General features: G+C 33.1%; 2 protein-coding genes and 1 pseudogene across 3 annotated transcripts; 2 read left to right on the plus strand and 1 right to left on the minus strand.

Moving 5' to 3' along the window:
- The first annotated feature begins 189,395 nt into the window (after positions 1-189,395).
- LOC139864332 (NDR1/HIN1-like protein 3) lies at positions 189,396-190,091 on the plus strand. The gene has a single exon (XM_071852910.1). The coding sequence runs from the start codon at positions 189,396-189,398 to the stop codon at positions 190,089-190,091; it is 696 nt and encodes a 231-aa protein (XP_071709011.1).
- A 44,647-nt stretch (positions 190,092-234,738) lies between these two features.
- LOC139864892 (probable serine/threonine-protein kinase PBL19) lies at positions 234,739-237,139 on the plus strand (annotated as a pseudogene).
- LOC139864891 (uncharacterized) lies at positions 235,643-240,904 on the minus strand. 2 transcript variants are annotated; one of them, XM_071853454.1, is made up of 4 exons: positions 238,047-240,904; positions 237,918-237,968; positions 236,246-236,455; positions 235,643-236,160 (listed from the first exon to the last, which is right to left on the minus strand). In XM_071853454.1, exon 1 carries the CDS (start codon positions 240,857-240,859, stop codon positions 238,154-238,156), a length of 2,706 nt encoding a protein of 901 aa, XP_071709555.1. In that variant the 5' UTR covers positions 240,860-240,904; the 3' UTR covers positions 235,643-236,160; positions 236,246-236,455; positions 237,918-237,968; positions 238,047-238,153. The 2 variants fall into 2 exon arrangements, with proteins under 2 accessions (XP_071709555.1, XP_071709556.1); XM_071853455.1 differs by lacking the exon at positions 236,246-236,455.
- Positions 240,905-288,358: the final 47,454 nt, after the last annotated feature.

Genomic DNA, 288,358 nt, shown 5'->3' on the forward strand with positions numbered 1-288,358 from the left:
ATGATCTGTTTTAAGTATTGTAACGGAACGAAGTAGTTCAAACTCATTTATACAATTATGGCATTAATTTATCTTGAGTTATGTTCCTATTTTGCATATTTTATCCATGAATAAGTAATTATTCTAAAATTCCGTAGTCGATCACATTCGTGGGAACAAGTGTGAGGTTTAGACTATTATGAACTTGGATTGGTATACATTCACGGGATGAATGTGGGGCAAGGTTGCAACCAAGGTTCATAGATATTTGTGGGACACAAATATTGGAAGACCCGCTCTCAAGACTTACTAAATAGAGCCTTTGTGGTCGATCACATGTAGTCTTGATTAAAGGCGAATATCATTGTATCCTCTGACCTGAGATACATATTGGGTTCGGATATTTACCAAGTATTGTGCCTTGATTCTTTCCTTCGCTAGTCTGAAATATGGTAGTTCATAAGGGAGAGCTCAGGTACAATGCAAGATACATATTTAGGACGTATGTAGTCAAGATGGAATTTGTCCCTCTTATTCGTTGAGAGTCAGATGTCTAAGGCCTGATAAAGTTAAATCTATAAGAGAGTGATCACTCTATATCTCTTGGATTTAACATGACATCTAGGACGAAAGGAAATAATGATAGATTCACCTATTCATGTTCGAGACGGGAACTCGAAAAGGATGATGTTATTGAATGGCACAAAGTCATAACATATTGGGGGTGATGGACGGTCGTTAGGTGGTATCCGTCACTTGCATTAATTTCTTATGTTTCTCGTGCAAGTGGGAGATTGAAGGTATTTCGTATGCCCGAGAGACATATTAAATTAATGTGGCCAACATGTTATGATCCAAGTCGGGTCATACCCAATAACAAGCTTACCAACACTTTATTTGTATTTAATCTTAACGACTGGATCGTTAAATAAATACGCGACACTTGAACTTAAAGAAATCGGTTTTCTGAAATGTTATTACTTGAAACAAATTATTTGGATAATTTGTATTTAATTATTTATAGGTTTAAATAATTATGTTGTGTTATATTTTATAAAATTGGTTTATAAAATAAGTGATTTAATAAATGCATACTTTATATAACAAGTTTTATATAATTACAAAGTATTTTATAACAAGTTGTATAAAATATAAACCTTGTTATAAAATTAATAGTGTGCACATTTTGGAGTCTCCAAGGAGACACCCATGCTTTGTTTTGTCACTTTTAAGATAGCACAATTCCTTAGGTACATGCTTAAGTAGTCTACCAAGGTCTTGACTCAAGTAATGAATGTAACACATATCAAAAGATCAACAAAACTGCACACAATTCAGCCCCTTTTGCTGCCTGCTGCCGTGGGCTTTTGGAGGTCAAAAGGAGTTCAAATTTTGATCTTTGCAAGCTCTAATCAAGTGTCATTAAATCCTAACTAAAGTACTAGGTGTTGGAGGTTGGCTTGGGGTATTATCTCTTGAGGTTCCATAGTTTTGGAACTCCATTCATCACCAACTTTTGAAGGTAGCTGCTGTCTAAATCAGTAAGCTCAAAAGGAAGAGGTTCTTGCTTGGTTATTTAGCTCATTAAGTGTCTAAATCCTAACTTAAATCAAGGGTGGTTTTGGTGCTTCAAAGGCTTGAAGTTCTACACTTTTGTTCATCATCTTACTACCATTTTGAACAGCCCTTAAACTTGTTTTAAGGAGGTATATAACTCTTCCTTTTCTTGTTAATTGTAAGCATAATGTTCACAACTTGATCCATGGGATTTAGCTTTAAATTGGTTGAAGTTTAACAAGTAAAACTTGATAATTACACGCTTCCGTTTATAATGATTCTTAAAAGGTTTTAAGATATATCAAACTTGTTAAATCCCAACAGAAAGCAATGGGAACCCGTTTAGATATGAGTACAGCATATCACCCCCAGACGGATGGCCAGAGCGAACGAACTATTCAGACTTTTGAGGACATGTTGAGAGCTTATGTCATTGATTTCGAAAACTGATGGGATAAGTATTTACCACTAGCTGAGTTCCCATACAATAATAGTTACCATGCGAGTATTAAAGCTGCACCATTCGAGGTATTGTATGGAAGGAAATGTAGACCTCCCGTTTGTTGGAGCGAGTTTGGAGATAGTCAGTTGACAGGTCCTGAGATTATTCAGGAGACAAATGAGAAAGTTCTACAGATTCAGGAATGTTTGAGAACGGCTCGAAGTCATTAAGGAGTTACGTCGATATTAGACAAAAGGACATAGAGTTCCAAGTTGGTGACAAGGTTATGCTTAAGGCATCACCTTGGAAGGGTGTTGTACGATTTGAGAAACGAGGTAAACTGAGTCTTAGATATGTTGGACCGTTTGAGATAACTGAAAGAGTTATACCAGTAGCTTACAGATTGGAACTGCCACAAGCACTCAGCGGTATTCATGACGTTTTCCATGTATCCAATCTAAAGAAGTGCCTAGCTGATGATAATTTGATTATTCCTTTAGAGGAACTACGTATCGACGACAAACTTTGTTTCATTGAGGAACCTGTTGAAATCTTGGGCCGTGAGGTCAAGCAATTGAAGCAAAGTAGAATTCCTATCGTTTAAGTTCGGTGGAACGCGAGAAGAGGACCAGAGTTCACGTGGGAGTGTGAAGACCAGATGAGGCTGAAGTATCCGCAATTGTTTCCCGAGGAAACTACTTCAGTGAACTATCACTAAAATTTCGGGACGAAATTTTCAATAACAGGTGGGTAATGTAACAACCCTGATTTTTCTGTTACGTTCGTTAACCTTCCGTTAGTTTATTTAACGGCGATTTTTTAACTTTTATGCATTTACGTGTATTAAATGCGTACTTGATCTTCGTAGGGTTTTAATAATTGATATGGGTTGATATTAGTTCAAATAAATATTTCGGATAATGAAATACGATAAAAACGATACGATTTTGATAATAGCTTTTTGAGCAACGAAACGCTCGGGTTTATTTTAATAATTAATTTTTATTAATTATTAACTTTTTACAATATTTAATTTATTGGGTTTTTAATAAATTAAGCGATTGGTTGCGTTTAACGATCGGATTAGCGTTCCGGGCCTTCGGTACGATTAAAACGACACTTAAAACGGACCACGAATATACGAGATTGCAAAACGAGAGCCCGGGAACCCATCCCAAGTGGGCCTCAGCCGAACCCCCCTCCCCACCCCCTTTATGTTAATTTTTGATAACTTTAGGGACTTATGTTCTAATTGATTAAACTAGGGTTAGTATAAATTAGAAGGTTAAACCTAAATTAGATAAAAACCCTCACACAAAAACTGCACAGTCGATCTCTCCCTCTCCCTCTTTGGCCGTCAACCACCATCACCACTACCACCATCAAAAATTTAATTTTTGCTTAAGCCTTGAACACGAAAGTTGCAATTCTCGATCTCCTCTACACGTTGATATAATTCTTTTAGCGATCTAAGGTATAATTGCATGAACCTTAAATCTTAAAATCTGATTTTTATTAGAGTTTAATAGTTATGTTGTCAATTGCTCAAGTCTATACGCGTACGTGTTAATTGTAATCGTTATTTTGATTGTTTGATGCGCTAGGGTTTAAAAATGAATTTGTATTTGTTTGATCAGAAAAATTAAGTTTTTTAAATGTTAATTATTATGTTATAATCAGATTCCTTGCGAAAAACTATTGAGTTTAGGCTTTGGATTCACTTGATTTCGTTTCCGTATGATTAAGTTATGTCGATTTGAATTATCGTTGTGTTTTTGTTGCTTGATCAGAAATCTGGTATTGATAGACAACGAATTTGCATGTGAGACTTATACCACTGGAAAGATAATTTAAAAACACTCAATTTTGACTAGGATATCATGTTGTTTGCTTATGTATAGCCCGAGATATGCTAGAATTAGTGTAAATGTAGTTTTATACAGCACTTGCATGAAAATAATCTTGTATGATAAAATATGTTAACTTCTATGATTAATGCTTTGCATATTTGAAAATTATACAAAAAGAACTTCATCTTTAATGTTGATATCATAGGTTAATTGTATCTAGATCTTCAGATAATCGAATGCGAATGTGACCAACTAAATGGGAATCGAATCTATAAAATACGGTTTTGTACTTTGTGAAATTTGTATATTGATTGAGCATGTATGCTTCTGGAAAATGAAACCTAACATGATATGTGACTTATTGTTAGTTTATGTCAATCTCTGAAACCTTATGTATTGGGCACAATAGAGCCATACTTTATGTGAATTCTGATTTGAGCTGAAAACTAAATGTTCAACTTGCAAGAATAAACTGTACAAATTGGCTAAACAAAAGTTGCTAGATTTTTGATATGTGTTACTTTTATTTGTCCTTGAACTATGGCCACTGGTCTTGTATCAATTGCATGTTCCTAACTCCGGTTATAGCCGAAATGAAATCATTGCGCGGTCAGAAACTAACTTGGCAAACCCCAAATGTATTCCTTCTGATTCCTAACTTTTATTTGTCGTATGAGTCCCTGGCCGGACTTTTTGGAATCTATTTTAAGTCTATTTATGATCTGGAGTTTTTCGTATTTACTTGAATTTTGTACTATGAGATAATGTGCTAAGTATGCTACGTTTTCATAAATTTTGTGCATGACGATAAACTGAAATTGTGAAAATGATCATTCATGACCTGATAATGCTAAAAACGAACATATATTTCATAGCATTATTCCTCAAGAAAGACAAGCTTTTAGTTGCAATTGTTCTATTTACAAGTGATATTCGTTTAAATAATAAAAGGTGAAGACAAAAGACAGATTCGACGAATTGAAGACGCAAACGACCAAAAAGCTCAAAAGTACAAAAGACAATCAAAGAGGTTCCAATTATTGATAAGAAACGTCTCGAAATTACAAGAGTACAAGATTCAAAACGCAAAATACAAAATATAAAATTGTACGCAAGGACGTTCGAAAATCCGGAACCGGGACCAGAGTCAACTCTTAACGCTCGACGCAACGGACTAAAAATTACAAGTTAACTATGCATATAAATATAATATAATATATAATTAATTATATTAATTATATATATATATTATATATATATATATATATATTATAAAACCGTCGGCAGAGAAACTCCAAGGGTGTGAGCTGTAAATACATTCTCCGCGACTCGCGGAATTTGAAGAGGATATTGCCGCGAGTCGCGGAGCCCCAAAAATCAACTCTGGCGATAAAGCAAACCGAATTCTGATCATTTTTTCATATTCTATTTTCTCTCTTCTCTATCTATACGATATATATATATATATATATAATTTATATTTTAATTTTAATTTTAATTATAATTCTAATAATAAGGGTATGTTAGCAAATATTGTAAGGGTGTAAGTCGAAATTCTGTCCGTGTAACGCTACGCTATTTTTAATCATTGTAAGTTATGTTCAACCTTTTTATATTAATGTCTCGTAGCTAAGTTATTATTATGCTTATTTAAAACGAAGTAATCATGATGTTGGGCTAATTACTAAAATTGGGTAATTGGGCTTTGTACCATAATTGGGGTTTGGACAAAAGAACGACACTTGTGGAAATTAGACTATGGGCTATTAATGGGCTTTATATTTGTTTAACTAAATGATAGTTTGTTAATGTTAATATAAAGATTTACAATTGGGCGTCCCTATAAATTACCATATACACTCGATCGGACACGATGGGCGGGGTATTTATATGTACGAATAATCGTTCATTTAACCGGACACGGGAATGGATTAATAGCCACTAGAATAATTAAAACAGGGGTGAAATTACATTCAAGGGTAATTGGTGTAATTGTTAACAAAGTAGTAAAACCTTGGTTTACACGCAGTCGATAACCTGGTGTATTCATTAAACAAAGTATTAAAACCTTGTTACAATTCGAATCCCCAATTAGTTGGAATATTTAACTTCGGGTATAATAATAATTTGATGAGGACACTCGCACTTTATATTTATGACTGATGGACTGTTATGGACAAAAACCAGACGGACATATTAAATAATCCAGGACAAAGGACAATTAACCCATGGGCATAAAACTAAAATCAACACGTCAAACATCATGATTACGGAAGTTTAAATAAGCATAATTCTTTTATTTCATATTTAATTTCCTTTATTTTATATTTAATTGCACTTCTAATTATCGCACTTTTATTTATTGTTATTTAATCGCACTTTTAATTATCGTACTTTTTAATTATCGCAATTTTATTTTATCGCACTTTTATTATTCGCAATTTCATTATCGTTATTTACTTTACGCTTTAATTTAAGTCTTGTATTTATTTTATATTTTACATTAGGTTTTAACTGCGACTAAAGTTTTAAAATCGACAAACCGGTCATTAAACGGTAAAAACCCCCTTTATAATAATAATATTACTTATATATATATTTGTATTTTTATAAAAGTAAACTAATATAGTGTTGAGCTTTGTTTAAAGATTTCCCTGTGGAACGAACCGGACTTACTAAAAACTACACTACTGTACGATTAGGTACACTGCCTATAAGTGTTGTAGCAAGGTTTAAGTATATCCATTCTATAAATAAATAAATATCTTGTGTAAAATTGTATCGTATTTAATAGTTTTTCCTAGTAAAATATAAACTATTTTATATACACCTCGCATAACATCAAGTATTTTTGGCGCCGCTGCTGGGGACACTCTTAAACGCCGGAAGCGCAACGCTAATATAAAAAAAAAAAGATTTTTAGTTACTTTTATTAAAAGTCGTTTTTGTAAAAATACGTTTTAATTATTCAAAAATATAAAAAGAAAAACAAAAATATAAGTATTTTTTTTAAGATTTTGTTAAATATTTAAGTTTTATAAGTTTCTTTATTTTTACTTTAGTTTATAAAAATATAAGTTTAATTTTAATATCTTTTATTTATATAAAAATTAAAAACAGAAAATAAAATAAATAAATAAAAATAAAGAAAAACGCGTAAAAATTCAAACCTGTCAGCTGAATTCTGGAACCCCGCGACTCGCGGGGTTTGATGCAATAAATGCCGCGACTCGCGGAGCCTTTCTGACAGGCGACAAAAAACCCTAATCCAGCATTAATTACGGGTTATTATTAATTATAATTATTATTTAAACCTAATTATGTATTATTATTATTATTAGTTTTATTTTAACTTTTAGTTTTTATTTATTTTATATTTTGTTTAATTAGTTTTATTAAAATTGTAAAATTAATAGTTTAATAAAATAAATAATATAAAAATAATATTTTTATAAAAATTGTACTTTTTACAACTTTTTGTATATTTTTATATTTTGTCCCTTTTTAATCATTGTAGCGTAATATTTGTATTTTTAGCTCATATTTAATTTTAAACTTAGTTTTTGCTATAGTTATTTTTACTCCTAGATTTTTAGACTTTGCCGTAGAATTCCTTAAGTGCTTTTTCTTTAGACTAAGATTTAGGTGCTTTAGAATTTTGCGACGCCTTTTTAAGTTTTAGTTTCTTTTTAAGTTATTTCCATTTGGGATTTAGTTTTTCCTTGTAAGCTTTAATATTTTTACACCTTTTACTATGTACCAATTATCATTCCAATTAGTAATCTCAATTTGCGATTATAATTTTAAGTTAGTTGTAGTAATAAGGTTAGGTTAGTTAAGTATTTTTAAGTTTTTATAAGTTTCTTTTATTTTTCCGTCACCTTTTATTTTTCAACCATATTTTTTCTTTTTCGACCTTTTGCGACGAACTCTTTTTCTCTCTTATTTCTCGCCATTCTAGTTTTTAGGACTTAGAAATTTTTCTACTTCTTATCTAAATTTCTCAAAATTACGAAAATTTATTTTGAGTGGTTAAATTAATAGACATCAAAATTTTCTGGTTCGTAGTAATAGTTGGATTTGTACGTGGACCGGGTTATTGGAGCCAAACAGTCCTCAATTATATTGAGACCAAACGAATCCTGCCCCTCTGCTGCATCTTTTGGCTATTCGAAACGTGGGCAAAATCAGAAAAGTCTATTAATTGGATAACTTATTATAATTTTTCTTTCCTTTTTAAAACTAATAGGATATTCAGTGAATGCACCGAGCAAGACGTTCATCACCTTTTGTACGTTCACCACCTGTAACTAGATCAAGACATTTAGCAAATATAACCGCCGTTGATTTTTCTTTAGAATCGTCATCCAGTCAACCAAGTACTTTAGTTCAAATTTCCGATAATCCATTTTTTGAACCCAACCTCACAATTGAGAATCCGGAAAATATTCAGGAACGGTTCGTAGATCCTGAACCACTAAACTTTTCTCCGGAACCACCAATCATTCAAACAGAGATTGTTGAGGAACGAACCATTAAATCAGAATTATCTAGTGATACCGATTCAACAAATTCAATTATGGAGAATCTGGAACCTTTAAGTATGGAAGACCGAATGAGAGCTAAACGCACTGGCCAAGGTCACGCAATTACTCATCCAGACATTAATGCGCCAGATTATGAAATCAAAGGACAAATTCTACACATGGTGACTAATCAATGCCAATTTAGTGGTGCGCCGACGGAAGATCCAAATGAACATCTACGTACCTTTAATAGGATCTGCACACTATTTAAAATCCGAGAAGTGGAGGATGAACAGATATATCTCATGTTATTTCCCTGGACTTTAAAGGGAGAAGCCAAAGATTGGTTGGAATCGTTACCTGAAGGGGCGATTGATACATGGGACGTTTTAATTGACAAATTTCTTAAACAATTCTTTCCTGCATCTAAAGCCGTAAGACTTCAAGCAGAAATTGTTACGTTCACACAGAAACCAAATGAAACTCTATATGAGGCGTGGACAAGATATGGAAAGTTATTAAGAGGATGTCCGCAACATGGTTTAGACACCTGTCAAATAGTACAAATATTCTACCGAGGATGTGACATCACTACAAGAAAAGACATAGATATAGCAGCTGGTGGTTCTATTATGAAGAAAACATAAACTGATGCTTACAAAATTATTGATAACACTGCTTCCCACTCACATGAGTGGCACCAAGAAAAAGATATCATTAGATCATCTAAAGCAGCTAGAGCCGATTCTAGCCATGACTTAGATTCCATTTCCGCAAAGATAGATGCTGTGGAGAGACGAATGGAAAAGATGACTAAAGATATTCACTCAATACGAATTAGTTGTGAGCAGTGTGGAGGACCACATTTGACAAAAGATTGTCTCAGTATTGAATTAACAATGGAACAAAGAGAGAATATTTCATACATAAACCAAAGGCCTGGAAATAATTATCAGAATAATTATCAACCGCCAAGACCGATTTACAATCAAAACCAGAATTATAACCGAAATATTCCATACAACAACCAACAAGGTCCTAGCAATCAACAAGTATCCAATAATACTTACAATCAGCAAAGACCGAATTTTCAAAACAAACCACCACAACAAACCGATGATAAAAAGCCGAATTTAGAAGATATGATGACGAAGCTAGTTGAAACTCAAACACAGTTTTTCACATCTCAGAAACAAACCAATGAACAAAATGCTCAAGCATTTAGAAATCAACAAGCTTCTATTCAAAATCTGGAACAAGAAGTAAGTAACCTAGCAAGATTAATAGGTGAAAGAAAACCGGGAAGTCTACCTAGTGATACAAATGCTAACCCCCGGAATGAAACAGCTAAAGCTATTACCACAAGAAGTGGTACAACACTTAAACCACCTGAAATACCTATAACTTCTGATGAAACTATTCCTACTCCACAAGAACCACAACCTGATCAAGATAAGGAAAAAGAACCGGTAGTTGAAAAGGTTAATGAAGATAACATAGTTAAGGATAAACCTTATGTTAAACCATACCAACCACCACTTCCTTACCCGAGTAAAATGAAGAAAGAAAAACTTGAAGCCGAGCAATCCAAATTTTTGGATATGTTTAAACAGATAAATGTAAATCTTCCTTTCATTGATGTGATTTCAGGAATGCCAAGATATGCTAAATTCTTGAAAGATCTAATCTCAAATAGAAAGAAAATGGAAGAACTCTCGGCTGTCACTATGAATGCAAATTGTTCAGCAGTGCTGTTGAATAAGATACCAGAAAAATTATCTGATCCAGGAAGTTTCACAATTCCATGTTTTCTGGGTAGTCTTAGTTCAATAGAAGCATTGGCAGACTTAGGTGCTAGTATAAATCTAATGCCGTATTCACTATACGCTAAACTAGACCTTGGAGAATTAAAACCAACCAGAATAAGCATACAACTAGCCGATAGATCAATAAAATATCCTAGAGGGATAATGGAGAACATGCTAGTTAAAGTTGGTACTTTAGTATTTCCAGTAGATTTTGTTGTTTTGGACATGGAAGAAGATTCTCAAGTTCCTCTCATATTAGGAAGACCATTCTTAAACACGGCTAAAGCAATGATAGACGTGTTCGGTAAGAAACTGACCCTAAGTATAGAGGATGAGAGTGTTACCTTTTCAGTTGATAGAGCAATGCAACAACCACAATCTGTAGATGATACATGTTATTATATTCAAACTATAGATGCACATGCAGAATTATTAGAAGAATTTCCAGAATTACAAGGAACAGGAGAATGTTCTTTAGGAGAAGGTAATGAACCAATTGATGAAGCTGAAATGTTAGCTACACTTATAGCTAATGGATATGAACCAACAACAGAAGAAATTCAAATGCTAAAAGAAGAAGACAGATATCGATATAAATCATCAATAGAAGAACCTCCGAAATTAGAGTTAAAGCCACTTCCAAACCATTTGGAATACGCTTATTTACATGGTGAATCTGAATTACCTGTAATAATATCGTCTTCTCTTACTGAAAATGAGAAATCACAACTCATTTCTGTGTTGAAAGCTCATAAACCAGCCATTGCATGGAAGATTCATGATATTAAAGGAATAAGTCCTTCGTATTGCACACATAAAATCCTTATGGAAGAAGGTCATAAAACGTATGTGCAACGCCAACGAAGACTAAATCCTAATATGCAAGATGTAGTTAAGAAAGAGATTATTAAACTGCTAGATGCAGGTTTGATATATCCAATTTCTGATAGCCCATGGGTAAGCCCAGTTCAATGCGTGCCTAAGAAGGGTGGCATGACTGTCATTACAAATGAGAAAAATGAGCTTATTCCTACTAGGACTGTAACAGGATGGCGTGTATGTATTGATTATAGAAAATTAAATGACGCCACCAGAAAAGATCACTTTCCCTTACCTTTCATAGATCAAATGTTGGAAAGATTAGCCGGAAATAGTTACTGTTGTTTTCTAGATGGATTTTCCGGATATTTTCAAATTCCAATAGCACCCGAAGATCAAGAGAAAACCACATTCACGTGCCCTTATGGTACTTTTGCTTACAAACGCATGCCATTTGGACTTTGCAACGCCCCTGCAACCTTTCAAAGGTGTATGATGGCGATTTTTCATGACATGATAGAAGAATGCATGGAAGTATTCATGGATGACTTTTCAGTCTTCGGTGATACATTTAAATCATGTCTAGTTAATCTGGAACGAATGCTAATTAGATGCGAACAATCAAATCTAGTACTTAATTGGGAGAAATGCCATTTCATGGTTAAAGAAGGCATCGTTCTTGGACATAAAATTTCAAAAGAAGGAATTGAAGTGGATAGAGCTAAAGTAGATGTAATTGCTAAACTTCCACATCCCACCAATGTTAGAGGAGTTAGGAGTTTTCTAGGGCATGCCGGTTTTTACCGACGTTTCATAAAAGATTTTTCTAAAATTGCCACTCCTATGAATAAACTCCTAGAAAAGGATGCGCCATTCATCTTTTCAGATGAATGTATCAAATCTTTTAATATTCTTAAAGAAAAACTCACTAATGCGCCGATCATGATAACACCAAATTGGAATCTACCATTTGAACTAATGTGCGATGCAAGTGATTTTGCAATGGGAGCCGTTTTAGGACAAAGGATTGAAAAACGATTTCAACCTATATATTATGCTAGTAAGACATTACAAGGAGCACAAACGAACTATACAACTACTGAAAAAGAACTCCTTGCTATTGTCTTTGCTTTTGACAAATTTCGATCATATCTCGTTCTAGCAAAAACGGTGGTCTATACCGACCATTCTGCTCTTAGATACCTATTTTCAAAACAAGATGCTAAACCAAGATTAATCCGTTGGATCTTACTCTTACAAGAGTTTGATATTGAAATCCGAGATAAAAGAGGAGCAGAAAATCTCGCCGCTGATCATCTTTCTCGTCTTGAAAATCCTGAGTTAGAAGTTCTAAATGAATCGGCCATACAAGACAACTTTCCTGATGAATATCTATTGAAGATAGATTATAAAGAAATCTCATGGTTTGCAGACTATGCAAACTACTTAGTTTGTGGATTCCTTGAAAAAGGATTATCGTACCAAAGACGAAAGAAATTCTTCAGTGATATAAAACACTATTTCTGGGAAGATCCACATCTGTTTAAAAGTTGTCCCGATGGAATAATACGCCGATGTGTATTTGGAGATGAAGCTAGTAAAATTTTAAACCATTGTCACACAGGACCAACAGGAGGGCATTATGGGCCTCAACTAACAGCAAGAAAAGTTTATGAAGCTGGATTCTATTGGCCTACAATTTACAAAGACGCACACCTTCTTTGCAAATCTTGTGATGCATGTCAAAGGGCCGGAAAAATAAGTCAACGTGATGAAATGCCACAAAATGTCATCCAAGTATGTGAAGTATTTGACATTTGGGGTATTGACTTTATGGGTCCATTTCCAAAATCTCATAATAATCTATATATACTCGTAGCCATTGATTATGTATCTAAATGGGCGGAAGCACAAGCTCTCCCAACTAACGATGCACGAGTTGTAGTCAACTTTTTAAAACGTCTTTTTGCAAGGTTTGGAACACCGAAAGCTTTAATAAGTGATCGGGGTACTCATTTCTGTAATAATCAACTTGAGAAAGTTCTTAAAAGATATGGAGTAACTCATAAAATCTCCACCGCATATCATCCACAAACAAGTGGACAAGTTGAAAATACCAACCGAGCTTTAAAACGTATTCTAGAGAAAACCGTAGGATCAAATTCGAAGGAATGGTCCATTAAATTGGAGGATGCACTCTGGGCTTTTAGAACAGCCTACACAACTCCAATTGGAACCACACCTTTTAGACTTGTTTATGGAAAAGCATGTCATCTTCCAGTAGAAATTGAACACAAAGCATTTTGGGCTTTGAAGACATGTAATCTTGATTTACATGGAGCTGAACGTCTACGATTAAGTCAACTAAACGAATTAGAAGAATTAAGATATGAAGCATACGAAAATTCGTTAATCTATAAAGAAAGAACGAAGAAATGGCATGATAAAAGAATCAGAAGTTCAAAAGAATTTAAAGAAGGAGACAGAGTTCTTCTTTTCAATTCACGATTCAAGCTATTTCCTGGAAAATTGAAATCAAGATGGTCTGGACCATTCATAGTCAAAAGAGTTTTCCCATACGGAACGATAGAATTAATTAATTCAAATGGGATTGAATTTAAAGTTAATGGTCACAGAGTTAAACATTACATACATGGTCCAATGGAAGTCGACAACGAAGTTAATCACAATTTCGACACCACAGCTAACTAAGTGTGGGGAGAATCAAGTCTTTAAAGGATAATATGTATTTCTGTTAGAGTTAGATTGTCTGTTTTCGTGTAGTTCTCGAAAATGGAACCCGAATGGTCTTTCCCTAGCAGACCCTAAAGAACTAGTCTTCTCCCCCCATTCTGAATTTTTATTTTTTTTAGGTTTTTACGAAATGAAGACTGCCTGTGAACTAAACCATGGTCTAATGCTACACGCTTTGATCACTAAACGTAATAATGACATACTACCGAGTGAAATAGTATCAGTAATCAGAGAAAGAATGGACGGAGTTAGAAAAGAATCCAGATGCGAAGATAATAAGTTACAATTTGGTAAAGGAAAATCAAAATCCGCAGCGAAAAGAAGAGCACGACACCTAGAAAGATGTCACAAATGCGGAAAATGGTCACATGGAGGTAAATGTTCAAATAATCAAACCTATTCAAATACCGAATTTGTTACTTTATGCAGAGACGGACCGTTCATATGTTTAGAAGAAAAGACACTGAATGCTCGAGGTTACGCCTATGCAGCCATGGAAAATCAATTAAACCGACTATCTTATGAATGGGATAGATCATATAACTAAGAAATCTATTCCACAGGTATGTCTGTACAGTTTTTATTTTTATTTTTATTTTTAACCTTTTGATAATAAACGCTAATTTGTTCGCTAAAAAGTATTAAATTGGTATTGAATAAAATTAGGTTTGGCGACCGAAATTATTGATATCATTCAAAAATTTATTACATCACTGCGAAATTTAACGTTTATTCTTAAGGTATAAATATCTTTAATCAATCAACCCAAAATATTTCAAAAATTCGTCATGAGTTAAATTAGGTCTTGGAACCGAAATTACTTTACCGAAAAGAGGGGCGCATATTTTTGATAATATTTGATTGATTAAAGTGGGATAAAAAGACAAAAAGATTTTTAATTTTATTTTTACCATATTTTAAAAATTAATATTTAAATCTTAAATTAATATTGTAAACTTTGTAAAAACAATATATTTAAAATTGTAAAAATTTGAAAAATTAATATAAGTTTGGTGTGAATTTATAATGTGAATTTTTAAATTAAGTTTGGTGTGAACTTTTAATTTTTAAGATATGAATTTTTAATTTTATGCATTTCAAATTTTAAGTTTGGTGTGAATTTTTTTTATTAATTTTGAATTTTATATTTATGTTGTGTGAATTTAAAAACAAAAATTTACTTTATCTCATTAAGTTAAGAATATGATTTTTAAAATTCATCGTAAGTTGAAGACTAGGTCTTTCAACCGAAATTGCTTTACCCGAGGGAGGGACGAGAACTTTTATTATCATTATTTTTAATCTTATTAATTTAAAGTATGCCAAAAACATTAAAAAAACCCAAAAATCTTAGCTTTTAAAACAATCGCTACAAAAAGACAAATTTTAAAATTTTGTCGAAGGACGGACTAGGACATCGATCCGAAACGACCTCGTACTAAATAACAAGGGAAACAAAATTTTAAAATTAAATACTTAATTGTTTTATAAGTTAAAGATTATAAAAAAAAAAAAAAAAAAAATACCAAACTCCGCGACTCGCGGAGTTTGAAGCTTAAATCTCCGCGACTCGCGGAGGGACCAAAACCCAGAAAAAAAATAAAACGTAAAAACAGATCAGTTTACTCCCCACAAAAACACACTGCGAAGAACACAGCGAAAAAAAACCCCGAAAATACACGAAAAACACCCCCAAAAATCCCAATTTTTAACCGTTAATCACCAAATTTTTTGCTAAAATCATGTTGAGAAGGATGCTATCTAAGAATTACTCAAGAAAAATGGTAAATTTCTACACCTAAACACCATTTAATTCGAAATTAAGTGTTATTGAGCTATTTTTTCCCCAATTTGATTTTGATGCTTTTTAGTGTAATTAGGCTTAAATTGTTTATGTATTATGCTTGTATAACCTAGATTGAAGCTGTTTAACATGATTAGAAGCCTTAAACTTCAAATTTTGAATAATCTAGGGTTTGTGTTCTTGAGCAAATTTTGGGCTTTTTGATATAAACAGGTTATGGCAGATTTTTGTCATGAATTGTTGCTAAATTGAGTAGTGTAACATGTCTAGGTAGTTAAATGATCCAAACTTTGAGCCTAAACATGATTTTGAGAATTAAAGTGGACTTTTTCAAGTCTAAAATTCATGAACTTGATTTTTGAAAGATAATGCCATTTGAGACTTGTTTAATTGCTAGTAATGATTATTTTGACATGTTATTTGAGTTGAATGCTTATGAACTTGGCGAAACATTTTCGTATATGCTTATTTGAAAAAGTGTAGATTTGATAAAAATGTGAAAATGAGCTTAAGTTTGATATAAATTGATAATGTCATTGTAATTATTTTGATTGATGATTTTGCTGACACTAATGCATATTTGGATGCACAAAAATTGTGTTTGATGTGTTTTGCAGAACGAAAGGGGTGAATCTTCATCCCAAGCCCGCAATGCTCCTGCTGAGAATTTGGAACAACAGGAGGTGGATAACTACTACAAGCAGGATGTACCTCATCCAGTCATGACCTTTTCCGATATGCACTTGGAAGAGTTGCACCCGAACCTGAGATTTGACAGACTTTGGCTAGATTATCCAAAATATCAACGGGGTTTGCATACTCTTCACTCTAAGGTTGTTGAGGTACCGAGGGTCATAGAATGGGGACCCTTAGAAGCTGTAGAATTGGCCAGGCCAATTAGGGAATTACTTGTACAGAGGTATGGTAATTCTTCTTTTAATGACTGGATATGTTTATTCACCATACGTAGACCTGTATATAAAGTATGGTGTGAAGAGTTGTTATGTAGTATAGAGTTGAATGATCGGGTAGCTAGTTTAACCGATCGTTCTTTTATTAGATTTTTGTTAGGCGGTTCGATGCGCCACATGTCTTTACTAGACATGGCTCAGGCTTTACGTATATATACGCCTGAGGAGTTAGTGTCTACCGATTGTAGAGGATTGATACTAAACGGTAGAAAGATAGATGAAAATTTTGATACACACGGTGTGTGGAGTCAAATGACAAGCCATCACCGTTTCAAAGGGGGAAATTACTCTTATTTGGATATAGATAGAGCCGAATTAAGAGTGATACATAGGTTTTTAGCTAATTCGATTACACAAAGGGGTAAGAACAAAGAAAAAGTAAATGAACAGGATTTGTTTTACCATATGTGTATTCGAGACCCACAAAGCGCTGTAAGTATACCATATTGTGTGGGTTATTATTTATCAGCTATGGTTCGGGGGATGCGACCACATAGCATAATAGGAGGTGGTATTTTTATTACTTTGATTGGTGAATATCTCGGTGTGGATATAAGTCGGGGGGGATTATTACTAGAAGAACCAGAACCCCGAGATACTATAGGTTTAAATGTATACCATGGTGCGAAAGTTTTGAAGAGGCGAAATAACGCCGCAGTACGATACCATGGTAGACATCCACAGGTGGAGAGAAACCAGCAGCAAGGTAATGTAGGAGGGGGGAATGAGATGCAAGAAATGCATAGGTTTATAGCTTCTCAGGAATACGAAAATGCTAGACAGAGAGCATTTGAAGATTGGCAAGTTCATCAGAACCAGATCATAGCTCATTGCCAACATATAGGTAGAAACTATATTCCTACACCGAAACCCGTCTTCCCTCCTTGGTCTATAGAGATGCAGCCACCATATCCTACGTATGACCCTGCCGAAGCATTCTATAGCACTTATGGTTATGCCTGGAACCCCTATTGGTACCAATATCATCCTTAGTTTACTTATTATTTTTTTATTATTTTGTAATTTGTAATTATTGATACGTTTAATACTTTTGTTAATATTGTAATCATTTTTATAATTATCTAACTTTTATTCTTAGATTTTAATAATTTTTGAATGTGGGGTAATATACCAAACTTCAAAAATATGTATATATGTTTGCAGTTTATCTTATGTACACAACAGGGTAAAACAACGCATTTTCAAAGACTGGCATTAAGTTCAGCAAAAGCAACTAATTTTGACGACAAGATGCAAAATATATGTGAAATAACAACAAGACGGAATGAACAAATGATGTGCACCATTTATCATTCAGCAAACAAACGCCAATATATTTGGAAACTTTGGTAAAAATTTAATCATTTTCACACAAATCACCCTCAATAATTTAAATTGTTACTGATTTCTTGCAAATGAGGGCATTGCAAGATCTTAAGTGTGGGAAGGGGTTAAATTCTTTTGGATTTTAAAATTTTTTACTTTATACACTTGGTTACCATTAAAAATACTAGTAAAGCAGTAGTTGTATTAGAATCTAGTGCTCTCTGATAAAAAAGAACAGCCCTAGTCTTATATACTGACTACCCAATTCTAGTAAAATTTTTCAATTAAATGAATTCAAATCATGTTTATACATATTTATGAACGATAAAATTAGGTTTTAACACCGAAATTATTGTTATCTCAGAAAGAACATAAATTAAGAAACAAACTAAAATGTCAAAATTCATTTAAAATGGAATAGAGGACGATAAAAAGAAAAATAAAAAGCTAAGTGTGGGAAAATTTACCAAGTTATCTTAAACATATGTCACATATATCTGTAACAAATAACTGAAAATACTTTTGCTTTGGACTAAACTAAACAGTTTTACCCGATGAAAGAAAAGAAGAGATGGATCTACACGATGAATCAATTCCATCATTAAAAGGAAGTAAAGTCTTCCGAAAAAGAAACGCGCTTCTTGATTTAGGTCATGAAGTTGTCGTTCAGACCAGCTGTAGGTTGACGAAAAATCTAGAAAAGTCATCACTAAAATCAGCAGGAAATCCACGGACCTCAGCATTAAACAGGGTCGCCAGGTGGTCAGATTTATCCTAACCATGAGAAGGATTTATCTCGTACAATGGGGAGGCACCGTGCAAATTAGCTTGATAAGACTAATGAATCAGATCCCCAGAAAGGATAATCTCCTTAAAGATTAAAAATCAGCTTTTAAGACTGATATTACTCAATCCTAGAGATTGACCTTAAAGATTGAGAATTCAAACTCATGGAATTCAATGATATCTAAACTCGAGCTTGAACGAGAAAATATTTTGATCAAAATTATAAACCGATTTGTTTTCTGAAAACCCTATTTTCAATGCGTTCATTACCATTGAACGTAAAAACCTAGGAATTCACCTGGAATTCATTAGGTCACCTGAACCAAATCGGGTGTCAACCGTAAGAACGGTGGTTGCATAGTGGTCAAAGACAGGACCTTGTGCCAGACCGAAAAATTATAAGGGTGAGCTTTACTATTGCTCCTACCAAGGATAGTAATTGCGTCCGATACGTTATAGACCATAATCAAAAGCATGTCACGGGACATTGCCTTAACAGTTGCTTGTTCAACGCTTTCCTTTACAACCGGACGGTAGTTTGCCGAAAGGTAATATACGGAACAAGTAAACTGGACGTGTTGCTTTCCTAATACAAGGTTAGCAAGTGGGTGACACAAAACCATAAGTTTTGATCTAAAATTTTCAAATCTGAAACCTACCAAACCCACAAAAATATTTTGCAAACACCGGTAAAGGGTTATCCCGAAAAACTTATCTAGGGTAAAAACTAGATTTAATTTTCAAAAGATCAAATGTTTTCATAAAGATCCAATTTCCTTAATGGATCTAAATTTTTATAGTCATGTGGGACTGTAAACCATATCGTTACTACCATTGTTTATACCGCCTTATAGAAATCACTGATGTACAAAGTGTGAAGAATAAAGAAGTGATTCTAGTATTTCAAGACAATATTGCTTGAGGACAAGCAACGCTCAAGTGTGGGAATATTTGATAATGCTAAAAACGAACGTATATTTCATAGCATTATTCCTCAAGAAAGACAAGCTTTTAGTTGCAATTGTTCTATTTACAAGTGATATTCGTTTAAATAATAAAAGGTGAAGACAAAAGACAGATTCGACGAATTGAAGACGCAAACGACCAAAAAGCTCAAAAGTACAAAAGACAATCAAAGAGGTTCCAATTATTGATAAGAAACGTCTCGAAATTACAAGAGTACAAGATTCAAAACGCAAAATACAAAATATAAAATTGTACGCAAGGACGTTCGAAAATCCGGAACCGGGACCAGAGTCAACTCTTAACGCTCGACGCAACGGACTAAAAATTACAAGTTAACTATGCATATAAATATAATATAATATATAATTAATTATATTAATTATATATATATATTATATATATATTATAAAACCGTCGGCAGAGAAACTCCAAGGGTGTGAGCTGTAAATACATTCTCCGCGACTCGCGGAATTTGAAGAGGATATTGCCGCGAGTCGCGGAGCCCCAAAAATCAACTCTGGCTATAAAGCAAACCGAATTCTGATCATTTTTTCATATTCTATTTTCTCTCTTCTCTATCTATACGATATATATATATATATATAATTTATATTTTAATTTTAATTTTAATTATAATTCTAATAATAAGGGTATGTTAGCGAATATTGTAAGGGTGTAAGTCGAAATTCTGTCCGTGTAACGCTACGCTATTTTTAATCATTGTAAGTTATGTTCAACCTTTTTATATTAATGTCTCGTAGCTAAGTTATTATTATGCTTATTTAAAACGAAGTAATCATGATGTTGGGCTAATTACTAAAATTGGGTAATTGGGCTTTGTACCATAATTGGGGTTTGGACAAAAGAATGACACTTGTGGAAATTAGACTATGGGCTATTAATGGGCTTTATATTTGTTTAACTAAATGATAGTTTGTTAATGTTAATATAAAGATTTACAATTGGGCGTCCCTATAAATTACCATATACACTCGATCGGACACGATGGGCGGGGTATTTATATGTACGAATAATCGTTCATTTAACCGGACACGGGAATGGATTAATAGCCACTAGAATAATTAAAACAGGGGTGAAATTACATTCAAGGGTAATTGGTGTAATTGTTAACAAAGTAGTAAAACCTTGGTTTACACGCAGTCGATAACCTGGTGTATTCATTAAACAAAGTATTAAAACCTTGTTACAATTCGAATCCCCAATTAGTTGGAATATTTAACTTCGGGTATAATAATAATTTGATGAGGACACTCGCACTTTATATTTATGACTGATGGACTGTTATGGACAAAAACCAGACGGACATATTAAATAATCCAGGACAAAGGACAATTAACCCATGGGCATAAAACTAAAATCAACACGTCAAACATCATGATTACGGAAGTTTAAATAAGCATAATTCTTTTATTTCATATTTAATTTCCTTTATTTTATATTTAATTGCACTTCTAATTATCGCACTTTTATTTATTGTTATTTAATCGCACTTTTAATTATCGTATTTTTTAATTATCGCAATTTTATTTTATCGCACTTTTATTATTCGCAATTTCATTATCGTTATTTACTTTACGCTTTAATTTAAGTCTTGTATTTATTTTATATTTTACATTAGGTTTTAACTGCGACTAAAGTTTTAAAATCGACAAACCGGTCATTAAACGGTAAAAACCCCCCCTTTATAATAATAATATTACTTATATATATATTTGTATTTTTATAAAAGTAAACTAATATAGCGTTGAGCTTTGTTTAAAGATTTCCCTGTGGAACGAACCGGACTTACTAAAAACTACACTACTGTACGATTAGGTACACTGCCTATAAGTGTTGTAGCAAGGTTTAAGTATATCCATTCTATAAATAAATAAATATCTTGTGTAAAATTGTATCGTATTTAATAGTTTTTCCTAGTAAAATATAAACTATTTTATATACACCTCGCATAACATCATGACCTAAAACGTATTGTTTGACTTAAGTTTGAAATGTTGACTAATATTTGACATGAACCTACTGATGTTGACTTTAGTTGACTACTTTGACCAAGTTTGACTTTCGGTTTGACTTCGGTTGACTTTGTTTGACTTGCATGATATAGTTGACTTTTACTTTGAAATGCGTCGAGTCGAGCAATAAGACAATGTACACTATGAAACCACACTTATGTAAGATACATATATTAACCAACCTACATACGTATACTTAGGTTACATACTCGGGTCTAAACCGCGCAAGTCATTTGTCTTTCATTCCGAGCTTATTCAAAGGTGAGTCTACAGTCCCGCTTTTTACATGTTTTCAGGGATGAGAATACACGCTGTTATATTTACATTTTCAAATACTTTTATATTGACATGAGTTCTACACATATGCATACTGAGTTTGTACACAAAGCCTCTAGCTTGAATACTTTTAATACCATCGGTGTAAGCACAATTTAGATGGACGGATCCGTTAGGTTGACAACCTCACCCACTATAAAAGCAGTGGTGCATTTATTTTGAACATTAGATACATTCGTACAGGTGTATAACATTTTAGGAGGTAAAGGCGGGTATAGTGGCATCTATACTCGGGTCATTGCTAGTATTCAGGTGCTCGGTGTATGCAAGCGATAGAATCTCGTGGTCAAGGAAATCAAACTATTTTTCTGATAACTGTTTTTCTTCAGATACTGTTACATTACTTTAAACCTGTAGATTCACCAACATTATTTGTTGACCTGTTTTTGCGTGTTGTTATTCTCAGGTCCTTAAGAGGTATGCTTCCGCTGTGTTTGCTGCATGACTGGCCGTGGAGTCAGCATTTGATTTTAAAGAACATTATTTACTTTCGCATTTAAAACTTTTATACTGTTTAAATACTGTTGGCTTGTGGTTACGATCACAACAGTGTTTCTATTTTGGGATTATTGACTTATGTTTTGAAAGTTAATATTTTTTTTTTAAAAAATAAAATTTAATGCGATTGCTTTAAACGTCTCATATAGAGGGCGTAACTGTTAACTGTGAGACCAAAATTAACACGCCATCAGATGGTAATATGGCAGGGTGTTAAAGTTGGTATCAGAGCTATACGGTTACCTAGGACTAGGCTGCATTAGAGAGTTGAACACTAGGACAACTAGTGCGTCTGGACTGTAACCATAGACTAGTTAACCTACGTAGACTGTAGTTACACTACTTACTACTTACTTGATTCTATGACTGCTTAGTATATCATATATGTTTATATATATAAATGCCTACTATTATTATATATTGGATGTTCTAATGTGAGCGTGCTTCCATGCTGACACCAGATGAAGTATCTTCATGATGTTTACTTAAGTGCTTGGGATGCGGATACCGAGTCCGATACTTTCGTGACTGCTCGAGATACTCTTACACCTTGTACTGATGAAGAAAGATTGTCTGAAACTACTGGGCAGCCTGAGACCAAAGAGGACGAGGAAGATTCCAATGCTGAGGATAACCCTTTGTTTGATTTTCTCGACCGAGAGAGTTCCGATGAGGAAGAGGAACCCGTGAATGAGGAAGACTCTGATGAAGAAGATTCTGATGAAGAAAAGGGATCCGAGAAGGAAAAGGATTCTGAGGGTGAAGAAAAGTCTAAGGAACCGCTCACTGCTAAACCAAGACTCCAGGATCCGATTATACCTATCACTACACCTACTACCCTTACCGAATCTCGTGTATTTCCACCCGCCAAGAATTCCCGTAAGCGTAAGATTACATTTAGTTCTCATGACAATGATATTGTACACTACTATGGCTCGAGCACTCCCCTACCTCGTGTTGTTCATCACCGTTCTAATGTACCAACTACTAGTGTTGCAAGGCCTTCATCATCCCCTACCGATGAAATTTGAGAGTTAAAGGAGATTGTTAGGAGTTTGGTAGCCAGAATTTTGGTGCTAGAAGAGGAACAAAAAGCCACATCAGCCATCTAAGAAGACTATGAACGCCTTAGCGAAAAGTATGCTGACATGCACGACGAGTTTGTCGCATTCAAAGAGCGTGTCGGACCAAGTTTTCTCCGTTTAGAGCAGAAATTTACAGATGAAGATGACTCTGTGTGAGATCGAGTTTATCCTAACATACGTTACCTATAGTACCTTGTTTCGTGTTAAGACTAGCAGACATGTTTCAGTATTTGATTTGTGAGATATATTCAATCACTTCGAGACCTTTTATTGTACTTTCATACTTTGAATGCTATTCCTTCTATCTTATTCGTGCATGTGTCATTGAAAGTTGATCATACTATTACTACTATTGATAATGCTAAAAATGAACATATATTTCATAGCATTATCCCTCAAGAAAGACAAGCTTTTAGTTGCAGTTTTCCTATGTACAAGTAATATTCTTTTAACTAAAAAAAGGTGAAGACAAAAGACAGATTCGACGAATTTAAGAAACGACCAAAAAGCTCAAAAGTACAAAATACAATCAAAGAGGTTCCAATTATTGATAAGAAACGTCTCGAAATTACAAGAGTACAAGATTCAAAACGCAAAGTACAAGATATTAAATTGTACGCAAGGACGTTCGAAAATCCGGAATCGGGACCAGAGTCAACTCTCAACGCTCGACGCAATGGACTAAAAATTACAAGTTAACTATGTATATAAATATAATATAATATATAATTAATTATATATATTATATATATATTATATTTATATAATAAACCGTCGGCAGACTAGGATCCAAACTTGTGTGAGTTGGGTTTACGAACTTCGCGACTCGCGGAGTTTGTAGTGAAAAAAGGCCGCAACTCGCGGAGATACCCTGGACAAAAATGCCTATAAAGCTAACGCATTTTGATCGTTTTATATATCCTTTTTCTTTCTCTCTATCAAACGTATTATATATATATATATATATATATATATATATATATATATATATATATATATATATATATATATATATATATATATATTTATATTTTAATTTTAATTTTAATTTTAATTTTAAATCCTAATAATAAGGGTATGTTAGCGAATGTTGTAAGGGTGTAAGTCGAAATTCTGTCCGTGTAACGCTACACTATTTTTAATCATTGTAAGTTATGTTCAACCTTTTTAATTTAATGTCTCGTAGCTAAGTTATTATTATGCTTATTTAATCTGAAGTAATCATGATGTTGGGCTAAAAAATACTAAAATTGGGTAATTGGGCTTTGTACCATAATTGGAGTTTGGACAAAAGAACGACACTTGTGGAAATTAGACTATGGGCTATTAATGGGCTTTATATTTGTTTAACTAAATGATATTTTGTTAATTTTAATATAAAGATTTACAATTGGACGTCTCTATAAATAACCATATACACTCGATCGGACACGATGTGCGGGGTATTTATATGTACGAATAATCGTTCATTTAACCGGACACGGGAATGGATTAATAGTCACTAGAATTATTAAAACAGGGGTGAAATTATGTACAAGGACACTTGGCATAATTGATAACAAAGTATTAAAACCTTGGGTTACACGCAGTCGATAACCTGGTGTAATTATTAAACAAAGTATTAAAATCTTGTTGCAGTTTAAGTCCCCAATTAGTTGGAATATTTAACTTCGGGTATAAGGATAATTTGACGAGGATACTCGCACTTTATATTTATGACTGATGGACTGTTATGGACAAAAACCAGACGGACATATTGAATAATCCAGGACAAAGGACAATTAACCCATGGGCATAAAACTAAAATCAACACGTCAAACATCATGATTACGGAAGTTTAAATAAGCATAATTCTTTTATTTCATATTTAATTTCCTTTATTTTATATTTAATTGCACTTCTAATTATCCCACTTTTATTTATTGTTATTGTATTTAATTGCACTTTTAATTATCGTACTTTTTAATTATCGTAATTTTATTTTATCGCACTTTTATTTATCGCAATTTCATTATCGTTATTTACTTTACGCTTTAAATTAAGTCTTGTATTTATTTTTAATATTTTACATTAGGTTTTAACTGCGACTAAAGTTTTAAAATCGACAAACCGGTCATTAAACGGTAAAAACCCCCTTTATAATAATAATATTACTTATATATATATATTTGTATTTTTATAAATTAAAACTAATATAGCATTAAGCTTTGTTTAAAAGATTCCCTGTGGAACGAACCGGACTTACTAAAAACTATACTACTGTACGATTAGGTACACTGCCTATAAGTGTTGTAGCAAGGTTTAAGTATATCCACTCTATAAATAAATAAATATCTTGTGTAAATTTGTATCGTATTTAATAGATTTTCGTTGTAAAATTTAATAGTATTTTATACCCCTTAGCTTTAACATCACGTATTTTTGGCGCCGCTGCCGGGGAACGCCGAAGCGAAACGCCACACACATAAAAAATTTTTTTATTAAGTTTTAATTAGTTTTTGTAAAATATATACTTTTTAAATATAAAAAAATACAAAAAAATTAAAAACCGAATAAAAAAAATTATATATATAAATTTATTTTTTTTAGATTTCTATTTATAAAATTATAAAGTATTTCTATTTTTATTTTAGTTTTTAAAACATAAGTTTTTATTTAATTTATATAAATATTTTATTTTATTATTAAAATAGAAAAATATAAAAAAAAATTAAACTGAACCTGTCGAAACTTGACCTGTCTCTTCTGAACCTGCAATCTCCGCGACTTGCGGAGGTATTGAACTGGGTTCACCGCGACTCGCGGAGCCGCCCTGGCAGGCCAGACCAGAACCCTAATTTCGCATTAATTATGGAGTTTATTATTATTATTATTATAAAAACCCTAATTAGGTTTTGTTAATTAGTTAATTTAGTTTAGTTTTAATTATTTTATATATTTAGTTTAATTAGTTTAATTAATTTATAAACTTAATAGTTTTATAAAATAAATAATATAAAAATAATATTTTTATAAAAATTGTACTTTTTATAACTTTTAGTATATTTTTATATTTTGTCCCTTTTTAATTGTTTTAGCGTAATTTTTTGTATTTTTCGCTCGTATTTAGTTTTAAATATAGTTTTTGCCATAGTTATTTTTATTTCTAGATTTTTAGGCTTTGCCGTAAAATCCCTTAAGTGCTTTCTCTTTAGACTAAAATTTAGGTGCTTTAGAATTTTGCGACGCCTATCTAAGTTTTAGTACCTTTTTAAGTTATTGCCATTTGGGATATAGTTTTACTTGTAAGCTTTAATATTTTTAGACGCAACTTTTAATTTTTTAGTTCCTTTTTAAGTTTTAACGCGCTACTTTCTTATTTTTATTTTTCGACGCCTTTTACCTATGTATCAATTATCACTCCAATTAGTAATCTCAATTTGTAATTTTAATTTTAAGTTAGTGATAATAATAAGGTTGGGTTAGTCGAGTGTTTTAAAGTTTTTAGTCATTTTTTCTTTCTTATTTTTTGACGCCTTTTATTTTTCAACCCTTTTCTTTTTCGACCTTTTTCGACGCGCTCTTTTTCTTTCTTATTTCTCGTCATTCTAGTTTTAGGACATAGATTTTTATTCTATTTCTTCTCTAAATTTCTTAAAATTACGAAAATTTATTTTAAGTGGTTAAATTGATAGACATCAAAATTTTCTGGTTCGTAGTAATAGTTAGATTTGTACGTGGACCGGGTTATTGGAGCCAAACAGTACTCAATTATATTGAGACCAAACGAATTCTGCCCCTCTGCTGCATCTTTTGGCCATTCGAAACGTGGGCAAAATCAGAAAACTCTATTAATTGGATAACTTATATAATTTTTCTTTCATTTTAAAAACTAATAGGATATTCAGTGAATGCACCGAGCAAGACGTTCACCACCTTTTGTACGTTCACCACCTGTAACTCGATCGAGACATCTAGCAAATATTACCGCCGTTGATTTTTCTTTAGAATCGTCATCCAGTCGACCAAGTACTCCAATTCAAATTTCCGATAATCCATTTTTTGAACCCGACCTCACAATTGAGAATTCGGAGAATATTCAGGGACAATTCGTAGATCATGAACCATTAATCTTTCCTCTGGAACCACCAATCATTCAAACAGAGATTGTTGAGGAACGAACCATTAAATCAGAATCCTCTAGTGATTCAGATTCAACAAATTCAATCATGGAAAATCTGGAACCTTTAAGTATGGAAGACCGAATGAGAGCTAAACGCACTGGCCAAGGTCACGCAATTACTCATCCAGACATTAATGCGCCAGATTATGAAATCAAAGGACAAATTCTACACATGGTGACTAATCAATGCCAATTTAGTGGTGCGCCGAAGGAAGATCCAAACGAACATCTTCGTACCTTTAATAGGATCTGCACACTATTTAAAATAAGAGAAGTGGAGGATGAACAGATATATCTCATGTTATTTCCATGGACTTTAAAGTGAGTAGCTAAAGATTGGTTGGAATCGTTACCTGAAGGGGCGATTGATACATGGGACGTTTTAGTTGAAAAATTTCTTAAACAATTCCTTTCGGCATCTAAGGCCGTAAGACTTCAAGGAGAAATTGTTACGTTCACACAGAAACCGAACGAAACTTTATATGAGGCGTGGACAAGATTTGGAAAGTTATTAAGAGGATGTCTGCAACATGGTTTAGACACCTGTCAAATAGTAAAAATATTCTACCAAGGATGCGACATCACTACAAGAAAAGACATAGATATTGCAGCTGGTGGTTCTATTATGAAGAAAACAGAAACTGATGCTTACAAAATTATTGATAACACTGCTTCCCACTCACATGAGTGGCACCAAGAAAAAGATATCGTTAGATCATCTAAAGCAGCTAGAGTCGATTCTAGCCATGACTTAGATTCCATTTCTGCAAAGATAGATGTTGTCGAGAGACGAATGGAAAAGATGACTAAGGATATACACTCAATACGAATTAGTTGTGAGCAGTGTGGAGGACCAGATTTGACAAAAGATTGTCTTAGTATTGAGCTAACAATGGAACAAAGAGAGAATATTTCATACATAAACCAAAGGCCTGGAAATAATTATCAGAATAATTATCAACCGCCAAGACCAATTTACAATCAAAACCAGAATTATAACCAAAATGTTCCATACAACAACCAACAAGGTCCTAGTAAACAACAAGTATCCAATAATACTTACAATCAGCAAAGACCTAATTTTCAAAACAAACCACCACAAACCGATGATAAAAAGCCAAATTTAGAAGATATGATGACGAAGCTAGTTGAAACTCAAACGCAGTTTTTCACATCTCAGAAACAAACTAATGAAAAAAATGCTCAAGCATTTAGAAATCAACAAGCTTCTATTCAAAATCTGGAACAAGAAGTAAGTAACCTAGCAAGGTTGATAGGTGAAAGAAAACCGGGAAGTTTACCTAGTGATACAAATGCTAACCCCCGGAATGAAACAGCTAAAGCCATTACCACAAGAAGTGGTACAACACTTAAACCACCTGAAATACCTGTAATTTCTGATGAAGCTATTCCTACTCCACAAGAACCACAATCTGAACAAGATAAGGAAAAAGAACCGGTAGTTGAAAAGGTTAATGAAGATAACACAGTTAAGGCTAAACCTTATGTTAAACCATACCAACCACCACTTCCTTACCCGAGTAAAATGAAAAAAGAGAGACTTGAAGCCGAGCAATCCAAATTCTTGGATATGTTTAAACAGATAAATGTAAATCTTCCTTTCATTGATGTGATTTCAAGAATGCCTAGATATGCTAAATTCTTGAAAGATCTGATCACAAATAGAAAGAAAATGGAAGAACTCTCGGCTGTTACTATGAATGCTAATTGTTCAGCAGTGCTGTTGAATAAGATACCAGAAAAACTATCTGATCCAGGAAGTTTCACAATTCCATATTTTCTGGGTAGTCTTAGTTTAATAGAAGCATTGGCAGACTTAGGTGCTAGTATAAATTTAATGCCATATTCACTATACACTAAACTAGACCTTGGAGAATTGAAACCAACAAGAATAAGTATACAACTAGCTGATCGATCAATAAAATATCCTAGAGGGATAATGGAGAACATGCTAGTTAAAGTTGGTACTTTAGTATTTCCAGTAGATTTTGTTGTTCTGGACATGGAAGAAGATTCACAAGTTCCTCTCATATTAGGAAGACCATTCTTAAACACGGCTAAAGCAATGATAGACGTGTTTGGTAAGAAACTGACCCTAAGTATAGAGGATGAGAGTGTTACCTTTTCAGTTGATAGAGCAATGCAACAACCGCAATCTGCAGATGATACATGTTATTATATTCAAACTATAGATTCACATGCAGAATTGTTAGAAGAATTTTCAGAATTACAAGGAACAGGAGAATGTTCTTTAGGAGAAAGTACTGAACCAATTGATGAAACCGAAATGTTAGCTACACTAATACCTAATGGATATGAACCAACAATAGAAGAAATTCAAATGCTAAAAGAAGAAGACAAATATCGATATAAATCATCGATAGAAGAACCTCTGACATTAGAGTTAAAGCCACTTCCAAACCATTTGGAATATGCTTATTTACATGGTGAATCTGAATTACCTGTAATAATATCGTCTTCTCTTACTGAAAATGAGAAATCACAACTCATTTCTGTGTTGAAAGCTCATAAACCAGCCACTGCATGGAAGATTCATGATATTAAAGGAATAAGTCCTTCGTATTGCACACATAAAATCCTTATGGAAGAAGGTCATAAAATGTATGTGCAACGCCAATGAAGACTAAATCCTAATATGCAAGATGTAGTTAAGAAAGAAATTATTAAACTGCTAGATGCAGGTTTAATTTATCCAATTTCTGATAGTCCATGGGTAAGCCCAGTTCAATGCGTGCCTAAGAAGGGTGGCATGACTGTCATCAAAAATGAGAAAAATGAGCTTATTCCTACTAGGACTGTAACAGGATGGCGTGTATGTATTGATTATAGAAAATTAAATGACGCCACCAGAAAAGATCACTTTCCCTTACCTTTCATTGATCAAATGTTGGAAAGATTAGCCGGAAATAGTTACTATTGTTTTCTAGATGGTTTTTCCGGATATTTTCAAATTCCAATAGCACCCGAGGACCAAGAGAAAACCACGTTCACGTGCCCTTATGGTACTTTTGCTTACAAACGCATGCCATTTGGACTTTGCAACGCCCCTGCAACCTTTCAAAGGTGCATGATGGCGATTTTTCACGACATGATAGAAGAATGCATGGAAGTTTTCATGGATGACTTTTCAGTCTTCGGTGATACATTTGAATCATGTTTAGTTAATCTGGAACGAATGCTTATTAGATGCGAACAATCAAATCTAGTTCTTAATTGGGAGAAATGCCATTTCATGGTTAAAGAAGGCATCGTTCTTGGACATAAAATTTCAAAGGAAGGAATTGAAGTGAATAGAGCTAAAGTAGATGTAATTGTTAAACTTCCACATCCCACCAATGTTAGAGGAGTTAGGAGTTTTCTAGGGCATGCCGGTTTTTACTGATGTTTTATAAAAGATTTTTCTAAAATTGTCACTCCTATGAATAAACTCCTAGAAAAGGATGCTCCATTCATCTTTTCAGATGAATGTATCAAATCTTTTAATATTCTTAAAGAGAAATTGATAATGCTAAAAACGAACATATATTTCATAGCATTATTCCTCAAGAAAGACAAGCTTTTAGTTGCAATTGTTCTATTTACAAGTGATATTCGTTTAAATAATAAAAGGTGAAGACAAAAGACAGATTCGACAAATTGAAGACGCAAACGACCAAAAAGCTCAAAAGTACAAAATACAATCAAAGAGGTTCCAATTATTGATAAGAAACGTCTCGAAATTACAAGAGTACAAGATTCAAAACGCAAAGTACAAAATATAAAATTGTACGCAAGGACGTTCGAAAATCCGGAACTGGGACCAGAGTCAACTCTCAACGCTCGACGCAACGGACTAAAAATTACAAGTTAACTATGTATATAAATATAATATAATATATAATTAATTATATTAATTTTATATATATTATATTTATAAATAAATCGTCGGCAAGAAAGACTCCAAAAGCTGGTGAGCTGTATTTACAAACTCCGCGACTCGCGGAGTTTGAAGGCAAAATAGGCCGCGAGTCGTGGAGCCCCAAAATTTGAAACTCCCTATAAAGCCAACCGAATTCTGATCATTTTTCATCCATCATATATCCATCTCTCTATCTATATCGTATATATTTATATTTATATTTTAATTTTAATTTTAATTTTAATTTTAATCATAATAATAAGGGTATGTTAGCGAATGTTGTAAGGGTGTAAGTCGAAATTCTGTCCGTGTAACGCTACGCTATTTTTAATCATTGTAAGTTATGTTCAACCTTTTTACATTAATGTCTCGTAGTTAAGTTATTATTATGCTTATTTAATCCGAAGTAATCATGATGTTGGGCTAATTACTAAAATTGGGTAATTGGGCTTTGTACCATAATTGGGGTTTGGATAAAAGAACGACACTTGTGGAAATTAGACTATGGGCTATTAATGGGTTTAATATTAACTAAACAATACCTTGTTAATTTAATATACAAACTTATAATTCGACGTATTTATATATAACCACATACGCTTGACTGGGTACGGTGGGCGGGATATCTATAAATACCAATAATTATTCATTTTACCGGACACGGAACTGGATTAATAGTTAATAGACTTGTTGAAATAGGGGTGAATTACATTCAAGGGTAATTGGTGTAATTGTTAACAAAGTAGTAAAACCTTGGTTTACACGCAGTCGATAACCTGGTGTATTCATTAAACAAAGTATTAAAACCTTGTTACAATTCGAATCCCCAATTAGTTGGAATATTTGACTTCGGGAATAAGAATAATTTGACGAAGGCTTTCGCTCTTTATATTTATGACTGATGGACTATTATGGACAAATCCGTATGGACATATTAAATAATCCAGGACAAAGGACAATTAACCCATGGGCATAAAACTAAAATCAACACGTCAAACATCATGATTACGGAAGTTTAAATAAGCATAATTCTTTTATTTCATATTTAATTTCCTTTATTTTATATTTAATTGCACTTCTAATTATCGCATTTTTATTGTTATTGTATTTAATTGCACTTTTAATTATCGTACTTTTTAATTATCGCAAGTTTATTTTATCGCATTTTTATTATTCGCAATTTCATTATCGTTATTTACTTTACGCTTTAATTTAAGTCTTGTATTTATTTTTAATATTTTACATTTGGTTTTAACTGCGACTAAAGTTTTAAAATCGATAAACCGGTCATTAAACGGTAAAAACCCCCCTTTATAATAATAATATTACTTATATATATATTTGTATTTTTATAAAAGTAAACTAATATAGCGTTAAGCTTTGTTTAAAGATTTCCCTGTGGAACGAACCGGACTTACTAAAAACTACACTACTGTACGATTAGGTACACTGCCTATAAGTGTTGTAGCAAGGTTTAAGTATATCCATTCTATAAATAAATAAATATCTTGTGTAAAATTGTATCGTATTTAATAGTATTTCCTGTAAAAATATAAGCTATTTCGTATACCCCGCTGCATACATCAAGTTATTTTTGGCGCCGCTGCAGGGGAACTCTTAAACGCCGGAAGCGCAACGCTAATATAAAAAAAAAAAAAAGATTTTTAATTTACTTTTATTAAAATTCGTTTTTATAAAAATACGTTTTAAATATTCGAAAATATAAAAAGAAAAACAAAAATTTATATATTTTTAAGAGTTTGTTAAAAGTTTTATAAGTTTCTTTATTTTTATTTTAGTTTATAAAAATATAAGTTTTATTTAAATATCTTTTATTTATATAAAAACAGAAAATTAGAAAACATAAAAAAAACGCGTAAAATAAAAAAATCTGTTCCAGAGTTGAAAACTGGAACCCCGCGACTCGCGGGGTTTTCTTCTTGGAATACCGCAACTCGCGGAGCTTTTCTGACACGCGACAGAACCCTAATTCAGCATTAATTACGGGTAATTAATTATTATTAGTATTATTTAACCCTAATTATTATTATTATTATAATTAGTTTTATTTTAAGTTTTACTTTTTATTTAATTTTTTTTATTTAGTTAATTTAGTTTAATTAAATTGTAAAATTAATAGTTTTATAAAATAAATAATATAAAAATAATATTTTTATAAAAAATTGTACTTTTTACAACTTTTTGTATATTTTTATATTTTGTCCCTTTTCAATCGTTTTAGCGTAATATTTGTATTTTTAGCTCATATTTAGTTTTAAACTTAGTTTTTGCCATAGTTATTTTTATTTCTAGATTTTTAGGCTTTGCCGTAGAATTCTTTAAGTGCTTTTTCTTTAGACTAAGATTTAGGTGCTTTAGAATTTTGCGACGCCTTTTTAAATTTTAGTTTCTTTTTAAGTTATTTCCATTTGGGATATATTTTTTCCTGTAAGCTTTAATATTTTTAGACGACTTTTTCCTATGTATCAATTATCATTCCAATTAGTAATCTCAATTTGCGATTATAATTTTAAGTTAGTTGTAGTAATAAGGTTAGGTTAGTCAAGTATTTTTAAGTTTTATAAGTTTCTTTAATTTTTCCGTCACCTTTTATTTTTCAACCATTTTTCTTTTTTCGACCTTTTTCGACGAACTCTTTTTCTTTCTTATTTCTCGCTATTCTAGTTTTAGGACATAGATTTTTATTCTACTTCTTATCTAAATTTCTTAAAATTACGAAAATTTATTTTAAGTGGTTAAATTGATAGACATCAAAATTTTCTGGTTCGTAGTAATAGTTAGATTTGTACGTGGACCGGGTTATTGGAGCCAAACAGTCCTCAATTATATTGAGACCAAACGAATCCTGCCCATCTGCTGCATCTTTTGGCTATTCGAAACGTGGGCAAAATCAGAAAAGTCTATTGATTGGATAACTTATTATAATTTTTCTTTCCTTTTAAAAACTAATAGGATATTCAGTGAATGCACCGAGCAAGACGTTCACCACCTTTTGTACGTTCACCACCTGTAACTAGATCAAGACATTTAGCAAATATTACTGCCGTTGATTTCTCTTTAGAATCGTCATCCAGTCGACCAAGTACTTCAGTTCAAATTTCCGATAATCCATTTAATGAACCCGACCTCACAATTGAGAATCCGGAGAATATTCAGGAACGATTCGTAGATCCTGAACCACTAAACTTTCCTCCGGAACCACCAATCATTCCAACAGAGATTGTTGAGGAACGAACCATTAAATCAGAATCCTCTAGTGATTCCGATTCAACAAATTCAATTATGGAGAATCTGGAACCTTTAAGTATGGAAGACCGAATGAGAGCTAAACGCACTGGCCAAGGTCACGCAATTACTCATCCAGACATTAATGCGCCAGATTATGAAATCAAAGGACAAATTCTACACATGGTGACTAATCAATGCCAATTTAGTGGTGCACCGAAGGAAGATCCAAATGAACATCTACGTACCTTTAATAGGATCTGCACACTATTTAAAATTCGAGAAGTGGAGGATGCACAGATATATCTCATGTTATTTCCCTGGACTTTAAAGGGAGAAGCAAAAGATTGGTTGGAATCGTTACCTGAAGGGGCGATTGATACATGGGACGTTTTAGTTGACAAATTTCTTAAACAATTCTTTCCGGCATCTAAAGCCGTAAGACTTCAAGCAGAAATTGTTACGTTTACACAGAAGCCAAATGAAACTCTATATGAGGCGTGGACAAGATATGGAAAGTTGTTAAGAGGATGTCCGTAACATGGTTTAGACACCTGTCAAATAGTACAAATATTCTACCAAGGATGCGACATCACTACAAGGAAAGACATAGATATAGCAGCTGGTGGTTCTATTATGAAGAAAACCGAAACTGATGCTTACAAAATTATTGATAATACTGCTTCCCACTCATATGAGTGGCACCAAGAAAAAGATATCGTTAGATCATCTAAAGCAGCTAGAGCCGATTCTAGCCATGACTTAGATTCCATTTCCGCAAAGATAGATGCTGTGGAGAGACGAATGGAAAAGATGACTAAAGATATTCACTCAATACGAATTAGTTGTGAGCAGTGTGGAGGACCACATTTGACAAAAGATTGTCTCAGTATTGAATTAACAATGGAACAAAGAGAGAATATTTCATACATAAACCAAAGGCCTGGAAATAATTATCAGAATAATTATCAACCGCCAAGACCGATTTACAATCAAAACCAGAATTATAACCGAAATATTCCATACAACAACCAACAAGGTCCTAGCAATCAACAAGTATCCAATAATACTTACAACCAGCAAAGACCTAATTTTCAAAACAAACCACCACAACAAACCGATGATAAAAAGCCGAATTTAGAAGATATGATGACGAAGCTAGTTGAAACTCAAACGCAGTTTTTCACATCTCAAAAACAAACCAATGAACAAAATGCTCAAGCATTTAGAAATCAACAAGCTTCTATTCAAAACTTGGAACAAGAAGTAAGTAACCTAGCAAGGTTAATAGGTGAAAGAAAACCGGGAAGTTTACCTAGTGATACAAACGCTAACCCCCGGAATGAAACAGCTAAAGCTATTACCACAAGAAGTGGTACAACACTTAAACCACCTGAAATACCTGTAACTTTTGATGAAGCTATTCCTACTCCACAAGAACCACAACCTGATCAAGATAAGGAAAAAGAACCGGTAGTTGAAAAGGTTAATGAAGATAACACAGTTAAGGCTAAACCTTATGTTAAACCATACCCACCACCACTTCCTTACCCGAGTAAAATGAAGAAAGAGAAACTTGAAGCCGAGCAATCCAAATTCTTGGATATGTTTAAACAGATAAATGTAAATCTTCCTTTCATTGATTTCATTTCAGGAATGCCTAGATATGCTAAATTCTTGAAAGATCTAATCTCAAATAGAAAGAAAATGGAAGAACTCTAGGTTGTTACTATGAATGCTAATTGTTCAGCAGTGCTGTTGAATAAGATACCAGAAAAACTATCTGATCCAGGAAGTTTCACAATTCCATGTTTTCTGGGTAGTCTTAGTTCAATAGAAGCATTAGCAGATTTAGGTGCTAGTATAAATCTAATGCCATATTCACTATACGCTAAACTAGACCTTGGAGAATTGAAACCAACAAGAATAAGCATACAACTAGCCGATAGATCAATAAAATATCCTATAGGGATAATGGAGAACATGCTAGTTAAAGTTGGTACTTTAGTATTTCCAGTAGATTTTGTTGTTTTGGACATGGAAGAAGATTCTCAAGTTCCTCTCATATTAGGAAGACCATTCTTAAACACGGCTAAAGCAATGATAGACGTGTTCGGTAAGAAATTGACCCTAAGTATAGAGGATGAGAGTGTTACCTTTTCAGTTGATAGAGCAATGCAACAACCGCAATCTGCAGATGATACATGTTATTATATTCAAACTATAGATGCACATGCAGAATTATTAGAAGAATTTTCAGAATTACAAGGAACAGGAGAATGTTCTTTAGGAGAAGGTAATGAACCAATTGATGAAGCTGAAATGTTAGCTACACTTATAGCTAATGGATATGAACCAACAACAGAAGAAATTCAAATGCTAAAAGAAGAAGACAGATATCGATATAAATCATCGATAGAAGAACCTCCGAAATTAGAGTTAAAGCCACTTCCAAACCATTTGGAATACTCTTATTTACATGGTGAATCTGAATTACCTGTAATAATATCGTCTTCTCTTACTGAAAATGAGAAATCACAACTCATTTCTGTGTTGAAAGCTCATAAACCAGCCATTGCATGGAAGATTCATGATATTAAAGGAATAAGTCCTTCGTATTGCACACATAAAATCCTTATGGAAGAAGGTCATAAAACGTATGTGCAACGCCAACGAAGACTAAATCCTAATATGCAAGATGTAGTTAAGAAAGAGATTATTAAACTGCTAGACGCAGGTCTAATTTATCCAATCTCTGATAGTCCATGGGTAAGCCCAGTTCAATGCGTGCCTAAGAAGGGTGGCATGACTGTCATTACAAATGAGAGAAATGAGCTTATTCCTACTAGGACTGTAACAGGATGGCGTGTGTGTATTGATTATAGAAAATTAAATGACGCCACCAGAAAAGATCACTTTCCCTTACCCTTCATAGATCAAATGTTGGAAAGATTAGCCGGAAACAGTTATTATTGTTTTCTAGATGGATTTTCCGGATATTTTCAAATTCCAATAGCACCCGAGGACCAAGAGAAAACCACATTCACGTGCCCTTATGGTACTTTTGCTTACAAACGCATGCCATTTGGACTTTGCAATGCCCCTGCAACCTTTCAAAGGTGTATGATGGCATTTTTTCATGACATGATAGAAGAATGCATGGAAGTTTTCATGGATGACTTTTCAGTCTTCGGTGATACATTTGAATCATGTCTAGTTAATCTGGAACGAATGCTTATTAGATGCGAACAATCAAATCTAGTTCTTAATTGGGAGAAATGCCATTTCATGGTTAAAGAAGGCATCGTTCTTGGTCATAAAATTTCAAAAGAAGGAATTGAAGTGGATAGAGCTAAAGTAGATGTAATTGCTAAACTTCCACATCCCACCAATGTTAGGGGAGTTAGGAGTTTTCTAGGGCATGCCGGTTTTTACCGACGTTTCATAAAAGATTTTTCTAAAATTGCCACTCTTATGAATAAACTCCTAGAAAAAGATGCTCCATTCATCTTTTCAGATGAATGTATCAAATCTTTTAATATTCTTAAAGAGAAACTCACTAATGCGCCGATCATGATAACACCAAATTGGAATCTACCATTTGAACTAATGTGCGATGCAAGTGATTTTGCAATGGGAGCCGTTTTAGGACAAAGGATTGAAAAACGATTCCAACCTATATATTATGCTAGTAAGACATTACAAGGAGCACAAACGAACTATACAACTACTGAAAAAGAACTCCTTGCTATTAACTTTGCTTTTGACAAATTTCGATCATATCTCGTTCTAGCAAAAACGGTGGTCTATACCGACCATTCTGCTCTTAGATACCTATTTTCAAAACAAGATGCTAAACCAAGATTAATCCGTTGGATCTTACTCTTACAAGAGTTTGATATTGAAATCCGAGATAAAAGAGGAGCAGAAAATCTCGCCGCTGATCATCTTTCTCGTCTTGAAAATCCTGAGTTAGAAGTTCTAAATGAATCGGCCATACAAGACAACTTTCCTGATGAATATATATTGAAGATAGATTATAAAGAAATTCCATGGTTTGCAGACTATGCAAACTACTTAGTTTGTGGATTCCTTGAAAAAGGATTATCGTACCAAAAACGAAAGAAATTCTTCAATGATATAAAACACTATTTCTGGGAAGATCCACATTTGTTTAAAAGTTGTCCAGATGGAATAATACGCCGATGTGTATTTGGAGATGAAGCCAGTAAAATATTAAACCATTGTCACACAGGACCAACAGGAGGGCATTATGGGCCTCAACTAATAGCAAGAAAAGTTTATGATGCTGGATTCTATTGGCCTACAATTTACAAAGACGCACACCTTCTTTGCAAATCCTGTGATGCTTGTCAAAGGGCCGGAAAAATAAGTCAACGTGATGAAATGCCACAAAATGTCATCCAAGTATGTGAAGTATTTGACATTTGGGGTATTGACTTTATGGGTCCATTTCCAAAATCTCATAATAATCTATATATACTCGTAGCCATTAATTATGTATCTAAATGGGCGGAAGCACAAGCTCTCCCAACTAACGATGCACGAGTTGTAGTCAACTTTTTAAAATGTCTTTTTGCAAGGTTTGGAACACCGAAAGCTTTAATAAGTGATCGGGGTACTCATTTCTGTAATAATCAACTTTAGAAAGTTCTTAAAAGATATGGAGTAACTCATAAAATCTCCACCGCATATCATCCACAAACAAGTGGACAAGTTGAAAATACCAATCGAGCTTTAAAACGTATTCTAGAGAAAACCGTAGGATCAAATCCGAAGGAATGGTCCATTAAATTGGAGGATGCACTCTGGGCTTTTAGAACAGCCTACAAAACTCCAATTGGAACCACACCTTTTAGACTTGTTTATGGAAAAGCATGTCATCTTCCAGTAGAAATTGAACACAAAGCATTTTGGGCTTTGAAGGCATGTAATCTTGATTTACATGAAGCTGGACGTTTACGATTAAGTCAACTAAACGAATTAGAAGAATTAAGACATGAAGCATACGATAATTCATTAATCTATAAAGAAAGAACGAAGAAATGGCATGATAAAATAATCAGAAGTTTAAAAGAATTTAAAGAAGGAGACAGAGTTCTTCTTTTCAATTCACGATTCAAGCTATTTCCTGGAAAATTGAAATCAAGATGGTCTGGACCATTCATAGTCAAAAGAGTTTTCCCATACGGAATAGTAGAATTGATAAATTCAAATGGGATTGAATTTAAAGTTAATGGTCACAGAGTTAAACACTACATACATGGTCCGATGGAAGTCGACAACGAAGTTAATCACAATTTCGACACCACAGCTAACTAAGTGTGGGGAGAATCAAGTCTTTAAAGGATAATATGTATTTCTGTTAGAATTAGATTGTCTGTTTTCGTGTAGTTCTCGAAAATGGAACCCGAATGGTCTTTCCCTAGCAGACCCTAAAGAACTAGTCTTCTCCCCCCATTCTGAATTTTTATTTTTTTTAGGAAATGAAGACTGCCTGTGGACTAAACCATGGTCTAATGCTACACGCTTTGATCACTAAACGTAATAATGACACACTTCTAAGTGAAATAGTATCAGTAATCAGAGAAAGAATGGACGGAGTTAGAAAAGAATCCAGATGCGAAGATAATAAGTTACAATTTGGTAAAGGAAAATCAAAATCCGCAGCGAAAAGAAGAGCACGACACCTAGAAAGATGTTACAAATGCGGAAAATGGTCACATGGAGGTAAATGTTCAAATAATCAAACCTATTCAAATACCGAATTTGTTACTTTATGCAGAGACGGACCGTTCATATGTTTAGAAGAAAAGACACTGAATGCTCGTGGTTACGCCTATGTAGCTATGGAAAACCAATTAAACCGACTATCTTATGAATGTGATAGATCATATAACTAAGAAATCTATTTCACAGGTAAGTCTGTACAATTTTTATTTTATTTTATTTTTTTTATTTTTAACCTTTTGATAATAAACGCTACTTTGTTCGCTATAAAGTATTAAATTGGTATTGAATAAAATTAGGTTTGGCGACCGAAATTATTGATATCATTCAAAAATTTATTACATCACTGCAAAATTTAACGTTTATTCTTAAGGTATAAATATCTTTAATCAATCAACCCAAAATATTTCAAAAATTCGTCATGAGTTAAATTAGGTCTTGGAACCGAAATTACTTTACCGAAAAGAGGGGCGCATATTTTTGATAATATTTGATTGATTAAAGTGGGATAAAAAGCAAAAAAAAAAAGATTTTTAATTTTATTTTTACCATGTTTTTAAAATTAATATTTAAATCTTAATTTAATATTATAAACTTTGTAAAATCAATATATTTAAAATTGTGAATATTTGAAAAATTAATATAAGTTTGGTGTGAATTTATAATATGAATTTTTAAATTAAGTTTGGTGTGAATTTTTATTTTTTTATGCATTTCAAATTTTAAGTTTGGTGTGAATTTTTAATATTAATTTTGAATTTTATATTTAAATTGTGTGAATTTAAAAACAAAAATTTACTTTATTTCATTAAGTTAAAAATATGATTTTTAAAATTCGTCGTAAGTTGAAGACTAGGTCTTTAAACCGAAATTGCTTTACCCGAGGGAGGGACGAGAACTTTTATTATCATTATTTTTAATCTTATTGAATTAAAGTATGCCAAAAACATTAAAAAAACCCAAAAATCTTAGCTTTTAAAACAATCGCTACAAAAAAAGACAAATTTTAAAATTTTGTCGAGGGACGGACTAGGACATCGATCCGAAACGACCTCGTCCTAAATAACAAGGGAAACAAAATTTTAAAATTAATTACTTAATTGTTTTAATTAATATAAGATTGTTAAAAAAAAAAAAAAGCAAACTCCGCAACTCGCGGAGTTTGAAGCTTTAAACACCGCGAGTCGCGGGAGGATCGGATTACAGAAAAAAAAAAAGAGCTGAAACAGTTCAGTCCACACAAAACCCACAGAAAACACTGCGAAAATACTCCACAAAAACCCGAAAAATACACCCCAAAATTACAATTTTTAACCGTTAATCATCAAGTCTTTTACTAAAATCATGTTGAGAAGGATGCTATCAAGGAATTACTCACGAAAAACGGTAAATTTCTACACCTAAACACCATTTAATCCGAAATTAGTGTTCTTGAGCAATTTTTTCCCCAATTTGATTTTGATGCTTTTTAGTGTAATTATGCTTAAATTGTTTATGTATTATGCTTGTATAACCTAGATTGATGCTATTTAACATGATTAGAAGCCTTAAACTTCAAATTTTGAGTAATCTAGGGTTTGTGTTCTTGAGCAAATTTGGGGCTTTTTGATATAAACAGGTTATGACCGATTTTTGTCATGAATTGTTGCTAAATTAAGTAGTGTAACATGTTTAGGTAGTTAAATGATCCAAACTTTGAGCCTAAACATGATTTTGAGAATTAAAGTGGACTTTTTCAAGTCTAAAATTCATGAACTTAATTTTTGAGAGATAATGCCATTTGAAACTTGTTTAATTGCTAGTAATGATTATTTTGACATGTTATTTGAGTTGAATGCTTATGAACTTGGCGAACATTTTCGTATATGCTTATTTGAAAAAGTGTAGATTTGATAAAAATGTGAAAATAAGCTTAAGTTTGATATAAATTGATCATGTCATTGTAATTATTTTGATTGATGATTTTGCTGACACTAATGCATATTTGGATGCAAAAAAATTGTGTTTGATGTGTTTTGCAGACTGAAAGGGGTGAATCTTCATCCCAAGCTCGCAATGCTCCTGCTGAGAATGCGGAACAACAGGAGGTGGATAACTACTACAAGCAGGATATACCTCATCCAGTCATGACATTTTCTGATATGCACTTGGAAGAGTTGCACCCGAACCTGAGATTTGACAGACTTTGGATAGATTATCCAAAATACCAAAGGGGTTTGCATACTCTTCATTCTAAAGTTGTTGAGGTACCTAGGGTCATAGAATGGGGACCCTTAGAAGCTGTAGAATTGGCCGGGCCAATTAGGGAATTACTTGCACAGAGGTATGGTAATTCTACTTTTAATGACTGGGTACGTTTATTCACCATGCGTAGACCTGTATATAAGTATGGTGTGAAGAATTGTTGTGTAGTATAGAGTTGAATGATCGGGTAGCTAGTTTAACCGATCAATCTTTTATTAGATTTTTGTTAGGAGGTTCGATGCGCCACATGTCTTTACTAGACATGGCTCAGGCTTTACGTATATATACGCCTGAGGAGTTAGCATCTGCCGATTGTAGATGGTTGATACTAAATGGTAGAAAGATAGATGAAAATTTTGATACACACGGTGTGTGGAGTCAAATGACAAGCCATCACCGTTTCAAAGGGGGAAATTACTCTTATTTGGATATAGATAGAGCTGAATTAAGAGTAATTCATAGGTTTTTAGCTAATTCGATTACACAAAGGGGTAAGAACAAGGAAAAGGTAAATGAACAGGATTTGTTTTACCATATGTGTATTCGAGACCCACAAAGCGATGTAAGTATACCGTATTGTGTGGGTTATTATTTATCAGCTATGGTTAGGGGGATGAGACCACATAGCATAATAGGAGGTGGTATTTTTATTACTTTGATTGCTGAATATCTCGGTGTGGATATAAGTCGGGGGGGATTATTAGTGGAAGAACCAGAACCCCGCGATACTATAGGTTTAAATGTATACCATGGTGCGAAAGTTTTGAAGAGGCGAAATAACGCCGTAGTACAATACCATGGTAGACATCCACAGGTTGAGAGAAAACAACAGCAAGGTAATGTAGGAGGGGAAATGAGATGCAAGAAATGCAAAGGTTTATAGCTTCACAGGAGTACGAAAATGCTAGACAGAGAGCATTTGAAGATTGGCAAGTTCATCAGAACCAAATCATAGCTCATTGCCAACATATAGGTAGAAACTATATTCCTACACCGAAACCCATATTCCCTCCCTGGTCTATAGAGATGCAACCACCGTATCCTACGTATAACCCTGCCGAAGCATTCTATAGCACCTATGGTTATGATTGGAACCCCTATTGGTATCAATATCATCCCTAGTCTACTTAGTTTTATTTATTTTGTAATTTGTAATGTTGATACGTTTAATACTTATGTTAATATTGTAATAGTTTTTATAATTTTCTAACTTTTATTCTTAGATTTTAATAATTTTTGAATGTGGGGTAATATACCAAACTTCAAAAATATGTATATATGTTTGCAGTTTATCTTATGTACACAACAGGGTAAAACAACGCATTTTCAAAGACTGGCATTAAGTTCAGCAAAAGCAACTAATTTTGACGACAAGATGCAAAATATATGTGAAATAACAACAAGACGGAATGAACAAATGATGTGCACCATTTATCATTCAGCAAACAAACGCCAATATATTTGGAAACTTTGGTAAAAATTTAATCATTTTCACACAAATCACCCTCAATAATTTAAATTGTTACTGATTTCTTGCAAATGAGGGCATTGCAAGATCTTAAATGTGGGAAGGGGTTAAATTCTTTCGAATTTTAAAATTTTTACTTTATACACTTGGTTACCATTAAAAATGCTAGTAAAGCAGTAGTTGTATTAGAATCTAGTGCTCTCTGATAATAAAGAACAGCCCTAGTCTTATATACTGACTACCCAATTTTAGTAAAATTTTAGAAAATTTTCAATTAAATGAACTCAAAATCATGTTTATACATATTTATGAACGATAAAACTAGGTTTTAACACCGAAATTATTGTTACCTCGGAAAGGACATAAATTGAGAAACAAACCAAAATGTTAAAATTCATTTAAAATGGAATAGAGGACGATAAAAAGGAAAATAAAAGCCAAGTGTGGGAAAATTTACCAAGTTATTCACAACATATATCACATATTTTTGTACAAATAACTGAAAATACTTTTGCTTTGGACTAAACTAAAAAGTTTTACCTGATTTACTGTAAGAAAGATGGATCTACACGATGAATCAATTCCATCATAAAAAGGAAGTAAAGTCTTCCGAAAAAGAAACGCGCTTCTTGATTTAGGTCAAGAAGTTGTCGTCCAGACCAGCTGTAGGTTGACGAAAAATCTAGAAAAGTCATCACTAAAATCAGCAGGAAATCCACGGACCTCAGCATTAAACAGGGTCGCCAAGTGGTCAGATTTATCCTAACCATGAGAAGGATTTATCTCATAAAATGGGGGGGCACCATGCAAATTAGCTGGATAAGACTAATGAATCAGATCCCCAGAAAGGATAATCTCCTTAAAAGATCAAAAATCAGCTTTTAAGCCTGATATTACTCAATCCTTGAGATTGACCTTAAAGATTGAGAATTCAAACTCATGGAATTCAATGATATCTAAACTCGAGATTGAACAAGAAAATATTTTGATCAAAGATAAAACCGATTTGTTTTCTGAAAACCCATTTTCAATGCGTTCATTACCATTGAACGTAAAATCCTAGGAATTCACCTGGAGTTCATTAGGTCACCTGAACTAAATCGGGTGTCAACCGTAAGAATGGTGGTTGTATAGCATGGTCAAAGACAGGATCTTGTGCCAGACCGAAAAATCATAAGGGTGAGCTTTACTATTGCTCCTACCAAGGATAGTAATTGCGTCCGACACGTTATAGACCATAATTAAAAGCATGTCAGGGGACATTGCCTTAACAGTTGCTTGTTCAACGCTTTCCTTTACAACCGGACGGTAGTTTACCAAAAGGTAATATACGGGACAAGTAAACTGGACGTGTTGCTTTCCAAATACAAGGTTAGCAAGTAGGTGACACAAAACCGCAAGTTTTGAGCTAAAATTTTCAAATCTGAAACCCACCAAACCCACAAAAATATTTTGCAAACACCGGTAAAGGGTTATTCCGGAAAACTTATCTAGGGTAAAAACTAGATTTAATTTTCAAAAGATCAAATGTTTTCATAAAGATCCAATTTCCTTAATGGATCTAAATTTTTATAGTCATGTGGGACTGTAAACCATATCGTTACTACCATTGTTTATACCGCCGTATAGAAATCACTGATGTACAAAGTGTGAAGAATAAAGAAGTGATTCTAGTATTTCAAGACGATATTGCTTGAGAACAAGCAACGCTCAAGTGTGGGAATATTTGATAATGCTAAAAACGAACATATATTTCATAGCATTATTCCTCAAGAAAGACAAGCTTTTAGTTGCAATTGTTCTATTTACAAGTGATATTCGTTTAAATAATAAAAGGTGAAGACAAAAGACAGATTCGACGAATTGAAGACGCAAACGACCAAAAAGCTCAAAAGTACAAAATACAATCAAAGAGGTTCCAATTATTGATAAGAAACGTCTCGAAATTACAAGAGTACAAGATTCAAAATGCAAAGTACAAAATATAAAATTGTACGCAAGGACGTTCGAAAATCCGGAACCGGGACCACAGTCAACTCTCAACGCTCGACGCAACGGACTAAAAATTACAAGTTAACTATGTATATAAATATAATATAATATATAATTAATTATATTAATTATATATATATATTATATTTATAAATAAATCGTCGGCAAGAAAGACTCCAAAAGCTGGTGAGCTGTATTTACAAACTCCGCGACTCACGGAGTTTGAAGGCAAAATAGGCCGCGAGTCGCGGAGCCCCAAAATTTGAAACTCCCTATAAAGCCAACCGAATTCTGATCATTTTTCATCCATCATATATCCATCTCTCTATATATATCGTATATATTTATATTTATATTTTAATTTTAATTTTAATCATAATAATAAGGGTATGTTAGCGAATGTTGTAAGGGTGTAAGTCAAAATTCTGTCCGTGTAACGCTACGCTATTTTTAATCATTGTAAGTTATGTTCAACCTTTTTACATTAATGTCTCGAAGCTAAGTTATTATTATGCTTATTTAATCCGAAGTAATCATGATGTTGGGCTAATTACTAAAATTGGGTAATTGGGCTTTGTACCATAATTGGGGTTTGGATAAAAGAACGACACTTGTGGATATTAGACTATGGGCTATTAATGGGTTTAATATTAACTAAACAATACCTTGTTAATTTAATATACAAACTTATAATTCGACATATTTATATATAACCACATACGCTTGACTGGGTACGGTGGGCGGGATATCTATAAATACCAATAATTATTCATTTTACCGGACACGGAACTGGATTAATAGTTAATAGACTTGTTGAAACAGGGGTGAATTACATTCAAGGGTAATTGGTGTAATTGTTAACAAAGTAGTAAAACCTTGGTTTACACGCAGTCGATAACCTGGTGTATTCATTAAACAAAGTATTAAAACCTTGTTACAATTCGAATCCCCAATTAGTTGAAATATTTGACTTCGGGAATAAGAATAATTTGACGAAGGCTTTCGCTCTTTATATTTATGACTGATGGACTATTATGGACAAATCCGTATGGACATATTAAATAATCCAGGACAAAGGACAATTAACCCATGGGCATAAAACTAAAATCAACACGTCAAACATCATGATTACGGAAGTTTAAATAAGCATAATTCTTTTATTTCATATTTAATTTCCTTTATTTTATATTTAATTGCACTTCTAATTATCGCATTTTTATTGTTATTGTATTTAATTGCACTTTTAATTATCGTAATTTTTAATTATCGCAAGTTTATTTTATCGCATTTTTATTATTCGCAATTTCATTATCGTTATTTACTTTACGCTTTAATTTAAGTCTTGTATTTATTTTTAATATTTTACATTTGGTTTTAACTGCGACTAAAGTTTTAAAATCGACAAACCGGTCATTAAACGGTAAAAACCCCCCTTTATAATAATAATATTACTTATATATATATTTGTATTTTTATAAAAGTAAACTAATATAGCGTTAAGCTTTGTTTAAAGATTTCCCTATGGAACGAACCGGACTTACTAAAAACTACACTACTGTACGATTAGGTACACTGCCTATAAGTGTTGTAGCAAGGTTTAAGTATATCCATTCTATAAATAAATAAATATCTTGTGTAAAATTGTATCGTATTTAATAGTATTTCCTGTAAAAATATAAGCTATTTCGTATACCCCGCTGCATACATCAGAAACTCACTAATGCGCCGATCATGATAACTCCAAATTGGAATCTACCGTTTGAACTAATGTGCGATGCAAGAGATTTTGCAATGGGAGCCGTTTTAGGACAAAGGATTGAAAAACTATTTCAACCTATATATTATGCTAGTAAGATGTTACAAGGAGCACAAACAAATTACACAACCACTGAAAAAGAACTCCTTGCTATTGTCTTTGCTTTTGACAAATTTCGTTCATATCTCGTTCTAGCTAAAACGGTGGTCTATACTGACCATTCTGCTCTTAGATACCTATTTTTGAAACAAGATGCCAAACCAAGATTAATCCGTTGGATCTTACTCTTACAAGAGTTCGATATTGAAATCCGTGATAAAAGAGGAGCAGAAAATCTCGCCGCTGATCATCTTTCTTGTCTTGAAAATCCTGAATTAGAAGTTCTAAATGAATCGACCATACAAGACAACTTTCCTGATGAATATCTATTGAAGATAGATTATAATGAAATTCCATGGTTTGCAGACTATGCAAACTACTTAGTATGTGGATTCCTTGAAAAAGGATTATCGTACCAAAAACGAAAGAAATTCTTCAGTGATATAAAACACTATTTTTGGGAAGATCCACATTTGTTTAAAAGTTGTCCAGATGGAATAATACGCCGATGTGTATTCGGAGATGAAGCCAATCAAATCTTAAACCATTGTCACACAGGACCAATAGGAGGGCATTATGGGCCTCAACTAACAGCAAGAAAAGTTTACGATGCTGGATTCTATTGGCCTACAATTTACAAAGACGCACACCTTCTTTGCAAATCCTGTGATGCTTGTCAAAGGGCCGGAAAAATAAGTCAACGTGATGAAATGCCACAAAATGTCATTCAAGTCTGTGAAGTATTTGACATTTGGGGTATTGACTTTATGGGTCCATTTCCAAAATCTCATAATAATCTCTACATTCTCGTTGCCATTGATTATGTATCTAAATGGGCGGAAGCACAAGCTCTCCCAACTAACGATGCACGAGTTGTAGTCAACTTTTTAAAACGTCTTTTTGCAAGGTTTAGAACACCGAAAGCTTTAATAAGTGATCGGGGTACTCATTTTTGTAATAACCAACTTGAGAAAGTTCTCAAAAGATATGGAGTAACTCATAAAATCTCCACCGCATATCATCCACAAACAAGTGGACAAGTTGAAAATACCAACCGAGCTTTGAAACGTATTCTAGAGAAAACCGTAGGATCAAATCCGAAGGAATGGTCCATTAAATTGGAGGATGCACTATGGGCTTTTAGAACAGCCTACAAAACTCCAATTGGAACCACACCTTTTAGACTCGTTTATGGAAAAGTATGTCATCTTCCAGTAGAAATTGAACACAAAGCATTTTGGGCTTTGAAGACATGTAATCTTGATTTACATGAAGCCGGACGTCTACGATTAAGTCAATTAAATGAATTAGAAGAACTAAGACATGAAGCATACAAAAATTCATTAATCTATAAAGAAAGAACAAAGAAATGGCATGATAAAAGAATAAGAAGTTCAAAAGAATTTAAGGAAGGAGACAGAGTTCTTCTTTTCAATTCACGATTCAAACTATTTTCTGGAAAATTGAAATCAAGATGGTCTGGACCATTCATAGTCAAAAGAGTTTTCCCATACGGAACAGTAGAATTAATAAGTTCAAATGGGATTGAATTTAAAGTTAATGGTCACAGAGTTAAACATTACATGGATAGTCCGATGGAAGTCGACAACGAAGTTAATCACAATTTCAACACCACAGCTAACTAAGTGTGGGGAGAATTAAGTCTTAAAAGGATAATATGTATTTCTGTTAGAGTTAGATTTTCTGTTTTCGTATAGTTCTCGAAAATGGAACCCGAATGGTCTTTCCCTAGCAGACCTTAAAGAACTAGTCTTCTCCCCCCATTCTGAATTTTTATTTTTTTAGGTTTTTACGAAATGAAGACTTCCTGTGAACTAAACCATGGTCTAATGCTACACGCTTTGATCACTAAACGTAATAATGACACACTACCGAGTGAACTGGTATCAGTAATCAGAGAAAAATTGGATGGAGTAAGAAAAGAATCCAGATGCGAAGATAATAAGTTACAATTTGGTAAAGGAAAATCAAAATCCGCAGCGAAAAGAAGAGCACGACACCTTGAAAAATGTCACAAATGCGGAAAATGGTCACACGAAGGTAAATGTTCAAATAATCAAACCTATTCAAACACCGAATTTGTTAATTTATGCAGAGATGGACCGTTCATATGTTTAGAAGAAAAAACATTAAATGCTCGAGGTTACGCCTATGTAGCCATGGAAAATCAATTAGTCCGACTATCTTATGAGTGGGCTAGAGCATATCACTAAGAAATCTATTTCACAGGTAAGTTTGTACAGTTTTTATTTTTATTTTTATTTTTATTTTTATTTTTAACCTTTTGATAATAAACGCTAATTTTTTCGTTATAAAGTATTAAATTGGTATTCAATAAAATTAGGTCTTGCGACCGAAATTATTGATATCATACAAAAATTTATTACATAACTGCGAAATTTAACATTTATTCTTAAGGTATAAATATCTTTAATCAATCAACTCAAAATATTTCAAAAATTCGTCATGAGTTAAATTAGGTTATGGAACCGAAATTACTTTACCGAAAAGAGGGGCGCATATTTTTGATAATATTTGATTGATTAAAGTGGGATAAAAGCCAAAAAGATTTTTAATTTTATTTTTACCATATTTTTAAAATTAATATTAAATTAATATTGTGCAATTTTTAAAATTAATATATTTAAAATTGTAAATATTTGAAAAATTAATATTTTTAATATAAGTTTGTATGTATAAAAACAAAAATATAATATAAGTTTGGTGTGAATTTTTAATATTAATTTTGAATTTTATGCATTTTAAATTTAAGTTGTGTGAATTTAAAAACAAAAATTTACTTTATTTCGCTAAGTTAAAAATATGATTTTTAAAATTCGTCGTGAGTTGAAGACTAGGTCGTTGAACCGAAATTGCTTTACCCGAGGGAGGGACGAGAACTTTTATTATTATTATTTTTAATCTTATTGAATTAAAGTATGCCAAAAACATTAAAAAAAAATCTTTGCTTTTAAAACCGCGCTTTAAATTGACAAATTTTAAAATTTTGTCGAGGGACGGATTAGGACATCGTTCCGAAACGACCTCGTCCTAAATAACAAGGGAAACAAAATTTTAAAATTAATTAATTAATTGTTTTATAAGTTAGGATTTTTATAAAAAAAAAAATACAAACTCTGCTACTCACGGAGTTTGAAGGGGAAATTCACAGCGACTCGCGGAGTTTGTAAATTCCAGAAAAAAATAAAACGTAAAAACATATCAGTCCCCAACAAAACCACACCACAAAACTGCGAAAACACAGCGAAAAACACACACAAAATTCGTAATTTTTGGCCATTTTTCATCAAATCTTTCACAAAATCATGTTAAGAAGAATGCTATCAAGGAATTACTCAAGAAAAACGGTAAATTTCTACACCTAAACACCCTTTAATCCGAAAATTAGTGTTCTTGAGCAATTTTATACCCAATTCGATTTTGATGCTTTTTAGTGTAATTATGCTTAAATTGCTTGTGTATTATGCTTGTATAACCTAGATTGATGCTATTTAACATGATTAAAATCCTTAAACTTCAAATTTTGAGTAATCTAGGGTTTGTGTTCTTGAGCAATTTGGGGCTTTTTGATATAAACAGGTTATGGCCGATTTTTGTCATGAATTATTGCTAAATTAAGTAGTGTAACATGTTTAGGTAGTTAAATGATCCAAACTTTGAGCCTAAACATTATTTTTGAGAATTAAAGTGGACTTTTTCAAGTCTAAAATTCTTGAACTTGATTTTTGAGAGATAATGCCATTTAAACTTGTTTAATTACTAATAATGATTATTTTGACATGTTATTTGAGTTGAATGCTTATGAACTTGGTGAACATTTTCGTATATGCTTATTTGAAAAAGTGTAGATTTGATAAAAATATGAAAATGAGCATAAGTTTGATATAAATTGAACATGTCATTGTAATTATTTTGATTGATGATTTTGCTGACACTAATGCATATTGGATGCACAAAAATTGTGTTTGATGTGTTTTGCAGACTGAAAGGGGTGAATCTTCATCCCAAGCTCGCATTGCTCCTCCTGAGAATGCGAAACAACAGGATGTTGATAACTATTACAAACAAGATATACCTCATCCAGTTATGACATTTTCAGATATGCACGTGGAAAATTTGCACCCGAACTTGAGATTAGACAGACGTTGGATAGATTATCCAAAATACCAAAGGGCCTTGCACACTCTTCATTCTAAAGCTGTTGAAGTACCTAGGGTAATAGAATGGGAATCGTTAGAAGCCGTAGGATTGGGCGAACGGATTAGAGAATTACTTACACAGAGGTATGGTAATTCTACTTTTAACGATTGGGTACGATTATTCAACATGCGTAGACCTGTATATAAAGTATGGTGTGAAGAATTATTGTGTAGTATAGAAATAAATGATCGAGTAGCTAGTTTAACCGATCGAACTTTTATTAGATTTTTGTTAGGAGGTTCGATGCGCCACATGTCTCTACTAGACATGGCTCAGGCCTTACGTATATATACACCTAAGGAGCTAGCATCTGCCGATTGTCGAGGGTTGATATTAATTGGTAGGAAGATTGATGAAAATTTTGATACGCATGGTGTATGGAGTCAAATGACTAGCCATCACCGATTTAAAGGGGGAAATTACTCATATTTGGATATAGATAGAGCTGAGTTAAGAGTAATTCACAGGTTTCTAGCGAACTCGATTACACAGCGAGGTAAAAATAAGGAAAAGGTAAATGAGCAAGATTTATTTTACCACATGTGTATTCGAGACCCAAAAAGCGCTGTAAGTATATCTTATTGTGTGGGTTATTATTTATCAGCTATGGTTAGGGGGATGAGACCGCACAGTATAATAGGAGGTGGTATATTTATTACATTAATTGCTGAGTATCTCGATGTGGATATAAGTCGGGGGCGATTATTAATCGAAGAACCAGAACCCCACAATACAATTGGTTTAAATGTATATCATGGTGCTAAGGTTTTGAAGAGGCGAAATAACGCCGCAGTACAATATAATGGAAGACATCCACAGGTTGAAAGAAATCAACAGCCAGGTAATGTGGGAGGGGGAAATGAAATGACAGAAATGCAAAGGTTTATAGCTTCACAAGAGTATGAAAATGCTAGACATCGAGCATTTGAAGATTGGAAAGTTCATCAAAACCACATCATAGCTCATTGCCAACATATAGGTAGACACTATATTCCTACTCCAAAGCCCGTATTTCCTCCATGGTCTATAGAGATCCAACCACCGTATCCTACTTATAACCCAGCTGAAGCATTTTATAACACATACGGTTATGCATGGAACCCCTACTGGTATCAGTAACAACCCTAGTTTATTTAGTTTTATTTATTTTATTTTTGTAATGTTACTACATTTAGCACTTATGTTGATATTGTAATAGTTTTTATAATTTTCTAACTTTTATTAGATTTTAATAATTTTTGAATGTGGGGTAATATACCAAACTTCAAAAATATGTATATATGTTTGCAGTTTATCTTATGTACACAACAGGGTAAAACAACGCATTTTCAAAGACTGGCATTAAGTTCAGCAAAAGCAACTAATTTTGACGACAAGATGCAAAATATATGTGAAATAACAACAAGACGGAATGAACAAATGATGTGCACCATTTATCATTCAACACAAACAACAATATGTTTGGAAACTTTGGTAAAATTTAATCATTTTTCTACGCTAATCACCCTCAATAATTTAAATTGTTACTGATTTCTTGCAAATGAGGGCATTGCAAGATCTTAAGTGTGGGAAGGGGTTAAATTCTTTCGAATTTTAAAATTTTTACTTTATACACTTGGTTACCATTAAAAATACTAGTAACGCAGTAGTTATATTAGAATCTAGTGCTCTCTGATAACAAAGAACAGCCCTTGTCTTATATACTGACTACCCAATTCTAGTAAAAATTTTCAATTAAATGAACTCAAAATCATGTTTATACATATTTATGAACGATAAAACTAGGTGTTAACACCGAAATTGTCGTTACCTCGGAAAGGACATGAATTGAGAAACAACCCAAAATATTAGAATTCATTTAAAATGGAATAGAGGAGAATAAAAAGGCACAAAAAGGAAAAATTAAAGCCAAGTGTGGGAAAAATTAGCAAGTTATTTTGGAACATATATCATATATTTCTGTAACAAATAACTGAAGATATTTTTGCTTTGAACTAATCTAATCAGTTTTACCCGGTAAATTGTAATATATTTGAAAGAAAGATGGAGCTACACGATGAATCAATTCCATCATTAAAAGGAAGTAAAGTCTTCCGAAAAATAAACGCGCTTCTTGATTTAGGTCATGAAGTTGTCGTTCAGACCAGCTGTAGGTTGACGAAAAATCTAGAAAAGTCATCACTAAAATCAGCAGAAAATCCACGGACCTCAACATCAAACAGGGTCGCCAAGTGGTCAGACTTATCCTAACCATGAGAGGATCTGTCTCGTACAATGGGGGGCACCGTGCAAATTAGCTTGATAAGACTAATGAATCAGATCCCCAGAAAGGATAATCTCCTTAAAAGATCAAAAATCAGCTTTTAAGACTGATATTACTCAATCCTTGAGATTGACCTTAAACATTGAGAATTCAAACTCATGGAATTCGATAATATCTAAACTCGAGCTTGAACGAGAAAATATTTTGATCAAAATTACAAACCGATTTATTTTCTGAAAACCCATTTTCAATGCGTTCATTACCATTGAACGTAAAATCCTAAGAATTCACCTGGAATCCATTAGGTCACTTAAACCAAATCGGGTGTCAACCGTAAGAATGGTGGTTGCATAGCATGGTCAAAGATAGGACCTTGTACCAGACCGAAAAATTATAAGGGTGAGCTTTACTATTGCTCCTACAAAGGATAGTAATTGCGTACGACACGTTATAGACCATAATTAAAAGTATGTCAGGGGACATTGTCTTAACAGTTGCTTGTTCAACGCTTTTCTTTACAACCGGACGGTAGTTTACCGAAAGGTAATATACGGAGCAAGTATACTGGACGTGTTGTTTTCCTAATACAAGGTTAGCAAGTGGGTGACACAAAACCGCAAGTTTTGTGCTAAAATTTTAAAATCTGAAACCCACTAAACCCACAAAAAGAATTTGCAAACACCGGTGAAGGGTTATTCTGGAAAACTTATCTAGGGTAAAACTAGATTTAATTTTCAAAAGATCAAATGTTTTCATAAAGATCCAATTTCCTTAATGGATCTAAATTTTTATAGTCATGTGGGACTGTAAACCACATCGTTACTACCATTGTTTATACCGCCGTAAAGAAATCACTGATGTACAAAGTGTGAAGAATAAAAAAGTGATTCTAGTATTTCAAGACTATATTGCTTGAGGACAAGCAACGCTCAAGTGTGGGAATATTTAATAATGCTAAAAACGAACATATATTTCATAGCATTATCCCTCAAGAAAGACAAGCTTTTAGTTGCAGTTGTCCTATTTACAAGTAATATTCGTTTAAATAATAAAAGGTGAAGACAAAAGACAGATTCGACGAATTGAAGACGCAAACGACCAAAAAGCTCAAAAGTACAAAATACAATCAAAGAGGTTCCAATTATTGATAAGAAACGTCTCGAAATTACAAGAGTACATGATTCAAAACGCAAAGTACAAGATATTAAATTGTACGCAAGGACGTTCGAAAATCCGGAACCGGGACCAGAGTCAACTCTCAACGCTCGACGCAACGGACTAAAAATTACAAGTTAACTATGTATATAAATATAATATAATTTATAATTAATTATATAAATTATATATATATATTATATTTATATAATAAACCGTCAGCAGACTAGGATCTAAACTTGTGTGAGCTGGGTTTACGAACTCCGCGACTCGCGGAGTTTGTAGTGAAAAAAGGCCGCAACTCGCGTGAAATGTCCCGTTCTTATTGATTAAAAACGTTCCATATTAATTGATTTCGTTGCGAGGTTTTGACCTCTATATGAGACGTTTTTCACAGACTGCATTCATTTTTAAAACAAACCATAACCTTTATTTCATAAATAAAGGTTTAAAAAGCTTTACGTAGATTATCAAATAATGATAATCTAAAATATCCTGTTTACACACGACCATTACATAATGGTTTACAATACAAATATGTTACATCGAAATCAGTTGTCTTGAATGCAGTTTTTACACAATATCATACAAACATGGACTCCAAATCTTGTCCTTATTTTAGTATGCAACAGCGGAAGCTCTTAGTATTCACCTGAGAATAAACATGCTTTAAATGTCAACAAAAATGTTGGTGAGTTATAGGTTTAACCTATATATATCAAATCGTAACAATAGACCACAAGATTTCATATTTCAATACACATCGCATACATAGAGATAAAAATCATTCATATGGTGAACACCTGGTAACCGACATTAACAAGATGCATATATAAGAATATCCCCATCATTCCGGGACCCCCTTCGGATATGATATAAATTTCGAAGTACTAAAGCATGCCGGTACTTTGGATGGGGTTTGTTAGGCCCAATAGATCTATCTTTAGGATTCGCGTCAATTAGGGTGTCTGTTCCCTAATTCTCAGATTACCAGACTTAATAAAAAAGGGCATATTCGATTTTGATAATTCAACCATAGAATGTAGTTTCACGTACTTGTGTCTATTTTGTAAATCATTTATAAAACCTGCATGTATTCTCATCCCAAAAATATTAAATTTTAAAAGTGGGACTATAACTCACTTTCACAGATTTTTACTTCGTCGGAAAGTAAGACTTGGCCACTGGTTGATTCACGAACCTATAACAATATATACATATATATCAAAGTATGTTCAAAATATATTTACAACACTTTTAATATATTTTGATGTTTTAAGTTTATTAAGTCAGTTGTCCTCGTTAGTAACGTACAACTAGTTGTCCACAGTTAGATGTACAGAAATAAATTGATAAATATTATCTTGAATCAATCCACGACCCAGTGTATACGTATCTCAGTATTGATCACAACTCAAACTATATATATTTTGGAATCAACCTCAACCCTGTATAGCTAACTCCAACATTCACATATAGAGTGTCTTTGGTTGTTCCGAAATATATATAGATGTGTCGACATGATAGGTCGAAACATTGTATACGTGTCTATGGTATCTCAAGATTACATAATATATAATACAAGTTGATTAAGTTATGGTTGGAATAAATTTGTTACCAATTTTCACGTAGCTAAAATGAGAAAAATTATCCAATCTTGTTTTACCCATAACTTCTTCATTTTAAATCCGTTTTGAGTGAATCAAATTGCTATGGTTTCATATTGAACTCTATTTTATGAATCTAAACAGAAAAATTATAGGTTTATAGTCAGAAAAATAAGTTACAAGTCATTTTTGTAAAGGTAGTCATTTCAGTCGAAAGAACGACGTCTAGATGACCATTTTAGAAAACATACTTCCACTTTGAGTTTAACCATAATTTTTTGATATAGTTTCATGTTCATAATAAAAATCATTTTCAAAGAATAACAACTTTTAAATCAAAGTTTATCATAGTTTTTAATTAACTAACCCAAAACAGCCCGCGGTGTTACTACGACGGCGTAAATCCGGTTTTACGGTGTTTTTCGTGTTTCCAGGTTTTAAATCATTAAGTTAGCATATCATATAGATATAGAACATGTGTTTAGTTGATTTTAAAAGTCAAGTTAGAAGGATTAACTTTTATTTGCGAACAAGTTTAGAATTAACTAAACTATGTTCTAGTGATTACAAGTTTAAACCTTCGAATAAGATAGCTTTATATGTATGAATCGAATGATGTTATGAATATCATTACTACCTCAAGTTCCTTGGATAAACCTACTGGAAATGAGAAAAATAGATCTAGCTTCAAACGAAAACAATTTCAAGTAAGATTTCCGCTCGAAATAAGATTGTTATAGTTATAGAAATTGAATTAAAGTTTGAATATGATTATTACCTTGTATTAGAAAGATAACCTACTGTAAGTAACAAAGGTTTCTTGATCTTGGATGATTACTTGGAATGGATTTAGAAAACTTGGAAGTAAACTTGCAATCTTGGAAGTATTCTTGATTTTATGAAACTAGAACTTTTGGAATTTATGAAGAATACTTAGAACTTGAAGATAGAACTTGAGAGAGATCAATTAGATGAAGAAAAATGAAAGTATTTGTAGGTGTTTTTGGTCGTTGGTGTATGGATTAGATATAAAGGATATGTAATTTTGTTTTCATGTAAATAAGTCATGAATGATTACTCATATTTTTGTAATTTTATGAGATATTTCATGCTAGTTGCCAAATGATGGTTCCCACATGTGTTAGGTGACTCACATGGGCTGCTAAGAGCTGATCATTGGAGTGTATATACCAATAGTACATACATCTAAAAGCTGTGTATTGTACGAGTACGAATACGGGTGCATATGAGTAGAATTGTTGATGAAACTGAACGAGGATGTAATTGTAAGCATTTTTGTTAAGTAGAAGTATTTTGATAAGTGTATTGAAGTCTTTCAAAATTGTATGAATACATATTAAAACACTACATGTATATACATTTTAACTGAGTCGTTAAGTCATCGTTAGTCGTTACATGTAAATGTTGTTTTGAAACCTTTTGGTTAATGATCTTGTTGAATGTTGTTAACCCATTATTTATTATAACAAATGAGATGTTAAATTGTTATATTATCATGATATTATGATATATAATATATCTTAGTATGATATATATACAGTTAAATGTCGTTACAACGATAATCGTTACTTATATGTCTCGTTTCAAAATCATTAAGTTAGTAGTCTTGTTTTTACATACGTAGTTCATTGTTAATATACTTAATGATATGTTTACTTATCATAATATCATGTTAACTATATATATATCCATATATATGTCATCATATAGTTTTTACAATTTTTAACGTTCGTGAATCACCGGTCAACTTGGGTGGTCAATTGTCTATATGAAACCTATTTCAATTAATCAAGTCTTAACAAGTTTGATTGCTTAACATGTTGGAAACACTTAATCATGTAAATAATAATTTCATTTAATATATATATAAACATGGAAAATTTCGGGTCACTACAGTACCTACCCGTTAAATAAATTTCGTCCCGAAATTTTAAGCAATTGGAGGTGTTGACGTATCTTCTAAAAATAAATGTGGGTATTTCTTCTTCATCTGATCTTCTTGTTCCCAGGTGAACTCGGGTCCTCTACGAGCATTCCATCAAACTTTAACAATTGGTATCTTGTTTTGCTTAAGTCTTTTAACCTCACGATCCATTATTTCGACGGGTTCTTCGATGAATTGAAGTTTTTCGTTGATTTAGATTTCATCTAATGGAATAGTGAGATCTTCTTTAGCAAAACATTTCTTCAAATTCAAGACGTGGAAATTGTTATGTACAGCCGCGAGTTGTTGAGGTAATTCAAGTCGGTAAGCTACTGGTCCGACACGATCAATAATCTTGAATGGTCCAATATACCTTGGATTTAATTTCCCTCGTTTACCAAATCGAACAACGCCTTTCCAAGGTGCAACTTTAAGCATGACCATCTCTCCAATTTCAAATTCTATATCTTTTCTTTTAATGTCAGCGTAGCTCTTTTGTCGACTTTGGGCGGTTTTCAACCGTTGTTGAATTTGGATAATCTTCTCGGTAGTTTCTTGTATTATCTCCGGACCCGTAATCTGTCTATCCCCCACTTCACTCCAACAAATCAGAGACCTACACTTTCTACCATAAAGTGCTTCAAACGGCGCCATCTCAATGCTTGAATGGTAGCTTTTGTTGTAGGAAAATTCTGCTAACGGTAGATGTCGATCCCAACTGTTTCCAAAATCAATAACACATGCTCATAGCATGTCTTCAAGCATTTAGATCATCCTTTCGCTCTGCCCATCAGTTTGTGGATGATAGGCAGTACTCATGTCTGGACGAGTTCCTAATGCTTGCTTTAATGTCTGCCAAAATCTTGAAATAAATCTGCCATCCCTATCAGAGATAATAGAGATTGGTATTCCATGTCTGGAGACGACTTCCTTCAAATACAGTCGTGCTAACTTCTCCATCTTGTCATCTTCTCTTATTGGCAGGAAGTGTGCTGATTTGGTGAGACGATCAACTATTACCCAAATATTATCAAAACCACTTGCAGTCCTTGGCAATTTAGTGATGAAATCCATGGTAATGTTTTCCCATTTCTATTCCGGGATTCGGATTGTTGAAGTAGACCTGATTGTTTCTGATGCTCAGCTTTGACCTTAGAACAGGTCAAACATTCTCCTACATATTTAGCAATATCGGCTTTCATACCTGGCTACCAAAAATGTTTCTTAAGATCCTTGTACATCTTCCCCGTTCCAGGATGTATTGAGTATCTGGTTTTATGAGCTTCTCTAAGTACCATTTCTCTCATATCTCCAAATTTTGGTACCCAAATTCTTTCAGCCCTATACCGGGTTCCGTCTTCCCGAATATTAAGATGCTTCTCCGATCCTTTGGGTATTTCATCCTTTAAATTTCCCTCTTTTAAAACTCCTTGTTGCGCCTCCTTTATTTGAGTAGTAAGGTTAGTGTGAATCATTATATTCATAGATTTTACTCGAATGGGTTCTCTGTCCTTTCTGCTCAAGGTGTCGGCTACCACATTTGCCTTTCTCGGGTGGTAACGAATCTCAAAGTCGTAATCATTCAACAATTCAATCCACCTACGCTGCCTCATATTCAGTTGTTTCTGATTAAATATGTGTTGAAGACTTTTGTGGTCGGTATATATAATACTTTTGACCCCATATAAGTAGTTCCACCAAGTCTTTAATGCAAAAACAACCGCGCCTAATTCCAAATCATGCGTCGTATAATTTTGCTCGTGAATCTTCAATTGTCTAGACGCATAAGCAATCACCTTCGTCCGTTGCATTAATACACAACCGAGACCTTGCTTTGATGCGTCACAATAAATCACAAAATCATCATTCCCTTCAGGCAATGACAATATAGGTGCCGTAGTTAGCTTTTTCTTCAATAATTGAAATGCCTTCTCTTGTTCATCCTTCCATTCAAATTTCTTCCCTTTATGCGTTAATGCAGTCAAGGGTTTTGCTATTTTGGAGAAATCTTGGATGAATCTTCTGTAGTAACCAGCCAATCCTAAAAATTGACGTATATGCTTCGGAGTTTTTGGGGTTTCCCACTTTTCAACGGTTTCGATCTTTGTCGGGTCCACCTGGATACCTTCTTTGTTCACTATGTGACCGTGGAATTGAACTTCTTCCAACCAAAATGCACACTTTGAAAACTTAGCGTACAGTTTTTCTTTCCTCAATACTTCTAGCACTTTTCTCAAATGTTCTTCGTGCTCTTGATCATTCTTTGAGTAAATAAGTATGTCATCGATGAAAACAATGACAAACTTGTCAAGATATGGCCCACACACTCGGTTCATAAGGTCCATGAACACAGCTGGTGCGTTAGTCAATCCAAACGGCATAACCATAAACTCGTAATGACCATAACGCGTCCTAAAAGCAGTTTTTGGAATATCATCCTCCTTTACTCGCATTTGATGATATCCAGAACGTAAATCGATCTTCGAATAAACCGACGAGCCTTGTAGTTGATCAAATAAGTCGTCAATTCTCGGCAGTGGATAACGGTTTTTGATGGTAAGTTTGTTCAACTCTCTGTAGTCAATACACAACCTAAATGTACCATCCTTCTTCTTGACAAACAAAACAGGAGCTCCCCATGGTGATGTGCTTGGTCGAATGAAACCACGTTCTAATAGTTCTTGCAGTTGGCTTTGCAGTTCTTTCATCTCGCTGGGTGCGAGTCTATAAGGAGCACGAGCTATTGGTGCAGCTCCTGGTACAAGATCTATTTGAAATTCAACAGATCGATGTGGAGGTAGTCCCGGTAATTCTTTTGGAAATACATCGGGAAATTCTTTTGCGATGGGAACATCATTGATGCTCTTTTCTTCAGTTTGTACTTTCTCGACGTGTGCTAGAACAGCATAGCAACCTTTTCTTATTAGTTTTTGTGCCTTCAAATTACTAATAAGATGTAGCTTCATGTTGCCCTTTTCTCCGTACACCATTAAGGGTTCTCCTTCTTCTCGTACAATGTGAATTGTATTTTTATAACATACGATCTCTGCTTTCACCTTCTTCAGCCAGTCCATGCCAACTATTAAATCAGAACTCCCTAACTCTACTGGTATCAAATCAATCTTAAATATTTCGCTACACAGTTTAATTTCTCGATTCCGGCATATATTATCTGCTGAAATTAATTTACCGTTTGCTAATTCGAGTAAAAATTTACTATCCAACGACGTCAATGGACAACTTAATTTAGCACAAAAATCTCTACTCATATAGCTTCTATCCACACCCGAATCAAATAAAACGTAAGCAGATTTATTGTCAATAAGAAACGTACCCGTAACAAGCTCCGGGTCTTCCTGTGCCTCTGCCGCACTAATATTGAAAACTCTTTCGCGGCCTTGTCCATTCGTGTTCTCCTGGTTCGGGCAATTTCTAATAATGTGGCCCGGTTTTCCACATTTATAACAAACTACATTGGCATAACTTGCTTCGACACTACTTGCTCCGCCATTACTCGTTCCGTCACCATTTTTTCCTTTCGTTCTGTTAACCCCTGGTCCGTAGACCTCACACTTCGCCGCGCGATGACCATTTCTTTTACACTTGTTGCAAAATTTGGTGCAGAACCCCGAGTGATACTTTTCACACCTTTGGCATAGCTGCTTCTGATTATTGTTGTTGTTGCGATTGTTATTGTTGTTGGGATAATTGTTGTAGTTGCTGTTGTTGTTGTTGTTGTTGTTGTTGGGCCGTTTATTGTAGTTGCGATTGATGTTGTGATTGTTGGGATAATTGTTGCAATTATTATTGTAATTGTTGTTGTTGTATTGGTGATTCTTATCACCGTTTTCCTCCCACTTTCTTTTGACTTGCTTCACATTGGCCTCTTCAGCCGTCTGTTCTTTAATTCTTTCCTCAATCTGGTTCACTAGTTTGTGAGCCATTCTACATGCCTGTTGTATAGAGGCGGGCTCGTGTGAACTTATATCTTCTTGGATTCTTTCCGGTAATCCTTTCACAAACGCGTCGATCTTCTCTTCCTCATCTTCGAACGCTCCCGGACACAATAGGCACAATTCTGTGAATCGTCTTTCGTACGTGGTAATATCAAATCCTTGGGTTCGTAACCCTCTAAGTTCTGTCTTGAGCTTATTGACCTCGGTTCTGGGACGGTACTTCTCGTTCATCAAGTGCTTGAATGCTGACCACGGTAGTGCATACGCATCGTCTTGTCCCACTTGCTCTAGATAGGTATTCCACCATGTTAACGCAGAACCTGTGAAGGTATGCGTAGCGTACTTCACTTTGTCCTCTTCAGTACACTTACTTATGGCAAACACCGATTCGACCTTCTCGGTCCACCGTTTTAATCCGATTGGTCCTTCGGTTCCATCAAATTCCAAAGGTTTGCAGGCAGTGAATTCTTTGTAGGTGCATCCTACACGATTTCCTGTACTGCTAGATCTAAGGTTGTTGTTGGTATGTAGCGCAGCCTGTACTGCGGCTATGTTTGAAGCTAGAAAAGTACGGAATTCCTCTTCATTCATATTCACGGTGTGTCGAGTAGTCGGTGCCATTTCCTTCAAAATAGTCAAATGGAACAAGTTAATCATACAGAATATTAAGAGTAGTTAATAGTATTTCGTAGCATAATATGAACTCATTTATAAAAGCTTTTTCTTCATATTAGCATTTTATAAGTTTAAATTCGGGTAGTACCTACCCGTTAAGTTCATACTTAGTAGCTAATATACAATTCAACTACTACAATTCTATATGAAAAACTGATTATAATAATATTTCGCGTTCAAACTTTTATACAATATTTTACAAACTTACAATACCGCTTATTTTACATAAAGCATGAAATATAGCACACAATAACTTTGATACAAGATAGTTGTGAAGATAATTCTAGCTAGTACACAAGTCGTTCAGCAAAGGCAATAAAGACACGTAATTCATACGTCCAGAAACAAGTCATGCATTCTGGTTTTACTAGGACTACTTCCCATCCTTGGTCTTGTGGAACATAACAGTTATGGCCGTTGATAAGACAGCGTGTTGTAACGTCGTCAAAGGGACGAGGGTTACGTAATGACCAACAGTCTCGTAATAACCTAAAAACCTCATTTCTTACCCCAATTACCGACTCCGTCACTTGTGAGAACGTTTTGTTTAATAGTTGTAGCCCGATGTTCTTTTTCTCACTTTGGTGAGAAGCGAACATTACTAACCCGTAAGTATAGCATGCTTCTTTATGTTGCATGTTAGCCGCTTTTTCTAAATCATGAAGTCCTATGTTCGGATACATTGAGTCAAAATAATTTCTTAACCCATTGCGTAAAATAGCATTTGAGTTCCCCGCAATATATGCGTCAAAGTAAACACATCGTAACTTATGGGTTTCCCAATGTGATATCCCCCATCTTTCAAACGAAAGTATCTTATAAACCAAGACATTCTTGGAACGTTCTTCGAATGTCTTACAAACTGATTTCACCGTAAATAGTTGTGCCGAAGAATTCTGACCGACTCTAGACAAGATTTCATCAATCATGTCTCCGGGTAGGTCTCTTAAAATATTGGATTGTCTATCCATTTTGTGTTTTTATACTGTAAAATAGACAAGAGTTAGATTCAAAAAAAAAAAATACTTATTAATACAAGCAATTTTTACATATATCATAAAGCATAAGCACACTATATTGCATATATTACACCACACGAATACAACTATCTTATTCCGACTCGCTCATTTCTTCTTCTTCGGTTTTGGTTCGTTTTGCCAAGTTTCTAGGGATATATGATGTTCCCCTAATACGAGCTGTCGTTTTCCACAACGGTTTAGAAAAACCTGGTGGTTTAGAGGTTCCCGGGTCATTGTTACAACTTAAGGGCTTCGGGGGTTGACGATACATATAAAGTTCATCGGGGTTGGAATTAGATTTCTCTATTTTTATGCCCTTTCCCTTATTATTTTCTTTTTCCTTTTTAAATTCAGTTGGGGTAATTTCTATAACATCATCGGAATTCTCGTCGGAATCCGATTCATCGGAGAATTGGTAATCCTTCCAATATTTTGCTTCCTTGGCGGAAATACCATTGACCATAATTAACCTTGGTCAGTTGGTTGAGGATTTTTTTTTACTTAACCGTTTTATTATTTCCCCCACCGGTTCTATTTCCTCCTCCGGTTCCTCCTCTTCCGGTTCTGATTCTTGTTCCGGTTCTGATTCTTCTTCCGGTTCTTCTTCGGGAACTTGTGAATAAGTCCAATATATATTCGACTCTTCGTTATTATTAGGTGAGTCAATGGGATTTATGCTAGAGGTAGACATCTATCACACAACATCAAACATGTTAAGAGATTAATATATCACATAATATATACATGTTAATAATATATAGTTTCCAACAAAAATGTTAAGCAATCATTTTTAAAGAAAACACGGTCGAAGTCCAGACTCACTAATGCATCCTAACAAACTCGATAAGACACACTAATGCAAATTTCTGGTTCTCTAAGACCAACGCTCGAATACCAACTGAAATGTCCCGTTCTTATTGATTAAAAACGTTCCATATTAATTGATTTCGTTGCGAGGTTTTGACCTCTATATGAGACGTTTTTCAAAGACTGCATTCATTTTTAAAACAAACCATAACCTTTATTTCATAAATAAAGGTTTAAAAAGCTTTACGTAGATTATCAAATAATGATAATCTAAAATATCCTGTTTACACACGACCATTACATAATGGTTTACAATACAAATATGTTACGTCGAAATCAGTTGTCTTGAATGCAGTTTTTACACAATATCATACAAACATGGACTCCAAATCTTGTCCTTATTTTAGTATGCAACAGCGGAAGCTCTTAGTATTCACCTGAGAATAAACATGCTTTAAACGTCAACAAAAATGTTGGTGAGTTATAGGTTTAACCTATATATATCAAATCGTAACAATAGACCACAAGATTTCATATTTCAATACACATCCCATACATAGAGATAAAAATCATTCATATGGTGAACACCTGGTAACCGACATTAACAAGATGCATATATAAGAATATCCCCATCATTCCGGGACACCCTTCGGATATGATATAAATTTCGAAGTACTAAAGCATCCGGTACTTTGGATGGGGTTTGTTAGGCCCAATAGATCTATCTTTAGGATTCGCGTCAATTAGGGTGTCTGTTCCCTAATTCTCAGATTACCAGACTTAATAAAAAGGGGCATATTCGATTTCGATAATTCAACCATAGAATGTAGTTTCACGTACTTGTGTCTATTTTGTAAATCATTTATAAAACCTGCATGTATTCACATTCCAAAAATATTAGATTTTAAAAGTGGGACTATAACTCACTTTCACAGATTTTTACTTCGTCGGGAAGTAAGACTTGGCCACTGGTTGATTTACGAACCTATAACAATATATACATATATATCAAAGTATGTTCAAAATATATTTACAACACTTTTAATATATTTTGATGTTTTAAGTTTATTAAGTCAGTTGTCCTCGTTAGTAACGTACAACTAGTTGTCCAAGTTAGATGTATAGAAATAAATTGATAAATATTATCTTGAATCAATCCACGACCCAGTGTATACGTATCTCAGTATTGATCATAACTCAAACTATATATATTTTGGAATCAACCTCAACCCTGTATAGCTAACTCCAACATTCACATATAGAGTGTCCATGGTTGTTCCAAAATATATATAGATGTGTCGACATGATAGGTCAAAACATTGTATACGTGTCTATGGTATCTCAAGATTACATAATATACAATACAAGTTGATTAAGTTATGGTTGGAATAGATTTGTTACCAATTTTCACGTAGCTAAAATGAGAAAAATTATCCAATCTTGTTTTACCCATAACTTCTTCATTTTAAATCCGTTTTGAGTGAATAAAATTGCTATGGTTTCATATTGAACTCTATTTTATGAATCTAAACAGAAAAAGTATAGGTTTATAGACGAAAAATAAGTTACAAGTTATTTTTGTAAAGGTAGTCATTTCAGTCGAAAGAACGACGTCTAGATGACCATTTTAGAAAACATACTTCCACTTTGAGTTTAACCATAATTTTTGGATATAGTTTCATGTTCATAATAAAAATAATTTTCCCAGAATAACAACTTTTAAATCAAAGTTTATCATAGTTTTTAATTTACTAACCCAAAACAGCCCGCGGTGTTACTACGACGGCGTAAATCCGGTTTTACGGTATTTTTCGTGTTTCTAGGTTTTAAATCATTAAGTTAGTATATCATATAGATATAGAACATGTGTTTAGTTGATTTTAAAAGTCAAGTTAGAAGGATTAACTTTTATTTGCGAACAAGTTTAGAATTAACTAAACTATGTTCTAGTGATTACAAGTTTAAACCTTCGAATAAGATAGCTTTATATGTATGAATCGAATGATGTTATGAACATCATTACTACCTCAAGTTCCTTGGATAAACCTACTGGAAATGAGAAAAATAGATCTAGCTTCAAAGGATCCTTGGATGGCTTGAAAGTTCTTGAAGCAGAATCATGACACGAAAATAATTTCAAGTAAGATTTCCGCTCGAAATAAGATTGTTATAGTTATAGAAATTGAATTAAAGTTTGAATACGATTATTACCTTGTATTAGAAAGATAACCTACTGTAAGTAACAAAGGTTTCTTAATCTTGGATGATTACTTGGAATGGATTTAGAAAACTTGGAAGTAAACTTACAATCTTGGAAGTATTCTTAATTTTATGAAACTAGAACTTTTGGAATATATGAAGAACACTTAGAACTTGAAGATAGAACTTGAGAGAGATCAATTAGATGAAGAAAATTGAAGAATGAAAGTGTTTGTAGGTGTTTTTGGTCGTTGGTGTATGGATTAGATATAAAGGATATGTAATTTTGTTTTCATGTAAATAAGTCATGAATGATTACTCATATTTTTGTAATTTTATGAGATATTTCATGCTAGTTTCCAAATGATGGTTCCCACATGTGTTAGGTGACTCACATGGGCTGCTAAGAGCTGATCATTGGAGTGTATATACCAATAGTACATACATCTAAAAGCTGTGTATTGTACGAGTACGAATACGGGTGCATACGAGTAGAATTGTTGATGAAACTGAACGAGGATGTAATTGTAAGCATTTTTGTTAAGTAGAAGTATTTTGATAAGTGTCTTGAAGTCTTTCAAAAGTGTATGAATACATATTAAAACACTACATGTATATACATTTTAACTGAGTCGTTAAGTCATCGTTAGTCGTTACATGTAAATGTTGTTTTGAAACCTTTTGGTTAACGATCTTGTTGAATGTTGTTAACCCATTGTTTATTATAACAAATGAGATGTTAAATTGTTATATTATCATGATATTATGATATATAATATATCTTAGTATGATATATATAAAGTTAAATGTCGTTACAACGATAATCATTACTTATGTCTCGTTTCAAAATCATTAAGTTAGTAGTCTTGTTTTTACATATGTAGTTCAATGTTAATATACTTAATGATATGTTTACTTATCATAATATCATGTTAACTATATATATATCCATATATATGTCATCATATAGTTTTTACAAGTTTTAACGTTCGTGAATCACCGGTCAACTTGGGTGGTCAATTGTCTATATGAAACCTATTTCAATTAATCAAGTCTTAACAAGTTTGATTGCTTAACATGTTGGAAACTCTTAATCATGTAAATAACAATTTCATTTAATATATATATAAACATGGAAAATTTCGGGTCACTACATCGCGGAGATACCCTGGACAAAAATGCCTATAAAAGCTAACGCATTTTGATCGTTTTATATATCCTTTTTCTTTCTCTCTATCAAATGTATTATATATATATATATATATATATATATATATATATATATATATATATATATATATATATATATATATATATATATATATATATATATATATATATATTTATATTTATATTTTAATTTTAATTTTAATTTTAAATCCTAATAATAAGGGTATGTTAGCGAATGTTGTAAGGGTGTAAGTCGAAATTCTGTCCGTGTAACGCTACGCTATTTTTAATCATTGTAAGTTATGTTCAACCTTTTTAATTTAATGTCTCGTAGATAAGTTATTATTATGCTTATTTAATCCGAAGTAATCATGATGTTGGGCTAAAAATACTAAAATTGGGTAATTGGGCTTTGTACCATAATTGAGGTTTGGACAAAAGAACGACACTTATGGAAATTAGACTATGGGCTATTAATGGGCTTTATATTTGTTTAACTAAATGATAGTTTGTTAATTTTAATATAAAGATTTACAATTGGACGTCCCTATAAATAACCATATACACTCGATCGGACACGATGGGCGGGGTATTTATATGTACGAATAATCGTTCATTTAACCGGACACGGGAATGGATTAATAGTCACTAGAATTATTAAAACATGGGTGAAATTATGTACAAGGACACTTGGCATAATTGATAACAAAGTATTAAAACCTTGGGTTACACGCAGTCGATAACCTGGTGTAATTATTAAACAAAGTATTAAAATCTTGTTACAGTTTAAGTCCCCAATTTGTTGGAATATTTAACTTCGGGTATAAGGATAATTTGACGAGGATACTCGCACTTTATATTTATGACTGATGGACTGTTATGGACAAAAACCAGACGGACATATTGAATAATCCAGGACAAAGGACAATTAACCCATGGGCATAAAACTAAAATCAACACGTCAAACATCATGATTATGGAAGTTTAAATAAGCATAATTCTTTTATTTCATATTTAATTTCCTTTATTTTATATTTAATTGTACTTCTAATTATCGCACTTTTATTTATTATTATTGTATTTAATTGCACTTTTAATTATCGTACTTTTTAATTATCGTAATTTTATTTTATCGCACTTTTATTTATCGCAATTTCATTATCGTTATTTACTTTACGCTTTAAATTAAGTCTTGTATTTATTTTTAATATTTTACATTAGGTTTTAACTGCGACTAAAGTTTTAAAATCGACAAACCGGTCATTAAACGGTAAAAACCCCCCTTTATAATAATAATATTACTTATATATATATTTGTATTTTTATAAATTAAAACTAATATAGCGTTAAGCTTTGTTTAAAATATTCCCTGTGGAACGAACCAGACTTACTAAAAACTACACTACTGTACGATTAGGTACACTGCCTATAAGTGTTGTAGCAAGGTTTAAGTATATCCACTCTATAAATAAATAAATATTTTGTGTAAACTTGTATCGTATTTAATAGATTTTCGTTGTAAAATTTAATAGTATTTTATACCCCTTAGCTTTAACATCGACTATTTATTTACACTAAGGTTATGTCATTTGGGCAGTTACACTAACGTTGATTTGAACAAAAACACGAGTGTCATGCACTTTCTTTACATGTTGGTATAGTATAGCGTACAGTCAACTCTGTAAAATCCCTTATAACTTGTCCACATAACCATCCCTAACGTTTTGAAGGAAAGTCGCATTGAATTAAAACTCACATGACAGAATTTCTGAAATATTACAGCACTTATTTAATGTATAAGGAGCCTTGTCAATTTTTATAAAGTCATAGAAAAGTCATGCGAAGGTGAATTTTGGGTCTAAATTTATTAGTAATTCTTCCAATGAGTAAAAGTACACGTAGATTCTCATTACATGCAATGGATTAACCGTACGTGTTTTGCTAATCTGAACTTGTGAAGTAATGTCAAAGTGAAAGTATAAGTCAGCGTAATGTAATGACCGGGATTGTATTACGGTAACTTATATGGAAGTTTCGATAGCATGACATAAGGAATGGGAGGCTAGTCAAAGAAATTTTTCAAACTCTCACTGCTTTTAAAATAAACATAATAGTCTCTGTTAACCCATCGATAATATATGTACATACCACAACTCATCACTAATGACCCCCACTTGCTACTACGTATCATTTTTTGATATATATTGAACATACCCATCATCTCATGTCGCAACTCCTTACTATATATCATTGCCAATCGCTATTCAACACTATTCCTCACTCCTAGTCGATTCAATCACCACTCGTTTCTGGTTTATTTCTATAACGTTGTTTCATCAACACTAGCACGTTATGCTATTTTGTACTTAGGAACACCCCCAATGGTGAGGAACATTAGGGCCATCATGTGAGATCTATGAATTGCATAAGAAGGCAACCGCATGGCTAAATACATTAGAGTTGGAGCTCCGTCCTATTTATTAAGAAGAAGGATGGGTCGATGAGAGTGTGTATCGACTACAGGGAATTGAACATGTTGACAATCAAGAATCGGTATTCGCTACCGAGGATTGATGACTTATTTGATCAGCTGCAGGGATACAGTCGTTATTCGAAGATTGAGTTAAGATCCGGGTATCACCAATTGAGAGTCACAGAAGTAGATGTCCCGAAGACAGCGTTTAGAACACGTTATGGACATTATGAGTTTACAGTGATGTCGTTTGGTTTGACGAACGCACCAGAAGTGTTCATGGACCTCATGAACCGTGTGTGTAAGCCATACCTAGATAAATTCGTCATCGTATTCATTGATGATATATTGGTGTACTCCAAGAACGGAGAAGAGCATGAGCAGCATCTACGTTCGATACTGACTATGCTTAGAGAAGAGCAGTTGTATGCAAAGTTCTCTAAGTGTGACTTTTGGTTACCAGAAGTACAATTTCTTGGCCATGTTGTAGGGCCAAGGGAATACAGGTCAATCCAGCAAAGATTGAGTCAGTTAAGAATTGGGAAACTCCAAAGACGCCAATGCAGATTAGGCAATTTTTGGGTCTAGCTGGTTACTACAGGAGATTCATTGAAGGATTCTCTAAGATCGCCCGACCACTAACCGCGTTGACTCATAAGGGCAAGAAGTTTGAGTGGTCAGAACCGCAAGAGACTGCATTTCAGTTGTTGAAAGAGAAGTTAACAACTGCACCAGTATTGTCTCTACCCGAGGGAAGTAAAGATTTTGTTGTTTATTGTGATGCCTCACGTCAAGGAATGGGTTGCGTGCTTATGCAATGAAACAAGGTTATTGCTTATTGATCGCGTCAGTTAAAGATTCACGAGTAGAACTACACTACGCACGACCTTGAGTTAGGAGCTGTTGTCTTTGCACTTAAATGTGGAGACACTACCTGTTTAGAACCAAGTTCACTATCTTCACTGACCATAAGAGTTTACAGCACATATTCGATCAGAAGCAGCTCAGCATGAGACAGCGACGTTGGATGGAACTACTTAACGATTATAACTGTGAACTTCAATACCATCCGGGCAAGGTGAATGTTGTGGCAGATTCAGTAAAGATTCGGTACTGTATCAGACTCGGTAAGTGGTTCGGTACTGTAGCAGATTCGGTAACAATTCGGTAAACCAGATTCTGTATCAGAAACTGATAAGAATCACAAGTAATACACGCAGATTCGGTATGGATTCGGTAATCACACAACTTGAAGCCTCAGAACACTTAAAACCAAAGAATTAAATGAAACCGAGATTCTGATTTGGTAAATGACTCGGTAGTCAAATTCTGTAAACTATTATGTGTAAACACAATCCAATTCCTTTGAATTAGATTCGGTAACCTTGCTGCACATGAAAACAAGTTAGTAACAAACAGAATATCAATGATACCAAAGATTCAGGTTACCGAATGTCAACTGTAGCAGTTGATAATACTGAGTCTAAGTCTAAAACTTAAAAATATAACAGAATCCTTTCTCAAACCACACCAATTAGCTGCGTATAATCAAACCGAATGTGATAGAATCACAAATACACAATAATCTGCAACACTTAAGATGAATTTTCAGTAATGAAGCAGACTCGATATGACGGTTACGATACCGAGTGTTGATCAAATCTTCAAAACTTGAAGAATTGAAGAAATTTAACCTCAGAAATGTGATTTAACACCTCACGAACACAACTGAATCTTTAAATCTTCACAAAAATCCAGAATCAAGCTTGAATTAAGCAATACCGATAGTTTTAGCCTCGAACTCTAAAAATCAACTTGATTCTCCATAATTGAAGTTAAAAAGCTGTAATGATGATCGAAACTCTTTCTAATATACCTAATACACCTTCGCTGAACTTATCACAAGAATTGAACGTCAGATTATCAAATTCAATAATACCGAATCTGATTCAATTCTACCGAGAGTGTGTGTTCAGATTCTGTAATCTATAATCTCTGGATCGATATAGTGATGTAGAATCACTCCCTGGAAGCTCTGATACCAAATGATAGGTCAGATCATGTTGAGATTGAGAGAAATGATAAGATAGAATGAGATTCAGTAAGTAAGAAGGAGATTCGGTATGAGAGAGAATCGGTACAATTTACATTTCACAGCTTCTAGAACTCAGTTACAATACAATGGCTATCTAATTAGGACTACTTAGGTTCCTTATATAGCTCTCTTCTAAGGAACCTTTATTTAAGCATGTTTCACATTAACACTATACAACTTCGGGGTCCTAACAGGAACTAACAACCCCCATTCTGGAATTTGGAATGCTTTAGTACTTCGAGTTTATCATGTCCGATGGGTGTCCCGGAATGATGGGGATATTCTACATGCATCTTGTTAATGTCGGTTACCAGGTGTTCACCATATGAATGATTTTTTATACAGATAGCTATATGCCTGTATGTTACTTATAAAAAATGAAATCTTGTGGTCTATTATTATGAATCGATAACATATAGGTTAAACCTATAATTCACCAACATTTTTGTTGACGTTTTAAGCATGTTTATTCTCAGGTGATTATTAAGAAGCTTCTGCTGTTGCATGCTATATAAAGACAGGAATTTGAGTCTGCATGCTTGTATAATATTGTTTAAAAACTGCATTCGGAGAATTTAATCGATGTGTAATATTATTGTAAACCATTATGTAATGGTCGTGTGTAAAACGTTATATTCTAGATTATCATTACTTGATAATCTACATCATGCTTTAAAAACCTTTATCGATAAAATAAAGGTTATGGTTTGTTTTTAAAATCAATGCAGTCTTTGAAAAACGTCTCATATAGAGGTCAAAACCTCGCAAAGAAATCAATTAATATGAAACGTTTATAATCACTATGAACGGGACATTTCAGTTGGTATCCGAGCGTTGGTCTTAGATTTGTTAGGATGCATTAGTGAGTCTGGACTTCGACCGTGTTTTCTTTAAAAACGATTGCTTAACACTTTTTGTTGGAAACTATATATTATTAACATGTAAATATTATGTGATATATTAATCTCTTAACGTGTTTGATATTGTGTGATAGATGTCTACCTCTAGTACAAATCCCATCGACTCACCTAATAATAATGAAGAGTCGAATATACTTTGGGAAGATTCACAAATTCCCGAGGAAGAACCGGAAGAGGAGGAACCGGAAGAGGAGGAACCGGAGGAGGAGGAACCGAAAGAAGAGGAACCGGAAGAAGAAGAGGTTCCGAATGAAGAAATATTAATAACTACAGAAAAACGGTTAAATAAAAGAAAATCATCAACAAATGGACCCAAGTTAAAAATGGTTTGTGGTGTCTCCGCGGAGGAGGAAAAATATTGGGAAAATTACCAATTTTCTGATGAATCGGATCCCAACAAGGATTTCGATGATGTTATAGAAATTACCCCGACCCAATTTGAAAAAGCAAAAGAAAACAATAAGGGAAAAGGCATCAAAATAGAAAAACCTGATTCCAACCATGAACTTTATATGTATCGTCAACATCCGTACTTCTTAAATTTTAACAATAACCCGGGAACTTCTAAGCCACCAGGTTTTTCTAAACCATTTGTGAAAACAACGGCTCGTATTAGAGGAACACCATATATCCCTAGAAAATTAGGAAATCGAACCAAGTCCAAAGAAGAAGAAACCAGTGATTCAGATTAGAGGGTTGTAATCATGTTGTGTAATATATGTATTGTAGTGTGCTTGTACTTTTGTGTTCTATGTAAAAATTGCTTGTATTGTTTGTTAATTATCTTTTGCGAATCTAACCCTTGTCTATTTACACAAAATGGATGTTAAGGATAGGCAACCGAAAATGTTAGAAGACCTACCAGGGGATACGATTGATGAAATCTTGTCTAGAGTCGGTCAGAATTCATCGGCACAACTATTTATGGCGAAATTAGTTTGTCAAACATTTGAAAGACGTTCCAGGAATGCCTTAGTTAATAAAAGGCTTTCCTTTGATAGATGGGGTATATCACATTGGGGAGACCATAAGTTACGCCATGTTTTCTTTAAGGCATTAAATGAGGGAAACCAAGATACAATCTTACGCTACGGGTTAAGAACTTATTTTGACTCCACCTATCCCAACATAGGACTTCGTTCTTTAGAAAGAGCTTCAAACATTCAACAAAAAGAAGCATGTTATGCCTACGGGTTAGTAATGTTCGCTTCTCACCAAATCGAGAAAAATAACATAGCATTGAAACTTCTAAATAAAACATTTCCACAAGTGAAGAATTCAATAGTTGGGGTGAGAAATAAGGTTTTTAGATAATTACGGGGTTGTTGGGCATTACGTAACCCTCGTCCTTTTGAAAACATTACAACACGCTGTCTTATCAACGGCCAGAACGGTTATGTTCCACAAGACCACGGATGGGAAGTAGTATTAATAAAACCCGAATGCATGACTTGCTTCTGGACGTATGAATTACTTGTCTTTATTGCCTTTGCTGAACGACTTGCGTATTAACTAGAATTATCTTCAAAACTGTCTTGTATCAAAGTTATTGTGTACTATATTTCATGTTATATGTAAAATAGGGGAATTATAAATTTGAAAAATATTTGAATGTGAAATATTACTATAATCAGTTTTTCATATAGAATTGCAGTAGTTGAATTGTATATTAGCTACTAAGTATGAACTTAACGGGTAGGTATTACCCGAATTATAAATTATAAAACGCTAATATGAATAAAAAAAGCTTTTATAAATGAGTTCATAATATGCTATGAAATACTATTGACTACTCTTAATATTCTGTATGATTAACTCGATTCATTTGGCTATTTTGAAGGAGATGGCACCGACTACTCGCCACACCATGAATATGAGCGAAGAGGAATTTCGTACCTTTCTTGCTGCAAACATAGCCGCAGTATAGGCTGCACTACATACCAACAATAACTTTGAATCTAGCAATGCAGCTAACACCGCAAGAAATCGTGTAGGATGCTCCTACAAAGAATTCACTGCCTGCAAACCTTTGGAATTTGATGGAACCGAAGGACCGATCGGATGGAAACGGTGGACCGAGAAGGTCGAATCGGTGTTTGCCATAAGTAAGTGTACTGAAGAAGATAAAGTAAAGTACGCTACGCATACCTTCACAGGTACTGCATTAACGTGGTGGAACACCTATCTTGAGCAGGTAGGACAAGATGCTGCTTACGCACTACCGTGGTCAGCATTCAAGCACTTACTGAACGAGCAGTATCGTCCCAGAAACGAGGTCAATAAGCTCAAGGTAGAGCTTAGAGGGTTACAAACACAAGGATTTGATATTACCACGTATAAACGACGATTCACAGAGTTGTGCCTATTGTGTCCGGGAGCGTTCGAAGATGAAGAAGAGAAGATCGACGCGTTTGTAAAAGGGTTACCAGAAAGGATTCAAGAAGATGTGAGTTCACACGAGTCCGCCTCCATATAAAAGGCAAGTCGAATGCCTTATAAACTCATAAATCAGATTGACGGAAGAATTAAAGAGCAGGCGGCCGAAGAAGCCAACAAGAAACAACTCAAGAGGAAGTGGGAGGAAAATGGTGACAAGAGTCACCAGTACAACAACAATTACAACCACAATCGCAACAACTATCCCAACAACTGCAACATCAATCACAACAACAACAATCGCAATCCCAACAACAACAACTACAACAAACGTCCCAATAACAACAACTACAACAATCGTCCCAACAATAATAACAACCACAACAACAACAATAATCAGAAACAGCCATGCGAATGGTGTGAAGAGTACCACCAGAATGAGTTCTGTACGACATTTTGCACCAAGTGTAAAAGAACTGGCCATGGTGCAAGAAAGTGTGAGGTCTACGGCCCAATGAATAACAGAAATAAAAGAACATATAATGTCAGAACAAATAATGCCGCCTTTGTTTGTTATGGATGTGGAAAACCGGGCCACATTAGGAGTAATTGCCCGAACCCAGGGAAAAATAATGGGCAAGGCCGTGGAAGAGTTTTCAATATTAATGCAGCAGAAGCGCAGGAAGACCCGGAGCTTGTTACGGGTATGTTTCTTATTGACAATAAATCTGCTTATGTTTTATTTGATTCGAGTGCGGATAGAAGCTATATGAGTAGAGATTTTTGTGCTAAATTAATTTGTCCATTTACGCCTTTGGATAGTAAATTTTTACTCGAATTAGCAAACGGTAAATTAATTTCAGCAGATAAAATATGTCGGGATCGAGAAATTAAACTGGTTAGCGAAACATTTAAGATTGACTTGATATCAGTAGAGTTAGGGAGTTTTGATGTGATAATTCGCATGTACTAGTTGAAAAAGGAGAGATCAGAGATCGTATGTTACAAAAATGCAATTCGCATTATACGAGAAGAAGGAAAACCCTTAATGGTGTACGGAGAAAAGAGCAACGCGAAGTTAAATCTTATTAGTAACCTGAAGGTGCAAAAACTAATAAGAAAAGGTTTCTATGCTGTTCTAGCACACGTCGAGAAAGTCAATTCCGAAGAAAAGAACATCAATGATGTTCCCGTCGCAAAAGAATTCCCCGATGTATTTCCGAAAGAATTACCGGGACTACCTCCACACCGATCCGTTGAATTTCAAATAGACCTTGTACCAGGAGCTGCACCAATAGCTCGTGCTCCATACAAACTCGCACCCAGCGAAATGAAGGATCTCCAAAGTCAATTACAAGAACTTTTAGAGCATGGTTTCATAGGACCAATCACATCACTCTGGGGAGGTCCTGTTTTGTTTGTCAAAAAGAAGGATGGTACATTCAGGTTGTGTATTGACTACTGAGAGTTGAACAAACTTACCATCAAGAACTGCTACCCACTACCTAGAATCAACGACTCATTTGATCAACTACAAGGCTCGTCGATTTATTCGAAGATTGATTTACGTTCTGGGTATCATCAAATGCGGGTGAAGGAAGATGCTATTTCGAAGACTGCTTTCAGAACGCCTTACGGTCATTACGAGTTTATGGTTATGCCATTTGGGTTGACTAACACACCAGCTGTGTTCATGGACCTCATGAGCCAAGTGTGTGGACCATACCTTGACAAGTTTGTCATTGATTTTATCGATGACATATTTATTTACTCAAAGAATGATCAAGAGCACGAAGAACATTTGAGAAAAGTGCTAGAGTTGTTGAGGAAAGAAAAATTGTACGCTAAGTTTTCAAAGTGTGCATTTTGGTTGGAAGAAGTTCAATTCCTCGGTCACATAGTGAATAAAGAAGGTATTCAGGTGGATCTGGCAAAGATTGAAACCGTTGAAAAGTGGGAAACCCCGAAAACTCCGAAGCATATACGCCAATTTTTAGATCTAGCTGGTTACTACAGAAGATTCATCAAAGATTTTTCCAAAATAGCAAAATCCTTGACTGCATTAATGCATAAAAGGAAGAAATTTGAATGGAAGGATGAGCAGGAGAAAGCGTTTCAATTATTGAAGAAAAAGTTAACTACGGCATCTATATTGTCATTGCCTAAAGGGAATGATAATTTTGTGATATATTGTGACTCCTCAAAGCAAGGTCTCGGTTGTGTATTAATGCAACGAACGAAGGTAATTGCTTATGCGTCTAGACAATTGAAGATTCACGAGCAGAATTATACGATGCATGATTAGGAATTAGGCGCGGTTGTTTTTGCATTAAAGACTTGGAGACACTACTTATATGGGGTCAAAGGTATCATATATACCGACCACAAAAGTCTCCAACATATATTTGATCAGAAACAGCTGAACATGAGGCAACATTGGTGGATTGAACTATTGAACGATTACGACTTTGAGATTCGTTACCACCTGGGGAAGGCGAATGTGGTAGCCGACACTTTGAGTAGAAAGGACAGAGAACCTATACGGGTAAAAGCTATGAATATAATTATTCGTACTAACCTTACTACTCAAATAAAGGAGGCACAACAGGGAGTTGTAAAAGAAGGAAATATAAAGAATGAAATACCCAAGGGATTGGAGAAACATCTTAATATTCGGGAAGATGGAACCCGGTATAGGAATGGAAGAATTTGGGTACCAAAGTTTGGAGATGTGAGAGAAATGGTACTTAAGGAAGCACATTAAACAAGATACTCAATACATCCCAGAGCGGGAAAGATGTACAAAGATCTCAATAAACACTTTTGGTGGCCGGGTATGAAAGTGGATATCGCTAAATACGTCGAAGAATTTTTGACGTGTTCTAAGGTAAAAGCTGAACATCAGAAACCATCAGGTCTACTTCAACAACCCGAGATCCTGGAATGGAAATGGGAAAACATTACCATGGATTTCATTACTAAATTGCCAAGAACTGTAAGTGGTTATGACGCTATTTGGGTAATAGTCGATCGTCTCACCAAGTCAGCACACTTTCTGCCAATGAGAGAAGATGATAAAATAGAGAAGTAGGATTATACTTGAAGGAAGTTGTCTCCAGACATGGAATACCAATCTCTATTATCTCTGATAGGGATGGCAAATTTGTTTCAAGGTTTTGGCAGACATTACAGCAAGCATTGGGAACTCGTCTAGATATGAGTACTGCCTATCACCCACAAACTGATGGGCAGAGCAAAAGGATGATACAAATGCTTGAAGACATGCTACGAGCATGTGTTATTGATTTTGGAAACAGTTGGGATCGACATCTACCATTAGCAGTGTTTTCCTACAACAACAGTTACCATTCGAGTATTGAGATGGCGCCGTTTGAAGCACTTTATGGTAGAAAGTGCAGGTCTCCGATTTGTTAGAGTGAAGTGGGGGATAGACAAATTACGGGTCCGGAGATAATTCAAGAAACTACCGAGAAGATCATCCAAATTCAACAACGGTTGAAAACCGCCCAAAGTCGACAAAAGAGCTACGCAGACATTAAAAGAAAAGATATAGAATTTGAGATTGGAGAGATGGTCATGCTTAAGGTTTCATCTTGGAAAGGCGTTGTTCAATTTGATAAACAGGGGAAACTAAATCCAAGGTACATTGGACCATTCAAGATTATAGATCGTGTCGGACCAGTAGCTTACCGACTTGACTTACCTTAACAACTCGCCGGGGTACATAATACTTTTCATATCTCGAATCTGAAGAAATATTTTGCTAAAGAAGATCTCACTATTCCATTAGACGAAATCCAAATCAATGAAAAACTTCAATTCATCGAAGAAACCGTCGAAATAATGGATCGTGAGGTTAAAAGACTTAAGCAAAATAAAATACCAATTGTTAAGGTTCGATGGAATGCTTGTAGAGGACCAGAGTTCACCTAGGAACGAGAAGACCAGATGAAGAAGAAATACCCACACCTATTTCCGGAAGATGCGTCAACACCTTCAACAGCTTAAAATTTCGGGACGAAATTTATTTAACGGGTAGGTACTGTAGTGACCCGAACTTTTGCATGTTTATATATATTAAATGAAATTGTTATTTACATGATTATATTTTTCCAACATGTTAAGCAATCAAACTTGTTAAGACTTGATTAATTGAAATAGGTTTCATATAGACAATTGACCACCCAAGTTGACCGGTGATTCACGAACGTTAAAACTTGTAAAAACTATATGATAATATATATATGGATATATATATATATATATATAGTTAACATGATATTATGATAAGTAAGTATCTCACTAGGTATATTAACAATGAGTTATATACATAAAAATAATACTACTAAGTTAAGAAACCCGAAACGAAACATATAACGATTATCGTTATAACAACGTCTTACTAAATACATATATATCATGTTAAGAGATTGTTACACTATATTTAACATGATAAAATGCTAATTAATTATATCATTAAGTGTATTAACAATGAACTACACAAGTAAGATGAGACTACCAACTTAAGGATTTCGAAACAATATATATATGTAACGATTATCGTTGTAATAGTATTTTAACATATATATATATATATATATATATATATATATATATATATATATATATATATATATATATATATATATATATATATATATATATATATATATATATATATATATATATGATATTAAGATATATTCATACATCATATTATCATGTTAACATAACAATTAAACATCTCATTTAAGTATAATAACAATGAATTAATTACATTTACCAAGATCGTTAACTTAAAGGTTTCAAAACAACACTTACATGTAACGACTAACGATGACTTAACGACTCAGTTAAGATGTATATACATGTAGTGTTTTAAGATGTATTCATACACTTTTGAAAGACTTTAAGACACATATCAAAGTACTTCTACTTATCAAAAATGCTTACAATTACATCCTCATTCATTTTCATCAACAATTCTACTCGTATGCACCCGTATTCGTACTCATACAATACACAGCTTCTAGATGTATCTACTATTGGTATATACAATTTAATGATCAGCTCTTAGCAGCTCTTGTGAGTCACCTAAACATGTGAGAACCATCATTTGGCAACTAGCATGAAATATCTCACAAAATTACAAAAAATATTATAAATCATTCATGAATTATTTACAAAAAAACAAACTTACACATCCTTTATATCTAATCCATATACCAACGACCAAAAACACCTACAAACACTTTCATTCTTTAATTTTCTTCATCTAATTGATCTCTCTCAATTTCTATCTTCAAGTACAAAGTGTTCTTCATAAATTCTATAAGTTCTAGTTTCATAAAATCAAGAATACTTTCAAGTTTGCAAGTCTACTTTCAAGCTTTCTAATCCATTCCAAGCAATCATTTAGGATCAACAAACCTTTGTTATTTATAGTAGGTTATCTCTCTAATTCAAGGTAATACTAATATTCAAACTTTGGTTCAATTTCTATAACTATAACAATCTTATTTCGAGTGATAATCTTTCTTGAACTTGTTTTCGTGTCATGATTCTACTTCAAGAACTTTCAAGCCATCCATGAATCCTTTGAAGCTAGATGTAACGACCCGGAAATTTCCGACCAAAATTAAACTCTAATCTCTATATGGTTCCGACACGATAAGCAAAAACCCTAAAGTTGACCCGCACTTTTTCGATCATTCTATACTTATAAGATTAATATTTACATAAATTAAACCTTACCAACATGATAAGCAATCCAAATTGTTGAGATTTATGTTTCCGAAAAGAGTTTTACACAACGTTTGACCGTCTAGTTTGACCGATGATATCACGAACTATACAATATATGATAAATATACGTTTGTGTATATATATGTATATATACATATTTAACATGATTAATGAATGTTTTAATATCTCATTTTGTATTAATAACAATAAGTTATAAGTATATTTTGAAACTACTAACTTAAGTTTTCAAAACGATAACTATACGTAACGTTATTTGACATAAATACTTAAGACTTATAATGTTTATACATATATCGTATAAGTAATGTATTTAATCACTTTTAAAGACTTAAATACATAAAATCATATAAGTGTATTCACAAAAGATAGCTATATTTGAATCCTCATTCCATTTTTCACAAAATTTCTATACGTATATCTAGAGTATTTGTACTCGTATCATACCTAGCTTCTATACGTATTTACTATTGGTATATACACATCAAATCACCACCTAACCAGCCCTTGTTCATGCCTTATGTATAAGGTAATTACTTTTGAATGATTGTAAGACTAATTACAAAAATACAAACTAAAAATTTGTCCATGTCTACTACATAAACATTTTTTTAGGAGTATATATGTATCCTCATTTTGTTTCATTTTTACTTCCATTCTCTAGCTAAAAACACCCACACTCTCAAGAACATTAAACTCCATAAACATTCAGCAAAGTTCCATGAAGATCTAGCTTCAAAAACCTTACTTAAACACCATAAGAAAACCATACAAAAACACTTCAAGAAATCCTTCCAAGAACACAAACTTACTTCCAATATTTCATCCACTTCCATCACCCTTTTGATTCTAGCTTCTTACTCCTCTTTTACAGCAACCTTGTCCAAGGAACTTGAGGTAGTATCTATGTTCATAACCTTATTCGATTCATATATATATAGCTATCTTATTTTGTGGTATAAAAGTTTAACAACAAGAACATAGTTTGAATGTTTTCAAACTTGTTTGCAAACTAAATAGATCCTTCTAACTTAACTTTTAAAATACTTCAAGACCTGTAATATAACTTAAATATATGCTAATTTAACAAGGTATAATTTAGTTTTTCAAAGAATATCTTAAAAACTGTTTTTACGACGTCGGAGTGCCACCGGGGACTGTTTTGGGTTGGATAATTAAAAACTATCTTAAACTTTGAGTTGGAGGTTTATGTTCTGGAAAAATGATTTTTACTATGAATATGATAACACATAAAAATTTCATGATTTAATTCAAAGTATAAGTATTTTTAGAAAAATAATCATTTAAGGTTGTTTAAATAAAGGAAAATGTTTAACTTCATAAGTTTCACTAAAGTTTCACCTATGCCGTGTGATTTTGAATACAAACCAAGGTATTTTCAGTTCATAGTCTTAAAGAGGGACTCGATCCAAGGAGATGGCAAGTTGAATCAACGAAAACGGATTTGTAACGAAGAAACTATGACCGAAACAAAATTGGTTATCCAAGACTTGTTTAACTTCGGGATTAATTGGGAAAAATTAAATAAAATCACATCTTTCTAAAATAACATGATATTTTATATATATGTACTCATAATTCAATTTTATATGGTTCAGGATCACCCGTAAACAATACGAGAAGATTAATCATAAGATCCCATGATTGTACGCAACACGTCATTTGACAACACCGGTACTTTATGTACGCAACACGTCATTTGACAACACCGGTACCGTGGGTCAAGATTAATCTCGACCAATACATATACGATGAGGGTTTTATTTATTTCATTGGGGGTTTATTAAACATCTAAATATGAACCATTAAAATTGAATTACTAACAACGAACTGCTAACTACGGACTAAGGAATTATTCAAAGTATTAAAAGTATAACAAGTATATATATGTGACGTTTGTTTAAAAAAAGAAAAGGTATTGATATATTATATATGGATAGGTTCGTGATATCAACCGGAGACCAAGTCAAATTATATATATATCTTCAAGACGAAAGTGAGTATATAGTCCCACTTTTAAACTCTAAATATTTCGGGATGAGAATACATGTATTTTATGTTTTACGTTATGGACACAAGTAACTAAAAAATATATTCTACGTTGAGTTGTACCACTGGCATACTTCCCTGTAGCTTGGTAACTGTTATTTACAGCGGTATTGTAAACGCGAATCCTGTTGATAGATCTATCGGGCCTGACAACCCCAACCGGACTGGACGACCAGTATTCAACGGTTGCACAGTACTTCGTTTCGTGACTACACTTGGTACAGTATAGTAAGATTTCATATTAAAGGGAATATGCGACGTGATTAATTGTTAAGTATGGTTACCAAGTGCTCAACCACTTAGAATATTTTTATTAAAATGTTTATATATGAAATCTTGTGGTCCATCGTTATATCGCTGCTAGCATCAAACCTATATATCTCACCAACTTTATGTTGACGTTTTAAAGCATGTTATTCTCAGGTATGAATTAAGACTTCCGCTGTGCGTTAGCTCATATTAAGGATACTAGTTGGGACCATTTAAGCCATGATACAAGAACGTTGCATTCGAGTCATTGAAGATCATTAAAGACATTTATTAAGTAAATGACAGTTTAGGTCATTTGGATATCGAGAAATGTTTGACGAGTTTATTAATTTTTTTATGTAAAGATAGATTGCCTTTTAAGAATAAATGCAACGTTTGTAAAATGTATCATATAGAGGTCAAGTACCTCGCGATGTTATCAACTGTTGTAATTCGTTTGTAATCAATATGGACATCGTCCGGATGATTAGTTTCGGATCCTTTCAGTTGGTATCAGAGCGTTGGTCTTAGCGAACCAGGCCTTGCATTAGTGTGTCTAACTGGTAGTTGTTAGGATACATTAGTGAGTCTGGACTTTGACCGTATCTACCTGCTAAAAAGTTTTGCTTATCATTTCTAGTCGGAAACCATCTGCTTATCATCCTTAGGGAGTTGCCTGCTTATCATTCTTTAGTCTAGACACGTCTTACTGCATCTAGTGCATCGATAGTGTATAGACAAAATTCATATCCTAGCGTATCTATTACTATAAACATTGCCCGACGAATTTCAAAGATTCTCCGTAATTCACGGGATTTCGGTATTATATATACATATGAAAATTATGTATTGAAGAGTACCAAACCCAACTCCTATAATCTATTCCAAACCAAAAAAATTCATTTCTCCAACTATACAAGATGAATTCTTCATCCAGTTCGAATTCCTCCGACTTCGATAGCTACGCCGACATGGATTTCCATTCGAGCTCCGAGAATAGCGTCACCGGAATGGATCAACCAATTTCCCATCATCTATTCTGGATGAACTGGGGATGGGTTCGTAATATACTAAATTTCTGGAGGCAAGAAGAAGGTGATCCATTTCATCCACCAAATTGCCCTCTTAACGATGAACCTGAAGCACTTACCGGCGAACCCATTCGAAACATCATTTTCTCGCTCATTTCTAGAGTATCTCGTCATGATTACATACTATCCCATATTTCAAATCTTGTTCATTCGCTCGTTCCAACCGTCAATCATCCCGGTATAATAGAAGAAGTCAACGAACTCCGTGCTCGGGTAGTGGTTTTGGAGAATATGGTGCGAAGGTTACAAACACCAACAGCAGCACCAGCAGCATAATCCGTACTACCATCGTCAACGCCGACAGTACCTTTATCACCCCAATCACAATCTCAACATCACAATCTGTATCTTGAATATCAACATCACACGACTCAATATCTGTACTTCGAGTATGATCTTCGTTCTATATATCGTTCTACATCGATTATCTTCGCTTTACGTATCGTATGACGATTATGTAATTTCTAAAGTCTTAGAGATTATGTAATCTAGAATTAACGATAAATCAAATGAGTTTAATATCTTATTGACTCATTAAATCTATGATTATCTCTGAAGAAAATATATATGCAAGTATATTTTCATAAAGATAGTAATTAAAAATTCCTTCGTACAAACTATTAATGATGAAAATATTTTAACGGGTGGGTAGTACCCGAGGAATATTTAGAATTCACATTAATAAGTTATATTGTACATTCTTGAATCTGATTCAACGGTTATCTATTATCTTACTTACAACCACCGATATTCGTATCCGCTCACCCCAGAATAACCATTTTCAATCAAATTTCATATTCGGATTTTGACCTACCAGAATCCAACAAGTGGCATAAAGAAGAAAACATTGGACAATTAAAATGAATTAAAATGTTGATTGTAACATATGAAACTAAACAATTCTTCAAGTTTGCCACTTGATTTTATCTTAAACCTCATTCGTAACTTGACGATTACAATTCGCATTCAAATCCTTTCATGATTTCTGAAAACACCCTGAACTATGAAGTAGCTCTTGAAATGCTGATGAAGCAGCAAAAACTGTAAACGACTTTAACAATCAAAAGATTGATGATAAAGAATGGTATGGTGGTAAAGCTGAGAAAAAGAGAAGGTTTGGAACTGGAAAACGGATTGAGCAAAGTATGAAGGAGGCCGTGAACAAATCATGAAAACAGAACCTGCCTTCAAAGGATCCAAATGATCCAGTGCCTGCTGAAACCGTTAGTAAGAACACTGCTCCTTATTCTAAACTTTTCAAGATGATATTCTTCACCATCATTTTATCTTAGATATTATAAGATATCTTCATTCGTTATACATATTTTTCATATTTCTGGAGATATTTTTACAACTATTCCTATCTGCGATCATTTAACTCTCCGTAACATCTGCGCTACAATATAAAAGAAACTGTGTTAGTTTCTAAATTCTGAAATCTCTAAGTTTAAAAATATGAATGTTTTGAAGTAGTGTTGGGAACTGATACATAAATTAGTATAATATAATGAAACTTGATCAACTTCATTATATTACAGTAAGTCATGTTAAGTTTCTAATGGAATGTGATGATTCACAGTACCGTCATCATGTGCCATGTTACACGGCTCTTACATTCTATCAAGTCTTCAAACATATTAGAACGTATCACCTTGATAGTTCTATTTTTTTTTCCCGGAATATTCGAGTAATTTAACGAATCAAGATCGTGCCATTACAATTTCATTCTAAAACCAATAGCAAGGTTCATTCCAAATTTCCTACCTACGAATTTCGGACCATTGTTCGCTTGGCTCGAGGACGGGAAGAAGAAATGAAGGGACAAAACTTCAGAATAGAAATAGGGACATAAACCACAGCAAATAAGAGAGAGCATTAACTGTGGATGACAATGATTTTAAGGGACGGGAGTAGGAACATCGAAATATAAGGGAAGGTATAAAACCTAACAACAACCCCGAAACTACAAACCGTGCATATCAATACGTATTGCAACGTAAAGGCACGGGAGAATTAAAAACATTATAATTCCAAGGAAAGGATAAAAGAGAATAGATTCTTCTGGTGATAGATGAAAAAGAAGAATGAAAGATATGAAAGTTAGAAATATAACAAGGGTTAGAATGGGATGGAGCATATTAGCGAATGTCTTAAAGTAGGAACTAAAGAGAAAGAATAGAAGATGTGGGAAGAAAGAAAGGGAAGGAGGTAAATTTATAGTGAAATATTCGACAAAGAAATCAAAACAGATTGCCGCGTTAAATCAAAGAAGATCCTGATCGCCGCAAAACTAAATCTTATTACATAAGATTTTCTTTAAAACCCTTAAATCCCGGAAATCGATCATAATCACGTCATCGGTTACAACAATTCTATATTTACTCATTTCACTCTTTTGTGATAGCTTCACTCGTGCGTCTCACATAACCAAATCGTTTTATCTAAATCTTTCAATAATGATAAAATTTCATTATTACCTCATATTCGTCATGAAAACATTCCTATTGTTGTTTATGACAACCTCTACCAAATTTCGAGGACGAAATTTCTTTAACGGATGGGTACTGTAACGACCCGGAAATTTCCGACCAAAATTAAACTCTAATCTCTATATGGTTCCGACACGATAAGCAAAAACCCTAAAGTTGACCCGCACTTTTTCGATCATTCTATACTTATAAGATTAATATTTACATAAATTAAACCTTACCAACATGATAAGCAATCCAAATTGTTGAGATTTATGTTTCCGAAAAGAGTTTTACACAACGTTTGACCGTCTAGTTTGACCGATGATATCACGAACTATACAATATATGATAAATATACGTTTGTGTATATATATGTATATATACATATTTAACATGATTAATGAATGTTTTAATATCTCATTTTGTATTAATAACAATAAGTTATAAGTATATTTTGAAACTACTAACTTAAGTTTTCAAAACGATAACTATACGTAACGTTATTTGACATAAATACTTAAGACTTATAATGTTTATACATATATCGTATAAGTAATGTATTTAATCACTTTTAAAGACTTAAATACATAAAATCATATAAGTGTATTCACAAAAGATAGCTATATTTGAATCCTCATTCCATTTTTCACAAAATTTCTATACGTATATCTAGAGTATTTGTACTCGTATCATACCTAGCTTCTATACGTATTTACTATTGGTATATACACATCAAATCACCACCTAACCAGCCCTTGTTCATGCCTTATGTATAAGGTAATTACTTTTGAATGATTGTAAGACTAATTACAAAAATACAAACTAAAAATTTGTCCATGTCTACTACATAAACATTTTTTTAGGAGTATATATGTATCCTCATTTTGTTTCATTTTTACTTCCATTCTCTAGCTAAAAACACCCACACTCTCAAGAACATTAAACTCCATAAACATTCAGCAAAGTTCCATGAAGATCTAGCTTCAAAAACCTTACTTAAACACCATAAGAAAACCATACAAAAACACTTCAAGAAATCCTTCCAAGAACACAAACTTACTTCCAATATTTCATCCACTTCCATCACCCTTTTGATTCTAGCTTCTTACTCCTCTTTTACAGCAACCTTGTCCAAGGAACTTGAGGTAGTATCTATGTTCATAACCTTATTCGATTCATATATATATAGCTATCTTATTTTGTGGTATAAAAGTTTAACAACAAGAACATAGTTTGAATGTTTTCAAACTTGTTTGCAAACTAAATAGATCCTTCTAACTTAACTTTTAAAATACTTCAAGACCTGTACTATAACTTAAATATATGCTAATTTAACAAGGTATAATTTAGTTTTTCAAAGAATATCTTAAAAACTGTTTTTACGACGTCGGAGTGCCACCGGGGACTGTTTTGGGTTGGATAATTAAAAACTATCTTAAACTTTGAGTTGGAGGTTTATGTTCTGGAAAAATGATTTTTACTATGAATATGATAACACATAAAAATTTCATGATTTAATTCAAAGTATAAGTATTTTTAGAAAAATAATCATTTAAGGTTGTTTAAATAAAGGAAAATGTTTAACTTCATAAGTTTCACTAAAGTTTCACCTATGCCGTGTGATTTTGAATACAAACCAAGGTATTTTCAGTTCATAGTCTTAAAGAGGGACTCGATCCAAGGAGATGGCAAGTTGAATCAACGAAAACGGATTTGTAACGAAGAAACTATGACCGAAACAAAATTGGTTATCCAAGACTTGTTTAACTTCGGGATTAATTGGGAAAAATTAAATAAAATCACATCTTTCTAAAATAACATGATATTTTATATATATGTACTCATAATTCAATTTTATATGGTTCAGGATCACCCGTAAACAATACGAGAAGATTAATCATAAGATCCCATGATTGTACGCAACACGTCATTTGACAACACCGGTACTTTATGTACGCAACACGTCATTTGACAACACCGGTACCGTGGGTCAAGATTAATCTCGACCAATACATATACGATGAGGGTTTTATTTATTTCATTGGGGGTTTATTAAACATCTAAATATGAACCATTAAAATTGAATTACTAACAACGAACTGCTAACTACGGACTAAGGAATTATTCAAAGTATTAAAAGTATAACAAGTATATATATGTGACGTTTGTTTAAAAAAAGAAAAGGTATTGATATATTATATATGGATAGGTTCGTGATATCAACCGGAGACCAAGTCAAATTATATATATATCTTCAAGACGAAAGTGAGTATATAGTCCCACTTTTAAACTCTAAATATTTCGGGATGAGAATACATGTATTTTATGTTTTACGTTATGGACACAAGTAACTAAAAAATATATTCTACGTTGAGTTGTACCACTGGCATACTTCCCTGTAGCTTGGTAACTGTTATTTACAGCGGTATTGTAAACGCGAATCCTGTTGATAGATCTATCGGGCCTGACAACCCCAACCGGACTGGACGACCAGTATTCAACGGTTGCACAGTACTTCGTTTCGTGACTACACTTGGTACAGTATAGTAAGATTTCATATTAAAGGGAATATGCGACGTGATTAATTGTTAAGTATGGTTACCAAGTGCTCAACCACTTAGAATATTTTTATTAAAATGTTTATATATGAAATCTTGTGGTCCATCGTTATATCGCTGCTAGCATCAAACCTATATATCTCACCAACTTTATGTTGACGTTTTAAAGCATGTTATTCTCAGGTATGAATTAAGACTTCCGCTGTGCGTTAGCTCATATTAAGGATACTAGTTGGGACCATTTAAGCCATGATACAAGAACGTTGCATTCGAGTCATTGAAGATCATTAAAGACATTTATTAAGTAAATGACAGTTTAGGTCATTTGGATATCGAGAAATGTTTGACGAGTTTATTAATTTTTTTATGTAAAGATAGATTGCCTTTTAAGAATAAATGCAACGTTTGTAAAATGTATCATATAGAGGTCAAGTACCTCGCGATGTTATCAACTGTTGTAATTCGTTTGTAATCAATATGGACATCGTCCGGATGATTAGTTTCGGATCCTTTCACTAGATCAATTTTTGTCACTTCCAGTAGGTTTACCTACTAAATTTTAGGTAGTAATGATGTTCATAACATCATTCGATTCATATATATATAAAACTATCTTATTCGAAGATATAACATGTAATCACTAGAACATAGTTTAGTTAATTCTAAACTTGTTCGTAAACAAAGTTAATCCTTCTAACTTAAATTTTAAAATCAACTAAACACATGTTCTATATCTATATGATATGCTAACTTAATGATTTAAAACCTGAAAACACAAAGAACACCGTAAAATCAGACATACGCCGTCGTAGTAACACCGCGGGCTGTTTTGGGTTAAATAATTAAAAAAACTATAATAAACTTTGAATTAAAAGTTGTACTTCTGGAAAAATGATTTTTCTTATGAACATGAAACTATATTCAAAAATCATGGTTAAACTCAAAGTGGAAGTATGTTTTTCAAAATGGTCATCAAGACGTCGTTCTTTCGACTGAAATGACTATCTCTTACAATATTGACTTGTAACCTATATTTCCGACTATAACCTTATACTTTTTCTGTTTTGTTTCATAAATTTCAGTTCATTATGAAACCAAAGCAACTTGAATCACTCAAAACGGATTTAAAACAAAGAAGTTATGGGTAAAACAAGATTGGATGATTTTGCTTGTTGTAGCTACGTAAAATTTGTAACAAATCTAAACAAATCATAACTTAACTAACTTATATTGTATTATACATGTATTCTAACATATATTATGTAATCTTGGGATACCATAGACACGTATACAATGTTTTGACATATCATATCGACCCATCTATATATATTATTTGGAACAATCATAGACACTCTATATGCAGTAATGCTCGAGTTAGCTATACAGGGTTGAGGTTGATTCCAAAATAATATATATAATTTGAGTTGTGATCGAGTCTGAGACTTGTAAGCACTGGGTCGAGGATTGAATCAAGATAATATATATTGATTTATTTTTGTACATCTAACTGTGGACAACTAGTTGTAGATTACTAACGTTGCACTGCTAACTTAACAAACTTAAATCATTAAAACGTAATAAAAAATGTTGTGAATATATTTTGATTATATTTTACTTTGATATATATGTACATATTTGTTATAGGTTTGTGAATCGACCCGTGGCTAAGTCTTATTTTCGACGTAGAAAAAATCTGTGAAAGTGAGTTATAGTCCCACTTTTAAAATCTAATATTTTTGGGATGAGAATACATAGAGTTTTATAAATGTTTTACAAAATAGACACAAGTACGTGAAACTACATTTTATGGTTGAATGATCGAAATTGAATATGCCCCTTTTAGCTTGGTAGCCTAAGAATTAGGGAACTGTCCCCTAATTGACGCGAATCCTAAAGGTAGATCTAAGGGAACTAACAACCCTCATTTCGGAATTTGGAATGCTTTAGTACTTCGAGTTTATCATGTCCGATGAGTGTCCCTGAATGATGGGGATATTCTATATGCATCTTGTTAATGTCGGTTACCAGGTGTTCACCATATGAATGATTTTTATACAGATAGCTATATGCCTGTATGTTACTTAGAAAAAATGAAATCTTGTGCTCTATTATTATGAATTGATAAGATATATGTTAAACCTATAACTCACTAAAATTTTTGTTGACGTTTTAAGCATGTTTATTCTCAGGTGATTATTAATAAGCTTTCGTTGTTGCATGCTGATAATGCTAAAAACGAACATATATTTCATAGCATTATTCCTCAAGAAAGACAAGCTTTTAGTTGCAATTGTTCTATTTACAAGTGATATTCGTTTAAATAATAAAAGGTGAAGACAAAAGACAGATTCGACGAATTGAAGACGCAAACGACCAAAAAGCTCAAAAGTACAAAAGACAATCAAAAAGGTTCCAATTATTGATAAGAAACATCTCGAAATTACAAGAGTACAAGATTCAAAACGCAAAGTACAAAATATAAAATTGTACGCAAGGACGTTCGAAAATCCGGAACCGGGACCAGAGTCAACTCTTAACGCTCGACGCAACGGACTAAAAATTACAAGTCTACTATGCACAAGAATATAATATAATATATAAATAATTATATTAATTATTTATATTTTATATTTATATATAAAATCCGTCGGCAAGAAAGACTCCAAAAGATGTGAGCTGTAATTGCAATCTCCGCGACTCGCGGGGTTTGAAGGCAAAATTCACCGCGAGTCGCGGAGCCCCAAAAATCACAAATCCCTATAAAGCAAACCGAATTCTGATCAAAATTTCATATTCTATTTCTCTCTTCTCTCATATATACGATATATATATATATATAATTTATATTTTAATTTTAATTTTAATTATAATTCTAATAATAAGGGTATGTTAGCGAATGTTGTAAGGGTGTAAGTCGAAATTCTGTCCGTGTAACGCTACGCTATTTTTAATCATTGTAAGTTATGTTCAACCTTTTTACATTAATGTCTCGTAGCTAAGTTATTATTATGCTTATTTAAAACGAAGTAATCATGATGTTGGGCTAATTACTAAAATTGGGTAATTGGGCTTTGTACCATAATTGGGGTTTGGACAAAAGAACGACACTTGTGGAAATTAGACTATGGGCTATTAATGGGCTTTATATTTGTTTAACTAAATGAAAGTTTGTTAATGTTAATATAAAGATTTACAATTGGGCGTCCCTATAAATTACCATATACACTCGATCGGACACGATGGGCGGGGTATTTATATGTACGAATAATCGTTCATTTAACCGGACACGGGAATGGATTAATAGCCACTAGAATAATTAAAACAGGGGTGAAATTACATTCAAGGGTAATTGGTGTAATTGTTAACAAAGTAGTAAAACCTTGGTTTACACGCAGTCGATAACCTGGTGTATTCATTAAACAAAGTATTAAAACCTTGTTACAATTCGAATCCCCAATTAGTTGGAATATTTAACTTCGGGTATAATAATAATTTGACGAGGACACTCGCACTTTATATTTATGACTGATGGAATGTTATGGACAAAAACCAGACGGACATATTGAATAATCCAGGACAAAGGACAATTAACCCATGGGCATAAAACTAAAATCAACACGTCAAACATCATGATTACGGAAGTTTAAATAAGCATAATTCTTTTATTTCATATTTAATTTCCTTTATTTTATATTTAATTGCACTTCTAATTATCGCACTTTTAATTATTGTTATTTAATCGCACTTTTAATTATCGTACTTTTTAATTATCGTAATTTTATTATTCGCAATTTCATTATCATTATTTATTTTACGCTTTAAATTAAGTCTTTTATTTATTTAATATTTTACATTAGGTTTTAACTGCGACTAAAGTCTTAAAATCGACAAACCGGTCATTAAACGGTAAAAACCCCCCTTTATAATAATAATATTACTTATATATATGTTTGTATTTTTATAAAAGTAAACTAATATAGCGTTGAGCTTTGTTTAAAGATTTCCCTGTGGAACGAACCGGACTTACTAAAAACTACACTACTGTACGATTAGGTACACTGCCTATAAGTGTTGTAGCAAGGTTTAAGTATATCCATTCTATAAATAAATAAATATCTTGTGTAAAATTGTATCGTATTTAATAGTATTTCCTGCTAAAATTAAAAACTATTTTATATACACCTCGCATAACATCAAGTATTTTTGGCGCCGCTGCCGGGGAACACTCTTAAACGCCGGAAGCGCAACGCTAATAATAAAAAAAAAAAAAAAGATTTTTAGTTACTTTTATTAAAAGTCATTTTTGTAAAAATACGTTTTAATTATTCAAAAATATAAAAAGAAAAACAAAAATATAAGTATTTTTTTTTAAGATTTTGTTAAATATTTAAGTTTTATAAGTTTCTTTATTTTTATTTTAGTTTATAAAAATATGAGTTTAATTTTAATATCTTTTATTTATATAAAAATTAAAAACAGAAAATAAAATAAATAAATAAATAAAGAAAAACGCGTTGAAGATAAAACCTGTCAGCTGAAATTCTGAACCCCGCGACTCGCGGGGTTTTCTTTATAAATTACCGCAACTCGCGGAGGCTACCTGACACACGGACAAAAACCCTAAACCAGCATTAATTACGAATTATTATTAATTATTAATAATATAAACCCTAATTATGTATTATTATTATTATTAGTTTTATTTTAACTTTTACTTTTTATTTATTTTATATTTTGTTTAATTAGTTTTATTAAAATTGTAAAATTAATAGTTTAATAAAATAAATAATATAAAAATAATATTTTTATAAAAAATTGTACTTTTTACAACTTTTTATATATTTTTATATTTTGTCCCTTTTTAATCGTTGTAGCGTAATATTTGTATTTTTCGCTCATATTTAACTTTAAACTTAGTTTTTGCTATAGTTATTTTTACTCCTAGATTTTTAGGCTTTGCCGTAGAATTCCTTAAGTGCTTTTTCTTTAGTCTAAGATTTAGGTACTTTAGAATTTTGCGACGCCTTTTTAAGTTTTAGTTTCTTTTTAAGTTATTTCCATTTGGGATTTAGTTTTTCCTTGTAAGCTTTAATATTTTTAGACCTTTTACTATGTACCAATTATCATTCCAATTAGTAATTTCAATTTGCGATTATAATTTTAAGTTAGTTGTAGTAATAAGGTTAGGTTAGTAAAGTATTTTTAAGTTTTTATAAGTTTCTTTTATTTTTCCGTCACCTTTTATTTTTCAACCATTTTTTTTCTTTTTCTACCTTTTGCGACGAACTCTTTTTCTCTCTTATTTCTCGCTATTCTAGTTTTTAGGACCTAGAATTTTTTCTACTTCTTATCTAAATTTCTTAAAATTACGAAAATTTATTTTGAGTGGTTAAATTGATAGACATCAAAATTTTCTGGTTCGTAGTAATAGTTGGATTTATACGTGGACCGGGTTATTGGATCCAAACAGTCCTCAATTATATTGAGACCAAACGAATCCTGCCCCTCTGCTGCATCTTTTGGCTATTCAAAACGTGGGCAAAATCAGAAAAGTCTATTAATTGGATAACTTATTATAATTTTTCTTTCCTTTTTAAAACTAATAGGATATTCAGTGAATGCACCGAGCAAGACGTTCATCACCTTTTGTACGTTCACCACCTGTAACTCGATCAAGACATCGTTTAACAAATATAACCGCCGTTGATTTTTCTTTAGAATCGTCATCCAGTCAACCAAGTACTTCAGTTCAAATTTCCGATAATCCATTTTTTGAACCCAACCTCACAATTGAGAATCCGGAGAATATTCAGGAACGGTTCGTAGATCCTGAACCACTAACAATTCCTCCGGAACCACCAATCATTCAAACAGAGATTGTTGAGGAACGAACCATTAAATCAAAATCATCTAGTGATACCGATTCAACAAATTCAATTATGGAGAATCTGGAACCTTTAAGTATGGAAGACCGAATGAGAGCTAAACGCACTGGCCAAGGTCACGCAATTACTCATCCAGACATTAATGCGCCAGATTATGAAATCAAAGGACAAATTCTACACATGGTGACTAATCAATGCCAATTTAGTGGTGCGCCGAAGGAAGATCCAAATGAACATCTACGTACCTTTAATAGGATCTGCACACTATTTAAAATCCGAGAAGTGGAGGATGAACAGATATATCTCATGTTATTTCCCTGGACTTTAAAGGGAGAAGCCAAAGATTGGTTGGAATCGTTACCTGAAGGGGCGATTGATACATGGGACGTTTTAATTGACAAATTTCTTAAACAATTCTTTCCTGCATCTAAAGCCGTAAGACTTCAAGCAGAAATTGTTACGTTCACACAGAAACCAAATGAAACTCTATATGAGGCGTGGACAAGATATGGAAAGTTATTAAGAGGATGTCCGCAACATGGTTTAGACACCTGTCAAATAGTACAAATATTCTACCAAGGATGCGACATCACTACAAGGAAAGACATAGATATAGCAGCTGGTGGTTCTATTATGAAGAAAACCGAAACTGATGCTTACAAAATTATTGATAACACTGCTTCCCACTCACATGAGTGGCACCAAGAAAAAGATATCATTAGATTATCTAAAGCAGCTAGAGCCAATTCTAGTCATGACTTAGATTCCATTTCCGCAAAGATAGATGCTGTGGAGAGACGAATGGAAAAGATGACTAAAGATATTCACTCAATACGAATTAGTTGTGAGCAGTGTGGAGGACCACATTTGACAAAAGATTGTCTCAGTATTGAATTAACAATGGAACAAAGAGAGAATATTTCATACATAAACCAAAGGCCTGGAAATAATTATCAGAATAATTATCAACCGCCAAGACCGATTTACAATCAAAACCAGAATTATAACCGAAATATTCCATACAACAACCAACAAGGTCCTAGCAATCAACAAGTATCCAATAATACTTATAATCAGCAAAGACCGAATTTTCAAAACAAACCACCACAACAAACCGATGATAAAAAGCCGAATTTAGAAGATATGATGACGAAGCTAGTTGAAACTCAAACGCAGTTTTTCACATCTCAAAAACAAACAAATGAACAAAATGCTCAAGCATTTAGAAATCAACAAGCTTCTATTCAAAATCTGGAACAAGAAGTAAGTAACCTAGCAAGGTTAATAGGTGAAAGAAAACCGGGAAGTCTACCTAGTGATACAAATGCTAACCCCCGGAATGAAACAGCTAAAGCCATTACCACAAGAAGTGGTACAACACTTAAACCACCTGAAATACCTGTAACTTCTGATGAAACTATTCCTACTCCACAAGAACCACAACCTGATCAAGATAAGGAAAAAGAACCGGTAGTTGAAAAGGTTAATGAAGATAACACAGTTAAGGATAAACCTTATGTTAAACCATACCAACCACCACTTCCTTACCCAAGTAAAATGAAGAAAGAAAAACTTGAAGCCGAGCAATCCAAATTCTTGGATATGTTTAAACAGATAAATGTAAATCTTCCTTTCATTGATGTGATTTCAGGAATGCCAAGATATGCTAAATTCTTGAAAGATCTAATCTCAAATAGAAAGAAAATGGAAGAACTCTCGGCTGTTACTATGAATGCTAATTGTTCAGCAGTACTGTTGAATAAGATACCAGAAAAATTATCTGATCCAGGAAGTTTCACAATTCCATGTTTTCTGGGTAGTCTTAGTTCAATAGAAGCATTGGCAGACTTAGGTGCTAGTATAAATCTAATGCCGTATTCACTATACGCTAAACTAGACCTTGGAGAATTAAAACCAACCAGAATAAGCATACAACTAGCTGATAGATCAATAAAATATCCTAGAGAGATAATGGAGAACATGCTAGTTAAAGTTGGTACTTTAGTATTTCCAGTAGATTTTGTTGTTTTGGACATGGAAGAAGATTCTCAAGTTCCTCTCATATTAGGAAGACCATTCTTAAACACGGCTAAAGCAATGATAGACGTGTTCGGTAAGAAACTGACCCTAAGTATAGAGGATGAGAGTGTTACCTTTTCAGTTGATAGAGCAATGCAACAACCACAATCTGCAGATGATACATGTTATTATATTCAAACTATAGATGCACATGCAGAATTATTAGAAGAATTTCCAGAATTACAAGGAACAGGAGAATGTTCTTTAGGAGAAGGTAATGAACCAATTGATGAAGCTGAAATGTTAGCTACACTTATAGCTAATGGATATGAACCAACAACAGAAGAAATTCAAATGCTAAAAGAAGAAGACAGATATCGATATAAATCATCGATAGAAGAACCTCCGAAATTAGAGTTAAAGCCACTTCCAAACCATTTGGAATACACTTATTTACATGGTGAATCTGAATTACCTGTAATAATATCGTCTTCTCTAACTGAAAATGAGAAATCACAACTCATTTCTGTGTTGAAAGCTCATAAACCAGCCATTGCATGGAAGATTCATGATATTAAAGGAATAAGTCCTTCGTATTGCACACATAAAATCCGTATGGAAGAAGGTCATAAAACGTATGTGCAACGCCAACGAAGACTAAATCCTAATATGCAAGATGTAGTTAAGAAAGAGATTATTAAACTGCTAGATGCAGGTTTGATATATCCAATTTCTGATAGTCCATGGGTAAGCCCAGTTCAATGCGTACCTAAGAAGGGTGGCATGACTGTCATTACAAATGAGAAAAATGAGCTTATTCCTACTAGGACTGTAACAGGTTGGCGTGTATGTATTGATTATAGAAAATTAAATGACGCTACCAGAAAAGATCACTTTCCCTTACCTTTCATAGATCAAATGTTGGAAAGATTAGCCGGAAATAGTTACTATTGTTTTCTAGATGGATTTTCCGGATATTTTCAAATTCCAATAGCACCCGAAGATCAAGAGAAAACCACATTCACGTGCCCTTATGGTACTTTTGCTTACAAAAGAATGCCATTTGGACTTTGCAACGCCCCTGCAACCTTTCAAAGGTGCATGATGGCGATTTTTCACGACATGATAGAAGAATGCATGGAAGTTTCATGGATGACTTTTCAGTCTTCGGTGATACATTTAAATCATGTCTACTTAATCTGGAACGAATGCTAATTAGATGCGAAAAATCAAATCTAGTACTTAATTGGGAGAAATGCCATTTCATGGTTAAAGAAGGCATCGTTCTTGGACATAAAATTTCAAAAGAAGGAATTGAAGTGGATAGAGCTAAAGTAGATGTAATTGCTAAACTTCCACATCCCACAAATGTTAGAGGAGTTAGGAGTTTTCTAGGGCATGCCGGTTTTTACCGACGTTTCATAAAAGATTTTTTTAAAATTGCCACTCCTATGAATAAACTCCTAGAAAAGGATGCTCCATTCATCTTTTCAGATGAGTGTATCAAATCTTTTAATATTCTTAAAGAGAAACTCACTAATGCGCCGATCATGATAACACCAAATTGGAATCAACCATTTGAACTAATGTGCGATGCAAGTGATTTTGCAATGGGAGCCGTTTTAGGACAAAGGATTGAAAAACGATTTCAACCTATATATTATGCTAGTAAGACATTACAAGGAGCACAAACGAACTATACAACTACTGAAAAAGAACTCCTTGCTATTGTCTTTGCTTTTGACAAATTTCGATCATATCTCGTTCTAGCAAAAACGGTGGTCTATACCGACCATTCTGCTCTTAGATACCTATTTTCAAAACAAGATGCTAAACCAAGATTAATCCGTTGGATCTTACTCTTACAAGAGTTTGATATTGAAATCCGAGATAAAAGAGGAGCAGAAAATCTCGCCGCTGATCATCTTTCTCGTCTTGAAAATCCCGAATTAGAAGTTCTGAATGAATCGGCCATACAAGACAACTTTCCTGATGAATATCTATTGAAGATAGATTATAAAGAAATCCCATGGTTTGCAGACTATGCAAACTACTTAGTTTGTGGATTCCTTGAAAAAGGATTATCGTACCAAAAACGAAAGAAATTCTTCAGTGATATAAAACACTATTTCTGGGAAGATCCACATCTGTTTAAAAGTTGTCCCGATGGAATAATACGCCGATGTGTATTTGGAGATGAAGCTAGTAAAATTTTAAACCATTGTCACACAGGACCAACAGGAGGGCATTATGGGCCTCAACTAACAGCAAGAAAAGTTTATGAAGCTGGATTCTATTGGCCTACAATTTACAAAGACGCACACCTTCTTTGCAAATCCTGTGATGCATGTCAAAGGGCCGGAAAAATAAGTCAACGTGATGAAATGCCACAAAATGTCATCCAAGTATGTGAAGTATTTGACATTTGGGGTATTGACTTTATGGGTCCATTTCCAAAATCTCATAATAATTTATATATACTCGTAGCCATTGATTATGTATCTAAATGGGCGGAAGCACAAGCTCTCCCAACTAACGATGCACGAGTTGTAGTCAACTTTTTAAAACATCTTTTTGCAAGGTTTGGAACACCAAAAGCTTTAATAAGTGATCGGGGTACTCATTTCTGTAATAATCAACTTGAGAAAGTTCTTAAAAGATATGGAGTAACTCATAAAATCTCCACCGCATATCATCCACAAACAAGTGGACAAGTTGAAAATACCAACCGAGCTTTAAAACGTATTCTAGAGAAAACCGTAGGATCAAATCCGAAGGAATGGTCCATTAAATTGGAGGATGCACTCTGGACTTTTAGAACAGCCTACAAAACTCCAATTGGAACCACACCTTTTAGACTTGTTTATGGAAAAGCATGTCATCTTCCAGTAGAAATTGAACACAAAGCATTTTGGGCTTTGAAAACATGTAATCTTGATTTACATGAAGCCGGACGTCTACGATTAAGTCAACTAAATGAATTAGAAGAATTAAGACATGAAGCATACGAAAATTCGTTAATCTATAAACAAAGAACGAAGAAATGGCATGATAAAAGAATCAGAAGTTCAAAAGAATTTAAAGAAGGAGACAGAGTTCTTTTTTTCAATTCACGATTCAAGCTATTTCCTGGAAAATTGAAATCAAGATGGTCTGGACCATTCATAGTCAAAAGAGTTTTCCCATACGGAACGATAGAATTAATAAATTCAAATGGGATTGAATTTAAAGTTAATGGTCACAGAGTTAAACATTACATACATGGTCCGATGGAAGTCGACAACGAAGTTAATCACAATTTCGACACCACAGCTAACTAAGTGTGGGGAGAATCAAGTCTTTAAAGGATAATATGTATTTCTGTTAGAGTTAGATTGTCTGTTTTCATGTAGTTCTCGAAAATGGAACCCGAATGGTCTTTCCCTAGCAGACCCTAAAGAACTAGTCTTCTCCCCCCATTCTGAATTTTTATTTTTTTTAGGTTTTTACAAAATGAAGACTGCCTGTGAACTAAACCATGGTCTAATGCTACACGCTTTGATCACTAAACGTAATAATGACATACTCCCGAGAGAAATAGTATCAGTAATCAGAGAAAGAATGGACGGAGTTAGAAAAGAATCCAGATGCGAAGATAATAAGTTACAATTTGGTAAAGGAAAATCAAAATCCGCAGCGAAAAGAAGAGCACGACACCTAGAACGATGTCACAAATGCGGAAAATGGTCACATGGAGGTAAATGTTCAAATAATCAAACCTATTCAAATACCGAATTTGTTACTTTATGCAGAGACGGACCGTTCATATGTTTAGAAGAAAAGACACTGAATGCTCGAGGTTACGCCTATGTAGCCATGAAAAACCAATTAAACCGACTATCTTATGAATGGGATAGATCATATAACTAAGAAATCTATTCCACAGGTATATGTCTGTACAGTTTTTATTTTTATTTTTATTTTTAACCTTTTGATAATAAACGCTAATTTGTTCGCTAAAAAGTATTAAATTGGTATTGAATAAAATTAGGTTTGGCGACCGAAATTATTGATATCATTCAAAAATTTATTACATCACTGCGAAATTTAACGTTTATTCTTAAGGTATAAATATCTTTAAACAATCAACCCAAAATATTTCAAAAATTCGTCAAGAGTTAAATTAGGTCTTGAAACCGAAATTACTTTACCGAAAAGAGGGGCGCATATTTTTGATAATATTTGATTGATTAAAGTGGGATAAAAAGACAAAAAGATTTTTAATTTTATTTTTACCATGTTTTTAAAATTAATATTTAAATCTTAAATTAATATATTTAAAATTGTAAATATTTGAAAAATTATTATAAGTTTGATATGAATTTATGAATTTTTAAATTAAGTTTGGTGTGAATTTTTAAAATATGAATTTTTAATTTTATGCATTTCAAATTTTAAGTTTGGTGTGATTTTTTAATATTAATTTTGAATTTAATATTTAAGTTGTGTGAATTTAAAAACAAAAATTTACTTTATCTCATTAAGTTAAGAATATGATTTTTAAAATTCATCGTAAGTTGAAGACTAGGTCTTTGAACCGAAATTGCTTTACCCGAGGGAGGGACGAGAACTTTTATTATCATTATTTTTAATCTTATTGAATTAAAGTATGCCAAAAATATTTAAAAAACCAAAAAAATCTTAGCTTTTAAAACAATCGCTACAAAAAGACAAATTTTAAAATTTTGTCGAAGGACGGACTAGGACATCGATCCGAAACGACCTCGTCCTAAATAACAAGGGAAACAAAATTTTAAAATTAATTTCTTAATTGTTTTCAAAAGTTAATGATTATAAAAAAAAAAAAAAAAAAAAAAAAAAAAAAAACTCCGCGAGTCGCGGAGTTTGAAGTGTATTTTGCCGCGAGTCGCGGAGAGACTAAAAACCGGAAAAAAAATATAGCTGCAGAACAGATCAGTCCCCAACCCAAAACAACAAAAACACAGCGAATTCTGCACCCGAAAAACACCCCCAAAAATCCCATTTTTTAACCGTTAATCACCAAATTTTTTGCTAAAATCATGTTGAGAAGGATGCTATCTAAGAATTACTCAAGAAAAACGGTAAATTTCTACACCTAAACACCATTTAATTCGAAATTTGGTGTTCTTGAGCAAATTTTTCCCCAATTTGATTTTGATGCTTTTTAGTGTAATTAAGCTTAAATTGTTTATGTATTATGCTTGTATAACCTAGATTGATGCTGTTTAATATGATTAGAAGCCTTAAACTTCAAATTTTGAATAATCTAGGGTTTGTGTTCTTGAGCAAATTTGGGGCTTTTTGATATAAACAGGTTATGGCCGATTTTTGTCATGAATTGTTGCTAAATTGAGTAGTGTAACATGTCTAGGTAGTTAAATGATCCAAACTTTGAGCCTAAACATGATTTTAAGAATTAAAGTGGACTTTTTCAAGTCTAAAATTCATGAACTTGATTTTTGAAAGATAATGCCATTTGAGACTTGTTTAATTGCTAGTAATGATTATTTTGACATGTTATTTGAGTTGAATGCTTATGAACTTGGCGAACATTTTCGTATATGCTTATTTGAAAAAGTGTAGATTTGATAAAAATGTGAAAATAAGCTTAAGTTTGATATAAATTGATTATGTCATTGTAATTATTTTGATTGATGATTTTGCTGACACTAATGCATATTTGGATGCACAAAAATTGTGTTTGATGTGTTTTGCAGAATGAAAGGGGTGAATCTTCATCCCAAGCCCGCAATGCTCCTGCTGACAATTTGGAACAACAGGAGGTGGATAACTACTACAAGCAGGATGTACCTCATCCAGTCATGACCTTTTCCGATATGCACTTGGAAGAGTTGCACCCGAACCTGAGATTTGACAGACTTTGGATAGATTATCCAAAATATCAACGGGGTTTGCATACTCTTCATTCTAAGGTTGTTGAGGTACCAAAGGTCAAAGAATGGGGACCCTTAGAAGCTGTAGAATTAGCCGGGCCAATTAGGGAATTACTTGTACAGAGGTATGGTAATTCTTCTTTTAATGACTGGATATGTTTATTCACCATACGCAGACCTGTATATAAAGTATGGTGTGAAGAATTGTTATGTAGTATAGAGTTGAATGATCGGGTAGCTAGTTTAACCGATCGTTCTTTTATTAGATTTTTGTTAGGCGGTTCGATGCGCCACATGTCTTTACTGGACATGGCTCAGGCTTTACGTATATATACGCCTGAGGAGTTAACGTCTGCCGATTGTAGAGGATTGATACTAAACGGTAGAAAGATAGATGAGAATTTTGATACACATGGTGTGTGGAGTCAAATGACAAGCCATCACCGTTTCAAAGGGGGAAATTACTCTTATTTGGATATAGATAGAGCCGAATTAAGAGTGATACATAGGTTTTTAGCTAATTCGATTACACAAAGGGGTAAGAACAAAGAAAAAGTAAATGAACAGGATTTGTTTTACCATATGTGTATTCGAGACCCACAAAGCGCTGTAAGTATACCATATTGTGTGGGTTATTATTTATCAGCTATGGTTCGGGGGATGCGACCACATAGCATAATAGGAGGTGGTATTTTTATTACTTTGATTGGTGAATATCTCGGTGTGGATATAAGTCGGGGGGATTATTACTAGAAGAGCCAGAACCCCGAGATACTATAGGTTTAAATGTATACCATGGTGCGAAAGTTTTGAAGAGGCGAAATAACGCCGCAGTACGATACCATGGTAGACATCCACAGGTGGAGAGAAACCAGCAGCAAGGTAATGTAGGAGGGGGGAATGAGATGCAATAAATGCATAGGTTTATAGCTTCTCAGGAATACGAAAATGCTAGACAGAGAGCATTTGAAGATTGGCAAGTTCATCAGAACCAGATCATAGCTCATTGCCAACATATAGGTAGAAACTATATTCCTACACCGAAACCCGTCTTCCCTCCTTGGTCTATAGAGATGCAGCCACCATATCCTACGTATGACCCTGCCGAAGCATTCTATAGCACTTATGGTTATGCCTGGAACCCCTATTGGTACCAATATCATCCTTAGTTTACTTATTATTTTTTATTATTTTGTAATTTGTAATTATTGATACGTTTAATACTTTTGTTAATATTGTAATCATTTTTATAATTATCTAACTTTTATTCTTAGATTTTAATAATTTTTGAATGTGGGGTAATATACCAAACTTCAAAAATATGTATATATGTTTGCAGTTTATCTTATGTACACAACAGGGTAAAACAACGCATTTTCAAAGACTGGCATTAAGTTCAGCAAAAGCAACTAATTTTGACGACAAGATGCAAAATATATGTGAAATAACAACAAGACGGAATGAACAAATGATGTGCACCATTTATCATTCAGCAAACAAACGCCAATATATTTGGAAACTTTGGTAAAAATTTAATCATTTTCACACAAATCACCCTCAATAATTTAAATTGTTACTGATTTTTTGCAAATGAGGGCATTGCAAGATCTTAAGTGTGGGAAGGGGTTAAATTCTTTCGGATTTTAAAATTTTTATCTTAAACACTTGGTTACCATTTAAAAATACTAGTAAAGCAGTAGTTGTATTAGAATCTAGTGCTCTCTGATAATAAAGAACAGCCCTGGTCTTATATACTGACTACCCAATTCTAGTAAAATTTTTCAAAATTTTCAATTAAATGAATTCAAAATCATGTTTATACATATTTATGAACGATAAAACTAGGTTTTAACACCGAAATTATTGTTACCTCGGAAAGGACATAAATTGAGAAACAAACTAAAATGTTAAAATTCATTTAAAATGGAATAGAGGACGATAAAAAGGAAAATAAAAGCCAAGTGTGGGAAAATTTACCAAGTTATTTTAAACATATGTCACATATATCTGTAACAAATAACTGAAAATACTTTTGCTTTGAACTAAACTAAACTGTTTTACCCGATGAAAGAAAAGAAGAGATGGATCTACACGATGAATCAATTCCATCATTAAAAGGAAGTAAAGTCTTCCGAAAAAGACACGCGCTTCTTGATTTAGGTCATGAAGTTTTCGTCCAGACCAGCTGTAGGTTGACGAAAAATCTAGAAAAGTCATCACTAAAATCAGCAGGAAATCCACGGACCTCAGCATTAAACAGGGTCGCCAAGTGGTCAGATTTATCCTAACCATGAGAATGATTTATCTCGTATAATGGGGGGGCACCATGCAAATTAGCTGGATAAGACTAATGAATCAGATCCCCAGAAAGGATAATCTCCTTAAAGATTAAAAATCAGCTTTTAAGACTGATATTACTCAATCCTAGAGATTGACCTTAAAGATTGAGAATTACAAACTCATGGAATTCAATGATATCTAAACTCGAGCTTGAACGAGAAAATATTTTGATCAAAATTACAAACCGATTTGTTTTCTGAAAACCCTATTTTCAATGCGTTCATTACCATTGAATGTAAAATCCTAGGAATTCACCTGGAATTCATTAGGTCACCTGAACCAAATCGGGTGTCAACCGTAAGAACGGTGGTTGCATAGTGGTCAAAGACAGGACCTTGTGCCAGGCCGAAAAATTATAAGGGTGAGCTTTACTATTGCTCCTACCAAGGATAGTAATTGCGTCCGACACGTTATAGACCATAATCAAAAGCATGTCACGGGACATTGCCTTAACAGTTGCTTGTTCAACGCTTTCCTTTACAACCGGACGGTAGTTTGCCGAAAGGTAATATACGGAACAAGTAAACTGGACGTGTTGCTTTCCAAATACAAGGTTAGCAAGTGGGTGACACAAAACCGCAAGTTTTGAGCTAAAATTTTCAAATCTGAAACCCACCAAACCCACAAAAATATTTTGCAAACACCGGTAAAGGGTTATTCCGGAAAACTTATCTAGGGTAAAAACTAGATTTAATTTTCAAAAGATCAAATGTTTTCATAAAGATCCAATTTCCTTAATGGATCTAAATTTTTATAGTCATGTGGGACTGTAAACCATATCGTTACTACCATTGTTTATACCGCCGTATAGAAATCACTGATGTACAAAGTGTGAAGAATAAAGAAGTGATTCTAGTATTTCAAGACAATATTGCTTGAGGACAAGCAACGCTCAAGTGTGAGAATATTTGATAATGCTAAAAACGAACATATATTTCATAGCATTATTCCTCAAGAAAGACAAGCTTTTAGTTGCAATTGTTCTATTTACAAGTGATATTCGTTTAAATAATAAAAGGTGAAGACAAAAGACAGATTCGACGAATTGAAGACGCAAACGACCAAAAAGCTCAAAAGTACAAAAGACAATCAAAAAGGTTCCAATTATTGATAAGAAACGTCTTGAAATTACAAGAGTACAAGATTCAAAACGCAAAGTACAAAATATAAAATTGTACGCAAGGATGTTCGAAAATTCGGAACCGGGACCAGAGTCAACTCTTAACGCTCGACGCAACGGACTAAAAATTACAAGTCTACTATGCACAAGAATATAATATAATATATAAATAATTATATTAATTATTTATATTTTATATTTATATATAAAATCCGTCGGCAAGAAAGACTCCAAAAGATGTGAGCTGTAATTGCAATCTCCGCGACTCGCGGGGTTTGAAGGCAAAATTCACCGCGAGTCGCGGAGCCCCAAAAATCACAAATCCCTATAAAGCAAACCGAATTCTGATCAAAATTTCATATTCTATTTCTCTCTTCTCTCATATATACGATATATATATATATATAATTTATATTTTAATTTTAATTTTAATTATAATTCTAATAATAAGGGTATGTTAGCGAATGTTGTAAGGGTGTAAGTCGAAATTCTGTCCGTGTAACGCTACGCTATTTTTAATCATTGTAAGTTATGTTCAACCTTTTTACATTAATGTCTCGTAGCTAAGTTATTATTATGCTTATTTAAAACGAAGTAATCATGATGTTGGGCTAATTACTAAAATTGGGTAATTGGGCTTTGTACCATAATTGGGGTTTGGACAAAAGAACGACACTTGTGGAAATTAGACTATGGGCTATTAATGGGCTTTATATTTGTTTAACTAAATGAAAGTTTGTTAATGTTAATATAAAGATTTACAATTGGGCGTCCCTATAAATTACCATATACACTCGATCGGACACGATGGGCGGGGTATTTATATGTACGAATAATCGTTCATTTAACCGGACACGGGAATGGATTAATAGCCACTAGAATAATTAAAACAGGGGTGAAATTACATTCAAGGGTAATTGGTGTAATTGTTAACAAAGTAGTAAAACCTTGGTTTACACGCAGTCGATAACCTGGTGTATTCATTAAACAAAGTATTAAAACCTTGTTACAATTCGAATCCCCAATTAGTTGGAATATTTAACTTCGGGTATAATAATAATTTGACGAGGACACTCGCACTTTATATTTATGACTGATGGACTGTTATGGACAAAAACCAGACGGACATATTGAATAATCCAGGACAAAGGACAATTAACCCATGGGCATAAAACTAAAATCAACACGTCAAACATCATGATTACAGAAGTTTAAATAAGCATAATTCTTTTATTTCATATTTAATTTCCTTTATTTTATATTTAATTGCACTTCTAATTATCGCACTTTTATTTATTGTTATTTAATCGCACTTTTAATTATCGTACTTTTTAATTATCGCAATTTTATTATTCGCAATTTCATTATCATTATTTATTTTACGCTTTAAATTAAGTCTTTTATTTATTTAATATTTTACATTAGGTTTTAACTGCGACTAAAGTCTTAAAATCGACAAACCGGTCATTAAACGGTAAAAACCCCCCTTTATAATAATAATATTACTTATATATATGTTTGTATTTTTATAAAAGTAAACTAATATAGCGTTGAGCTTTGTTTAAAGATTTCCCTGTGGAACGAACCGGACTTACTAAAAACTACACTACTGTACGATTAGGTACACTGCCTATAAGTGTTGTAGCAAGGTTTAAGTATATCCATTCTATAAATAAATAAATATCTTGTGTAAAATTGTATCGTATTTAATAGTATTTCCTGCTAAAATTAATAACTATTTTATATACACCTCGCATAACATCACATGCTATATAAAGACAGGAATTGGAGTCTGCATGCTTGTATAATATTGTTTAAAAACTGCATTCGGAGAATTTAATCGATGTGTAATATTATTGTAAACCATTATGTAATGGTCGTGTGTAAAACGTTATATTCTAGATTATCATTACTTGATAATCTGCGTCATGCTTTAAAAACCTTTATCGATAAAATAAAGGTTATGGTTTGCTTTTAAAACCGAATGTAGTCTTTGAAAAACGTCTCATATAGAGGTCAAAACCTCGCAAAGAAATCAATTAATATGAAATGTTTATAATCGCTATGAACGGGACATTTCAACTCGAGGGTTAGTGATACGCAGTGTTAAGTATGCTAACGAATGTTGTGAACACCGATGGTCTTTCGCGAGCACCATTTCCCTTATACGATTGGTTAACCATGGTTATGAGTCATAGTGTAGCATATTATATTGTTCATGTTATATGCTATTGTTGTGCTAGCTTGTGATATCGAAGATTTAGCGTTATACTTTGTGATGGTATGCTAATTATATTGCTAGCGTGTATGCGGTAATTGTGTAAGTGATTGCAAGTAAGTAGGTTATATATGTATATGTATAATTATTGCATTCACTAAGCGTTTTGCTTACCCTCTCGTTGTTTACCTTTTTAGGCTTCGGCGTGGAAAAAGGCAAAGGTATCCGTTTGGACTAGCGGGCTCCCTTTATGATTATGCTAGTGAATTGCTTTTGAAGTTCGACCTAGGTTTAGGTAGTTTAACCCCAAACACCATGCTCGTGTTTTGTTTGGTATTTAAACTTGTCGGTCGAAACTTACATTTTGGGTTGTAATTGGGCGAGTGAAGCTCGGTGGTCAAATACTTGTATTAGAGTCTTTAAAACATGTATTCCTTACTTAGTTATGTGGCGGGAAGCCTTTTGTAATGATAGTTGTCGAAATCGCCAAAATTCGGGGACTTGTGTATTTTAGTAAAAGTTAGAATCAGTCCCAGGGTGGAGCCGCACCGCGGCATGAGTATTGGCTGAGGCTGACCTTCAGAAATCCAGGTGAGCAGCGCCGCGACCAATAAAGGCGCGCCGCGCCTTGGTGCTGACAGTCATGTGTAGTCAAAAAAAGAAGAAAAAAACGTTTTGTGATTCATTAACGGGTTGGGTCGTTACAAGTGGTATCAGAGCATGGTCTAAGGGATTTAGGCAACTTGAGATAGGTGCCTAAACTTAGATTTTATTTGTGTGCATTTTATGCGGGACTTGTAGGAGACGGATCGGACCGGGTTTAGGTTAGTGCCTAGGTTTAGATGAACTAACTTAATGATAATTATTTTATTTTGTGTTTGCAATCATCAAGCGAGACAGGCGTTGTACTAGCAAGTTGATGTGACGTGCTCGCGTAACAATGAATAGCTACCATTGTTACGGGTGCAAATCGTGTCAAACAAGATGAGTATTGAGCAAGATGGGGCGGTATGGTAAACATATGTGGTTTCTGTTTGTTTTGTTGTTTAACCTATTCCATTTTATAGAATGAAGATGAGAAATGGGCACGATACCAATAATGGAGGTACGAGCGAAGACTCCGAGTTCACGGCCAAGGATGAGGCCACTATGCAAAGGCGTCACACGGCTTTTCTAGCGGACGTTAAGAAGATGTTCCTAGAGTCGGTTGACGAGCAAGTAACCGATCTATTCAAGGAACAAGTTAAGGATATTATTCATGATGATAATGTTGGAAGGCAAGATTTCCACTATAAGAACTTCAAGGATGCTCAACCTCCCACCTTTGATGGTGAGCGAGACCCACTAAAGAGCAACCGTTGAATCTCCGATATGGAGGGGGCTTTCTGTACAAGTGAATGCCCTCTCGATAAGAAGACAAGGTACGGAAGTAGTATGCTAAGGGGTGATGTCAAGTTGTGGTGGGACGTAAAAATCCAACTTTATGGTGAAGAGCAAAGTATGAGTTTGACGTGAGATGAATTTAAGGCGGAATTCTTCAAAGAATACCTAACTTCGGCTGATCTTTCAAGGCTTAAGGATGAGTTGCGTGCTTTGAGACAAGGGTCAATGGATTTGAACACTCTCAAGTCCGTTTTCTTATCAAAGACCCAATTTTTCCCAGAGTATGTAGGGAATGACCATATGTTGAAGGAAGACTTTTATCGAACCTTGAATGAAAACTATCAAGAAAGAATTAGTAGGAACTCGCTGAAGACGTTTGATGAGTTGTTTGACATAGCTAAGGGTTTTGATTCACTTGTCCCGAGAAAGAGTGAATTCTCTTTTAGCAAAAGAAAGTTTGAAGCTACTAGTCATTCCAACAAGAAGAGTACGAGTGCGACCGAGAGCGTCGGTAGTGTGAAGAAGGGTGCTTCCGGAGGTTTTTCTTATACGTGCTACAATTGTGGACAAAAGGGTCATATGGCTCATGATTGCCCGAACCCCTCGTCCAAAAACAAAATCACTTGTTTTAATTGTCAAAAAGAGGGACACCAAAAGTCAGAGTGTCCCGATTTGCGGGTGATCAAGTCAAGAGGTTAGAGAAGGCGGCGGGTACGGCTAGAGGACGAAACTACTTGATGACTAATGATGAAGCCAAACAATCCAATGAAGTTGTCTCAGGTACTTTCATGGTTAACTTTAATCCGGAAAGGATACTATTTGATAGCGGTGATAATTTATCGTTTGTGTCTCCACTATTTGTGTCTAAGCTTAATAAACTGCTAGCTAAGTTAAGTCATCCGGTAGAAGTTGAAATAGCGGATGGTAAGACAGTGCTAGGGGTTGATGTGTGTAAAGATTGTAATGTTGTGTTTGGTGCTGAAACCTTTAAAATTGATCTTATCCCAATGACCTTGGGTGAGTTTGATATCGTTGTTAGTATGGATTGGCTCGATCGTTATAGAGCCGATATTGCATGCCATGAAAAGTTTATTCATTTAAAGGCCCCAAGTGGGGGAGAGTTAATTATTCATGGCGATAAGCGAAGGAGACTCGTACCGTTATGCGCTTATGCGCGGGCACGCCATTTCCTTAGTGGTGGTGGCATGGCTTTTCTTGCCCATGTAGTTGATACTTGTGAGTAGCCACCATCCATTCGTGAAATTTCGGTGGTTAGTGAATTCGAAGACATTTTTTCAGATGAGTTACCGGGTGTTCTGGTGGAAAGACAAGTTGAATTTCGCATTGAGTTGGTACCGGGGGCTACCCCCATTGCTAAAACTCGTTATCGTTTAGCGCCGACGAAATGCAAGAGTGTTTGAATCAAACCCAAGAGTTGCTTGAAAAGGCTTTTATCCGACCGAGTGTTTCGCCATGGGGCGCTCTGTATTCGTGAAGAAGAAGGATGGTAGCATGCGGATGTGCATAGATTATCCGGAGTTGAACAAAGTGACGATCAAGAATCGTTATCCATTGCCTCGGATTGACGATTTGTTTGACCAACTCCAAGGCGCGACTTACTTTTCTAAAATTGACTTACGATCCGGCTATCACCAAATACGGGTCCGTGAGGAAGATATTGGGAAAAAGGCCTTTCGAACTCGTTACGGGCATTATGAGTTTGTAGTTATGCCATTCGGTCTTACGAAAACACCAGCAGCATTCATGGATCTTATGAACCGAGTGTGCCAACCTATGTTGAAGAAGTCGGTAATTGTGTTCATTGACGACATACTTGTATTTTCTAATAGTATGAGGGAACATGAACACCATTTGTGCGAAGTGTTGAAGACGTTACGGAAGGAGAAGTTGTATGCTAAATTCTCCAAGTGTGAATTTTGGCTAAGGGAAGTGCAATTCCTTGGCCATGTTGTGAACAAAGAAGGCATTCAAGTAGATCCGGGGAAGATAGAGACAGTGAAGAGTTGGGGACAACCGAATACACCTGCAAAAATTTGAGGTTTTCTCGGGTTGGCCGGTTACTATCGTCGGTTTATCCAAGACTTCTCAAAAATCGCTTCTCCATTAACGAAGTTGACGAGGAAGAACACGAGATTTAATTGAGAAAACGAGCAAGAAATTGCTTTTCAATTGTTGAAAGAGAAGCTGTGTCAAGCTCCAGTTTTGGTGTTACCGGGGGGTATAGAAGATATGACGGTTTAATGTGATGCCTTGTTAAATGGGCTCGGGTGTGTTCTAATGCAACGGGGAAAAGTTATCGCTTATGCCTCTCGACAATTAAAGGAACACGAAAAGAGATGTCCGACTCATGATCTTGAATTGGCGCCGGTGGTGCATGCATTGAAAATTTAGTGCCACTACTTGTATGGTGTCAAGTGTACGATTTATTCGAATCACAAGAGTTTAAAGCACCTCTTTGACCAACGAGATTTGAATTATCGTCAACGTAGATGGATCAATGTGGTAATGGATTATGATTGTGAGATACTTTACCATCCGGGTAAGGCGAATGTAGTCGCAGATGCGTTGAGTCAAAAGAGTCAACATCCGGCAAAACGAGTAAGATCGTTACGCATGAATATTATTAACGATTTTCTTGTAAAGCTTGGTGAGATACAAACTGAAGCTTTTGTTAACAACAAACATGAGGAACGAATCAGGGGGCAAACGGAGTCTATTACCTTAGGCCCGCATGGTTTGTTGTCCTTTCAAGGACGAGTGTGGGTGCCTAGGATGGGCGACTACCGACAAGTGTGAGACGACCCGTCCTAATCTATAAGGACGAATACAATAACATATGGATACATTGCGAGGTATTTGACCTCTATATGATATATTTTACAAACATTGCATTCGTTTTTAAAGACAAACTTTCTTTATATAGAAAGTTGACATGCATGCATACCATTTCATAATATCCAACCTATAAATGACCTAATATGTCATTTACTTAATAATAATGTCTATTGAACTCAACGACTTGAATGCAACGTCTTTTGAAATATGTCATGAATGACTCCAAGTAATATCTTTAAAATGAGCAAATGCACATCGGAAGATTTCTTTAATACCTGAGAATAAACATGCTTTAAGGTATCAACCAAAAGGTTGGTGAGTTCATTAGTTTATCATCAATATTCATTTCATTATTTTTAATAGACCACAAGATTTTCATTTTCATTTCTCATAAATATAATCTCATATCAGGCATTTCGCACGGCATAGAGATAAAAATCATTCATATGGATTGAACACCTGGTAACCGACATTAACTTAATGCATAGAATATCCCCAAACAGAACCTCTCGTCTGTATAATAATCTCGAAGTACTAAAGTCATCCATAACTTGAATGGGGGTTATTAGGCCCAATAGATCTATCTTTAGGATTCGCATCAATTAGGGGCCATTTCCCTAATTCTTAGGCTACCAGACTTGAAGGGCGACATTCGGTTTAATAATCCAACCATATAATGTAGTTTTCGATTACTTGTGTCTATTTCGTCAAAAATTTATAAAAGCGCATGTATTCTCAGTCCCAAAAATATATATATATTGCAAAAGCATTTAAAAAGGGAGCAAATGAAACTCACTATACTGTATTTCGTAGTAAAAATACATATGATGTCATTGAACAAGTGCAAGGTTGGCCTCGAATTCACGAACCTATATTAAGTATATATATTCATGTTTTGGTCAATATCTGTCTAACAATTTAGGTCAAACCGTAGTCTATCACAATCCTAATGTTCGAGACTAATATGCGAAAGTCAACAAAAGTCAACTTGACCCTAAATGACTTCCAAAATCCATACATGATTATTATATAACTTAAATATCGTCGTTTTATTAAAGTAAATAATAAAAGTCATTTGTTAATAAAAATTTATATTTAAAATTTATATATGATAAAAATATACTTTTATATATCTTAAGTAATAAAATTTATAGAGTTCATTTAATATCATAAAAATATAATGATAGGTATTATTAATGTAATTATATTACGTGTAGTAAAATATCTTTGTATTACAATAATATCGATAATATCAATAATAAATAAAAGTTGTATTATTTTGTAGTAATATTTATTAGTATTCTACTAATAAAAATAACTATATTTATGTTTAATAAGAATGATATTAATTATGAAAAAATTATAATTTTTATTAATAATAGTACTATAATGATATTTTATAATAACAATGATATTTCTATTAAAAATAATAATTTTAGTAAGAATGATAGTTTTAATATTGATAATACTTTTAATAATAAAAATGATAAAATGCTGAAAACAATATTTTTCTAAATCAATATCTTACAATATTTAAATTTACCATGATACTCATACTCATTATTTCTTAATCGATTTGTTTAATAGTTTTTAGTTCTATTTTATATCGCATTTATAATAATGATAAAAATATTAATCATGATACTTAGATGATACTAATATTAGTTTTAAAGATAATAATAATAATACTAATAATAATAAATATTATGATAATGTCAATGATAATACTAATAACTATTTTAATGATAATAATAATAATAATAATAATTTTTAATAATAATACTTATACTAATAATGATAATATTATTATTATTAATAATAATAATAATAATAATAATAATAATAATAATAATAATAATTAGATAATAATAATAATAACGACGATAGTGATAATAATCATTTTTACAATAATACAAAAATTCAGTTGACTATAACTTCTAATCTGTTCGTCGAAACCATTCGATATCTAAATGAAAAGTTATTGATTTTTCGTCAGCTTTCCAACGACATGCATATCATATACCTTATACATACAAGCATGCACAATCCTATATACTCGAGCACTTGTCAGGGATATACTAATAATATTTAAAAGTTAAGTTATGAGTGCTCACGTATCAATATTGAGATTCAATATTGTAGGAAAGGTACGTGAACGCAACAGAGATGATAAACAATAGATTGACCTCACGAGCATACCCCTGATCCATACTCATAACCTCCATAGCTATAACCCATAATTTCCTTAGCTCTATCCCGCTCATAAAAATCCATTTTTGAAATAATGCACTCATGACCTCGTCGTAGTATTTTATGTATAAACTAATAATAATATTAATACTACTAATAATAATATTAATCTTAATAATAAAAGTTTAATAATAATAATAATAATAATAATAATAATAATAATAATAATAATAATAATAATAATAATAATAATAATAATAATAATAATAATATAAATAATAAATATTTACGGAGTAGATAGATAGAGAGATGAGTGAATTATTAACTACACCGAACCAGAATTCGATATTTAAAGGGATGTGGCTGCCACCAACCCCCCATGCGATCGCATAGGGGTTGTGCCTTAGAGCCATGCGATCGCATGAGATCTCTGGCTAGCTCACATTCGCTTGTTTTTATCTTGCCGACGGTTTTATAATTTATATTATATATAAATTAATATTTAATCTATATAATTAATTATATGTTATATTATATTCATGTGCATAGTTAATTTGAAATTTTCTTTCTAATGTCTCATACGTTGTTACTCGACTTATGTCTCGTTTCCGATTTCTCGAACTCATTTTCGTACGCTTAGAAAACTGATATTTTATGTTATGCGACACGTATCTTTATTAATAATTAGACTTAAATCAATGAAAAACTAACCCACTCAAAGTGTAACTTTAATCTTTTGAGTGCTTTGGTCATTTGCTTCTATAAATTAATGTCTCGTTGTTTATCAAAATATTTTATTTTAAAATCAAACGTTTTATGACAAGGTTAATATTATATTTTGTCACTTTGTAAAAGATAAATATATTTAAAAATATAAACTTATACTTATTGTATGTAATAGAAATATTTATGTAATAATATCATATTTAGTTTTTCAAAACTAATTATATTTCATTGTTTATTTTAAATTCGTTTAGAAAATATTATAACACGTAACGTTTACTCTTTAAAACTTAATTTAAGATAATCCATTTATGTGCCAACGTTTATTTTTAATATCTTACTAGTTTTAAAATACGTATTTATTTCTCGTTATATCTATCTATATCCTATTGAATCATGGACCATTGTTATGGATAATTTGTCAAAAGGTTTCTAGAAAGATTTTGAAAATCAGGATAACGTTAAAACCTTTATCCTTATCATAATGACTCAGTAACAATTTGTCAAAAATTATTCTAGATATTTCTAAAGTTGTATTTGTTTTTAAAGAAGACGTGACACTCTAATAGTTATATATATTTCCTAAGATTTATAACAATAAAAGATAATGATAATGGCTTTTAAAAATCTACTTCTTGATATATTGTAAAATGTATTAATCTTTCGAAATATTATCGTAGTACATTTTATATCTTTTAAAACAAAACTTATATGTACTATATAGCATAAAACTTTTAATTAGTTTTTATATACATACTCAACTAACATTATAAAATGTTTTAATAGTAGACTTCTTTTAGACTGAAAATATTTTTGTACTTTTGAAACTAAATCAAATATCTATTATAAAGTTTATTTTTCTAAAACTAATTATATTTAGATCACATAATCTATTACTAGAACTTATGTTTACTTCAAATCCTCATAAGTTTGTATTAACTTGTTTAATAACAATCAAGTGTTACTATATCTTTTAATTGTATTCGAAATCGTTCAAATATAAGTTCAATATACTTTGTCTATATATATATATATATATATATATATATATATATATATATATATATATATATATATATATATATATATATATATATATATATATATATATATACATATATATATATATATATATACATATATATATACATATATATATATATATATATATACATATATATATATATATATATATATATATATATATATATATACATTTCACAATAACACGTTTTATTACGAACAAGTATAACGATATGCATGTAATACTTTGTTAACGTTCTCAAATCATATTATAAATTTCATATATCACTCAAACCGTTTAATGTTTTATTAATATTTCTCGATTTAATAAACACACAAATGTATATATTCATACATATCTATTTACACATAATTGTTCGTAAATCGTTAAGAGCAGTCGAAGGGTAAATGATTACATGAACATAGTTCAAAGTTTTTGAGATTTCATCATTACAGACTTTGCTTATCATGTCGGAAACATATAAAGATCATGTTTAAATTTGTTCGGAAATTTCCGGGTTGTCACAAAGTGCTACTTGATGAAGCACATAAGTCAAAGTATTCTATTCATCCGGGTGCGATGAAGATGTACCTTGATTTGAAGAAAGAGTATTGGTGGCCCAGAATGAAACGTGACGTGATTAAGTATGTTGAACAATGCGTTACGTGTTTGTAAGTTAAGGCCGGACACCAAAAGCCATAAGGTATGTTACATCCATTATAAATCCCGAAATGGAAGTGGGAGCACGTTACCATGGATTTCATTACAAAGTTACCAAGGACGGCGAGATCCCAATTTGATACGATTTGGGTGATAGTTGATCGATTGACAAAAAGTGCTTTGTTCCTTCCCATTCGAGAAACGATATCGTCGAAGACTTTATCAAGGTTGTTTATCAAGGAGGTGACATCGAGACATGGGGTTCCTATATCTACTATTTTAGATCGGGATACTAGTTTCACATCTCGGTTTTGGAATAAGTTTCATGAAGATATAGGTACACAATTAAAGATGAGCACGACGTATCATCCTCATAAGGACGGTCAAACTGAACGTACAAATCAAATGTTGGAGGATATGTTACGGGTGTGTTATTGATTGCGGAGGTAGTTGGTATGAGCACTTACCTTTGGTGAAATTCTCGTACAACAATAGTTATCATACTAGTATTGGGATGCCACCTTACGAGATGCTTTATGGGTGACGGTGTCGAACTCTGGTTTGTTGGGGTGAAGTGGGAGAAAAGGAAATTGGGAGTACCGATTTGGTCTTAGAGACGAATAGTAAGATTGAGATGATTCGGGCCCGACTTAAGGCGGCTCAAGATAGACAGAAATCTTATGCCGATAAGCCAAGGTGCCCGATTGAGTTCCAAGAAGGTGACAGGGTGATGCTTTAGGTGAAGCGGGTTTTTGCTAGATCGGGTCAAATTCTTCGTATTTCTACCTCCTAGCATCCTATTAATTGTTGTGGTAAGTCTCTAAACCGAATTTTGTAAGTTAATTATGTTAGTGTTCATATTTGGTTCTTGCTAGTGACCAAACCCTAGATGGTCATGAAATTGGGGGTTTATTGTTTGGGTGAAAGTGTAAGTAACCTAAAACTTGGCGATTTTGTGTTAGTTGAGGAAATTAATAATTATATGAGTAAATCTTGGTTAAGGTTCACTAATGAACTTGATTTACTAGTGATTTGGGGAATGAGACTTACAAGTTTAGGGTTTGACCCATTATTATGTCAAAATGGGTTTTTGGGTCAACAAGTGCACTAGCACAAATTTAATAACCTAGTGGTGTGTAGTTGGGTGAATTAATGCCATGGTCACTAGCATTAGCGATCATTGGTGATTTAGGCCTACATTTGGCGTTGTGGGTGCAAGTGGTGAACATTTGCACTAGGTGTCTATTTAGGCGGGTCGGAAGCTCTATTTGGATAAGTGTTGATTTATGTTAATGTAATAGGTGATTTCATTGACGGTTGAAGAGCTTGTGGGCTTACCTTCATTTTAGATACAAGGCGAGTGGAATAATTATATATGTATGTATATAATATATTTATTTATGTAGCGTGAGATATGAAGTGTCGAGGTGCTAAGACACCACATTTCACGTGACGAGTGAAGTGTCGAGGTGCTAAGACACTGTCATAACCCGTCCTAAATCCATCTGAACGAAGTCATCAACATTTAGTCCCATTGCGAGGTACTGTCCTAAATATGCCATGAACGAATCCATGTAATATCCTTAAAATGAGCAAATGCACAGCGAAAGATTTCTTTCATACCTGAGAATAAACATGCTTTAAAGTGTCAACCAAAATGTTGGTGAGTTCATAGGTTTATCTTAAATAATCATTACAATAATTTCAATAGACCACAAGATTTCATTTTTCATTTCAAGGTGCAGGTCTGCTCACTGCTATAAAATTCATTCATATGGATTGAACACCTGGTAACCGACATTCACAAGATGCATATAAGAATATCCCCATTCGGACATGATAAAAATTTCGAAGTACTAAAGCATCCGCAATAACGGATGGGGCTTGTTGGGCCCGATAAATCTATCTTTAGGATTCACGTCAATTAGTAGACTGGTTTACTAATTCTTAGGCTACCAAGCTAAAAGGGTATATTCGGCTTCGATCATTCAACCATAGAATGTAGTTCCAATTATTTTTGTCTATTTCATCAAACATTTATAAAAGCGCATGTATTCTCAGTGCCAAAAATATATATTGCAAAAGCATTTAAAAAGGGAGCAAATGAAACTCACTGTACAATATTTTGTAGTAAAAATATTAATACGACGATACTGAACAATGCAGGGTTGGCCTCGGATTCACGAACCTATATCAAGTATATTTATTAACACCTCTAATTACCATGTAATAGTAATCAAACCAGTTTATATATATTAATTATATAATATATTACTTATTTAAATTGGTAATGTATTTATTATTTCAAATGTTATATATATATATATATATATATATATATATATATATATATATATATATATATATATATATATATATATATATAATAAGTATATCTAAAGTTACTATTTTCATATATTATATAAATAACATATATATATATATATATATATATATATATATATATAACATTTGAAATAATAAATACATTACCAATTTAAATATATATATTTCTTCTTATTCTTATATATATATATATATATATATATATATATATATATATATATATATATATATATATATATATATATGTTATTTATATAATATATAAAAATAGTAACTTTAGATATACTTATGATATATGTAATATTTATATCTTTATATAGTTATCTTTTGTTAAAATAATATTTATAATAATACTAAAATATTGTTAGTAATACTAATAATAATAATAATAATAATAATAATAATAATAATAATAATAATAATAATAATAATAATAATAATAATAATAATAATAATAATAATAATAATAATAATATAATAATAAGAATAATAATAATAATATTTAAAAATAATATTAATAGTGATAATAATAATAATAATAATAATAATAATAATAATAATAATAATAATATCTATATTAATAATATTTATAATGATAATCTTTAATAATGATAATGATTAGGTTTAATAATGAATATGATTCTAATAATTTTTATAAAAACGATAATTTTTCTAATAATGATAATAATAATAAAAATGATACTTATAATAAAAATGATAATGATATTAATTCTAATAATAATAGTAATAATAATAATAATAATAATAATAATAATAATAATAATAATAATAATAATAATAATAATAATAATAATAATTCATTTAAATTTGTAATTTAATTAATTTTAATCATTTTCATATTTATATTTATATTTATAATCTTCATTATTATAATCATAGTCTTAATAATTTTATTAATTAAGTCACAATACTTAGACTTTTTATCATTAACTTTAATAATAATATTATCATTAACATTAATACTAATTATAATATTAATTCAAATTAAGAAAATATACCATTTATATGTGAGCTTTAAAATGAGTCCAATAATACATGAAGTCCAATTAATAAATCCTAGTGGCCCATTATCCATAGGTAGTTTAATTAATCCAAGTTACAAGTCCATTACAACCCAAATGCAATCCGATCCCACAAGCCATTTATTCGACTCCATTTACATTAGGGCTACGGTTCATTATCATCATCATAATTTAATACCATCAATCATCATCACTGTATCTTTACCCTATGATCATTATTGACATCACCATCATCATTCTTATTAACAACGATCGCAAACATCATCATCAAAGCTTCAATTACCATCAAGTATCGTCATCATTTAATCGTATGCCATCTCTATAAAACCATGGTTTTCGTTTATAGCTTAAACAGAAGCAGGAGCTGTTGTGCAATAGTGAACAAGACAGGAAGAGGGGAAAAAAATTTCGCGATGGTTTAACAGAAAAAAATATAACTCGGCCCAAAGTTTAAAGAATATAGAAATCGAAACAGGAAGCAGGAGGAGGCAGTGGTAGCGATATCACAATTTCTTTATCATTGTTCCATCATCATGCATCATCATGATCATATATGAATATCATCAGGTATATAAATATCACGATTATTATACTCGGATGAAAAAAAATCCTTTTTATATACAATTGGATTTAAAACTTGGCCCTACCATCAACCAAGCACTTTACATAGTGGGTTTGGTTTTGACAACATCATCATTCATCATTCCAAAACACCATCATTTCTATGTCTTTTTATAAATAAAAAAATGAAATAAATTGGCGGTTGGTGGTGTTGATTCGAAACAAAACAGAAACATTGAAAAGCAATTGTAGCAACACCAAAATAGTGGTTTTCCATGATCGTTTTAATGGTGGTTGTAGTAGCAGTAAAGACATTTGTGGTGGTTTGTTAGGTTGGTTTCGGTCTCAAACAGGAATGGACATTAGCAAGTTCTATGGTTTTTAGTTTTGCCTTGATTGCAATCAGAAAAATATAAGGAGAAATAGAAAAAGAGCTGCAGCGTGTGCTGCTGTGTTGGCGGATGTAAACAGGAAAACAGAAAGAAACAGAAAAACATAGCAGCCTGTGATGTTTGTGATGAAGGTTGCAGGTGGTTTATGGTAGTTGATATGGGTTGTGATTTAGAACACAAACAAATAGTGAAGGTGGTCTGATTATGATTTAACGAAGGTGGTGTGTGGTTTAAGTGTGGCTACAATGGTTCACGAAGATGAAATAAAAATAAAAATGGTAATCATAGGTGTTCGATTAGTAACTAGGATTGAAAAGGAGTGGCACGAAGATGGTTAAAGGTATTCGATTGACATTGCAATACGGATAGTAATATATATAAGCATGTGTTCGATTATAGTTGCAACAGAAAGAAAGTAGTGAATCACGGTGGTGGTGGCGGTAATAAACAGTTGAAAACATAAACAGATAACTAATGGTTTCGATGATAGTTGTGATTATGTGTTGATCGAATGAAGTAGGAAACAGGAATGGCAGTAGCATGTTACCATTGTTTGGTTGTGGTTACGATGGACATAGAATTAGTAGGGTGGCGATGGTAGCTCGATGGTGGTTCCCGGTTGTTGATGGTGATGACAGTTTACAGTAGTTCTAGGGTGAGTGATAAGAGTGATTGTCAAAAATCGAATTAAGAGAGAAATTGGAATGATGGTGAAAGTGAGTTGTGGTGGTTAGTTGGCTATGGAGTTTTGGAGATTCTCAATTGGTTATGGTGTGTGGATGGTTCTTCATCCAAGGTGGTTGTCGCAGGGATGGGTGGAGGATGGTTCGTGATGGTGGGTTAGTACATGATTGAAAAAGAAGAAGGTTGGTTCTCGGTTGGTATATGAAAAATTCAATATAGATATGCATATATGATATGTGTATATATATATATATATATATATATATATATATATATATATATATATATATATATATATATATATATATATATATATATATATATATATATATATATATATATAAAAGATATTATACATAAAGATAGATCCATGTAGTTCAATCAACACCAATTAACAATAGTGATTTAAGTTTCATTCACTGCATCATATTGAGCCTTCATAAATCACGGATGCACTTAATAATTTAATAATAATATTATAATAATCAAAGTAATATAAACGTGTAAATTTTTAGCCGTCATCTACTATTTTATTCACGGGCTGAAATTCGTACTCCGTTGATAATCATTGGCTAATAAAAGTGTTCAGAAAAATCCCAAATCTTTACATTAAATATCTTTGTTTATTTCAGTCATTATGGTATAGAATTTGATCATAAATTATTAAATAAAAATTAACTCACTGTCCACGCCCGATCCTGGGTAAAATATAAAAAGTTTTAAATTTAACAAATAGCTCATAAATGCATTTTTATTATGTCTATAGTTTATAGAACTCATTTTCGGATCACCGTTTATTTTAAAATCATATACATTTGAATTTAACTTGCTTAACATCCATCGAATGACAACTGAGTGTTACCGTTGTTTACTAAATAGGTTCGAAATCACAAAATATATTTTTAATATACTTTATTTATATATATAGATATGTTTTAAATAATAATTATCATATTATCATATTTTTATTTTATTTTACATAATTAATTTATTAACAACGACATATAATATTTAAAGTTATATTTCCAAATTATTATATATATACATATATATTTAAATACACACAAATCTATTTACAATTATCTGTTCGTGAATCGGCAGAATTGGTCGAAGGTCAAATGAATATATGAAACAGTTCAAAATTATTGAGACTCAACCTAACAGACCTTTCTTATCGTGCCAGAAATATGATATCGTATCGAGAGTTTGGTTTAAAATTAGTCGAAAATTTTTGGGTCGTCACAGTACTTACCCGTTAAAGAAATTTCGTCCCGAAATTTTATTGAGGTCGTCATAGCTAACAATAAAAATGTTTTCCTAACGAATATGAGTTGATAAATAGAGTTTTATCATTAATGATTAATATAGATAAAACGATTCGATTAGGTGAAGCGTATAAGTGAAGCTGTCACAAAAGAGTGAAATGATGAAATCAACGGTTCATCTTAACTCTTGACGTAGTCACGGTTGATTTCCGAAATTCAAGGAATTTAAAGATAATCTTTAAAATCTAAAAGATTTGATTCTTCGATGAATAAGTAAATTCAGATCTCTATAATTAAATGCGGTGATCTGCCTTGCTTGCTACACCTGATATTTCCCTTATAAATTTACTTTTCCCATTCCATTACCTTCACCACTTCAATACTTTCTTGCTTAGTTCATACTTTCAAGAATTGTGAAAATGCTTAATCCAGTTCTAATCCTTGATATATTCTTGATTATCGTGTTAATCAATCTTCTTTTTCAACTACCACCAGAGGAATCTGTTTACTTCTACTATGCTCTAGGGATTATTGTATTTCTCATTTTCCCATGTCTTTATATTACTATCCGCACTGATATACACGATTTTTAATTTCCGTGTTTGTGATCGGCTTTATATTTTCTTTTATATTTCGGAGCTCCATGCTCTTGTTTTATCTTCTCGACTTCAAATCAAGCGAATAATGGTTCAGAATTCATAAATACAGAGTTTTGAATGATCATAACGTTCTAAGCACGAAGGGTTGTATTCTCAAACTTAGATTGGTTAAATTACCAGAATCATTGAGGATTGAACTATCAAGAATATATTTTCTTGATATGTTCGGAGGTTGAACAGATTGAACGAGTCGTGTAACATGACACATGATGATGTTATGATCTGTGAATCATCAGGTTTCATTAGAACTTCAGCATGACTTACTGTAATATAATTACGTTGGCCTGACGTCATTATATTATACTAACTCATGCTTCAATCCCCAACACTTCTCCGAAAATCATTCATAATTTAAACTCAAAGGTTTACAGAATATAGAAACTAAACAGTTTCCTTTATGATGTAATACAGATAACGCGAGGAGATAAATGATTTCAGATAAGAATAGTTATGAAAATATCTTCAGAAATATTGAGGATATTTATAATGAAAGATACGATGATATCATAGAATTTCTAATATCGAAGGATGATGAAGAAAATTCGTTCGTAAAGATTTAAAGTTATGAGCAAGGTATTTGTTAATGACTTCAGCAGATATTGAATCATTTGGATTCTTTAAAGGCAGATTTGGTCTTTGTGATTTGTCCACAGCCACCTTCATGGTTTGCTCAATCCGTTTTCCAGTTTCAAACTTTTTCTGAGCTTTGCCAACACACTATTCTTTATCATCAAACTTCCATCGATTAAGGTCGTTTACATTTATCTACAGTTTCTGCTGCTTCATTCAGCTTTTTCAACATTCCGAGTATTAATTCGCAGACTAGGTGCTTTTCAGAATTTCGAAACGGAAGATCATAATTCTAAGAGATAAATGTTATATGTATACATATAACTGTTGACGTAGAAACGCTGCGAGATTCTAAATACTGATTTTGCTGATTCTCAGTATTTGGTATGGCAATTCTCGTTATAAGATGCGGATGAGTATATGACAGGGTTTCGATAAATATAATGATTTTTCGGAAAGTCAAAGATCAACGAAGTTGTTGGTAAGTTTACTGCTAATGTGGTGAGATAAAAACGGTTCCCCGGTAATGATGACGAAAGGCAAACTTATATATCAAAGTTATAATAAGGCTTATTCGAATGAAAGTCGAAGTTGATTTGCTGGAGATGTGATAAATTTGGCTAATTTGAAAAAGAATTGCAATGTTATTTTCGGTAATAACAATGCCAAAGGAGCTAGCACAGATACGTGTTAAACGTTTACTCGGGTTCTGAGTGTTTTCGGGTGCATAACTATATGCATCAATCTTTTCTTTCGTAGATGAAGTGCGGTTGGTTCATCCTCTCGATTGATGTGTTTTTAAGAATCATGAAAGGTTTGAACGCAGATTGTAATCGTCAAGATACAATTTAGGTTTAAGATGGAATCAAGTGGCAAACTTGAAGAAATGTTTAGTTTCATATGTTATAATCAATATTTTAATTCATTTTAACTGTTCAATATTAGTAGTCCACTGCTAGTAGTCCATAGTTAGTAATTCAATAATTCATATATAGTTTAATATATAATATTCGAATTAATTAATACGTATCGTGACCCATTGTATACATGTCTCAGACTCAATCACAACTCAAGGTATATATATTATTTTGAAATCAACCTCAACCCTGTATAGCTAACTCGAGCATTACTGCATATAGAGTGTCTATGGTTATTCCAAATAATATATATAGATGCGTCGATATGATATGTCAAAACCTTGTATACGTGTCCCAATAGTTAAAGTGCGTAAAATAAATAACAGTAATTAAATGACGATAAATAAATTGTGATAAATAAAATATAATCAGTTAGCTAGGAACAGTTAGCGTGGATTCTTAACAAAAATTTTCTCATAGTTAATTTGTTTGTTTCTAACAAATTTTATTTTGTCCGATGTTTTCTTCATTATGCCACTTGTTGGATTCTGATAAGTCAAAATCCCAATATGAAATTGAATGAAAATGGTTATTATGTGGTGAACGGATTCGAATATCTTTGGATGTAAGTAGGATATTAAATGACTGTTGAATCAGATTGAAAGAATGTACAGTGTAACTTATTAATGTGAAATCTAAATATTCATCGGGTATTACCTACCCGTTAAAATATTTTCACCATTAACAGTTTGTACAAAAGAATTTTAATTACACTCTTTATGAAAATATATCTTCATATATATAATTTTCTTCAGATGTAATCATGGATTTAATGAGTCATTATAATATTAAACTCATTTGATTTACTTTTAGAACTAGAATACATAATCTCTAAAACATTAGAGATTACATAATCGCCATGTAGAACGAAGATAAATGATGTAGAACGAAATGCAGAACGATGATTAAGTTCGAGGTATGGATTGTGATGTTGAGGCATGTGATGTTGAAACTTGGGTTGTTGGTGGTACTGGTGTTGATGTTGGTGGTACTGTTGGTGCCGGTGGTGTTGTTGAAGCTGGTAAGTTTTGCACCATATTCTCTGTAACACCCTAATATTATTGTATAAAGTGTAAATATGGTGCATTGAAGTGTGGGGAGATGTACATAATTAAACTGAGGTCAGAGGCTGCCCAGGCCTTTGTTCGTGCCGCGCAAAGGTAAGGGTGTGCGCCGCGCACCTACACTGTTGGTGGATTCCAGCTTTTTATTTAAGTCTAATGAGGGGTATTGTGGTCTTTTCACATGAGAACGAGATAGGGCATTAAATGGCCAGTTTGGTGGTGATTGAAACACATTTAACTTCATCACCAACCTTATCTTCAACCCCAAATCAAATCCTAGAGAGAGAAGAGTGTTCTTGAGAGAGAAAGCTTGAATCAAGGAGGAAGAAGCTTAATCCGGGTTAAACTCAAGTATTAAAGTTATTCATCTAGCTTTTAGCTACGTTTTGATTGTGGTGGTATGTCCTAACTTTGATTTCCTTATTTTAATTTGTTTAAGGGCTAGGGTTTGAGTAAATGGTGAACATAAAACCCATATTTGGTGATTTTGGGTGTTCTTGGATAAGTTTGAGTCATGAGGACTCAATAATAACTAATCTAGGGTTTCAAAGTGTTAATTGGTGTTTATGAGACTAAATTGGTTAGTTAGTTACTAGCATACCTAGTAAATTGGTAAGTGGGTGTTAGTTGGGTTGGTGGATAACCCGGAATGGGTGTGTTGACTTTAAATGGTCAATTGGGTAAGGATTGACCTAGTTTGGGAAAGATGGGTATGAAATACCCTACTTGTGTGTTAGTTAGCGTTGTTGGACCTTAATCACTAGCTTTTAGTGATTAATTATGGTCTTGACCTCAATTGGACAGTTTTGGTGTGAATGGGGCATTTAATGCATCTAAGTCATTAAATGCACGTGAGCGAATTGTTGGTATTTAGTCCAACTAGTTTGTGTGTTAATTGAGTACTTATTATATTGGGTACGTTCTTTGAAGCTTGCGGAGGTTTAAAATCGTCACCAAATCGTTAAGGTGAGTGGAGTAATTATACATGTATGTATATGGTATATTTATTTGTATGATATCGTATGACCCACGGAGCCGGGAGCACCATAGTGTGTGTACGAATGTGCTATGATGTGAACCACAGAGCCGGTAGCATCATGGTTGTAGTGACCCGAACTTTTCCATGTTTATATATATTAATTGAGATTGATATTTACATGATTAAATGTTTCCAACATGTTAAGCAATCAAACTTGTTAAGACTTGATTAATTGAAATAGGTTTCATATAGACAATTGACCACCCAAGTTCACCGGTGATTCATGAACGTTAAAACTTGTAAAAACTATATGATGACGTATATATGGTTATATATATAGTTAACATGATATTATGATAAGTAAACATATCATTAATTATATTAACAATGAACTACATATGTAAAAACAAGACTACTAACTTAATGATTTTGAAACGAGACATATATGTAACGATTATCGTTGTAACGACATTTAATGTATATATATCATATTAAGAGATATTCGTACATCATAATATCATGATAATATAATAATTTAAAATCTCTTTTGATATTATAAACATTGGGTTAACAACATTTAACAAGATCGTTAACCTAAAGGTTTCAAAACAACATTTACATGTAACGACTAACGATGACTTAACGACTCAGTTAAAATGTATATACATCTAGTGTTTTAATATGTATTCATACACTTTTGAAAGACTTCAAGACACTTATCAAAATACTTCTACTTAACAAAAATGCTTACAATTACATCCTCGTTCAGTTTCATCAACAATTCTACTCGTATGCACCCGTATTCGTACTCGTACAATACACAGCTTTTAGATGTATGTACTATTGGTATATACACTCCAATGATCAGCTCTTAGCAGCCCATGTGAGTCACCTAACACATGTGGGAACCATCATTTGGCAACTAGCATGAAATATCTCATAAAATTACAAAAATATGAGTAATCATTCATGACTTATTTACATGAAAACAAAATAACATATCCTTTATATCTAATCCATACACCAACGACCAAAAACACCTACAAATACTTTCATTCTTCAATTTTCTTCATCTAATTGGTCTCTCTCAAGTTCTATCTTCAAGTTCTAAGTGTTCTTCATAAATTCCAAAAGTTCTAGTTTCATAAAATCAAGAATACTTTCAAGTTTGCTAGCTCACTTCCAATCTTGTAAGGTGATCATCCAACCTCAAGAAATCTTTGTTTCTTATAGTAGGTTATCATTCTAATACAAGGTAATAATCATATTCAAACTTTGGTTCAATTTCTATAACTATAACAATCTTATTTTAAGTGATGATCTTACTTGAACTTGTTTTCGTGTCATGATTCTGCTTCAAGAACTTCGAGCCATCCAAGGATCCATTGAAGCTAGATCCATTTTTCTATTTTCTAGTAGGTTTATCCAAGGAACTTAAGGTAGTAATGATGTTCATAACATCATTCGATTCATACATATAAAGCTATCTTATTCGAAGGTTTAAACTTGTAATCACTAGAACATAGTTTAGTTAATTCTAAACTTGTTCGCAAACAAAAGTTAATCCTTCTAACTTGACTTTTAAAATAAACTAAACACATGTTCTATATCTATATGATATGCTAACTTAATGATTTAAAACCTGGAAACACGAAAAACACCGTAAAACCGGATTTACGCCGTCGTAGTAACACCGCGGGCTGTTTTGGGTTAGTTAATTAAAAACTATGATAAACTTTGATTTAAAAGTTATTATTCTGAGAAAATGATTTTTATTATGAATATGAAACTATATCCAAAAATTATGGTTAAACTCAAAGTGGAAGTATGTTTTCTAAAATGGTCATCTAGACGTCGTTCTTTCGACTGAAATGACTACCTTTACAAAAACGACTTGTAACTTATTTTTCCGACTATAAACCTATACTTTTTCTGTTTAGATTCATAAAATAGAGTTCAATATGAAACCATAGCAATTTGATTCACTCAAAACGGATTTAAAATGAAGAAGTTATGGGTAAAACAAGATTGGATAATTTTTCTCATTTTAGCTACGTGAAAATTGGTAACAAATCTATTCCAATCATAACTTAATCAACTTGTATTGTATATTATGTAATCTTGAGATACCATAGACACGTATACAATGTTTCGACCTATCATGTCGACACATCTATATATATTTTGGAACAACCATAGACACTCTATATGTGAATGTTGGAGTTAGCTATACAGGGTTGAGGATGATTCCAAAATATATATAGTTTGAGTTGTGATCAATACTGAGATACGTATACACTGGGTCGTGGATTGATTCAAGATAATATTTATCGATTTATTTCTGTACATCTAACTGTGGACAACTAGTTGTAGGTTACTAACGAGGACAGCTGACTTAATAAACTTAAAACATCAAAATATATTAAAAGTGTTGTAAATATATTTTGAACATACTTTGATATATATGTATATATTGTTATAGGTTCGTGAATCAACCAGTGGCCAAGTCTTACTTCCCGACGAAGTAAAAATCTGTGAAAGTGAGTTATAGTCCCACTTTTAAAATCTAATATTTTTGGGATGAGAATACATGCAGGTTTTATAAATGATTTACAAAATAGACACAAGTACGTGAAACTACATTCTATGGTTGAATTATCGAAATCGAATATGCCCCTTTTTATTAAGTCTGGTAATCTAAGAATTAGGGAACAGACACCCTAATTGACGCGAATCCTAAAGATAGATCTATTGGGCCTAACAAACCCCATCCAAAGTACCGGATGCTTTAGTACTTCGAAATTTATATCATATCCGAAGGGTGTCCCGGAATGATGGGGATATTCTTATATATGCATCTTGTTAATGTCGGTTACCAGGTATTCACCATATAAATGATTTTTATCTCTATGTATGGGATGTGTATTGAAATATGAAATCTTGTGGTCTATTATTATGATTTGATATATATAGGTTAAACCTATAACTCACCAACATTTTTGTTGACGTTTTAAGCATGTTTATTCTCAGGTGATTATTAAGAGCTTCCGCTGTCGCATACTTAAATAAGGACGAGATTTGGAGTCCATGCTTGTATGATATTGTGTAAAAACTGCATTCAAGAAACTTATTTTGTTGTAACATATTTGTGTTGTAAACCATTATGTAATAGTCGTGTGTAAACAGGATATTTTAGATTATCATTATTTGATAATCTACGTAAAGCTTTTTAAAACCTTTATCTATGAAATAAAGGTTATGGTTTGTTTTTAAAATGAATGCAGTCTTTGAAAAACGTCTCATATAGAGGTCAAAACCTCGCAACGAAATCAATTAATATGGAACGTTTTTAATCAATAAGAACGGGACATTTCAGTTGGTATCCGAGCGTTGGTCTTAGAGAACCAGAAAATTTTGCATTAGTGTGTCTTATCGAGTTTGTTAGGATGCATTAGTAAGTCTGGACTTCGACCGTGTCTACTTGAAAAATGATTGCTTAACAAATTTTGTTGGAAACTATATATTTTTAACATGTGAATATTATGTGATATATTAATCTCTTAACGCGTTTGATATTATGTGATAGATGTCTACCTCTAGAACAAGTCCCATTGACTCACCTAATAATAATGAAGAGTCAAATGTAAATTGGAATGATTCGTGGACTGATTCACAAGTTCCCGAAGAGGAACCGGAAGAAGAGTCGGAACCGGAAGAAGAATCGGAACCGGAAGAAGAATCGGAACCGGATGAAGAAATAGAACCGGTGGGGGAAATAATAAAACGGTTAAGTAAAAGAAAATCCTCAACCAACCGACCAAGGTTAGTTATGGTCAATGGTGTTTCCGCCAAGGAAGCAAAATATTGGGAGGATTACCAATTCTCCGATGAATCGGATTCCGACGAGAATTCCGATGATGTTATAGAAATTACCCCAACTGAATTTAAAAAGGCAAAAGAAAATAATAAGGGAAAGGGCATAAAAATAGAGAAATCTAATTCCAACCCCGATGAACTTTATATGTATCGTCAACCCCCGAAGTCCTTAAGTTGTAACAATGACCCGGGAACCTCTAAACCACCAGGTTTTTCTAAACCAATGTGGAAAACGACAGCTCGTATTAGGGGAACATCATATATCCCTAGAAACTTGGCAAAACGAACCAAAACCGAAGAAGAAGAAACAAGCGAGTCGGAATAAGATAGTTGTATTCGTGTGGTGTAATATATGTAATATAGTGTGCTTATGCTTTATGATATATGTAAAAATTGCTTGTATTAATAAGTATTTTTTTTTATGAATCTAACTCTTGTCTATTTTACAGTATAAAAACACAAAATGGATAGACAACCCAATATTTTAAGAGACCTACCCGGAGACATGATTGATGAAATCTTGTCTAGAGTCGATCAGAATTCTTCGGCACAACTATTTAAGGCGAGATCAGTTTGTAAGACATTCGAAGAACGTTCCAAGAATACCTTGGTTTATAAAAGGATTTCATTCGAAAGATGGGGGATATCACATTGGGAAATCCATAAGTTACGATGTGTTTACTTTGACGCATATATTGCGGGGAACCCAAATGCTATTTTACGCAATGGGTTAAGAAATTATTTTAACTCAATATATCCGAATATTGGACTTCGTGATTTAGAAAAAGCGGCTAACATGCAACATAAAGAAGCATGTTATGCTTACGGATTAGTAATGTTCGCTTCTCACCAAAGTGAGAACAAGAACATCGGGCTACAACTATTAAACAAAACGTTCCCACAAGTGACGGAGTCGGTAATTGGGGTAAGAAATGAGGTTTTTAGATTGTTACGGGACTGTTGGACATTACGTAACCCTCGTCCCTTTGACGACGTTACAACACGCTGTCTTATCAACGGCCATAACGGTTATGATCCACAAGACCAAGGATGGGAAGTAATCCTAGTAAAACCAGAATGCATGACTTGTTTCTGGACGTATGAATTACGTGTCTTTATTGCCTTTGCTGAACGACTTGTGTACTAGCTAGAATTATCTTCACAACCATCTTGTATCAAATTTATTGTGTGCTATATTTCATGCTATATGTAAAATAAGCTGTATTGTAAGTTTGTAAAATATTGTGTAAAAGTTTGAACGCGAAATATTATTATAATCAGTTTTTCATATAGAATTGTAGTAGTTGAATTGTATATTAGCTACTAAGTATGAACTTAACGGGTAGGTACTACCCGAATTTAAACTTATAAAACGCTAATATGAAGAAAAAGCTTTTATAAATGAGTTCATATTATGCTACGAAATACTATTAACTACTCTTAATATTCTGTATGATTAACTTGTTCCATTTGACTATTTTGAAGTAAATGGCACCGACTACTCGACACACCGTGAATATGAATGAAGAGGAATTCCGTACTTTTCTAGCTTCAAACATAGCCGCAGTACAGGCTGCGCTACATACCAACAATAACCTTGGATCTAGCAGTACAGGAAATGGTGTAGGATGCACCTACAAAGAATTCACTGCCTGCAAACCTTTGGAATTTGATGGAACCGAAGGACCGATCGGATTGAAACGATGGACCGAGAAGGTCGAATCGGTGTTTGCCATAAGTAAGTGTACGGAAGAGGACAAAGTGAAGTACGCTACGCATACCTTCACAGGTTCTGCGTTAACATGGTGGAATACCTATCTAGAGCAAGTGGGACAAGATGATGCTTACGCACTACCGTGGTCAGCATTCAAGCACTTGATGAACGAGAAGTACCGTCCCAGAACCGAGGTCAATAAGCTCAAGACAGAACTTAGAGGGTTACGAACCCAAGGATTTGATATTACCACGTACGAAAGACGATTCACAGAATTATGCCTATTGTGTCCGGGAGCGTTCGAAGATGAGGAAGAGAAGATCGACGCGTTTGTGAAAGGATTACCGGAAAGAATCCAAGAAGATATAAGTTCACACGAGCCCGCCTCCATACAACAGGCATGTAGAATGGCTCACAAACTAGTGAACCAAATTGAAGAAAGAATTAAAGAACAAACTGCTAAAGAGGCCAATGTGAAGCAAGTCAAAAGAAAGTGGGAGGAAAACGGTGATAAGAATCACCAATACAACAACAACAGCAATTACAACAATAATCGCAACATCAATCGCAACTACAACAAACAGCCCAACAACAACAACAACAACAACAACAACAGCAACTACAACAATCATCCCAACAACAATAACAACCGCAACAACAACAACAATCAGAAGCAGCTATGCCAAAGGTGTGAAAAGTATCACTCGGGGTTATGCACCAAATTTTGCAACAAGTGTAAAAGAAATGGTCATAGCGCGGCGAAGTGTGAGGTCTACGGACCAGGGGTTAACAGAACGAAAGGAACAAATGGTGTCGGAACGAGTAATGGCGGAGCAAGTAGTGTCAGAGCAAGTAATGCCAATGTAGTTTGTTATAAATGTGGAAAACCGGGCCACATTATTAGAAATTGCCCGAACCAGGAGAACACAAATGGACAAGGCCGCGGAAGAGTTTTCAATATTAATGCGGCAGAGGCACAGGAAGACCCGGAGCTTGTTACGGGTACGTTTCTTATTGACAATAAATCTGCTTACGTTTTATTTGATTCGGGTGCGGATAGAAGCTATATGAGTAGAGATTTTTGTGCTAAATTAAGTTGTCCATTGACGCCTTTGGATAGTAAATTTTTACTCGAATTAGCAAATGGTAAATTAATTTCAGCAGATAATATATGTCGGAATCGAGAAATTAAACTGGTTAGCGAAACATTTAAGATTGATTTGATACCAGTAGAGTTAGGGAGTTTTGATGTGATAATCGGTATGGACTGGTTGAAAGAAGTGAAAGCAGAGATCGTTTGTTACAAAAATGCAATTCGCATTATACGAGAAAAAGGAAAACCCTTAATGGTGTACGGAGAAAAGGGCAACACGAAGCTACATCTTATTAGTAATTTGAAGGCACAAAAACTAATAAGAAAAGGTTGCTATGCTGTTCTAGCACACGTCGAGAAAGTACAAACTGAAGACAAGAGCATCAATGATGTTCCCATTGCAAAAGAATTTCTCGATGTATTTCCGAAAGAATTACCGGGATTACCCCCACATCGATCTGTTGAATTTCAAATAGATCTTGTACCAGGAGCTGCACCAATAGCTCGTGCTCCTTACAGACTCGCACCCAGCGAGATGAAAGAACTGCAAAGTCAATTACAAGAACTTTTAGAGCGTGGTTTCATTCGACCAAGCACATCACCTTGGGGAGCTCCTGTTTTGTTTGTCAAGAAGAAAGATGGTACATTCAGGTTGTGTATCGACTACCGAGAGTTGAACAAACTTACCATCAAGAACCGCTATCCACTACCGAGAATTGATGACTTATTTGATCAACTACAAGGCTCGTCTGTTTATTCAAAGATTGACTTACGTTCCGGGTATCATCAAATGCGGGTGAAAGAAGATGATATTCCAAAGACTGCTTTTTGAACGCGTTACGGTCATTACGAGTTTATGGTCATGCCATTTGGTTTAACTAATGCACCAGCTGTGTTCATGGACCTTATGAACCGAGTGTGTGGACCATACCTTGACAAGTTTGTCATTGTTTTTATTGATGACATACTTATTTACTCAAAGAATGATCAAGAGCACGAAGAACATTTGAGAAAAGTGCTAGAAGTATTGAGGAAAGAAAAACTGTACGCTAAGTTTTCAAAGTGTGCATTTTGGTTGGAAGAAGTTCAATTCCTCGGTCACATAGTGAACAAAGAAGGTATCCAGGTGGACCCGGCAAAGATCGAAACTGTTGAAAAGTGGGAAACCCCAAAAACTCCGAAGCATATACGTCAATTTTTGGGATTGGCTGGTTACTACAGAAGATTCATCCAAGATTTCTCCAAAATAGCAAAACCCTTGACTGCATTAATGCATAAAGGGAATAAATTTGAATGGAAGGATGAACAAGAAAAGGCATTTCAATTATTGAAGAAAAAGCTAACTACGGCACCTATATTGTCATTGCCTGAAGGGAATGATGATTTTGTGATTTATTGTGACGCATCAAAGCAAGGTCTCGGTTGTGTATTAATGCAACGAACGAAGGTGATTGCTTATGCATCTAGACAATTGAAGATTCACGAGTAAAATTATACGACGCATGATTTGGAATTAGGCGCGGTTGTTTTTGCATTAAAGACTTGGAGGCACTACTTATATGGGGTCAAAAGTATTATATATACCGACCACAAAAGTCTTCAACACATACTTAATCAGAAACAACTGAATATGAGGTAGCGTAGGTGGATTGAATTGTTGAATGATTACGACTTTGAGATTCGTTACCACCCGGGGAAGGCAAATGTGGTAGCCGATGCCTTGAGCAGGAAGGACAGAGAACCCATTCGAGTAAAATCTATGAATATAATGATTCATAATAACCTTACTACTCAAATAAAGGAGGCGCAACAAGGAGTTTTAAAAGAGGGAAATTTAAAGGATGAAATACCCAAAGGATCGGAGAAGCATCTTAATATTCGGGAAGACAAAACCCGGTATAGGGCTGAAAGGATTTGGGTACCAAAAGTTGGAGATATGAGAGAAATGGTACTTAGAGAAGCTCATAAAACCAGATACTCAATACATCCTGGAACGGGGAAGATGTACAAGGATCTCAAGAAACATTTTTGGTGGCCGGGTATGAAAGTCGATGTTGCTAAATACGTAGGAGAATGTTTGACGTGTTCTAAGGTCAAAGCTGAGCATCAGAAACCATCAGGTCTACTTCAACAACCCGAAATCCCGGAATGGAAATGGGAAAACATTACCATGGATTTCATCACTAAATTGCCAAGGACTGCAAGTGGTTTTGATACCATTTGGGTAATAGTTGATCGTCTCACCAAATCAGCACACTTCCTGCCAATAAGAGAAGATGACAAGATGGAGAAGTTATCAGGACTGTATTTGAAGGAAGTCGTCTCCAGACATGGAATACCAATCTCTATTATCTCTGATAGGGATGGCAGATTTATTTCAAGATTCTGGCAGACATTACAGCAAGCATTAGGAACTCGTCTAGACATGAGTACTGCCTATCATCCACAAACTGATGGGCAGAGCGAAAGGACGATACAAACGCTTGAAGACATGCTACGAGCATGTGTTATTGATTTCGGAAACAGTTGAGATCGACATCTACCGTTAGCAGAATTTTCCTACAACAACAGCTACCATTCAAGCATTGAGATGGCGCCGTTTGAAGCACTTTATGGTAGAAAGTGCAGGTCTCCGATTTGTTGGAGTGAAGTGGGGGATAGACAGATTACGGGTCCGGAGATTATACAAGAAACTACCGAGAAGATCATCCAAATTCAACAACGGTTGAAAACCGCCCAAAGTCGACAAAAGAGCTACGCTGACATTAAAAGAAAAGATATAGAATTTGAAATTGGAGAGATGGTCATGCTTAAAGTTGCACCTTGGAAAGGCGTTGTTCGATTTGGTAAACGAGGGAAATTAAATCCAAGGTATATTGGACCATTCAAGATTATTGATCGTGTCGGACCAGTAGCTTACCGACTTGAGTTACCTCAACAACTCGCGGCTGTACATAACACTTTCCACGTCTCGAATTTGAAGAAATATTTTGCTAAAGAAGATCTCACTATTCCGTTAGATGAAATCCAAATCAACGAAAAACTTCAATTCATCGAAGAACCCGTCGAAATAATGGATCGTGAGGTTAAAAAACTTAAGCAAAACAAGATACCAATTGTTAAGGTTCGATGGAATGCTCGTAGAGGACCCGAGTTCACCTGGGAGCGTGAAGATCAGATGAAGAAGAAATACCCGCATCTATTTCCAGAAAATTCGTCAACACCTTCAACAGCTTAAAATTTCGGGACGAAATTTATTTAACGGGTAGGTACTGTAGTGACCCGAACTTTTCCATGTTTATATATATTAATTGAGATTGATATTTACATGATTAAATGTTTCCAACATGTTAAGCAATCAAACTTGTTAAGACTTGATTAATTGAAATAGGTTTCATATAGACAATTGACCACCCAAGTTGACCGGTGATTCACGAACGTTAAAACTTGTAAAAACTATATGATGACGTATATATGGTTATATATATAGTTAACATGATATTATGATAAGTAAACATATCATTAATTATATTAACAATGAACTACATATGTAAAAACAAGACTACTAACTTAATGATTTTGAAACGAGACATATATGTAACGATTATAGTTGTAACGACATTTAATGTATATATATCATATTAAGAGATATTCGTACATCATAATATCATGATAATATAATAATTTAAAATCTCTTTTGATATTATAAACATTGGGTTAACAACATTTAACAAGATCGTTAACCTAAAGGTTTCAAAACAACATTTACATGTAACGACTAACGATGACTTAACGACTCAGTTAAAATGTATATACATGTAGTGTTTTAATATGTATTCATACACTTTTGAAAGACTTCAAGACACTTATCAAAATACTTCTACTTAACAAAAATGCTTACAATTACATCCTCGTTCAGTTTCATCAACAATTCTACTCGTATGCACCCGTATTCGTACTCGTACAATACACATCTTTTAGATGTATGTACTATTAGTACATACACTCCAATGATCAGCTATTAGAAGCCCATGTGAGTCGCCTAACACATGTGGGAACCATCATTTGGCAACTAGCATGAAATATCTCATAAAATTACAAAAATATTAGTAATCATTCATGACTTATTTACATGAAAACAAAATTACATATCCTTTATATCTAATCCATATACCAACAACCAAAAACACCTACAAACACTTTCATTCTTCAATTTTCTTCATCTAATTTATCTCTCTCAAGTTCCATCTTCAAGTTCTAAGTGTTCTTCATAAATTCCAAAAGTTCTAGTTTCATTAAATCAAGAATACTTTCAAGTTTGCTAGCTCACTTCCAATATTGTAAGGTGATCATCCAACCTCAAGAAATCTTTGTTTCTTACAGTAGGTTATCATTCTAATACAAGGTAATAATCATATTCAAACTTTGGTTCAATTTCTATAACTATAACAATCTTATTTCAAGTGATGATCTTACTTGAACTTGTTTTCGTGTCATGATTCTGCTTCAAGAACTTCGAGCCATCCAAGGATCCATTGAAGCTAGATCCATTTTTCTATTTTCCAGTAGGTTTATCCAAGGAACTTAAGGTAGTAATGATGTTCATAACATCATTCGATTCATACATATAAAGCTATCTTATTCGAAGGTTTAAACTTGTAATCACTAGAACATAGTTTAGTTAATTCTAAACTTGTTCGCAAATAAAAGTTAATCCTTCTAACTTGACTTTTAAAATAAACTAAACACATGTTCTATATCTATATGATATGATAACTTAATGATTTAAAACCTGGAAACACGAAAAACACCGTAAAACCGGATTTACGCCGTCGTAGTAACACCGCGGGCTGTTTTGGGTTAGTTAATTAAAAACTATGATAAACTTTGATTTAAAAGTTATTATTCTGAGAAAATGATTTTTATTATGAACATGAAACTATATCCAAAAATTGTGGTTAAACTCAAAGTGGAAGTATGTTTTCTAAAATGGTCATCTAGACGTCGTTCTTTCGACTGAAATGACTACCTTTACAAAAACGACTTGTAACTTATTTTTCCGACTATAAACCTATAATTTTTCTGTTTAGATTCATAAAATAGAGTTCAATATGAAACCATAGCAATTTGATTCACTCAAGACGGATTTAAAATGAAGAAGTTATGGGTAAAACAAGATTGGATAATTTTTCTCATTTTAGCTACGTGAAAATTGGTAACAAATCTATTCCAACCATAACTTAATCAACTTGTATTGTATATTATGTAATCTTGAGATACCATAGACACGTATACAATGTTTCGACCTATCATGTCGACACATCTATATATATTTTGGAACAACCATAGACACTCTATATGTGAATGTTGGAGTTAGCTATACAGGGTTGAGGATGATTCCAAAATATATATAGTTTGAGTTGTGATCAATACTGAGATACGTATACACTGGGTCGTGGATTGATTCAAGATAATATTTATCGATTTATTTCTGTACATCTAACTGTGGACAACTAGTTGTAGGTTACTAACGAGGACAGCTGACTTAATAAACTTAAAACATCAAAATATATTAAAAGTGTTGTAAATATATTTTGAACATACTTTGATATATATGTATATATTGTTATAGGTTCGTGAATCAACCAGTGGCCAAGTCTTACTTCCCGACGAAGTAAAAATCTGTGAAAGTGAGTTATAGTCCCACTTTTAAAATCTAATATTTTTGGGATGAGAATACATGCAGGTTTTATAAATGATTTACAAAATAGACACAAGTACGTGAAACTACATTCTATGGTTGAATTATCGAAATCGAATATGCCCCTTTTTATTAAGTCTGGTAATCTAAGAATTAGGGAACAGACACCCTAATTGACGCGAATCCTAAAGATAGATCTATTGGGCCTAACAAACCCCATCCAAAGTACCGGATGCTTTAGTACTTCGAAATTTATATCATATCCGAAGGGTGTCCCAGAATGATGGGGATATTCTTATATATGCATCTTGTTAATGTCGGTTACCAGGTGTTCACCATATGAATGATTTTTATCTCTATGTATGGGATGTGTATTGAAATATGAAATCTTGTGGTCTATTATTATGATTTGATATATATAGGTTAAACCTATAACTCACCAACATTTTTGTTGACGTTTTAAGCATGTTTATTCTCAGGTGATTATTAAGAGCTTCCGCTGTCGCATACTTAAATAAGGACGAGATTTGGAGTCCATGCTTGTATGATATTGTGTAAAAACTGCATTCAAGAAACTTATTTTGTTGTAACATATTTGTATTGTAAACCATTATGTAATGGTCATGTGTAAACAGGATATTTTAGATTATCATTATTTGATAATCTACGTAAAGCTTTTTAAAACCTTTATCTATGAAATAAAGGTTATGGTTTGTTTTAAAAATGAATGCAGTCTTTGAAAAACGTCTCATATAGAGGTCAAAACCTCGCAACGAAATCAATTAATATGGAACGTTTTTAATCAATAAGAACGGGACATTTCAATGGTGCATGTGTTGTGATGTGAACCACGGAGCCGGTAGAATCAAAGTGTAAACCACGGAGCCGGTAGCACTATAAAATAAAGTGTGAACCACGGAGCTGTAGTGACCCGAACTTTTCCATGTTTATATATATTAATTGAGATTGATATTTACATGATTAAATGTTTCCAACATATTAAGCAATCAAACTTGTTAAGACTTGATTAATTGAAATATGTTTCATATAGACAATTGACCACCCAAGTTGACCGGTGATTCACGAACGTTAAAACTTGTAAAAACTATATGATGACATATATATGGATATATATATATATATATAGTTAACATGATACTATGATAAGTAAACATATCATTAAGTATATTAACAATGAACTACATATGTAAAAACAAGACTACTAACTTAATGATTTTTAAACGAGACATATATGTAACGATTATCGTTGTAAAAACATTTAATGTATATATATCATATTAAGAGATATTCATACATGATAATATCATGATAATATAATAATTTAAAATCTCATTTGATATTATAAACATTAGGTTAACAACATTTAACAAGATCGTTAACCTAAAGGTTTCAAAACAAGACTTACATGTAACGACTAACGATGACTTAGCGACTCAGTTAAAATGTATATACATGTAGTGTTTTAATATGTATTTATACACTTTTGAAAGAATTCAATACACTTATCAAAATACTTCTACTTAACAAAAATGCTTACAATTACATCCTCGTTCAGTTTCATCAACAATTCTACTCGTATGCACCCGTATTCGTACTCGTACAATACACAGCTTTTAGATGTATGTACTATTGGTATATACACTCCAATGATCAGCTCTTAGCAGCCCATGTGAGTCACCTAACACATGTGGGAACCATCATTTGGTAACTAGCATGAAATATCTCATAAAATTACAAAAATATGAGTAATCATTCATGACTTATTTACATGAAAACAAAATTACATATCCTTTATATCTAATCCATACACCAATGACCAAAAACACCTACAAACACTTTCATTCTTCAATTTTCTTCATCTAATTGATCTCTCTCAAGTTCTATCTTCAAGTTCTAAGTGTTCTTCACAAATTCTACAAGTTCTAGTTACATAAAATCAAGAATACTTTCAAGTTTGCTAGCTCACTTCCAATCTTGTAAGGTGATAATCCAACCTCAAGAAATCTTTGTTTCTTACAGTAGGTTATCATTCTAATACAAGGTAATAATCATATTCAAACTTTGGTTCAATTTCTATAACTATAACAATCTTATTTCAAGTGATGATCTTACTTGAACTTGTTTTCGTGTCATGATTCTGCTTCAAGAACTTCGAGCCATCCAAGGATCCATTGAAGCTAGATCCATTTTTATATTTTCCAGTAGGTTTATCCAAGGAAATTAAGGTAGTAATGATGTTCATAACATCATTCGATTCATACATATAAAGCTATCTTATTCGAAGGTTTAAACTTGTAATCACTAGAACATAGTTTAGTTAATTCTAAACTTGTTCGCAAACAAAAGTTAATCCTTCTAACTTGACTTTTAAAATCAACTAAACACATGTTATATATCTATATGATATGCTAACTTAATGATTTAAAACCTGGAAACACGAAAAACACCGTGAAACCGGATTTCCGCCGTCGTAGTAACACCGCGGGCTGTTTTGGGTTAGTTAATTAAAAACTATGATAAACTTTGATTTAAAAGTTGTTATTCTGAGAAAATGATTTTTATTATGAACATGAAACTATATCCAAAAATAATGGTTAAACTTAAATTGGAAGTATGTTTTCTAAAATGGTCATCTAGACGTCGTTCTTTCGACTGAAATGACTACCTTTACAAAAATGACTTGTAACTTATTTTTCCGACTATAAACCTATACTTTTTCTGTTTAGATTCATAAAATAGAGTTCAATATGAAACCATAGCAATTTGATTCACTCAAAACGGATTTAAAATGAAGAAGTTATGGGTAAAACAAGATTGGATAATTTTTCTCATTTTAGCTACGTGAAAATTGGTAACAAATCTATTCCAACCATAACTTAATCAACTTGTATTGTATATTATGTAATCTTGAGATACCATAGACACGTATACAATGTTTCGACCTATCATGTCGACACATCTATATATATTTCGGAACAACCATAGACACTCTATATGTGAATGTTGGAGTTAGCTATACAGGGTTGAGGTTGATTCCAAAATATATATAGTTTGAGTTGTGATCAATACTGAGATACGTATACACTGGGTCGTGGATTGATTCAAGATAATATTTATCGATTTATTTCTGTACATCTAACTGTGGACAACTAGTTGTAGATTACTAACGAGGACAGCTGACTTAATAAACTTAAAACATCAAAATATATTAAAAGTGTTGTAAATATGTTTTGAACATACTTTGATATATATGTATATATTGTTATAGGTTCGTGAATCAACCAGTGGCCAAGTCTTACTTCCCGACGAAGTAAAAATCTGTGAAAGTGAGTTATAGTCTCACTTTTAAAATCTAATATTTTTGGGATGAGAATACATGCAGGTTTTATAAATGATTTACAAAATAGACACAAGTACGTGAAACTACATTCTATGGTTGAATTATCGAAATCGAATATGCCCCTTTTTATTAAGTCTGGTAATCTAAGAATTAGGGAACAGACACCCTAATTGACGCGAATCCTAAAGATAGATCTATTGGGCCTAACAAACCCAATCCAAAGTACCGGATGCTTTAGTACTTCGAAATTTATATCATATCCGAAGGGTGTCCCGGAATGATGGGGATATTCTTATATATGCATCTTGTTAATGTCGGTTACCAGGTGTTCACCATATGAATGATTTTTATCTCTATGTATGGGATGTGTATTGAAATATGAAATCTTGTGGTCTATTATTATGATTTGATATATATAGGTTAAACCTATAACTCACCAACATTTTTGTTGACGTTTTAAGCATGTTTATTCTCAGGTGATTATTAAGAGTTTCCGCTGTCGTATACTTAAATAAGGACGAGATTTGGAGTCCATGCTTGTATGATATTGTGTAAAAACTGCATTCAAGAAACTTATTTTGTTGTAACATATTTGTATTGTAAACCATTATGTAATGGTCGTGTGTAAACAGGATATTTTAGATTATCATTATTTGATAATCTACGTAAAGCTTTTTAAACCTTTATTGATGAAATAAAGGTTATGGTTTGTTTTAAAAATGAATGCAGTCTTTGAAAAACGTCTCATATAGAGGTCAAAACCTCGCAACGAAATCAATTAATATGGAACGTTTTTAATCAATATGAACGGGACATTTCAGGAGCCGGTAGCACTATAAAATGAGGTGTGAACCACGGAGCCGGTAGCACCAAAGTGTGAACCACGGAGCCTGTAGCACTATAAAATAGTATGACTCAAATGCATAGTGACGTGAACCACGGAGCCGGTAGCGTCATAGCATTGCGTATGGTGTGAACCACGGAGCCAGTAGCACCATGACGCGTTTATGGTTAACCATATAGTTGGTTATGTATATGTTGTAATGTATCATATTATATTGTTGCGGAGCTTATGATATTGATAACGCTAGTTGCGGTATTTGGAGGTGTTTAGCTTACTTGGAGTTTGTATGCTAATTGTTATTACTAGCGATTATACGTTGTGTGTAAGTGTATGCAAGTAAATATATTATATATGTATGTGTATAATTATTGCATTCACTAAGCTTTGCTTACCCTCTCGTTGTTTACCTTTTTATAGGCTCCGGCTTTGACAAGGGTAAGGGCATTCGTTTGGATTAGAGATCCCGCTTGTTTGATTAGAGGGACACTTTTGGATGTGTTAGCTTTTGGAACCTTGACCGAGATTTGGATAGTTTAACCCCCAAACATCATGCTCTAGTGTCGTTTGGAATTTAAACTAATGTGGTCGAACTTGCTTTTGTATGAAACTTGTGGGCCCCGTTTCGTAAAACTCATTTTATTATTGAATCGCATGAGTTTTTCATATTAGAACATGTTGTGAAAAGCGTTTCATCTAAATATGTCGGGAAGTGGGTGATCTTTATTTGAAATTTGACAAATCCGAACAGAACTGAAATGGGCCTGTGCGCGCCGCGCACCTATGCTGTATAAAAATAAAAAAATATTTCGTGTATTTTTTTGGATAATTGGGTTGGGTTGTTACAAGTGGTATTAGAGCATGGTCTAAGGGATTTAGGCGACTTGGGATAGGTGCCTAGACTTAGACTTTATTGTGTATGCGCTTTATGCTGGACTTGTAGGAGATGGGTCAGACCGGGAATTGGTTAGTGCCTAGGTTTAGGTGAACCAACTATGCGCTAATTGTTTTGTGTTGTGTTTAGCAATCATCAAGTGAGATGGACGTTTTACTAGCGAGTTAATGCGACGTGCTCGCGTAACAATGATTAGCTACCATTGTTACGGGTTCAAATCGTGTCAAACAAGCAATGTACGACGATTGTTGAGCAAAATGGGGCGGTGAGGTGTATATGTACATATATTGGTGTCTTGTCCTCTCGTCTCATTGTTTAATCTATTTCCATTTTATAGTATGAATACGAGAAACGGACCCGAGAACAATGAAGGAGGTACGAGTGAGGATGTTGAGTTTACGGCAAAGGTTGAGGATTTCTTCAAACGTCAAAAGGCGGAGTTTCAAGAAGACGTTAAGAAGATGTTTCTAGATACGATTGACGAGCAATTAGTCAACGTAGTAAAGGAACAAGTTATGGTTGTCCTTCAAGAGGAAAACGTCGGAAGGCGAGACTTTTTCTTCAAGAATTTTAAAGATGCTCAACCTCCCACCTTTGAAGGCGAATGGGACCCACTTAAGAGTGCCCGTTGGATCTCCGATATGGAGGGGGATTTTTGTACATGTGAATGCCCTCTCGATAAAAAGACGAGGTATGGTTGTAGCATGTTAAGGAGCGATGCTAAATTGTGGTGGGACGCGAAAATCCAACTTTATGGTGAAGAACAATGCATGAAATTCACTTGGGATGAATTCAAGGTGGAATTTTTCAAGGAGTACCGAACTTCGGCCGATCTTACTAGGCTTAAGGACGAGTTGCGTGCCTTGAGGCAAGGGTCGATGGATTTGAACACTCTCATATCCGTTTTCTTGTCAAAGACCCAATTTTGTCCGGAGTATATCGGGAATGATAAAATGTTGAAAGAAGATTTCTATCGAATCTTGAACGACAACTATCAAGAGAAGATTCGCGTAACCGCGATGAAAACTTTAGATGAGTTGTTCAACATGGCTAAATGTTTTGAAGCACTTGTTATGAGAAAGGGTGGTTTTACTTTTGGTAAGAGGAAGTTCGAGAGTTCGAGTCATTCGAGCTTTTCAAATAAGAAGAGTAAGAAGGGTTCTGAGAGTGTTGGTAGTGTGAAGAAGGGTACGTCCGGGAGTTTTGGACCCAAATGTTATAATTGTAGGCAACAAGGACACATGGCTCACGATTGTACAAGTGCGACTTCAACACCAAAGCTCACTTGTTACAATTGTCGAAAAGAAGGGCACCGACGGACGGAGTGTCCTGATTTGCGGAATGATCAAGTTAAGAAACTAGAAAAGGTGGCGGGGACGGCGAGGGGATGAAATTACTTAATGACCCATGATGAGGCCAAGAATCGAACGAAGCTGTCTCAGGTACTTTCATGGTTAACTCTAATCCGGCAAGGATATTATTTGATAGCGGTGCTAATTTATCGTTTGTGTCTCCGCGTTTTGTGCCTAAGCTTGATAAACCACTAGCTAAGTTGAGTCATCCGGTAGAAGTTGAAATAGAGGATGGCAAAACGGTGCTAGGGGTTTATGTGTGTAATGATTGTGATATTGTGTTTGGTTTCGAAACGTTTAAAATCGATCTTATTCCGACGACCTTGGGTGAATTCAATATTGTCGTTGGTATGGATTAGCTCGATCGTTATAGAGCCGATATTGCATGCCATGAGAAATCTATTCTTGTGAAGACCCCAAGTGGGGGAGAGTTAATTATTCACGGCGAGATATGAAGAAGACTTGTGCCATTATGGACCTATGCACGGACACGGCATTTTTTTATTAGTGGTGGCATTGCTTTTCTTGCTCATGTAGTTGATACTCGCGATGAGCCACCATCCATTCGTGAAATTCCGGTGGTTAGTGATTTTGAATATGTTTTTCGGGATGAGTTACCGGGTGTTTCGGCGAAGAGACAAGTTGAATTTCGCATCGAGTTGGTTCCGGGGGCTACTCCCATTGCTAAAACTCCTTATCGTTTAGCACCAACGGAGATGCAAGAGTTGTTAAATCAAACTCAAGAGTTGCTTGAAAAGGGTTTTATTCGACCGAGTGTTTCACCATGGGGCGCTCCGGTTTTATTTGTGAAAAAGAAGGATGGTAGTATGCGTATGTGCATTGATTATCGGGAGTTGAATAAAGTGACGATCAAGAATCGCTATCCATTGCCTCGGATTGACGATTTGTTTGATCAACTCCAAGGCGCGACTTATTTTTCTAAAATTTACTTACGGTCCGGTTATCACCAAATGCGGGTCCGTGAGGAAGATATTGAGAAAACGGCCTTTCGAACGCGTTATGGGCATTTTGAGTTTGTAGTTATGCCTTTCGGTCTTACGAATGCACCGGCGGCATTCATGGATCTTATGAACTGAGTGTGCCAACCTATTTTGGACAAGTCGGTAATTGTGTTCATTGACGACATACTTGTCTATTCGAAAAGTATGAAAGAACACGAACGTCATTTGCATGAAGTGTTGAACACGCTGCGGAAGGAGAAGTTGTATGCAAAATTCTCCAAATGTGAATTTTGTGTAAGGGAAGTTCAATTCCTTGGCCATATTGTGAACAAAGAGGGGATTCAAGTGGATCCGAGAAAGATTGAAACGGTGAAGAGTTGGGGACGACCGACTACGCCTACGGAAATTCGAAGTTTTCTCGGATTGGCCGGTTATTATCGTCGGTTTATCCAAGATTTTTCTAAAATCGCTTCTCCATTGACGAAGTTGACAAGAAAGAACGCGAGATTTAATTGGAAAAATGAGCTAGAGATTGCTTTCCAATTGTTAAAAGAGAAATTATATCAAGCACCGGTGCTAGTGTTGCCGGAAGTGGTAGATGACATGACGGTCTATTGTGATGCGTCTTTAAATGGGCTCGGGTGTGTTCTAATGCAAAGAGGTAAAGTCATCGCTTACACCTCTCGACAATTAAAGGAGCACGAAACGAGATATCCGACTCATGATCTTGAGTTGGCGGCGGTGATGCATGCGTTAACAATTTGGCGCCATTACTTGTACGGTGTCAAGTGTACGATTTATTCGGATCACAAGAGCTTAAAACATCTTTTTGAACAACGAGATTTGAATTATCGTCAACGTAGGTGGATGGATGTGGTAAAGGATTATGATTGTGAGATACTTTATCATCTGGGTAAGGCGAATGTAGTGACCCAAACTTTTCCATGTTTTTATATATTAAATGAAATTGATTTTTACATGATTAATTGTTTCTGACATGTTAAGCAATCAAACTTGTTAAGACTTGATTATTTGAAATGAGTTTCTTGTAGACAATTGACCACCCAAGTTGACCGGCGATTCACAAACGTTAAAACTTGTAAAAAATGACATGACGATATATATATATATATATATATATATATATATATATATATATATATATATATATATATATATATATATATATATATATGGATATGCATATAGTTAACATGAGATTATGATAAGTAAGTATCTCCATAAGTATATTTACAATGAGTTATATACATAAAAACAAGACTACTAACTTAAGGATTTCGAAACGAGACATATATGTAACGATTATCGTTGTAACGACATTTAAATGTATATATATCATATTAAGATATATTAATATATCATAATATCATGATAATACAATAATTTAACATCTCATTACATATAATAAACAATGGGTTAACAATATTAAATGAGATCGTTAACTTAAAGGTTTCAAAACAACACTTACATGTAACGACTAACGATGACTTAATGACTCAGTTAAAATGTATATACATGTAGTGTATTTAGATGTATTAATATACTTTTGGAAGACTTCAAGACATATATCAAAACACTCATACTTAACAAAAATGGCTACAGTTACATTCCCATTTTTTTTTCATCAAGAATTCTAGGCGTATTCATACCCGTATTATACACAGCTTCTAGACGTACTTACTATGGGTATATACCAATAGGAACTAGCATGGGATTCTACTCTTGATTATATCATGCATGGCTAATCAATTTTAACTTCTACCATGAACTAGTCAACTAACTAGAACTCCTTTTAACCCCACTCACCACTCACCACTTACCACTCATCATTCACTCCATTTCACTTCCAATTCTCTTTCTAATTCTCTCTCAACACACACACACACACACACACTTATGAACGAATTTTTCCAGTAGCTAATCATCATCTTCATCAAAAATTGCTTCAACAATCAAGCTATAATCATCTTAGGAAGAACACTTCAAGAACACTTCGAAAATCCTTTCAAGTTTACTAGTTTACTTCCAAGCTCTCTAATCCATTCCAAGTAATCATCTAAGATCAAGAAACCTTTGTTATTTACAGTAGGTTATATTTCTTATTCAAGGTAATATTCATATTCAAACTTTGATTCAATTTCTATAACTATAAACTATCTTAATTCGAGTAAAAATCTTACTTGAACTTGTTTTTGTGTCATGATCCTACTTCAAGAACTTTCAAGCCATCCAAGATCCTTTGAAGCTAGATCATTTCTTGTCACTTCCAGTAGATTTACCTACTAAATTTGAGGTAGTAATGATATTCATAACATCATTCGATTCATATATATAAAACTATCTTATTCGAAGGTTTAAATTTGTAATCACTAGAACATAGTTTAGTTAATTCTAAACTTGTTCGCAAACAAAAGTTAATCCTTCTAACTTGACTTTTAAAATCAACTAAACACATGTTCTATATCTATATGATATGCTAACTTAATGATTTAAAACCTGGAAACACGAAAAACACCGTAAAACTGGATTTACGCCGTCATAGTAACACCGCGGGCTGTTTTGGGTTAGTTAATTAAAAACTTTGATAAACTTTGATTTAAAAGTTGTTCTTCTAGGAAAATGATTTTTCTTATGAACATGAAACTATATCCAAAAATCATGGTTAAACTCAAAGTGGAAGTATGTTTTTCAAAATGATCATCAAGACGTCGTTCTTTCGACTGAAATGACTACCTCTTACAAAAACGACTTGTAACTTATATTTCCGACTATAAACCTATAATTTTTCTGTTTAGATTCATAAAATAGAGTTCAATATGAAACCATAGCAATTTGATTCACTCAAAACGGATTTAAAACGAAGAAGTTATGGGTAAAACAAGATTGAATAATTTTTCTTGTTGTAGCTACGTGAAAATTGGTAACAAATCTATATTAATCATATCCTAGCTAACTTATATTGTATTATACATGTATTCTAATATATTATGTAATCTTGGGATACCATAGACACGTATGCAAATGTTTTGACATATCATATCGACCCATGTGTATATATTATTTGGAACAACCATAGACACTCTATATGCATTAATGTGGGAGTTAGCTATACAGGGTTGAGGTTGATTCCAAAAATATATATACTTTGAGTTGTGATCTAGCCTGAGACGTTTATACACTGGGTCGTGGATTGATTCAAGATAATATATATCAATTTTTTTCTGTACATCTAACTTTGGACAACTAGTTGTAGGCTACTAACGAGGACATCTGACTTAATAAACTTAAAACATCAAAATGTATTAAAAGTGTTGTAAATATATTTTAAACATACTTTGATATATATGTACATATTTGTTATAGGTTCGTGAATCGACCAGTGGCCAAGTCTTACTTCCCGACGAAGTAAAAATCTGTGAAAGTGAGTTATAGTCCCACTTTTAAAATCTAATATTTTTGGGATGAGAATACATGCAGCTTTAGAAATGTTTTACGAAATAGACACAAGTACATGAAACTACTTTCTATGGTTGAATGATCGAAGCCGAATATGCCCCTTTTTGCTTGGTAGCCTAAGAATTAGGGAACATCACTAATTTTGAGAATTAGTGCACGCCTAATTGACGCGAATCCTAAAGATAGATCTATTGGGCCTAACGAACCCCATCCAAAGTACCGGATGCTTTAGTACTTCAAATTCGTTTTTATGATGTCCGAAGGATTTCCCGGAATGATAGGGGATATTTTTATATGCATCTTGTTAATGTCGGTTACCAGGTGTTCACCATATGAATGATTTTTATCTCTATGTATGGGACGTATATTGAAATATGAAATCTTGTGGTCTATTATTATGATTTGATAATATATAGGTTAAACCTATAACTCACCAACATTTTTGTTGACGTTTTAAGCATGTTTATTCTCAGGTGATTATTAAGAGCTTTCGCTGTTACATACTAAAATAAGGACAAGATTTGGAGTCCATTCTTGTATGATATTATGTAAAAACTGCATTCAAGAAACTTATTTTTGATGTAATATATTCCTATTGTAAACCATTATGTAATGGTCGTGTGTAAACGGTATATTTTAGATTATCATTATTTGATAATCTACGTAATGCTTTTTAAACCTTTATCGATAAAATAAAGGTTATGGTTGTTTTAAAAATGAACGCATTCTTTGAAAAACGTCTCATATAGAGGTCAACACCTCGCGACGAAATCAATTAATATGGAACGTTTATAATCAATATGAACGGGTCATTTCAGTTGGTATCCGAGCGTTGGTCTTAGAGAACCAGAAAATTACATTAGTGTGTCTTACCGAGTTTGTTAGGATGCATTAGTGAGTCTGGACTTCGACCGTGTTTTTCTTCAAAAACGATTGCTTAACATTTTTTTTGTTGGAAATTATATATTATTAACATGTAAATATTATGTGATATATTAATCTGTTAACGTGTTTGATATTGTGTGATAGATGTCTACCTCTAGTACAAATCCCATTGATTCGCCTAATAATAATGAAGAATCAAATATATTTTGGGAAGATTCACAAATTCCTGAAGAGGAACCGGAAGAGGAGGAACCGGAAGAAGATGAACTAGAAGAGGAGGAATCGGAAGAGGAGGAACCAGAAGAAGAAGAGGTTCCGGAGGAAGAAATATTGATACCTATAGTAAATCGATTAAATAACAGAAAATCCTCAACCAACGGACCAAAGTTAATAATGGTCAATGGTGTTTCCGCCGAGGAAGCAAAATATTGGGAGGATTACCAATTTTCCGATGAATCGGATCCCGATGAGGATTCCGATGATGTTATAGAAATTACCTTGACCCAATTTAATAAAGTGAAAGAAAATAATAAGGGAGAAGGTATAAAAATAGAGAAACCCGATTCCAACCCCGATGAACTTTATATGTATCGACAACATCCGTATTTCCTAAAATGTAACAATGACCTGGGAACCTCTAAACCACCAGGTTTTTCTAAACCATTATGGAAAACGACGGCTCGTATTAGAGGAACATCATATATTCCTAGAAAATTAGGAAAACGAACCAAGTCCGAAGAAGAAGAAACCAGTGATTCAGATTAGAGGGTTGTAATCATGTTGTGTATTATATGTATTGTACTGTGCTTGTACTTTTATGTTCTATGTAAAAATTGCTTGTATTGTTTGTTAATTATCTTTTACGAATCTAATCCTTGTCTATTTTACAGTATAAAAACAAAATGGATGTTAAGGGTAGACAACCGAATATTTTAGAAGACCTACCAGAGGATATGATTGAGGAAATCTTGTCTAGAGTCGGTCAGAATTCATCAGCACATTTAGTTATGGCGAAATTAACTTGTCAAACATTTGAAAGACTTTCCGGAAATGCCTTAGTTTATAAAAGGCTTTCCTTTGATAGGTGGGGTATATCACATTGGGGAGACGGTAAGTTACGTCGTGTTTTCTTTAAAGCATTAAATGCGGGGAACCCAAATGCAATTTTACGCTACGGGTTAAGAACCTATTTTGACTCAACATATCCAAACATAGGATTTCGTGAATTAGAAAGAGCTTCTAACATGCAACATAAAGAAGCATGTTATGCTTAAGGGTTAGTGATGTTCGCTTCTTACCAAAGTGAGAAAAAGAACATCGGATTGCAACTTTTAAATAAAACCTTCCCACAAGTGACGGATTCAGTAGTTGGGGTGAGAAACAAGGTTTTTAGATTATTACGGGGCTGTTGGACATTACGAAACCCTTGTCCTTTTGACGACATTACAACATGCTGCCTAGCCAATGGTCATAACGGTTATTTTCCACAAGACCAAGGATGGGAAGTCGTCTTAGTAAAACCATAATGCATGACTTGTTTCTGGACTTATGAATTACGTGTTTTTATTTCCTTTGTTGAACAACTTGCGTTTTAACTAAATTTATCTTCAAAACTGTCCTGTATCATAGTGTACTATATTTCATGTTATATGTAATATAGCGAAGTTGTAAGTTTGAAGAATATTTGTATGTGATATATTATTATAATCAGTTTTTTCATATGGAATTGTAGTAGTTGAATTATATATTAGCTACTAAGTATGAACTTAACGGGTAGGTAGTACCCGAATTTAAACTTATAAAACGCTAATATGAAGAAAAAGCTTTTATAAATGAGTTCATATTATGCTACAAAATACTATTGACTACTCTTAATATTCCGTATGATTAACTCGATTCAGTTGGCTATTTTGAAGGAAATGGCACCGACTACTCGACACACCATGAATATGAGCGAAGAGGAATTTCGTACCTTTCTTGCTGCAAACATAGCCGCAGTACAGGCTGCGCTACATACCAACAATAACTCTGAATCTAGCAATGCAGCTAACGGCGCAAGAAATCGTGTAGGATGCTCCTACAAAGAATTCACTGCCTGCAAACCTTTGGAATTTGATGGAACCGAAGGACCAATTTGATTGAAACAGTGGTCCGAGAAAGTCGAATCGATGTTTACCATAAGTAAGTGTACTGAAGAGGACAAAGTTAAGTACGCTACGCATACCTTCACAGGTACTGCGTTAACGTGGTGGAACACCTATCTTGAACAGGTAGGACAAAATGCTGCTTACGCATTACCGTGGTCGGCATTCAAGCAATTGATGAACGAGCAGTACCGTCCTAGAAACGAAGTCAATAAACTCAAGGTAGAACTTAGAGAGTTACGAACACAAGGTTTCGACGTTACCACATATGAACGACGATTCACAGAGTTGTGCCTATTGTGTACAGGAGCATTAGAAGATGAAGAAGAGAAGATCAACGCATTTGTAAAAGGGTTACCAGTAAGGAATCAAGAAGATGTGAGTTCACACGAGCCCACTTCTATACAGAAGGCAAGTCGAATGGCTCATAAACTAATAAATCAGATTGAGGGAAGAATTAAAGAGTAGGCGGCCGAAGAAGCCAACACGAAATAATTCAAGAGGAAGTGGGAGGAAAATGGTGACAAGGGTCACCAGTACAACAACAAAAATAATTACAACCACAATCGCAACAACTATCCCAACAATCGCAACAATAACCGCAATCTTAACAATAACTACAACAAACATCTCAACAACAACAACAACAACAACAACAACTACAACAACCGTTTCAACAACTATAACAATCCCAACAACAACTTCAATAACAACAACGACATTTTGCAACAGGTGTAAAAGAAATGGTCATAGCGCGACAAAGTGTGAGGTCTACGAACCAAAGTTTAACAGAACTAAAGGAACAAATAATGTCGGAACAAGTAATGCCGAAACAAATAGTGTCGGAGCAAGTAATACCAACGCTGTTTGTTATAAATGTGGAAAACCGGGCCACATTATTAGAAATTGCCCAAATCAGGGGAATACTAATGGGCAGGGCCGTGGAAGAGTTTTCAATATTAATGCGGCAGAAGCACAGGAAGACCCAGAGCTTGTTACGGGTACGTTTCTTATTGATGATAAATCTGCTTATGTTTTATTTGATTCGTGTGCGGATAGAAGCTATATGAGTAGAGAATTTTGTGCTAAATTAAGTTGCCCATTGACGCCTTTGGATAGTAAATTTTTACTCGAATTAGTAAACGGTAAATTAATTTCAGCAGATAATATATGTCGGGAGAGAGAAATTAAACTGGGGGATGAAACGTTTAAAATTGATTTAATACCAGTCGAGTTAGGGAGTTTTGATGTAATAATTGGCATGGACTGGTTGAAAAAGGTGAGAGCAGAGGTCGTTTGTTACAAAAATGCGATTCACATTATGCGTGAAAAAGGAAAACCTTTAATGGTGTACGGAGAAAAGAACAACGCGAAATTAAATCTTATTAGTAGTTTGAAGGCGCAAAAACTAATAAGAAAAGGTTGTTACGTCATTCTAGCACACATCGAGGAAGTTAAACCTGAAGAAAAGAACATCAGTGATGTTCCCGTCGCAAAAGAATTTTCCAATGTATTTCCGAAAGAATTACCGGGATTACCCCCACATCGATCCGTTGAATTCAAATAGACCTTGTACCGGGAGCTGCACCAATAGCTCGTGCTCCATACAGACTCGCACCCAGCGAAATGAAGGAACTTCAGAGCCAATTACAAGAACTTTTAGAGCGTGGTTTCATTCGACCAAGCACATCACCGTGGGGAGCTCCTGTTTTGTTTGTCAAGAAGCAGGATGGTACATTTAGGTTGTGTATCGACTACCGAGAGTTGAACAAACTTACCATCAAGAACCGCTACCCACTATCGAGAATCGACGACTTATTTGATCAACTACAAGGCTCATCGGTTTATTCAAAGATTGATTTACGTTCTGGGTATCATCAAACGCGGGTGAAGGAGGATGATATTCCAAAGACTGCTTTTAGGACATGTTACGGTCATTACGAGTTTATGGTTATGCCGTTTCGACTGACTAACGCACCAGCTGTGTTCATGGACCTCATGAACCGAGTGTGTGGGCCATATCTTGAAAAGTTTTTCATTGTTTTCATCGATGACATAATTATTTACTCGAAGAATGATCAAGAGCATGAAGAACATTTGAGAAAAGTACTAGAGTTGCTGAGAAAAGAAAAATTGTACGCTAAGTTTTCAAAGTGTGCATTTTGGTTGGAAGAAGTTCAATTTCTCGATCATATAGTGAACAAAGAAGGTATTCAGGTGGATCCAGCAAAGATTGAAACTGTTGAAAAGTGGGAAACCCCGAAAACTCCGAAACACATACGCCAATTTTTAGGGCTGGCTGGTAATTACAGGAGATTCATCCAAGATTTTTCTAAAATAGCAAAACCCTTGACTACATTAACGCATAAAGGGAAGAAATTTGAATGGAAGGATGAACAAGAGAAAGCATTTCAATTGTTGAAGAAAAAGTTAACTACGGCACCTATATTGTCATTACCTGAAGGGAATGATGATTTTGTGATATATTGTGACGCCTCAAAGCAAGATCTCGGTTGTGTATTAATGCAACGAACGAAGGTAATTGCTTATGCGTCTAGACAATTGAAGATTCATGAGCAAAATTATACGACGCATGATTTGGAATTAGGCGCGGTTTTTTTTGCATTAAAGACTTGGAGGCACTACTTATATGTGGTCAAAAGTATTATATATACCGACCACAAAAGTCTTCAACACATATTTAATCAGAAACAACTGAACATGAGGCAGTGTAGGTGGATTGAATTGTTGAATGATTACGACTTTGAGATTCGTTACCACCCGGAAAAGGCAAATGTGGTAGCCTACGCCTTGAGCAGAAAGGACAGAGAACCCATTCGAGTAAAATCTATGAATATAACGATTCACAATAACCTTACTACTCAAATAAAGGAGGCGCAACAAGGAGTTTTAAAAGTGGGAAATTTAAAGAATGAAATACCCAAAGGATCGGAGAAGCATCTTAATATTCGGGAAGATGGAACCCGGTATAGGGCTGAAAGAATTTGGGTACCAAAATTTGGAGATATGAGAGAAATGGTACTTAAAGAAGCTCATAAAATCAGATACTTGATACATCCTGGAACGGGGAAGATGTACAAGGATCTCAAGAAACATTTTTGGTGGCCAGGTATGAAAGCAGATGTTGCTAAATACGTAGGGGAATATTTGAAGTGTTCTAAGGTCAAAGCTGAGCATCAGAAACCATCAGGTCTACTTCAACAACCCGAAATCCCGGAATGGAAATGGGAAAACATTACCATGAATTTCATCACTAAATTGCCAAGGACTGCAAGTGGTTTTGATACTATTTGGGTAATAGTTGATCGTCTCACCAAATCAGCACACTTCCTGCCAATAAGAGAAGATGACCAGATGGAGAAGTTAGCACGACTGTATTTGAAGGAAGTCATCTTCAGACATGGAATACCAATCTCTATTATCTCTGATAGGGATGGCAGATTTATTTCAAGATTCTGGCAGACATTACAGCAAGCATTAGTAACTCGTCTGGACATGAGTACTGCTTATCATCCACAAACTGATGGGCAGAGCGAAAGGATGATACAAACGCTTGAAGACATGCTACGAGCATGTGTTATTGATTTCGGAAACAGTTAGGATCGACATCTACCGTTAGCAGAATTTTCCTACAACAACAGCTACCATTCAAGCATTGAGATGGCGCCGTTTAAAGCACTTTATGGTAGAAAGTGCAGGTCTCCAATTTGTTGGAGTGAAGTAGGGGATAGACAGATTACGGGTCCGGAAATAATACAAGAAACTACCGAGAAAATCATCCAAATTCAACAACGGTTGAAAACCGCCCAAAGTTGACAAAAGAGCTACGCCGACATTAAAAGAAAATATATAGAATTTGAAATTGGAGAGATGGTCATGCTTAAGGTTGCACCTTGGAAAGGCGTTGTTCGATTTGGTAAACGAGGGAAATTATATCCAAGGTATATTGGACCATTCAAGATTATTGATCGTGTCGGACCAATAGCTTACCGACTTGAGTTACCTCAACAACTCGCGGCTGTACATAACACTTTCTACGTCTCGAATTTGAAGAAATTTTTTGCTAAAGAAGATCTCACTATTCCGTTAGACGAAATCCAAATCAACAAAAAACTTCAATTCATCGAAGAACCCGTCAAAATAATGGATCGTGAGGTTAAAAGACTTAAACAAAACAACATACCAATTGTTAAGGTTCGATGGAATGCTCGTAGAGGACCCGAGTTCACCTGGGAACGAGAAGATCAGATGAATAAGAAATACCCACACTTATTTCCAGAAGATACGTCAACACCTCCAACTGCTTAAAATTTCGGGACAAAATTTATTTAACGGGTAGGTACTATAGTGACCCAAACTTTTCCATGTTTATATATATTAAATGAAATTGATATTTACATGATTAAGTGTTTCCAACATGTTAAGCAATCAAACTTGTTAAGACTTGATTAATTGAAATAGGTTTCATATAGACAATTGACCACCCAAGTTGACCGGTGATTCACGAACGTTAAAACTTGTAAAAACTATATGATGACATATATATGGATAAATATATATAGTTAACATGATATTATGATAAGTAAACATATCATTAAGTATATTAACAATGAACTACATATGTAAAAACAAGACTACTAACTTAAAGATTTTGAAACGAGACATATATGTAACGATTATCGTTGTAACGACATTTAATATATATATTATATTAAGATATATTAATACATCATGATATCATAATAATGTAATAATTTAACATCTCATTTGATTTAATAAACAATGGGTTAACAACATTTAACAAGATCGTTAACCTAAAGGTTTCAAATCAACATTTACATGTAACGACTAACGATGACTTAACGACTCAGTTAAAATGTATATACATGTAGTCTTTTAATATGTATTCATACATTTTTGAAAGACTTCAAGACACTTATCAAAATACTTCTACTTAACAAAAATGCTTACAAATACATCCTCGTTCAGTTTCATCAACAATTCTACTCGTATGCACCCGTATTCGTACTCGTACAATACACATCTTTTAGATGTATGTACTATTAGTACATACACTCCAATGATTAGCTATTAGAAGCCCATGTGAGTCGCCTAACACATGTGGGAACCATCATTTGGCAACTAGCATGAAATATCTCATAAAATTACAAAAATATTAGTAATCATTCATGACTTATTTACATGAAAACAAAATTACATATCCTTTATATCTAATCCATATACCAACGACCAAAAACACCTACAAACACTTTCATTCTTTAATTTTCTTCATCTAATTTATCTCTCTCAAGTTCCATCTTCAAGTTCTAAGTGTTCTTCATAAATTCTACAAGTTCTAGTTTCATAAAATCAAGAATACTTCCAAGTTTACTAGCTCACTTCCAATCTTGTAAAGTGATCATCCAACCTCAAGAAATCCTTGTTGTTTATAGTGAGATATCATTCTAAATCAAGGTAATACTCATATACAAACTTTGATTCAATTCCTATAACTATCTTAATTCGAGTGATAATCTTACTTGAACTTGTTTTCGTGTCATGATTCTACTTCAAGAACTTTCAAGCCATCCAAGATCCTTTGAAGCAAGATCATTTTTTTTCACTTCCAGTAGGTTTACCTACTAAACTTGAGGTAGTAATGATGTTCATAACATCATTTGATTCATACATATAAAACTATCTTATTCGAAAATTTGAACACGTAATCACTAGAACATAGTTTAGTTAATTCTAAACTTGTGCGCAAACAAAAGTTAATCCTTCTAACATTATTTTTAAAATCAACTAAACACATGTTCTATATCTATATGATATTCTAACTTAATAATTTAAAATCTGGAAACACGAAAAACACCGTAAAACCGGATTTACGCCGTCGTAGTAACACCGCGGGCTGTTTTGGGTTAGTTAATTAAAAACTTTGATAAACTTTGATTTAAAAGTTGTTCTTCTGGGAAAATTATTTTTCTTATGAACATGAAACTATATACAAAAATCATGGTAAAACTCAAAGTGGAAGTATGTTTTTCAAAATGGTCATCAAGACGTCGTTCTTTCGACTGAAATGACTACCTCTTACAAAAATGACTTGTAACTTATATTTCCGACTATAAACCTATACTTTTTCTGTTTAGATTCATAAAATAGAGTTCAATATGAAACCATAGCAATTTGATTCACTCAAAACGGATTTAAAACGAAGAAGTTATGGGTAAAACAAGATTGGATAATTTTTCTTGTTGTAGCTACGTGAAAATTGGTAACAAATCTATATTAATCATATCCTAGCTAACTTATATTGTATTATACATGTATTCTAATATATTATGTAATTTTTGGATACCATAGACACGAATGCAAATGTTTTGACATATCATATCGACCCATGTGTATATATTATTTGGAACAACCATAGACACTCTATATGCATTAATGTGGGAGTTAGCTATACAGGGTTAAGGTTGATTCCAAAAATATATATACTTTGAGTTGTGATCTAGCCTGAGAAGTGTATACACTGGGTCGTGGATTGATTCAAGATAATATATATCAATTTTTTTTCTGTACATCTAACTTTGGACAACTAGTTGTAGGCTACTAACGAGGACAGCTGACTTAATAAACTTAAAACATCAAAATGTATTAAAAGTGTTGTAAATATATTTTGAACATACTTTGATATATATGTACATATTTGTTATAGGTTCGTGAATTGACCAGTGGCCAAGTCTTACTTCCCGACGAAGTAAAAATCTATGAAAGTGAGTTATAGTCCCACTTTTAAAATCTAATATTTTTGAGATGAGAATACATGCAGCTTTATAAATGATTTACAAAATAGACACAAGTACATGAAACTACTTTCTATGGTTGAATGATCGAAGCCGAATATACCCCTTTTTGCTTGGTAGCCTAAGAATTAGGGAACATCACTAATTTTGAGAATTAGTGCACGCCTAATTGACGCGAATCCTAAAGATAGATCTATTGGGCCTAACGAACTCCATCCAAAGTACCAGATGCTTTAGTACTTCGAATTCGTTTTTATCATGTCCGAAGGATTTCCCGGAATGATAGGGGATATTCTTATATGCATCTTGTTAATGTCGGTTACCAGGTGTTCACCATATGAATGATTTTTATCTCTATGTATGGGATGTATATTGAAATATGAAATCTTGTGGTCTATTATTATGATTTGATAATATATAGGTTAAACCTATAACTCACCAACATTTTTGTTGACGTTTTAAGCATGTTTATTCTTAGGTGATTATTAAGAGCTTCTGCTGTTGCATACTAAAATAAGGACAAGATTTGGAGTCCATGCTTGTATGATATTATGTAAAAACTGCATTCAAGAAACTTATTTTTGATGTAATATATTCTTATTGTAAACCATTATGTAATGGTCTTGTGTAAACGGTATATTTTAGATTATCATTATTTGATGATCTACGTAATGCTTTTTAAACCTTTATCGATAAAATAAAGGTTATGGTTGTTGTAAAAATGAATGCAGTCTTTGAAAAACGTCTCATATAGAGGTCAAAACCTCGCGACGAAATCAATTAATATGGAACGTTTATAATCAATATGAACGGGACACTTCATTTCGCTACGACCACCACTCTGATACCACATGTCATAACCCGTCCTAAATCCATCTGGATGAAGTCATCAACATTTGGTCCGGAGGTACTGTCCTAAATATGCCATGAAAGACTCCATGTAATATCCTTAAAATGAGCAAATGCACATCAGAAGATTTCTTTCATACCTGAGAATAAACATGCTTTAAAGTGTCAACTAAAGGTTGGTGAGTTCATAGGTTTATCTTAAATAATCATTTCAATAATTTCAATAGACCACAAGATTTCATTTTTCATTTCAAGGTGCAGGTCTGCTCACTGCTATAAAATTCATTCATATGGATTGAACATCTGGTAACCTACATTCACAAGATGCATATAAGAATATCCCCATCATTCCGGGACATCCTTCAGACATGATAAAAATTTCGAAGTAGTAAAGCATCCGCAACAACGGATGGGGCTTGTTGGGCCCGATAGATCTATCTTTAGGATTCGCGTCAATTAGTAGACTGGTTTACTAATTCTTAGGCTACCAAGATAAAAGGGGCATATTCGGCTTCGATCATTCCACCATAGAATGTAGTTTCAATTATTTGTGTCTATTTCGTCAAACATTTATAAAAGCGCATGTATTCTCAGTCCCAAAAATATATATTGCAAAAGCATTTAAAAAGGGAGCAAATGAAACTCACTGTACAATATTTTGTAGTAAAAATATTCATACGACGATACTGAATAATGCAGGGTTGACCTCAGATTCACGAACCTATATCAAGTATATTTATTAACTCCTTTAATTACCATGTAATAGTAATCAAACCAGTTTATTTATATTAATTATATAATATATTACTTATTTAAATTGGTAATGTATTTATTATTTCAAATGTTATATATATATATATATATATATATATATATATATATATATATATATATATATATATATATATATATATATGAAAATAGTAACTTTAGATATACTTATGATATATGTAATATTTATATCTTTATATAGTTATCTTTAGTTAAAATAATATTTATAATAATACTAAAATAATGTTAATAATACTAATAATAATAATAATAATATTTAAAAATAATATTAATAGTGATAACAATAACAATAATAATAATAATAATAATAATAATAATAATAATAATAATAATAATAATAATAATAATAATAATAATAATAATAATAATAATAATAATAATAGCTATATTAATAATATTTATAATGATAATCTTTAATAATGATAATGATTAGGTTTAATAATGAATATGATACTAATAATTTTTATAAAAAAGATAATTTTTCTAATAATGATAATAATAATAAAAATGATACTTATAATAAAAATGATAATGATATTAATTCTAATAATAATAGTAGTAGTTGTAATAATAATAATAATAATAATAATAATAATAATAATAATAATAATAATAATAATAATAATAATAATAATAATAATAATAATAATAATTCATTTAAATTTGTAATTTAATTAATTTTAATCATTTTCATATTTATATTTGTATTTATAATCTTCATTATAATAATCATAGTCTTAATAATTTTATTAATTAAGTCACAATACTTAGACTTTTTATCATTAACATTAATAATAATATTATCATTAACATTAATACTAATTATAATATTAATTCAAATTAAGAAAATATACCATTCATATGTGAGCTTTAAAATGAGTCCAATAATACTTGAACTCCAATTAACAAATCCTAGTGGCCCATTATCCATAGGTAGTTTAATTAATCCAAGTTACAAGTCCATTACAACCCAAATGCAATCCGATCCCACAAGCCATTTATTCGACTCCATTTGCATTAGGGCTACGGTTCATTATCATCATCATAACATAATACCATCGATCATCATTACTGTATCTTTACCCTATGATCATTATTGACATCACCATCATCATTCTTATTAATAACGATCGTAAACATCATCATCAAAGCTTCGGTTACCATCAAGTATCGTCATCATTTAATCGTATGCCATCTCTATAAAACCATGGTTTTCGTTTATAGCTTAAACAGAAGCAGGAGCTGTTGTGCAACAGCGAACAAGACAGGAAGAGGAAAAAAAAATTTCGCGATGGTTTAACAGAAAAAAAAATATAACTCGGCCCAAAGTTTAAAGAATATAGAAATCGAAACATGAAGCAGGAGGAGGCAGTGGTAGCGATATCACGATTTCTTTATCATTGTTCCATCATCATGCATCATCATGATCATACATGAATATCATCAGGTATATAAATATCACGATTATTATACTCGGATGAAAAAAAATCCTTCTTATATACAAGTGGATTTAAAACTTGGCCCTACCATCAAGCAAGCACTTTACGTAGTGGGTTTGGTTTTGACAACATCATCATTCATCATTCCAAAACACCGTCATTTCTATGTCTTTTTATAAAAAAAAAATGAAATAAATTGGCGGTTGGTGGGTTTGATTCGAAACAAAACAGAAACATTGAAAAGCAATTGTAGCAACACCAAAACAGTGGTTTTCCATGATCGTTTTAATGGTGGTTGCAGTAGCAGTAAAGAAATTTGTGGTGGTTTGTTAGGTTGGTTTCGATCTCAAACAGGAATGGACAGTAGCAAGTTTTATGGTTTTTGGTTTCGGCTTGATTGCAATCACAAAAATATAAGGAGAAATAGAAAAAGAGCTGCAGCGTGTGCTGCTGTGTTGGCGGATGTAAACAGGAAAATAGAAAGAAACAAAAAAACATAGCAGCCTGTGATGTTTGTAATGAAGGTTGCATGTGGTTTATGGTAGTTGATATGGGTTGTGATTTAGAACACAAACAAATAGTGAAGGTGGTCTGATTATGAAGTAACGAAGGTGGTGTGTGGTTTAAGTGTGGCTACAATGGTTCACGAAGATGAAATAAAAATAAAAATGGTGATCATAGGTGTTCGATTAGTAACTAGGATTGAAAAGGAGTGGCACGAAGATGGTTAAAGGTATTCGGTTGACATTGCAATACGGATAGTAATATATATAAGCATGTGTTCGATTATAGTTGCAACAGAAAGAAAGTAGTGAATAACGGTGGTGGTGGCGGTAATAAACAGTTGAAAACATAAACAGATAACTAATGGTTTCGATGATAGTTGTGATTATGTGTTGATCGAATGAAGTAGGAAACAGGAATGGCAGTAGCATGTTACCATTGTTTGGTTGTGGTTACGATGGACATAGAATTAGTAGGGTGGCGATGGTAGCTCGATGGTGGTTCCCGGTTGTTGATGGTGATGTCAGTTTACAGTGGTTCTAGGGTGAGTGATAACAGTGATTGTCGAAAATCGAATTAAGAGAGAAATTGGAATGATGGTAGAAGTGAGTTGTGGTGGTTGGTTGGCTATGGAGTTTTGGAGATTGTTGATTGGTTGTGGTGTGTGGATGGTTCTTCATCCAAGGTGGTTGTCGCAGGGACGGGTGGAGGATGGTTCGTGATGGTGGGTTGATACATGATTGAAAAAGAAGAAGGTTGGTTCTCGGTTGGTATATGAAAAATGCAATATAGATATGCATATATGATATGTATATATATATATATATATATATATATATATATATATATATATATATATATATATATATATATAAGATATTATACATAAAGATATATCCATGTAGTTCAATCAACACCAATTAACAATAGTAATTTAAGTTTCATTCACTGCATCATATTGAGCCTTCATAAATCACGGATGCACTTAATAATTTAATAATAATATTATAATAATTAAAGTAATATAAACGTCTAAATTTTTAGCCGTCGTCTACTATTTCATTCACGGGTTGAAATTCGTACTCCGTTGATAATCATTGGCTAATAAAAGTGTTCAGAAAAATTCCAAATTTTTACATTAAATATCTTTGTTTATTTCAGTCATTATAGTATAGAATTTGATCATAAATTATTAAACAAAAATTAACTCACTGTCCACGCCCGATCCTGGGTAAAATATAAAAAGTTTTAAAATTTAACAAATAGCTCATAAATGCATTTTTATTATGTCTATAATTTATAGAACTCATTTTCGGATCACCGTTTATTTTAAAATCATATACATTTGAATTTAACTTGCTTAACATCCATCGAATGGCAACTGAGTGTTACCGTCGTTTACTAAATAGGTTCAAAATCACAAAATATATTTTTAATATACTTTATTTATATATATATAGATATGTTTTAAATTATAATTATCATAATATCATATTTTTATTTTATTTTACATAATTAATTTATTAACAACGACGTATAATATTTAAAGTTATATTTCCAAATTATTATATATATACATATATACATATATGTTTAAATACACACAAATCTATTTACAATTATCTGTTCGTGAATCGTCAGAATTGGTCGAAGGTCAAATGAATATATGAAACAGTTCAAAATTTTTGAGACTCAACCTAACAGACTTTTCTTATCGTGCCAGAAATATGATATCGTATCGAGAGTTTGGTTTAAAATTAGTCGAAAATTTTCGGGTCATCACAGACACCACTCCGGTAATTATGAAGGAGTGAAGCATCGAGGTGTTAAGACGCCACTCTAAGAAATATGACTGGTGAAGTGTCGAGGTGTTAAGACACCACCCGGGGTGAAGTATCGAGGTGTTAAGATGCCACCCGGGGGTTAGTGATACGCAATGTTAAGTACGCTAACGGATGTTGTGAACACCGATGGTCTTTCTCGAGAACCATTTCCCTTGTACGATTGGTTAACCATGGTTGTGAGTCGTAGTGTAGTATATTATATTGTTCGCGTTATATGCTATTGTTGTGCTAGCTTGTGATATCGGAGATTTAGCGTTATACTTTGCGATGGTATGCTAATTATATTGCTAGTGTGTATGCGGTAATTGTGTAAGTGATTGTAAGTAAGTAGGTTACATATGTATATGTATAATTATTGCATTCACTAAGCGTTTTGCTTACCCTCTCGTTGTTTACCTTTTTAGGCTCCGGCGGGGAAAAAGGCAAGGGTATCCGTTTGGACTAGCGGGCTCCCTTTATGATTATGCTAGTGAATTACTTTTGAAGTTCGACCTAGGCTTGGCTAGTTTAACCCCAAACACCATGCTCGTGTTTTGTTTGATATTTAAACTTGTCGGTCGAAACTTACATTTTGGGTTGTAAATGGGCGAATGAAGCTCGATGGTCAAATACTTGTATTGGAGTCTTTAAAACATGTATTCCTTACTTAGTTATGTGGCGGGAGCCTTTTGTAATGATGGTTGTCGAAATCGCCAAAATTCGGGGACTTGTGTATTTTAGTAAAAGTTAGAATCAGTCTCAGGGTGGAGCCGCGCCGCGACCCTAAAGGGCGCGCCACGGGAATTAGTGCAATTCGTTAACATGAGTATTGGCTGAGGTTGACCTTCATCAATCCAGGTGAGCCGCGCCACGGTCAATAAAGGCGCACCGCGCCTTGGTGATGACAGTCATGAGTAGTAAAAAAAACGTTTTGTGATTCATTAACGGGCTGGGTCGTTACAATCCACCATTAGAAGGGTTTCTCCCACGATTTAAAGAGCCATGACTACGATTGTTATACCCTCGATAATAGCCACGACCTCGATTACCCTAGTTACGAGTATTTTGAGATCCATAAGAGATTTTATTAGTAGCAGGTGAACCAGTGGAGGTAAGAAGAGCAGTGGCGGTAGTGGTAGCCGATTAAGAAGCAGAGTTTTTTTTAGTGGTCTCTTCCAAGATGAGCATTTATCGAGCCTGCTAGAAGGATGGGAGTGGTTTGGTGAATGAGAGTAGTGTACCAACAGCATCATAACTATCACTGAGACCGGTAACTGATTGCATAACCATGGTGTCTTCATCCATCTTAGAACCGACATTGATCAATTGGTCGACAACATTCTTGATTTCCTGGCAGTAAGAATAGATGTTGGGGAATTTATCGAGTTTAATATTGGAAAATTGTTGTCGCATTTGCATGATTCGAGAGTATTCATTATCGTGGAAAATACCTTTTAGGCGTTCTCAGACTTGTTAAGTGGTGGAATCGGGTTTCATAGAGGTTTCCATAAGATCAATTGAGATGGTGGCGCACATCCACTGCATCACAATCGCATCTAGGCAATTCTAGGATGCAGAAGGTTGATTATGAGGGGTGGTGGGAGTGACAGTTTCGGTTGTTAATTGTGTAGAGATGAAGATTCATCGGTGGTGGGGATGATGTGTTCAATGACCTGGAACGGTCTGCAGTGAATTTTGAATAGCTCATACCAAGAACCGTATTTGCTGTTCCGCATATCGAGAACAATTGATATGTAATTCTTAATGTTATCGACTGTCATAGCAGGATGAAACTTGGATAAATCTGAAATGGTGAGATTGAAAAGGATCGTGAATGTTGGAGAGGATTGGGAACCTAGTCTGATACCATATATAATAATTCTCTCAAGTCTTTCATTACAATACAATCATTATATATACAAGTATGAATTGGCTATGCTAGCAACGGTTGATCTTCCATCAATTATAGGGAATAAATGATACATGGGTTACATATAATCAATGCTATATGTACGGGGAGAATTTTTGATTGGATTTAAATAAAAAATCTAGACTTGAATTTAATGATAAAATGTCAAAATTCTGCTGCACGTAAATACGTTCTCCGGGTTCTCTTCCTACCTAAGTTCTTCATTGATACTCTCCAACACATTCACGGTTCACTATAATTGTCACTCATTCACGGTTGGTGGAAATACTTGGATGAAGGATCGAGAATGTAGTGATCCGAACTTTTCCATCTTTATCTTTATATATATTAAATGAAATTGATATTTACATGATTAAATATTTCCAACATGTTAAACAATCAAAATAGTTAAGACTTGATTAATTGAAATGAGTTTATGTAGACAATTGACCACCCAAATTGACCGGCGATTCACGAACGTTAAAACTTTTAAAAATGACATGATGATAGATATATGGATATATATATATATATATAACATGAGATTATGATAAGTAAGTATCTCATTAAGTATATTAACAATGAGTTATATACATAAAAATGAGATTATTGAATAAGAAACTCGAAACGATATATATAACGATTATCGTTATAACAACATTTTAACTAAAATAAATACATATGTATTGTATCAAGATATGAACAAACTATGTTTAAAATTATAAAATGATACTTAATTATATCATTTAGTGTATTAACAACGAACTACACAAGTAAGATGAGACTACTAACTTAAGGATTTCGAAACAATATATATATGTAACGATTATCGTTGTAATAGTATTTTACACATATATATGATATTAAGATATATTAATACACCATATTAACATGTTAACATAACAATTCAACATCTCATTTAAGTGTAACAACAATGGATCAATTACATTTAACAAGATTGTTAACTTAAAGATTCCGAAACAACACTTACATGTAACGACTAACGGTGACTTAACGACTCAGTTAAAATGTATATAAATGTAGTGTTTCAAAAATGTATTCTTACACTTTTGAAAGACTTCAAGACACATATCAAAGTACTTCTACTTATCAAAAATTCTTATAGTTACGTTCTTGTTCAATTCCATCAACAATTCTACTTGTATGCACCTGTATTCGTACCCGTACAATACACAGCTTCTAGATGTATTTACTATTGGTATATACACTCCAATGATCAGCTCTTAGCAGCCCTTGTGAGTCACCTAAATATTTGGGAACCATCATTTAGCAACTAGCATGAAATATCTAACAAAAAAATAAACTAATGGAGCCTATATCAGAAGTGCTACTTCACGTTTTCATTCACCAACCATAAACATTTTCAATTTTCAATTTTTATGAATCAAACTTATCTCTCTCAAGTCTTCTCTTGGTGTTCTAAGTGTTCTTCATCATTTCCTTCATAATCTAGCTCAATCTAGCTAACCTAGATCAACTTACAAAACAATCACTCAAGAACACTTCAACAACACTTTCATGTTCACTAGTTTACTTCCAATCTTGCAAATCCATTTCAAGTGATCATCCAACCTCAAGAAATCTTTATTATTTATAGTAGGATATCATTTTAATTCAATGTAATACTCATATTCAAACTTTGATTCAATTTCTATAACTATAACAATCTTATTTCGAGTGGAAATCTTACTTGAACTTGTTTTCATGTCATGATTCTACTTCAAGAACTTTCAAGCCATCCAAGAATCCTTTGAAGCTAGATCAATTTTTGTCACTTCCAGTAGGTTTACCTACTAAACTTGAGGTAGTAATGATGTTCATAACATCATTCGATTCATATATATATAACTATCTTATTCGAAGATTTAAACTTGTAATCACTAGAACATAGTTTAGTTAATTCTAAACTTGTTCGCAAACAAAGTTAATCCTTCTAACTTAACTTTTAAAATCAACTAAACACATATTCTATATCTATATGATATGCTAACTTAATGATTTAAAACCTGGAAACACGAAGAACACCCTAAAACCGGACATACGCCGTCGTAGTAAAACCGGGGGCTGTTTTGGGTTAGATAATTAAAAACTATGATAAATTTTGATTTAAAAGTTGTTCTTCTGGGAAATTATTTTTCTTATGAACATGAAACTATATCCAAAAATCATGGTTAAACTCAAAGTGGAAGTATGTTTTTCAAAATGGCCATCAAGACGTCGTTCTTTCGACTGAAATGACTACCTCTTACACAAACGACTTGTAACTTATATTTCTGACGATAAACCTATACTTTTTCTGTTTAGATTAGTAATCTTTGGTTCGATATGAAAACATAGCAATTCGATTCACTCAAAACGGATTTAAAACGAAGAAGTTATGGGTAAAACAAAATTGGTTAAAAATGGTTAATTTGATTACGGGATGATTTTACAAAAATCTATACCAACCATATCCTAACTAACTTATATTGTAGTATACATGTATTCTAACATATATTATGTAAACTTAATAGACCATAGACACGTATACAATGTTTTGACATATCATATCGACGTCATTTATATATATTATTTGGAACAACCATAGACACTCTATATGCGGTAATGATCGAGTTAGCTATACAGGGTTGAGGTTGATTACGAAATAACATATATACTTTGAGTTGTGATCGAGCCTGAGACTTGTATACGCTGGGTCGTGGATTGATTCGAGATAATATATATTGATTTATTTCTGTACTACTAACTGTGAACAATTAATTGTGGACTACAACGTTGGACTGTCAACTTAACAAAATTAAATTATTAAAACATAATCAAATATGGTATGAATATGTTTCGATCATACTTTGATATATATATATATATATATATATATATATATATATATATATATATATATATATATATATATATATATATATATATATATTTGTTATAGGTTCGTGAATCGACCAGTGGCCAAGTGTTATTTTTCGACGAAGGAAAATCTGTGAAAGTGAGTTATAGTCCCACTTTTAAATCTAATATTTTTGGGATGAGAATACATGCAGTTTTATAAATGTTTTACAAAATAAACACAAGTACGTGAAACTATATTCTATGGTTGAATGATCGAAATCGAATATGCCCCTTTTAGTCTGGTAATCTAAGAATTAGGGAACAGACACCCTAATTGACGCGAATCCTAAAGATAGATCTATGGGGTCCAACAAACCCCATCCAAAGTACCGGATGCTTTAGTACTTCAAAATTATTATGTCCGAAGGGAGTCCCGGAATGATGGGGATATTCTATATGCATCTTGTTAATGTCGGTTACCAGGTGTTCACCTGGTAACCGACATTAACAAGATGCATATATAAGAATATCCCCATCATTCCGGGACACCCTTCGGATATGATATAAATTTCGAAGTACTAAAGCATCCGGTACTTTGGATGGGGTTTGTTAGGCCCAATAGATCAATCTTTAGGATTCGCGTCAATTAGGGTGTCTGTTCCCTAATTCTTAGATTACCAGACTTAATAAAAAGGGGCATATTCGATTTCGATAATTCAACCATAGAATGTAGTTTCACGTACTTGTGTCTATTTTGTAAATCATTTATAAAACCTGCATGTATTCTCATCCCAAAAATATTAGATTTTAAAAGTGGGACTATAACTCACTTTCACAGATATTTCCTTCCTCGGAAATAAGACTTGGCCACGGATCGATTCACGAACCTATACAAATATGTACATATATGTCAAAGTATGATCAAAATATAATTACAACCATTTTTATTATGTTTTAAAGATTTGAGTGTATTAAGTCAACTGTCCTCGTTAGTAACCTACAACTAGTTGTCCACAGTTAGATGTACAGAAATAAATCGATATATATTATCTTGAATCAATCCACGACCCAGTGTATACACGTCTCAGGCTAGATCACAACTCAAAGTATATATATTTTTGGAATCAACCTCAACCCTGTATAGCTAACTCCAACATTACTGCATATAGAGTGTCTATGGTTGTTCTAAATAATATATATACATGGGTCGATATGATATATCAAAACATTTGCATACGTGTCTATGGTATCTCAAGATTACATAATATATTAGAATACATGTAAAATACAATATAAGTTAGCTAGGATATGATTTGTATAGATTTGTTAAACATTTCCCGTAGCTAAAATAATCAAAAAAATATCCAATCTTGTTTTACCCATAACTTCTTCATTTTAAATCCGTTTTGAGTGAATCAAATTGCTATGGTTTCATATTGAACTCTAATTTAAGAATCTAAATAGAAAAGGTATAGGTTTATAGTCGAAAATTTTAGTTACATGTCAATTACTAAAGAGGTAGTCATTTCCGTTGAAAAAACGACATCTTGATGACCATTTTGGAAAACATACTTTCACTTTGAATTTAACCATGATTTTTGGATATAGTTTCATGTTCATAAAAAAAATCATTTTCCCAGAAGAACAACTTTTAAATCAAAGTTTATCATAGTTTTTAATTAACTAACCCAAAACAGCCCGCAGTGTTACTACGACGACGTATGTCCGGTGTAACATCCCGCCTTTTTGCGGTTTCTTTCCGTTTAACTATTTTAAAGTCCGTTATATATTTATAACATCTTTCGTTAATACGCGTTTTAAATTATCTCGATTAGGTAATTCACGCACCCGATTCAAACTTGAGGGACTAAACTTGCCAAAATTCCAAAATGGTGACTAGGTCAAAGGAGTCAAACTCCTCTCATCCATTCATTTCATCTTCTCCATCTTTCTTCTTCTTCTTTTTCTCTCAAAAACACCAACAAGAATTCATCATCTAAATTCGGATTAGGAAGTTAGCAACAAAACAAATTACAAATTCGTGATCCTTGCATCTTCCTCTTCGATTCCATACCGATTTCATTACATTTGGGTAACTTTCTAAAATCACTAGATTTTGTGTTCTTGATGTTTTTAACTTATAAAAGTGTTAATTAGTGTCTATGGCTCAAGTCTAACATGAATATATGAATTGTATGCTCGATCTTGTTGTTTTGAAGTAACTAGCATGAACTTGAATTTTGGTGTGTTGTTCTTGAGTTTTGGATGATCATATGTTGTTAGATGTTAAAAGTTCATGTTCTAATTGTGTTCCTAGTATCACTAGCTTCAATTTGATGTGTAGGTTGCTTTAGAAAAGTTCATGAACTTGATTTATGATTTTGGTGAATTTGGGTTAGGGTTTGATGAACTTGAAATGGACTTTTGATGCATTGAATGCCATGGATTATTATTGGTAAGTGTTTAGTTGGATTGTATGCTTGATTACCTTCGAAACGGCATATCATTCATGTAAATTTGTTGCCCGAATCATTGAATTGCATTTATGAACTTGTATGCGGTTAATGTTAAGCATTAGATGCGGTTTTGGTTGTTGTAATAGGTAGATTGATTGATGAAATGTGTTTAGTTGTTTTCCTCGTCAAATTACCTTCCCAACGGTATAAGATACTTGTCTTGATTGTTTGCGGATCATAAATTGTGTTTGTTTGGATTTTGGTTCGTGCACTTGAGACTTTCAGCAAACAGAACCTGAATACTAATCTGGACGCCGTCCAGATATTAGGACGCCGTCCAGTTCTTCGATACTGGACGCCGTCCAGATATTGGGACGCCGTCCAGTCCTTTAATACTGGACGCCGTCCAGAAAATCTGGACGCCGTCCAGTTACACTTGAAGTTTCTGTTTCGTTTTACCATTTTTCGAAAAATGTTTACTATGCTACGCACCTCCGATTCACATGTAACTTGTTCTAACGTGCTCATATATGATTAAAAACCTCAGAGAAATAGTTCGGGACCCGACCCGAACGTGTTGACTTTTTCGTTGACTTTGACCCGACCAAGTTGACTTTTAATCAAACTTAACCAAATGTTTGTGCAAATCGTTCTAACATGCTTTTATATTCGTATCTTGCATGAAACATGACAATTTGACTCACATGTTGTAGTATTCGAGTCGTAACGAGCCATAGGACTAATTGAACATCTTTGACCTATCGTGTTTACCGTTATTGATACAACCTATTGTTTAGGTCAAGACTAGCATTGTTCTTTGCACACGTTTACTTGTTGAATTACTTTACTACTCGTGCACTCAAGGTGAGATCATAGTCCCACTTTTACTCTTTTGAAACTTACATTTGGGATGAGAAAACATAAACGTTCCTTTTTAACTAAGTGAACACAAGTACAGGAAAACAAACATTCTACATACGAGTTTAGAACAAAAATCCTCAATTCGATTATCATTAGTTACACTTGCCGGGTGTAAGCGAGAACTTATGTTATATGGCCATATGGGTTTGACAAACCCTCATTCAAACGGTTCGCTACCGTTTACGAATGAAATATATTTTCGAGAAACAGTGTATGTTCTAGCACTAAGGTGATGGGGTTCTATGGAAGGAATGTTAAGCATTGATAATTGGGTGCTCGTGATAACAAATTTTTGGAATGGTTAACTATTATTGAAATGTTATAAATCTTGTGGTTCATTTGTACTTACTTACTTAAACCTATGATTTCACCAACGTTTTCGTTGACAGATTTCTATGTTTTTCTCAGGTCCTTGAACGATACATGATACATGCTTCCGCTCATTATTTTGATACTTGCATTGGATGTCGAGTATATATGCATACATGGAGCGTCTTTTGGCTACTTTTAAATTGTGTCGCATAAGTTTCATTTGTACTTATAACTTTGTAACGTAACTTGTGGTGGAACTATTCTTGTAAACTTTGAACAATCTTTACATTTGAAATGAATGCGACATATCTTTTGGTCAAACGTTGTTTTAAAGACTTATGACCACGTAACGGGACCTAAGTAGACAGCGCCGTCAATGACGATTTTGTCGGGTCGCTACAGATGGTATCGGAGCGTTGGTTGTAGGGATTTAGAGTTCATTGGTGTCAACCTCGAGTCATAGGGTACATTGGTGAGTCTAGACTACAACCGGCATATAGACTTGAAGTAGGAATTACTTGACTACTTGTGCATTTATACTCGAACGCTTCTACTCATATCTACTCTTAGTTCATCTTAATCTCACGTTGTTTAATTTGATTGACACGCCACCTTGACTATATGAAATGATGTCGAATGCACATATGAATCAGGGTAATATAATTTCCGGGATTATATTACGGTGACTCATATGAACGTTCCGACATTGTGGCATAAAGAATTTAAGGCGAGTCAAGGAAAATTTTCTCTCTATTTTTATTCCATATCACGGTTAGTATTATTTAGAATACTAACCAACGGTATTCTTTTGTTTTGAAGGAACAATGCCTCCTCGCCGTGCGCCACGCCGTGAAACTCCCGAACAAGCTCTACAATGCATGATAGCCACCGCCGTAGATGCGGCCATGGCCGGTCACTCATCCAACAACAATAATAATAACAACCACAACAACAACAACAACAACAATGGAGCCGGTAACTCAAACGAGGGATGCTCCTATAAAGCTTTTATGGGGTGCAAACCTCACACTTTCGATGGAACCGGAGGACCGGTTGCTCTCACTCGATGGTTTGAGCAAACGGAAGCCGTTTTTAGCATAAGCGGTTGTCGGGACCAAGACAAGGTCAAGTACTCCACTCACACTTTCTCCGGCGTCACTCTCACTTGGTGGAACACCTATGTATAATCGGTGGGTACCGATGAAGTCCACGCTCTCTCTTGGTCCGATTTGAAAGGAAAGATGATCACCGAATACTTTTCGCGCGAGGAAACCCGAAAGCTCGAACAAGAGCTAAGAACTCTAAAAGCGGTCGGAAACGATCTCAAGGCCTATAATCAACAATTTTCTGAACTAGCCTTGATGTGCCCAAACCTTGTGAACCCCGAGTCTTTAAGGGTTGAACTTTACATGGATGGTCTTCCAAAGAGCATCAAACACGGAGTAATGTCATCCAAACCCCCTAATCATCAAGAAGCTTTGAACATGGCCCGCAAATTGATAGAGACGGTGGACGAAATCGTAGTACCGGCACCTAAAGCCGAGGACAAGTCGGGTAACAACAAAAGAAAATGGGAAGCTCCCCAATCAAGCAACAACAACTTTGCCAAGAAATCTTTCACCTCCGACGGCAAGAAGGGTTATGCCGGAAATCTACCTCTTTGCAACAAATGCAACAAACATCACTTTGGTGAATGTAGTAAGCTAATTTGCCATCGGTGCCAAGGAATTGGTCATAAGGCCAACGATTGTAAAAGTGCCACTCCCGTCGCTCGAAAGTGGCCCAATGCACCAAAGACGGGCACTTGTTACGAATGTGGCCAAACGGGTCATTATAGAAATGCATGCCCAAAGAAGAAAGATAACCCCAACACGCGCGGCCGGGCTTTCAACATCAACACCGAGGAAGCCCGGGATGACACTGAACTAGTCACGGGTACGTTTCTTCTCAACAATTCTTATGTCTCTTGCTTATTCGATTCGGGTGTCGATAAATGCTTTGTATCCAAGACTTTGACTCATTCTTTTAGCACTCCACCTCTTCCATTAGATACCACTTATACCATTGAAGTGGCTAACGGGAAACTATTAAGTGCCGACACATATTACCGGGGGTGTACGTTAAACATTTTGGGTAAGGAATTTGAAATTGACTTGATACCCATGGAACTAGGAAGCTTTGATGTAATAATCGGTATGAATTGGTTAATCAAAACGAAATCTCACATCCTTTGTGATCTTAATGCAATCCGAATTCCTATCGAGAATGGTGAACCTTTGATTGTTTATGGCGATAAGAGTTGCACCAGACTCAACCTCGTTTCGTGCCTTAAAGTTAGAAAACTACTCCGTAAGGGTTGTTTTGCGATCCTTGCCCACGTTAAGAAAGTCGAGTCCGATGAGAAGCATATCGATGATGTGCCAATTGTTAGTGACTTTTCCGATGTATTTCCCGACGAATTGCCGGGTCTTCCACCTCATCGACCGGTAGAATTCCAAATCGATCTTATTCCGGGAGCCGCACCCGTAGCACGTGCACCGTATAGACTTGCTCCATCCGAAATGCAAGAATTGCAAAGTCAAATCCAAGAACTACTTGACCGTGGTTTTATCCAACCTAGCCATTCACCATGGGGCGCTCCGATTTTGTTTGTTAAAAAGAAAGACGGATCCCTACGAATGTGCATTGATTATCGTGAACTAAATAAATTGACGGTTAAGAACCGATATCCACTTCCTCGCATCGATGACCTCTTTGATCAACTACAAGGGTCTTGTGTATATTCGAAAATCGATCTCCGCTCGGGTTATCATCAATTAAGGGTTAAGGGGGAAGATGTCTCCAAAACCGCTTTCCGGACTCGTTATGGTAGTTATGAATTCCTTGTCATGCCATTTGGTCTCACTAACGCACCGGCGGTGTTCATGGATCTTATGAACCGCGTGTGCAAACCGTATCTCGATAAATTCGTTATTGTGTTCATCGATGACATATTGATCTATTCTAAAAATGAAGAAGAGCACGAACAACATCTCCGACTTGTGCTTGAACTCTTGAGACAAGAACGACTTTATGCCAAATTCTCCAAGTGTGAATTTTGGTTGAAGGAAGTTCAATTTCTTGGTCATGTTGTAAGTGATCAAGGTATTAAAGTCGATCCCACGAAAATCGAAGCCATTAGTAAATGGGAGACTCCTACTACTCCTACTCACATTCGTCAATTCTTGGGTCTCGCCGGGTACTATCGTAGATTCATCGAAAACTTCTCTTTGGTTGCACGTCCTCTAACCGCATTAACTCACAAGGGAAAGAAATTCATTTGGGCGACCGAGCAAGAATCCGCGTTTCAAATCTTGAAGACAAAGCTAACCACCGCTCCTATCTTGTCACTTCCCGAAGGCATTGATGATTTTGTTGTATATTGCGATGCCTCGAAACATGGTTTTGGGTGTGTATTGATGCAACGGAAGAAAGTCATTGCTTATGCCTCTCGACAACTAAAAATTCATGAACGGAATTACACGACTCATGATCTCGAACTCGGAGCCGTTGTCTTTGCACTTAAAATGTGGAGACACTATCTTTATGGAACCAAGAGTACTATCTTCACCGATCACAAAAGCCTTCAACACATCTTCGATCAAAAGCAACTAAACATGAGACAACGACGGTGGATTGAAACTTTGAACGATTACGATTGCGAGCTTCGTTACCATCCCGGGAAGGCAAACGTAGTAGCCGATGCCTTAAGTCGAAAAGAAAGAGCGGTGCCTCTTCGTGTCCGAGCTTTAAACATCACCATTCACACCAACCTCAATAGTCAAATTCGTGTAGCCCAAGACGAAGCTCTCAAGGATGAAAACATCTCTCTCGAACACTTAAACGTCCTCACCTCTCGATTCGAAGTTAAAGAAACCGGACTCCGATATTTCGCCGGAAGAATTTGGGTACCTAGTTATGGGGACTTGCGAAGCCTTATTTTAGACGAAGCCCATAAGTCAAGATATTCGATTCACCCCGGTGCCAATAAGATGTACCACGACCTCAAAGAACAATATTGGTGGCCGAACATTAAAAGGGACGTCGCTACTTATGTTGGAAAGTGCCTAACTTGCTCCAAAGTCAAAGCCGAACATCAAAGACCGTCCGAACTACTTCAACAACCCGAAATCCCGCAATGAAAATGGGAAAGGATAACGATGGATTTTATCACCAAACTACCAAAGACGGTTGGCGGTTATGATACTATTTGGGTCATTGTTGACCGACTCACCAAATCCGCGCACTTCCTAGCCATGAAGGAAACCGACAACATGGAGAAACTCGCACAACTCTACATCAAAGAAATCGTAGCCCGACACGGTGTACCCTTATCGATTATCTCCGACCGAGATGGCCGTTTTGTTTCTAGATTTTGGCGTACTTTGCAAGAAGCATTGGGAACGCGTTTAGACATGAGCACCGCATATCATCCACAAACCGACTGACAAAGCGAACGCACAATTCAAACCTTGGAAGACATGCTACGAGCTTGCGTTGTCGACTTTGGAAAAGCTTGGGATAAGCACTTGCCTCTCGCCGAATTCTCCTACAACAATAGTTATCACGCGAGTATTAACGCCGCACCATTCGAAGCATTATATGGCCGAAAATGTCGTTCTCCTCTTTGTTGGGCCGAAGTAGGCGACAAACAAATCACCGGTCCCGAACTTATTCATGAAACAACCGAGAAGATCGTTCAAATCCGAGATAGGCTTAGGACGGCCCGTAGTCGTCAAAAGAGCTATACCGACACTAGACGCAACGACCTCGAATTCCAAGTCGGTAATGTTAAAAGTCGCACCTTGGAAAGGTGTAATTCGTTTCGGGAAACGCGGGAAGCTAAATCCGCGGTATATTGGTCCTTTCGAAATCTTGGAGCGTGTTGGAACCGTTGCTTATCGTTTAGATCTTCCGCCTCAACTGAGTTCTGTTCATCCTACTTTCCATGTATCTAACTTGAAAAAGTGTTTAGCCGAACCCGAACTCGTCATCCCTCTCGAGGAGCTTACTATCGATGACAAGCTTCATTTTGTGGAGGAACCGGTTGAAATTGTGGACACCTCCGTCAAAACGTTAAAACAAAGCCGAATTCCAATTGTCAAGGTCCGTTGGAATGCCAAAAGGGGACCCGAGTTTACTTGGGAAAGACAAGATCAAATGCAAAGGAAGTATCCTCATCTATTCGTGAATTCGGAAACGCAAGATCTCGAGGAAGAAACAACGACTACTACGCCTACTTAAATTTCGGGACGAAATTTCTTTTAAGGAGTAGGTAATGTAACATCCCGCCTTTTTCCGGTTACTTTCCGTTTAACTATATTAAAGTCCGTTATATATTTATAACATCTTTCGTTAATACGCGTTTTAAATTATCTCGATTAGGTAATTCACGCACCCGATTCAAACTTGAGGGACTAAACTTGCCAAAATTCCAAAATGGTGACTAGGTCAAAGGAGTCAAACTCCTCTCATCCATTCATTTCATCTTCTCCATCTTTCTTCTTCTTCTTTTTCTCTCAAAAACACCAACAAGAATTCATCATCTAAATTCGGATTAGGAAGTTAGCAACAAAACAAATTACAAATTCGTGATCCTTGCATCTTCCTCTTCGATTCCATACCGATTTCATTACATTTGGGTAACTTTCTAAAATCACTAGATTTTGTGTTCTTGATGTTTTTAACTTATAAAAGTGTTAATTAGTGTATATGGCTCAAGTCTAACATGAATATATGAATTGTATGCTCGATCTTGTTGTTTTGAAGTAACTAGCATGAACTTGAATTTTGGTGTGTTGTTCTTGAGTTTTGGATGATCATATGTTGTTAGATGTTAAAAGTTCATGTTCTAATTGTGTTCCTAGTATCACTAGCTTCAATTTGATGTGTAGGTTGCTTTAGAAAAGTTCATGAACTTGATTTATGATTTTGGTGAATTTGGGTTAGGGTTTGATGAACTTGAAATGGACTTTTGATGCATTGAATGCCATGGATTATTATTGGTAAGTGTTTAGTTGGATTGTATGCTTGATTACCTTCGAAACGGCATATCATTCATGTAAATTGGTTGCCCGAATCATTGAATTGCATTTATGAACTGGTATGCGGTTAATGTTAAGCATTAGATGCGGTTTTGGTTGTTGTAATAGGTAGATTGATTGATGAAATGTGTTTAGTTGTTTTCCTCGTCAAATTACCTTCCCAACGGTATAAGATTCTTGTCTTGATTGTTTGCGGATCATAAATTGTGTTTGTTTGGATTTTGGTTCGTGCACCTGAGACTTTCAGCAAACAGAACCTGAATACTAATCTAGACGCCGTCCAGATATTAGGACGCCGTCCAGTTCTTCGATACTGGACGCCGTCCAGATATTGGGACGCCGTCCAGTCCTTTAATACTGGACGCCGTCCAGAAAATCTGGACGCCGTCCAGTTACACTTGAAGTTTCTGTTTCGTTTTACCATTTTTCGAAAAATGTTTACTATGCTACGCACCTCCGATTCACATGTAACTTGTTCTAACGTGCTCATATATGATTAAAAACCTCAGAGAAATAGTTCGGGACCCGACCCGAACGTGTTGACTTTTTCGTTGACTTTGACCCGACCAAGTTGACTTTTAATCAAACTTAACCAAATGTTTGTGCAAATCGTTCTAACATGCTTTTATACTCGTATCTTGCATGAAACATGACAATTTGACTCACATGTTGTAGTATTCGAGTCGTAACGAGCCATAGGACTAATTGAACATCTTTGACCTATCGTGTTTACCGTTATTGATACAACCTATTGTTTAGGTCAAGACTAGCATTATTCTTTGCACACGTTTACTTGTTGAAGTACTTTACTACTCGTGCACTCAAGGTGAGACCATAGTCCCACTTTTACTCTTTTGAAACTTACATTTGGGATGAGAAAACATAAACGTTCCTTTTTAACTAAGTGAACACAAGTACAGGAAAACAAACATTCTACATACGAGTTTAGAACAAAAATCCTCAATTCGATTATCATTAGTTACACTTGCCGGGTGTAAGCGAGAACTTATGTTATATGGCCATATGGGTTTGACAAACCCTCATTCAAACGGTTCGCTACCGTTTACGAATGAAATATATTTTCGAGAAACAGTGTATGTTCTAGCACTAAGGTGATGGGGTTCTATGGAAGGAATGTTAAGCATTGATAATTGGGTGCTCGTGATAACAAATTTTTGGAATGGTTAACTATTATTGAAATGTTATAAATCTTGTGGTTCATTTGTACTTACTTACTTAAACCTATGATTTCACCAACGTTTTCGTTGACAGATTTCTATGTTTTTCTCAGGTCCTTGAACGATACATGATACATGCTTCCGCTCATTATTTTGATACTTGCATTGGATGTCGAGTATATATGCATACATGGAGCGTCTTTTGGCTACTTTTAAATTGTGTCGCATAAGTTTCATTTGTACTTATAACTTTGTAACGTAACTTGTGGTGGAACTATTCTTGTAAACTTTGAACAATCTTTACATTTGAAATGAATGCGACATATCTTTTGGTCAAACGTTGTTTTAAAGACTTATGACCACGTAACGGGACCTAAGTAGACGGCGCCGTCAATGACGATTTTGTCGGGTCGCTACATCCGGTTTTACGGTGTTCTTCGTGTTTTCAGGTTTTAAATCATTAAGTTAGCATATCATATAGATATAGAACATGTGTTTAGTTGATTTTAAAAGTCAAGTTAAAAGGATTAACTTTTGTTTGTGAACAAGTTTAGAATTAACTAAACTATGTTCTAGTGATTACAAGTTTAAACCTTCGAATAAGATAGCTTTATATGTATGAAACGAATGATGTTATGAACATCATTACTACCTCAAGTTTTCTGGATAAAACTACTGGAAATGAGAAAAATGGATCTAGCTTCAAAGGATCCTTGGATGGCTTGAAAGTTCTTGAAGCAGAATCATGACACGAAAACAGTTCAAGTAAGATTTTCACTCGAAATAAGATTGTTATAGTTGTAGAAATTGAATCAAGGTTTGAATATGAATATTACCTTGAATTAGAAAGATAACTTACTGTAAATAACAAAGGTTTCTTGATCATAGATGATTATTTGAAATGGATTAGAAAGCTTGGAAGTAGACTTGCAAACTTGGAAGTATTCTTGATTTTTATGAAACTATACTTATGGAATTTATGAAGAACACTTAGAACTTGAAGATGGAACTTGAGAGAGATCAATTAGATGAAGAATTGAAGAATGAAAGTGTTTGTAGGTGTTTTTGTTCGTTGGTATATAGATTAGATATAAAGGATATGTAATTTTGTTTTCATGTAAATAAGTCATGAATGATTACTAATATTTTTGTAATTTTATGAGATATTTCATGCTAGTTGCCAAATGATGGTTCCCACATGTGTTAAGTGACTCACATGGGCTGCTAAGAGCTGATCATTGGAGTGTATATATCAATAGTACATACATCTAAAAGCTGTGTATTGTACGAGTACGAATACGGGTGCATACGAGTAGAATTGTTGACGAAACTGAACGAGGATGTAATTGTAAGCATTTTTGTTAAGTAGAAGTACTTTGATATGTGTCTTGAAGTCTTTCAAAAGTGTAAGAATACATATCAAAACACAACATGTATATCCATTCTAATGGAGTCGTTAAGTCTTCGTTAGTCGTTACATGTAAGTGTTGTTTTGAAATCTTTAAGTTAACGATCTCAATTAATGTTGTTAACCCAATGTTTATTATATCAAATGAGATGTTAAATTATTATATTATCATGATATTATAATGTATGAATATCTCTTAATATGATATATACATTAAAATATCGTTACAACGATAATCGTTACATATAAGTCTCGTTTCGTAATTCTTGAGTTAGTAGTCTTGTTTTTACATATGTAGTTCATTGTTAACACACTTAATGATATATTTAAATATCATTTTATCATGTTAAATATAGTGTATCAATATCTTAATATGATACATATGTATTTAGTAGACGTTATCATAACGATAATTGTTATATATATCATTTCGAGTTTCTTAACTTAGTAATCTCATTTCTTATGTATATCACACATTGTTAATATACTTAGTGAGATACTTACTCATCATAATCTCATGTCAACCATATATATATATATATATATGTCTATATATACCACAACATGTAGTTTTTACAAATTTGTAACGTTCGTGAATCGCCGGTCAACTTGGGTGATCAATTGTCTATATGAAACTTATTTCATTTAATCAAGTCTTAACAAGTTTGATTGCTTAACACGTTGGAAACACTTAATCATGTAAATAACAATTTAATTTAATATATATAAACATGAAAAAGCTCGGGACACTACAGGGTGAGGGTCTAAACCACCTTTTAAATGTTGCAGCTAATAAAAATTTAATTAATGGTGTCGAGGTAGGGAATGATAAAGTCGTGGTATCCATTTGCAATACGCGGATGATACCATAATTTTTGGATAATGGAATAAGGCTGAAGTTAGAAATACTTTGAAAATACTTAAATGTTTTGAAGAACTATCGGGTCTTAAAATAAATTTAAGTAAAAGTTGTGTGTACGTTATTGGCACCATTAATTTTGAACTAAATAATCTTGCCACTTGGTTTGGTTGTAAAGAAGGGGCCTTTCCTTTTACCTATCTCGGTCTCCCTATCGGTGCCAATTTAAAGCAACATCATACTTGGGCTCCTGTTTTTAAAAAAATTTAAGAAAAGGTTATCCGATTGAAAAGCTAAATCTATCTCCTACGGTGGAAGATTAACACTCATCAAATCGGTCTTAAGTAGCCTCCCGCAATGTTACTTCTCGCTTTTTAAAGCCCCGTTGGGGGTTATTAAGGAACTTGAAGGTATGCGTCGAGACTTTTTTTGGGGCGGGTCTTGTGATGATAGGAAAATGGTTTGGATAAATTGGAATCAAATCCTACTTCCTTATGAATTCGATGGGTTGAATATGTGTTCTTTAAAACTAAAAAATCTTGCTCTTTTAGCAAAATGGTGGTGGAGTTTTTTATCTAATGGTAATTCTTTTTGGGTCCGGGTTATTAAAAGTATATACGGTCAAAGTGGCGGTTTGGGATGTATTTCTAATCTTCCTGATAATAAATTGAAAAAAATTTCGGGTAGAACATGGTTAAATATCATTATAATTGATCAAACCCTAATCAAGTTAGGGTGTAATATCTCTAACGCGTTTGTTAAGGATATAGGTAATTGTGTGACTCGAGCTTTTGGAACGTTAAGTGGTTTGGCGATCTCCCTTTGAGTGAAGCTTATCCGAGGCTGTTTAGACTTGAATCAGACAAGAATGTTTCGGTTGCAAGCCGAATTGTCAGGTTCGTGAACTCCATCAATTTTAATTGGGCCTGGCAAGTTCAACCTAAGTGGCGAGCTGAAGACGAACTCTTAGCATTATCAGAAGCTTTAAAAAAGTTCACCTTTTCATGCTCCCGTAGTGTCTCCTGGACTTGGAAGCTTAGTAATAATGGTATTTTTACCACATGTTCGTTAATGAACCTACTGAATTCGCATATTGCCCTCGCCCCTCCTCTGGCTCCCATTGTATTCAACCCTTTTGTACCTTAAAAAATCGGAATTTTTGTTTGGAGAGTAAAACAAAAAAAGCTCCTTGTTAGAATTGAACTCGACAAAAGAGGCATCGACCTTCATTCAACCAGGTGCCCGATATGTGATGACGACTTGGAAACACTCCATCACATACTCATATCGTGTAAAAATTCCATCGACTTATGGAATAGAATTTATAAGTGGTGGAATTTGGATCAACAAAATAACCTATGCCTCGCGTATCTTTCCTCGTGCTCGAACCCCCAACTTAATTCTAATTTAGGATTGTCCTTGTGGCAAGTCGTCGTCTGGGTCACGAGTTATTATATTTGGCAAAATCGCAATGATCGTGTCTTTGGTAATAATAATCTTGGTATCGCAAAAATTGTCTCTGATATTCAGTCGAAAAGCTTTGAATGGATCAACGCTCGATGGAAAAAAGGCAATTTGGATTGGCTTAAATGGATTTATAATCAAAGATGGTTCGATGCAATCCCGCCTAAGGAAGGTATTGGCTAATTTGCAAGTTTTTTGCTTGTCTCTTCCACTTTCTTCAAGGGCATGGGCTAAGTGGGGTAATATCGGATACTTTGTCGCTAATTTTCAGCATTGTATCTCGATCTCTATTCCAGCTTGTTGTATACAAGTTGTTCCTCCTATGTTGCAATCGGTAGACGAAAGCTTTTTATCCTGCAAATCCTAATTTTCTTCAAGTCACTGCTTGGTTACCTCTTGCTCAATTCCTTGTGTATATAGTGTATATAATTCATTATTTGTTTTTGCGAGTCTGTATTACTTCGTGTTGTAATCTGGGTTGCAATTCAACCCCCCCCCCCCCCCCCCCCCCCCAATACAAAGTTGGCTTTAAAAAAAAAAAAAAAAAAAAAAAAATTCACGGTTGGTGGATTCAAAATTTTTTGTTGCCGGAGGCAAAAAACATAAAATGACAAATTTCTAATTACATGCACTTAACCCAACTAAATGCTAGAAGAGCCGGTCCTAGATCTTTTAATGCTAAGAACTAAAAGATTGAAGTATGCCAAGCTCCGGAGACAAACTCAAATTATAAGTTCATACTCCAATAAACATAAATATTTTTATATAGGGGTAAAAAAAAAAAAAAAAAATATTAGATAGAAAAATTACATAAGATATATGTAACATGTTGATAAAATACTCTTAAAACTTTACCAGTTTTAATGGAAGTTCATTTTGGGTTATGCAGAATCTTTTAAAACTTTATCGTCAAACAATTTTTATTGAAAATAAAAAACTTTCACGAATTGGATTAGACAGACTTTTACAACTTTAAATTACAGGTAGTCTCAATTGGGAAAAAAACAAAACAGTCACAATCTTTATGAAGTTTTAATTGGCGCTAAAACATTGAAAGGGAAAGAAGAGGGCAGTGAAGGAATATATTTGGTTGAATGGGGATAACACTACTTTTTTACCTATGCCTTCCGTTTACGATTAAGCTCCTAGCCTCCTAAGTAAACAACACAAAGTGGTGACCGGAGAAGGTATATCCATAACATTCAGCCCATTAATTAATACCTTTGTAAACGGGGCCTAAATTCAATTTAATTTAATTATAAGTCAATGGTGCATCAAGTGCGACCTGTTACCAGCGACACAGCTCCATTACCACCTCTGACCACCACCGGACCTAACGCCGCCCAACCACAACAAACTCACTACATGAATCTTTCATCAAACCCTTACGCAAATGAGCACCGTGCCGCCGACAAACGAAAACTCTTCGCCGTATCCATCTTCTTGCTCATCTACATTGGAGCTACGTGTGTGCTCTTGTGGCGAATTCTCCGTCCAGAAGCTCCCCAAATTCGTGTTGAAACCCTAACCCTAACTAACTTCACCACGTCATCAAATTCGTTAGTTTCGTGTAATTGGGATGCTACACTCATTGCACATAACCCTAAATTAGAATTGTTGATGTCGTTTCATGGTGTTGAAGCTGCCGTTATTTATAAATCGGAAACAATCGCCGAAACCAACGTGACGCGAAATTTTCAAAAACAGAAGAATGAGACGATCGTTAGGGAGAGTTTCTGTTTGAAATCGGCATATGTTAATGATGAGATCATTCGTGATTGGGCTTGTGGGAGGATTGATTTTGATTTGATGATGGTGGCTAAGTTTAAGTTTTATAATGATGTTTGGAGGTTTAAAAGGATTGTGAAGATATATTGTCGTGATTTGACGGTTGTTATTTCGTTTAACGGTACAGCTGGATCTTTAACCGATGGGCCTAAGAATTGCAGGGTTAGAATGTAGCTAGTGATTAAGATGGAAATTTAGAATATTTATTTAGTTTAATTTGTTGGCTGTAAATGGTTATATATTTTATTTTATTTGAATTTGTTGGTGTTAATTGATTTATCGTTAGTTTGAAATTAGATGGTAATCTTCTATCTATTTATCTATCTTCTATCTATAGTTTCTATTATATTGCTAAAATGATATGTCATAAAAAGGCTATTTTCCTTTATAAAAGAAAATCAAAAAGAAAAAGAAAAAATTTGAGAGCATCTTGATGATGTCATAATCATTTAAAAAAAATAAGTAATTAAAATTATAAAGATACGGAGTAAATCTGTAAATCATTCATCAACCATTCAGTACGGCATTTCATACGCCAAAAACCATAAAAAAATTCCATCAATCTACTGCTTCATCCAATCTTCATCCATCAAAAATAAAAAGCCCTAAACAAAAGCCCCAAATACTCCGTCGCTGCAGATGCTACCACCAACACCACAGCTGCTCTAAAGATTCAACATGTAATATTTTCAATTTTAGATTCAACATAGATTTATGATTTTTCAATAGAAGATTTGCATATGTTCATATATTATAAATCACTGCGTATTATCATATAATATTCTCTTTGTATTTTGCTCATCACATGATTATCATACATTTGTATACAACCACAGGTGAATACTCAAATTGATTGCATTGATGCATACTACGTGATAGATTTGACATTACAAATTTTGTCACTTTGCTTATGAATGGAACACTTGAACTTATATTTGATCACGTTTTGGCTCAAATGGGTTATTTGAGTTTTTCTACCTCGAACCTGTCAAATTGATTAATTACATTTTATTTTAGTCAGTTTATTGATTATTGACAAGTTGTTATGCAATCATGAGGGTTCTAATTTTTACCATGGTAGTGTTCTAATATTGCAAGTAGTGATTTTATTTTAGTGTGGGGTTTATTTTGAAGAATGAGTCGTTTAACTGACATATGAAGAAGACACAAGTTTGCCTAAACTTTTCAGAGTGGTAGAAATAGTAGTACAAGTGAAGATGACATACTGTTATAAATTGGACCCATTAATATTTACAGATTGTCCTCAATGGATTGTATCAATTGAGGTCAATTGTTTATTCTACATTGTCAAAGGCCTTTAAGACATTTTATTTAATACTTTTGATGCCACTAATTTGGTTTATTGGAATTTTTCAAAGAGTATATGTATACAAATTGCTACTAATCTCGCTATATGTCTCTTTGAAGTTTAATAAGATATGCATTATGATGTCTAAAGTTCTTTAATACAATTGGTTTTTTAGGAACAAAATGGTGACATATTGTACTGTGTCATTATACTTGCGTTTTTAGAGTATTTATCAACTACATGATTGAAAACAAAATTGCTACTACTTTCATTGTTTCTTTTCATAATTATAAAGTTGCACCAGTCTCTTAAAGTGTTCAAATGAGTGATCTGGTGATATGTTCGGCATAACATGACAATGCAAAACTGATCTTTTAACTTTTTTAAGGTATAAATAATTGTTTTGGGGTGATAATTTTGACCAACATACATTCTAATAGGCCAATTGCCAAACTATTGATTAAGGTAATACAAATTTATACATATGTTATGTTTCAAAGTATTTATCTATTTGGTGTATATCTTTGATAATTTTAATGACATTGGTATGGTAAATATAGAAAAACTTTGCAGCTGTGGTAATCTTGACCCAACTGGGAACCAAAAACGCTTACCCCTGTTTGTTCATGTCATTTTAAGTTGTTGATTGTTGTCTCACATGGTCTAACCTATTTAAAAAAATTTCATGTCACACGTACTTCTGGATTGCATTCTAACTCTTGACCCATTTACTATTTTCGCATGGGCAAATACTTCTACATCAATGAAATTAATTGTAAATTTTGCAGGTATAATATTGTTTTTATTTGTTGGATGGATTCTTCAACATTGAACGTGGTGATCCAGTTGAGGTGATTCCATAGGAACTGTATGACATCCCGTTCGAACTAATGAAGTTTTTATATATATTTATGTTATTTCACTCATTCAGATTTTGCAGTGTGATAACATATTTTTCATTGATGTAAATTGTCATTTAAATGATTACAAATGGAGACTCCACATCTTCCAAAGATCTGCTACAGGCCTGCAGGTTGGAAAGACTATGTTGACTGTTGAAACTGCACGTGAAAAGAATTTGTATGGCTGTTGAATATGTTGTTGTGCCTTTATACAGAATTGGCCATGTAAGTTTTTGTTTATTTATTCTTCTTTTTAGTTTATTTAATCTTCATTTTTAAAGTAGATGATATGCAATTGTGTTTATTAGATAATTACAGGAATTTGATATATACGCAAGCCCACTTTGACAGTTAGCAGTTGCTTGGTCTAATCAAGGCTTTATGTAATATCGCATTCGCATAAGATGAATATATGACGATTGATTGTTTTTAGTAGTTGCACCAAGACCCCAATGCTTTCCATAAGGTAAACATTAATACCATGTCTTTTGGTGGAGGTTGTTAGGGTTATTCTTACAGAGATGTACAAACTTTGAAGTGTGTGGAGTTCTTTGTTATGGATGATTACTGATACATCCACCTTTACAGAACATTCTATGATCTTTTTTGTTTGTTTTGTTTTTGCATACATATTTTGATGTGTATATACAAGTCTGGTTTGTTTTTATTTAAATTTTTTTTATTTAGATCAATAAAAGGGGCGAATCCGTGGATGAGAAAATCAAGCGATGAGTTGGTTAAAACAGTGTCATGGTCCTGCCTGTTAAAGTTTGGGCTATAAGAGTTCTTGAGCAGAAAGATACGTAAGTTATTTCGTAGTTATCTCTGTTACACAAAGGGCCTCAACCTATGTGATTGATTATTCATGTTAATTATATAAATATCTTTTAACAAACTCGTGATTTCACGGGTCCTTTCACTAGTATTTAATATTTGTTTTAATATGTTATGTTTAATTAATGTTTAATAAGTGATGCTTATCTAGTTTTTGGTAATTTAATTACTAGCTATACTAGTTTCGGTAGACGATGGGTCTACATCTCATACCCATTTTGCTACATGCATGAATTCTAGAGCAATTTGATTTTAATCATGTGAAGAGTAAATTACGTACTCTCTTGAATACTAAGACAACTGGAAAAAAACAATAATAGAGCTTCCACATGAAAAATTGCATAACAATCATACTTGCAATATATTGGAGTCCATCAACGAGAAAGCAACAAGGGTGGTGGTCTGGTTCATCCACAATGATTGACACGGTTAGATTAAACTAGTGAAAGGCCCTCGCGTTGCGTCGGGTTTTCGGCCTAGGCGTTCTCGATGCAAAATAAATCTACATCAGTTGATTATCACATCTCAGAACAAAACAAAAAACTGAGTCAGTAGGTTTTTTTCTTGGTAATGGGTTATAGTGAAACTGGAAAATGTGTGTTGCTCTTTCGATTGCTTTGATTGGAGGCGGAATCTGGTACGGGTCGTCAACTTTGAACACTTATGTTGTACTATGGTTTCGGTAGCCGATGAGTAAAAGGTGAATGCTATTATATGTGGGAATAAATCTTAAAGGTTAAATTGGAGTTACCTGAATTTATGGGTTCGGATGTGGCTCCTGATCACAACACTCGAGCATGTGATGTGGCATGTGATCACAGGCACATTTTTCTCACGAAGGTTTTATTTGTTGTGTAGATTCATAGTACTACCGTATAGAACAATAATAAAAAACAACCAAAAAATTCATTAGATATTTTACTCAACTGATATAACGATGCAAGCACAAACTTAATATTGCATAATGTCATACTTTCTTCCATCTATGCATTAGAAATAAAAAATAAACTTCATCATTGATGTTCTTATAAATGTGACACATTTTTAACTTGCTTAACTGACTTGTTATGTAAGAAGTAAAAGTCGAATTAAACCATTTACCCCAAATTCGGTAGAAATTGCGCCACTGCTATTAATGGGTGCGTTAATAGCTTGAGATGCCTGCGTAGTAACATATTTAAGAAAATACAGAGTAATAAATAAGAAAAGGACTTACTTGGGTTTCAGGTTTACTAAAGCTTACTTATACAGTTCAGGTTCCAGATTAATTTAATATGAAAGTAAAAGTGCAGTCCTAATCTATCATTTTGCTTAGTTCATACCGCATAATAACTCACAAAATAATACATTGTAAGAAATTAAGAACATCATCAGATTAATAGCTTAAGCTTGGCCAAATTCTCCCTAATTAAATTATATTAACAAAATATGAAGTAAATATTAGCTAACGAAAAAGCTTGATACAGAAAACTACATAATGTAATAAAACAAATGAATATAATCAATGTACTATCTTTCAAACATACAGTATGTCTGTATCATGTATTTTGCTTCCATGATGTATAATAAAAACTGATGTTCAGACAAATAAATATTCGATGATGCTGGATTCTGACATCAACGAATTAACAATTACATAAACAAAAACCTCACGAATCACATATACGCCCAATCTTACTGTGTGATTTTAAAGGGTCCAAAAAAGTAAAACGGTATTGATAAAATTAAAAGGCTGAAGGAATGAAAAAAGGTCAGAGTGAATAAAGGGAATAAAAAGGCAAATGAAATTTATGCAAAAAAACTAACCTGAAAGATCCTGTAAAGATTCGTAGCAAAAAAATTCTCGTGGAATAACCTTTGAAGATTACAGTAGGGAAAAAAAATAGCGTGGGAACCTTTGAAGATTACGGAGACAGAGATGGAGAGAAGTGAATAAACCCTAGAAGAATAAACCTGCTGAGTTGAAGAGATAGAAAGGCCTGGAAAAATGAAGAAAGTTGCAGAGATGAAGAGTCTGGATTTTTTTTTTTTTTTTTTAAATAGTCGTTCGTTGGAAGAAAAAAAAAAAGTAAAATGACAAAAATACCCCTGATTACTATTGATGAATAGTGCTACAGTGTTATATTGTAAATAAGACCATCTGCATCGACCAAGTTCCCACGCCGTGAGATCCGAGTCAGCACCTTACCCACGCTCAAAAACCAAGTGACAAGCCGTGGGTTGAGCAGTGGGTTGGGGCGTGGTGAAGGGACCCGTCCTAATCCATCTGGACGAATACATTACATTTGGTTACATCGCGAGGTACTTGACCTCTATATGATACATTTTACAAATATTGCATTCGTTTTTAAAAGACAAATTTTCATTTACATCGAAAGTTGACGGCATGCATACCATATCATAATATATCCAACTATAGTTGACTTAGTAATAATCTTGATGAACTCGACGACTCGAATGCAACGTCTTTTGAAATATGTCATGAATGACTCCAAGTAATATCTCTAATATGAGCAAATGCACAGCAGAAGATTTCTTTCATACCTGAGAATAAATATACTTTCAAGTGTCAACCAAAAGGTTGGTGAGTTCATTAGTTTATCATAATCGATCATTTTCATCATTTTAATAGACCACAAGATTTCATATTTCAATATACATCCCATACATAGGGATAAAAATCATTCATATGGTGAACACCTGGTAACCGACATTAACAAGATGCATATAAGAATATCCCCTATCATTCCGGGAAATCCTTCGGACATGATAAAAAACGAATTCGAAGTACTAAAGCATCCGGTGCTTTGGATGGGGTTCGTTAGGCCCAATAGATCTATCTTTAAGATTCGCGTCAATTAGTAGATCGGTTTACTAATTCTTAGGTTACCCCAAGCAAAAGGGGCATATTCGGCTTCGATCATTCACCCATATAATGTAGTTTCAATTACTTGTGTCTATTTCGTAAAACATTTATAAAAGCGCATGTATTCTCAGTCCCAAAAATATATATTGCAAAAGCATTTAAAAAGGGAGAAAATAAACTCACCATACTGTATTTTGTAGTAAAAATACATATGACGACATTGAACAAGTGTAGGGTTTGGCCTCGGATTCACGAACCTATATTATTCACATATACTTGTAATCGAATAAATATATATGCTATTATTAGTAATATAATTTATATGTTTAATAAGTTATAAGTTTCATTATTTATTTATATATTTTCATTTTATATCTATAAATGTTAATATAGTTAAGTTATATGTACAAAATATATTTATATATATATAATCTTTATTTTCATACTTATGATTTTAAATACGTCATTAAAACTTTTATTTTAGTAATCATACTTATTTTAAAAATATAGATAATACTGATAATAATAAAATGATAATTTTAATGATAGTAAAATAATAATAATTTTAATAAAAATGATAATAATGATGATATTTATAAAAATGCTTATGTTACTAGTAATAATAATTCTAATAAAATGATACTAATACTAATAATAATAATATTGATAATTAATACTTGTATTTGTAATAATAACAATAATTTTAATAATTTTAATACTAATAACAACATTACTATTAATTAGCATAATAATAATAATTAATATTAATAACAAATAATAATAATAATAATAATAATAATAATAATAATAATAATAATAATAATAATAATAATAATAATAATAATAATAATAATAATAATAATAATAATAATAATAATAATAATAATAATAATGATGATGATGATGATGATGATAATAATAATAATAATAATAATAATAATAATAATAATAATAATAATAATAATAATAATAATAATAAAAGTAATATACCTACATAATTGAGTTCGGCCCAAGTGGCAATAAGGGATATACTGGCTCAAGTAAAAAAATATCCGACCCGGTATATGATGTTTAATCTGAGATCAAAAGCAGATCGAGAAGTCGTCATTCCAAAGCATCGTAGATCTAAATTAAGATCTAAACAGCAGAGCAAAAATGCAGGAGGAAAAGTATCACGGTTTAGGGTTCTTCAATTCCTCAACAGATAAATCGATCAAGCAATAATTTTCGATATACAGTAGGTCGGTTGTTCATCGACAATTCACAGTATCAAATAATCATAGTCTCAGTTTGGGGGTTTTAATCTTTGACAATAGCCGGAACAGAAATCTGGTTAACATTCGAAATTGGGAAGTGGATGGTTACAGTAACATTCAATCGATCAATTAGGTAATTGGTTCCTCCATATATCAAGTAAGTAATCGATTCTTCGATATTCTACTAATTTCTTAAATCTTTTTATTTATCCAGTGCTTTTATTTGAATCGAACTAGAGTAACAATTTAATGGTGTTCTTGGTATTTTGGTTATAGTAAAGATGGTTTTGCAGATGGTGATTATAAAGGCTGTGATGGGTTTTATGATCTAATATGGATAATATGAATGCCGTTAACCTAATGACTTCTTGAGGAATACCTGGACAGAAACGGTTATCATGATGGCTTGGTGGTAATAACATAGTTGTATCCAGAAGCAGCAGTCCACAATGATACAGGAAGTAGCTTGTCGATAGTGTAGTGACCCGAACTTTTCCATGTTTATATATATTAAATGAAATTGATATTTACATGATTAAGTGTTTTCAACATGTTAAGCAATCAAACTTGTTAAGACTTGATAAATTGAAATAGGTTTCATATAGACAATTGACCACCCAAGTTGACCGGCGATTCACGAACGTTAAAACTTGTAAAAACTATATGATGACATATATATGGATATATATATATATATATATATATATATATATATATATATATATATATATATATATATATATATATATATATATATATATATATATATATATATTTTTATATAGTTAACATGTTATTATGATAGATATGTATCTCATTAAGTATTTTAACAATGAGTTATATACATAAAAATGAGGCTATTGAATTAAGAAACTCGAAAATGATATATATAACGATTATCGTTATAACAACGTCTTACTAAGTACATATGAATCATATTAAGATATTGATACACTTTGTTAAACATGTTAAATGATAAGTAAATATATCATTAAGTGTATTAACAATGAACTTCATATGTAAAAACAAGACTACTAACTTAAGGATTTCGAAACGAGACATATATGTGACGATTATCGTTGTAACGACATGTAACTGTATATATATCATACTAAGATATATTAATATATCATAATATCATGATAATATAATAATTTAACATCTCTTTAGATATAATAAACAATGGGTTAACAACATTTAACAAGATCGTTAACCTAAAAGTTTCAAGACAACACTTACATGTAACGACTAACGATGACTTAACGACTCAGTTAAAATGTATATACATGTAGTGTTTTAATATGTATTCTTACACTTTTGAAAGACTTCAAAACACTTATCAAAGTACTTCTACTTAACAAAAATGGTTACAATTACATCCTCGTTCATTTTCATCAACAATTCTACTCGTATGCACCCGTATTCGTACTCGTACAATACCCAGCTTCTAAATGTATTTACTATTGGTATATACACTCCAATGATCAGCTCTTAGCAGCCTTGTGAGTCACCTAACACATGTGGGAACCATCATTTAACATCTAGCAAGAAATATCTAACAAAACAACAAACTAATGGAGCCTATATGGCACATCAACATTCACGTGAACCTTCACTCTTTACCAACACATTCTCATTCAACTTTCATGCATCAAATTACTCTCTCTCAATTACTCTCTTAGTGTTCTAAGTGTTCTTCATCATCTTTATCAAAATCTAGCTCAATCTAGTTCATAAATCCATACATAAACCAAGTTATAAAACAACTACTCAAGAACACACCAACAGCACTTCCAAGTTTGCTAGCTTGCTTCCAATCTTGCAAATCCACTTTGAGTGATCATCCAACCTCAAGAAATCTTTCTTATTTACAGTAAGATATATTTCTAATACAAGGTAATACTCATATTCAAACTTTGATTCAATTTCTATAACTTTAACAATCTTATTTCGAGTAGAAATCTTACTTGAACTTGTTTTCGTGTCATGATTTTGCTTCAAGAACTTTCAAGTCATCCAAGGATCCTTTGAAGCTAGATCTATTTTTCTCATTTCCAGTAGGTTTATCCACAAAACCTGAGGTAGTAATGATGTTCATAACATCATTCGATTCATATATATAAAACTACCATATTCGAAGGTTTAAGATTGTAATCACTAGAACATAGTTTAGTTAATTCTAAACTTGTTCGCAAACAAAAGTTAATCCTTCTAACTTGATTTTTAAAATCAACTAAACACATGTTCTATATCTATATGATATGCTAACTTAATGATTTAAAACCTGAAAACACGAAAAACACCGTAAAACCGGATATACGCCGTCGTAGTAACACCACGGGCTGTTTTGGGTTAGTTAATTAAAAACTATGATAAACTTTGATTTAAAAGTTGTTCTTATGGAAAAATGATTTTTCTTATGAACAAGAAACAATATCCAAAAATCATGGTTAAACTCAACGTGGAAGTATGTTTTCCAAAATGGTCATCTAGACGTCGTTCTTTCGACTGAAATGACTACCTTTACAAAAATGACTACCTTTACAAAAATGACTTGTAACCTGTATTTCTGACTATAAACTTATACTTTTTCTGTTTAGATTCATAAACATAAGTTCAATATGAAACCATAGCAACTTGAATCACTCAAAACGGATTTAAAACGAAGAAGTTATGGGTAAAACAAGATTGGATAATTTTTCTTGTTGTAGCTACGTGAAAATTGGTAACAAATCTATATTAATCATATCCTAGCTAACTTATATTGTATTATACATGTATTCTAATATATTATGTAATCTTGGGATACCATAGACACGAATACAATGTTTTGACATATCATATCGACCTATATATATATATATATATATATATATATATATATATATATATATATATATATATATATATATATATATATATATATATATATATATATATATATATATTTTGGAACAACCATAGACACTCTTTATGCAGTAATGTTGGAGTTAGCTATACAGGGTTGAGGTTTATTCCAAAATATTATATATACTTTGAGTTGTGATCTAGCCTGAGGCTTGTATACACGAGGTCGTAGATTGATTCGAGATAATATATATTGCTTTATTTTTCTGTACATCTAACTGTGGACAACTAGTTGTTGGTTACTAACGAGGACAGCTGACTTAATAAACTTAAACAGCAAAACGTATTAAAAATGTTGTAAATATATTTTGAACATACTTTGATATATATGTACATATTTATTATAGGTTCGTGAATCGACCAGTGGCCAAGTCTTACTTCCCGACGAAGTAAAAATCTGTGAAAGTGAGTTATAGTCCCACCTTTAAAATCTAATATTTTGGGATGAGAATACATGCAGTTTTATAAATGTTTTACAAAATAGACACAAGTAAATGAAACTACATTGTATGGCTAGATTATTAAACCAAATATGCCTCTTTTTAGTCTGGTAATCTAAGAATTAGGGAACAGACACCCTAATTGACGTGAATCCTAAAGATAGATCTATTGGGCCCAACGAGCCCCATTCAAAGTACCGGATGCTTTAGTACTTCGAATTCATCATGTCCGAAGGGAGTCCCAGAATGATAGGGGATATTCTATATGCATCTTGTTAAGGTCGGTTACCAGGTGTTCACCATATGAATGATTTTTATCTCTATGTATGGGATGTATATTGAAATATGAAATCGTGTGGTCTATTATTACGATTTGATAAATATATAGGTTAAACCTATAACTCACCAACATTTTTGTTGACGTTTAAAGCATGTTTATTCTCAGGTGATTATTAAGAGCTTCCGCTGTTGCATGCTAAAATATGGACAAGATTTGGTGTCAGCATGCTTGTATAATATTGTTTAAAACTGCATTCGAGATTTACTTTGTTGTAACATATTAATATTATAAACCAATATGTATTAGTAGTGTGTAAGTGTGATATTTTAGATTATCATTTCTGGATAATCTAGGTGGTGACTTTTTAACCTTGTCAATAAAATAAAGGTTATGGTTTGTTTTAAAAACGAATGCAGTCTTTGAAAAACGTCTCATATAGAGGTCAAAACCTCGCAAAGAAATTAATTAATATGGAACGTTTATAATCAATATGAACGGGACATTTCAGTTGGTATCCGAGCATTGGTCTTAGAGAACCAGAATTTTTGCATTAGTGTGTCTTACCGAGTTTGTTAGGATGCATTAATGAGTCTGGACTTCGACTGTGTTTTTCTTCAAAAACGATTGCTTAACATTTTTTTGTTGGAAACTATATATTATTAACATGTAAATATTATGTGATATATTAATCTCTTAAGTGTTTGATATTGTGTGATAGATGTTTACCTCTAGTACAAATCCCATCGACTCACCTAATAATAATGAAGAGTCAAATATACTTTGAGAAGATTCACAAATTCCCGAAGAGGAACCGGAAGAGGAGGAACCGGAAGAGGAGGAACTGGAAGAGGAGGAACTGGAAGAGGAAGAACCAGAAGAAGAAGAGGTTCCGGAGGAAGAAATATTAATACCTACAGTAAATCGATTAAATAAAAGAAAATCCTCAACCAACGGACCAAAGTCAAAAATGGTCAATGGTGTTTCCGCCAAGGAAGCAAAATATTGGGAAGATTACCAATTTTCCGATGAATCGGATCCCAATGAGGATTCTGATGATGTTATAGAAATTACCTCGACCCAATTTAATAAAGCAAAAGAAAATAATAAGGGAAAAGGTATAAAAATAGAGAAACCTGATTCCAACCCCGATGAACTTTATATGTATCGACAACGTCCGTATTTCCTAAAATGTAATAATAACCTGGGAACCTCTAAACCACCAGGTTTTTCTAAACCATTGTGGAAAACGACGGCTCGTATTAGAGGAACACCATATATCCCTAGAAAATTAGGAAAACGAACCAAGTCCGAAGAAGATGAAACCAGTGATTCAGATTAGAGGGTTGTAATCATGTTGTGTATTATATGTATTGTAGTGTGCTTATACTTTTATGTTCTATTTAAAATTGCTTGTTTTGTTTGTTAATTATCTTTTACGAATCTATTCCTTGTCTATTTTACAGTATAAAAACAAAATGGACGTTAAGGGTAGACAACCGAATATTTTAGAAGACCTACCAGAGGATATGATTGAGGAAATCTTGTCTAGAATCGGTCGAAATTCATCAGCACATTTAGTTATGGCGAAATTAACTTGTCAAACATTTGAAAGACTTTCCGGAATTGCCTTAGTTTATAAAAGGCTTTCCTTTGATAGGTGGGGTATATCACATTGGGGAGACTGTAAGTTACGCCGTGTTTTCTTTAAAGTGTTAAATGCAGGGAACCCAAATGCAATTTTACGCTACGGGTTAAGAACCTATTTTGACTCAACATATCCCAACATAGGATTTCGTGAGTTAGAAAGAGCTTCTAACATGCAACATAAAGAAGCATGTTATACTTACGGGTTAGTGATGTTCGTTTCTTACCAAAGTGAGAAAAAGAATATCGGATTACAACTTTTAAATAAAACCTTCCCACAAGTGACGGATTCAGTAGTTGGGGTGAGAAACAAGGTTTTTAGATTATTACGGGGTTGTTGAACATTACGAAACTCTCGTCCTTTTGACGACATTACAACATGCTGCCTAGCCAATGGTCATAACGGTTACTTTCCACAAGACCAAGGATGGGAAGTCGTCTTAGTTAAACCAGAATGAATGACTTGTTTCTGGACTTATGAATTACGTGTCTTTATTTCTTTTGCTGAACAACTTACGTATTAACTAGAATGGCCTTTATAGCTGCCGAGTAGCAAAGTTATTATGTGCTATATTTCATCCTATATGTATAATAGCGTTATTGTAAGTTTGTAAATATTGTATAAAATTTGAACGAGTTTTTTCATATAGAATTATAGTAGTTGAATTGTATATTAGCTACTAAGTATGTGACGATCGCTCTAAATCCACTTGGACGAACACGTCATTCATCGATTTCATTGCGAGGTATTTGACCTCTATATGATACGTTTTGTAAACATTGCATTCTTTTGAAAAGGCACACCATAAATGAATATTTAAATCAAAGGTTTTCGACATCTGATGATTTCTACATATAGACAATCACCGTAATATAATAATTTACAATAATACTTCAGTTGACAATGCAGTCAAAATAAGATACATGGTGATGATTTGGTGAATGCAACGTTTCCTTGAAAAATATGTCATGTATGACTCCATGCACATAGCTTGTCTAACATATAAGCAAACAGCGGAAGACTTCTAGGGAACCTGAGAATTAACATGCTAACAAGTGTCAACACAAAGGTTGGTGAGTTCATAGTTTTAATGTTGCGCATAATCTGTATATAAAGTTGAATCACAAGTTTTCAGTTGTTTCATCCAGAAACGTTTATCAAAATATTCTACGAGATTGAGCACCCTGGTAACTAAACTTAACGTATATATAATTTGTACCCTTTGTATAATCATCTTAATAATACACGCAAACCAACGTGTACGCTTCTCAAATAGCATACGTCCGTTAAAAGTCTAGTGCTCTAGCTCGGACGGGGATATCAAGCCCTATGGATCCATATACAACTACTCGCGCCCACCAGTTCTTATAACTAGCAGTTACTAGTTACCAAAGCTAAGGGATTTTCGGTTCAAACTCAGTGTAGAATTTAGTATGTACTTGTATCCATTGCGTTTAAAATAAAGTGCATGTATTCTCAGCCCAAAAATATATATTGCAAAAGCAATTAAAAAGGGAGCAAATGAAACTCACCTTAGCAGCATATAAAGTCGTTCACCAAAATGTGATCGAAACTCGGATTACTAAATAACCGTAGATCTCAACCTAGAGAACATATGTTGGTCAATAAATGTCTATCAAGCTAGGCCAGGTCATAGTGTATCATAATCCTAATGCTCGAGATCGACATACAAAAATTATCCAAAGTCGTTTCAAAAAGTCAATTTTGACAATAGTTCAACAAAACGAGACATACCTTATATAAGGAGTCATTTACTTGGTTGGTAATATTTAAAAGTTCACTTTATCAATCTCGTAAACAAGTTTTTTTTAAGATCTTAATTGCAGATTCAAAAGCAATTTAAATTAACGTCAATCATAATTCAGTTGATCATATCTTTTAATCCGTTCATCGAAATTACGCGATTTCTAAATGAAAAGTTATTGATTTTTTGCCAGCTTTTCAAAAACATGCATATCATATACCTTTTATCAGTAATATATGTATTTACTTCATGATTTATCATAACTGTTTAACGACAAAATTTAGCATACAAGCATGCATAAATATATATACTCGAGCACTAGACATGGATACACAATTAATATATAAAAGATAAGATATGAATGCTCACGTATCAATATTGTGATCCAATATTGCAGGAAAGTACGTAGACGCAACAGATATGATAAACACTAGGTTTGTCTTGCGAATAATACCCATGAATATTACCCATAACTTCCATATTTATAACCCATAATTTTCTTAGCTCTATCCCGTTTGAAAACCCATTTTGAAAGTGACACGCTCATGAACTCGTCGTAGTATTTTATGTATAAATAATAATAATACTAATACTACTAATAATGATAAGATTAATAATAATATTAATCTTAATATTAATAATAATAATAATAATAATAATAATAATAATAATAATAATAATAATAATAATAATAATAATAATAATAATAATATATAATTTAAATATATACGGAGTAAAATTATTGAAGAAACAACTGAACGAAATCGAGTTTTTATAGTATGTGGCCTGCTACAGTACCCCATGCGATCGCATGAGTTTTCAGTGTTTTTGCCATGCGATCGCATGGCCGCCTTATCCTATTTTTGTTTGCTAGTTCGTCGATATCAAATAGTGTTTTACTGTAGCAAATAGTGTTTTACTGTAGCAAATAGTGTTTCACTGTAGCAAATAGTGTTTTACTGTAGCAAAGTCAATTTACTTGTACATATATATATATATATATATATATATATATATATATATATACATACACATAATTGTTCATGAATCGTCGAGAGCAGTCAAATGTAATTTAATACATGAAACAGTTCTAAAATTTTGAAATTCAACTTCATAGACTTTGCTTATCGTTTCGGAAACATTAAATCATTTTAAAGATAAAGTTTAAATTTGGTCAGAAATTTTCGGGTCATCACAAAGTATGAACTTAACGGGTAGGTACTACCCGAATTAAAACTATAAAACGCTAATATGAAGAAAAAGCTTTTATAAATGAGTTCATACTATGCTACGAAATACTATTGACTACTCTTAAAATTCTATATGATTAACTTAATTCTTTTGGGCTATTTTTGAAGAAAATGGCACCGGCAACTCGTCAGAATTTGAACATGAGTGAGGAAGACTTCCGTATTTTCCTTGCAGCAAACATAGCAGCAGTACAGGCTGCGATGCAAAATAACAATAACTCTGGATCTAGCAGTGGAACTAATTTCACAAGAAATCGTGTAGGATGCTTCTACAAAGAATTCACTGCCTGCAAATCATTGGAATTTGATGGAACTGAAGGACCAATTGGATTGAAACGGTGGACCGAGAAGGTCGAATCGGTGTTTGCCATAAGTAAGTGTACTGAAGAGGACAAAGTTAAGTACGCTACGCATACCTTCACAGGTAGTGCGTTAACGTGGTGGAACACCTATCTTGAACAGGTAGGACAAAATGCTGCTTACGCACTACCGTGGTCGGCATTCAAGCAATTGATAAACGAGCAGTACCGTCCTAGAAACGAAGTCAATAAGCTCAAGGTAGAGCTTAGAGAGTTACGAACAGAAGGGTTCGACATTACCACATATGAACGACGATTCACAGAGTTGTGCCTATTTTGTCCGGGAGCATTTGAAGATGAAGAAGAGAAGATCAACGCGTTTGTAAAAGGGTTACCAATAAGGATTCAAGAAGATGTGAGTTCACACGAGCCCGCTTCCATAGAGAAGGAAAGTCGAATGGCTCATAAACTCATAAATTAGATTGAGGGGATAATTAAAGAGCAGGTGGCCGAAGAAGCCAACATGAAACAACTCAAGAGGAAGTAGGAGGAAAACGGTGACAAGAGTCACCATTACAATAACAATAACAATTACAACCACAACCGCAACAACAATCGCAACAATAACCGTAATCCTAACAATAACAATCCCAACAACAACCTCAATAACAACAAACAACATAAACAACCATGCTTCAGGTGTGCAGAGTACCATCCGAATGCATTTTGCACAACATTTTTCACCAAGTGTAAGAGATGTGGTCATGGCGCGGCAAAATGTGAGGTTTACGGACCAAAAAACAACAAAAATAAAGAAACAAATAATGTCGGAACAAATAATGCCGACGTAGTTTGTTATAAATGTGAAAAACCGGATCACATTATTAGAAATTGCACAAACCAAGGGAATACTAATGGGCAAGGCCGCGGAAGAGTTTTCAATATTAATGCGACGGAAGTGCAGGAAGACCCGGAGCTTGTTACGGGTACGTTTCTTATTGACAATAAATCTGCTTATGTTTTATTTGATTCGGGTGCGAATAGAAGCTATATGAGTAGAGGTTTTTGTGCTAAATTAAGTTGTCCACTGACGCCTTTGGATAATAAATTTTTACTCGAATTAGCAAACGGTAAATTAATTTCAGCAGATAATATATGTCGGGATAGAGAAATTAAACTGGGGGATGAAACGTTTAAAATTAATTTAATACCAGTCGAGTTAGGGAGTTTTGATGTAATAATTGGCATGGACTGGTTGAAAAAGGTGAGAGCAGAGGTCGTTTGTTAAAAAATGCGATTTGCATTGTGCGTGAAAAAGGAAAACCTTTAATGGTGTACGGAGAAAAGAATAACGCGAAGTTAAATCTTATTAGTAGCATGAAGGCGCAAAAACTAATAAGAAAAGGTTGTTACGTCATTCTAGCACACATCGAAGAAGTTAAACTTGAAGAAAAGAACATCAATGATGTTCCCGTCACAAAAGAATTTTCCGATGTATTTCCGAAAGAATTACCGGGATTACCCCCACATCGATCCGTTGAATTTCAAATAGACCTTGTACCAAGAGCTGCACCAATGGCTTGTGCTCCATACAGACTCGCACCCATCAAAATGAAAGAATTCAAAGTCAGTTACAGGAACTTTTAGAGCGTGGTTTCATTCGACCAAGCACATCACCGTGGGGAGCTCCTGTTTTGTTTGTCAAGAAGAAGGATGGTACATTTAGGTTGTGTATCGACTACCGAGAGTTGAACAAACTTACCATCAAGAACCGCTACCCACTACCGAGAATTGATGACTTATTTGATCAACTACAAGGCTCATCGATTTATTCGAAGATTGATTTACGTTCTGGGTATCATCAAATGCGGGTGAAGGAGGATGACATTCCGAAGACTGATTTTAGGACGCGTTACGGTCATTACGAGTTTATGGTTATGCCGTTTGGATTGACTAACGCACCAGCTGTGTTCATGGACCTCATGAACCGAGTGTGTGGGCCATATCTTGACAAGTTTGTCATTGTTTTCATTGATGACATACTTATTTACTAAAGAATGACCAAGAGCACGAAGAACATTTGAGAAAAGTGCTAGAGTTGTTAAGGAAAGAAAAACTGTACGCTAAGTTTTCAAAGTGTGCATTTTGGTTGGAAGAAGTTCAATTCCTCGGTCACATAGTGAACAAAGAAGGTATTCAGGTTGATCCAGCAAAGATTGAAACCGTTGAAAAGTGAGAAACCCCGAAAACTCCGAAGCATATACGCCAATTTTTAGGACTAGCTGGTTATTACAGAAGGTTCATCCAAGACTTTTCCAGAATAGCAAAACCCTTAACTATATTAACGCATAAAGAGAAGAAATTTGAATGGAAAGATGAACAAGAGAAAGCGTTTCAATTGTTAAAGAAAAAGTTAACTACGGCACCTATATTGTCATTACCTGAAGGGAATGATGATTTTGTGAAATATTGTGACGCCTCAAAACAAGGTCTCGGTTGTGTATTAATGTAATGAACGAAATTAATTGCTTATGCGTCTAGACAATTGAAGATTCACGAGCAGAATTATACGACGCATGATTTGGAATTAGGCGCGGTTGTTTTTGTATTAAAGACTTGGAGTGTAGTGACCCGAACTTTTCCATGTTTATATATATATTATGAAATTAATATTTACATGATTAAGTGTTTCCAACATTTTAAGCAATCAAACTTGTTAAGACTTGATTCAATTGAAATAGGTTTCATATAGACAATTGACCACCCAAGTTGACCGGTGATTCACGAACGTTAAAACTTGTAAAAACTATATGATGACATATATATGGATATATATATATAGTTAACTTGATATTATGATAAGTAAACATATCATTAAGTATATTAACAATGAACTACATATGTAAAAACAAGACTACTAACTTAATGATTTTTAAACGAGACATATATGTAACGATTATCGTTGTAATGACATTTAATGTATATATATATCATATTAAGAGATATTCATACATCATAATATCATGATAATATAATAATTTAAAATCTCATTTGATATTATAAACATTGGGTTAACAACATTTAACAAGACCGTTAACCTAAAGGTTTCAAAACAACACTTACATGTAACGACTAACGATGACTTAACGACTCAGTTAAAATGTATATACATGTAGTGTTTTAATATGTATTTATACACTTTTGAAAGACTTCAAGACACTTATCAAAATACTTCTACTTAACAAAAATGCTTACAATTACATCCTCGTTCAGTTTCATCAACAATTCTACTCGTATGCACCCGTATTCGTACTCGTACAATACACAGCTTTTAGATGTATGCACTATTGGTATATACACTCTAATGATCAGCTCTTAGCAGCCCAAGTGAGTCACCTAACACATGTGGGAACCATCATTTGGCAACTAGCATGAAATATCTCATAAAATTACAAAAATATGAGTAATCATTCATGACTTATTTACATGAAAACAAAATTACATATCCTTTATATCTAATCCATACACCAACGACCAAAAACAAATACAAACACTTTCATTCTTCAATTTTCTTCATCTAATTGATCTCTCTCAAGTTCTATCTTCAAGTTCTAAGTGTTCTTCATAAATCCTACAAGTTCTAGTTACATAAAATCAAGAATACTTTCAAGTTTGCTAGCTCACTTCCAATCTTGTAAGGTGATCATCCAACCTCAAGAAATCTTTGTTTCTTACAGTAGGTTATCATTCTAATACAAGGTAATAATCATATTTAAACTTTGGTTCAATTTCTATAACTATAACAATCTTATTTCAAGTGATGATCTTACTTGAACTTGTTTTCGTGTCATGATTCTGCTTCAAGAACTTCGAGCCATCCAAGGATCCGTTGAAGCTAGATCCATTTTTCTCTTTTCCAGTAGGTTTATCCAAGGAACTTAAGGTAGTAATTATGTTCATAACATCATTCGATTCATACATAAAAAGCTATCATATTCGAAGTGGTAAACTAGTAATCACTAGAACATAGTTTAGTTAATTCTAAACTTGTTCGCAAATAAAGTTATTCCTTCTAACTATACTTTTAAAATCAACTATACACATGATATATATCTATATGATATGCTAACTTAATGATTTAAAACCCGGAAACACGATAAACACCATAAAACCAGATTTACGCCGTCGTAGTTACAACCGGGGGCTGTTTTGGTTTGGATAATTAAAAACTATGAAAAACTTTGATTTAAAAGCTATAATTCTGGGAAAATTATTTTTCTTATGAACATGAAACCATATCCAAAAATCATGGTTAAACTCAAAGTGAAAGTATGTTTTTCAAAACAGTCATCAAGATGTCGTTCTTTCGACGGAAATGACTACCTCTTTCAAAAACGACTTGTAACTTGTATTTTTGACTATAAACCTATACCTTTTCTGTTTAGTTTTATAAAGTCAAGTTCAATACAAAACCGTGGCCGCTTAAATCACTCAAAACGGATTAGAAACGAAGAAATGGCGAGCAAAACAAAATTGGTAAAAACTACTCATTTTAGCTACGTGAAAATTGGTAACAAATCTATTCCAACCATAACTTAATCAACTTGTATTATATATTATGTAATCTTGAGATACCATAGACACGTATACAATATTTCGACCTATCATGTTGACACATCTATATATATTTCGGAACAACCATAGACACTCTATATGTGAATGTTGGAGTTAGCTATACAGGGTTGAGGTTGATTCCAAAATATATATAGTTTGAGTTGTGATCAATACTGAGATATGTATACACTGGGTCGTGGATTGATTCAAGATTATAAATATCGATTTATTTATGTACATCTAACTGTGGACAACTAGTTGTAAGTTACTAACGAGGACAGCTGACTTAATAAACTTAAAACATCAAAATGTATTAAAAGTGTTGTAAATATATTTTGAACATACTTTGATATATATGTACATATTTATTATAGGTTCGTGAATCGACCAGTGGCCAAGTCTTACTTCCCGACGAAGTAAAAAATCTGTGAAAGTGAGTTATAGTCCCACTTTTAAAATCTAATATTTTTGGGATGAGAATACATGCAGGTTTTATAAATGATTTACAAAATAGACACAAGTACGTGAAACTACATTCTATGATTGAATTATCAAAATCGAATATGCCCCTTTTTATTAAGTCTGGTAATCTAAGAATTAGGGAACATACACCCTAATTGACTCGAATCTTAAAGATAGATCTATTGGGCCTAACAAACCCCATTCAAAGTACCGGATGCTTTAGTACTTCGAAATTTATATCATATCCGAAGGGTGTCCCGGAATGATGGGGATATTCTTATATATATGCATCTTGTTAATGTCGGTTACCAGGTGTTCACCATATGAATGATTTTTATCTCTATGTATGGGATGTATATTGAAATATGAAATCTTGTGGTCTATTGTTACGATTTGATATATATAGGTTAAACCTATAACTCACCAACATTTTTGTTGACGTTTTAAGCATGTTTATTCTCAGGTGATTATTAAGAGCTTCCGCTATCGCATACTTAAAAAAGGACGAGATTTGGAGTCCATGCTTGTATGATATTGTGTAAAAACTGCATTCAAGAAACTTATTTCGTTGTAACATATTTGTATTGTAAACATTATGTAATGGTCATGTGTAAACAGGATATTTTAGATTATCATTATTTGATAATCTACGTAAAGCTTTTTAAACCTTTATTGATGAAACAAAGGTTATGGTTTGTTTTAAAATGAATGCAGTCTTTGAAAAACGTCTCATATAGAGGTCAAAACCTCGCAACGAAATCACTTAATATGGAACGTTTTTAATCAATAAGAACGGGACATTTCAGTTGGTATCAGAGCGTTGGTCTTAGAGAACCAGAATTTTGCATTAGTGTGTCTTATCGAGTTTGTTAGGATGCATTAGTGAGTCTGGACTTCGACCGTGTTTACTTAAAAATGATTGCTTAACAAATTTTGTTGGAAACTATATATTTTTAACATGTGAATATTATATGATATATTAATCTCTTAACGTGTTTGATATTATGTGATAGATGTCTACCTCTAGAACAAGTCCTATTGACTCACCTAATAATAATGAAGAGTCAAATGTAAATGGGAATGATTCGTGGACTGATTCACAAGTTCCCGAAGAGGAACCGGAAGAAGAGTCGGAACCGGAAGAAGAATCGGAACCGGAAGAAGAATCGAAACCGGAAGAAGAAATAGAACCGGTGGGGGAAATAATAAAACGGTTAAGTAAAAGAAAATCCTCAACCAACCGACCAAGGTTAATTATGGTCAATGGTGTTTCCGCCAAGGAAGCAAAATATTGGGAGGTTTACCAATTCTCCGATGAATCGGATTCCGACGAGAATTCCGATGATGTTATAGAAATTACCCCAACTGAATTTAAAAAGGCAAAAGAAAATAATAAGGGAAAGGGCATAAAAATAGAGAAATCTAATTCCAACCCCGATAAACTTTATATGTATCGTCAACCCCCGAAGTCCTTAAGTTATAACAATGACCCGGGAACCTCTAAACCACCAGGTTTTTCTAAACCAATGTGGAAAACGACGGCTCGTATTAGGGGAACATCATATATCCCTAGAAACTTGGCAAAACGAACCAGGAAGAAGAAGAAACGAACGAGTCGGAATAAGATAGTTGTATTCGTGTGGTGTAATATATGTAATATAGTGTGCTTATGCTTTATGTTATATGTAAAAATTGCTTGTATTAATAAGTATTTTTTTATGAATCTAACTCTTGTCTATTTTACAGTATAAAAACACAAAATGGATAGACAACCCAATATTTTAAGAGACCTACCCGGAGACATGATTGATGAAATCTTGTCTAGAGTAGGTCAGAATTCCTCGGCACAACTATTTAAGGCGAGATCAGTTTGTAAGACATTCGAGGATCGTTCCAAGAATGCCTTGGTTTATAAAAGGCTTTCGTTCGAAAGATGGGGGATATCACATTGGGAAATCCATAAGTTACGATGTGTTTACTTTGACGCATATATTGCGGGGAACCCAAATGCTATTTTACGCAACGGGTTAAGAAATTATTTTGACTCAATATATCCGAATATAGGACTTCGTGATTTAGAAAAAGCGGCTAACGTGCAACATAAAGAAGCATGTTATGCTTACGGGTTAGTAATGTTCGCTTCTCACCAAAGTGAGAACAAGAACATCGGGCTACAACTATTAAACAAAAAGTTCCCACAAGTGACGGAGTCGGTAATTGGGGTAAGAAATAAGGTTTTTAGATTGTTACGGGACTGTTGCACATTACGTAACTCTCGTCCCTTTGACGACGTTACAACACGCTGCCTTATCAACAGCCATAACGGTTATGTTCCACAAGACCAAGGATGGGAAGTAGTCCTAGTAAAACCAGAATGCATGACTTGTTTCTGGACGTATGAATTACGTGTCTTTATTGCCTTTGCTGAATGACTTGTGTACTAGCTAGATTTATCTTCACAACCATCTTGTATCAAATTTATTGTGTGCTATATTTCATGCTATATGTAAAATAAGCGGTATTGTAAGTTTGTAAAATATTGTGTAAAAGTTTGAACGCGAAATATTATTATGATCAGTTTTTCATATAGAATTGTAGTAGTTGAATTGTATATTAGCTACTAAGTATGAACTTAACGGGTAGGTACTACCCGAATTTAAACTTATAAAACGCTAATATGAAGAAAAAACTTTTATAAATGAGTTCATATTATGCTACGAGATACTATTGACTACTCTTAATATTATGTATGATTAACTTGTTCCATTTGACTATTTTGAAGAAAATGGCACCAACTACTCGACACACCGTGAATATGAGTGAAGAGGAATTCCGTACTTTTCTAGCTTCGAACATAGCTGCAGTACAGGCTGCGCTACATACCAACAATAACCTTGGATCTAGCAGCACAGGAAATCGTGTAGGATGCACCTACAAAGAATTCACTGCCTGCAAACCTTTGGAATTTGATGGAACCGAAGGACCGATCGGATTGAAACGGTGGACCGAGAAGGTTGAATCGGTGTTTGCCATAAGTAAGTGTACTGAAGAGGACAAAGTGAAGTACGCTACGCATACCTTCACAGGTACTGCGTTAACATGGTGGAATACCTATCTAGAGCAAGTGGGACAAGATGATGCTTACGCACTACCGTGGTCAGCATTCAAGCACTTGATGAACGAGAAGTACCGTCCCAGAACCGAGGTCAATAAGCTCAAGACAGAACTTAGAGGGTTACGAACCCAAGGATTTGATATTACCACGTACGAAAGACAATTCACAGAATTGTGCCTATTGTGTCCGGGAGCGTTCGAAGATGAGGAAGAGAAGATCGACGCGTTTGTGAAAGGATTACCGAAAAGAATCCAAGAAGATATAAGTTCACACGAGCCCGCCTCCATACAACAGGCATGTAGAATGGCTCACAAACTAGTGAACCAGATTGAGGAAAGAATTAAAGAACAGACGGCTGAAGAGGCCAATGTGAAGCAAGTCAAAAGAAAGTGGGAGGAAAATGGTGATAAGAATCACCAATACAACAACAACAACAATTACAACAATAATCGCAACAACTATCCCAACAATCGCAACATTAATCGCAACTACAACAAACGGTCCAACAACAACAATAACAACAACAACAACAACAACAACAACAACAACAACAACAACAACAACAACAACAACAACAACAATCAACCCAACAACAATAACAACTGCAACAATAACAACAATCAGAAGCAGCTATGCCAAAGGTGTGAAAAGTATCACTCGGGGTTCTGCACCAAATTTTGCAACAAGTGTAAAAGAAATGGTCATAGAGGTCTACAGACCAGGGGTTAACAGAACGAAAGGAACAAATGGTGTCGGAACGAGTAATGGCGGAGCAAGTAGTGTTGGAGCAAGTTATGCCAATGTAGTTTGTTATAAATGTGGAAAACCAGGCCACATTATTAGAAATTTCCCGAACCAGGAGAACACAAATGGACAAGGCCGCGGAAGAGTTTTCAATATTTATGCGGCAGAGGCACAGGAAGACCCGGAGCTTGTTACGGGTACGTTTCTTATTGACAATAAATCTGCTTACGTTTTATTTGATTCGGGTGCGGATAGAAGCTATATGAGTAGAGATTTTTGTACTAAATTAAGTTGTCCATTGACGCCGTTGGATAGTAAATTTTTACTCGAATTAGCAAACGGTAAATTAATTTCAGCAGATAATATGTGCCGGAATCGAGAAATTAAACTGGGTAGCGAAATATTTAAGATTGATTTGATACCAGTAGAGTTAGGGAGTTTTGATGTAATAGTTGGCATGGACTGGCTGAAGAAGGTGAAAGCAGAGATCGTATGTTATAAAAATGCAAATCGCATTGTACGAGAAGAAGGAGAACCCTTAATGGTGTACGGAGAAAAGGGAAACACGAAGCTACATCTTATTAGTAATTTGAAGGCACAAAAACTAATAAGAAAAGGTTTCTATGCTGTTCTAGCACATGTCGAGAAAGTACAAACTGAAGAAAAGAGCATCAATGATGTTTTTGTCGCAAAAGAATTTCCCGACGTATTTCCGAAAGAATTACCGGGACTACCTCCACATCGATCTGTTGAATTTCAAATAGACCTTGTACCAGGAGCTGCACCAATAGCTCGTGCTCCTTACAGACTCGCACCCAGCGAGATGAAAGAACTGCAAAGCCAACTGTAAGAACTATTAGAACGTGGTTTCATTCGATCAAGCACATCACCATGGGGAGCTCCTGTTTTGTTTGTCAAGAAGAAAGATGGTACATTTAGGTTGTGTATTGACTACAGAGAGTTGAACAAACTTACCATCAAAAACCGTTATCCACTGCCGAGAATTGACGACTTATTTGATCAACTACAAGGCTCGTCGGTTTATTCGAAGATCGATTTACATTATGGATATCATCAAATGCGAGTAAAGGAGGATGATATTCCAAAAACTGCTTTTAGGACGTGTTATGGTCATTACGAGTTTATGGTTATGCCGTTTGGATTGACTAACGCACCAGCTGTGTTCATGGACCTTATGAACCTAGTGTGTGGGCCATATCTTGACAAGTTTGTCATTGTTTTCATCGATGACATACTTATTTACACAAAGAATGATCAAGAGCACGAAGAACATTTGAGAAAAGTGTTAGAAGTATTGAGGAAAGAAAAACTGTACGCTAAGTTTTCAAAGTGTGCATTTTGGTTGGAAGAAGTTCAATTCCTCAGTCACATAGTGAACAAAGAAGGTATCCAGGTGGACCCGGCAAAGATCGAAATCGTTGAAAAGTGGGAAACCCCAAAAACTACGTCAATTTTTAGGATTGGCTGGTTACTACAGAAGATTCATCCAAGATTTCTGCAAAATAGCAAAACTCTTGACTGCATTAACGCATAAAGGGAAGAAATTTGAATGGAAGGATGAACAAGAGAAGGCGTTTCAGTTATTGAAGAAGAAGCTAACTAGGGCACCTATATTGTCATTGCCTGAAGGGAATGATGATTTTGTGATATATTGTGACGCCTCAAAGCAAGGTCTCGGTTGTGTATTAATGCAACGAACGAAGGTAATTGCTTATGCGTCTAGACAATTGAAGATTCACGAGCAAAATTATACGACGCATGATTTGGAATTAGGAGCGGTTGTTTTTGCATTAAAGACTTGGAGGCACTATTTATATGGGGTCAAAAGTATTATATATACCGACCACAAAAGTCTTCAACACATATTTAATCAGAAACAACTGAACATGAGGCAGTGTAGGTGGATTGAATTGTTGAATGATTACGACTTTGAGATTCGTTACCACCCGGGGAAGGCAAATGTGGAAGCCGATGCCTTGAGTACAAAGGACAGAGAACCCATTCGAGTAAAATCTATGAATATAATGATTCACAATAACCTTACTACTCAAATAAAGGAGGCGTAACAAGTAGTTTTAAAAGAGGGAAATTTAAAGAACGAAATACCCAAAGGATCGGAGAAGCATCTTAATATTTGGGAAGATGGAATCCGGTATAGGGCTGAAAGGATTTGGGTACCAAAATTTAGAGATATGAGAGAAATGGTACTTAGAGAAGCTCATAAAACCAGATACTCAATACATCCTGGAACAGGGAAGATGTACAAGGATCTCAAGAAACATTTTTGGTGGCCAGGTATGAAAGCCGATGTTGCTAAATACGTAGGGGAATGTTTGACGTGTTCTAAGGTCAAAGCGGAGCATCAGAAACCATCAGGTCTACTTCAACAACCCAAAATCCCGGAATGGAAATGGGAAAACATTACTATGGATTTCATCACTAAATTGCCAAGGACTGCAAGTGGTTTTGATACTATTTGGGTAATAGTTGATCGTCTCACCAAATCAGCACACTTCCTGCCAATAAGAGAAGATGACAAGATGGAGAAGTTAGCACGACTATATTTGAAGGAAGTCGTCTCCAGACATGGAATGCCAATCTCTATTATCTCTGATAGGGATGGCAGATTTATTTCAAGATTCTGGCAGACATTACAGCAAGCATTAGGAACTCGTCTAGACATGAGTACTGCCTATCATCCACAAACCGATGGGCAGAGTGAAAGGACAATACAAACTCTTGAAGACATGCTACGAGCATGTGTTATTGATTTCGGAAACAGTTGGGATCGACATCTACCGTTAGCAGAATTTTCCTAAAACAATAGCTACCATTCAATCATTGAGATGGCTCCGTTTGAAGCACTTTATGGTAGAAAGTGCAGGTCTCCGATTTGTTGGAGTGAAGTGGGGGATAGACAGATTACGGGTCCGGAGATAATACAAGAAACTACCGAGAAGATCATCCAAATTCAACAACGGTTGAAAACCGCCCAAAGTCGACAAAAGAGCTACGCTGACATTAAAAGAAAAGATATAGAATTTGAAATTGGAAAGATGGTCATGCTTAAAGTTGCACCTTGAAAAGGCGTTGTTCGATTTGGTAAACGAGGGAAATTAAATCCAAGGTATATCGGACCATTCAAGATTATTGATCGTGTCGGACCAGTAGCTTACCGACTTGAGTTACCTCAACAACTCGTGGCTGTACATAACACTTTTCACGTCTCGAATTTGAAGAAATGTTTTGCTAAAGAAGATCTCACTATTCCGTTAGATGAAATCCAAATCAACGAAAAACTTCAATTCATCGAAGAACCCGTCGAAATAATGGATCGTGAGGTTAAAAGGCTTAAGCAAAACAAGATACCAATTGTTAAGGTTCGATGGAATGCTCGTAGAGGACCCGAGTTCACCTGGGAACGAGAAGATCAGATGAAGAAGAAATATCCGCATTTATTTCCAGAAGATACGTCAACACCTCCAACTGCTTAAAATTTCGGGACGAAATTTATTTAACGGGTAGGTACTGTAGTGACCCGAACTTTTCCATGTTTATATATATATTATGAAATTAATATTTACATGATTAAGTGTTTCCAACATGTTAAGCAATCAAACTTGTTAAGACTTGATTAATTGAAATAGGTTTCATATAGACAATTGACCACCCAAGTTGACCGGTGATTCACGAACGTTAAAACTTGTAAAAACTATATGATGACATATATATGGATATATATATAGTTAACATGATATTATGATAAGTAAACATATCATTAAGTATATTAACAATGAACTACATATGTAAAAACAAGACTACTAACTTAATGATTTTTAAACGAGACATATATGTAACGATTATCATTGTAACGACATTTAATGTATATATATATATCATATTAAGAGATATTCATAAAGGTTAACAACATTTAACAAGATCGTTAACCTAAAGGTTTCAAAACAACACTTACATGTAACGAATAACGATGACTTAACGACTCAGTTAAAATGTATATACATGTAGTGTTTTAATATGTATTTATACACTTTTGAAAGACTTCAAGACACTTATCAAAATACTTCTACTTAACAAAAATGCTTACAATTACATCCTCGTTCAGTTTCATCAGCAATTCTACTCGTATGCACCCGTATTCGTACTCGTACAATAAACAGCTTTTAGATGTATGTACTATTGGTATATACACTCCAATGATCTTCTCTTAGTAGCCCATGTGAGTCGTCTAACACATGTGGGAACCATCATTTGGCAACTAGCATGAAATATCTCATAAAATTACAAAAATATGAGTAATCATTCATGACTTATTTACATGAAAATAAAATTACATATCCTTTATATCTAATCCATACACCAATGACAAAAAACACCTACAAACACTTTCATTCTTTAATTTTCTTCATCTAATTGATCTCTCTCAAGTTCTATCTTCAAGTTCTAAGTGTTCTTCATAAATCCTACAAGTTCTAGTTACATAAAATCAAGAATACTTTCAAGTTTGCTAGCTCACTTCCAATCTTGTAAGGTGATCATCCAACCTCAAGAAATCTTTGTTTCTTACAGTAGGTTATAATTCTAATACAAGGTAATAATCATATTCAAACTTTGGTTCAATTTCTATAACTATAACAATCTTATTTCAAGTGATGATCTTACTTGAACTTGTTTTCGTGTCATGATTCTGCTTCAAGAACTTCGAGCCATCCAAGGATCCGTTGAAGTTAGATCCATTTTTCTATTTTCCAGTAGGTTTATCCAAGGAACTTAAGGTAGTAATGATGTTCATAACATCATTCGATTCATACATAAAAAGCTATCATATTCGAAGTGGTAAACTAGTAATCACTAGAACATAGTTTAGTTAATTCTAAACTTGTTAGCAAATAAAGTTATTCCTTCTAACTATACTTTTAAAATCAACTATACACATGATCTATATCTATATGATATGCTAACTTAATGATTTAAAACCCGGAAACACGATAAACACCATAAAACCGGATTTACGCCGTCGTAGTTACAACCGGGGGCTGTTTTAGTTTGGATAATTAAAAACTATGAAAAACTTTGATTTAAAAGCTATACTTCTGGGAAAAAGATTTTTCTTATGAACATGAAACCATATCCAAAAATCATGGTTAAACTCAAAGTGAAAGTATGTTTTTCAAAACAGTCATCAAGATGTCGTTCTTTTGACGGAAATGACTACCTCTTTCAAAAACGACTTGTAACTTGTATTTTTGACTATAAACCTATACCTTTTCTGTTTTTCAAGTTCAATACAAAACCGTGGCCGCTTAAATCACTCAAAACGGATTAGAAACGAAGAAATGGCGAGCAAAACAAAATTGGTAAAAACTACTCATTTTAGCTACGTGAAAATTGGTAACAAATCTATTCCAACCATAACTTAATCAACTTGTATTATATATTATGTAATCTTGAGATACCATAGACACGTATACAATGTTTTAACCTATCATGTCGACACATCTATATATATTTCGGAACAACCATAGACACTCTATATGTGAATGTTGGAGTTAGCTATACAGGGTTGAGGTTGATTCCAAAATATATATAGTTTGAGTTGTGATCAATACTGAGATATGTATACACTGGGTCGTTGATTGATTCAAGATTATAAATATCGATTTATTTATGTACATCTAACTGTGGACAACTAGTTGTAGGTTACTAACGAGGACAGCTGACTTAATAAACTTAAAACATCAAAATGTATTAAAAGTGTTGTAAATATATTTTGAACATACTTTGATATATATGTACATATTTGTTATAGGTTCGTGAATCGACCAGTGGCCAAGTCTTACTTCCCAACGAAGTAAAAAATCTGTGAAAGTGATTTATAGTCCCACTTTTAAAATCTAATATTTTTGGGATGAGAATACATGCAGGTTTTATAAATGATTTACAAAATAGACACAAGTACGTGAAACTACATTCTATGGTTGAATTATCAAAATCGAATATGCCCCTTTTTATTAAGTTTGGTATTCTAAGAATTAGGGAACAAACACCCTAATTGACGCGAATCCTAAAGATAGATCTATTGGGCCTAACAAACCCCATCCAAAGTACCGGATGCTTTAGTACTTCGAAATTTATATCATATCCGAAGGGTGTCCCGGAATGATGGGGATATTCTTATATATATGCATCTTATTAATGTCGGTTACCAGGTGTTCACCATATGAATGATTTTTATCTCTATGTATGGGATGTATATTGAAATATGAAATCTTGTGGTCTATTGTTACGATTTGATATATATAGGTTAAACCTATAACTCACCAACATTTTTGTTGACGTTTTAAGCATGTTTATTCTCAGGTGATTATTAAGAGCTTCCGCTATCGCATACTTAAATAAGGACGAGATTTGGAGTCCATGCTTGTATGATATTGTGTAAAAACTGCATTCAAGAAACTTATTTCGTTGTAACATATTTGTATTGTAAACATTATGTAATGGTCATGTGTAAACAGGATATTTTAGATTATCATTATTTGATAATCTACGTAAAGCTTTTTAAACCTTTATTGATGAAACAAAGGTTATGGTTTGTTTTAAAATGAATGCAGTCTTTGAAAAACGTCTCATATAGAGGTCAAAACCTTGCAACGAAATCAATTAATATGGAACGTTTTTAATCAATAAGAACGGGACATTTCATAGAGGCACTACTTATATGGGGTTAAAAGTATTATATATACCGATCACAAAAGTCTTCAACACATATTTAATCAGAAACAACTGAACATGAGGCAGCACAGATGGATTGAATTATTGAATGATTACGACTTTGAGATTCGTTACCACCCAGGAAAGGAAAATGTGGTAGCCAACGCCTTGAGCAGAAAGGACAGAGAACCCATTCGAGTAAAAGCTATGAATATAATGATTCACACTAACCTTACTACTCAAATAAAGGAGGCGCAACAAGGAGTTTTAAAAGAGGGAAATTTAAAGGATGAAATACCCAAAGGATCGGAGAAGCATCTTAATATTCGGGAAGATAGAACCCGGTATAGGGCTGAAAGGATTTGGGTACCAAAATTTGGAGATATGAGAGAAATGGTACTTAAAAAGCTCATAAAACCAGATACTCAATACATCCTGGAACGGGGAAGATGTACAAGGATCTCAAGAAACATTTTTGGTAGCCAGTTATGAAAGCCGATGTTGCTAAATACGTAGGAGAATGTTTGACGTGTTCTAAGGTCAAAGCGGAGCATCAGAAGCCATCAGGTCTACTTCAATAACCCGAAATCCCGGAATGGAAATGGGAAAACATTACGATGGATTTCATCACTAAATTGCCAAGGACTGCAAGTGGTTTTGATACTATTTGGGTAATAGTTGATCGTCTCACCAAATCAGCACACTTCCTGCCAATAAGAGAAGATGACAAGATGGAGAAGTTAGCACGACTGTATTTGAAGGAAGTCGTCTCCAGACATGGAATACCAATCTCTATTATCTCTGATAGGGATGGCAGATTTATTTCAAGATTCTAGCAGACATTACAGCAAGCATTAGGAACTCGTCTAGACAAGAGTACTGCCTATCATCCACAAACTGATAGGCAGAATGAAAGGATGATACAAATGCTTGAAGACATGCTACGAGCATGTGTTATTGATTTCGGAAACAGTTGGGATCGACATCTACCGTTAGCAGAATTTTCCTACAACAACAGCTACTATTCAAGCATTGAGATGGCACCGTTTGAAGCACTTTATGGTAGAAAGTGCAGGTCTCCGATTTGTTAGAGCGAAGTGGGGGAACGACAGATTACGGGTCCGGAGATAATACAAGAAACTACCGAGAAGATCATCCAAATTCAACAACGGTTGAAAACCGCCCAAAGTCGACAAAAGAGCTACGCTGACATTAAAAGAAAAGATATAGAATTTGAAATTGGAGAGATGGTCATGATTAAAGTTGCACCTTGGAAAGGCGTTGTTCGATTTGGTAAATAAGGGAAATTAAATCCAAGGTATATTGGACCATTCAAGATTATTGATCGTGTCGGACCAGTAGCTTACCGACTTGAGTTACCTCAACAACTCGTGACTGTACATAACACTTTCCACTTCTTGAATTTGAAGAAATGTTTTGCTAAAGAAGATCTCACTATTCCGTTAGACGAAATCCAAATCAACGAAAAACTTCAATTCATCGAAGAACCCGTCGAAATAATGGATCGTGAGGTTAAAAGACTTAAGCAAAACAAGATACCAATTGTTAAGGTTCGACAGAATGCTCGTAGAGGACCTGAGTTCACCTGGGAACAAGGAGATTAGATGAAGAAGAAATACCCGCACTTATTTAAAGAAGATACGTCAACACCTCCAACTGCTTAAAATTTCGGGACGAAATTTATTTAACGGGTAGGTACTGTAGTGACTCGAACTTTTTCATGTTTATATATATTAAATGAAATTGATATTTACATGATTAAGTGTTTCAAACATGTTAACCAATCAAACTTGTTAAGACTTGATAAATTGAAATAGGTTTCATATAGACAATTGACCACCCAAGTTGACCGGCGATTCACGAACGTTAAAACTTGTAAAAACTATATGATATATATATATATATATATATATATATATATATATATATATATATATATATATATATATATATATATATATATATATATATATAGTTAACATGTTATTATGATAGATATGTATCTCATTAAGTATTTTAAAAATGAGTTATATATATAAAAATGAGACTATTGAATTAAGAAACTCGAAAACGATATATATAACGATTATCGTTATAACAACGTCTTACTAAGTACATATGAATCATATTAAGATATTGATACACTTTGTTAAATATGTTAAATGATAAGTAAATATATCATTAAGTGTATTAACAATGAACTTCATATGTAAAAACAAGACTACTAACTTAAGGATTTCGAAACAAGACATATATGTGACGATTATCGTTGTAACGACATTTAACTGTATATATATATCATACTAAGATATATTAATATATCATAATATCATGATAATATAATAATTTAACATCTCTTTAGATATAATAAACAATGGGTTAACAACATTTAACAAGATCGTTAACCTAAAAGTTTCAAGACAACACTTACATGTAACGACTAACGATGACTTAACGACTCAGTTAAAATGTATATACATGTAGTGTTTTAATATGTATTCTTACACTTTTTAAAGACTTCAAAACACTTATCAAAGTACTTCTACTTAACAAAAATGCTTACAATTACATCCTCGTTCATTTTCATCAACAATTCTACTCGTATGCACCGGTATTCGTACTCGTATAATACCCAGCTTCTAAATGTATTTACTATTGGTATATACACTCTAATGATCAGCTCTTAGCAGCCTTATGAGTCACCTAACACATGTGGGAACCATCATTTAACATCTAGCAAGAAATATCTAACAAAACAACAAACTAATGGAGCCTATATGGCACATCAACATTCACGTGAACCTTCACTCTTCACCAACACATTCTCATTTAACTTTCATGCATCAAATTACTCTCTCTCAATTACTCTCTTAGTGTTCTAAGTGTTCTTTATCATCTTAATAAAAATCTAGCTCAATCTAGTTCATAAATCCATACATAAACCAAGTTATAAAACAACTACTCAAGAACACACCAACAACACTTCCAAGTTTGCTAGCTTACTTCAAATCTTGCAAATCCACTTTGAGTGATCATCCAACCTCAAGAAATATTTCTTATTTATAGTAAGATATCTTTCTAATACAAGGTAATACTCATATTCAAACTTTTATTCAATTTCTATAACTTTAACAATCTTATTTCGAGTGGAAATCTTACTTGAACTTGTTTTCGTGTCATGATTTTGCTTCAAGAACTTTCAAGCCATCCAAGGATCTTTTAAAGCTAGATCTATTTTTTTCATTTCCATTAGGTTTATCCACAAAACTTGAGGTAGTAATGATATTCATAACATCATTCGATTCATATATATAAAACTACCATATTCGAAGGTTTAAGATTGTAATCACTAGAACATAGTTTAGTTAATTCTAAACTTGTTCGCAAACAAAAGTTAATCCTTCTAACTTGAATTTTAAAATCAACTAAACACATGTTCTATATCTATATGATATGCTAACTTAATGATTTAAAACCTGAAAACACGAAAAATACCGTAAAACCTGATATACGCCGTCGTAGTAACACCACGGGCTGTTTTGGGTTAGTTAATTAAAAACTATGATAAACTTTGATTTAAAAGTTGTTCTGGGAAAATGATTTTTCTTATGAACATGAAACTATATCCAAAAATCATGGTTAAACTCAAAGTGGAAGTATGTTTTCCAAAATGGTCATCTAGACGTCGTTCTTTCGACTGAAATGACTACCTTTACAAAAATGACTTGTAACCTGTATTTCTGACTATAAAATTATACTTTTTCTGTTTAGATTCATAAACTTAAGTTCAATATGAAACAATAGCAACTTGAATCACTCAAAACGAATTTAAAACGAAGAAGTTATGGGTAAAACAAGATTGGATAATTTTTCTTGTTGTAGCTACGTGAAAATTGGTAACAAATCTATATTAATCATATCCTAGTTAACTTATATCATATTATACATGTATTCTAATATATTATGTAATCTTGGGATACCATAGACACGAATACAATGTTTTGACATATCATATCGACCCATCTATATATATATTTCGAAACAACCATAGACACTCTATATGCAGTAATGTTGGAGTTAGCTATACAGGGTTGAGGTTGATTCCAAAATATTATATATACTTTGAGTTGTGATCTAGCCTGAGGCTTGTATACACGAGGTCGGGGATTGATTCGAGATAATATATATTGCTTTATTTTTCTGTACATCTAACTGTGGACAACTAGTTGTAGGTTACTAACGAGGACATCTGACTTAATAAACTTAAACAGCAAAACGTATCAAAAATGTTGTAAATATATTTTGAACATACTTTGATATATATGTACATATTTGTTATAGGTTCGTGAATCGACCAGTGGCCAAGTCTTACTTCCCGACGAAGTAAAAATCTGTGAAAGTGAGTTATAGTCCCACCTTTAAAATATAATATTTTGGGATGAGAATACATGCAGTTTTATAAATGTTTTATAAAATAGACACAAGTAAATGAAACTACATTCTATGGCTGGATTATTAAACCGAATATACCCCTTTTTAGTCTGGTAATCTAAGAATTAGGGAACAAACACCCTAATTGACACGAATCCTAAAGATAAATCTATTGGGCCCAACGAGCCCCATCCAAAGTACCAGATGCTTTAGTACTTCGAATTCATCATGTCCGAAGGGAGTCCCGGAATGATAGGGGATATTCTATATGCATCTTGTTAAGGTCGGTTACCAGGTGTTCACCATATGAATGATTTTTATCTCTATGTATGGGATGTATATTGAAATATGAAATCTTGTGGTCTATTATTACGATTTGATAAATATATAGGTTAAACCTATAACTCACCAACATTTTTGTTGACGTTTAAAGCATGTTTATTCTCAGGTGATTATTAAGAGCTTCCGTTGTTGCATGCTAAAATATGGACAAGATTTGGTGTCAGCATGCTTGTATAATATTGTTTAAAACTGCATTCGAGATTTACTTTGTTGTAACATATTAATATTGTAAACCAATATGTATTGGTAGTGTGTAAGTGTGATATTTTAGATTATCATTTCTGGATAATCTAGGTGGTGACTTTTTAACCTTGTCGATAAAATAAAGGTTATGGTTTGTTTTAAAAATGAATGCAGTCTTTGAAAAACGTCTCATATAGAGGTCAAAACCTTGCAACGAAATCAATTAATATGGAACGTTTATAATCAATATGAACGGGACATTTCAGATAGGAAACATAACAAATAAGGTAGGAGTTGATTTGTTAATGGCTGCCTGTCCCAACATCTGTTTATGGTTTTTGTTTGACGATTTATTCAGGAAATAGAACGAGTAACAGAAGATAACAAGATGGTTCAATAGTTTATGGAGGTGGTGAAGTAGTGGTGATTATTGATAGTGAGTACAGCAGTAATTTAGCAGATATTGTTGCTTTTTTTCTCGGACAGAAATAATAAAGTTGATGGGTTTTATAGTTATCTCTAAATCTTTATCGATATCTAATCCAGTGTATAGAATATTTACATGTATATTACTCATGTTATGAATTGGAAGTTGAACTTCATGCGAGTGTTATGTTTATTGTATGTTTGAGTTTTTATGTTGTTTGATTCTAGTTTGATTTGTGATATTGAGTTGCAGCTGTGAGACAGTAACAATAAGTGTGTTTGCAGGTTTTTAATTGGAAAATAGAAAGAATGTGTTGGTTGATGTTGTGGTTGTGTCGATGGTGGTGATGGTGAATCAAGTTGCAAACATGATGATTTGAGTGGCTATAGAAACATCTACGAAGCAGCAGCTGTAGTAATTAATGGCGATTGGTTGGGTGATTATAACATAAATATATCAAGCATGTGTGATTGTGGTTCTTGGGTTGTAGGGTTTGTAAGGTGGTGGTTCGTGTTGGTGATTGGTGGTGAAATGTGGTAGGATGGTGATAGTGGCCGTGGTGTTCTATGATGGTAGTAGCAGATTTGATGATCATAACAGTACACGGTGAGTTGGGTTGTTGAGGTGGCAGCAAAAGATGTTGGTCTTGACCAATACAAATAGGTTTGATGGTAAAGGTCGTTAGTTGTAGGTTGTGATGGTGTGATGGGTTGCAAAGAAAGAAGAAGCAATAATAGTATAGAGGTGGAATGAAATGGGTGTATCATACACCTATATGTATATAATACAATATAAATATATTGGTTAACTAAATCAAAAATAGAAACGGGAGTAATGGTATAGGAATACTTTGGATGATATAGCTTAAATTCTTGTAATTCTGCTGATTTGAAGTCAATGGAATTCTTTTCCATTGTGATGCATTGGACTGAAAATTTTATTGTTTTCAGCAATCCTCTAAGATTAGAGAAGATTGATTGGTACGTGAGTGGGATGAGGAAGTTCTCACCAAAATGGCAAAGAGGTATAAAGTCAGGATTTGTGATAATGGATTAAAGAATAAAGTGACGGCTGTGTTGTTGATAATGCTAAAAACAAACATATATTTCATAGCATTATCCCTCAAGAAAGACAAGCTTTTAGTTGCAATTGTGTAACACCCGCATTTTGGGCCTAGATGAAATGACCATTGTACCCTGGGGTAGGGCGTAATTAGTGATTTTTAATAATTAAATGTTTATAATTATTTAGTTGTTTAGTTGTGACCAGTTTGTGACAAGGGTCACAGAACAGGTTGGTTTATTTAATTTGGACTCCGTTAGGACCGCCTAAGGAGATACGAAAGATTATCAGATAAGATAACTGGTAAATACCTGTGTGATATGGGGTATGAGTTTGTAACTCATTTAAGTGTATGTATCTGGATAGTTCTATCCATTTCTCATTTCATCAAACCCACACACGAACGTATACACAAACACACACATAAACCCTAATTTGATTTTGTGAGTCTTTGGATTAATTGAAGCTAGAGATATATTCCTTGTGATTTCGTGATCAATATAAGGTATGCATATCATAGATTCATGCTTTGATTCTTGCTCTAATTAGGTTTTTGTGTTAAATGAGTTTTTGATAGAAATTAGCTCAAATTTAGTTGTTTGATGTTTGTTATGCTCAATTGATGTTAGAAATAGGTTGTATATATGTTTAGTAGCTTCCATGTGCTTAAAATTTGATCAAAATCGCTCAAAAATCGAGTTTTGGGCGAAAAATGTTCGAAATCAGCGTAAGTGTTCGAACCAGTTGCTACAGTGTTTGCTACAGTACCCGAACTGCTACAGTGTCACTATTTGCTACAGTGTCACTATTTGCTACAGTATTCGGTATTGCTACAGTTCCACTATTTGCTACAGTGCCCGAGTTGCTACAGTACCGTGTTGCTACAGTACCGAGTTGCTACAGTGTTCGGAAATCACTATTTGCTACAGTGCCTTTTATGAAATTGAAACGGGCGTAACTTTCAAACCGTAACTCCGTTTTTGATGAATAAACTATCGTTAGAATCATAATAAAGAATACTTTTCAATGGTGAACTTTTATGAAACTAGATCAAACTGTTTTTGGGTCGGAAAAGGAGTTTTAGTGTGTATGTCATGTTTTTGCACGCTTTTGAGTGTTGTTATGGGTTGAAATTATGATGTAGACTTATCATATAGTGATTACATGTTTGTAGGTGTTGATTTAGTGTATGTATTGATGTTTGATGTGGTGCTTTAGGGTTGAAACCCATATAAATAGTTGCTGCTACTGTTCTTCATCACTCGCACGAGTGAGCCTTCACTCGTACGGTTGAGGTAGTCAACCATGTGGTGAACTGTGCGAATGAGTAGTGATGGGAACTTATGTTTTGATTGTGATGATACGTACGGTTGAGATGTGACTCGTACAAGTCACTGGTCACTCGTGTAGTGAACCGTACGGATCGGGTAAGTCATTATTGGATGTTTGGTCATAGACCAAACGTACGAGTGAGTTGTCAACCGCACGGATGAGTGTTCTCAAATGTGCGTGTGATGGTTGTTACTCGTACGGTTGACATACCAGTTGTAAAGTGATTAATTGTTGGTTTTAGTATTGTTGTGTTGTTGTCTTGTTGTCGGGTTGTTATCAAGACATGATTACTGACTGTGTTATGTCTATTCTCAGGTGATAAGGACGAAGAGAAGGCTCAGTAAGATTAGAATTCTGAGTGCCTTCTGTTGCTGGTAATCGGTGAGTGGGATTATCTCCGGGTGTAGTATAGAGTAGCAAGTTGTGCTACTATGTTATACTGTTATAGTTGCTATGCTTAGTAGATATGTTGTAATAATGATCATCGTAGAGTTGCCATGCTAGTCGTAGGAACAGTTGTTCGTAGTGATAGTTGCTTAACAGTTATGTGCACAAGTTGTAGTTGCCTGTTGGAACCTATTGTTGTTAGGTTCAGCTCAGAGAGGTCAACCTTGTTGTGGTTGGGTCCGGTTGGCTACTGTTTGTTGAGTATAGTACTGAATGACGCATCACCTGCGTATGGATTTACTATACTGGAGATTCAGTAGTAAGGACTTTCGGTAGACGCTAGACTGATCAGCTAGTGGTCGTGTGCTCGTACAAGCCGCCGAGTCTCTAGTTGGAGCATAGTTGCTAGTTAATTGTTGCCAGTTGATAGTTGCTAGTTATTAGTTGTCAGTTGCCTGTTATGGATTGTTGTAGTTGTACAAGTTGGTACTGTATGCTAGATCTGTTAGATGATTCCATTCACTTAGCCTCGTGCTAACCCCCCTCACCTCCTCCCTTGCAGGTTTTCGATCTTAGTGCTGGTAGGGACGGGAGTTGGGTTGACGATATGTTTGACAAGACGAACTCTGATGTCTTAACTTTTATAAATATGTAACTAGTTGTTTAACGTAACACCGGTTGTTTGTAATAAGTAACTAGCTAATGATTTGTGATAATCATGTTCGTAATTAACTAAAGGTATTTATGTGAATTAAGACTTCCGCTGTGATTGAAAAAAAAAAAGCAGGGTGTTACAAATTGTTCTATTTACAAGTGATATTCGTTTAAATAATAAAAGGTGAAGACAAAAGACAGATTCGACAAATTGAAGAAGCAAACGACCAAAAAGCTCAAAAGTACAAAGTACAATCAAAGTGGTTCAAATTATTGATGAGAAACGTCTCAAAAATTACAAGAATACAAGGTGCAAAACGCAAAATACAAGATATTAAATTGTACGCAAGGACGTTCGAAAATTCGGAACCGGGGCCAAAGTCAACTTTCAACGCTCGACGCAACGGACTAAAAATTACAAGTCAACTATGCACAAGAATATAATATAATATATATATAATTATATAAATTATATATATATATTATATATATATATATATATATATATATATATATATTAAAAAATTACAGCAGCCCACGTTTAAATCAAAGAGTGAGCTGGAATCCAGTGTACCGCACTCGCGGTACTTTTGTGAAGGAGACTACCGCACTCGCGGTACTCTACAGTATGAAGTGGGCCTATAAAAGGCAACGAATTCTGCACCAAAAACACATCTTTTTCCTTCATCTATCTCAACGTATTTATATATATATATATATATATATATATATATATATATATATATATATATATATATATATATATATATATATTTATATTTTAATTTTAATTTTAATTTTAATTTTAAATTCTAATAATAAGGGTATGTTAGCGATTGTTGTAAGGGTGTAAGTCGAAATTCTGTCCGTGTAACGCTACGCTATTTTTAATCACTGTAAGTTATGTTTATGTTATTTTCATTAATGTCTCGTAGCTAAGTTATTATTATGCTTATTTAAGCCGAAGTAATCATGATGTTGGGCTAAAAATATTAAAATTGGGTAATTGGGCTTTGTACCATAATTGGGGTTTGAACAAAAGAACGACACTTGTGGAAATTAGACTATGGGCTATTAATGGGCTTTATATTTGTTTAACTAAATGATAGTTTGTTAATTTTAATATAAAGATTTACAATTGGACAAACATATAAATAACCATATACACTCAATCGGACACGATGGGCGGGGTATTTATATGTACGAATAATCGTTCATTTAATCGGACACGGGAATGGATTAATAGTTAATAGACTTATTAAAACAGGGGTGAAATTATGTACAAGGACACTTGGCATAATTGATAACAAAGTATTAAAACCTTGGGTTACACGCAGTCGATATCCTGGTGTAATTATTAAACAAAGTATTAAGACCTTGTTACAGTTTAAGTCCTCAATTAGTTGGAATATTTGACTTCGGATATAAGGATAATTTGACGAGGATACTCGCACTTTATATTTATGACTGATGGACTGTTATGGACAAAAACCAGATGGACATATTAAATAATCCAGGACAAAGAACAATTAACCCATGGGAATAAACTAAAATCAACACGTCAAACATCATGATTACGGAAGTTTAAATAAGCATAATTCCTTTATTTTCATATTTAACTGCACTTCTAATTATCGCACTTTTATTTATTGTCATTGTATTTAATTGCACTTTTAATTATTGTACTTTTTAATTATCGCACTTTTATTTATCGCAATTTCATTATCGTTATTTACTTTACGTTTTAAATTAAGTTGTATTTATTTTTAATATTTTACATTAGGTTTTAACTGCGACTAAAGTTTTAAAAATCGACAAACCGGTCATTAAACGGTAAAAACTCCCTTTTTATAATAATAATATTACTTATATATATATTTGTATTTTTATAAATTTAAAACTAATATAGCGTTAAGTTTGTTTAAGTGTATATCCATTCTATAAATAAATAAATATCTTGTGTAAAATTGTATCGTATTTAATAGTTTTTCCTAGTAAAATATAAGCTATTTCCATATACACCTCGCATAACATGAGTTTAGATTATGTTTGTTATATGCATGAATCTATATCTATATTAAGATGAAATGCAATTAAAAAGAGTAAAAAGTTGTGTTTGATAAGGATGGTTTGGTGAGAATGCATATATGTGCATCTATTATTACTATCAGTTATAAAATTAGGAGCAATCAAAAACAGAAATTTGTAATATCCAGGATTAAATAATAACTTGTGAATATAATCAGCCGCCATCCATTATTAATTTAAATTCTTTTTCATGGACTGAATTTCGTACTCCTTCGTCAATCAGTGGTGGATAAAAGTTTTTAGAAAAAATCTCATATTTTTAAATTTACTATATTTATTTATTTTGGTCATTATGGTATAAAATTCGAGCATTAACTATTAAATAAAAATTACATTAATTATTCACTCCCAACTCCAAATAAAATATAAAAAGTTTTAATATTCAACAAATAGTTCCTAGATATATTTTAATAAGCCTATAGTTTATAAAACTCATTTTCGGATTACCGTTTATTTTAAAATCATATAAGTTAGTATTAAACTCGTTTAATATCCATCGAATGGTAATTGAGTGTTACTGTCGTTTACTAAATAGATTCGTAATTACAAAATATATATTAATATACTTTATTTATATATATATATATATATAGATATGTTTCAAATAATAATTATCATAATATCATATTCTTATTTTATTTTACATAATTAATTTCAATAACAACAACATTTAATATTTCAAATTATACATCCAATTATTATTTATATATATACACACATATCTATTTACAATTAGTTGTTCGTGAATCGTCAAGAACAGTCGAATGGTAATTGCATATATGAAACAGTTCAAAATATCTGAGACTCAACATTACAGACTTTGCTTATCGAGTCAAAATTATATAAAGGTTAAGTTTAAATTTGGTCGGAAATTTCCGGGTCGTCACACGTGGGTGGCTAACTCACGGGCACGCTCACGAGCGTGAGTGACATGTGTCCTATTTCGACTGGTTTCTTAAATTTGAACGTTGGGATTTTATTCAAATTAATAAAATAATTTAAAATCTTTACACACCCAAATCTCCCCCCAAATCTCAATGGCGGATCCAATGCCACCTGTTACCAGCGACACAGGTACCACCACCTCTGACCACCACCGGACCTTACGCCGCCCAACCACAACAAACTCACTACTTGAGTACTTCATCAAACCTTTACGCAAATCACCACCGTGCCGCCATGAAACGAAAAGCATTCGCCTTATTCATCTTCTTCCTCATCATCACTGAAGCTACGCCGTGAGATCCGAGTCAGCACCTTACCCACACTCAAAAACCAAGTGACAAGTCGTGGGTTGAGCAGTGGCTTGGGGCGTGGGTAGGTAACTCGCGGGCACATTCATGAGCGTGAGTGACACGTGTCCCATTTTGACTGGTTCCTTAATTTTGAAGGTTGAGATTTTAGTCAAATTAATAAAATAATTTAAAACCTAATATTATTTTCCTATAGATACTACTGTAACATATATACACTTCATTTTCACGGCACCAAATATTCTATCTTCATTTTTCTCTCAAATTACATACATTTTTATACACATTCATATAAAACCCTCTAGATTTCTCAATGGCTCTGTGTTTCGTTACATTCGATGTTCATTCCAGTGAATTTTTTCCATTGACATGAAAGAATATTAAGGTGGTTCGAAGGAAACGTTGATCGATTATTACCGCTATCGGCTTTAATTTAATGCTCTTGTTTTGCGAGGCACTGGAGTTTGCATATTTGATGAAGACGAGGAAGAACTCGTGTTTCTTAAGCACGAAACAATTGGTATGAAATAGTCGGGAAAGCTATGGTACGCTCGGATCGAATTGAGTTGTTTTAAAGAATATACTTAATTACGAGAGTATTAATGAGGAATACGTGAGTGATGGCGCGATTAAAAAAATTTTGCATTCGTAATTTCAATTTATGTACTCGTAGTTGAACTAATTTATGTAACCATAGTTTTAAATTGATATAATTTTTCCAAGGATTTAATTATATTTTTTATTTTAATCGTATTAATTACATGTCTTTTTATTAAGCTTTATGTATGTTAAATTTTCTAATTTTAATTTTTTTACACATATATAATATAAATATATAATATAATATAAAACAAATTAATATAATGCAAAAAATAAAAATTAAATGTCACATCATTCTACTTTCAATCCACACCTAAATCCAAAAACTATTTATCTTTTGTTGGTTTGTAACGCCTTTATAGGGTTTAGTACAACGAAGCAAGTAATAGGGAAAAAAAAAAAAACGTTGCCAACTTTTCTTGATATATCAACACAACTCTTCTAACTATATCATAATAGCCAATTTCTCACTTAATACATGCAGATTTCTCATGTGGGTATCTCAACTTCAACCTCTATAACCATTCTTTTAATCATTTAAAAAACAACCAAACCCGGTCTCCAAAAAGATTTAAGTGCATATACAAAAATTTTAAGAACAAAATGAAGTGTTTTCATTACTTCAAAGATTAAAGACTTTTTTGCTTCGTTGGTCCTTCGTTTCACTAAATTGCAATCCGAGTCCCTCAAGTTTTTAATTGAATTTTCGAATCCTTTTAATTGCATAACTTGGCAATCCTAGTCCTTTCGTCAAGCTGCCGTCGATATTGGTCACGTGATGGCACTAAACGGAGTTTGACGGAAGGACTAGGATTGCCAAATTATGCAATTAAAAGGATTCGAAAATCCAATTAAAAACTTAAGGGGCTTGGATTGCAATCTAGTGTGTAAACGAATGACCAACGAAGCAAAAAAGTCAAGATTAAACCAAAAGCAAAGTCTGAAGATCAGCACCAATACTAAGAGATGAATCCAATTTGAGCATATCAGAGGATGTTTCGTGTAAAGATCGAGTTACCAAGTCCTCGGGATCAGCAAATTCGACACGTAGCATTATAGAATTATACGAGGAAAAGGCTGAGAAATTGCGGGTGTTCACCTACGCAGAACTCAGACAAACGACTAAGATCGGGGAAGGTGGATTTGGAAGTGTTTATAAAGGTTCAATCAAGCCTGTTGATGGCAAAGGCAAATCCCATTGTAGTTGCTATTAAAAAACTGAGCAGTGACAGTTTTCAGGTATGACCGTATGAGTCCATATAATCTAGTAGCTTCGTTTATGTTCATTCGATCATTTGTGTTGATATTAATTTCCATGATCTGTTATGAAACTCATTCAACAGAATCAGGTTAGTAAAACCAACTTATCAAATTAGATTGTGGACTTGGGTTGGTTATTCTAACTGGCAAAAGCAGCTTTCAGAAAAGATTCATGCATAATTAACCAAGAAACTGAAGAACCGATAAAAAAATATGCATCATTTATCAAATCATTGTTAAAGGGATGACTTATATCAGTACAATTTCTGGGAGTTTTTAGGACTTATTCGCTAACCTGCAAAAACTTCAATTTCATATAGAAAATACAAATAATTAAGCCAACCAACTTGTATATTGTAAGTATTTGCCATTCTAAAAAAAACCCAGCTTGTATATACACATAGGGTATTAAAACAATTACCTATCTTCTGTAAATATTGTGTCTTTGAAACTTGCACATAAGATAAACCGAAATTTCCGATCCTTCTCTTATTTTCCATCCGCTCTTGATTTCTGATGCAGGACCAAAAACAATGGGTAGCTGAAGTACAATTTCTGGGAATAGTTGACCATCCAAATTTAGTCAAACTAATCGGATACTGTGCGGTGGATGGAGAACGAGGTATCCAACGGCTGTTAGTTTACGAGTTCATGCCAAATAAAGGCTTAGAAGATCATCTCTTTAGGAGTAGGAGTTCGGTTGAAGCTCTTCCATGGCAAAAAAGACTACAGATTATGCTTGGAGCCGCACAAGGACTTGCATACCTGCACGAAGAACTAGAAGCTCAAGTTTTAAATTAAACTTTTTGAACATAACTTAGCAAACACACACTGAAAACATTCAACATACCTAAGATAAAGTCTTTTGTCTTTATAAACGGTTACAGGTCATATTTCGAGATTTTAAGACGTCAAATATTTTGTTGGATGAAGATTTTAACCGAAAGCTCAGAGATTTTGGGCTTGCTAGAGAGGGACCCACAGAGGGTAACACACATGTCTCAACAACGATGAGTGCACGTTCTATTATCGAGGGTTGAACATTCAGTATATCTGATAACTGTAATAAAACAAGCAAATATAAAATAACTTTAAATGAAATTTGAATGTATGTGCTGCAAAAATTACAATTTTTATCATCCTAATATTGGCATTGTGTTTGGTTTCTACTTGTAGGTTATGGGCGAACACGGTTATGCAGCTCCAGACTACATTGAGACGGGTCATCTTACAGCAAAGAGTGGTGTGTGGAGCTTTGGTATAGTTTTGTATGAGATTTTAACGGGTAGAAGGTCAGTAGAAAGAAACAGACCGAAAGAAGATCAAAAGTTACTAGATTGGGTAAGACAGTATCCAATTGATAGTAAAAAGTTTGGAATAATTATAGACCCACAGCTCGAAGCAAAATATTCACACTGCTGCAAAAAAAATTACAAAGTTAGCAGATACGTGTTTGCTAAAGAGTGCAAAACACCGACCCAAAATGAGTCAGGTAGTGAAATCTTTGAAGCAAATTTTGGAAGTCTCGACAGAAGGAAGCCCGTCAACTAAGAACTTTGAGAGTGTTGATGATGATGATGATGATGATGATGATGAACCAAGGGAGTTGAATGAAAAGTCAAAGTCAAAGGGTGTATCAGATTCGTCGAAGAGAAGGTTGGCTCAGTTGGCTAAGTTGAGTGAGCATGTTGGTGGAGTTGGTAAGAAAGGGTTCATGGTAATGCATAAAGCCAAAGTGTCATAATAAAAAAAATGCATTTTAGATATAGACTCGATTTTGTATAAGTAGATAAATATCTATCAACAGCCTTACTAATGTTGACAAATTTTATGAGATGTAGACTTCAAGATTCTAGCACATGTTTATATGGCAAGAATGCAAATTGCTTATTAGCTAGTTAATGAGTGAATTTGAGTCGACACTAATGATTAATTTGATTGAACGCTTGAAACAAAAGTAGTCAGTCATCATGTTATATGATAGTTGAGAAAACTTAAGAATATAGATTGTATACATAACATACTAAACAGAATAATTAGATTTGCCAGGAAAATAAAATTTAAAGTCAATGAAGTTTTTTTAAACTAATATAAGGAAGAGAAGTCGGGTAACCGGAAAAGGTCTAGACTCTAAAATACCCAAACTAGGCCTCCACTAATGACAGAAATGAAGAATCTAGACAACCAAAATCAGCAGAAACAACTAGATCTTACTTAAACTAGCTGCTAATCGCTGAGGTAAAACTAATGGACAAATAAGTAATATTAGTTGAAAGCTTCTTGATAAAAATAATTGATTCATAATTTACGGTATGTTTGTCTGTTTGAGGAGGGCAGGGCAGAGCAGAGTTGGATATTGTGTTAAAATTGTATGATCAACCAATTTATTGTGCATACAAAGCAACACACCTGCCTATTATATGAATAACAAGACAGCAAATAAGTTCTACCTCATGTCAATTTCACATTATCTAAATTAATCATATCTTTTGAAGTTCTGAAAGTAAGATAGTGAATCATACCTTAAAAAGCTTTAAGCTTTACAGGAAGCAATTGATATGTGTGTCTTTTTCCTGCATAACCCATTATCATGAGAGAAATTTTCAAAAACTTAATACTGGGCATCAAAATGAAATGCTTATAGTGACTACCTTCCCAGTTCCGTTCATAAACAGCCGATGTAATTGCTTGAGGCCGATTTAATGCACATGCCAACAGAATCTGAAACATTCAAACAGAATCTGTGTTTGCTGTCAGTTCACTTGTTGACTTCTAACATTGTTTGTTGATGACAACAAGTATTTAACTCAACTGAGTTACCGGATGCATCGTTGATCATTCTCATAGCAGAAGTAACTGTTTCACCATTAAGCTTACTTCGGTAAAAATTATTGTATGTAAGGTACATTAGAAAGTTAACAAAATGCCCTCTAAAATTAGCAGCATCTTCTTTTTTGTCACGATCAGCTCTTTCCAAAATTCTGTAAGTTACTTCATCAAACTCAAGGCCTATCGCACTCAAATCGTCTCCCCAATCCAAAGCCGTTTTTGGCAATCCTTTCTTACAAAGATGTGACAACAACAAATTTGTTGTCACAATATTGGGAACAAACGCCATTTTAAGCACTTTTGCAGTCAAGATCATAGCACGTTCAAGTATTATATCATTGCAAATGACATTCAACATTGTGTTATAAGTTATTGTATTTGGAACAATCCCAGATGAAAGAAGCTCATTAAATACCAATATACCTCGAATCATCCTTCTACTGCAACAAAAACCATGTATCCGAATGTTATACGTAAAAATATCGGGATCGTACCCAATACTATACATTTTATATACAAGATTATCGGCATTGACCGTGTCAAACCTTTTGCAGTATCCACCTATCAATGTGTTATAAGTAACAATATCTGGTACCAACCCAGAATGACACATTTGACTATATCTATTGTTAGCGGACCCCATTCTACCCTGTTTACAGTACCCGTTCAAGATTATATTATTAGTGAACAGATCTGGAAAAAGACCCATTAGCTTCATCTCGTTCTCCAACTCCAATGCGTCCTTTAAACTCCCACCATTGCAAAATCCAGCAATTAAAGAATTGTAAGTAAAATTATTTGGAAAAATCCTTTTATTTTTCATTTCTAGAAAGATATCATATGCCTCCTTAACTAGACCAGATTTGGATAATCCATTAACATATGCAGAAACCGCAACAACATCCGGAGCAATACTTGAAGATTTCATTAAATCCCACAATCTTTGAGCTCCAATTACATCCCCATTCTTGAAATACCCATCTAAAATCACAGTAAAAGAAGATCTATTAACTGAAAATCCTTTATCTCTCATATAACCCAATATCTCTTCGGCCACTTGCAACTTACCATTTCTTGACAAACACATAAGCAAAGAATTACATGTGGAAGACGATGGGGGTACATCATATTTAATCATCATATCATATACAGCAAATGCTTTATTTCCTAACCCGTATTTGCTATAAGCAGAGATAATAGAATTGAAAGAAATTATTGTAATGTGTAAACCCTTTTTGAGCATGTCGTCTAAAAGTTTAGTGGCTTCATCTGGTCGTCCTGCCCAGCACAATTTTGCTACTGACACATCAGGCACAAAATCGTCTGGAAGCAACCCAGGCATAGATAGTTTTCTATACAATGAGTCAACATTTTCATCTTGCCCGTATTTATAATACCCTGCAATCAAAGTGTTAATTGTCACACCATCAGGATTAACATTATTATTTCTCATTTCTTCAAAAAGCATATTCGCCTGGCATATTTCACCAGCCTTAACTAAACCATCCATCAATGCATTGTAAACGGTAGTATTTGGAGACACACCCATTTCTTGCATTTGATCAAAAACATTTCTTGCTTCAACAATGTTTCCTGCCTTGCTCAAGGCATTAACAATTGAGCTAAACGTTGCATTACTTGGACTACAACCCCTTTTAACCATCAACTCCACCCAACTCAAAGCAACCGAAGTTTGTCCACGTGTGCAATACGCATTGATCAAAATATTATACGTGTAGACATCTGATTCACATGAAAACTTACTCATTAATAGCAACAAACTCTCACCGGTTTGAATTAGCCCCTTTTTACATAACCCGTGTATCATCACATTGAATGTAATGCTTGAAGGCCGAGGCCCAATTTTAACCATATCTCTAAATAACTTCCAAACACTTCCATAATCACCTATTCTAATCAATAATCTAAAAAGATCTGTAAGTGCTGATAAGGACGGCTGCAATCCAATCCCTCTCATTATTCCTACAACCTCCAACGCCATTTTATCCATTTCGACATTCACGAAAACACGCATAAGTGAATCAAGAACCGAAAAATCCGACTCGTAACCAAAATGGCCTGCCCACATTATCTTCATAACTTCCTCACCTCTACTCGATCCAACTCTCAGTATCACCCACGTTAACACATCTTGTGCTATAATCCTAAACCCTTTCACAGCTAAAATTTGACATACAACACAACAAGACCTAATCAACCTATCAGTATCTGTACACGTCTTTAAATTGTCCGAGAAGACGAATTTAAAGAACGAAACCGCACCATGTCGGTTGCTAAACATTTTCATGATATTCACTAACAAAAAAGGACAAAACTTTCGAGAGAACTCCTGTAGCATACAACCTTGTTGATTTTTTATCATAAACCCTAACCCTAACACGATACTACGTCTCTCTTTTGGACTTATAGCAATGTATTGTGTATCTATAGGTTTGTAAGGTGAGAAATCACTAAGGTAATCGAGCTTATTATTAAAAAATGATGAGGTATTGAAGCAATTTGAGCATTGATAAACTAGGGTTTTAGGAAACAGAGTAATGGTTAAATTAGGAATTGATGAGTAGCAGACCTTAATGAGTGCGATTCGTGAACGGTGTATTGCGGCAGCAGACATCCGGCGATCGGCCGGAAGTTTATTTTACGACGAGCTACGGCGGTCACCGGAGAAATGCAGAAGAAGAGCTAGATGGTCTTTGTTGCAGAGTGGCGAAATAATAGAGAAATGGTAACAATGGAAAAATTATATTTAAAAATTCTGACCTTATATTTTGAAGTTAAAGCAACTACAACCCTTATAGTTTCCATAATTAGCTATCAGGAAATTTGATTCAAAATGCATTGAATTTTCACAAAAATCCAATTGTATGCATTTAACTTTCAGATATTTTATTATATGCATTGAACTTTCTAGTTTCGCCTATTGTATGCTACCTTTCACTTGACCATCCGGTAAACGGTAACTTTTGAATTTTTTTCCACAAGGTATTTTTTTAACGTTTGTTGTTCACTCGTAGTGTATAATCTAAGTGTTAAGGTTTTCTGTTGTATCTAACTGTAAAAAACGTCAATTGCATGATGATTGGAAGCCCAATTCCTACACTTAATTTTGATTTTGATGTATATCATTGATGTATTCCAAGACTCTTAATAAAACTAGACTCAAATACCACAAATAAGCACACCTAACGAGCAACTAGCACTCGATCATCGTAGCACTATGCATGTAAGCATTCAATTCAATTTTATCCCAAGAGAGTAGGTTAATTGAAAATTGAAAACTAATAATCGTCCTAGGTTGGATTTGGGGGTTTTATTGATTTTGACTAACACTAAAACTTGCAATAACAAACAAACAACTAAATATCGAAATAGAAATCAAGTAACTAAGAAGTGTCTACTTGTCTAGTCCACCCTTATGTTTGAATTGCCCCTTTTTATCCCAATTGCTATCACATTCTTTGTTAAACTATTAAACATTTAATATCACTACTAAACCTTAATCGAGCTAAACTTTGCAAACTCACATAAGCATCGAATAACAAGATCAAGTTGAATCATGAGAAAACCATTGAGATTATGCTTGTATTAAAATTACTTAAAATCCTTTAGTAATCAAAGTCACCTAAGAAAACTAAACACCAATTAGATGACACAATCACTTATAATCATTTCCTTGATTGTCTAGATCATGCAAGCATGTTGAAGTACAAACTGAATCTCATTTAAAATCACTTAGAGATGATCAACAACTTGTATAATCAAAATTAAGTTCAAATCAATAACTAGCAATGGATCATTAGCTAACTCAACAACGATTTCTCAATTATTTCATTCAAACAACAATTATTCAATAGATTTAGGACAAATCCATACATTAGAGTTTCATATACAAGGAAACACAATCAAATTAGCCAAGCATTGCTAAACTAACACTAATCAATGATAAACTATCACAAACAAGCTTCATGTTTCAAATTACAAGTATTTAAGGTGAAAATAATGAAGAAAAAAAGGGAGGAGATTACAACCCAAATGAAAGTATGATGAAGATCTAACACTAAAATTGCTTGAACTTCAGCTTAATCCTTCAAATTTTCCTTAATCCCCTACTAGATGATGAAATTAGAGTTTTTAGGGTGTATTTCGAGGATAAGACTACAGCTCGCCAAAAACCTAATCTCCTTTTCTATTTATAGCTGAAAATTTATGACCTACAAAATGCATAAACGTGCCGCATTTAGTCCCTGGTGTGCCGCATTTTTGGGCAAAACACTAGTGCGCCGCATCTTTGGAAGTTGCGCTGCATACGCTGGCAAAAAGATGCATGCGCCGCATTTTTCTAATGCATGCGGTGCATTTCTTTGTGAGGAAGTTTACTGTCAACGAGAGGGTCCAATTTACACTACAGTTGCACTGCAATGGCCCTTTTGGTGCGCCGCATTTTCTGGTTTCTTGCATTTTTTTGTTTTTGCCATTTTGGTTCACTTGTAGGCCAAACTTAGTCGATTTAGCACCAAGTAATGATTTCCAACCTTGACCCATCAAATTGATCAAATGTAACACTTTCAAACTCATTAAACCTCAAAAATGGGTGAAACGAGAAATATATTGTGAGGTAAAACATGTATAAATCGAGTAATATCAATCATAATGGTGCGTTTATGTTCAACCCACTTAGGTATGATAATGGTAGTGTTTGTTGATTTTGATGAGTTTTATGATTTTTTAGAAAATAAAACTGGTTGCCCATTTAGTAGTTTATACTTTACTCTACCTAGAAGGTCAATGAAAAATGGTTTACTGCCTGTAGCGAATGATGAGCATTTGAATGTTATGTATGATATTGATTATTGTTATGGTAAAGTAGATCTATATATTGATTACTTTATCGATAACTTCGAGTGAATTTTTAATCAACAATGATGTTATAAGTTATGAGATAGATGAAAGTAAGCTGGACAACCAAATGGAAGACTTAGTAGACGGTAAGGTGGATGTTAATGATGTTATAAGTAATGAGATAGAAGAAAATAAGTTGGATGAGAGTGTAAGTGGGTATGATAAAGACTACATAGGTGGAGAAAGTGACATTGAAAGTGATACTGCTACTATAGATCACTTATAAGATGGAGAGGAATAGGTTAGAGATCTTAGAATTTTAAAGGCAGATGCCAGGACCAAAACCACTCCCAAAACCAAATCTAGGTGTTCCAAAAAAATCAAATAATGGTAAAGATGGCAACCCTATGATTGATGCAGTTGGTGAACATGAGAAGTTTTTGGAAGATCTGTTAAAGAAGTTAAAAGATGATGAAACATAAACAGTTAGTGATCCTTTTAAAGTTATTGTCACAGTTGAAAAGTTGCCAATACATGATGATAAAAATAATTGGAGATTGAAGAAGCCAATAGTCAGTGAGAGATATAAAGATGTAAAATAGTTTAAGGAGTGCTTAACACATTATGCATTGGCAAATGGTTTCTCACTATGGTATCATAGAAGCTGTGAAAATGAAGTGATTGTAAAGTGTGGGCAGAGACCACCTAGACTGAAAAAGCCAAGTGAAGGTTAAAAAAAAAGTATAACAGATATCCAACTGTTGCTAGGGGTAAAGAACCAACATGCCCTTGGAGGTGTTATGGAAGGAAGAGGAAAAATGAGGATTCTTTTCAGGTAATATCATGTGTTGATGAACATACTTGTTTTAGAAACTTTAAGTTTGGTTATTTAATTAATTATAAGTGGATAAGAAGGGAATTTGGTGATAAAATTAGATCAAATCCAAACATAAGGCTTGTAGACATTGCAGATTTGGTGATGAAAAAGTATAAGTGTATAGTAACTTCTAATCAGTGTAGAAAGGCAAAGACTTGGGCATTAACTAAGTATGAGAATTTACTAAAGAACATTATGGTTTGATTAGGTCTTATGTTGATGAACTTTTAACTAGCAACCCCGGCTTAAAAGTTAAAATAGGAGTAACTAATGACCCTGATGAGAAAGTGTATTTTGATAGATTATATGCTTGTTTGAATGGATTAAAAGAAGGATGGAAGAATAGTTGTAGGAGGTTAATTGCTTTAGATGGATGTTTCTTAAAGAGACCTAATCAAGGGGAGTTGTTAAATGCAATAGGTAGGGATGGGAATCATCACATATTCCTTGTTGCATGGGTTGTTGTTACTATTGTGAACAAACAGAAATGGAGCTGGTTTATTGAACTTTTAGTAGCAGATTTAGAAGTTGAAGGTGGTGTTGGTCTCACGCTTTTGTATATTTTGATGCAAGCCAATTGTCTTTTATTATAGTCTTTTATATATGTTATTGTATATATCTATGGCGTTAAATGTCTTTTGAACGAATTGGTTTTGTACACAGTTTTAAATTATAGAATATGATGTTTATTGTTATGTATTTGGTAATGTGTATTTGGCATAGTTGCAGCTACATAGGCTTGCATAGTTGCAGCTGCATACACTTTATGTGTTTGGTTGGATTAAGTTGAAACACAAACTTAGGAATATAATTAAAAACACTTGCATTAGAGATTAATGGAAACAATTACATAATAATACACACTTTGGCTTGAACAGGTTCAATACAACACTTGCATTACATGTTCAAAAACAAAAACACCTACTGCTATACATAAGAACACTACAATTCCTATCATATTCAAAAACAACCTATCATATAACTTGAGTTTTGACTTGCAAATCACCAACTCTTCCTTGAGTTTAGATTCATCAACACCATAGTTACGAAAGTTTGATTGCACAGTTTGAAGATGCATATCATACAACAAATCTTTGTAGTATTGGCTTGGAATCTCTTCATCAACAAACATAAAAACATTACATTTTCTTCATTTATCCTGTAAAATCAACACCAATTAGGGAAAATTTTTAAAAAACAAAATCATGGCAAAATTTAACACTTGCAAAATTGGGGCAACTGATGAATCTTCTACCAAGGTTTTTGTTCGACCATGCCACATTAACATACATTCGATGACCACATATGTAATATTCGATTTTTGGGGTTGGATTCCTGGTGATGTGTTTGGATGATTTTGAAATCGTAGCAACAGACATTCTTGATGTGGGTTGAAAGATGAAGAGAAAATAATGAACAAGTGTAGATTTGGGGGTTTATAATGGTAAATATCTCTCCTATTTGGCAGCTGACGTGGAAAAAATAAAAATGACTAGCTACACATCAATAACTTACAAGTTTTAAGTTAAAGGTAGCATACAATAGGTGAAACTAGAAAGTTAATGCATATAATAGAAGGTCTGAAAGTTGAATGCATACTGTAAGTAACTAGAGGGGGTGAATAGATACTTTATACGCTTTAAAACTTTTTCGATGATTAGCAAGATTTAATCAACCTTAATCAAATTAATCAACTCAAACTCAATGTGTTTAGTGTTTATGTTTGAAGTAATGCGGAAAGTAAAGTGAAGAACATAAGCACGAGGATTTATAGTAGTTCGGGTAGATGTTAACTAATCCACCTTAGATCCACTCCCCGTTTCACTAATTGGGAGTTTGCTTCACTAAGCCTTTTCTCCAAACACGGTGGAGATCCAATTTACAAATCTTGTACTTCTTGGAGACAACACAGCTAATCTTTCTATCCCTTCAAAAGATTACTTCCAACTTAGATCAACTTGTCTTCACCTTGAAAAAGTATTAATTCCTAATGAAATTGTTCAACCTCCTAGTTCCCTTTAAGGAAGATGGTCCCCAAGCTAGCTTTTGCTTCTATTACAAAGTACAAGATTCACTCTTCTAGTAATGATATTCCTAAGACAATTCAAAGGATAATATCACACTAAATAAACTCACAAAGATAGTAATTTGAAAGTAAGTTTACATTAATTCTATAATCTATGAGATTATGGAATATCTCCCTTGCTAATCACAAACATATGTGAATGAAGGTCTTGTGATTCTTCTGATATATTTAGAGTTGAAGCGTGCAAGAGAGTCCCCATTTGAATCTCTAAGTCTTGCTATTTATAGTGAGAGATAAATATAAAGTCGTTGCCACGGTTCAGCCCATGGTCGACCGTGGGTCGATCGTACATTATCAGGTCATTTTCACCTAGACGTTGCATGGCCATTTGAATCCATTCAAACATGATTCTTTTAGCCTCTTTACTTCATTCAATACCTACAAAAGATACCCAACATTCTATACAAGTACTATATGCATTAAGTGCTTGATTCCTCTTGAATGTATTACCTTGATAGTGACTTGTCATAACCAAATAGGCAAGTCTAATTTTCTTAGATACACTTCTTGATAATCATTGGAGGTAATCTCAGATTTGTCATAACCATTTTTTGTGTTTAACACACATGCTTATTGGCTATTCATTTGTTTGTATTGAGTACACATGTTTAAGTGATATTGGCTAGTCAACATGTCATTAACACATTATCCTAATTAATCACTAAGCATATTATAATTCATATTTAAGCTTGCACATAGATTAATTAAGTGTGCTTATGATATCTTACTAAGTAAAACATGTAAGTTCAATTAAGCTCATTATAAGCAATACATCATATTAAACAAGACTAAACCATACTTAGACATGTTGCTAGATTTAAACATGTTTCTTGTGATATTTCAATGTGTGTGTTAATAATCCTTTAAGCATATAAGACCATTTGAGTATGAACCTTCAAATATTATCAACAAAGTTACACTTAATGCATTTGGGTAGGCTAAGCATACTTATAGCAAGACAAAGGTCATATTATCATTCATACTTATTAAATGAGTATAAGAAAGTTGGTGTTTAGCACATAGTCAAGTAATACTCATGTAATGATAGCAAGTAGTCAAGTAATACTTATATAGTAATAGTAAGAGTTCACTAGTGATTAATCTAGAATCAAACACACAGTGGTGACATAGCAATACACCAAGGCTATGTAAGTTTACTTGCAATATGGCACTTTGCAAGGTTAATGTATAAGTATACATTAATGTTCAACACATGTACAAGGAAGGAGCAACTCTTGGTTGGGACTTCATGATCACCCTAAGTATGTCTAGATACATTTTAGGAGCGCAAGTTATTTTGTAATACTATGTGTTATCCTTAATCAAGTCTAAAATGTCATTAAGATGTCATTAGGTGTTATTAACCAAGATTAGCTTTCTAGTGACTGATAATGCTAAACACGAATATATATTTCATAGCATTATCTCTCAAGAAAGACAAGCTTTTAGTTGCAATTGTCCTATTTACAAGTGATATTCGTTTAAATATTAAAAGGTGAAGACAAAAGACAGATTCGACGATTTGAAGACGCAAACGACCAAAAAGCTCAAAAGTACAAAGTACAATCAAAGTGGTTCAAATTATTGGTGAGAAACATCTCAAAATTACAAGAGTACAAGACGCAAAACGCAAAGTACAAGATATTAAATTATACGAAAAGGCGTTCGAAAATCCGGAACCAAGACATGAACCAACTTTCATCGCGCAACGCAACGGAGCTAAAATTACAAGTCAACTATGCACATAAATATAATATAATATATAAATAATTCTTAAAATTATATATATATATATATATATATATATATATATTATATTTATATTTTAAAATCTGTCGGCAAACTAGGATCCAAAGTGTGTGAGCTGGAATCCACAGCTCCGCACTCGAGAGAGATTCGAAGGCAAACAAATCCGCACTCGCGGAGCAAACAGTATCCAGATGGGGCCTATAAAAGGCAACGCATTTTGCTGAATTCGATCATCTTTTTCCTTCTTCTTACTCATACGTATATATATATATATATATATATATATATATATATTATAATTTTAATTTTAATTTTAATTTTAATTCTAATAATAAGGGTATGTTAGTGAATGTTGTAAGGGTGTAAGTCGAAATTCTGTCCGTGTAACGCTACGCTATTTTTAATCACTGTAAGTTATGGTTAATGTTATTTTTAATTTAATGTCTCGTAGCTAAGTTATTATTATGCGTATTTAAGCCGAAGTAATCATGATGTTGGGCTAAAATATTTAAAATTGGGTAATGGGGCTTTGTACCATAATTGGGGTTTGGACAAAAGAACGACACTTGTAGAAATTAGACTATGGGCTATTAATGGGCTTTATATTAACTAAATGATACCTCATTAATTTAATATATAGACTTATAATTTGACGTATTTATATATAACCACATACGCTTGACTGGGCACGGTGGGCGGGATATCTATAAATACCAATAATTGTTCATTTTACTGGACACGGAACTGGATTAATAGTTAATAGACTTGTTGAAACAGGGGTGGATTACATTCAAGGGTAATTGGTGTAATTGTTAACAAAGTAGTAAAACCTTGGTTTACACACAGTCGATAACTTGGTGTATTCATTAAATAAAGTATTAAGACCTTGTTACAATTCGAATCCCCAATTAGTTGGAATATTTGACTTCGGGAATAAGAATAATTTGACGAAGACTTCCGTATTTTATGATTATGACTGATGGACTATTATGGACAAATCCGTATGGACATATTGAATAATCCAGGACAAAGGACAATTAACCCATGGTAATAAACTAAAATCAACACGTCAAACATCATGATTATGGAAGTTTAAATAAGCATAATTCCTTTATTTCATATTTAATTTCCTTTATTTTATATTTAATAGCACTTTTAATTATCGCACTTTTATTTATTGTCATTGTATTTAATTGCACTTTTAATTATCGTACTCTTTAATTGTCGTACTTTTTATTTATCGCATTTTTATTTATCGCAATTTCATTATCGTTATTTACTTTACGCTTAAAATTAAGTTATATTTATTTTTAATATTTTACATTAGGTTTTAACTGCAACTAAAGTTTTAAAAATTGACAAACCGGTCATTAAACGGTAAAACCCCCCTTTTATAATAATAATACTACTTATATATATTTTTGTATTTTTACAAATATAGTTTTTAAAAATATATAGCGTTAAGCTTGTTTAAAAGATCCCTGTGGAACGAACCGGACTTACTAAAAACTACACTACTGTACGAAGTGTTGTAGCAAGGTTTAGGTATATCCATTCTATAAATAAATAAATATCTTGTGTAAAATTGTATCGTATTTAATAGTATTTCGTTGTAAAAATATAACTATTTCGTATACACCTCTAAGCACATCAGTGACCAAAACTATTTTGATTTACATGAAGCTGGACGTCTACGGTTAAGTCAATTAAACGAATTAGAAGAATTGAGACATGAAGTATACGAAAATTCGTTAATCTATAAGGAAAGAACGAAGAAATAACATGATAAAGAATCAGAAGTTCAAAAGAATTTAAAAAAGGAGACAGAGTTCTTCTTTTCAATTCACGATTCAAGCTATTTCCTGAAAAATTGAAATCAAGATGGTCTGGACCATTTATAGTCAAAAGAGTTTTCCCATACGGAACAATAGAGTTAATAAATTCAAATGGGATTGAATTTAAAGTTAATGGTCACAGAGTTAAAAATTACATACATGGTCCGATGGAAGTTGACAATGAAGTCAATCATAATTTCACCACCCAAGAAAACCCTCAAAATGAAAACATAAATATGTTATCAACAACATATGAAAAATCAAAATTGGAAAATAGGGAGGATTCAAATTGGAGTGATGAAGAAGAATTCTTATACAAACCTCCCATTCCAAGAAACGAAGAAAAATGTGAACAAGAAGTTCAAATAGAAGTGAAAGAACCAAGAAAATAACACCCGAAAAAGGTTTACAAACCAACTCGACTTACTAAAGCAGGAGACCCGAGTGAATTTATCATTTCTTGCTTGCTTAATGATGGTGCTATATATAATGGACTCGCAGATTTAGGAGCAAGTGCAAATATTATACCTCTTTCCTTATATAAAAGATTAGGTATGGGTAAATTAAAACAACCAAAATAGGTGTTCAATCATTTGACCTAACCATTAAACACCCAGTTGGAATAGCAAATAATTTACTTGTTAACGTGGGAAGTTTGACCTTTGTTGCAAACTTCATAGTGATTAATATGGAGGAAAACCTTGATATTCCTCTAATTTTAGGTCGCCCATTTTTAGCAACCACCAAGGCATTCATTGATGTAAGAGAAGGAAGAATGACACTTAGGGATGGTGATAAATCGATCACCTTTGTGAACCGAAAGTTTAGATCTCCACCAACCAAAACTGTTAGACCAATAAAAACGCATAAGTGTGGGGAAGATGAAGAAACACTTAATGCTGATCCGATCACAAAGAACCCCGTTGATGATAAGAAATTAGATGAACCCATTTTTAATAGTTCAACGAAGAAACTTTATAAACGGATTCACGATGCTAAGATTAAGGGAAACTTTAAGTTATATAACCGATTAATATCCAATTTATCGCCAAAAGAAAAGGCGATGTTAGTTGAATTTGTGAAAGTTACGGAGGAAATCAACAAATGGATTGAAGTAAAAGTCAAAGATATACAAGTTGTTGATGATCCAATTGAAAATAACGTTAATCACAATTTCAACTAAGTGTGGGGAGGTTCGAATCTTTTTAGGGTAATATGTATTTCTGTTAGAGTTAGATTTTCTGTTTTCGTGTAGTTTCCGAGAATGGAATCCGAATGATCTTTCCCTAGCAGACCCTAAATAACTAGTCTTCTCCCCCCATTCTGAATTTTTTTTTTTTTTTTAGGTTTTACGAGATGAAGACTTCCTGTGAACTAAACCATGGTCTAATGCTACATGCTTTGATCACTAAATGAAATAATGACACCCTTCCAAGTGAATTGGTATAATTAATCAGAGGTAAATTGGACGGAGTAAGAAAAGAATCCAGGAACGAAAATAATAAGTTACATTTTGGTAAAGGAAAATCAAAATCCGCAGCGAAAAGAAGAGCTCGACACCTTGAAAGATGTCACAAATGCGGAAAATGGTCACACGAAGGAAAATGCTCGACGAATGAGACATATTCCAATACCGAATTCGTTACTTTATGAAGAGATGGACCGTTCATATGTTTCGAAGAAAAAACATTGAATGCTCGAGGTTACGCCTATGTAGCTATGGAAAACCAATTAGTCCGACTATCTTATGAGTGGGCTAAAACAGGTCACTGAGAATTCTATTTCACAGGTAAGTTTGTACAGTTTTTATTTTTATTTTATTGATTTTAACCTTTTGATAATAAACGCTAAATTGTTCGCTATAAAGTATTAAATTGATACTCAATAAAATTAGATTTTGCGTCCGAAATTATTGATATCATACAAAAATTTATTACATCACTGCGAAATTTACTGTTTATTCTTAAGGTATAAATATCTTTAATCAATCAACCCAAAATATTTCAAAAATTCGTCAGGAGTAAAACTAGGTAATATAGCCTAAATTACTTTACCGAAAAGATGGGCGTATATTTTTGACAATATTTGATTGATTAAAGTGGGATAAAAGACCAAAAAGATTTTAAATTTTATTTTTACTTTGTTTTTAAAATTAATATTAAATTATTATTGTAAACTTTTTAAAATCAATATATTTAAGTTTGTAAATATTTGAAAAATTAATATTTTAAAAAAATAAGTTTGTATGTTTAAAAAAACAAAATTTTTAATATAAAGTTTGTATTAATAATATGAATTTTTAATTTTATGCATTTTAAATTTAAGTTTGGTGTGAATTTAAAAACAAAAATGTACTTTATTTCGCTAAGTTAAAAATTTGATTTTTAAAATTCGTCGTGAGTTGAAAACTAGGTCGTTGAACCGAAATTGCTCTACCCAAAGGAGGGACGAGAACTTTTATTATCATTATTTTTAATCTTTTTGAATTAAAGTATGCCAAAAACATTAAAAAAACTCAAAAATCTTTGCTTTTAAAACAACGCTTTAAAATGACGAAATTTTAAAATTTTATCGAGGGATGGACTAGGTCAACGTACCGAAACAACCTAGTCCTAAATAAAAGGGAAAACAAAATTTTAAATTACTCCATAAATTGTTTTAATGCTTAAAAAAAAAAAACCGCACTCGCGGTAGTTTGTAGGTTCCACATCCGCACTCGCGGAGGTCTGGAATCCCAGTTAGATAAACTGGTCGACATACCAGTTTCTCCAAACACTCCCACACTCATTTTTTTCCTGCAAAAAACACACACAAACCACTCCCAAAATCGCGATTTTTCACCGATAAACATCAATTTTTTTTGCTAAAATCATGTTGAGAAGGATGCTACCAAGAAGTTTTTCAAGGAAATCGGTAATTTCTACACCTAAAACACTCTTTAATTCGAATTATTAGTGTTTATGAACAAAAATATACCTAATTTGATTTTGATGATTTCTAGTGTAATTGTGTTTAAATTAATTGTATATTATGCTTGTATAACCTAGATTGATGCAATTTAACATGATTAGAAGCCTTAAACTTCAAATTTTGAGTAATCTAGGGTTTGTGTTCTTGAGCAAAATTGGGGCTTTTTGATATAAACGGGTTATGGCCAAATTTTGTTGTTAGTTTATACTAAATTGAGTAGTGTAACATGTTTAGGTTGCTAAATGATCAAAACTTTGATCCTAAACATGATTTTCAAGAATTAAAGTGGACTTTTTAAGTCAAAAATGCATGAACTCAATTTAATTGATATGAATGCCATTTGGAACTTGTTTAATTGCTAGTAATGATTATTTTGAAATGTTATTTGAGATAAAAGCTAAAGAACATTGTATACATTCTCATATATGTTCATTTGTAAAAGTGTAGAATTGTTAATATTATGAAAATGTGTATAAAGTTTAATATGGATTAAACATGTCATTATGATTGTTTTGATTTATGATTTTGCTAACACTAATGCATATTTGGATGCACAAAAATTGTGTTTAATGTGTTTTGCAGACTGAAAGGGGTGAATCTTCATCCGCATCTCAGGCTCACAATGCTCCTCCTGAGAATGCAGAAGAACGGGAGATTAATGACCTATATAGACAAGATCTACCACATCAATACATTCCATATTCAAATATAGAATTGGCAGAATTACATCCTAATTTAAGGTTTGACCGACATTGGATAGATTATCCAAAATACCAGAGGAACTTGCACACCCTTCAGTCTAATGTTGTTGAAGTACCTAGAGTCATAGATTGGGAACCGTTAGAAACAGTTGGATTGGCCGGTCCAATCAGAGAATTACTTACACAATGGTATGGTAATTCTACTTTTACTGATTGGGAACGTTTGTTTAATATACGTAGGCGTGTATATAGAGAATAGTGTGTGGAGTTATTGTGTAGTATTGAAATAAATGATCGGGTATCTACCTTAATCGATCGTAGTTTTATTAGATTTTTATTAGGAGGTGTGATGCGCCATATGTCTCTACTAGACATGGCTCAGGCTTTGTGTATATATACGCCTGAGGAGCTGGCATCTCCTGATTGTCAAGGGTTGATACTTAATGGTAGGAGAATTTATGAAAATTTTGATATGAATGAAATATGGAGTAGAATGACTAGGCATAACCGATTTTGTGCGGGGAATAACTCTTATACTGATATTGATAGAGCTGAGCTAAGAGTAATCCATAGGTTCTTAGCAAATTCGATTACACAACGAGGTAAGAACAAAGAGAAAGTAAATGAGAATGATTTATTTTATCTCATGTGTATTCGAGATCCACAGAGTGCTGTGAGTATACCTTATTGTGTGGGTTATTATTTATCAGCTATAGTTTAGAGTATACGACCTAATGGGATAATAGGATGTGGTATCTTTGTTACTTTAATTGCTGAGTATCTAGGTGTCGATAGAAATCGGGGGGGGGGGGGATTAATAATTGCAGCACCGGAACCCCGTGATACAATTGGTTTGAAAGTATATCATGGTGCTAAGGTTTTAAAGAAAAAACATAACGCTACAGCACCATATGATGGCTCGCACCCACAGGTCGAAAGAGATCAGCAGCAAGGTAACGCGGGAGGGGGGAATGAGATGACAGAAATGCAACTTTTTATAGCCCATCATGAGTATGAAATGGCTAGACAACGAGCATTTCAAGATTGGCAGTATCATCAAAACCAAATCATGAGTCATCGTGCACACATAAATGCAACTTACATTGCGACTCCAATGCCCGTATTTCCTCCCTGGACTATACAGACCAGACCACCGTACCCTACATATGACCCAGCTCAAGCATTCTACAGTACATACGGCTATGAATGGGATCCCTACTGGCACCATCCTTATCAATCCTGATTTTCTTTTACTTTTATTTTTATTTAATTGGTAACTTGTAATTTTATACTTTTAATATTTCTTTTGATACTTTAATAGTTTTTATAATTTTCTAACTTTTCTTATTAGATTTTTAATAATTTTTGAATGTGGGGTGATATACTCAACTTTAAAAATATGTATATATATATATGTTTGTAGTTTATCTCATGTACAAAACAGGGTAAAATAGCGTATTTTCAAAGACTGGCATTAAGTTCAGCAAAAGCTACTACTTTTGATGACAAAACGAAAAATAAATGTGATGAAATAACAAGACAGAATGAACAAATGATGTGCACCATTTATCATTCATTAAACAAACACCAATATGTTTGGAAACTTTGGTAAAATTTAATCATTTTTCTACGCTAATCACCCTCAATAATTTAAATTGTTACTGATTTCTTACAAATGAGGGCATTGCAAGATCTTAAGTGTGGGAAGGGGTTAAATTCTTTCGGATTTAAAAAAAAAATTTAACTTATACACTTGGTTACTATTAAAAATACTAGTAAAGCAGTAGTTGTATTAGAATCTAGTGCTCTCTGATAATAAAGAACAACCCTAGTCTTATATACTAACTACCCAATTCTAGTAAAATTTTCAAAATTTTCAATTAAATGAATTCAAAATCATGTTTATACATATTTATGAACGATAAAACTAGGTGTTAACACCGAAATTATTATTACCTCAGAAAGGACATAAATTGAGAAACAACCTAAAATGTTAGAATTCATTTAAAATTGAATAGAGGACAATAAAAAGGCAAAGAAAGGAAAATAAAAGCCAAATGTGGGGAAAATTTACCAAGTTATTTAAAACATATATCACATATTTTTGTACAAATAACTGAAGATACTTTTGCTTTAGACTAAACTAAACAGTTTTACCCAATTTATTGTAATACTTTTGAAAGAACAGATGGATCTACACGATGAATCAATTTCATCATTAAAAGGAAGTAAAGTCTTCCGAAAAAGACACGCGCTTCTTGATTTAGGTCATGAAGTTGTTGTCCAGACCAGCTGTAGGTTGACGAAAAATCTAGAAAAGTCATCACTAAAATCAGCAGGAAATCCACGGACCTCAGCATCAAACAGGATCACCAAGTGGTCAGACTTATCCTAACCATGAGAGGATCTGTATTGTAAAATGGGAAGGACGCCGTGCAAATTAGCTGGATAAGACTAATGAATCAGATCTCCAGAAAGGATAATCTCCTTAAAAGATCAAAAATCAGCTTTTAAGACTGATATTACTCAATCCTAGAGATTGATCTTAAAGATTGAGAATTACAAACTCATAGAATTCAATGATATCTAAACTCGAGCTTGAACGAGAAAATATTTTGATCAAAATTACAAACCGATTTATTTTCTGAAAACCCATTTTTAATGCGTTCATTACCATTGAACGTAAAATCCTAGGAATTCACCTGGAATTCATTAGGTCACCTGAACCAAATCGGGTGTCAACCGTAAGAACGGTGGTTGCATAATATGGTCAAAGACAGGACCTTGTGCCAGACCAAAAAATTATAAGGGTGAGCTTTACTATTGCTCCTACCAAGGATAGTAATTGCATCCGACACGTTATAGACCATAATTAAAAGCATGTCAGGGGACATTACCTTAACAGTTGCTTGTTCAACGCTTTCCTTTACAACTGGACGGTAGTTTACCGAAAGGTAATATACGGAACAAGTATACTGGACGTGTTGCTTTCCTAATACAAGGTTAGCAAGTGGGTGACACAAAACTACAAGTTTTGAGCTAAAATTTTCAATTCTGAAACCTACCAAACCCGCAAAAATAATTTGCAAACACCGGTGAGGGGTTATTCCGGAAAACTTATCTAGGGTAAAAGCTAGATTGAATTTTCAAAAAAAAAAGATCAAATGTTTTCATAAAGATCCAATTTACTTAAGGATCTAAATTTTCATAGTCATGTGGAACTGTAAACCACAACGTTACTATCATTGTTCATACCGCCGTATAGAAATCACTGATGTACAAAGTGTGAAGAATAAAGAAGTGATTCTAGTATTTTTATTTCAAGAATATATTGCTTGAGGACAAGCAACGCTTAAGTGTGGGAATATTTGATAATGCTAAAAACGAACATATATTTCATAGCATTATCTCTCAAGAAAGACAAGCTTTTAGTTGCAATTGTCCTATTTACAAGTGATATTCGTTTAAATATTAAAAGGTGAAGATAAAAGATAGATTCGACGATTTGAAGACGCAAACGACCAAAAAGCTCAAAAGTACAAAGTACAATCAAAGTGGTTCAAATTATTGGTGAGAAACGTCTCAAAATTACAAGAGTACAAGATGCAAAACGCAAAGTACAAGATATTAAATTATACGAAAAGGCGTTCGAAAATCCGGAACCAAGACATGAACCAACTTTCATCGCGCGATGCAACGGAGCTAAAATTACAAGTCAACTATGCACATAAATATAATATAATATATAAATAATTCTTAAAATTATATATATATTATATTTATATTTTAAAATCCGTCGGCAAACTAGGATCCAAAGTGTGTGAGCTGGAATCCACAGCTCTGCACTCGCGGAGATTCGAAGGCAAATAAATCTGCACTCGCGGAGCAAACAGTATCCAGATGGGGCCTATAAAAGGCAACGCATTTTGCTGAATTCGATCATCTTTTTCCTTCTTCTTACTCATACGTAAACATATATATATATATATATATATATATATATATATATATATATATATATATATATATATATATATATATATATATATATATATATATATATATATATTATAATTTTAATTTTAATTTTAATTTTAATTCTAATAATAAGGGTATGTTAGCGAATGTTGTAAGGGTGTAAGTCGAAATTTTATCCGTGTAACGCTACGCTATTTTTAATCACTGTAAGTTATGGTTAATGTTATTTTTAATTTAATGTCTCGTAGCTAAGTTATTATTATGCTTATTTAAGCCGAAGTAATCATGATGTTGGGCTAAAATATTTAAAATTGGGTAATTGGGCTTTGTACCATAATTGGGGTTTGGACAAAAGAACGACACTTGTAGAAATTAGACTATGGTCTATTAATGGGCTTTATATTAACTAAATGATACCTCGTTAATTTAATATATAGACTTATAATTTGACGTATTTATATATAACCACATACGCTTGACTGAGCACGTTGGGCGGGATATCTATAAATACCAATAGTTGTTCATTTTACCGGACACGGAACTGGATTAATAGTTAATAGACTTGTTGAAACAGGGGTGGATTACATTCAAGGGTAATTGGTGTAATTGTTAACAAAGTAGTAAAACCTTGGTTTACATACAGTCGATAACCTGGTGTATTCATTAAATAAAGTATTAAGACCTTGTTACAATTCGAATCCCCAATTAGTTGGAATATTTGACTTCGGGAATAAGAATAATTTGACGAAGACTTCCGTATTTTATGATTATGACTGATGGACTATTATGGACAAATCCGTATGGACATATTGAATAATCTAGGACAAAGGACAATTAACCCATGGTAATAAACTAAAATTAACACGCCAAACATCATGATTATGGAAGTTTAAATAAGCATAATTCCTTTATTTCATATTTAATTTCCTTTATTTTATATTTAATTGCACTTTTAATTATCGCACTTTTATTTATTGTCATTGTATTTAATTGCACTTTTAATTATCGTACTCTTTAATTGTCGTACTTTTTATTTATCGCATTTTTATTTATCGCAATTTCATTATCGTTATTTACTTTACGCTTAAAATTAAGTTATATTTATTTTTAATATTTTACATTAGGTTTTAACTGCGACTAAAGTTTTAAAAATCGACAAACCAGTCATTAAACGGTAAAAACCCCCTTTTATAATAATAATACTACTTATATATATTTTTGTATTTTTACAAATATAGTTTTTAAAAATATATAGCGTTAAGCTTGTTTAAAAGATCCCTGTAGAACGAACCGGACTTACTAAAAACTACACTACTGTACGATTAGGTACACTGCCTATAAGTGTTGTAGCAAGGTTTAGGTATATCCATTCTATAAATAAATAAATTTCTTGTGTAAAATTGTATCGTATTTAATAGTATTTCGTTGTAAAAATATAACTATTTCGTATACACCTCTACGCACATCAGTGACCAAAACTATTTTGGATATGAAGATGACAACTATTCTAAGAATGTTGAAAAAGGTTTCGTGAATTATAGGTGCCCTAAAGTGGTCAAACTTTATTTGATCAAGGAATTTGGCCAAAACGAACTGTGGCTGATCCACGGTCAGCCGTCGAGTCGACCGTGTACCTGGTTTCTCATAAACCAAGGTACAAGACACCCACGGTCTGACCTGCAGTCACCATTTCCTCCATAACACTCCCAAAGCACACTATTGCCAACCATGATATACTTCGTCAAATTATTATTATTATTATTATTATTATTATTATTATTATTATTATTATTATTATTATTATTATTATTATTATTATTATTATTATTATTATTATTATATTATTATTATTATTATTATTATTATATTATTATTATTATTATTATTATTATTATTATAATTATAATTATTATTATTATTAACTAACAAATGAGTAAACAACACTTTTATTGAATAACATGAATAAGGTTACATTTTTAATGAAAAAAAACATAATTAAGAATTCATAAACTTAAACATAAATTAAAAAACTATAAAACTACTCATCATATTCATCACATTCATCGTCTTCGTCTTCGTCTTCGTCATCATTTTCGGTTGTACCGGAAGGTCCCACTTGTGGTACGTGTCGAATACGAAAATTTGCCGGAAGATTTTGTTGGAAATTTTTAATTAAAAATGTGTTTCACCAAGTTTTAACACAATTTAATATATGATCGGATGATATATATATTAAGTAATTATTTAGAGAGTTCTTTAGCCTTTTACTTGGGCTTTATAACGAACTAATATGTGTTCAAAATGAGATAAATGTGAATGAGATATCGGATCTAAATGTTTGCTATCTTGTGCAAATTTAATTGTGATAGAACTTATCCCATATAGGACTGGGAATAAAGTTAAAGGTTATTTTTATGAAATTAACCTCAAGCCATGATTAAGTTCTTATGATATGTTGGCCAATTTTATTATCGGTCTTTTGAATTATTTCGGAACATATCATGGAATAGTAACAGCCACAACATACAATGTATTTTGAACGTCTCAGTTATGAGTTTACTCATTAATCCTTTAATGATTTTGATTAAGAATTTAATGTATATAATAAACTCATTTGAACTCTTGGTTAAACATTTTCAGTTATGGCTTATGAGCAAACTCAATGTATAAGTTTAATGATTTTCATTTAATGAATTTAATTATAGCTTTTATCATTGGGGTTGTTACTAATTTATGCATACTATAAAAGAAGAAATTGATGCATTGGCTAGACACAATTACACACATAGCAAGTAAATAAACATATACGTAGTTTGGAAGAGATTTTCTTCTTGATCCAATACGGTCTCGATTTGACACGGTCTCTCCTTCCGTCAAATTTTCAGGCAAGTTCATTTCCGGCAGTACGCTGCTTAGGACCGGTGTACCTTGGGAACAGACGAAGAATCTGTTTAAGGGAATTGTGTTAAACACAAGCCCGGTTCCATTCATTTTCGTTTCCATCTTAATTTGGTTTGATCTGTTTTATTTTACGGTTCTAAGTTAATGCATTTGCAATCTTATATATGTTATTGTTATTGAATCTTCCTTTATGTGTATGTAAGATGTAACCGGATGATGCTTATCTTATATATGTATTTCGTATATATGTAATCGGTTTCGTTACTTTTCTATACTTTTCCTACAACTTAAACAGATTTATTTTTTTTTTCCCTAAACACGAAACTGAGTCTAAACATTTTACGTGCACTAAATTGGTGTGTGTACTGTCTTGATACATTTACGTGTTTGAATATGTATATTAAGATTGATTTGTATATTCTGATTTTGACAAACTGTTGGTTACAAATACATGATATTATTTAGGATTTCATTTCATAATTATATAAGTTCATGCATGTTATTCGACATTATCATGTGATTAACTAAATTTTATTAAGTGGTTTAAAGTTCAATATTTATGATATACGGAGTATTATGCTAGTTATTTTGGGTTATAAACTGCTTTACGAATCTGTCTCATACTGATTAAAATGTATTTGTTTGGGGATGAAAATATGATGTTTATCTTCGCTGGATTTTTTTACCACTTTAAGATATAAACTTGCTGAAAAGCACAGTTTACTTTTTTGCTGAAGTTTATGACTTTTGTTTGCTGTTATTAAATTACTAAACAAAGTAATTGTCCATCGAGACTATAAAGTGAAATTATAATGTTTCATAGTTCTATTTGCTAAATGTGTTATATATATATATATATATATATATATATATATATATATATATATATATATATATATATATATATATATATATATATATATATATATATATATATATATATATATATATATAAACTGAGTTGGTGCAAGATGAATTAATTATTTTGAGATATTATGTTCTCTATGAATTAAGTGATATTTGATGGGTTACAAATATTCATTTCATAATACGAGATTCGTTTGCATATTAATTCAGTGTTTAGTGCAATAATATTGATATTTTTCTTGGTTGGGATACTAATTTTCCGTCAAATTTTCAGATTTCGGAATGGAATCTCAACCTATGAGCACTCAGCCGATCGTGTCCTCTGCTACTGCTGTTACCATTGCACCGCTTCCTAATGCGGTTGTTTCTCATGCTGAGAAACCTGAGAAGTTCACTGGTGTGATGAGCCGGAAATTTTCGACCAAATCTAAACTTAATCTTAATTTGGTCTCGACACAATAAGCAAAGTCTATTTAATTGAATCTTAAAAGTTGTGAACTATATTCAGGAAATAATTTGACCTTCGACTGTCCCCGATGATTCACGAACCATTGCTTGTATATATATATAAATATATATATATATATATATATATATATATATATATATATATATATATATATATATATATATATATATATATATATATATATATATATATATATAATAACATGAACATTAATAATGTGACGATCGCTCCAAATCCATATGGACGAACACGTCATTCATTGATTTCATTGCGAGGTATTTGACCTCTATATGATATGTTTTGTAAACATTGCATTCTTTTGAAAAGGCACACCATATATGAATATTTAAATTAAAGGTTTTCGACATCTGATGATTTCTACATATAGACAATCACCGTAAATAATAGTTTACAACAGTACTTCCGTTGACAATGAAGTCAAAATAAGATACATGGTGATGATTTGGTGAATGCAACGTTTTCTTGAAAAATATGCCATGTAAGACTCCATGCACATAGCTCGTCTATCATATAAGCAAATAGCGAAAGACTTCTAGGAAACCTGAGAATAAACATGCTAACAAGTGTCAACACAAAAGTTGGTGAGTTCATAGTTTTAGTGTTTCGTATAATCTGTATATAAAAGTGGATCACAAGATTTCAGTTGTTTCATCCAGAAACGTTTATCAAAATATTCTACAAGATTGAGCACCCTGGTAACTAAACTTAACGTATATATAATTTGTACCCTTTGTATAATCATCTTAATAATACACGCAAACCAACGTGTACGCTTCTCAAATAGCATACGTCCGTTAAAAGGCTAGTGCTCTAGCTCGGACGGGGATATCAAGCCCTATGGATCCATATACTACTACTCGCGCCCACCAGTTCTTATAACTGGCAGTTACTAGTTACCAAAGCTAAGGGATTTTCGGTTCAAACACAGTGTAGAATTTAGTATGTACTTTTATCCATTGCGTTTAAAATAAAGTGCATGTATTCTCAGCCCAAAAATATAGATTGCAAAAGCAATTAAAAAGGGAGCAAATGAAACTCACGCATATAAATCTAGTATTTTCAGTATTTATAAACAGTCGCATGTATTCTCAGTCCAAAAATATATTGAGTAAAAGGGATCATATGAAACTCACCTTAGCAGTACATAAGGTCATTCACCAAAAAGTGACCGAAACTCAGAATGCAAAATTAACCGTAGATCTCAACATATCAATATTGAGATTCAATATTGTAGGAAAGTACGTAGACGTAACGGAGATGATAAACACTAGGTTAGATTCATAAATATATCCCCGAATATTACCCATAACCTCCTTGGCAATAACCCATAGTTTCCTTAGTTATAATCGGTTTGTAACCCGAATAAAAATACCCGTGTATCACTTGTTACAGTACCATACTATTAATTTAAAATTTAAGCTAGGAAATATACAGAGTGATTTATTTATGTGAGTGTGTGCATGTTTTTAAGTTCCTAATTACAAGTACTTCGTTCATATATATATATATATATATATATATATATATATATATATATATATATATATATATATATATATATATATATATATATATATATGTGTGTGTGTGTGTAAAATAATAATATAATAATATAATATATAATATAATAATAAGCCGTCATCACTTTTTATGTCGATAAACTTTTTATGTCGACAAACATTACGCGTTTCGCGTAGATAGGTACGCGGTTCGCGTATGGTGTCTTCACGAAAGTTGTAGATTTTTGAGTTACGGACGTCTGGACACCAGAATCACCCTTTTTCGAGTCAGTATGATTTAGTTATGATTTTTCTCGTGCAAGTGCGCAGGTTTAGTGATTTCCATCATTTTAACTTGAAATCTTGAGATGAAATGTTGTAGTCTTTTAGTGCTCATTAGAAACCTTTATTTTATCTTTATTTTCATTTTCATATCATTGAAAATCCATAAAAACATTTTAACAATAAAATTCTATTATATCGAAAAACGTGTCCATACTAAATCGAATAACTATAGTTCTCTAAAACTAATTACATTTACATCTTTTTATCGAAACGTTATAATAATTAAAAATCTATTATTTCGAATAATGCTTTCATATATTTGAACTAAATCGAATAAATATAATTTATTTTTCCAGAAGTAGTTATATTCAAAATCATTCTTTAAAAGGTTTCATCTATGTCGTAAAACGTTTTCAATATTAAGAAAACTAAATAGTTAACTATATCAAGAGACACGAGACAATCATTGTGTTGAAAGTTAATCTCTACTAACCTTTGTCCAGTAATCGTTAATTGATATATTTGTTCTTACTTGTAGGTCACTTTACCATTTATTCCGAATATCGTTAAAAAGGGAAGGTTTCATAAATCAAAGTGGACCTCTCAATAGAGACTCACGATCATACAATGTATCTGATAAATCAATCATTTGATATTATCTTTTAATTTCGTTGATAATTATATTGAACCTATATCGAAACAAATACGTTCGTGTAAAGTATTATACGTCTAATACTTTGTTAACGTTTTCAAGTTATAATATATACACATATACATATATAATCATGTCCGTTCATATAATGGTTCGTGAATCATTGGAATTTGGTCACGGTTAAATGAATGTATGAACATAGTTTAAAATTCTTGAGATTCAACTTAACAAACTTTGCTTATCGTGTCGGAATAATATAAAGATCAAAGTTTAAATTTTTTCGAAAATTTCCGGGTCATCACAGTACCTACCTGTTAAAGAAATTTCGTCCCGAAATTTGAGTGAGGTTGTCATGGCTAACAATAAAAATGTTTTTATGATGAATATGAGTCGATAAATAAAGTTTTATCACCGTTGAATAATATGGATAAAACAATCCAATTACTCGAAGCGTATGAGAGAAGTTATCGTAAAAGAGTGAAATGAAAGAATAGAGATTCGTCTTAACTTTTGACGTAGTTACAATTGATTTCCGGAATTTAAGGAATAGAAAATCTTCATAATCTAAATAAAATTTGATTCTTCAGAATTTGCGGAAATTAGGATTTTCTTTGATTAAATGCGTAATCTGTGTCGATTGCTATGTCTGATATTTCGCTATAAATTGACCTCTTCCGTTTCATTTATTTTTACCACTCCTATAATCTTCTTTCTTATTTCATACATCCCAATAGATTGTGAAAATGCTTAATCCAGTTCTGATTCTTGATATTTTCCTGGCTATCGTATCCTTCATTCTTCTTTTTCATCTGCCACCAGAGAAAGTTATTTTCTTCTACTATTACCTTGGGGTTATAGTGTTTTTCATTCTCCCGTGTCTTTATATTGCTATACGCATTGATATACATGGTTTGTAATTTCGGGGTTGTTATCGGGCTTTATATTCTCCATTATATTTTGAGCTTCATGCTTTCGTTTTCTCTTCCCGACCTTAAGTCAAGCGGATAATGGTCCAGAATTTGTAGGTATGAAGTTTCAGATGAACATAACTAATGTTCTAAGAAAGAAATGGTAATAGTACAATCTGACTTGTCAAATTACCAGAATACCTCGAAAAAGACCGAATCATCAAGAAAAATATTTTCTTGATATGTTTAGAGGTTAAATAGAATGAAAGAGTTATGTAACATGGATCATGATGAGGGTATGATCTGTGAACCTTTATCACGTTCCATTAGAAACTCAGCATGACTTACTGTAATATAATCACGTTGATCAAGTGTCATTATATTATACTAATTCATGCTTCAGTTCCCAACATTACTTCAAAACATTTATTTTTCGAATTTTTCAGATTTTAGAAACTAAAATAGTTTCTTTTATGATGTAATAAAGATAGCGTGAAGAGATAAATGATTTCAGATAAGAATAGTTATGAAAATATTTTCAGAAATATGGAGGATATTTATAATGGAAGATACGATGATATCTTAGAATTTCTAATATCAGAGGATGATGCGGAAAATCAATCTGTGAAGGTTTAGAATAAGAAGTAAGGTTCTTACTAATGGTTTCAGCAGACACTGAATCATTTGGATTCTTTGAAGGTAGATTTCGTCTTTGTGATTTGTCCACAGCCTCCTTCATGGTCTGCTCAATCCGTTTTCCAGTTCCAAACCTTCTCTTTTTCTCAGCTTTACCACCATACTATTCTTTATCATCAAACTTTTGACTGTTAAGGTCGTTTACAGTTTTTGCTGCTTCATCAACATTTTTCCAAAATTCGGAGAACTAGTTTCGTAGTTTGGGGTGTTTTTTGGAAACTTCACATTCGAAGTATGTAAGTCCAGGAGGTAGACGTTATATGTACACATATAACTGTTGGTGTAGACGTGCTACAAGATTTCAAAATACTGATTGCTAATTCCCGATAGTTGGTATGTCAATTGCCGTTACAAGATGTGGATGAGTACATGATACGGTTTCAATGAGTATAAGGATTTTTCGGAAGGTCAAAGATCAATGAAGTTGTTGGTAAATTTACTGCTAATGTGGTGGAACATGAAACGTTCCCCAGTAACAAAAATGTATATATCAAGGTTATAATAAGGCTAATCTGAAAAGTAGAAGTTGACTGGTTAGAAGTGTGGTAAAACTGGATACTTTGAACAGGGATTGCAAGATTATTTTCGGTAATAACAATGCTAAAGGATCTTTCACCGTTTTGAAGTCAAAGTATAGCTTTGAAAGATGTAGAGATCTAAGAATGATGTCACCCATTAAATCTTGGCTTAGATTCTGATCCGTCAATATCAGAATATGTAATTGAATTTGTATGGAAACGATTGTATATCGCTGTGAGCATAGTTAATAATTTTTGAATCAAAGTTGAAGAATGTACAGTATAACATATTAATGTGAACTTATATATTTCCCGAGTATTACCTACCCGTTAAAGATTTCACAATTAATACTTTGTACAAAAGAATTTTTATTACCGTTTTTATGAGAATATATGTATGTATATTTTCTTCAGATGTAATACAGATTTAATGAGTTAATATCATATTAAGCTCATTTGATTTTTGGCTGGAATTAGAAATGAATAATCTCTAAAATATTAAAGATTACTTAATATTTGCGGAGTATTTCGCTAATGAAATCAATACTTCATTATTTATTCTTATTGATATTCCTTGGTGAAGGATGTTGATGCTCGTGAAATTCTTGTGAACCTTACAAGGCACAGATGATGTTTTCTGGATAGTTTCGAGTACATCGAAAATGAAAATGTAAAATCAATTATGTAATTGAATAATACACTTGGTTTATTATGAAATGAAATTCATTGGATTGAAACAGAGATTGTAGTTAACGATGGTTAAGTTGTTAAGGAAGGATGTACATCATTGCATATTAGTAATATGAACTAACCGGGTAGTACCTACCAGTTAAGATTCACACGTAATAGCTTAGTACGAAAAGATTTATTTTGATTTCAAAATTCATATATATTAAATATACATAAAATTTCTTCAGGGGAAATGAGTTAATACTTCATCGATTATTGTTGCTGGTATTTCTTGGTAACTACAGTACGTATGACGTTGATGCTCGTGGAACAGATTGTAAAGTTGAGGTTTGCGATACGGATGTTGTTGGTGGTGATAATGGTACTGTTGGTGTTGTTATCGGTGGTACTGTTGATGCCGGTGATGCTGCTGGTGCTTGTAACCTTTGCACCGTATTCTCCAAAGCCACTACCCGAGCGCGAAGCTCGTTGACTTCTTCTACTACACCGGGATGATTGGCAGTTCAGAAGAGCGGATGAATAAGATCCAGAATTTGAGATAGTATATTATCGTGACGAGATACTCTAAAAATGAGAGAGAAAATGGTGTCTCGAACAGGTTCGCCGGTAAGTGCTTCAGGTTCTTCGCCAAGAGGACAATGTGGTGGATGGAAGGGATCACCTTCTTCTTGTCTCCAATGATTAAGTAGACTACGAACCCATCCCCAATTCATCCAGAATAGATGATGGCTAATTGGTTGATCCATTCCGGTTACACTATCTTCGGAATTCAGGTGAATATCCATATCGGAATAGCTGTCGGAGTTTAAGGAATTTGAACTAGATACGGGATCCATCTTGTATAATTAGGGAGATGATTTTTGATATGAATTTGATTATAGAATTTAGTTTGGTATTCTTCAATACATAATTTACATATGTATATATAATACCAAATTCCATAAATCACGGAGAAATTTTCGGAAGATGTCAGGAAAAGTTTACAATAACAGATACGCTAAGATATGAAATTTGGTCTATACACTATCTATGCAATCAATGCAATAAGACGCATTTAGACTTAAGATGATAGACAGGTAATTTTCGATAAGAAATGATAAGCAAAACTTTTAACATGCAGACATGGTCGAAGTCCAGACTTACTAATGCATCCTAACAACTATCAGTTAGATACACTCATGCAAGACCTGGTTCGCTAGGACCAACGCTCTGATACCAATTGTGACGATCACTCTAAATCTATATGGACGAACACGTCATTCATTGATTTCATTGCGAGGTATTTGACCTCTATATGATACGTTTTGTAAACATTGCATTCTTTTAAAAAGGCACACCATATATGAATATTTAAATTAAAGGTTTTCGACATATGATGATTTCTACATATAGACAATCACCGTAAATAATAGTTTACAACAGTACTTCCGTTGACAATGAAGTCAAAATAAGATACATGGTGATGATTTGGTGAATGCAACGTTTTCTTGAAAAATATGCCATGTAAGACTCCATGCACATAGCTTGTCTATCATATAAGCAAACAGCGGAAGACTTCTAGGAAACCTGAGAATAAACATGCTAACAAGTGTCAACACAAAGGTTAGTGAGTTCATAGTTTTAGTGTTTCGTATAATCTGTATATAAAAGTGGATCACAAGATTTCAGTTGTTTCATCCAGAAACGTTTATCAAAATATTCTACAAGATTGAGCACCCTGGTAACTAAACTTAACGTATATATAATTTGTACCCTTTGTATAATCATCTTAATAATACACGCAAACCAACGTGTATGCTTCTCAAATAGCATACGTTCGTTAAAAGGCTAGTGCTCTAGCTCGGACGGGGATATCAAGCCCTATGGATCCATATACTACTACTCGCGCCCACCAGTTCTTATAACTGGCAGTTACTAGTTACTAAAGCTAAGGGATTTTCGGTTCAAACTCAGTGTAGAATTTAGTATGTACTTGTATCCATTGCGTTTAAAATAAAGTGCATGTATTCTCAGCCCAAAAATATAGATTGCAAAAGCAATTAAAAAGGGAGCAAATGAAACTCACGCATATAAATCTAGTATTTTCAGTATTTATAAACAGTCGCATGTATTCTCAGCCCAAAAATATATTGAGTAAAAGGGATCATATGAAACTCACCTTAGCAGTACATAAGGTCATTCACCAAAAAGTGACCGAAACTCGAAATGCAAAATTAACCGTAGATCTCAACATATCAATATTGTAGGAAAGTACGTAGACGTAACGGAGATGATAAACACTAGGTTAGATTCATAAATATATCCCCGAATATTACACATAACCTCCTTGGCAATAACCCATAGTTTCCTTAGTTATAATCGGTTTGTAACCCGAATAAAAATACCCGTGTATCACTTGTTACAGTACCATACTATTAATTTAAAATTTAAGCTAGGAAATATACAGAGTGATTTATTTATGTGAGTGTGTGCATGTTTTTAAGTTTCTAATTACAAGTACTTCGTTCATATATATATATATATATATATATATATGTAAAATAATAATATAATAATATAATATATAATATAATAATAAGCCGCCATCACTTTTTATGTCGACAAACTTTTTATGTCGACAAACATTACACGTTTCGCGTAGATAGGTACACGGTTCGCGTATGGTGTGTTCACGAAAGTTGTAGATTTTTGAGTTACGGACGTCTGGACACCGGAATCACCCTTTTTCGAGTCAGTATGATTTAGTTATGATTTTTCTCGTGCAAGTGCGCAGGTTTAGTGATTTCCATCATTTTAACTTGAAATCTTGAGATGAAATGTTGTAGTCTTTTAGTGCTCATTAGAAACCTTTATTTTATCTTTATTTTTATTTTCATATCATTGAAAATCCATAAAAACATTTTAACAATAAAATTCTATTATATCGAAAAACGTGTCCATACTAAATCGAATAACTATAGTTCTCTAAAACTAATTACATTTACATCTTTTTATCGAAACGTTATAATAATTAAAAATCTATTATTTCGAAGAATGCTTTCATATATTTGAACTAAATTGAATAAATATAATTTATTTTTCCAGAATTAGTTATGTTCAAAATCATTCTTTAAAAGGTTTCATCTATGTCGTAAAACGTTTTCAATATTAAGAAAACTAAATAGTTAACTTTATCAAGAGACACGAGACAATCATTGTGTTGAAAGTTAATCTCTACTAACCTTTGTCCAGTAATCGTTAATTGATATATTTGTTCTTACTTGTAGGTCACTTTACCATTTATTCCGAATATCGTTAAAAAGGAAAGGTTTCATAAATCAAAGTGGACCTCTCAATAGAGACTCACGATCATACAATGTATCTGATAAATCAATCATTTGATATTAACTTTTAATTCCTTTGATAATTATATTAAACCTATATCGAAACAAATACGTTCGTGTAAAGTATTATACGTCTAATACTTTGTTAACGTTTTCAAATTATAATATATACACATATACATATATAATCATGTCCGTTCATATAATGGTTCGTGAATCATTAGAATTTGGTTGCGGTTAAATGAATGTATGAACATAGTTTAAAATTCTTGAGATTCAACTTAACAAACTTTGCTTATCGTGTCGGAATAATATAAAGATTAAAGTTTAAATTTGTTCGAAAATTTCCGGGTCATCACAAATAAACTATTATATACATTTATTGTTATAAATAAATATGTAAAATAAAATATATTGTAATAAAAACTAATATTTTATACGTATATTTCTTGTATATATATATTGTTATATCTAATTTAATTTTTTAATATATATTTATTTGCGTAGTAAATTTTGTTATTTAAAACTGTTTATATATATACATAGTGTATATTAAATATAATAAATTTTGAGCTTAAAAGGTAAATGTCTGTAACTTTCAGTTGACGTTTAATTATTTTTAAAATAGGTCTAATATATATATATATATATATATGAAGTTTTAAAATAAAAGTTGGTCCAAAATTTGATTAAAAAGAATATAGTTTTGATAAATATTTTTATTACCTTTTCAATCTAAGTTTTTGTACTCCGTACATATAAATTGGAACATAAAATAAGTAATTATCGAATCTTTTTGATCAGGTTTCAAACAGGTAATGACTGAATTAAATAAATGGACTTAATTTTAAAATATGGGATTTTTCTTAATTAAATTAGCCATAACTGTTTAGCAATGGACACACCCCGTGAAAACTGTCGGTAGTATACATCCAACTAAATGTCACGAGATTTAAAAATTATGTTTACTGTACCACTATTTGCCTTTTGACTCTTTAACTATCTATCTTATTATATATAGATATACATAATACATATCAATATATGTAGAGATATTGATCATCTCCTATTCTTCCTCCTGCAAACTTCGTTAACCACGATCACCAGCTACCATGAACGCACTCCCTCACTCACCGGGGCACCATCACCACGCCACCACTAAACACCACCGTACTCCATCACTAACCACACGACTACTATTTGAATCTGTTTTCGTTTATAACATGCATTAAGACTCATTTACAACCACGATCACCATCACTCTTGGTTGAAACTACCCTTCACTTTCGCTATAAACCGTCACCACCACTATGAACCATCGGTTAACCGTCTTCACCTTGAAAACACTCACCACCTTTTATGATTAAAACCCACCACTCTCGCAACCACCTTCCAACATCACCATCAACCTTTACCATTCCATCTTTTGATCACCATCGACAACATCAACACACGACTATACAAACGTGTTGCTGTTGCACCATCGATGGTAGCCATGAAACCATTATTTCTGGGTATTGTTCGGTTCATGAGCCATCACCTTAACCGTCTCACTCAACCACCATTAAACCCACAACCCACCATATTCACTTTCATCGAAAACAATATAAAACCAACCCAATATCATCACCCTGAGCTACTATTGCAGCATACATCTTTATTATGTATCTAATTTTTCTATTGTTTTTGTTACTAGACCGAGACCACCATAGGTTCCATATCATGTTTCGGTTGCTACACCTTTTCTATGTTTCCATTTACTTGTCGAGAACATCAACCCAACACAAACCCAATGAGAACCATCACCGTTAGTTTACCTTTACGACTGCTACTTTTCTTTGATTTTATTTTCTTTGGCCGACAAGCTTTAAACATAAACCCCACTTGCGTATAAAAAAAAGAAAAAAAGAAAGAAAGAAACCGGTGACTTGAGGCTGAGGGCTGTGTTTTATTTATTTATTTATGCTTGAGATCCCTTTATGCTTCTGTCCAACGAAGATCTGTTATCTGATCGAAGAAAATCCCACGAAATAATATGTTGGGCCTGGAAACGAGTTTGGGCTCTATTAAATATAAATGGACTACTTATTGCATGGGCTTTTAATGGACTTCATTAGTATTAAGATTAATTGAACGGGTTATTAAATTCGAATCGGGATTCAAAACGGAATACAGAAAATGGAGCAGTGGTTAAGGGTGTTGTTAGGTTTTGAGAGGTCGCGGGTTCGAGTCTCGTATGGGGCATTTCTTTTTAGAAAAAGCTTGGAGAGGGTATACACTTTTACTTTATTTCTATCATTATTATTATTAGTTATTATTATGTTTATTATAATTATTATTATTATATTATTATTATTATTATTATTATTATTATTATTATTATTATTATTATTATTATTATTATTATTAGTAAAATAAGTATGATTATTATTATTACTATCAATATAAGTATCATTATTAATAAAATTATTATTTTTAGAATTATTGTTATTAGTATTAGTATTATTATTAGTATTTAGGATATTATTATTAACACCATTATGAGTAAAACTATTATTGTTATTATTATATTTATTACTAATAAAACCATTAACATTATTATCATTATTATCATTAGTAGAAAAATTATTATTATAGTTATTATTATCATTAGTAATATTATATTATTATGATCCCTATTACTAAAAGTATTTTTTTCATTATTATTGAAATTAACCTTTTATTTAAACTATCATTTTTACTATTAAAGTTATCACTTTTATTATTATTAGAATTATCATAATTTTTATCATAAGTAGTATTACTTTTATCATTAGTAATATTTATATATTAAATAAAGATTGTCTATATAAAAATATATTTAGGACATAAATCTAACTATATTAATACTTTAGTAATAAATGTTAATTATCTATATAAAAATAAATATATCTAATTAAGTTGTTAATAAAACTCATGATATAAAATAACAATTAAAATCACTAATATATATATATATATATATATATATATATATATATATATATATATATATATATATTTGTTCGATTTCCATTACATATGTTAATATACATAAATGAATAATATAGGTTCGTGAATCCGAGGCCAACCATACACTTATTCAATGACGTCATATGTATTTTTACTACAAAATACAGCATTATGAGTTGCATTTACCTTTTTACCCTTTATATTTTTGGATTGAGAATACATGCGCAATTTTTATAAATGTTTTACGAAATATACACAAGTAATTGAAACTACATTATATGGGTGAATGATCGAAGCCGAATATGCCCCTTTTGCTTGGTAGCCTAAGAATTAGTAAACCGATCTATTAATTGACGTGAATCCTAAAGATAGATCTATTGGGCCTAACGAACCCCATCCATGGTTGCGGATGCTTTAGTACTTCGATGTTGTTTTTATCATGTCCGAAGGATTTCCCGGAATGATAGGGGATATTCTTATATGCATCTTGTTAATGTCGGTTACCAGGTTTTCACCATATGAATGATTATTTTTTGTCTCTATGTATGGGACGTATTTTTATGAGAAATGGAAATGAAAATCTTGTGGTCTATTAAATGATGAAAATGATCGTTTATGATAAACTAATGAACTCACCAACCTTTTGGTTGACACTTTAAAGCATGTTTATTCTCAGGTATGAAAGAAATCTTTCGCTGTGCATTTGCTCATTTTAGAGATATATAACAACCCTCATATTTCCATACTTGAATTGACTAATTTGCCCCTAGGGTTGTTATCCATACTTAATATATGATTAAATTCGACGTTGATTAAATAAATTTTTTTTGTCGACACGTTTTGTTAACTAAAGTTTATACTAATTATATAAAATAACTTTAGTTAATATTAATATTAATATTAATGTGTATTATATATAAAACTATATGTAACATAATTATTAATTAAATGATAAGTTATTTTAATCATTATTTATATTTTTAGCTTATAAAAAAAAGAAATAAGATTTTTTTTTATAAATTAAATAATGAGCCCATGAATTTTGACTAAATATTTTCAAAAACAAAAAACTTATTAAAAACATTTTTAACATATTTTTATTATTTTGTCAAAATTGGCACCTTTATTTTATTATTATTTTTTTCTTTTCACCAACCATTTTTACCTATAAATACATGGCTCCTCATTCATATTTTCTTGCCAAAAACTAAAACTTAAGTTGTTCTCTCAAAACATTGAAGAAAATTTGAGGTACTTTCTATTTTTATTATTATTTTTAATATTGTCGATTATATTTATATTTATTGTATATTCTTAGTAAAATTCGAAATTAATTATGTTTATATGTTAAAATTAGTATTATAAGTATTATGATGTATAAAAATAATTTTGATAATTTATGAAATATTATTTATAATTAAATACGAATTATGTAGTGTTTAAACATAAAAACAATGTAAAATTCATAATAAATACTTTTAACCAAAAATAAAATATATATAATTTTTTTTTGAGTTTATAAAACTTATATAGATCTGAAAAAATTAAAAAAATAATTACTTGGGTCGAATTGGTAATTATTATATAATTAAACTCTATTATTATGTAATTCGAAGCTAAATTAAGAATAAATATTAAATAATAAAAAATATTTTTTAAATATTTTTTGTACAATTTATTAGACTGATAGAAAGTTATAAAAATTATAAAAATAATTGTTTGGGTTTATTTAGTAATTATGTAGAATTAAACTTGTTTTGTGAATAAATTAAGGGTAAAAACAAAAATAAATATAAAAATATAATAAAAACGTTTTCTTAAATTTTTCTACTAATATATATGATTAACTAAGACTATAAAAATTATGTATATAATTTTTACATATTTAATTAATTATTTAGACATTTTGGATAATGTTCGATTAATAAAACACTATTATTTTTGAAGTAATTTAGGTATTTATTTAAAGGTAATTATATTTAATATATATAAGACATACTAAGGTATAATAACTAAATATTAAATAATACTTAAGTTATATTATCACATATATAATTATTATGTACATTAATAATTCGTTGTGTGTATACACCTAAAGTGAAGGTTAATCAAAGATAATGTACAATTCATGTGAACTTCATCGCTACTCACGGTCGTAAGTGAATGATGTCTAGGTTGCCATTTATGGGTAAGCTTGTGGATCTCGAATGCCATGACTTAGATTCTGGTCAAGAATCCTGGGCCCCCGGTTACATCTGGTCATTCCTGCCTTATTTGATAGCAACGAAGTTTGAGTAAAGTTGTACAACGTCTTGCTAAAGATTAACCCGAACTTTCTAAAATTGAAAAATTACTATAAGTGGAAACTTTCCATAAATAGTAACCTTCTGAAAATGAAAATTCTTTAGTGAACCATTACTATCAATATAGTACTATATACTATTGTCTGTTAGGCAATGTCCGATCATACGTTCTATCTCTAGGTTGAGATCTTGGTCACGTCCTTTCGTTCAATTCTTTCATGGAATACTCTTTTGTGCTACTAAGGTGAACTTCATAGCCCCACTTTTTACTATTTCATAACTGTTTTACAACTTTTGGGGTGAGACACATGCTTACTTTATAACTATTTTACGCTTAGACACAAGTACTAAATTGTTAACTATGATGTCATGCTTTGATTCATGCTAGATTCCTACCGTAATATCGTTAATTGCTACGTTTAAATGCAAACTTAATTATTGTGAGTAGGCCTATTAAGAGTAACATCTCTAACCATTCGACCGTTGGTCTTTGGTTACATAATAATGATTCCACGACACTGACAGTACAAGGTGTCATAGGGTAAATTGTTTAGTAGTGATATTACAAACTACAGCAACACTTTTAGATTGATATATCTATATTAATCAACTTTAAACTAAATCTTGTGGTCTAAAACTTTGGATATTATTTATAAACCTATGAATTTCACTCAACCTTTTTGGTTGACACTTTAAGCATGTTTTATCTCAGGTAATGATTGAGCTAGCTGCTACTTGCTACTAGATGATTGATGTATGCTTTGCTGCTTGCATGGAATCCATCATTCATATTTATCATTTTATTTAGACATTTCCCATTTACTGTACTCTTATGATGTAAAACTTTGAATAATGCTTCCGCTGTTTATTTAATAAATAAAACGTCTCATTTAGAGTCGTTCTCGTTTGTACAACTGTGATTTGATATAATTAGTCACAAATACCCTAGGCCCTATTTGGGGGTGTGACAGATTGGTATCAGAGCAGGCTGTTGTAGAGAACCAGGATTGCATTTTATGTGTGCCTTATAACACAAGTGTATAAGGGAGAACGACTCTAAATGAGACGTTTTATTTATTAAATAAACAGCAGAAGCATTATTCAAAGTTTTACATCATAAGAGTACAGTAAATGGGAAATGTCTAAATAACATGATAAATATGAATGATGGACTCCATGCAAGCAGTAAAGCATACATCAATCATCTAGAAGCAAGTAGCAGCTAGCTCAATCATCACCTGAGACAAAACATGCTTAAAGTGTCAACCAAAAAGGTTGAGTGAAATTCATAGGTTTATAAATAATATCCAAAGTTTTAGACCACAAGATTTAGTTTAAAGTTGATCAATATAGATATATCAATCTAAAAGTGTTACTGAAGTTTGTAATATCGCTACTAAACAATTTACCCTATGACACCTTGTACTATCAGTGTCGTGGAATCATTATTATGTAACCAAAGACCAACGGTCGAATGGTTAGAGACGTTACTCTCAATAGGCCTATTCACAATAATTAAGTTTGCATTTAAACATAGCAAATAACGATATTACGGTAGGGATTTAGCATGAATTAAAGCATGACAGCATAGTTAACAAATTAGTACTTGTGTCTAAGCGTAAAATAGTTATAAAGCAAGCATGTGTCTCACCCCCAAAAGTTATAAACAGTTATGAAACAGTAAAAAGTGAGGCTATGAAGTTCACCTTAAATAGCAGTTGAAGATAATCCACAAAGAAAAGAAATGACGGAAGTAAGTAACGGAGATCTCAACCTAGAGATATAACGTTTAGTCAGTTACGTTCTAACAGACAAAAAGTATGTTTATTAATATAAGGATTATATTAATAGTGACAATTTATAGTAAGAGTTTCTACTTTTGAAAAGTTTCCATTTAAAGCAGGTTTATAGTTTTAGAAAGTTTGGGTTATAATCCTCCACATTAAGACGTTGTACAACTTCGTCCAAACTTCGTTGCTATTAAGTAAGTCGGGATGACCAGATGTAACCGGGGGTCAGGAACTTTCAGTTGGACTATAAGTCTACAACCTTTCGTTTAATCCAAAACCTTATTCCCATTATGGCAACCTAGACATCATCCACTTTACCGTAAATAGCGGTGAGTTCGTATAAGTCATACGTTATCTTTTGATCATAACCTTCACCCATTATGTGAGTATAGAAATACGACATGTTTATGTATTAATAATATGATATTAATAAGTTTATTGTTATCGTATTAATAATTCGATTATCTTTATTATTTATTTAAGTGTATATAAGTTTAGGTTTATTATTGTATATATTATTATATTTTATGAATTAATAAAGTATATGTATGTATAATAGGGAAAGGAATTAATTAGTTATTATAAGTATTATTTTGATGTTTTATAATAATAGTAACAATATAATATTAATGTATTTATATGTATTTAATTAGTTTAGCCAAATTATATACATATATGATTTAATTTGTTGATTAATTCCATTAGTCACCTAAAAATTATGTTCATAATTTTTATAAATCTAGTTAGGTATATGAATCAGTAGAAACATTTACAAAAATAATTTTTCCAAGTTTTTATATTTATTTCCATTTTTCTTTGCATATGTTCTCGGTTTAGATTAAATCAAAATTAATTAGGTAATAAATATCAAATCGACCTAAATAAATAATTTTATATTTTTTACAGGCTCCATATTCTGTAAAAATGTTATAAAAATTATTAAATCAAATTTTATATCAAAATATTATTTATTTAATGTTTTCTAATTATTTAAACATTTTAATCGGCCTATAATTAAATAAATAGTAAAAACAATTTACAATTAATTTTTATATTTTTTACAGTATCTAGTGATGATAATAATCATATAAAAATTTTATAAAAATAGATTTAATACACATTTGTATTTATTTTGTATTTTCTTTATTATTTCTCTCCGTTTAGAATAATGCAAAAGTAAATTCTATTTAAATAATAATCAACCCATTTATTTAATTTTTATAATTTTCACTTGTTTATAAAAGTATAGTAATCTCAAAAAAAAATTATAATTATTTTTATTACTGTTTAATATTTAATACGAATTTTTTATAGTTTTCGTGTTTAATTAATAAGTAATTCATAATTAAATATAAATAATATTCCAAAAATTATAAAAGTCATTTTCACATGTTCCTTAATAGTTCCAACTAATTTTTATACAATTCTTACTGATCTTAATATTTTATATCATTTATATCTATTATATATATATATATATATATATATATATATATATATATATATATATATATATATATATATATATATATATATATATAGTGGTTTTGATTAAAATATAGAATATATGTATAAAATAGTAAATAAATTTTGATTTCAATTCTAATATTCTTTTTATGTTAATTTAAAGTTATGAAAATATTTTTTTTTTCCAGTTTTTAAGTACATATACTAATTTTTATTGATTTATAGTATATATATATATATATATATATATATATATATATATATATACTAACCAGAACAAAAATAAAAATAAATATATAGCACAACATATAAATTAATATTTCGAATTTAGTAACTTATATGTGATTAATAGAATCTGTAAAAATTATTTTTACTAATTTTAATGATTTATAACTATTTAATCCGATTTATATATTATTTTATGTAAACCGAATGAAAAAAATGACATAAAAAGAAGGAAAATAAAGTACCTCAAATTTCTTCAAAATTTGGAGAGAAATATTTAGGAGTTGTGTGAAAAAAATATATGAGTTTTAGGTTGGTATTTATAGGTAAAAATGGTTGGTGAAAAGAAAAAAAAATATAATAAAATAAATGTTCCAATTTTGAAAAAAAAAAAACATGTTAAAAATGTTTTTAATAAGTTTTTATCTTTAAAAATATTTAGTCAAAATTCATGGGCTCATTATTTAATTTATAAATTTTTTTTTATAAGTTTAAAATATAAAAAATGATAAAAATAACTTATCATTTAATTAATTATTATGTTACTTATAGTTTTATATATAATACACATTAATATTAATATTAACTAATGCTATTTTATATAATTAGTGTAAACTTTAGTTAACAAAATGTGTCGACTAAAAATAAATATTTAATCAACGTCGAATTTAATAATATATTACATATGGATAACAACCCTAGGGGCAAATTAATCAATTCAAGTATGAAAATGTGAGGGTTGTTATAGTACCTCCCCGTTAAAGAAAACTTCGTCCCGAAGTTTCAAGTAGACTTTTCGGATGCATCGGCGGTTGAGAAGAGGTGGGGATATTTCCGTTTCATTTGGTCTTCACGTTCCCAGGTATACTCGGGGCCACGCCGTGAATTCCAACGGATCTTAAAAATGGGAATGTTGCTTTGTTTCAAGCGTTTAATCTCACTATCCATAACTTCTATAGGTTATTCGATGAAGTGCATTTTATCATCAATGCGGAGATCATCCAAAGGAATAACAAGTGTGTCATCAGCAAGACAATTTTTCAGGTTCGAGATGTGAAATACGTCGTGTACACTACTAAGCTCAGCAGGTAGTTCTAATCGATACGCCACGGGACCAATTCTCTCAGTAATCTTGAAAGGCCCAACAAAACGCAGACTTAGTTTGCTTCGTTTACCAAAATGATCGACACCTTTCCAAGGGGATACTTTCAACATGACTTTATCACCAACTTGGAATTCCAAATCCTTTCGACGATTATCAGCATAGCTCTTCTGTCGGCTGCGGGAAGTTTCAAATCGTTTCTTAATCTATACGATCTTTTCGGTAGTTTCATGTATGATTTCAGGACCAGTTAACTGTATGTCCTCTAGTTCATCCCAACATAGGGGTGATCTACATTTCCGTTCGTATAAGGCTTCAAAAGGTGCAACCTTAATACTTGAGTGGTAACTGTTGTTGTAAGAGAATTTAGCCAAGGACAGATGCCTTTCCCAACCTTTGCCGAAGTCGATAACACAAGCACGAAGCATATCTTCCAATGTTTGAATGGTTCATTCAGTTTGACCATCAGTTTGCGGATGATAAGCGGTACTCATGTCGAGTTGAGTTCTAAGAGCAGATTGTAAAGTTTTCCAGAATCTAGAAGTGAATCGACTATCGCGATCAAAAATGATAGAAATAGGGACTCCATGTCGTGAGATAATCTCTTTGACGTAAAGTTGTGACGATTTCTCCATCTTGTCGGTTTCCTTGATAGGTAAAAAGTGTGCAGATTTAGTAAGGCGATCCACTATGACCCAAATAGTATCATTGCCACTAGAAGTCTTGGGAAATTTAATAATAAAGTCCATAGTGATACATTCCCACTTCCACAATGGAATATCTGGCTGTTGAAGTAAACCAGACGGCTTTTGATGCTCGGCCTTAACTTTCAAACAAGTAAGACACTTGCTCACATACTCAGCAATATCAGATTTCAGATTAGGCCACCAATAAAACTCTTTCACATCGTGATACATTTTACTAGAGCCTGGGTGAATAGAATACCTAGTCTTATGTACTTCATCCAAGACTAGTTCTCGAAGATTTCCAAAGGTTGGGACCTAGATTTGATTATTAAAATACCGTGTTCTGTTTCCCTTGAGTTCAAGTTGCTTTTCAAGACCTTTTCATCTCTCGAGTTGGACATTTCTTCCTTCAATGCTTCAAATTGTGCTTCGCGGATTCGAGTTGTAAGATTAGTCTGAATAACCATGTTCAAAGCTCGGACTCGAATAGGTTTATTACGTTCCTTTCAACTTAGAGCATAGACAACAATTTTCCTTACCGGGATGGTACTTAAGCTCACAATCATAGTCGTTTAGTAGTTCAACCCATCGTCGTTGCCTCATGTTTAGTTGTTTCTGATCGAAGATATGTTGAAGACTTTTATGATCGTTAAACACCGTGAATTTAATTCCGTAAAGGTAATGTCTCCATATCTTCAAAGCGAATACCACAGCACCTAACTCCAGGTCATGTGTGGTATAATTCTTCTCATGTTTCTTAAGTTGTCTAGATGCGTATGCAATAACTTTTGACGTTGCATCAATACACAACCGAAACCTTGATTCGAGGCATCACAATAAACTATGAAATCCTCGTCTCTTTCAGGTAAAGATAGAATCGGGGCTGTGGTCAATTTCTCCTTTAAAATCTTAAATGCAGATTCTTGTTCTTCATACCATTCAAACTTCTTCCCCTTGTGAGTTAACTTAGTAAGAGGTTTCGGCAGAATAGAAAATCCTTCGATAAATCTTCGGTAATAACCAGCAAGTTCTAAAATTGACGAATATGCTTCGCATTCTTAGGCACTTCCCAGTTCTGAATAGCAGTAATTTTTGCTGGATCGACATGTATTCCTTCACTATTAACCACATGTCCAAGAAATTGAACTGTTCATAACCAGAATTCACACTTGGAGAACTTGGCATACAGTTGTTCTCTCTTCAAGAGCTCTAAAATCAAACGTAGATGTTGTTCATGCTCTTGCTCGTCCTTGGAATAGATTAAGATATCGTCGATGAAAACAATCACGAATTTGTCAAGATATGGTTTGCATACACGGTTCATAAGATCCATGAATACAGCAGGTGCGTTTGTTAAACCAAAAGGCATAACAAGAAATTCGCAATGTCCGTAACGAGTTCAAAAGGCAGTCTTGGGAACATCAGTTTCCTTGACTCTCAGCTGATGATACCCTGACCTAAGGTCAATCTTCGAATAGATACTTGACCCTTGCAGTTGGTCAAATAGGTCATCAATACGCGAAAGTGGATAACGGTTCTTAATAGTTAACTTGTTGAGTTCTCGGTAATCAATACACATTCTCAACGTGCCATCTTTCTTCTTAACAAAAAGAACAGGTGCTCCCTATGGAGATGAGCTAGGACGAATGAATCCTTTCTCTAAGAGATCTTGTAGTTGGATGGATAATTCTTTCATTTCGGATGGAGCTAGTCGATATGGTGCCTTTGCAATAGGTGCAGCACCGGGAGTTAGATCGATTTGAAACTTGACTTGTCTTTGAGGTGGAAGACCAGGGAGTTCTTCAGGAAAAACTTCAGGAAATTCTCTAACCACCGGAACATCTTCAATTCGTTTCTCTTCCGGTTCGACTTCCTTAACATTAGCCAAGATGGCTTGATACCCCTTCATCAGGTATTTACGGGTTTTGATACAAGAGATGATATTAAGTTTAGAACCACTCTTTTCTCCTTGTATGATTAGGGTTTCACCATTCTCAAGAGGAATATTAATGGTTTTATCATAACACATGATTGCAGCTCTCAACGGGGTTAGCCAATCCATCCCTACAACTACATCAAAGCTTCCTAATTCGACTGGCAGTAAGTCGATCTTAAAGTTTTTGTCGGCTAGAATCAGATCACAATTTTTATAAATGTTGTCTACTTTCATAACCTTACCGTTTGCTACTTCTACAAGGCACTTGATTTCTAAGGCTTGTGGTTTTTCAGTGAATAAGGCACAAAATTCAGTAGACACATAACTTCTATCAGCACCGGAATTGAATAAAACAGTAGCATAGCAATTGTTAACAAAGAACGTACCCGTTATAACTTCATCTTCCTCACGGGCCTCTTCGGTAGTCATGAAAAATGCTCTACCCTTAGCATTACCCGCTGTTGAAGTCTTGTTCTTAGGGCACTGGTTTCTGAAATGAACAACTTCCCCACAACCGTAACAAGTAGGCACAGTTGGATTAGTCTTTGCAACTGGAGTGTTAGTTGCAGGCAGCACAACCTTACAATTCTTGGCTAAGTGGCCAATTTTCTTACACCTACTACACTCAACAGTGCACCTCCCATGATGATGCTTATCACAGCGATTACATAACGGCTTTGTTCCAATATAACCACTTTTTGTAGCATCACTAACCCTTTTGTTTGAACCCTGACCCGAACTCTGAGCAGGCTCAAACTTCCTTTTATTATCAGCAGCTTTTACTTCAATTTGCTTAATAGTGGCGAGCTTCCTTCTTTTCGCCATTACCAAATTTTGAGCCATCGATATCACACCATCGACGGTCTCCTTACCAGCAGCTATAACATTACCCTGAATCTCATCAGGCAGACCTTCAACATAATGTTCAATCTTCTTGTGTTCTGTAGGTACCATGTCGGGGCACAATGTAGCCAACTCTAAGAAACGGTTGGTGTAAGCCTCAATGTCAGTACCCTTCACCTTGAGTTCCCAGAACTCACTTTCTATTTTCTAGACCTGATTTCTCGAACAATACTTGTCCGTCATCATTCTTTTTAGGACAGTCCATGGAAAGGCATTTGCAGCATCAAGTCCCACAGTTTGAGAGTATGCGGTCCACCAAGTCAGTGTGCCGCCAGATAAAGATCCTGCAGCAAACTTAACGCTATTAACATCGGCACAATTGCACATTCGGAAAATAGATTCAAGTTTTTCGAACCACCGAGTTAGTTCAACCGATCCCTCAGTTCCTTTATAGCTTGAAGGTTTGCAGTTTGAGAAATCCTTGTATGAACAAGTTTTGGGGAGATTCTGTTGACCGTTGTTGCCATTGCTGTGGTTGCCCTGGGCGGCAGCTAAAAGTATCTGAAATTGCTCGGCAGAGAGAGTGATGTTAGGAATAGTGTTGTTGTCGTTTGTTTGCGCACCACTAGTCATTTTCTTCAATACATAAATAAAGTATTAATTGAAGAGTTATGGTGCTAAATATAAGTTTGCAATTATGATTCATAATAATCACACAATACACACATATAGATATGGTGAGATAAGACAAGATTTTTAAAAACAAACACTTGACTTTTATTAATAACGAATGGATAAATTATCCTTATTACACTGAAAACGATGAGTAGGTAAAGCCTTTATATGAAAAACGCTTGACTTTTTTTTTTATAACTAAGTTAGTTGTGGTTAAGTCTGTTGGAGGGACTAGGGGTTTCAACAATAGGTGTCTCAGGTTCCTTCCTCTTTTGAGAGGGAGCTAAGATAACAGTGGGCTCAGACTCCTTCTCGAGTTCAGATTCTTCTTCTTCTTCAATAATTTTCTCCATGATTTCTTCTTCATCATCATCCCCATCATAGTCAGCATCAATTTGGGATTCTCCAGCAGGTGGTGAATATGGTGGAGTAGTAGGCATATAGACTGGTGATGTAGGCGGTGTAGTCGGAGCATAAACTGGTGATGCAAGTGGAGTAGCAGGTGCTTAAGTTAGTGAATTGCCTGATCCTTCAGTTTCAGAATCAGAGATGATGATCGGATTACGTTTGACTGATCCTTCAGTTTCGGAGTCAGAGATGATGATTGGATTATGGTTAGGCATCCTAAAAGAAAGAAGGAAAGAGAACTAGAATGATTCTAAGGATGACATAAAAGCACGAGGTAAGATATAAGGGAAAAGCACTTAAAACTAAGGCATGAAAGGTTATAGTCCTAAAGATTGCTAAGGTACCCTAACTAGCACATAAGGCACACATAAAATGCAATCCTGGTTCTCTATAACAATCCTGCTCTGATACCAATCTGTCACACCCCCTAAATGGAACCGGGGGTAACTGTGACTAACTAATATCATAACACAAGTGTATAAGCGAGAACGACTCTAAATGAGACGTTTTATTTATTAAATAAACAGCGGAAATATTATTCAAAGTTTTACATCATAAGAGTAAGTAAATGGGAAATGTCTAAATAACATGATAAATATGAATGATGGACTCCATGTGTGACAACCCGGAAATTTCCAACCAAATTTAAACTTTAATCTTTATATGTTTCTGACACGATAAGCAATATTCGTTAAGTTAAATTTCAAGAATTTTAAACTATGTTCATACATTCATTCAACCTCGACCAAGTTCCAACGATTCACGAACCATTAAACGAATATGATTATATATGTATATGTGTATATATATTATAACTTGAAACGTAAACAAAATATTAGATTAAATACTTTATATGATTGTATCTGTTTCAAAATGTTTATCAATGGAATTAGAAGATAAGATTAAATGATTGAATTATCAGATATATTGAATTATGATTACAAGTCTCTGTTGAAAGGCCCACGTTGATTTGAGAAATCTTTCCATTTTAACAATATTCAGAAAATAGCAAAGTGATTTATAAATAAGAACAAAGTATCAATCATTGAGAACTAGACAAAGGATAGTGGAAGATTGAATCTCATAAAGATTCGATTGATCTATTTAGTTTCAAACGTACAAAAACGTTTTCAGTTTAAAAAGAACTTTATTATTAAAATGTATATAACTTTTATAAATATCTAGAACCACTTTTAACAACTCATTACTTAACTAGTATGATAAAGATAAAGATAATGATATTTATATTTTATTTTATTAAATATATATAACGATTTAAATTAATATTATATATATTTATATGCGTATTATACGTACATAGTTTTATACTTTTACTATACTTAAACTTTACCTTTACTTTATTTTTACTTTACTTTAACTTTAATAATTCATACTTTAATAATTCACTTTAATAATTCATACTTTAATAATTCACTTTAATAATTCATACTTTAATAATTCACTTTAATAATTCAAAAATCTATTATAAATAGAATTCAATATGTTTCATTATTTCATAGAAACTTGAAAATATTTTTCTCTAAACTCTCTCAATCGATTTACATATATATATTTACTCAGTATTATTTCAAGATATTATTAGTATACATAAAATATTACGACGGAGTGCTGTCCGAGTGATTTCGAAATTGTTTTTCGAGTGGGATAGGATTAAGGAAATTATGGGTTATAGCTATGGAGGTGATTGAGTATGGTTCATGGGTATGCTCGTGAGGTCAATATAGTGTTTATCATTTCCCTTGCGTCTACGTACCTTTCCTGCAATATTGAATCTCAATATTGATACGTGAGTACTCATAATTTAACTTTTACATACTAATAGTGTATCCCTGACTAGTGCTCGAGTATTTAGGATTATGCATGCTTGTATTTTTGATATTGCCCTTAGACAGGTTAGGTTGAATCTTGAATTAGTTACACTTGAGGTTGAGATAAGGTATAAGATATGCATGTCCTTGGAAAGCTAGCGAAAAATTAAGAACTTTTCCTTTAGATATCGAATGGTTTCGATGAACGGATTAGAAGTTATAATCAATTGAATTTTCGATATTTTTATTAAAAATGATTATTATTATCGTCGTTTTTATCGTCGTTCTAGTTTTATCTTATTATTATCATTATTATTATCATTATCAATAAAAGGGATTTATCATTAAAAATGTTATTTTTTTATTATTACTATCGTTATTATCATTAAAGTTATAATTAGTATTATTATTATTATCCAATTATTATTATTATTATTATTATTATTATTATTATTATTATTATTATTATTATTATTATTATTGGTATTATTATTATTATTATTATTATCATTATTAATATATATATCATTATTTAAAAATGGTTATTATTATTGTTATTATTATTATTACTATATTATCATTAAGATAATTATTAGTATTATCGTTAATAATGTTATAGTAACTATCATTATTAATATTAGTGTAATTAAAACAAATATTTGTAACACCTAATTATTTTGATTACTATTATTATCATTATTATGAACACGATATAAAAGACGATTAAAAGCTATTAAACGAAACGATTAGGAAATAATGGGTAAGAGTATCATGATGAAATTAAAATATTATAAGATATTGATTTAGATAAAATTATCGTTCTTATTATTTTTATCATTACTATTATTATTAAAAGTATCGTTAGTATTAAAACTATCATTTTAATAAAAATTATAATTTTAATAGAAATGTCATTGTTACTATAAAATATCATTATTATTATTATTTTAAATAGAATTATTATTTTAAAGATAATATTAAAAATTATTGTAAATATTAAAGTTATCATAATTAGAATTATCGTTTTATCATAATATCATCTTAGTAATTATAAATATAGATATTTTTATAATAATAATTATTATTACAAAATAATACAACTTTTCCTTACTAACATTATAGATATTATTTTATCAAATAAATATGTGATACAAACATATTTTACTACGTGTAATAACTTACTTTAATAATACCTATCATATTATCTTTATGATATTAAATGAACCCTATAAATTTTATTACTTAATATATATAAAAGTATATTTTATTATATAAATTTAATATAAAATTTTATTTATTAATAAATAAATTATATTATTTACTCTAATAAATCTTTTAAAAATATTTAAAAATATAAAACGACGATATTTAAACTATATATTAATCATGTATAGATTTTTGGAAATTATTTTGAGTCAAATTTACTTTTGTTGACTTTTGCATATTAGTCTCGAGCATTAGGATTGTGGTACACTATGACTTGATCTAATTTGTTAGACAAATATTGACAAACACATAAATATATATAATTAATTTAGGTTCTTGAATCCGAGGCCAACCTTGCGCTTGTTCAATGACGTTATATGTATTTTTACTACGAAATACAGTATGGTGAGTTTCATTTACCTTTTTACCCTTTATATTTTTGGGACTGAGAATACATGCGCTTTTATAAATGTTTGACGAAATAGACACAAGTAATTGAAACTACATTCTATGGTTGAATTATCAAAATCGAATATGCCCCTTTTTATTAAAGTCTGGTAATCTAAGAATTAGGGAACAGACACCCTAATTGAAGCGAATCCTAAAGATAGATCTATTGGGCCTAACAAATCCCATCCAAAGTACCGGATGCTTTAGTACTTCGAAATTTATATCATGTCCGAAGGAGGATCCCGGAATGATAGGGGATATTCTTATATGTATCTAGTTAATGTCGGTTACCAGGTGTTCACCATATGAATGATTATTTTTGTCTCTATGCATGGGAC

This window comes from Rutidosis leptorrhynchoides, chromosome 8, assembly GCF_046630445.1.
Source record: "Rutidosis leptorrhynchoides isolate AG116_Rl617_1_P2 chromosome 8, CSIRO_AGI_Rlap_v1, whole genome shotgun sequence".
NCBI lineage: Eukaryota > Viridiplantae > Streptophyta > Magnoliopsida > Asterales > Asteraceae > Rutidosis > Rutidosis leptorrhynchoides.

Bases quoted from the DNA above. Each gene is read 5' to 3' on its own strand.
- LOC139864332 (XM_071852910.1), top strand. From the start codon at position 189,396: ATGGTGCATCAAGTGCGACCTGTTACCAGCGACACAGCTCCATTACCA.
- LOC139864891 (XM_071853455.1), bottom strand. From the start codon at position 240,859: ATGTCTGCTGCCGCAATACACCGTTCACGAATCGCACTCATTAAGGTC.